The sequence below is a fragment of the Taudactylus pleione genome, unplaced genomic scaffold, assembly GCF_031769625.1.
Source record: "Taudactylus pleione unplaced genomic scaffold, aTauple2 ptg001750l, whole genome shotgun sequence".
Lineage (NCBI taxonomy): Eukaryota > Metazoa > Chordata > Amphibia > Anura > Myobatrachidae > Taudactylus > Taudactylus pleione.
The window spans coordinates 953,439-1,215,000 of record NW_028286147.1 but is presented as its reverse complement, the minus strand read 5'-3'; the positions used below and the strand labels follow the sequence as shown (position 1 = coordinate 1,215,000).

At 45.2% G+C, this 261,562-nt stretch overlaps 2 protein-coding genes across 3 annotated transcripts; both read left to right on the top strand.

The window, feature by feature from the left end:
• The first annotated feature begins 18,030 nt into the window (after positions 1-18,030).
• MYO5B (myosin VB) lies at positions 18,031-150,177 on the top strand. Of its 2 annotated transcripts, XM_088464693.1 has the most exons (36): positions 18,031-18,184; positions 23,654-23,797; positions 27,967-28,048; positions 42,284-42,391; positions 51,098-51,207; positions 53,703-53,968; positions 72,049-72,130; positions 75,291-75,431; positions 78,108-78,230; positions 85,557-85,640; positions 86,668-86,811; positions 87,986-88,083; positions 97,418-97,504; positions 103,148-103,259; positions 105,338-105,549; positions 105,802-105,958; positions 107,362-107,601; positions 110,566-110,802; positions 111,871-111,955; positions 113,322-113,470; positions 114,111-114,230; positions 115,707-115,847; positions 117,726-117,785; positions 120,346-120,582; positions 121,174-121,262; positions 123,398-123,475; positions 124,557-124,755; positions 126,943-127,036; positions 129,050-129,193; positions 131,344-131,495; positions 139,045-139,134; positions 140,473-140,623; positions 143,119-143,407; positions 145,275-145,449; positions 146,293-146,373; positions 148,307-150,177. In XM_088464693.1, the coding sequence occupies exons 1-36, from the start codon at positions 18,101-18,103 to the stop codon at positions 148,457-148,459; spliced, it is 4,998 nt and encodes a 1,665-aa protein (XP_088320819.1). In that variant the 5' UTR covers positions 18,031-18,100; the 3' UTR covers positions 148,460-150,177. The 2 variants fall into 2 exon arrangements, with proteins under 2 accessions (XP_088320819.1, XP_088320821.1); XM_088464695.1 differs by lacking the exon at positions 123,398-123,475.
• Positions 150,178-166,652: 16,475 nt separating this feature from the next.
• On the top strand, positions 166,653-224,071 carry LOC148439488 (acyl-coenzyme A amino acid N-acyltransferase 1-like). The gene is made up of 5 exons (XM_088464680.1): positions 166,653-166,693; positions 169,752-170,213; positions 188,314-188,516; positions 217,544-217,739; positions 223,650-224,071. Exons 2-5 carry the CDS (start codon positions 169,754-169,756, stop codon positions 224,069-224,071), a joined length of 1,281 nt encoding a protein of 426 aa, XP_088320806.1. The 5' UTR covers positions 166,653-166,693; positions 169,752-169,753.
• Positions 224,072-261,562: the final 37,491 nt, after the last annotated feature.

The window sequence follows — 261,562 nt, the reverse complement described above, 5'->3', positions numbered from 1 at the left end:
CTCTGTCACCTCCCTAGCCTCTCTGTCACCTCCCTAGCCTCTCTGTCACCTCCCTAGCCTCTCTTGTCACCTCCCTAGCCTCTCTTGTCACCTCCCTAGCCTCTCTGTCACCTCCCCTAGCCTCTCTGCCAGTGGGAGCCTGAGTCAGTGGCAGCTCCGCCCCCTACACTGCTGATCCGACCTGATCATACTTCTGCACTGAGTAATGGTGGGTACACACTGGGCGATATTACTGAGCGACTGCACGATTACGATATCGTAATCGTGCAATCGCTCAGTAATCGTGCACAAATCGTGCACTTTTTTGTCGGAAACGACCAGCGATGCGCACTCCCGCTGGTCGTTTCCGACATTGTCCATCGCCTGAAAATGCAGCACAATCTGACGATGTCAGTGTGCAGAAGCGTGATTAGGTCGGATGGATCAGCAGTGTAGGGGGCGGAGCTGTCGGCGACTCACTCTCGCTGTCTCGCTGCTACAGCCAGGGCTCGGGGGAGTGCACTGACTCAGGAGGAGAGTCAGTGCAGAACCCCGAGCTATGTGCTCGGCTGCAGGGTGCGGAGCTGTTGGCGACTCACTCAGTCGCTGGCACCTCTGCTTCCTAAAGCTCTAAAGTGCCGTGCCTCGAGACACTTCACTGAGTTGAGCCATGTGGCTCAACTCAGCGCTGTGATTCGCTACGCCCATCTCTAGCCCTCACAAGTGGCCCATCGGACGCACAAAAAGGCTGCACATTAACATTGAGGAGAAGCATCAGATCATATTATTAGATCAGAGTAACCGAATGAAGTGTACACACATCTCAAGCTGTACTTTAACTTGTAGGTGACTAGTTACGTTGGTGAATAATCACCATCCACCAATGACTAACTTGCTATGTAGAATTTGTAATTTCAGTCTCTACAATCTGCATCATCAGATCACTAGAAAAACTACCTCTCACCGGGAGGGCTATCTCTTTTCTCCTTTGATACAGCCATTTTTTTTATTTTGGACTTTTATTTTTAGCGTGCCACCAGGTGTACGCAGCACCATAATGTAAAAAAAGAATTCCCTAAATATAGCGCAAATACATAGAATAAACATGAAACGGCAATAATAAAAGTAAGTGGAGGGGCAGGATAGATGGACGCCCTAGGACTTGTAGAAGCAAGCGATGAATTTCGAGGGTCATTTGAAGGAGTGGTGTCTGGCAGAAAGTCTGAGGGTTCTAGAGTAGAAGGGCAGTACGGGAGAAATCTTGGATGTGGTAGTAAGAGGGAGTGATTGGTGGAATGGAAATGTTGGGATGGTGTGTGGTCAGAAATAAGGTTAGACATGTCAGAGGGAGCAGAACGATTGGTGGCTTCGATCGTGGGGTATATTTTGCAGTGAATTGGGAGCCAGTGAAGCGCTTTGCAGTGGGGGGTGGCGACACATAGCCGCGAGAGAGGTAACTGAGACAGGCAGCAGCAGGGATTGGTGGTGACATTCGTGCAGTTGGTGGCGAAATTCGGATGGTTGGTAACCCTACTCTCACAACAAGGAATCAAATTCTTGGACTTGGGGGTGATTTGATTTATGTCATCAAGGCTCCTTCCTGTGCTGCATAATATCAGGTTCTTGGGCGGGATATAGGAGTTAGGCCTACTCTCCAGGGAATCAGGGAGAATGCTACGAAATTGAGGAGTCTCTCTGGACATTGCGAAAGAGTAGGCAAGCTTCCATCTTAGTCACCAAAAGATTAGGAATTTAGGGTGGATGGCTGCCCAAAATGCATGTCCTATTTCCCAGTTGAATAGCTTTACTAAGCTCTGCAAGTTTTTAGATGCCTTTTCATCTAAATTATTTTGCTTATTTTGCTTTTAATAATTAGAGAATATTTCTTTAAAGAGAGAAGTTATATAACAATGCCCTCTCTTTGTGGCACGGACTACTTTTGATAAATACCCTGATGACTTTGTAAACTCCACACTGGTGACTGCACATATTAGTTGCAGAGAAATATTCAGATATGCAGAAGCTCCAATTAAACATGAATGCAAACGGTTATAATTACTTCACCCGGCTGCACTTCAATGGTCACTCACTAAACAATGTCACACTCTCATCTCCTTGTTTCAAGTTTAATTGCAATTATTGGGCCTTCCCAGAGGTCACTAGATTATTAAATGTATTTATTTGTTAGAATATGGTCTTTGCAGATGTTTGTCACCTTCATAGGAGATGGTCTATGCAGATGTTTATAGTCCTCATAGGAGATGGTCTATGCAGATGTTTATAGTCCTCATAGGAGATGGTCTATGCAGATGTTTATAGTGCTCATAGGATATGGTCTATGCCGATGTTTATAGTCCTCATAGGAGATGGTCTATGCAGGTGTTTATCACCTTCATAGGAGATGGTCTATGCAGATGTTTATAGTCCTAGGATATGGTTTATGCAGATGTTTATAGTCCTCCATAGGAGATGGTCTATGCAGATGTTTATTGCCTTCAAAGGAGATGGCCTATGCATATGTTTATAGTCATCATAGGATATGGTCTATGCAGATGTTTATCACCTTTATAGGATATGGTCTATGCAGATGTTTATTGCCTTCATAGGAGATGTATATGCAGATGTTTATTGCCTTCATAGGAGGTGGTCTACGCAGATGTTTATTGCCTTCATAGGCTATGGTCTAGGCAGATGTTTATAGTCCTCATAGGACAGGCCGGGCCAACCTGTGGCTCTCCAGCATGCCCTGCCACAGTTTTAGCATACCTTTATAGCAAAAGTGAGGCAGGGCATGCTGGGACTTGTAGTTTCACAACCGCTGGAGAGTCACAGGTTGGCCAGGCCTGTCTATGCAGGAGTGATCACCGTCATAGGATATGTTATATGCAGATGCTTTCTGCTTTGATTGTAGATGTATCACCATAATTAGATATGTTTTATGGAGATGTTTATTGCCTTGGGTAGAGGAGCTCCATGTAGAATATGTATATGTACTCGTCTTCGTACCCAGATATTCTATGGACACCTACAGCAACATTTGAACATTTAGTAGCACAAGGGTACCGTCAGACTTCCGGGGCAGTCACCATCACAGGTAAGGCAGCAGAGTTACATTACGATGGGAGGAGCTGACTGGACAGAGTTCATGATGATAACGTTCCATGAGAATGTGGGTAGCAGAAATGCCCTCTAATGGAGCAGGAAGGTTTTCTTCAGATGGACATTTTAAGGTTTTCAAGTCTTATCAGGCGTCTCCTGAGCTGTCTTCTTGTGTAGAAAAGTAATTACACAGTGCTTAGGGATGAGCACAGCAATACATGTAAATGAATCATAGTATATTTAAAGTTGTGGCACATAAACCAATGTTTAATTATTGCCATAACATATATAAAAGAGGGTGACTGCTGCAAATTTGTCGGCTGCACATTCAGGCTGCGAATCCCCTGTTCCCCCACTTCTGGTAACTGAGGAGGCCATTGTAGTACACTGATCTCATTGTCATGTTCATGGAACCAGCATGAGATGATGTGTGCTTTGCGACATGGTGAGTTATCCTGCTGGAAGTGGCCATTAAAAATTGGCTAGACTATGACCATAAGGGGATGTACATGGTCATCAACAATACTCAGGTAGGCTGTGGTACGTAATCCTCGGTTGGTATTAAGGTGCCTAATGTGTGCCATTCTACACAGCATTACCCCAACATCACCGTTGACACAAGGCAGGAAGGATCCACAAAATCATGTTTCCTCAAAATTCTGATTCAACCATTTGCACTACGCAGGAGAAATCTAGATTTGTCAGCTGCCCAGTGTTGGTGTCCTGTTCTTTGCTGACAGGAGTGGATCCCAGTATGGTCGTCTGCTGCTGACGCCCATCCACTTCTAGATTCAAGCATTGTTCTACTGCATACTTCTGTGTAACGCACGGATATTTCAGTTATTAACACCTTCCCTCTAGGTTTTATCTGTTTGGTCACTTACCTCTGATCTCTCTCATTAACGAGGTTTTTTGGCCGACAAAACTGCAGCTCTCTGAATGTTTTTGTTTTGCACTCCATTCTCTGTAAACTCCGGAGACCGCTGTCTGAAAATACCAGGAGATTGCCTGGTTCTGAGATGCACAAACCATCCCTTCTGGCGCCAATAATCTTTACTAAATCGTATTTCTTCCCTACTCTGGCATTTGGCCTGAACAGTAACTAAGCCTCTTGACCATGTGCCCGCATTCGTTTATGCATCGAGTTGCTGCCACATGATTGACGGATTAGATATCTACACTAATGAGCAAGTGTTCCTAATGAAGTGGTCGCCGAGTGGTACGGTACACGCTATACAGACACTACACCTCCAGCACAGTTCTTAAATTAAGTTTAACCAATGCAATATAGATCATCTGTGAACTGTATTTTAAATTGCGAGCTTGTGTAGCCCCAAGATCAGCATTGCCTGACAATAATGTGATCGCATTGGATTAAATAAGCCTTGTACAGTCAGGAAATCCTATCGATATATAGCCTTTGGTAGCTAAGCCCGCGGGTAGAATGACCTTTCTTGAGACGGTGATTGTGATGTGAGCGACTGGAAAAGTTTGTAGAAAGCTTGGTTTAATGAATTAAACTTGTAGCACAGATCAAACCAAACACCCTTCTTTTTGGAGAATATCCTGCCGTCCCACCCGCGGTCCGCTGTGTCTCGCAGGGAAGTTGGGGGGGAGAGCACTGTATCTTCACAGTCTGGGGAGAGCCTGGGGCAGCCCAGTTCTTCGGCACGTGTGGGGTCCCAAATTTTACCTGGTATTATCAAAGTGAACTACAATACACCAGTAAAGCCCTGATCGACCACGCACGGGGGAAGATGATTCTAACCTTTTAAATAGCAACCAGTCAGCTTCCACTTATCATTTTATAGAATGTACTTGATAAATGCTAGCTAGCAGCTGATTGGTTGCTATGGAAGGTTTAATATTTTCTTCCCCACGGTATGATCTTTGCATATTTAACAATTAACAGCGAATTGCCTCTCTAAGTCTAAACCTGCCCTTTTTCTTCAGAAGTGGCTGACAGGCGTGACAGGACATCGAACAGATCCCTTGTTGCTCTCTGTACATGCACTAAATGTGTTGCTGTTTTCTGGTGCATCTGCTGTGATTGACAGCTGTTTCCCCGTAGGTTCTGCGGCAGCGTCACGTGACACACAGTCCATAATTACCCAGACACCAACGTGTAAAGTTAAATGAACTGCTCTTACATTTGAGACAACGTCCAAAAATGCATTTGTAATGACTCTCGGTATTTCCGTGTTAATGAGATTAGTTATTGTGACCTACAAACAAGGAATAATGACAGAGAGTGTCTGCAATAGCAAGCATTGGGTTAGGAGGCGTATGTAATGGCATCTGAAATGTGCTATAGCTGGATTGGAAATGAAGAACACTAATGTTGTAAACCTAGTGGATGTGATCTTTTTTTTTAAATGACTGGAGTTAAAAGGACTTTACTCTCAAGCATGACCTCAATTTAAGTAAAGTGTTTCCTTGTATTTTGCATAATGTTTGTCTTTATGATTTAGTCCATGGACACTGAGGTTCAGATTTCATTCAAATGCTATTCCTAGCATGTATTCTGATACATGCATTTACAAAGCACAGACAAGGCAGACCCGCCATTTTGGCCTGGCCCATTTGGAGGTGGACACCAAATTTGCTGTTATTTGTACTGCCCCTGGAAAATCAGTCCAGCTTTGCGGTTTTGCAAATGCAACAGAAAAATTACAGCTGGAATCAGTGAAACCGCACTTTAAATAAATGAAGGTGTGGTTGATCTTTAAACAATTAAGCCCTTTACCCACTAGCATCAAACTATTTTGTTTTGCTAGCGCTTAATTACACACATAAATGCATGTTATTTGGCAATGGAATGGAACCCATTGGTTCCAATGACTCCAAGCCAGTCAGCGTTTGCTCTTGTAGTCAAGAGAGGCTGAAATGTGGCGCTCTTTGACTGAAATCTGTTTCTTTTTCTTTGCATGTTAGGGCAGAGTCGGTGCATTAATGTGCCTAATACAAACTGTGCAAGGAAACCCTCTAATTCATCCACCTCCTCTAAATCTGAGCATACAAACTTCTCCATCTCGTTCAGAAAATCCTAGTATTTCCCATAAGCACTTTTTGCAGTTTTGAGGTTCTTTACAACTGATACTACGTTTTATCTTGGCTGACTGACAGGGATCATTGTGTTAGTTCACTTAAAAATTCCATTCAAAGTTTATTTTTGTGTGTAGTTTACCAGGTTATGCTAAAATATGTCATTTAGGTAACGTTGCTGCAATGAATAATATGAGCGTGTGAGCTCACGTTCCAGGGAGTTGTTAAAATTTAAGATATGTGAAACCAGGTTGCGCGCACCATACGTACTATTAGTAAAACGTATACTTCTGGACTTGGATAAATAATTTGGTCAGTACCACCAATCTTTGCGCTTTTCTGTTTGCGCCATGCTCAATCAGAATGATGGATCAATTGTCATCCTCCAACCATCAGGGGGAGGGGAGGGCTGGGAAAGAGATTCTGCACCAGAGAAAGTAATTATATAGATGTATAAATTTACCAACTATAGATATTTGTAACTAGGAGTGACACCTCCTCTTATAATTAGAATTGTTGGTGGTGCTCCCAATAGTCCATATATTCCAGACAAGAAAAAGGGTTTCCTGCACAGGCAGGCCAAGTGGACTATTTGTTGGGGCACTCTTTTTAATTATTTCAATAAATTAATTTGTATAAGATATGATAGATTAATAATAAAACATAAATTTTAATTGTTATGCTTTAAAATATTGGTGCTGCAAGGCACTGAATTACAAAAATGACAATAGACAATAAACACTAAGAGGGGTATTCAATATGAAAGGTTAACTTCCCTGGCGAAGTTAACGTTTCATATCGGAGTTGTTTTCTGCGTAAAGGTATGGTGCGCGCTCCCGCTTATCCCCGTATTCAATATCAAATTAACGAAAACGGGAAACTCCGAAGTTGGATTTGCGTAAAGTTACGAATTTTTCTTTAAAATAATTGTCAGACCCCCCTAAAGTTGTAAAAACATGGGGGAACACTATGGGTTCCCCCGTTTTAGCCTTTAATTGAAAGTCGGGGCGTTTTTTTTAAGTGGTCCCATCAAATTTGGGGTACATGAAAATGGGTACTAGCATATTTTGATGTCCCTAAAGTAAGTTTTTAAAAATTCTGCATTTGTGCACCTGCCGCTATAATTCTATTCTCGAAAACACCTGCCGCATACTTGCAGAATAACCCTGAACCTATTTGCCTATTGTTTAACAATTTTTTCCCATTTTTTTTTTTTGCACCCCAATTTTTAAATGAATTTTTTGGGGTGTCCCTATTTTTTTTTTAAACTTTTTTTGACACAGTTCTTTTTTAAATATCAATCTCAGGGGTGCAGGCTATTTTTTTTTAAGCCTGCACCCCTAAACCCCAATTCTGCACTTTTTTTCGACACCTATTCAATGGTGAAAAGTTATCACCGTTTTTTATCAAAAACTTTTCAAAACTGCGATAAGTCTTTGAAATTGAATACGGTGTAAAAGTAAAACAAGTGATATTAACGCAAAAACGTTAAAAAGTGCGATATTAACGCAAAAAACGATGTTATCGCTCCCATATTGAATACCCCTTTAAACATACAGTTGTCTAAAAATACAATCCTGTCTGAAGAAGTCAAAATTAATTCTTATAGCAGGATAAAGAGGGGGAAAATATTGATGGGCAATAATCATCTCTCATGCCTAGAGACAATAGAATTGCTAGCAGACACAGGTAGAAACTGGTCATTAATCAAAGGTGTAATCACTTCAATTATTGGTCTATCTTCCTCAGTTGATCAGTCAGCAGTTGTGCCAAGTCGCAGTGGGTGTTGGAGCTTTAAACCCACTGATGAAGAAATGCACCACACGTGCGGAATGCAGTTACTGAGTACCCAGTCTAAATGCAGAAACTGGCTGAAATTTGAAACAATCGCTGTTAATTTTCATTAATATTTTGTTAACACTTTCTGCTGACGGGTCGGTTGTCGCCTCCCGGGTTGAGGTCCAAATGAAATGTCAAGCTTTGAACCCAGAGATGAAGCTGTCCAAGGCAGCAGTTCTCCTCGCCGAGTTTTATAAAATGCTGGACAGTTCTGATTGTGTTTAAATCCCCACCTTTACTGATTGTGTCAATTCCCCCAACCACCCTTCCTTCTACAACTCTCTGGCTCTCTTTTATGACTTTTGATATAAACCTCCCCTTCACATTTTTTTTTGTCCAGATTATTGTGACGCTAACCTCTAATCCATCTTTCTGTCACCGTTACTCAATTTCTAAAACTTCTCAAAAGGGGCATATTCATTGTCGGGAGCCAATAGGCCCCTGATAATAAAGTATCCAACTTACTGCGAGTTGCAGCAGTGGATACAACTACCGGAACAATAATGATTCTGCTCCGAAAGGCCGTCCCTACGACCCCTAACAGGCATGCACATAGCGGAAGGGCACGCAGTGCAGACATTGCCTGATTTACCATTCAGCTGCTGGACTTGAATGGGCGCCATGCAGTTCGAAACCTGGAAAATAATTAAGACCTAATTAATTCCATGTTGGTGGCAGCTACACAGCTTGATTATAGAACCTTGGGGGAGATGTACCAAACCTTGGAGAGAGAGAAAGTGGAGAGAGATGAAGCGCCAACCAATCGGCTTCTAACTGTCATCTTACAGATGCTGATTGGTTGGTACTTTAAGTCTTGATGCATCACCCTCCTTGTTATTCAGCCATGCTGAGCCGGTGTTGAGGGAAGTTCCTAAAGTGACTACCAGACAGCAGTGGCCATGCAACATAATACTTAGGGCATAACTATAATGGGGGCGGGTCCCACACCGCACACCCTGTACCCATAAATAGTTATACTTCACTTTCCGCAGTCTCCAGAGTTCTGCTCTATGCAGTGCTGGTCTGGCAGCCATTTTTCCTGTGACTCGCACGTGCACAGAAAAGATGTCCCCAGGAATAAGGTGCAGGCCCCATTTTCCTGGAGACCTGCGCACGCGCAGTAGATTCTGGCATTAAGCCGGAATCTACTGCACTGCCAGGGAGGAGGGGGACCCTAACGGAAGCTACACACAAACCCTCTCCTCTCTTAAAACACCCCTGGTAATACTATAACCTATACTGTATGTACATTGTGCTACAGCGCCATCTGGGCTGTCTGAAGAGCTGTGTGCAATTATCTTTAGAGTCTTCCTAGCATTCCCCAGAAGCCAAAGTCTACTAAACACTACACAAACATTTGACTTTAGCTGACAAGATCAAACATGTCATGTGTATAACTTTTATTACCTGCACATGTGCAGTATGGATGGCGATTTCCCGAGCATGCATAGGCATTGTGTTCTTTGTTCAGCAGCATTACAGGGGGCGCTACAAGTGTTTAAGCCTAGGGCGTCCGGAACCCTTAATCAGGCCCTGAGTGCAGAGGCAGCGGAGGGATCTTCTCAAGCCGGTGCTCCTTCCTATAAAATTGGGAGTTGGTTCCTGCAGGCAGACTCCTAGAACTTTCAGGTTTACTGAGTTAACTGAATATTTGGCAGCCCCATCAGGCCCCTAATAATGAATGGCCGGTTACAAAACACAATGGCCTGCCCGAATGTTTTAAAGGGACAATTATTTAAACGGTCCTTTTTAAATGATTGCAACTTTAAAGCATCTGGCAGACAGATGAGCCGATGCCTGTATCGCCCAGGCAGTTACATTCACCCCCATATCTTTAGTGGATTTCAATCTTAATTCCTCAGATTTCATTTTCAGCATTTCCGTAAAGAAAAAAAAAAAATATTACAACAAAGGTAAAGACAAATCTATTATCAGTTGTAATAAAAATAGAACCTCTAACGAGGAAACGAAAAAAAAAAAGTTTCCACCAATGTTACATAGATACACTACCACCACACCTTAGTGACAGATAGTAAATGAACGATTACACTTAAAAAAAAAAGTGTTTATTGACAACCTAATTTGAAAAACCAAAAAGTTCTGCCTTGAAGGTGGAAGGGAAATAGTCTCCAAAAATAGAAAAAATATATATATACAGTAGTGTGACCCCTTTCAGGCACTGGGCACAACTTCTAATTATCACTGATTCCACATTTATATACAAATGACACTTCACCCTTAGGAATACAGTTTTCATAACGACCCATCAGGTCTTCTGGAAAATGTGCACTAATCCCAGATTTTCATTCCATTTTCCCTTCAGAGAATTATAAAAAAATGATAAATTTTGGCTCACAGAACCATGTTTTTTTTTTTATTTTCACTAATTTTGTATCGAGTTTGAAAAGTTTAAAAAAATTCTTCCGTGTAACATTTTTACGCACTTGGGGCCATATTCAATTTGAGGCGAAAAGCTGTTTTCGCATGGTTTTGGCAGAAACTTTTCGCCGATGACGTCATTTTCGCCTGTTATGATTTTACTCCGTGTTCAATTTGGAAGACTTTTCGCCTAGGCGGAAGACAATGCAATGTAATAGGCGGAAAAGTTTTGCCTATGAATAGCAGGTGGAAAAAAGTGCAGAATTGGGGTTTTGGGGTGCAACGTTGCGGGAACCCCCGTACAGCCTTCAAACAGTCCCCCAAAGGTAAACTGTGTCCAAAAATTTTTTTTCAAAGACTTAAGGAATTTGGGGGCAAAAAAAAAAAATATGTTGGGGGACAAAGTTAAAAACTAGCAAACTGGACTCTGGGGGGGGGTCCCCAAGTATGCCCCAGGTGTTTTTTTCATTGCAGGGGCTTGCGGCAGGTGGATTTTTCACCATTTTTTAAACTTAACTTTAGCAACTTTAAAATATGCTGACCCCCATTTTCATGTACCCCAAATTTGCTGGGATAAGTTATTTTCTGCAAATAAACCTCCTGAATGCTATTCTGCACCACTTATACAAAAACGCTATTTAGCAGCTATTGAGCCCCTTTAAAACCACCAAATACCTTCAGCAAGCCAAATCGGGGGGTACCATAGCTAACCCCCATGTCTGAGCATCTTTTGGGGGTGTCAGGCTGATTTCCCCAAATCTGACACTACCATCCGCTTGTTTAAGTTTTGCAGGGTCTTGTTTTCGCACACTTTCAAATTGAATACTAGGTAAAGTGGGCACGCGCGCGATACTTTTCCGCCTGCGAAATGGGCAAAAAGTGCGGGAAGCGAAAAAGTATCGCGGGTCTGCTCAAATTGAATACGAGCCTTAGACACAAACACTTTCACATGCTTTGTTGCTGGAATTTGGCTGTAAGTGCAACCATTTGTACCCCAACCACACCACAGAATGACACTACCGTCATCGTTCCCGCTCTATTTATAGACTATAAATTCTGCAAAAATGCAAATTTACAAAAATAGAGCCTGGTTTTGAGTCTGATGCACAGAGGCTGTATTTGTGGGGAGACCAATTTACTACCTTACGCTAATGCCAGTGTCTGTAGGGCTAGTGCAAGGATCCATACAGCTTCAAGCGGGATGCTGCTCTGCCCACTTTCCCCTTCCACAACTGCCACCGTCATCAGTATCGTCATGTGCACCTGCACTTGCTGAGTGCAAGAGATTCGCCAGTCACAGGATTCCCTGCACTGTACGTGCGGCTCAGAATAGCACAGAAGTTTAGCTACATTCCCATGGCACTCCTACGAGACAGATCTCGTGCATGTCACTGCAGCATTGGCACCCAGTTGCCACCCATGAATACCAATTTCAATCAAAGGGGGGCATTTAATTCAGTGCGATGTTGAGCAGAGTCGGGAATGAGCTATTCAAGAGATGCAGGTTACTGCGCCTTAAGCCGGGTGTTTAGTCGCGGTAACCTGCATTCTGCGACTTAAGTGCCAGCCTCGATGCTGTTAGCACACGTGCTAAGCCCGAAAGCAGCAATGCGGCACTAGTTTAGTCGGATTTCTGCTCACACCTCAGAGTTAACAGTGCGGCCAATTGAATATCTCCAAGAACTCTTCCCCCGCACTATTCAACATGGCACTGAACAGAACCGCCCCCAAGGAGAGATCCAGCGAAGATTCAAATGTCTCAGAATCAGCCGTAAATGTGCAAATATTATAAAATTTATTTTGGCGCATATGCAGTATGCTAAAATTTTCTTATTCATATAATGGGCTGCGTCTGATAGAGAATAGGCCCATAGGAGCTGATTCAGACCCGATCGCTAAGAAGTGTTCGCTCGTAGGTGACCGTTTTTCGCATTCTGCGCATGCGTATGCATCGTAGTGCGTGTGTGCACGCACTAGTGCGAAAGTTTGGGAAGCGTTCGTTCGCTGCGCATAGACAGCCCAGTAGAGTGAATGTTGAGCGACAGGAGAGGCCGTTTGTGGTTGGTGACAGGGGCTGGCCACTAGAAACGGGGGAGTGGAGGTGTGAACGCAGGCGTGCCTGAGCATCTTAACGCCGTTTCAGAGGCGTGCATAATTAATAGGCAGCGTCATAGTACACGTCACCTGGCTGTGTTTTACACTGAAGTGATCTCAGTACTTGCGGCAGGGTAGAGTCAACCTCAAGCGCTGCATTCGCTACCGATGGTTCCCGAGGTACCGAAGGTTGCATACACTTCCTGGAGATGACGTACGCAAGTGGGTGTCTTAAGACAGGCTGGTGGGCGTCTACATACACAAAGCGATTGCACGCCAGGACATAGTGGGCGTGCTTATGCCTTGCCGTGCGATCACCTGCCGTGCCGTCACTTTGCCGAATTTGCATACGCTGGGTGCGAGCGTCCGCATCTAGCGAGCGGCTCTGAATCGAGCCCATAGTGCAAAATGGTCATTTTGGGGAATGGTGATGGAAACTGAAGGGTCATCCGATCTGCGAAATGGCCTCTTCTGCCAAGAAGTAATATTTGCACTAGATTTGACATCTGTGTCAATGTGTGAATACGCAATGAAATGAGTTTGCTAACAATGTATTGTTATAACAGTACTATCATCAGATTGTCATCCATTCAGTAAGAAGGTTTTCTTTTGGTTTGGTGGGACAGTGCTTGGCTGGTATGGCTGAGTGCATGACATCCGTTATAGAGGGGCAGGTAATTGTGCCTAGGACAGGGAAATGCCTTTGCTTAACGTACGTATTGTGCTATTACGCTGTAGGACCCAAGAGCAAGCTAAGGGTACGTGTCTTTACCTACTTCCTTGTTCTCTGGAATATTTTTGGAACTCCAGTCTGACCAGGGGCGGATTGGGAATTTAAAGGGGCCCTGGAAAAAAACTTAGAAAGTGGCCCCATGCGCGCGCACCGTAGGCGCCCCCTCGAAAAGTGGGTGTGGCTTTGTGGCAGGGGTGTGGCCTAATGTGAAATGTTATGCCCGCAAGCCACTCCCCCCATTTTCATCATGCTGGGGGCATGCCTACCGCTCCAAAAGCTGATAGCCATGCCCCCAATCCTTCTTTTTAGTGAATAAGCATAGCAAACATGTTAATGACAATGAGTATTTTCTTACCTATATGATTTCTCTGCAATGAGGGAACCTCTGAAGAAATTGATCCTCCCTGGACAGACAGTGTCTTGAGACGGTGATCACTATTCATGCAGGAGATCACATGGTCTGGAAGCCGCCTGTTTGTGTAGTAATAAAGCCAATGTCATTATCGTTCAACAGAGGTTCAATCAGATGTTTTGGGGCAGGACAAATGTGGGTTTCCCATATCAAACAATTTTATATTAATAAAATATATTTGCTAACTTGGTTCCATTTGCATCAGTAATATGGTTTTGTTACAATTGTTGTCTTACTGAAGATTATTGTCCCCTAGTCTTTTCTTCTAATAGTACCAGTGATCTTATTGTCCTCTATGTGTGCTCCCTCACTCCCCCCCCCACACACACAGGGGTCAGTGCCATCCCCCCTCACCCCACACACATACACAGGGGTCAGTGCCAGCCCCCCTCACCCCACACACACATACACAGAGGTCAGTGCCATCCCCCCTCACCCCACACACACACACACAGGGGTCAGTGCCATCCCCCCTCACCACACACACACACAGCGGTCAGTGCCATCCCCCCTCACCACACACACACACACACACACACACACACACACACGGGTCAGTGCCATCCCCCCTCACCACACACACACACACAGGGGTCAGTGCCATCCCCCCTCACCACACACGGGTCAGTGCCAGCCCCCCTCACCCCACACACACATACACAAGGATCAGTGCCAGCCCCCCTCACCCCACACACATACACAGGGGTAAGTGCCATCCCCCCTCACCACACACAGGGGTCAGTGCCAGCCCCCCTCACCCCACACACACATACACAAGGATCAGTGCCAGCCCCCCTCACCCCACACACATACACAGGGGTAAGTGCCAGCCCCCCTCACCCCACACACACTTACACAAGGATCAGTGCCAGCCCCCCTCACCCCACACACATACATAGGGGTAAGTGCCAGCCCCCCTCACCCCACACACACACATACACACGGGTCAGTGCCATCCCCCTCACCCCACACACACACACAGGGGTCAGTGCCATCCCCCCTCACCACACACACACACACAGGGGTCAGCGCCATCCCCCCTCACCCCACACACACATACACAAGGGTCAGTGCCAGCCCCCCTCACCCCACACACATAGACAGGGGTCAGTGCCAGCCCCCCTCACCCCCCACACACATACACAGGGGTCAGTGCCAGCCCCCCTCACCCCACACATATAGACAGGGGTCAGTGCCAGCCCCCCTCACCCACACACACATAGACAGGGGTCAGTGCCAGCCCCCCTCACCCACACACACATAGACAGGGGTCAGTGCCAGCCCCCCTCACCCACACACACAGAGGTTACTGCCAGCCCCCCTCACCCACACACACAGGGGTCAGTGCCAGCCCCACTCACTCCACACACATACAGGACAGTGCCAGCCCCCCTCACCCACACACACAGGGGTCAGTGCCAGCCCCCCTCACCCCATACACATACAGGACAGTGCCATTGAGCTGCTGGGGTAGAATCACAAACACTCACCTTGAGACCATGCACTTCTCCTCCAGCCACTCCACTGAGCTCCAGTACCAAGCCGCCACTAAACAGGAATCTCCCCATCAGATAAGAGCTTCTCTCTTCACCCGGCCAGCTCCCCCATCACTCCTCCTCCATGTCCCACTCCACAGGCTGCACACGTGCAGGGGGGAGGGATCCGCCCGCATGTCTCGCTCCCCTCTGCTCCAAACGTGCAGGAGGTAGAGGGGAAGGGATCCGCCGCTGACGCTGCTGCCACAGGAGACTTCAGCTGCGGACCCGCCTGAGCAGTGAGGACTCTTCCTCCAAAGTGCTGACGCGCGGGCCGGCGCAGTGTCTGACTGGGATTCGGGGGGCGAGGCCAAGGCTCAGAAAGCCTCTTCTCGCGCTACAGGTGGGCAGCTTACTGCTCTCTAGCCGGGCTGCCTGTCATGCTTAAAATAAAAAGAAAATCACAGCCGGGTGATGCGATTTGGGTTGCGGGGCCAAGGTTGAGAAGCGGCCCCACAGACCAATCGGCCCACCGGGATTTTCCCCGCTAAAGGTAAGGGCCAGTCCGCCCCTGAGTCTGACCATGCACCACTTTGAAGTTGGAATTACTGTATCAACTACTCTACACCCATAGATGTTTTCTTGTAAGAGTCTTAGGGGTAAATTTACTAAAGTGACAGTTTTTAGAAGTGAGTTTTACAAGTGATGTTGCCCATAGCAACCAATCAGATTCTACTTAACATTTCACTAGCATCATCTAGAAGATAATAGCTAGAATCTGATTGGTTGCTATGGGCAACATCACTTTTAAAACTCACTTCTAAAATCTCTCACTTTAGTAAATTTACCCCTTATTACCTTTTGTGACAGAGGCAAAACAACGACCGTCTACTGGATGACCAGGGTCACACACAACGGCAGTCTGTTACAACAAGAAACAAAATAATAACAAATATTACAGGGGCTCAGGATAAACCCCCCAAAAAGTGAAGATGCTTCTAAAATTGCAAAATTACCTGACTGTCCTGTAGTATGGGGGTCTATGTACTAAGCCTTGGAGAGAGATAAAGTGGATGGAGATAAAGTACCAACCAATCAGCTCCTAACTGTCACTTTACAGGCGGTGTTTAAAAAAATAATAGGAGCTGATTGGTTGGCACTTTGTACTAAGCCTTGGAGAGAGATAAAGTGCCAACCAATCAGCTCCTATTATTTTTTAAACACAGCCTGTAAAGTGACAGTTAGGACGGAGCTGATTGATTGGCACTTTAGCTCCACCCACTTTATCTCTCTCCAAGGCTTAGTACAAAGACCCTTAAATCCCCACCCACAGGGTTCCATGCTGCAGGCTTTTGCTGACACAGGACATCCCCTGGATAAGTTTTGCATTTTGGTTACTCATCAGTGATGTTAGATTTATGCATCATGGATGATAAGAACAAATACTGAGAACTACAAAGGAACAAGGGAAATGCTACTGGGAAAATTACCAATATTTAAAACCAGGGACATTGTCAAGGACAAGATATTCCATAGGCAAAGCTCCGAAGTGCGCTATTAGTTGGAGGGCGCCGTGCGATCCTATCTTTTGTGCTTGTCGTATAAAACCCTCCAGCATCAGATAGGGAATTCTAGCGCTCACTAAATACGAATAATACATATTTAGGTGACAACATTTCATTCAGATTCGTATTGCAGTTTAATGCCTTTGTTTTTCTTTTAAATTATATAACTGACTTTCAAAGCCCTACGTGACCAGGGCCCAAGGTACTTGAAGCAGCTTCTGATCCCTTACTGTCCCACTCGATTACTGCTATTCGTTGATGAAGGACTATTAACAGTACCTAGAATCTCCTGAAATTAATTTGGGGTTCGAGCTTTCAACTTTGTAGCTCAGAGTCTAAGAAACTCTCTTCCTTGCACAGTACGAGAAGCCTCCACTCTAGAGTCCTTCAGAAAGACTCAAAGGGGTATTCAATATGAAACGTTAACTTCACTGCCGAAGTTAACGTTTCATATCGGAGTTTTTTTCTGCGTTAAGTCTGCTGCGCGCTCCCGCTTATCCCCGTATTCAATATAAAATTAACGAAAACGGGAAACTCCGAAGTTGGATTTGCGTAAAGTTACGAATTTTTCCTTAAAATAATTGTAAGACCCCCCTAAAGTTGTAAAAACATGGGGGAACACTATGGGTACCCCCGTTTTAGCCTTTAATTGAAATTCGGGGATTTAAATAAGTGATGCAGAAGAGCACTTAGGTTTTTTTTTTCGTTTTTTTAAGTGGTCCCATCAAATGTGGGGTACATGAAAATGGGTACTAGCATATTTTGGTGTCCCTAAAGTCAGTTTTTAAAAATTCTGCATTTGTGCACCTGCCGCTATAATTCTATTCTAGAATACTCCTGCCGCATACATGCAGAATAACCCTGAACCTATTTTCCTATTGTTATACAATTTTTTTCCCATTTTTTTTTTTTCACCCCAATTTTTAAATAAATGTCCCTATTTTTTTTTTTTTTTTGACACAGTTCTTTTTTAAATGTCATTCTCAGGGGTGCAGGCTATTTTTTTTAAGCCTGCACCCCTAAACCCCAATTCTGCACTTTTTTTCGACACCTATTCAATGGTGAAAAGTTATCACCGTTTTTTATCAAAGACTTTTCAAAACTGCGATAAATCTTTGAAATTGAATACGGTGTAAAACTAAAACCAGTGATATTAACGCAAAAAACGGACTTATCGCTCCCATATTGAATACCCCTAAAAATTTTCTTGTTTACCGAGCATTTCACTAATGTCCTTTGTTAAGCTTGTTTTGTATATTGTGCTGTCCTGTTAGGAGAAAAGTAAATAACATGATTATCATGATTATTATTATTGTGCTTCCAATGTACAGACCTAGTTGCTCTTGGTTTTGTAGCATGGCGGTAGTAGGAGAATATGATATGAAGCTTATAGCGTTCGTCTTTCAGGGATGAGAAGAACCAGTCAATCATTGTGAGTGGGGAGTCTGGAGCAGGGAAAACGGTGTCTGCCAAATACGCAATGCGATACTTTGCCACAGTCGGGGGTTCTGCCAATGAAGCCAACGTGGAAGAGAAGGTCCTGGCATCCAGTCCCATTATGGAGGTAAGGAAACCTACGTACACAAGTTTCATCAATATGCGTTGCGTATGAATATGGCACACCAAACAGGTTTAGTGTACAAGTTATCCATAACCCTCGGGGGAGACGGAAGTTTTTGAGGTTACTTATTGCATAGAATTTGCACCATCAAAAACAGTGATTGGCTAAGTCATCCTCACAGCTTCCGCACCTAATTGTGCGTCTTTTGCAGAGCACCTGCTTATTAAATGAATGATTATCATTCTACTATTAAGCTCTTTCGAGATCTGCAGATTAACATTGATAAATGCTGCTGTGCTCCGATATTAATAATTTACTAGAAGAAAAAGATCCAGAACCGCAATTTGTCCAGAAGACATTTTTGAAAATTTGGATTTCAGAAAATCTGTTTTTCAGAGATTTTTTTTTTTCTGCGATTTTTAAACTGGCGATTTTATTAAAGGCAAAAACCATTGAAAAATGGCTGAAAGACATATAAATTTAAACCCAACATCCACAATTTTCCTTTAATAATATGAATCACTGATTTAAAAAAACAACAAAAAAACTACTTGATAAATCAGGCACTCGCCTCCATTAAAATCTGTGGGAGCTGCAGGATTAGATCGGAGACATAACTATGAGGAAATCAACAGGCCACGCTGTAATCCTGAAACTAGAGGGTGTCTGCTGGCAGCCCCCTGAGCTACAAGCAGAAATCGGAGTTAAATAGCACTGCGATTCTAGTTATTGGCTTACTGCATGCGCTAACAGCATCATGCCCGGCACTTAAGTCGGAAAATGCTCTATACCACGACTAAACCTCGGGCATTAGTCACAGTAAACTTCATCTTCCAACTTAAGTGCCAGACGCGATGTGGTCAATTGAATAGCTCAGGGTACTGCTTCACGGAGCTAAACAACATCACGTTCAATTGAATTTCCCTTTGCAATAACTCGACAATTAAAAAGTATAGCAGAAAGTGACATAGTTTAAGTGGAACTGATTATAAAAGGCTAATTGGACAAGGATTAGGTAACATATTACTTAATTAGGTAGAGACCAATTATAAATAAAAATAAGGATAAGGTCACCGTTCTGATTTCACCCCTATTATTTATTTGCACAGTCCCACTTTCATATCACTAAGGGGGAGATGTATCATACTTTGGAGATCGATAAATGGTAGAAATTGACCATAGCAACCAATCATCTTCTGTCATTGAGTAGACTGTGCTAAATGATAGCTACGTATAAGCTGATTGGTTGTTATGGACAACCTCTCTATTTTTTTTTCCTGGAAGGTTTGATAAATGTCCCCACCAATGAGTTCTATGTCCTCTTATACTACTAAATACTACTTGCTAATAAGGTTTGTGTATTTACACACATATATATATATATATATATATATATATATACATACATACATATATATATATATATATATATATATATATATATATATATAGATACATACATACATACATACATACAGTCAGGTCCATAAATATTGGGACATTGACAGAATTTTCAGATTTTGGCCTCTATTCACCACCACAATGGTTTTGAAATGAAACAAACAAGATGTGCTTTAACTGCAGACTTTCAGATTTAATTTGAGGGTAATTACATCCAAATCGGGTGAACGGTGTAGGAATTACAACAGTTTCAATATGTGCCTCCCACTTTTTAAGGGGCCAAAAGTAATGGGACTATCAACTCAAAAGCTATTTCATGGACAGGTGTGGGCTATTCCCTCGTTATTTCATTATCAATTAAGCAGGTAAAAGGTCTGGAGTTGATTCTAGGTGTGACATTTGCATTTGGAATCAGTTGCTGTCAACTCTCAATATGAGATCCAAAGAGCTGTCACTATCAGTGAAGCAAGCCATCATTAGGCTGAAAAATCAAAACAAACCCATCAGAGAGATAGCAAAAACATTAGGTGTGGCCAAATCAACTGTTTGGAACATTCTTAAAAAGAAAGAATGCACCGGAGAGCTCAGCAACACCAAAAGACCCAGAATACCACGGAAAAACTGTGGTGGATAACAAAATAATTATTTCCCTGGTGAAGAAAAACCCCTTCACAACAGTTGGCCAAATCAAGAACACTCTCCAGGAGGTAGATGTGTATGTGTCAAAGTCAACAATCAAGACAAGACTTCACAAGAGTGAATATAGAGGGTTCAGCACAAGATGCAAACCATTGGTGAGCCACAAAACCAGGAAGACCAGATTAGAGTTTGCCAAACAACATCTAAAAAAGCCATTACAGTTCTGGAACAACATCCTATTGACAGATGAGACAAAGATCAACTTGTACCAGAGTGATGGGAAGAGAAGAGAAGGAAAGGAACTGCTCATGAGCCAAAACATACCACCTCATCAGTGAAGCATGGTGGTGGTACTGTTATGGCGTGGGCATGTATGGCTGCCAATGGAACTGGCTCCCTTGTATTTATTGATGATGTGACTGCTGACAAAAGCAGCAGAATGAATTCTGAAGTGTTTCGGGCAATATTATATGCTCATATTCAGTCAAATGCTGCTTGTTTGTTTAATTTCAAAGCCATAGTGGTGGTGAATAGAGGACAAAATATGAAAATTCTGTCAATGTCCCAATATTTATGGACCTGACTGTATATATATATATATATCAGTTGTATAAGAGGTATGCTTCAGCGCGATAAAGTCCCACAATAAGATCAGATCTTTTTCTATCCAAGATGTATTGCTGCTAAATCTCCAGAATCCCCTCGCCACAGGGAACACTGTTTATCAAGGTTTAAAACTTCATGTGTCATCCGGATCTCAGTCCTCAAACAGCCGACCGTAGGACCTCCTGGGTATCGCTGCCTCTAGAATGAACAGGAGATGCCACCGCGTCTCACGTCAGATGGCCACACTATATATATATATATATATATATATATATATATATATATATAAATAATAGTGTGTGGAGCTACCCCGATACACACACATTATTTAAATACAAATTAACAGACTTTTTTTTCTCCACATAAAGTGGTGAACTTTATATTTTTGGGCTTTTTAGTTTATTTTTAACAGATACAGCATTTGTACACCCGCAATAGCATAAGCTTAAATGTCAGTGATATCTAAGCTCATGTTTGAGCATGTTAATGCACATTTGTTACATTTTAATCAGATTTCCATATACCAAGTACGGTATATTGTATAACAGGAATTTATTTTTTTTTATTTTTTTTCTCTTTTAACCTGAAGCGTACAGTATATATATACAGGAGCAGGCCTTTGCTTGACCAGCAAGCTACATTTTTATAAAATGCACAATGCAGTCATGTAAGGACCACAAAATGACTGATGCTTCCTAAGCGACTAATCAAAACCATATATGGTTTATATTGTATTTTAGTTTTCATTGAATAAAAAATAGACAGGAATTTTTTTCCTAAACACACATCTTCAAATATTCTTTCTTCTGGCAAACCTTGGTGTCCCCAATAACACATTTGCACAATTGTTAGACTACAGATATCTGTGTTCTTGGTCTCTGTAAGCTGTGCCCTTTGCTCCGAAGTCCTCTGACTGTAGCCTCTGTTATTTTACAGGGTACTTACATGGTGTCTCTATTATTTACATTTATTACATTACTTATAATTAATACTAGACGTAACTTACCTTTGTGGAATTTGTTTTAGATTTCTATAAAATTGCAGACTGTACAAATTGAAATTCAAAATGAGATGGGAAGTGCATGCAGTCCTGTCACTGGGACCAGTCTGGGGTATAAAGGGAGTTTATGGTCATGTACAGACTGGAATGGTATAGTTTTTTGTGTTTTTTTTTTTAACTGGTTTTGCCTTTGGCTACCAGAAGGACGCAACACTCAGCTTGTCTGCTCCTGCATATTATCTGTAGAATATGACTTTATTTCCCACTCTATGGAAAGTATGTCTCAGTGAGCAGATAGGATCAATGGCAAAATGAAATAATGTTTTCACTACTGTATCTGTAATTTTTCAACAGTTAAACTTTATGAACAGTAATAGGGCCTCATTTATTAACAAATGTTATCATTCACAATGAGTGATAAACCTGGCTGCGTATGACAATGGTGCTCAAGCCAATCAGCTCCCAACTGTCATCTGTTTGAAAAAGGACAGTTGGGAGCTGATTGGCTGGAGCACCATTTATCATACACTGCCAGTTTTATCACTCGTTGTGAATGATAAAACTCATTGAAATATGAGGCCCATAGTGAGAAATGGCATGTTATTCTCACTGTATAGTACAAGGAATTATTTATATATTAAATAATTAGCCGAGGTCCCAGGTCCATTTACTAGTCTATCTCTCCCTCTCTCTATTTATTATTACCAGTTATTTATATAGTGCACACATATTCTGCAGCGCTTTACAGAGAATATTTGGCCATTCACATCAGTCCCTGCCCCAGTGGAGCTTACAATCTATATTCCCTACCACATGCTCACAGACACACTAGGGTTCATTTTTGTTGGGAGACAATTAGCCTACCACTATATTTTTGGAATGTAGGAGGAAACCGGAGGAAACCCACGCAAGCACAGGGAGAATATGCAAACTCCACACAGTTAGGGCCATAGTGGGAATCGAACCCACAACCTCAGTGCTGTGAGGCAGTAATGCTAACCATTACATGGTCTGTGCTGCACCTCTTCCTCTCCCTCTCATCCCCCTCTCTCTCTCCCTCCCTTTCTCTTTATCCCCTCCCTCTGTCTCTCTCTATCCCCCTCTAACCCTCCCTCTCCCTTTACCCCCCTCTCTTTCTCTCTCCCCCCTCTCTCTTTCCTTCCCTCTCTCTTTACCCCCTCCCTCTGTCTCTCTATCCCCCTCCCTCTCCCTCTCTATATCTCTCCCTCTCTCCCCCCTCTCTCTCTCCTTCCCTCTCTCTTTACCCCCTCCCTCTGTCTCTCTATCCCCCTCCCTCTCTCTCTATATATCTCTCCCTCTCCCCCTCTCTCTTTACCCCCTCCCTCTGTCTCTGTATCCCCTTCCCTCTCTCTCTCCCCCCCTCTCTCTCTCTCCCCCCCTCCCCCTCTATATCTCTCCCTCTCCCCCCCCCTCTTTCTCTGCATGTTTTCTATATGTTTAAGTTTCAGTTTAGAACCTTTCATTGTCAGACCATTCACTCATTCAAAACATAATTTTAGAAAGAAATCTAACTGTTTACATGGATAACTGTGGACTTTGCTTAGTGGCTTTTGACTTTTTATTAGAAGTCGCAGCATGTGCCCATAATCTGCAGACTTAGATGCAAGAGAGAAAAGAATAAAGACTTTGTAAATTGTACTTAAAAGAAATTAATTTGAACGTTGCTGATGATTACGATGGTTATTGAAGTTCTATAAACACTTTACATTTTTGCTTTCTTTGGTCATTGTTTTGTGGATTTGAAAGTGCTGTCCCTACAGATTAACCTCTGGCTACAAATTAACTCCTGACATTTGGTCACTCAGGCCATCGGAAACGCCAAAACCACCCGGAATGACAACAGCAGCCGGTTTGGGAAATACATTCAGATTGGGTTTGATAAGAGATATCACATCATTGGTGCCAATATGAGAACCTATCTCCTGGAAAAGTCACGTGTTGTGTTTCAGGTTTGTATCTCGGTTTTCCTATGTGAAATATGATAAGTGAAAGTTTTTTCTCTGTGTCAGCTTTTTGTTACATGAATGCTTGGTTCTTATTTTCATAGTTATATGGTTCCTAAATTGCAGTTATATCAAGCGCTGGGCGTTCAATGAGAGCTACGTCTGCCATGAAGGGAATATGTCTAGGACCACACTAATCCGAAGGCAGCAAAATAATTACTATTAGATCATTTTCTCATGTTTCACTGATGTTTTGTTTTTTTTCTTTACCTTTGGAATTACATAAATCGCTCTTTTTTAAAAAAAAATTTGTTATCGCAGATAACAAGACATACTTGCCAACATTCTGGCTCCCACAGGTTGGCACAGCGGGGGTAGGGCAGGCGGGGCGTGGCATAAGCGGGTTGTGGCGGGGACTTGACGTGACACTGGGGGCGGAGCGGTGGTCATGATTGTGCCATCGAGGCCCCACCCCCCTGCTATACAATGGCAAGATTACCAGCATTGTGAAACAGGGGGTGTGGCCATGATGATGCATTTCAGCGTGAATTGCGGCATCCTCCTCCCGCAGCGGGAGTGTGGGGAGTGTGTGTAGGGGGGCTGAAGTAGGTAGATTTAGATAATGATTTGTATGAGGACAGATAAGGAAAATAATTATCAAATGCATGCTCTCATTTCTAACATGGTTTATTAAATTAAATGGCAATCGGAACACAATATTGATACTAATGTTGTTTTATTTAATTCAATAAGTTATGATGTAGAATTGGAGTGCTGACTATTCCGCTACAGAATTTATTGGCGATTTTTTTTTTTTTCAATCATGTAGTTTTATTGAAGGTACAGAGTTATGCTGGTGTGTACCCGGCACGATGTCTTCTATGGCGGATCCCGGCAGCGTTGTAACGACAGCGGGGGCCATGCTGCATTGGGCAGCATGGCTCCCGCTGCCGTTATCGCCCATCGTACCTGCATGCACCTACCCAGCGGGTGCACACTGGGCCTGATTCAGACACGGTCGCAAGCGCTGTGCGCTCGCAACCGGGTCGATGGTGGGCCAGTGCGCATTCGCACGACGGATGCCTGCTCCGTCGTGCGCATGCGTGAGACCCAGATAGTGACGGGCACTCCGTCGCTCCGGGTCTCGTACCAAAGGGGGTGTGCTGTCGATGTTGAGTGACAGCACCTCCCCTTTGGTAGGCGGGCCGGGGGAGTGGCTGCCCAAACAGAGGCGTTTCCATGTGAACGCCTCCGTTTGGGGGCGGCCCCACTGACATCACGAGTGATGTCAGTGGGAGAGATTTCGGCTCTGTTAGAGCAGAAATCTCTCTGGGGCTTGCGGCAACGAGACCCTACCACAAGGGTCTCGTCACAAGCCCGATGGTCGCGATGGTCTTGACCATCGCAACCATCTTCCTGGCCGCTCGCTATAGCTGTGGGTGGTCACCCACAGCTATGCGAGCGGCCAGGAGGCCATTCTAAACAAAAAATAACCCGGCCCTGATTCAGAGCGAGCACTCTGTCAGAGCGTCCAGCTCTGACAGAGCATCCAGCTCTGAATCAGGGCCTCTGTACGATGTGCCCGATATGACATCTGATCTGGCGGATCGGACGACATATCGCCTAGTGCAGTGGTTCCCAAACTGGGTGCTGTGGCACCATGGGGTGACTCAGGGCTCTTGCAGGGGTGCCTCGGGTTGATGGTCCAGTACCAAATAAAATAATTTTTAGTCAGTGTGATAGGCAAAACCAGTGCTAATGTCTGCCAATCAAAAAATTTGCGGACAAAAAGAAGCGCAGCCCTGTCAACCACCACAGAACTGAGCCTAAAGCCGGGTACACATTAGGCGATATGTCCTCTGATCCAGCGCGGATGCAGCATGGCCCCTGTCGTCGCTCCGTCACTCCCGGCATTGGCAAATGTGTATGCACATTCCGATGCCGGGACCCCCGCCAGGTCCCGTTGCGAAAGAGATTGTGCTGGGTACACGTTATTTAAATTTTGCTGAATTTCTCAATAAGAAACTTTTGGCCCAAGGGTGCCGTGCAAAAAATTCTGATACTGTCGGGCGCAGTGATTGGAAAAAGTTGGGAACCACTGGTCTAGTGTGTACCCGGCTTTAGAGTACAAAGAAACCTGAACATAGCAGCTCACAAGGAGAACAGTGTACATCTTTCAGTGGTCATGAGAGTGGAGACAAATAAGAATGAGACAGTATTTATCAGGGTATGACCGGTAAATAAAGAGAACTACATTAACAATCAGAGAGGTCGAATGCACCCTAAGGAAGGGTACAAACTTAAAGAAAAATTGTTTAGCTGGGAGGGAGTGGGAGGTGGGGGGGGGGGATTATAGGTGTGATGGGAAAGTGGGGTGACTGGTATAGCCGCGGCTAGCAAGGTTCAGAATATATATTCAGAACAGATCTAGGGAACACAAGGGAGGGGTAACTTTGCTGAGAGCAGGGTATGAACCCAAAAAGAGTGGTATGGGTAGGGGAGCGAGTCTGAAGTGGGTGGGGGGGAGAACAACAGAAATGAAAATAAAATATGATAAAGGAAAAAGTCGTCTAATTTGAGCAAGGCCAGGAGGGGGTCATATTGTGTGTTGTGTACCAAGGTGCCCGCACCGCGTGGAATTGTTTTGGAGGCTGGTGATGTATTCCAATATAGATACAAACCAGATCCGATTTACTAGTTCTAACGATGCATTTTTCTTTTTGTGTTTTGTGTGTATGTTTTTTTCTCCTTTTTGGAGATTAACAGTAATCACCTTTGCTAGGCTAGCAGCTGTAAAATGACGGTGGTGAGTCCTTATCGCTATACAAATCTGATTCCCCAGGTGCTGCTTAGTGCTTCGAGCTGACCTTTTTGTTTTTGCATGATTAAAAGTTCCATAACTTGCTATTTAGAGAAAAGGAAAACTTCCTGTGTCAGATGCCTGCGGTAATGGTGTCAAATATCCATTTATCCAATGTAAGCATGGAGTACGGGACTGTTCAGTTTGTTTGCAAATCCTTCAACAACTGCTAATTGTTTAGTTGTTTGATCAATTTATTTTTCTTTTGGCTGCCGGTTTATAGTTTGTAACTGTATCTGCTGATTTCTCCCACTCGCTTGGTCTCGCTGACTGATGCTGGCAGCTAACAATTTAATACGTTACACCTCCCACTGCCTGCTGGGGGAGGGATCCCCTGGGACAAATCCACAGTCAGTACAGCTGTAGGAGAAAGGGAATCATTGTGGGGGAGATTTATCAAAGCTTGGAGAGAGATAAAGTACCAACCAATCGGCTCCCAACTGTCATTTTACAGGCTGTATTTGAAAAATGACAGGAACTGATTGGTTGGTACTTTATCTCTCTCCAAGTTTTGATAAATCTCCCCCTAAATGAGAAACTGGACAGCAAACATTGTTTGAAATAACAAAACACCTGTAAAATGTGACCTTTTATTTTTGGCCGGTCGACAAATTCATGAGTGTTTGCTCAACCCCAGCATTGGAGCATCATGATACACAGGCATTGGGGCTTCTACCCCAGTTCTAGTAACTTAAGGGTTTATTCCAAAAATTTCAAAGAAAAAGAAAAAAAAAAAAGCAACTTTACCTTTTAATATTTAAATGAAAAAAAGTTGTTGCAAGGTGACGATTTCAGATAAAGAAAGTTTGCAGTACGCTAGTAAATGAGTTGGATTTGTTCTCACCTGCCAAAGTGATAAAACCAGTAGACAGGGTCTAGCCTGAAAACAAATTGAAACAGATTTCCCCAGTGACAGACAAATGTTCCATTACTTGCCGCCTCCCAGCTGGGATAGATGCTCTCCTGGTATTTGTTTTTCTGCCAGGTCCATTTTCCTTTCTCTATAAAACCAGTGATGAGAACACGGGCTTCCATACAAGACTATCTCGTCTATTATTATTTTATGATACAGGCTTGTTAAGTCGATGCTCATTGTGATGCCCAATTAAAATGATAGTCGTGGTCGGGGGTTCAGAATATACTGTATATTTTAATAGTATTGGTCCAGTTCACAAAAATGCAGCTTCTACTGTACTCAAGTGGCTGCTGTACTTTCATTTTACACCATAACTATGATGTTTGTGATTGAGAGATACCAGATGCCTATGCTAGCCAGGATTTCATGCTATACTTATGTTTTTTTTTTTTTTACCAGGCAGAGGATGAGAGGAACTATCACATCTTCTACCAGCTGTGCGCCTCCGCCGGCCTGCCCGAGTTTGCCGACTTCTCACTGTGTAAGTAGTTATTTACAGGTATACTCTTCCGCAGAGATCGACTAACTATTAGAAGCGGAACAATAATGACTAAAGTCCATTAGATTGTCAGTATGAATCATTGTGTCCCACAGATGTGTGCTTAGATATAAGTACATCAGAGTGTGCATGATTACCCCATCTATAAAGTTTATAAAATATTGCGCTTAATGGACCACTGACTGTGACAGCAGCAGTGTATTAAGATGCACTAAGCTTGTGATAATATACATCTCATGTAATAAGAATTATGGGGTCAAAATTCCATTCTTTCCGTAGCCGCTAACCGTACAGATCTTACTGTCCCGGGTGCAATTTAATTTTGATCTTATTGAATCCACGTCTTCTGATTTGGCTAAATACCATGCAATTTTTTTCTTCACGTGCAAAAAATGTCCATTGTTAATTGCAGCTCTATCCCCCGTATCTGAGATCTCTGCTGTGCAACTCTCCTCCTCTGGTACTCTCTTCCCTACTCAATAAAACAGCTGCACTTTTCAAACCTTCCCTAACAATGCACTTGTCCATCAGACATCAGCCCTCCTCACATTCTGATCTCTCAAATGTCGGTCTTCCCTTCACAGTTCTTCCCAGTTATATTAGTGTGCACGTACTGACGAGCAGGGCCCTCCTGTTATCCCCCTGCACTATCCCTGTGTCCAGTACACTCCCATTCATATTCCATGTATAGTACTTCCTATCCAGTAACCCAGGGCGATACTGTTTTTATTGTCACTCACATTGCCAACTCATTACTTCACTCTTTCATTTCTACCCTTGTGCGGTCTGTTTTGTACTTTTATACATTAGGGGGCATATTCAATTAGGCGCGAAAAGTCCCGGACTTTTCGCATGCCGGACTTTTCGCCGTCATCGCTGGTTTTACCTGCGGAAAAGTTTAGCGCACATCATCGCTTAACCCCGTATTCAGTTCCAAAGGACTCGAAAAATGGGACCCGGTGAAACTCAAACAGACTAAAAGTGCTGCTGTCAGTTTTTGGGAAATCAGCCTGACCCCCCCCCCCCCCAAAAGATGCACTAACATGGGGGATCACTATAGATACCCCCGAATAGCCCTACTGAAGATATTTGGGGTACTTAAAAGTTCTCAGTCGTTGCTAATTAGCGTAGTTGCACAAGTGGTGAAGAATAGCATTTTGTAGCTTTTTTTGGGAGAAAATAAGTAGTCCCAGCCGATTTGGGGTACATGAAAATGGGGGGTAGCATATTTTAAAGTTGCTAATGTGAAGTTTAAAAAAAAACCTTAAAAACTCCACCTGCCGCAAGCACCTGCAACGTTAAAAACACCTGGGGCATACTTGGGGAACCCCCCTGGAGTCTATTTCGCTAGTTTTTAAGTTTGTCCCCCAACTTTGTACTTTTTCGGCCCCTTTTTCAAAGTAATTTATTGAGGTGTTCTTAATTTTTTTTTTTTTTTTTTGACAGTTTACCTTTGGGGGGCTGTCCCAAGGGTGCAAGTTTGCACCCCAAAACCCCAATTTTGCACTTTTTTTTGCCTCCTTTCATAGGCTAATCTTTTTCGCCTATTCCAATGCATTGACTTTCCGCATCGGCGAAAGTCTTAGGAATGGAATACGGGGTTACATTTTTTCGCCGAAAACAGCTTTTCGCACCTAATTGAATATGGCCCTAAATTGGATTTGTTCCCTTTACTCTACATACACTTGGTGGCACCACTATAAGTAGAAAATATTTATTATAGCAGCTTTGACTAAACTGGGGGAAAATAATATTGTCAGTAAATTGTTTGTTCTCCTTTTTATCACTATAAATCAGTTTTTTACGGAAGTTCCTCATATTGACTGATCATGTCATTAATCCTGCACAGGTGAATGAATAAACTGTAATTGTTTTTAATTATTTATCTCACATGCTCACACAGGGCAGAGCCAGGTGCGCATTTAGTATACACTCACTATTGACATTCACGTTGTCCCAACTGAGCATATACTCCTTTTAGAATTCTTCTGTCTCCTGGTCAGAGCATCACAGCTTTTTAAAAACACCATTGTTCAGCCTATAAATGTAATGGTTGCCTCTTATTCTGCTTGCCAACATTCAAAATGGCTGCCTGCCACTGTGAATGTGTTCATTTGCTTGGCATAGCCGACGCATTATTACAAAACTTTATTACATTAGACAAAAACATTGATAGTCTTAAAACATTCACACACAAAAAAAAACGATCAGACCTCAATATAGTGAAATTGAGCGTGGAAAGTTAGGGGAAATTGGCAATACACCGTATCTCACTCCCGAGAATGGAGAATAAAACTGAAAAGTGTTTTACACAGCTGAGAAATAATCTATGTATGCTTTGTTAATTGCTTGATTTGAAACAGTCATTAGCTGAATGAACTGTAATAAACATTATAGCTTGCTCAGCAAACATGTTTGCAGAAGCTACTTACTACACGTTCCAAGCAGACTGCGATATAAGCGCTCTGAAAGTTTCATTGGGATCTGGTTCAATGATCTAAGCGCTTAGATGTTTTTGCTGCATAGTCTCCATAGGTCTGCGGCATAGATTATCTAGTATATTGTACCAGACTAGCAGCAAATCATGGTCCGTATACCCCAAAATGATGAAACAAATGGGATTAAAATTCAAAACTAGGAGCTCCCACCTTCCCACATATGACTTGTGCTTTTGAAGTCTGGAGACTAAATAGTATTTTAGTGGATTGGGGGAAGTGGTTTGATGTCTATTATAATGAATTTCTCATTTTGCAACTAGTATATTTAGACTGAATGCATTGCTGTGTGTTATAATTGTATTTAAATTACGGTTACATTAAAATGTAGCTCAAATTAACGGTAACTGTTGAATAGTTGGCCAATAGTGAAGTAAATATACTAACGACCATATACCAACTATTTATTATAATTGTTATTATAATATGATCATTTTCCTTTTCTACAATTATTGTATTACATTTCTTACCATGGGTGTGAATAGTATGTCTCTGGCTAGGCCTATTGTATTGTGTTAGGGTATCTCATCCTGCATGTAGGCTCTGTTCATGCTACTGCCTATAGTATTGGCTGCTGATTTGTCCCAGAGAGTAAGTCTAGAGGGTGTGGATAACCTATGCACAGGGGGCATTTATCATGCTGACTCAAACACTTAGCGTGTCACAGTATTTACTATACCACCTGCTGTTAGCCAGAACTATACATCATATACACACACACTGTTGATCGTATATAAATGCTCAGGTATCTTACACTCGTATCCGTTTCATGCTATAATAACTAATAACCATTTAGTCACTGTGCAGCCTGTGCATAACATCATCTCTGTCCCACCATATATAACCAATATGCTCAATAGCCGTGTACTCAGGGCCTGATTCAGAGGCGCTCGCAAATAGCGAGTGCTCGCTCCGAATCAGGGTGGGCGCTGGTTATTTTAGTTGCGGCCTCCTGGATGCTCGCATGGTTGTGGGTGACCACCCACAGCTATTGCGAGCGGCCAGGATGATGGTCGCGGTGGCCAAGACCAGCGCGACCATCGGGCTTGCGACGAGACCCTTGTGGTAGGGTCTCGTGTCCGCAAGCCCCAGAGAGCTTCTGGCTCTAATATAGCCGGAAGCTCTCCCACTGACATCACTGGTGATGTCAGTGGGGCCGCCCCCAAACGGAGGCGTTCACATGGAAACGCCTCTGTTTGGGCAGCCACTCCCCCGGCCCGCCTACCAAAGGGGAGGTGCTGTCACTCAACATCGACAGCACACCCCCTTTGGTACGAGGGGCCGCCCACAAACGGCAGGTGTTCGCTTGGGAACGCCTTAGTTTGTGAAGCCACCCCCCGGCCACGCCTACAAAATGGGGCGAGCTGTCGATCAACATCGACAGCCGCCCCTTTTGTAGTGAGCCACAGAGCGAGTGCTTTTTGCGCTCGCGCGTACGCACTGGGCCACCATCGACCCGCTTGCGAGCGGGTCTGAATCAGGCTCTTGGTATGCAGCCTAATATAAAGCAATCAATTAATATGTGACCATGTGCATATGTAGACATTAAGCTAATTCATATCACTCCATTTTGTGTCTCAAACACAGCCATATTTAAACCCTTTTAAGCAGACACTGTACTACTAATAAATGCACTTAAAACACTTGTTCTGTATGCTTCAGACACTGTCCTTATTAAACACGTCCCTCCAAATACCACCCATTACTGCTAATTTAATCCCTTGCAGTTGTAGACATTGAACTTGAAAACTAATTTTTGTGTCACTCAGGCAAAATAAAGGCAGAATCCATCTTGCAATAAATATCCTTATGCAACTTACAGCAGCCGACCAACAATGCAGGGAATCGGGCGTATTTATAATGGGTGCAGAGTATGCGGGGCACACGGGCCCCTGGGTCCATGGGGGGCTCGAACGGAAACATCCTGCACCCATATTATACTTACCTCTCCGGAGTCCCACGTCGACGCCGGTGTCTGGGCTGTAAAAAAAAAACAGCTGGAAAATGTCCGCCGCGGCCATTTTCCTGTCGTTTGCGCAGTACAGGGAAAATGGCCTCCACGGCCATTTTCCAGGTGACCTGCACATGTGCTATAGACTCTGGGCACACTCTAGAGCCCAGAGTCTATAAGTGCGGCGCTGGCCGCACACCGCTCAGTGCGCTGCTAGCCACCGGACGGAGAGGAGGGGGCCCGTGACGGAGACGGCACGTGATGGAGACTGCACACGGGCCCCCTCCTCTCTAGAAACGCCCCAGCAGGGAATACCCCAGTCATTCCTTACATGGCTTATACCTTTGTACATGCTTATACCTTTGTACAGCTCACCTGGTGTAACACCATTGACGAAACCATAACTAGCCAGTACACGCATAGGGCCTGATTCTGGTGGACACAGCAGCGTCTGTGGGGGGTCGCCGTCTGCGACTTTATGAAAATGCAGCTACAAACTCCATTACTTGTGTACATCCGTGCGGCCGAGTGTGTAAGGGCTGAGACGCCCACTTATGGCATCAGTGCACGCTATAATACCGATGGGTGCCGCCTTAAGCGCCACCATCGGTCATGTGGTCAAGACTTCCACCAGCCCTATGTCAGGTGTAGTTTCTCCGTCCGAGTATGGCCTCCTATGTGACCGGTCCAGCGCCTGCGTACGCAGCCACTTTCATTGACACGCCTGCAACTGTCCCATAACGCGCCCACTGAACGGACCTTTTTTGCGTGCATTTCTACCCACCGCACAGGAGCGCCCATCACTTTTCCATAAACATTTCTGTTTCCTTCTTCAACCTTGGTGCGTATAGTCTGTGGAACGCATACGCTGTAGGTGTTTTTTTGTTTTTTTTATAAATATGCGCGCACAGTTGCAAAAAATCTAGCGACTACATGAATTTCCACATTGCCTGCGGCTCTGAAACAGGCTCGTTATCCATGCTCCATTAAACAAACACATGTAACAATTTATCACAAACTAGGGCGCGTATTCAATTAGAGGCAAAAAGACGGAAAGGTTTCGCCTGTCCGACTTTCCGTCTCCTTCGCCTGTTTTAGAGACGAAAACTTTTTGTGCGCGTCCCCGCTTTTCGCCCTATTCAACTCCTAATCAGGTGCAAGCGGCGAATGCGGACCAGGCGGAAAGTACTGTCAGAATTGGGGAAATCAGTCTGTATCCCAAAAAAGATGCAGTAACATAGGGAATCAATGTAGATGTATGCTAATAGCCCTAATAAAAGTGTTTGGGGTACTTAAGTAGTTTATATTTCTTCTTATTAGCATCTTTGCATAAGTGGTGAAGAATGGCATTATGTAGTATTTTTGAGTGAAAATAAGTAGTCTTGTCAAATTTGGGGTACTTGAAAATGGGTGCTAGCTTATTTTTATGTCTCTAAAATGAACTTTTTTAAAAAAATTCAAAAACGCACCTGCGGCATGCACCTGCAATCCTAAAAACACCTGACCCATCCTTGCAGACCCCCAAGAAGTCTATTTAGCTAGTTTTTATGCTTGTCCCCCCACTTTTTACTTATCCACCCCAAAAATTAAAGAACTTTTTTGGGGATTTTCTTAGGTTTTTTTATTGTTTTTTGCCAGATTTGTCCTTTGGGGGACTGTAATAGAAATAGATAGTAATAACAATTGCGCAATTAACCAGAAATCTGCAGCAATTAAGATCATATGGGAGTGAACATCGATACTCCTAAAATTGTAGAATAAAATATAGATAGATATAATTGCGCCGAAAGCTGGAGAGATGATGTAAACAATTTTATTATAATAAAATCCACAAAATTACATAAAATAGAGTGTCACAGTGCATCACTTCATGTAAATAACATGGATAATAAATATGAAAAGTGTCAAAGTGCAATCTAATTGGAAATAGAACGATTGTCCTTAGATCATACCTTATAGAATGCAAGGATATAATCCAAAACATCCAAATAATGAACAACATACGTATAACAAAATGAGAAGCATAAATAATGCAATTCAGTATGAAGGAAGCATACCATATGGGAATGGTGGTGCGTGAGAATATGATATCCAAGGGATCCAAATGAATCCATTCATCGACGCACCACCAAGCTTTGCCCAAATGCAAGTCCTTTAGAAGTCCAAGTGCACTTGAAAAAGGATCAAAATCCGAAACGCGTTGTGCTCCATGCCGTGCTGTGGTACCTTGGACTTCTAAAGGACTTCAATTTGGGCAAAGCTTGGTGGTGTGTCGATGAATGGCCTAATTTGGATGCCTTGGATATCATATTCTCACGCGCCACCATTCCCATATGGTATGCTTCCTTCATACTGAATTGCATTATTTATGCTTCTCATTTTGTTATACGTATATTGTTCATTATTTGGATATTTTGGATTATATCCTTGCATTCTATAAGGTATGATCTAAGGACAATTGTTCTATTTCCAATTGGATTGCACTTTGACACTTTGGGGGACTGTGCCAAGGGTTCTGGGTCGTTTTCCCATATTTGCACCCCAAAATAAAGATTTTGCACTTATTTTCACCTGCTATTCTTAGGAGAAACTTTTTCGCCTGTTACATTGCATTGCGTTTCCGCTTAGGCGAATTCCGTCTGAAATTGAATTTCGAGATAAGTTCCGAACAGGCGAAAAGCGTCAGTAGGCAAAACTTTTTCGTCGATTATGGCTTTTCGCTGCTAATTGAATACGGCACTAAGCCTTAAACTGATAATGCAATCAATTCATATTCCAATATATGCACTAGTTCCTCTTTCTGCCAAGTACTCAACTACTCCTTACACCGTCAACTAACCCATATATATCTACTTAGAGTAATACCAAAACACAGACAACATTGCAGTCACAACTCTTTCTGAAGCATAAACTGTGTTCTCCAATTATACTCTCCACCGATACTTGACTATTTCGGTATTCATCTGAACTCCATTATCCTTTGTTGTAATCCATGTGGGTGTCCATCGTCAGAATCCAGGTGTTTGTGAAGAGGCAGCCAGCTCTAAAGAAATGAACGGAACGCCTTGTGTGACCCAACTTATTCTTTTTGCCTCTGGACAGGACCAAGCCAGAGGAAGTAGTCGCATCTGTTGACCATGTCAGGAGGCTTGGGGTTGCCAGGTCTTTTGTCAGTGGAGAGCAGAATATATTTTTATGTTAATGCACTGGTTTTGGCCAGTATAGACAGTATTGTGTCATTGAATCTAAATCACTCGAAGGTGGAGGTGGCAATGTATATAGTTGAGGCACTTTAACAATTTTATATATATATATATATGTATATATATATATATAATTTATTTGTTTTATATTTATTTATTTTTTTCTTCTATACAATTTAATCGACATTGAAGTTTATGGTTCTTTCACTTATCCAAAAGATTAATCTTAATAATCCACCAATCTCTTTTTAGCGTTGATGTCATCCAGTCTCCATTATCATTTTTGAAACTTTGTTAAAACGATCAGGTCTGTAGGTTGGTGATCAGACATGGAACATTGTTACTTTATTGGGGAAGACCGAGGTCTAAGATTTAATATCACTCTATTATATTACAGCATGCACTGTCATTTAATTACAAAATCTGTTATATAACATATATCACAGGTATTGTTTTCATTATACACAGTCAAACCCTGGTTAATTACCAGTGATCGTCCACAACCATTATACTCTCTGAAAGCAAAACAATATTGTTTTGGACACAATTGTGAACACCCGGTCTACAAAAAGAACAAAGCAAAACTCGAGTTATCAGAGACAGGCGTCCTTATTAAGGGAATTCAGGGGTCACATTCTAAGACAAATTAGGCATGGATAATAAGGCGCATTGTAGGTTATGGGATTACAGTGTCTATAGGCAGTGCAAAGACTTTTCTAATGAGCTTCTCGTAGACAGGACTTTGTAGATGAAAAGTGACATCTACTGTGTCTGGAAGAGTGATTGTTACTCATCAACATGGAAAGGGTTCTTCATTGTAAGGGTAGTTGGAATTCTCTAGCACTATAAGGTAGCTTTGGCTGATCTTTTAACTGGATTTACAAGTAAACTGGATACCTTTCTTAAAAGAAATGGGATTCCTCCTTAAAATTATTAGAATGTAATATTGGGGAGATCAATCCTGTGAATGAGTCTGATTATTATGGGGCCAAAAAGCAATGTATTTTTTCTCCTTCATGAGTTAAAACTGACTATACCACAATTTTTTTTTTCTGGTGTCCAAGTCTTAAATACTTGATTAGTAGAAAATTTCTCTACAGTGAACCGTTCCTTCTGGAATTTTTTAAAGCTCTGTGTGATGCACGGGACTCAGAGTCTCTCAGGCATCACGCAGAGTTTTCAAAAATTCCCGCAGAGTTTTCAAAAATTCTTGGGAGCTTTTCTGAACTCATAATAGTTTCCCCTTGATGGCTTTTTTTATATTTGTATTTTTTTTTTCCCCATCACTAAATCTAACTCGCTGCTTATTATCTTATTTTTATTGCGCCTACTTAGCCGCAGTTTCTGCTTTCCCGGATTTGGCTTCGCGCCCACTCTGGCTACAGTAATCCTTGTAATATGAGTTTAAACAACCATGATTACATTAGGATAAGAGGCAGAAAACAACTTGGTAAGACCAGAACAGTACAGTTATTCATTTCTAGCAAAGCCAATCAAACGCTGTCCCCCGTGACTGTGAGAAGAAATAAAATCTTACCTGAAGAGTTGCTAATTGAACAGATAATGTCATAATTCTGCCTCTGTAGCAGCAGAGAGGATGGGGCTTGTGATGTAAGTGGGCCATTTGGGGTTTTTTCAACTCTGAAGCTAAAGTATCATATCTCTTCGGATCAGTGGACACTGCTTATTTAGATTTTGAGCAAAGCATTTGATAGGGTAGGCCACAATGGGATCCAGTCACATTGCCGACTGGTTACCACCACAATGCCAACACTTGAGCGTTGACATGGTTCAACATGTTCACAATGTCGCCATGTGACGGGGTTTGGCACTAGGGGGAGAAGTAGGGGTAGGGATAGCGTTAAAATCCATGGCACAAACATGTTACTATTGTTGAAGTCCCATTACCACCTGAACATGTTTGCCAAGTGGCTGTGGAGTGGAAGAGGGTGAGAGGAGCTATATTCTATCACTTACACTACACATTGAAGAGGTATATGTAATCAGTCCCTAATCAATCATTAGGCTGCAGCCTAGGGCTTCTGGACTTGAAGAGGAGCCACACAGTTGGCAGCCGGGGAATAAAATCAAGACCTAATGCATTCCATGTTGGCGGCGGCCACACAGCTTAATTACAGAAGTTTGTTAGCTATCCAGCTTATCCCAAGGCAGTGTTGAGGGGAAAGATTTTTAAAGTGACAACCAGATGGCTGAGCCTATGTGACCAGTGGCATAACAATGGCCCCCGCAGATCCCGGTGTGGCTTGGGGGGGACGGATTAAGGTGGGGGGGCATGGGTGCCGTTGCTACGCCACTGCAACTGTGAACGCTGGCCTCTGAAGCGATCAGAAGCTAAAGAAGGCTATGATCGCTATAGAGGCCAGCATTTCCAGTGATGCAGTGCGCGGGTAACGTCATGACGTAACCTGTGATGTGAAGAGCCTGCGCGCCTGCTGGTTCCAGTTAGATCAAGTCAGCGGCAGCAGGAGCCCTAAAGACGTGGAGCCAGCAATACCCAGCTTGGGCAGGTTCATACTGGGGGCACTGCATAAGAGGCACTACTTTAGGGGAAACTGCATAAGGGGCACTACCATACGAAGCACTGCATAAGGTGCACATCTACAGGGGGCACTGCATATGGGGCACAACTACTGGAGGCACTGCATAAGGGGCACTACTACAGTAGGCATTGCATAATGGTCACTACTACAGGGGGCACTGCATAATGGGCACTACTACAAGGGGCACTACTACAGGAGGCATTGCATAAGAGGCACTACTACAAGGGGCACTGCATAAAGGGGAACTACTACAGGGGGCAGTGCATAAGAGGCATTACTACAGTAGGCACTGCATAATGGACACTACTACAGGGGGCAGTGCATAATGGACACTACTACAGGGGGCACTGCATAATGGGCACTACTACAGGGGGCAGTGCATAATGGGCACTACTACAGGGGGCAGTGCATAATGGGCATTACTACAGGGGGCAGTGCATAATGGATACTACTACAGGGGGCAGTGCATAATGGGCACTACTACAGGGGGCAGTGCATAATGGGCACTACTACAGGGGGCAGTGCATAATGGGCATTACTACAGGGGGCACTGCATAATGGATACTACTACAGGGGGCAGTGCATAATGGGCACTACTACAGGGGGCACTGCATAATGAGCACTACTACAGGGGGCAGTACATAATGGGCACTACTACAGGGGGCACTGCATAATGAGCACTACTACAGGGGGCACTGCATAATGGACACTACTACAGGGGGCACTGCATAATGGGCACTACTACAGGGGGCACTGCATAATGGGCACTAATCTTATACAGCCATGGCCAAAAGTTTTGAGAATGTCACAAAGTCTGCTGCTTCAGTTTTTATTATGGCAATTTGCATATACTCCAGAATGTCATGAAGAGTGATCAGATGAATTGCAATTAATTGCAAAGTCCCTCTTTGCCATGACAATTAACTTAATCCCAAAAACATTTCCACTGCATTTCAGCTCTGCCACAAAAGGACCAGCTGACATCATTGATTCAGTGATTTTCTCGTTAACACAGATGAGAGTGTTGACGAGGACAAGGCTGGAGATCACTCTGTCATGCTGATTGAGTTACAATAACAGACTGGAAGTTTTAAAAGGAGGGTGGAGCTTCAAATCGTTGTTCTTCCTTTATTAACCATGATTACCTGCAAGGAAACACGTGCAGTCATCATTGCTTTGCACAAAAAGGGCTTCACAGGCAAGGATATTGTTGCTAGTAAGATTGCACCTACATCAACCATTTATCAGATCATCAAGAACTTCAAGGTGGGAGGTTCAGTAGTTGTGAAGAAGGCTTCAGGGCACACAAGAATGTCCAGCAAGCGCCAGTACCATCTCCTAAAGTTGATTCAGCTGCGGGCTCGGGGCACCACCAGTGCAGAGCTTGCTCAGGAATGGCAGCAGGCAGGTGTGAGTGCATCTTCACGCACAGTGAGGTGAAGACTTTTGGAGGATGGCCTGGTGGGCAGCAAAGAAGCCACTTCTCTCCAGCAAAAACATCAGGGACAGACTGATATTCTGCAAAAGGTACAGGGATTGGACTGCTGAGGACTGGGGTAAAGTTATTTTCGCTAATAAATCCCCTTTCAGATTGTTTGGGGCATCTGGTAAAATGATTGTCCAGAGAACGGAAAAGTGAGCGCTACCATCAGTCCTGCGTCATGCCAACAGTAAAGGTATCCTGAGACCATTCATGTGGGGGGTTGCTACTCACCCAGGGGAGTGGGCTCACTCACAATTTTGCCTAAGAACACAGCCATGAATAAAGAATGGTACCAAAACATCCTCCAAGAGCAACTTCTCCCAACCATCCAAGAACAGTTTGGTGACGGACAATGCCTTTTCCAGCATGATGGAGCATCTTGCCATAACGCAAAAGTTATAACTAAGTAGGTCAGGGAACAAAACATCGAAATTTTGGGTCCATGGCCAGGAAACTCCCCAGACCTGAATCCCATTGAGAACTTGTGGTCAAACAAAAACCCACAAATTCTAGCAAACTCCAAGCATTGATTAGGCAAGAATGGGCAGCCATCAGTTAGTATGAGGCCCAGAAGTTCACTGACCACATGCCAGGGCGAATTGCAGAGGTCTTGAAAAAGAAGGGTCAACACTGCAAATATCGGCTCTTTGCATAAACTTAATGTAATTGTCAATAAAAGCCTTTGACACATGAAATGCTTGTAATTTTACTTCAGTATACCACAGTAACATCTGACAAAAAGGTCTGAAAGCACTGAAGCCACAAACTTTTTGAAAACCAATACTTGTCATTCTCAAAACTTTTGGCCATGGCTGTACACGCAGAGTTTACAGGTTATGTTCCCATTAATCTGCTTCTACACGGACATAGAAACTGTGCAGCCTGTCTTGAGCTGAGGTGACAGACTGGCAGGAGCAGAGAGGAGTGTTGGTAAGGTAGATCTTTCAGGGTGGGATGTAATGGGTATTACTGTGGCATAATGTGTAAGGGGTTTTACTGTGTGGCACAATGTGTTATGAGGGGCATTACAGTGTGGCATAATGTGTTATACGGGCATTACGGTTTGGCATAATGTGTTATAAGGGGCATTACTTAGTGTGGCATAATGTGTAAGGGGCATTACTGGATAACAAAACCACACACCTTTTTGGGAGTGATAAACATCTTCTTTGGCGTTTTTTTGCGGGTCAGGGGGGCGCCAGAAACTTTTTTGGCATGGAGCAGGAAAATTTATAGTTATGCCACTGTATGTGACCATTCAACGTAATGCTAAAACCTATATGTACCTTGTGCTACAGTACCATCTGGGCAGCCTGAATAACTCTACAAACCTCATTAGATTCCAAGATCAGACTTGTCAGATGTATAACGTTTGCTACCTGCACATGTGCAGTATAAATGGTGAGTGCCTGAGCTCACATACACATTGTGCTCTGTTATTAGCAGCATTACAGTGGGCACTACAAGTGTATTAGCCTAGCCTTATATATAGTGCTGCATACAGAATTAATCTGGCGGCGGGGCCTGATTAAGTCTTTGGGTGCCCATACCCTCATCTCACCCAATACTGTGTTGCCACCAAAGAAGGTGATGGATTTCTTCATAAAAAATAAATTAGAATTATGGTCATTTGGACACTTCATTAATATATGTGGACTGTTATGTGATACCAACAACTAGTGTTATAATAAGTAATATCTATTTGTTAGTTGTTGTCACATTGTACATTGTGTGTGCATAATGCATGTGGGATTAGTGATGAGAGCACTTAGTTCTGGTTTTCAGAACCCTCAGATCCTCCCTGATCCTTTAAGCTTAATAACAACTCTGGTTCCCACTGTTTAGTAAATGTGATGTCCTGTTGCCTTTTTTTATTGGTGGCAAAAACAGCATAGTACTTTCAGATAGAAACTTCCTCAATCCTTTCCCTCCATATGTTTATTATTTTTGTAAAATACCGTTCTGAATGAATCAAATGAATAAGAAAGCTTGTCTTACTGAGGTGCTTTGTACAGGCTGACGCGTTTCATGACTTTTGAAGAGGGAGAGATGGGCAGTTCACAAAATCTTTACAATTCACCCCAATTCCTATTTACGTACAGTATTAGAGAATTGACACCCAGGGGCATGACCAGTCACTGTGTATTGAAATGTAAAGGATACTTGGGCACTATGACACAGCTCTTCACCCCTCTGGTCCGTGAGCAAAGTTTGTAGGTGGTGTTTTTGTTCTCTGTGCAGTTGCTAGGATACGACTAACACAGTGTATTTTACCTCTATGCTCTACATGTGAAAATGTCTCTTCCACAGCAGCAGGAAAAGTTCTGATTGTCTTCTGTTTTGATAGTCACCCTTGTCAATATCAGGAAATATTAACGCTGTGCTTCAGCAATCTGTGCGCTGCACAGGGATGAAAAGATGACGTACATTCACTGAGCCTGCATCTATACAAGTGATTATTGCTTATATGTTTGTTATGTGAATATTTTATGTAATCCTTTATTTCTCTCCTCTATACTCCCAGCATCAGCTGAGGATTTCTTGTACACTTCGCTAGGAGGAGACACCCAGATTGTCGACGTGGATGACGCAGATGACTTTGAGAAAACGAGGCAAGCGTTCACGCTTCTGGGTAAGGACGGAGTTCTGAGGCTTCTGCCAGGGTTTTATGTAGTGAGCTCTGTTTGATCACTTCATGCTACACAGCCTGAATAATTCAGAAGTGCAGGAAATTAAAGACCTGTACAGCACTGTACCAATGTGCAGTTATACTAAAGGCAGACTATCCCCCATGGTGGTTACAAAGCATAAGAGTTCACTTGCACAACCCCAGATTTTGCCATTCAGCATGTTCTGTGATATACGTATGAAAAAACAAAGCTCTCCCTTGAGAGTGTTTAGGACTCCAGTTGCCTCCACCCATGCCTCTAATAAATGTCTAATGCAACTGGTTTTGTTGCCTACCTCTTACCCATCCCTTGATATGAGATGCAGTCAGGATATCCCGACATGGGATTAAAGATAGGCGTCGAAATCCTGACGCCTCTCATTAGCCCCACTACGGAATCCTGACACCCGACATACCGAACGAAGGTATGCCCAGTGTTTTAGCATCTAGCAATGGGAAGGGGGGGGGGGGGGTTTAGGTTTAGGAAGCCCTGGGGGGGGACTCTGGGTTAGGCCTGATGGGCCCTATAGCACCCCTTGCACCCTCTATAGTTACACCAGTGAGAACATCGGTATGTATGAAAGCAGATAACAGAGAAAATCACTTTTGACGGAAAATCATTCAGATGTTACTAATAATTATAAACGCACATACAGTGGTGGCCAAAATTGCGGACACTTTTTGAAATGTGAATGTTTTTCAACTTCGAATGCCTATAAAAACTGTTACACTTCACGCGGTGCAATGATTCATATATCAAATGAAAGGAAATTTAATGCTGAATTCAACACAATAAACAGAGGTCATATATTTGCATTACAAGGGAAGTTATGCAGTGAAATCAACACTTAGGGTGAAAATCCCTGTGTACTTATGATGTTACTGTCCTATCAGTATTTCGTTGGGTATCCTTTATTTTTCAAGACAGCAGCACAGCAACGTGGCATTGAGCCAACCAATGTTTGGAGCTCTTCCTTCTTTATTATGTGGTGCCATGAGACAATTATAGCCTCAATTAATTGTCTTTTATTGGATGGACGCCTCAGATGTACCAGTTTTATCAAACAGAACCACAAATGTTCTATGGGGTTCAGGTCTGGGCTGTTTCCTGGCCATCCCAGCACCTGTATGTCATTCTCCGTGAACCCCTTTTTGTATGCCTGTGCAGTGTGGCAGGGAGCTGAATCCTGCTGGAAAAAAAATGGGGCATTATCTGGAAAAAGATCCCTGATAGAAGGTAGAAGTTTTGGTTGTAGGATGGTGTCAATATACTTTCTCCTTTTCAGTGTGTTATCTATGACATAAAGGCGGCCTACAGCATCTGCTGTCATACATGGCCAGATCATAACACTTGTAGGATTCTTTGTTGTTGCTTGAATGCAATCTGGATGTACCTCTTCCCCGATGCGACGTCTCACACATTTTCTCCCATCACTACCAAATATCGATATCTTAGTTTCGTCACTCCATATCACTTGTTTCCACTGACCTTCTGTCCATGCAATGTGTTCTTTTGCCCACTGTATTCATTTCTGCTGCTGCTTTTTATTCAGCAATGGCTTTTTTCGGGGGAATCCTACCTTTTAGGCCAACCTACGTTAGTCTTCTCCGTTCCGTTCTTGCACTGACAAAAACACCAGTTGCACTTAGTTTACTGCTAATGGCCGCAGATGACATCCATCTATCCCTGACGCAAATTAGTTTTATTCTCCTATCATCAACAGCTGTTGTGCACTTTTTCCGGCCTTTTCCTTCTTTGTTTTGTATAGATTGTGTTTCCTGATAGCGTAAACAAAATTTTTCGTACTCCTGATGTTGTCACATTCCCACCAATTTCTCTCGCAATTGCTGTATACGAAAGACCATTTTCACTTAACACCACAATCCTGGATCACGTCGCTGTGCTGCAGTCTTGAATAATAAAGGATATCCAACGAAATACTTATAGGACAGTGACATCATAAGTATACAGGGATTTTCACCCTAAGTGTTGTTTTCACGGCATAACTTCTCTTGTAATGCAAATATTTGAACTCTGTTTATTGTGTTGAATTCAGCATTACATTTGCTTTCATTTGATATATGAATCATTGCACTGCGTGAAGTGTAACAGTTTTTATAAGCATTCGAAGTTGATAAACATTCAAATTTCAAAATGTGTCCGCAATTTTGGCCACCAGTGTATGTAGTTTATCGTTTTTGCACATATTGGCAGAATTACCTGTGGCGGCTTCTGTGGGGGTCCTGCTGTGTGTAAGATCTAGCAATGTTTGCGAAATCTCGCGCATACACAGTGCGGCCGGGCCAGGAGGTGAGACACAGAGCATCATCACTAGTCTGATGCTTTTGTGGGTTTTACAGGGATCGCAGGAGGGGGACGTTTTCTCTCCCCCACTCCGGTGGCTGAGATGTTAATACATCTCTGTGATATTGCTTTCCTCTCCACATCAATAAGAGGCAAAGCTGGAAGAGCTGTAACATCACGATAAGTGTCGCTATAGTACATCTCCCCATTAATCTCTCTCCACTTTATCTATCTCCAAGATTTGATAAATTTCCCCCTCTGTCTTGATAAACTCCTCATTGCGTTTGGAAATCAATGTACCAACATTCTATCCGTTCCGTTTCCATCCACCATCTAGGTTGCACTTTTAAGTTTATTCCATTGAAAAAGTTTCTGTATTGAAAAGCTGGAGGCATCTGACACGGTGAGCGTGTGTGCCTGAGCCGCGCTGTAATGAGCAGCGATGTAACACCTCGCACATCGCAAAATGTTCATCTCTGCCCCCAGCGACTGCTGATTTTCAGCCGGATGCTGTGATCTGAGAGAGATGCAGTGCCCTGTAGTGAACTAGACAAGTGTATTCCTCCTGTTTATGTCATAGAAATACAAATCATGGGGTCTGTTTAAAGAGGTTCACATCTTGTTACCCGTAGACTGACATCACTTACCTCCGCTTTTCGAAGCTATAGCAGCTATTTACCATATTACTCAGGCCTGGTATAGATGCTACAGTAAGCACCTGTCCCGGCAAACACCACCGATAAGGAAGGATTCCAGGTTCTTTCTGTGGTCACTATGCCGACAGCGACTCTGTGGAGATACAAGAAAAGTGGACACGGTTAATATGCAACCTACCGTATTTTAACCGTGCGAGCATTAAAACTTTAAACATGCTCCAAAAGCAGTAAGATTAAAGTTATAATGTCCTCACAGTAAAATGTTGTAGGAGCATATTAACCACTTTTCTCGTATCTACAGAGTCACTGTTGGCATAGTGACTGTAGACAGCCGGACCGTATACCCTTTTGGGACGTCTCACCTTTTTCCTCCCCCACAGAGTGTATTTTCTCTCTGTATGTGGCCTGTGTGACTTCTTCACCTCTTCTATACTGTTCTACATATTTGTTGGGATTTTGCTATTGGGTGGTTATCAGCAGTATCTGTATTTAGCTCATGAGGTGGTGGGTGATAAGTCAGTATGGGAAATGATACAAGTGTTTGGAGACTAGAACGTAGGAGTAAGAAGTTAATGTGAAAGAATCCGCCCCCTCCCCAAATGATTCATCCCAGAGCGGTTACACTCCCTAGCTCAGCAAGTTGTATTCAGGAGAGGTGATTTCTGAGGAATTAAGCCTAATAAAAACTCTGCTTAGTGTATATTTTCTGTGGTAGCAAGAACAAAAGCAAACTGAGAATCACAAAGCTGAGTCATTACAGAAGTCACTTCTTATGTATAGTTGCTTATTTGTATATTGCTTCAAGGGAACAATGGGCCTGATTCAGAGCCGAACGCTGTGACCAGAGCGCTCGCTCTGAATCAGGGCCCTCCTCCCTGAAAATGGAGCGGCCTTATGGACGCTCGCATAGCTGTGGGTTACCACCCACAGCTATAGCGAGCGTCCATGATGATGGTCGCGATGGTCAAGACCATCGCGACCATCGGGCTTGCGACGGAGACCCTGCGGTAGGGTCTCGCTGCCGCAAGCCCTGGAGTGATTTTGGCTCTATCAGAGCCAAAATCACTCCCACTGACATCAACAGCACGCCCCCTTTGGTGCGAGACCCGGAGTGACGGAGAGCCCGTCGCTATCCGGGTCTCGCCCATTCGCACGACGGAGCTCCCTCCGTCGTGCGCATGCGCAGTGGGGCAACATCGACCCGCTTGCGAGCGTCCTGCGCTCGCGAGCGGGTCTGAATGACCCCCAATGTTACATTAATGAGCCCTAGTAGGGGAGAAACAGCCTGCTTGTCTCAGCACTGGCCTATGTCATGGGATAAATCTCTGCCTCAGTGGTCCCCCTTCTCCTGAATGGTATTTCTCTGAGGTCCCTTTTCCTGCTCTATAGACCCTCAGTCTCTCAGATGTTCTGCAGGAGGCAGGTTGTGCCCAGCAGAAGTAAAATAACTATTACTTCTCTGCTGTTTGGGATTTTTAGTTTGTGCTACAGAACCAATTTCATTGTCTCTGCCTAATAGCTATGAAAACGGAACTATAGGGATGGCCATCGGTAGGTTAACCATCAATGGTACCATTGGTGACTAACCTTGATGGTATGAAACCATCGATGGGGAACCATCTATTTTGCCCACCGATGGTCATCCCTGCTCTCTGACTGAAGCCACGGGACAATAAAAGGGGTGGGGCTTAGCCGGTGCTGGGGGGCAGGGCTAAGCTCTTTCCCGTCCAGAAAAAAATTGTCTCCCACTCGTCTATCGATGGCAAAGAACTATTGGCTCTCTGCCATCGATGGTAAAAGTATTCAACATGGGCATAAGCCATCGATGATTTAGAATCCTCAGTGGTCAATGGCCATCCATGCAGCTGACCAATTACAGTCGGGCTTCGAGGCTTGCTCTCACTCTCCGCAGAGTCCCTGCAGCATGTGTTGGGCGATCGGCAAGTCATCCATTCACACCAGCAGATGCACCAATATATATCGGCCATCGGCTGCTGCACAGCCGATGCAATGGGGGGGGGACTCAGGGCCTGATTCAGACCCGCTCGCGAGCGCTCGCAAGCGGGTCGATGGTGCCCTAGTGCGCATGCACACGACGGAGGGAGCTCCGTCACGCGCATGCGCGAGACCCGAATAGCGATGGTCAAGCCGTCGCTATGGGTCTCGCACCAAAGGGGGCGTGCTGTCGATGGTGAGTGACAGCACGCCCCCTTTGGTGGGCGTGCCGGGGGCGTTGCTGCCCAGACGGAGGCGTTCCCATGGGAACGCCTACCGTCTGGGGCCGGCCCCACTGACATCACTAGTGATGTCACTGGGAGTGCTTTTGGCTCTGATAGAGCCAAAAGCACTCCTGAGCTTGCAGCAGTGAGACCCTTCCGCAGGGTCTCGTCGCAAGCCCGATGGTCGCGATGGTCTTGACCATCGCGACCATCTTTTTGGCCGCTCGCAAAAGCTGTTGGTGGTCACTCGCAGCTATGCGAACGGCCAGGAGGCCACTCCAATATTAAGTAGGAGGGCCCTGATTCAGAGCGAGCGCACTTGTCAGTGCGTCCAGCTCTGAATCAGGCCCTCAATTCAATGCGATTATGAACAGCCGCAGGAGGGAGCTCCCGAAGCTATACAATACACTGTGCTGTTTGGGGGGTGCTAAAGGATTTCTTCTCGCACCCCCTGCGAGAGGAAATCCGGCAAAAGTGCCGGGCGCGCAGCTGTTTTACTGCTTAGCGCGGCGCTAACAGTTGGAGAATACTGGTTCTCGCGACTTAACACTCAGGTTAAATCGCGAGAATCTGCATTCTCTGACTCAACCAATTCCCGACCAGGCAAACAGCGCGGTGTATTGAATAGCTCCGGCTGCTATTCATCATCTCATTGGGCTTGACTCAATTCAGCGTGAATTGAATAGCGCCGGGAAGGAGCTCCCGGAGCTATTCAATTCTGCACGCAGTTAGGTTGGGGAATGCCCGTTCTCCCGCCCCTCATGCCTTAAACAGGGTGTTTAGTCGTGAGAACGGGCATTCTGCAACTAAACTTCCCGGCACTATGCTGTTTCTGCCGTGCCTGTACTTTTCTCAGATTTCTGCTCGCACCCTGGGAGGGTTGCAAGTTAAAATCCTTAGTCGGGCTTAGCAGCGCGCTGAATTGAATAGCTCTGGGAGCTCATTCACGGCACTATTCAATGAATTGAATTCCCCCCAATATGTCCGTGAACGACGTTCACAGATTTATCGGGGGTATACACCCGCTGACACGCTGCGATATATCGACCATTCGATCGAACACCCGATATATATCCCCCAGTGTGTACCCAGAGTGTGTGGTATAAAAGATAGTCAGTTAAAAGCTCGACAATGGCTAGATAGACACCAGATTAGGGATGGCCATCGACCATCGATGATTCATAATTATTGATGGTTTATGGCCGATGTCGAATGTTTTTACCATCGATGGGGGAGAACCAGATGGTTTCCCTCCATCGATGGGACAGCACAACCAAATGTTTTTTGTTTTTTTTTACAATATGCCGGGACACGGAGCATAGCTCCACCCTCCGACACCCGTGAAACTTTGCCCCTTGGTTCTGATTTGCCCACGGGCCAGTCAGTCAAAGATTAGGGATGACCATCGGTTGGTAAATCCATTGATGGTAATCCATTGCATAGTTGGTTACCATTGATGGCCTCTTGCTATTTTGCCATCGATGGTAACCACACGATGGCCATCCCTACACCAGATGTTAGACAGGCAACAGGGCAAAAGGTCGATACACTCAATTTTGAAAGGGCAGAAGGTCGACGGGCACAAATTGTGAACAGGGTCAAAAGTTCGACATAAAATGGTCAACACTTTTTTTTATATCCCTCCCTCCTGGTGCCTAACCCTAACCGTCGGGGTAGGTGCCTGACCCTAACCATCTCTTCTAGTGCCTAACCCTCCCTCCCGGTGCCTAACCCTAACCCTAAAAAAAAAAAAAAAAAAGTATGTTGGCCATTTTTGTGCTGACCATTTCTGTCAACTTTTTGACCCTGTCGACCATTTGTACCTGTCTACCTTCTTCCATGTTGACCTTCCGTGTGTCAACCTTTTGTCCCTGTCGACCTATTGCCTGTCTAACATCTGGTGTCTATCTAGACACTGTCAACCTTTTAACTGTCTATCTATAGTCTGGAACCCGTACACAGCTTTAGTCTTCCTGTACATACTCCTCTCTGGAGTAACTAATAAGGGTAGGTTAGCAATTAGGATGTGATTGATTTCCTATTTTACTTCTTCTTTATCACAATACTGTTAATCTCCTCTCAGAAGGGTGAACAGTTTCCATATATTTATTTGGAGCCTTGTTGTCTAGTGTCTCTATATATGATCACTGCTGCTTCTGGCTCTGGTCAATATTTCACTTAAATCTGATAAACATTTTCACTGTAATAGCACAGGTCTCTGATTCCTAGTTGGGACCTGTATCACTCTATTACTATGGATGGGTCTCTGCGCCCTCTCCTCAAATCTCAAGATCCAAATCAGGATGTGACTTCCCATCCATAGGGAAGGCACAGCAAACAAATGAACTTTCAGCTTGGCCTTTGATGCAGCACTACAAGTTCCAGCCACTCCTATATTTTTCTCTGTCTCTCTCTCAGCTGCTTATCACTGAGCAACTATCACTCCTCCAACTGAACTTTTATTTTTTTTAAATCAACTTTATTTGAAGATGACACTGGCTTCAGCCCCTTTCCAAAATGGCAACTGTGGGGTATCACATTATCTATTACCTTTACATTTATACAATACCGTTACTGTAGAATATTGAGAAATACAGTGTTGTAGTCTAGATAGTAAAAATATTGTTACAGCATTACATTTATTGGGTGTGGTATGACTAGTCGACATTGTGTATGCGATATCTGACAACTAATTTGTCGACATGGTTAAAATGTCAACGCATTCAGAATGTTGATATTTAAAAAGTTGACACTAGAGTGTTGGCATATGTTTTTTTGCTTATTTTAGTGTAAAGGCGCACATCCACTAGGCGATATTAATGAGCAATTGCACGATTACGACATCGTAATTGTGCAATCGCAAATTAATCTTGCACTATAATGTCGGAAACGACAAGCGATGCGCGCTCCCGCTGGCTGTTCCGTCATCGATCATCGTCCGAACATGCCGGTCAATCAGCCGATAACGGCAGATTGACCATGTTCGGGGATGAGGGAGGGTGCCTACACTGAACGATTAATCGTTCAGTGTAGGCACTGCAATGGATGGGGAACGACGGTACGATTACAATGTTGTAATCATACTGTCGTTACCCCATCGCCTAGTGGATGTGCGCCATAACCCTAAACCTAACCCTAACCGTACAAATCAACAAAACACATTATGTCCTAAGTATATGTTGACATATTGGTTGTCAGCCTAACATCCATGTCGACAATTGGATACTGGCAACTTTCTGGTGTCAACATCCTGAATGTCGACTAGCTGCCCGGATACCATATTTATTAATCGTTAACTATGCAGACAGACATTTAGCAATGTTGAAGGATTTGTCATCTCATCGATGGCTTACAAAACCCCCCAAACATTATGCAATACAGTCTGTATTATTCTAATTATTATTATATAGTCTACCTTTTGTGGCATGTTGTAGTTGTAGGGAAATCCACCTAGACTTATTGTTCCTATAAGATCTGTCTGATTTGGCAGGAGTGAAGGAGTCGCATCAAATGAGTATATTTAAGATTATTGCCTCCATTCTGCACCTGGGGAACGTACAGATCCAGTCAGAGCGGGACGGGGATTCCAGCAGCTTGTCGGTAAGGAAATTCTCATGTTGAACGTGTTTTATTTTTGGAGGGAGTTGGGCTTAGGGGGTTTTACCAAAGCTTTGAGAGAGATACAATTGTGAAAGATAAAGTACTAACCAATCGGCTTCTAACTTACATTTTACAGGCTGTATTTTAAAAATGTAAGTTAGGAGTTGATTGGTTGGTTCTTTATCTCTCACATTTGTATCTCTCTCCAAGCTTTGCTCAATACCCCCCTTAATGAGCTGTATCTGCTCTAGTTATCACCGTACATCGGAGGACAATCAGAACATATCTGAGTCTGGTTAAAGGCACAGACCTAATGATGGCTGACCAAATTGTTCTCCATGCCCAGCAGTTGGGGATGCCTCATGCATGAGATGATTGGCGGCCATTGTGGGCTACATGAAGCAAAGTGAGAGATGAATTTGCCACACGTGTCACCAAATTTCGCATTTAGCAATTCAGTTTCAGGGCCTGATTCATTACGGATCGCAACTGCGAATGCAATAGCGATTACGCACGCAGCTCAAGTGCGATAGTGTATGCTAATTCAATGCGATCGCTATGTCACCGCAGCACTGCACAAGGACGTCCACCTTACACACATGCGTAATGTTTAGCAAGACTGCAAAAACATCGGTACAATCGAGTACCATCGGAGCCTCAAGCACACTTGCACAAGCCCTGACCTTACTCAGATATTGCTAACTTCATTGCACACTATGAGGCCTCAGGCTGCGAAGGGCTTCGTAGTGGATAATTTAGGCACGCCCCTGCAATGACGTTGAAACGCACAGACATGCTTCGCCGACTACCCCCCGTCACCACCCCCAAATGGCACTTCCTGTCAATCACTCCGCGATGGGTCTGTGTAGTCCCGGTGGCAGTGGCCGGTTCACGCACGTGAACTGCGATGCATGCGCAGAATGCAACAATTGGCCGATTACGTGCGTATTAGCAAATGCGATCCTCGCTGAATCAGGCCCTCAGTCCCTTCTTTCTTATTTCTGTAACAGTCTTAGTTTAAAAAGGACATAAGCCGCTTTTACACCATTTATACATAGAATAATCCTGTATTGTTTTAATAAGTAGTACATTACTGTAATAATGTAAAAGATGGTATGATATCTGTTAAAGCCTGTCCACTAAAACAATGCATTTCACTCTCAAACTGAATTAATTCTTGGATATGCAATATTATACAAACAGTAAATTTCAGTGTTTATTATGACTATTACAACCCAATGTCTATTACTAACACCTCTTTTTTACTGTACTCTTATTTTACCTACATTTGTCTTTCCCCTGCTCTGCCTTTATTTTCTTTCTGCTGTGTTGCTTATTTTGTCTGGCTCCTTAGCAGTCCTCGCTCCTCAGCTGCCCCCCCTGTGTCCTCGTTCCTCAGCTGCCCCCCCTGTGTCCTTGTTCCTCAGCTGCCCCCCCTGTGTCCTCGTTCCTCAGCTGTCCCCCCTGTGTCCTCGTTCCTCAGCTGCCCCCCCTGTGTCCTCGTTCCTCAGCTGCCCCCCCTGTGTCCTCGTTCCTCAGCTGCCCCCCCTGTGTCCTCGTTCCTCAGCTGCCCCCCCTGTGTCCTCGTTCCTCAGCTGCCCCCCCTGTGTCCTCGTTCCTCAGCTGCCCCTGGGTCCTCGTTCCTCAGCTGCCCCCCCTGTGTCCTCGTTCCTCAGCTGTCCCCCCTGTGTCCTCGTTCCTCAGCTGTCCCCCCTGTGTCCTCGTTCCTCAGCTGTCCCCCCTGTGTCCTCGTTCCTCAGCTGCCCCCCCTGTGTCCTCGTTCCTCAGCTGCCCCCCCTGTGTCCTCGTTCCTCAGCTGCCCCCCCTGTGTCCTCGTTCCTCAGCTGCCCCCCCTGTGTCCTCGTTCCTCAGCTGCCCCCCCTGTGTCCTCGTTCCTCAGCTGCCCCCCCTGTGTCCTCGTTCCTCAGCTGCCCCCCCTGTGTCCTCGTTCCTCAGCTGCCCCCCCTGTGTCCTCGTTCCTCAGCTGCCCCCCCTGTGTCCTCGTTCCTCAGCTGCCCCCCCTGTGTCCTCGTTCCTCAGCTGCCCCCCCTGTGTCCTCGTTCCTCAGCTGCCCCCCCTGTGTCCTCGTTCCTCAGCTGCCCCTGTGTCCTCGTTCCTCAGCTGCCCCCCCTGTGTCCTCGTTCCTCAGCTGCCCCTGGGTCCTCGTTCCTCAGCTGCCCCTGGGTCCTCGTTCCTCAGCTGCCCCTGGGTCCTCGCTCCTCAGCTGCCCCTGGGTCCTCGCTCCTCAGCTGCCCCTGGGTCCTCGCTCCTCAGATGCCCCTGGGTCCTCGCTCCTGAGATGCCCCTGGGTCCTCGCTCCTGAGATGCCCCTGTGTCCCATCATTCATGACCTTTCCCTGTGTTCTCCTCTTGCACTTCCGTTTTATTATTGGTCTGTTCCATTTTTCTGTTCCCTCTGTTATGGCTATATGTGATAATAAAACAATAACTTAAAGGTCTCTATACTTTTGCAATTTCTCTTACCTGTTTACTAGAAACAAGATGAACATCTCAACCACTTCTGCACATTGCTTGGGGTGGAGCATGACCAGATGGAGCACTGGTTGTGTCATCGGAAGCTCGTAACCACCTCCGAGACGTACGTGAAGAACATGTCCGTCCAGCAGGCTGTAAATGCCAGGAATGCCCTGGCCAAGCACATCTATGCTCAACTGTTCAACTGGATAGTGAAGCATATCAACAAAGCTCTGCACACAACCAGCAAACAGCACTCCTTCATTGGCGTCCTGGACATTTACGGGTTAGTGAGTGTATCTACTTTTTGACTTTTATGATCCACATTTTAACGTTTTATGTCTCCGTTGTGTAGCGCATACAAACCACCAGAACCTGGGTGCCCAGAAAGGCTCTGGAGGGACAAGAGCATAATCCAAATCACAAATATCCAGCCAGGTGCTGCAATGACTTCACATCTCCAGCCTATCAGACTGAAGCGGAGATGTATCCAGACTTTTAAAGAGTGGAGAAGTTTACCATAACAACCAATCAGCTGCTAGCTTGCATTTATCAAGTATATTCTATAAAATGATAGACAGAAGCTGATTTGGTTGCAATCGGCAGCTTCTCCACTCGATAGATGGCTTCATACGTCTTCCCCTGAATCTCTAGGATTGGTTTAGGCTTTCAGCACAAACAGTCTCCATATAATAAAAGGTAAGTATTGTCAACACCTGGGCGCAAAGACACTATAACCGCAGCAGTCGGGAGTCTAAGGTGTCACCCTATAACACTGTGAATGGACCGAAATATATATATATATATATATATATATATATAGGTGACAACCCAATTGCACTGGTGACAAACTAAAAAGATGCAAAATTCACACATGAAGGGCAAGATATATGACTTCCCTTTAAATGATGCAAAACTGGCTGATGGCTTGGATGTTCTTTTCTCGCCTGTGTAGAACGTCACTCATGCCATGCAAGACATAGAATAGAATAGTGGTATACCTTTATTGAGCATGTTGCTAATGGCAGAGCTAACACTGGACAGCTATTGAGTATCTATTAGAAGATCTGGATTCTACTGTTTACCAGTGGTGAAAAGAACATCTGTAGAAGCATCCTTTGCACTCAAAAGAACATAAACAAAGGAATACCACTATTCTATTCTATGTCTTGCATGGCATGAGTGACGTTCTACACAGGCGAGAAAAGAACATCCAAGCCATCAGCCAGTTTTGCGTCATTTAAAGGGAAGTCATATATCTTGCCCTTCACATGTGTGAATTTTCCACCTTATTTGTTTGTCGCTAATGCAATTGGGTTGTCACCTATATATATATTTCGGTCTCCATTCCCAGCTATAGTACAAGGTGCTCTGGAGGCTTATTACAGGTAATGGAGTTCCAATGTGCACAGCTCTACTGAATTGCTATATGGAGATCCTAACTAGTGTATAACATCTTCTATGTGTTACTTATCAGGATTGCTATACAGAGATCCTAATTAACTAGTACTAGTGTATAACATCTTATATGTGTTACTTATCAGGATTGCTATACGGAGATCCTAATTAACTAGTGTATAACATCTTCTATGTGTTACTTATCAGGATTGCTGTACGGAGATCCTAACTAACTAGTGTATAACATCTTATATATGTTACTTATCAGGATTGCTATACGGAGATCCTAACTAGTGTATAACTTCTTATATGTGTTACCTATCAGGATTGCTGTACGGAGATCCTTACTAACTAGTGTATAACATCTTATATGTGTTACTTATCAGGATTGCTATACGGAGATCTCAACTAACTAGTGTATAACATCTTATATGTGTTACCTATCAGGATTGCTATACAGAGATCCTAATTAACTAGTGCTAGTGTATAACATCTTATATGTGTTACTTATCAGGATTGCTATACGGAGATCCTAATTAACTAGTGTATAACATCTTATATGTGTTACTTATCAGGATTGCTATACGGAGATCCTAACTAACTAGTGTATAACATCTTATATGTGTTACTTATCAGGATTGCTATATGGAGATCCTAACTAACTAGTGTATAACTTCTTATATGTGTTACTTATCAGGATTGCTGTACGGAGATCCTTACTAACTAGTGTATAACTTCTTATATGTGTTACCTATCAGGATTGCTGTACGGAGATCTCAACTAACTAGTGTATAACATCTTATATATGTGTTACTTATCAGGATTGCTATATGGAGATCCTAACTAACTAGTGTATAACTTCTTATATGTGTTACTTATCAGGATTGCTGTACGGAGATCCTTACTAACTAGTGTATAACTTCTTATATGTGTTACCTATCAGGATTGCTGTACGGAGATCCTTACTAACTAGTGTATAACTTCTTATATGTGTTACTTATCAGGATTGCTATATGGAGATCCTAATTAACTAGTGTATAACATCTTATATATGTGTTACTTATCAGGATTGCTATACGGAGATCCTTACTAACTAGTGTATAACTTCTTATATGTGTTACTTATCAGGATTGCTATATGGAGATCCTAATTAACTAGTGTATAACTTCTTATATGTGTTACTTATCAGGATTGCTATACGGAGATCCTAACTAACTAGTGTATAACATCTTATATGTGTTACTTATCAGGATTGCTATACGGAGATCCTAACTAGCTAGTGTATAACATCTTATATGTGTTACTTATCAGGATTGCTATATGGAGATCCTAACTAACTAGTGTATAACTTCTTATATGTGTTACCTATCAGGATTGCTGTACGGAGATCCTAACTAACTAGTGTATAACTTCTTATATGTGTTACTTATCAGGATTGCTATACGGAGATCCTTACTAACTAGTGTATAACTTCTTATATGTGTTACTTATCTGGATTGCTATATGGAGATCCTAATTAACTAGTGTATAACTTCTTATATGTGTTACTTATCAGGATTGCTATACGGAGATCCTAATTAACTAGTGTATAACTTCTTATATGTGTTACCTATCAGGATTGCTGTACGGAGATCCTAATTAACTAGTGTATAACATCTTATATGTGTTACTTATCAGGATTGCTATATGGAGATCCTAACTAACTAGTGTATAACTTCTTCTATGTGTTACTTATCAGGATTGCTATACGGAGATCCTAATTAACTAGTGTATAACATCTTATATGTGTTACTTATCAGGATTGCTATACGGAGATCCTAATTAACTAGTGTATAACATCTTCTATGTGTTACTTATCAGGATTGCTGTACGGAGATCCTTACTAACTAGTGTATAACTTCTTATATGTGTTACTTATCAGGATTGCTATACGGAGATCCTAACTAACTAGTGTATAACATCTTATATGTGTTACTTATCAGGATTGCTATACGGAGATCCTAACTAACTAGTGTATAACATCTTATATGTGTTACTTATCAGGATTGCTATACGGAGATCCTAACTAACTAGTGTATAACTTCTTATATGTGTTACTTATCAGGATTGCTATACGGAGATCCTAACTAGTGTATAACATCTTATATGTGTTACCTATCAGGATTGCTATACGGAGATCCTTACTAACTAGTGTATAACATCTTATATGTGTTACTTATCAGGATTGCTGTACGGAGATCCTTACTAACTAGTGTATAACTTCTTATATGTGTTACTTATCTGGATTTCATACGAAGCTCCTAACTAGTGTATAACATCTTATATGTGTTAATTTTCAGGATTGCTATACGGAGATCCTAACTAACTACTAGGGGTAAATTTACTAAAGTGAAAATTTTTAGAAGTGAGTTTTAGAAGAGATGTTGCCCATAGCAACCAATCAGATTCTACTTAACATTTAACTAGCACCTTCTAGAAGATAATAGCTAGAATCTGATTGGTTGCTATGGGCAACATCACTTTTAAAACTCACTTCTAAAAACTCTCACTTTAGTGTATAACATCTTATATGTGTTACTTATCAGGATTGCTATACGGAGATCCTAACTAGTGTATAACTTCTTATATGTGTTACCTATCAGGATTGCTGTACGGAGATCCTTACTAACTAGTGTATAACTTCTTATATGTGTTACTTATCAGGATTGCTATATGGAGATCCTAACTAACTAGTGTATAACTTCTTATATGTGTTACCTATCAGGATTGCTGTACGGAGATCCTTACTAACTAGTGTATAACTTCTTATATGTGTTACTTATCAGGATTGCTGTACGGAGATCCTAACTAACTAGTGTATAACTTCTTATATGTGTTACTTATCAGGATTGCTGTACGGAGATCCTAACTAACTAGTGTATAACTTCTTATATGTGTTACTTATCAGGATTGCTATACGGAGATCTCAACTAGCTAGTGTATAACATCTTATATGTGTTACCTATCAGGATTGCTATACGGAGATCCTAATTAACTAGTGTATAACATCTTCTATGTGTTACTTATCAGGATTGCTGTACGGAGATCCTAACTAACTAGTGTATAACTTCTTATATGTGTTACTTATCAGGATTGCTATATGGAGATCCTAACTAACTAGTGTATAACTTCTTATATGTGTTACTTATCAGGATTGCTATACGGAGATCTCAACTAGCTAGTGTATAACATCTTATATGTGTTACTTATCAGGATTGCTATACGGAGATCCTAATTAACTAGTGTATAACATCTTCTATGTGTTACTTATCTGGATTTCATACGAAGCTCCTAACTAGTGTATAACATCTTATATGTGTTAATTTTCAGGATTGCTATACGGAGATCCTAACTAACAACTAGGGGTAAATTTACTAAAGTGAAAATTTTTAGAAGTGAGTTTTAGAAGAGATGTTGCCCATAGCAACCAATCAGATTCTACTTAACATTTAACTAGCACCTTCTAGAAGATAATAGCTAGAATCTGATTGGTTGCTATGGGCAACATCACTTTTAAAACTCACTTCTAAAAACTCTCACTTTAGTGTATAACATCTTATATGTGTTACTTATCAGGATTGCTATACGGAGATCCTAACTAGTGTATAACTTCTTATATGTGTTACCTATCAGGATTGCTGTACGGAGATCCTTACTAACTAGTGTATAACTTCTTATATGTGTTACTTATCAGGATTGCTATATGGAGATCCTAATTAACTAGTGTATAACATCTTATATGTGTTACTTATCAGGATTGCTATACGGAGATCCTAACTAACTAGTGTATAACTTCTTATATGTGTTACTTATCAGGATTGCTATATGGAGATCCTAACTAACTAGTGTATAACTTCTTATATGTGTTACTTATCAGGATTGCTGTACGGAGATCCTTACTAACTAGTGTATAACATCTTATATGTGTTACTTATCAGGATTGCTATACGGAGATCCTAATTAACTAGTGCTAGTGTATAACATCTTATATGTGTTACTTATCAGGATTGCTATACGGAGATCCTAATTAACTAGTGTATAACTTCTTATATGTGTTACTTATCAGGATTGCTATACGGAGATCCTAACTAACTAGTGTATAACTTCTTATATGTGTTACCTATCAGGATTGCTATATGGAGATCCTAACTAACTAGTGTATAACTTCTTATATGTGTTACTTATCAGGATTGCTGTACGGAGATCTCAACTAGCTAGTGTATAACATCTTATATGTGTTACTTATCAGGATTGCTATACGGAGATCCTAATTAACTAGTGTATAACATCTTATATGTGTTACTTATCAGGATTGCTATATGGAGATCCTAACTAACTAGTGTATAACATCTTATATGTGTTACCTATCAGGATTGCTGTACGGAGATCCTAATTAACTAGTGTATAACATCTTATATGTGTTACTTATCAGGATTGCTATATGGAGATCCTAACTAACTAGTGTATAACATCTTATATGTGTTACCTATCAGGATTGCTGTACGGAGATCCTAATTAACTAGTGTATAACATCTTATATGTGTTACTTATCAGGATTGCTATACGGAGATCTCAACTAGCTAGTGTATAACATCTTATATGTGTTACTTATCAGGATTGCTGTACGGAGATCCTTACTAACTAGTGTATAACTTCTTATATGTGTTACTTATCAGGATTGCTATATGGAGATCCTAACTAACTAGTGTATAACATCTTATATATGTGTTACTTATCAGGATTGCTATACGGAGATCCTAATTAACTAGTGCTAGTGTATAACATCTTATATATGTGTTACTTATCAGGATTGCTATACGGAGATCCTAATTAACTAGTGTATAACATCTTATATGTGTTAATTTTCAGGATTGCTATACGGAGATCCTAACTAACTACTAGGGGTAAATTTACTAAAGTGAAAATTTTTAGAAGTGAGTTTTAGAAGAGATGTTGCCCATAGCAACCAATCAGATTCTACTTAACATTTAACTAGCACCTTCTAGAAGATAATAGCTAGAATCTGATTGGTTGCTATGGGCAACATCACTTTTAAAACTCACTTCTAAAAACTCTCACTTTAGTGTATAACATCTTATATGTGTTACTTATCAGGATTGCTATACGGAGATCCTAACTAGTGTATAACTTCTTATATGTGTTACCTATCAGGATTGCTGTACGGAGATCCTTACTAACTAGTGTATAACTTCTTATATGTGTTACTTATCAGGATTGCTATATGGAGATCCTAACTAACTAGTGTATAACTTCTTATATGTGTTACTTATCAGGATTGCTATATGGAGATCCTAATTAACTAGTGTATAACATCTTATATGTGTTACTTATCAGGATTGCTATATGGAGATCCTAACTAACTAGTGTATAACTTCTTATATGTGTTACTTTTCAGGATTGCTGTACGGAGATCCTTACTAACTAGTGTATAACATCTTATATGTGTTACTTATCAGGATTGCTATACGGAGATCCTAATTAACTAGTGCTAGTGTATAACATCTTATATGTGTTACTTATCAGGATTGCTATACGGAGATCCTAATTAACTAGTGCTAGTGTATAACATCTTATATGTGTTACTTATCAGGATTGCTATACGGAGATCCTAATTAACTAGTGTATAACATCTTCTTTGTGTTACTTATCAGGATTGCTATACGGAGATCCTAATTAACTAGTGTATAACATCTTATATGTGTTACTTATCAGGATTGCTGTACGGAGATCCTTACTAACTAGTGTATAACTTCTTATATGTGTTACTTATCAGGATTGCTATACGGAGATCCTAATTAACTAGTGCTAGTGTATAACATCTTATATGTGTTACTTATCAGGATTGCTATACGGAGATCCTAATTAACTAGTGTATAACATCTTCTATGTGTTACTTATCAGGATTGCTGTACGGAGATCCTTACTAACTAGTGTATAACTTCTTATATGTGTTACTTATCTGGATTTCATACGAAGCTCCTAACTAGTGTATAACATCTTATATGTGTTAATTTTCAGGATTGCTATACGGAGATCCTAACTAACTACTAGGGGTAAATTTACTAAAGTGAAAATTTTTAGAAGTGAGTTTTAGAAGAGATGTTGCCCATAGCAACCAATCAGATTCTACTTAACATTTAACTAGCACCTTCTAGAAGATAATAGCTAGAATCTGATTGGTTGCTATGGGCAACATCACTTTTAAAACTCACTTCTAAAAACTCTCACTTTAGTGTATAACATCTTATATGTGTTACTTATCAGGATTGCTATACGGAGATCCTAACTAGTGTATAACTTCTTATATGTGTTACCTATCAGGATTGCTGTACGGAGATCCTTACTAACTAGTGTATAACTTCTTATATGTGTTACTTATCAGGATTGCTGTACGGAGATCCTAACTAACTAGTGTATAACTTCTTATATGTGTTACTTATCAGGATTGCTGTACGGAGATCCTAACTAACTAGTGTATAACTTCTTATATGTGTTACTTATCAGGATTGCTATACGGAGATCTCAACTAGCTAGTGTATAACATCTTATATGTGTTACCTATCAGGATTGCTATACGGAGATCCTAATTAACTAGTGTATAACATCTTCTATGTGTTACTTATCAGGATTGCTGTACGGAGATCCTAACTAACTAGTGTATAACTTCTTATATGTGTTACTTATCAGGATTGCTATATGGAGATCCTAACTAACTAGTGTATAACTTCTTATATGTGTTACTTATCAGGATTGCTATACGGAGATCTCAACTAGCTAGTGTATAACATCTTATATGTGTTACTTATCAGGATTGCTATACGGAGATCCTAATTAACTAGTGTATAACATCTTCTATGTGTTACTTATCTGGATTTCATACGAAGCTCCTAACTAGTGTATAACATCTTATATGTGTTAATTTTCAGGATTGCTATACGGAGATCCTAACTAACTACTAGGGGTAAATTTACTAAAGTGAAAATTTTTAGAAGTGAGTTTTAGAAGAGATGTTGCCCATAGCAACCAATCAGATTCTACTTAACATTTAACTAGCACCTTCTAGAAGATAATAGCTAGAATCTGATTGGTTGCTATGGGCAACATCACTTTTAAAACTCACTTCTAAAAACTCTCACTTTAGTGTATAACATCTTATATGTGTTACTTATCAGGATTGCTATACGGAGATCCTAACTAGTGTATAACTTCTTATATGTGTTACCTATCAGGATTGCTGTACGGAGATCCTTACTAACTAGTGTATAACTTCTTATATGTGTTACTTATCAAGATTGCTATATGGAGATCCTAATTAACTAGTGTATAACATCTTATATGTGTTACTTATCAGGATTGCTATACGGAGATCCTAACTAACTAGTGTATAACTTCTTATATGTGTTACTTATCAGGATTGCTGTACGGAGATCCTTACTAACTAGTGTATAACATCTTATATGTGTTACTTATCAGGATTGCTATACGGAGATCCTAATTAACTAGTGCTAGTGTATAACATCTTATATGTGTTACTTATCAGGATTGCTATACGGAGATCCTAATTAACTAGTGTATAACTTCTTATATGTGTTACTTATCAGGATTGCTATACGGAGATCCTAACTAACTAGTGTATAACTTCTTATATGTGTTACCTATCAGGATTGCTATATGGAGATCCTAACTAACTAGTGTATAACTTCTTATATGTGTTACTTATCAGGATTGCTATATGGAGATCCTAATTAACTAGTGTATAACATCTTCTATGTGTTACTTATCAGGATTGCTGTACGGAGATCTCAACTAGCTAGTGTATAACATCTTATATGTGTTACTTATCAGGATTGCTATACGGAGATCCTAATTAACTAGTGTATAACATCTTATATGTGTTACTTATCAGGATTGCTATATGGAGATCCTAACTAACTAGTGTATAACATCTTATATGTGTTACCTATCAGGATTGCTGTACGGAGATCCTAATTAACTAGTGTATAACATCTTATATGTGTTACTTATCAGGATTGCTATATGGAGATCCTAACTAACTAGTGTATAACATCTTATATGTGTTACCTATCAGGATTGCTGTACGGAGATCCTAATTAACTAGTGTATAACATCTTATATGTGTTACTTATCAGGATTGCTATACGGAGATCTCAACTAGCTAGTGTATAACATCTTATATGTGTTACTTATCAGGATTGCTGTACGGAGATCCTTACTAACTAGTGTATAACTTCTTATATGTGTTACTTATCAGGATTGCTATATGGAGATCCTAACTAACTAGTGTATAACATCTTATATATGTGTTACTTATCAGGATTGCTATACGGAGATCCTAATTAACTAGTGCTAGTGTATAACATCTTATATATGTGTTACTTATCAGGATTGCTATACGGAGATCCTAATTAACTAGTGTATAACATCTTATATGTGTTAATTTTGAGGATTGCTATACGGAGATCCTAACTAACTACTAGGGGTAAATTTACTAAAGTGAAAATTTTTAGAAGTGAGTTTTAGAAGAGATGTTGCCCATAGCAACCAATCAGATTCTACTTAACATTTAACTAGCACCTTCTAGAAGATAATAGCTAGAATCTGATTGGTTGCTATGGGCAACATCACTTTTAAAACTCACTTCTAAAAACTCTCACTTTAGTGTATAACATCTTATATGTGTTACTTATCAGGATTGCTATACGGAGATCCTAACTAACTAGTGTATAACTTCTTATATGTGTTACCTATCAGGATTGCTGTACGGAGATCCTTACTAACTAGTGTATAACTTCTTATATGTGTTACTTATCAGGATTGCTGTACGGAGATCCTAACTAACTAGTGTATAACTTCTTATATGTGTTACTTATCAGGATTGCTATACGGAGATCTCAACTAGCTAGTGTATAACTTCTTATATGTGTTACCTATCAGGATTGCTGTACGGAGATCCTTACTAACTAGTGTATAACTTCTTATATGTGTTACTTATCAGGATTGCTATATGGAGATCCTAACTAACTAGTGTATAACTTCTTATATGTGTTACTTATCAGGATTGCTGTACGGAGATCCTTACTAACTAGTGTATAACATCTTATATGTGTTACTTATCAGGATTGCTATACGGAGATCCTAATTAACTAGTGCTAGTGTATAACATCTTATATGTGTTACTTATCAGGATTGCTATACGGAGATCCTAATTAACTAGTGCTAGTGTATAACATCTTATATGTGTTACTTATCAGGATTGCTATACGGAGATCCTAATTAACTAGTGTATAACATCTTCTATGTGTTACTTATCAGGATTGCTATACGGAGATCCTAATTAACTAGTGTATAACATCTTATATGTGTTACTTATCAGGATTGCTGTACGGAGATCCTTACTAACTAGTGTATAACTTCTTATATGTGTTACTTATCAGGATTGCTATACGGAGATCCTAATTAACTAGTGCTAGTGTATAACATCTTATATGTGTTACTTATCAGGATTGCTATACGGAGATCCTAATTAACTAGTGTATAACATCTTCTATGTGTTACTTATCAGGATTGCTGTACGGAGATCCTTACTAACTAGTGTATAACTTCTTATATGTGTTACTTATCTGGATTTCATACGAAGCTCCTAACTAGTGTATAACATCTTATATGTGTTAATTTTCAGGATTGCTATACGGAGATCCTAACTAACTACTAGGGGTAAATTTACTAAAGTGAAAATTTTTAGAAGTGAGTTTTAGAAGAGATGTTGCCCATAGCAACCAATCAGATTCTACTTAACATTTAACTAGCACCTTCTAGAAGATAATAGCTAGAATCTGATTGGTTGCTATGGGCAACATCACTTTTAAAACTCACTTCTAAAAACTCTCACTTTAGTGTATAACATCTTATATGTGTTACTTATCAGGATTGCTGTACGGAGATCCTAACTAGTGTATAACTTCTTATATGTGTTACTTATCAGGATTGCTGTACGGAGATCCTAACTAGTGTATAACTTCTTATATGTGTTACCTATCAGGATTGCTGTACGGAGATCCTTACTAACTAGTGTATAACTTCTTATATGTGTTACTTATCAGGATTGCTGTACGGAGATCCTAACTAGTGTATAACTTCTTATATGTGTTACCTATCAGGATTGCTGTACGGAGATCCTTACTAACTAGTGTATAACATCTTATATGTGTTACTTATCAGGATTGCTATATGGAGATCCTAATTAACTAGTGTATAACATCTTATATGTGTTACTTATCAGGATTGCTATATGGAGATCCTAATTAACTAGTGTATAACATCTTATATATGTGTTACTTATCAGGATTGCTGTACGGAGATCCTTACTAACTAGTGTATAACATCTTATATGTGTTACTTATCTGGATTGCTATACGGAGATCTCAACTAGCTAGTGTATAACATCTTATATGTGTTACTTATCAGGATTGCTATACGGAGATCCTAATTAACTAGTGCTAGTGTATAACATCTTATATGTGTTACTTATCAGGATTGCTATACGGAGATCCTAATTAACTAGTGTATAACATCTTCTATGTGTTACTTATCAGGATTGCTGTACGGAGATCCTTACTAACTAGTGTATAACATCTTCTATGTGTTACTTATCAGGATTGCTGTACGGAGATCCTTACTAACTAGTGTATAACATCTTATATGTGTTACTTATCTGGATTTCATACGAAGCTCCTAACTAGTGTATAACATCTTATATGTGTTAATTTTCAGGATTGCTATACGGAGATCCTAACTAACTACTAGGGGTAAATTTACTAAAGTGAAAATTTTTAGAAGTGAGTTTTAGAAGAGATGTTGCCCATAGCAACCAATCAGATTCTACTTAACATTTAACTAGCACCTTCTAGAAGATAATAGCTAGAATCTGATTGGTTGCTATGGGCAACATCACTTTTAAAACTCACTTCTAAAAACTCTCACTTTAGTGTATAACATCTTATATGTGTTACTTATCAAGATTCATATTGCTGGATAAATTGTGGGCAATAATTGCGGTATGACTAGTAATCCAATATATTAAATCTCCTTAACTTAAAAATCAAGCTATCTCAATGCAAAAAATATTTTTCAGGGGTAACGTGTCATAACCTCCAATGTTATTATGCAGATAATGCCGCTGATATTGGCCTTTATGTAAATGGTTGTATGAAGGATTTGCTGGGGGCATTTGAGGACAGTATTAGCGGTCAGGTAATTGTCCCTGTGCTGCTGTTTTGCTTAGGGATGTAATTTATAGGTTAATGTAAATCTTCGTTCCCTTTCTCCGCTCTGAGAATGTTCGGACAGGTGCTCTGTGTCTCCTTTAATTGTCCTCAGAGATTAGCCAGTCCCAAAACGGATGAATGTACACTTTCCTCTTCCAGTTCTAAATGACAATTAGTATCTCTGCTGCTGAATGCGCTCCTCTGCTATTGCCAGGGCTCATTTCAGCTCCTTAATACTCCTGAAATGAGAAGAGTTAGGGGAACACTGAATTCAGCAATGCTGCTGCCGAGACACATCTGCATGGGGACTGGCATAAGTAACTGATATATTTTATAACGCCAGGTTCCCTATATGGAACCTCCATAAATCACCATTTTTGGCACAGTCATTGGTTAATACAATGTGTGGAATTTAAGCTGTTATTATAATAATGTTTCCTGGTGGGTTGGGTGCGGTATCCAGGCGGTCAGGATACCAACGGTCAGAAAGCCGAAAGCAGATTCCCAAGCCAATTAGGTGAGTGTCCTAACCCCTAACTCCCCCCCCCCCCCCCAGCAGCCTAACCCTCCCCCTAGTGCCTAAACCTAATCCTCCACCTAACCCTAATTCCGGCGTGATTCTAGCGCCGGGATTCCGACTGCTGTTGGGATTCTGGTGCCGGAATTCTGAACGCCGGTATCCCGACCGCCAGGGTGGTAACTACATCCCTTCTAGTAATGTATGTAATGTCCTTTATCAGACTGACCTGACACCTGCATACAGTAGGGGAGCTATTAATGGGATGAATCAATATTAATCCTGTGAATGTACTAGGAACTAGTAGCATCCATGATGCATGAGCACCTAGTAGATGTTTCTGGCCATTGGCCTCTCTCTTTCGTGGTTCGCCTCCTACCTCGCCAATCACTCCTTCCGTTTCTACCTCTTTTTTTTTTTCTCCCCATCCATTATTCCCGTAGGAGTCCCACAGGATTCTGTCTTTGGCTCTCTGTCCTTTTCTCTGTACACATCCTCTTTGTGTGAACTCATCAGTTCCTTCGGCCTCCAGTATAATCTCTACAGTATGTAGATAACACCCATCCTCTCATCTGATCTCTCCCCTTCCCTCCTCTCTCAGGTGCCCTGTTTCCTCTATCACTTCCTGGACGCTATATCAAACTCAACATGTCCAAAACTGAACATTGTCTTTTCCCCTCCCTACCTCTCTATCACCGCTGACAACACCACTATCTCTTTTATTCCCCTACTTCATTGCAGCTGTGTCTCTCCTGACTCCTTCCTCTCCTCCTACCCCCACATTTGATCTTTTGCCCAATCCTTTCGCTTCCAGATCTGCAACATCATTCGTATCAGACCCTTCAGCTCCCAGGATGTCAGCAAAACTATTGTCCATCCACTCATCCTTTCTCATCTCGACTACTGCAGCCTTCTCCTTACAGGCCTCCCCTGCTCCCATCTCTCCCCTCTGCGATCTATACTTAATGTTGCAGCTAGACTTCTCTCCCCCTCTCACCACTCCACATCTGCCTCCCCTCTCTGCCAAGCCCTACACTGGCTCCCCTTCCCCTACAGAACCCTCTTCAAACTCCTCACTCTCATATCCAAGGCCCTCTCCAACTTCACTACTCCCTAAATCCCCAAACTTATATTCATTCATACTCCATTATGCCCTCTCATCGGCCAATGACCCCCGCCTTTCCTCCCCTCTGGTAACCACATCTCATTTCCAAATCCAACATTTCTCCTGTGCTGCCCTCCCATCACTGTGTAGAGTACCTCACCCTCCTTCATCTCGCCCACTCTTGCTTCGTGCCTCAGATGCCCTTACACTGGCTCACCCCATGTGTCAACTGCTTGTCTGCCCCCTTCCCTTTTAGATTGTAAGTTCTATTGAGCAGGGCCCTCTTCCATCATGTTCTCATTACCTATGACTCTTGCTCACTAGCTTCACTGTGTACCTCTTGGGCTCTCTCTGCCCTTTAACTCCACTCTTTTTTTGGCCTTGAAACCCCTTTCAGTGGCTCTAAACATGTTAGTTGCACCCACGCTAATGGGCACAGGTGTCAACTTGCGCTGAATATTCTTCTTGCACCCCACTACCCATCCAGGCTTTCAGTTGCTGCTTTTTTTACTGTATTGTACTGTAATACCATGTACTGTCTTGTTGTTTGTCTGTGCACGGTGCTGCGGTCCACTTGTGGTGTCATATAAATAAAGGTTAGGCTTGACAGTCAACGTCCTGTGTGCAGACATAAGGACCCGCTTAATAGAAGTTGACCAATGTCTCAAGGCTAGAGAGAGGCACCCAGCTCTCGTAATAGAATGTCATTTGGTACAGTGGTGTCCAAGTATTGACACATAGAAGACCTCCACCCAAAAGAATGTTGGAGAGTGTCAGGAAAGATAGGGCCAGCTGGACAGCCTACTCCTAGAAAGTAATAAACGTAACAACATTGTTTTACTAATGCTACTTCTAGATAGTTAATAAACGAAAGTGTATGGAGACATCATGGTTGTGCTAAGAACTAATTGCTGAATCCTGCAGCTGAGACGCAGGGGGGGGGGGGTAATTGGGATGTGAGTGCCCACCATCCATTTCAGAGAAGCCTAAAGAGGGCAGAGCCCCCAGGGTCTTACTTGTACCTATGCATGAGCCAATCTATATGAAACTTTAGGGGATTTGCCCTTCAAAACACAGCAGAAGGGACTGGACCTGGGTCAGGTGTCATCATTGCAGATTTTACCCATCTTCACAGCACAGACTAAACCACAAACCCTTCCATTAGCGCCTAATCCACTTCAGTCTGCACACACAGAATGTCTTATAAAATTATTGGAAAGAAAACATGAAACATTTCCAGATCAAATGTCTAAACAGCCATGATGGTTTGGAAAGTGTGTGCTGGTCATATTAGGTTATAACTTTATACATATGATAATGGTACTGTTGGACCTTGGGTACCACACACATTTCAAGGAGACCCCAAGCTTCTGAGACTCTGGATAGTACATATGATACATTTTCAAGCCATGTTAAAATACCAGACTTGTAGGCTTCCAGAGCAGGGCTGAAGTATTTCATTACTGATAAATTTAGTCTATTATTATAGAGTAATAGCTATTCAGACCAATTTATCATCTACAGCCATGGCACAGCGCCTTTAGCAATCTATTCGTATCCATTGTTTCTCACTGACAATCCTGAGACGCAGAACTCTTCCAAAACAATATTTATCACCTATACGTAGAACCTTTTAATTGTTGCTCTGCGCAGCGCATTGAGTAAATAGCAGTTTGTTATTTTGCTGGATGAATCACAGGCAATGCCGTGTTTTATTGGGCTGTCTCTCTACTGGGGTGATTTAACTGTGTTCTTTGCAGATCAAGATGAAATAAAGCCGTGGATCTCTCACAAACCTGTAATAAGCCTTCACTGCAGTATGCTGTAGCAAAGTATTTTACTCTCTTTCGGGAGACTACTGCTAGTTCACTTTGTGGGCAAGCACAAGGCTCTGGCAGTTAGGAGTCTTTCTATATGTTTCATGCAGGTACAGAAACCTCAACTTGTCTAAAGAGCTTGCAGTTTAATTATAAAAAAACAGAAAGTGATGCTGGATTAATTAGGCGTCCTTCCCCACGTGATGATTTCTGATTTAAGTTTTTAGTTCAAGGTAAACTCAAGTCTGTAGCTAGAGAGCACTCAACAACTGCGATTTAAATAGAATTGTTGCCAGACATGTTGAAGATGTCCACTGAGGGATGCTCTGTGTGTCTGTCTGTGTGTGTGGTCATCTTCCCAATCCACCAGCAGACCCCAGTTTTTTCACTAGAAGTAATGTTGAGTGCATTCATGAGTGTAACATTGGCTCTAGCAAAATATTTAGTTTTACATTGCAGTTTTGTGCCTTAATACCTAAAATGTTATTCTTTACCTGTATGTAGTACAGTAGGATATATAAGCACATAAATGTCATTTTATGCTGTATCTTTGCATTGGCTATGAGCAAACCTAGGGATTTGTGGGCCTGATTCAGAGATGAACGAAATGCCGATTTTTACGCAGATCGAGCGGTTATTTCCCATAGTTTGCCTGCCACAAGGGCTCCTTGGCTGGTCGATGTGCGTCGATGTTACTGATTTTTATGATGGTACGTGACGTAGGACGCAGATGAGAATGCAGCAGTGGGGGTTACTATGCTCGGGTAAGCTTTGGAACTATTAGCATATTTTCGCAGCTGCGTTCCGTTCTAAATTGCAGCTGCGTACAAGTTAGCGTCCATCTCTGAATCAGGCCCTGTGCCCGCCTACCACTGGTTGTACGGCATCGACCAACACCCTATTTACTGTACCAACACCCTATTTACTGTTATGCCAGATATACTGTATCCCAATATTTAAGAAAAGCAAACTCGGGCTAAAATAAACAAAAGAAAAAAAGTAAGATCACTGGTACTTTTAGAACCAGACAAGCTCAAGCAGACTCGGTAGATTGTCATGGAAGCTAGAATATGTGTGGGTTGGTCCACACACCCCAATTTCCAAATACAAGAACCGGTGCATACAATACACAGTCCAAGACTTTGGAGCAGGTGCAGACATTAAGAGCTAAGGTCGAGGGCAAAATTTACTAAGCGGCGGTTTGACGGCAGTTTCTATTCTAAACGAAACCCCGGCGGTTTGGTGGTGGTTTCCATTCTATTCTAAATCCCGGGGGTTTGGAGGTTTTGCAGCGGTTTCTAAATGCCAGCCCTGTTCTATTCTAAAATGTGTTTTGCATGTGGTTTGGCGGCGTTTTTGCTATCTGCAGACTTACTAAGGCCAAAACCGCTGCAAAACTGCCATCAAAACACATTTTAGAATAGAATAGAACAGGGCTGTCATTTAGAAACCACTGCAAAACCGCCACCAAACCCCCGGAGTTTAGAACAGAATAGAACCTACCACCAAACCGCCGGGGTTTAGAATAGAATAGATCCCGCCGTCAAACCGCCGCTTAGTAAATTTTGCCCCATGTCTCATTTTATCTGCATTCATATAGACTTTATAAACTTCTAGGGTAAACATGAGGTTCTCGGTGCACATTTTGATCAAACTGGTGGCTGCCCACTTACCACGACGTGGTGACCTCTTTCAGATGGGAAGTTGCACTATGCATTATAAGTGGTATATGTGTAAATTGAATACACACCATATACTAATAGAAAATAAAAAAGGGATGTTCATGGTGCCTTTAGCTACATCTCTGTCTCACAAGTTGAAATAAACTATCAGAATAAATCCTATTTTCCCTCTGGTTGGCGAATGAGTTTTCTGTATGTGATTTTTCGTCTCGAACACTAAAGAAATGTTTTACATGATGTTGAATATTTTGGGCGAGATGCAGAGTTGGCAGTATATCTGGTATTTACCCGCACGTATATATCGAGCTGTACGCATCGCAAGATGTGTCACATGTGCATCTTGTCTTTTACTAGACAGCGTCCTCATGATCATCAGTGCGCACAGTGGTGTAAGTTATGCTCCGCAAACGGATTTACATTCATCGCCTCTTTGTGTAGCCATGGAAGACTTTTCCCCCCCATCTTTCTTGTTGTTAATCTACAAATATTTGGCCATTTGCAGGTTTGAAACATTTGAAATAAACAGCTTTGAGCAGTTCTGCATCAACTACGCCAATGAGAAATTACAGCAGCAGTTTAACTCGGTATGTCCTAGTAACAGTTATGTTTATTACTGCGCTGGAAAAATAGAGTACACTTTGTTTTATAGGCAATGTTTATCTAATAGCGATCTTGCATAAGTGAATTACAATCAGATGATTTGCAATGTGAGCCAAAAATAGTTTTTGTATTTATCATTAAAGGGGGTAAAGTGAATAAACTGTGTATATTTTTTTTTAAAGGCAGATCTAACCTTTTTATAGCTTTCACATTTTATTTATTGATGTTATCTAATATATAATATGCTACTGTGTCTTTCTCACAGTTGCACAGTGAGAGCTGGAGAGAGCCCTTTCCCCTTTCTCTCTCAGCTCTCACTGGCTGCCTGACACTCAGCCTTTCTTCCCCTTACCGGTGCTTTATGGATTTACAGGTCTGTGCCCTACTATCAGCACCTGGAGCCGGCCCCCCATACTCCAGAAGGAGAAGGGGGAGGGCAGAGATGAGAAAGACTGGTAGGGAAAGGGGTGACTGAGTTGAGAGACAGAGAGAGAGACCAGGGAGGGCGATAGAGAGGAGAGAGATGGATGAGGGGAGAGTACCCAGATGAGGGATGGGGAGCAGAGAGAGACAGTTGAGAGGGCAAAGAGACTACAAACAGACAGGAGAGGGGTTAAACTTTTAGCATGACCAAATAGTAAAGCTGTGGCAGGGCATTCTGGGATGTGTAGTTCAACAACAGCTGTTGAGCAGCTTATTGCCTACCCTTAGGTTAAAGAGATGAGAGAGACGTTACGGGGGGCAGAGAAGGGAAGGTGGGAAAAGACATAGGAAACACAAACCTGCATGACAGCTACCGATCCAGACAATAACGGATCACAAATACTAGTCCTAGTAAAGAAATAATTTCATACATACATATTCACAGATAGGCTTTGGATAGCTGATAAATATCCCATTTGAAGCTCTGCAGCTGATCTTGTTGACGTAGAGCTAATGTTGGTCACATAGACCCTTTGCTAATAGTTCATATCAGCCGATGAAATGAGTCTTCTGCATTATTATTGTTAAGTCTAGGGACATGAATAATAGCTTGTAGCATGAGATGTCGACATGGACATCACGTTGACATGACATGTCAACATGTTCATCATGTCGGCATTGTGCACATACTGTAGACATGCAGCATGGTGACATGGTGACAATTTTACAGTATTTAAGCCCTAACTCTGACAGGTACCGTCGTCATTGAGACTGTCGCCATTCACAATGTCAACATAAGGACTACGTCACCATTGTGAATGTCGACCATTTTCAATATCTACATTTTGTCTGTACATTCAGATCGTTTTAACATAATGACTACATAAACTTGTCTGCTATATGTAATTCTAAAGGGGTCAATCCAATTAGGTGCAATTTAATTTAAAATGGCCTCAAATTACAACAAAATCTAATTTTTTTTCTACATTTTCTGCATTTTTCATTTAATTCGATTGAGATTAATTGAAAAAAAAAAAGTTAGCTTTTTATCATTTCTTTTTAAAAAAAAAATAAAAAAATGCACAAATCAGTCATTTGTCAGCATTTAAAAAACTCCAGCACTTTCCTTATGCCCACTAACAGCCTTCTATATGGCCCTGCTAATCAAATTGTCAGTATGGTTTTTGGGGACTCCCCAGTTTTTCATGCACTTCTCCCAAATTCACATGCTATAAAAATTTGCACACCCTCACCGCGAGTAGTGCTAATTGGTTTGCACGTTTCTCGGGGGCGAGCATTCGTGTGAGTTTCATGTAACAAACACGCACCTAATTGGATTAACCCCTAACATACCCTCCAACATGACCCCTTCCACCAGGTACAAAATGCTCTGCTCTCGAACTTCCCACCTAATTTATGATTGCAGTCACCTGTGTTTAAACTCTTCACAGTTCACGTTTTGCAGGTCACCCAGCAGGTGCACAGGTGTAATCATTACTTAATGACACATTTTAAAAGGTCCACAGGTGGAGCTAATTATTTCACTTGATTCAGTGTGGAGACATGGAAAACATGCACTGTTTGGGGTCCTGAGGACCGAGTTTGATAACCTGTGATCTAGTTCAACACTGGTGGCTGCAATCATAAATTAAGTGGGAAGTCCAGGAGCAGAGCATTTGGTACTTAGTGGAAGGGGGACATGTTGGAGGGTCTGCCCTAAGTGTTTGCTGTTATTTGCATGTATACACAACTCATTTTGTTCTGAGGGAAATTCTCAGTACCTGTGCTTAAATCGCACAGGTTCTCAAACTGGGTCCTCAGGACCCCAACACTGCATGTTTTCCAGGTCTCCTCACAGAATTGCAAGTAAATTAATTAGCTCCACATGTGGATCTTTTAAAATGTGTCAGTGAGTAATGAGTACACCTGTGCACCTGCTGGGTGACCTGGAAAACGTGACCTGTATGGGGTCCTGGGGACTGAGTTAGAGAACCACTGTTATACCCTATACCAGAGTTTCTAAAACTCTGTCATTACCGTCCAGGTTATAAGGATAGCCATGCTTGAGTCCAGATTATTAAATCAAATGGACTGAGATACTAATTAATTCACCTGTACTCAAGCTTGGCTATCCTTAAAACCTAGACTGTAATGGCTGAGTTTGGGAAACTCTGCCCTATACTATAATTATGTAAGTATGGTGCATTTAAAACATTTATAGTATGATCATTTCTGGAGGAGAATTAATATGAAGTGATATTATCGGGTGCAGGACCCTATATCCATGGCTTGGTACCCAGTGGAGTTGCTTGTGCCCAGAAGCATATGCCCATTACATGTTGACAGTCATGTATCATGGCCAGGGTCCAGTTACAATGTGTGTCTAGTACACAGGTTCTCAAACTCAGTCCTCAGGACCCCAAACACCATGCATGTTTTCCAGGTCTCCTCACAGAATCACAAGTGAAATAATTAGCTCCACCTGTGGATATTTTAAAATGTGTCAGTGAGTAATGAATACACCTGTGCACCTGCTGGGTGACCTGCAAAACATGTACTGCGTGGGGTCCTGAGGGCCGAGTTTGAGAACCACTGGTCTAGTAATTACTTGCAGGTCAGTTTTTCTCAAGACTTCAGTAATTAATTTCTTATTGACAGGAATATTACACCTAAAATCACGTTAAACTGAGCTACATAATACTGATGGTGTTCACTTTGCAGCACGTGTTTAAACTGGAGCAAGAAGAATATATGAAAGAACAAATTCCCTGGACCCTGATTGATTTTTATGACAACCAGCCCTGCATAGACCTGATAGAGGCCAAGCTTGGTATTCTAGACCTCCTGGATGAGGAGTGCAAGGTGAGAATGCCATGTATAACCAATAATAATAGTATATATATCTTACAGCGCCGCACATTGGGCCTCATTCAACAAGGATCGCAACTGCTAAAACGTAAGCAGACGGTCGGATGCTGCGTACTGCCTGTGCACGAGCCAGCCACTACGATAGGGACTGCAATCGCAGCGACCACCTAGACCCATCGCAGAGTGATTGACAGGAAGTGCCGTTTGTGGGTGCTGACGGGGGGGGGGTTGGCAAAATGCAGACGTGCCAGTGCGTTTGAATGCCGTTGCATGGGCATGCATAAATTATCCACTGCGATGCACTACGCAGCTTACGTCTGAGTAAGGTCTGACCTTGTGCAAGTGTGCGTGAGGCTGCGATGGTACTCGATTGTACCGATGGTCTCGCAGTCTTGCTAAGGATTACGGATGTGTGTAACTTAAAGTGGACATCTTATGTTGTGTTGCGACGGCAAAGTGATCGCAATGGATTAGCGTACTATTGCAGTGAGATTGCGTGCGTTATCACTATTGTACTCGCAGTTGCCATCCTTACTGAATCAGGCCCATTGTCCGCTGATACTATGGAAACGGTTGTTGCACACACATTCTTGTCTCACAAGTATGCCTGTAGTATGCGATTACTGTGTGACAGGACAGCACTGCTGTCCAAGTGCTGATCATATGTATTGCACAGCACAAGTATGCCTGTAGTATGTGATTACTGTGTGACAGGACAGCTCTACTGTCCAAGTGCTGATCATATGTATTGCACAGCACAAGTATGCCTGTAGTATGTGATTACTGTGTGACAGGACAGCACTGCTGTCCAAGTGCTGATCAGACAGATTGCACAGCACAAGTATGCCTGTAGTATGTGATTACTGTGTGACAGGACAGCTCTGCTGTAAAAGTGCTGACCAGATAGATTGCACAGCACATGTTTGCCTGTAGTATGTGATTACTGTGTGACAGGACAGCACTGCTGTCCAAGTGCTGATCGGATAGATTGCACAGCACAAGTATGCCTGTAGTATGTGATTACTGTGTGACAGGACAGCGCTACTGTCCAAGTGCTGACCAGATAGATTGCACAGCACAAGTATGCCTGTAGTATGTGATTACTGTGTGACAGGTCAGCGCTACTGTCCAAGTGCTGACCAGATAGATTGCACAGCACAAGTATGCCTGTAGTATGTGATTACTGTGTGACAGGACAGCACTGCTGTCCAAGTGCTGATCGGATAGATTGCACAGCACAAGTATGCCTGTAGTATGTGATTACTGTGTGACAGGACAGCACTGCTGTCCAAGTGCTGATCGGATAGATTGCACAGCACAAGTATGCCTGTAGTATGTGATTACTGTGTGACAGGACAGCACTGCTGTCCAAGTGCTGATCGGATAGATTGCACAGCACAAGTATGCCTGTAGTATGTGATTACTGTGTGACAGGACAGCACTGCTGTCCAAGTGCTGATCGGATAGATTGCACAGCACAAGTATGCCTGTAGTATGTGATTACTGTGTGACAGGACAGCGCTACTGTCCAAGTGCTGACAAGATAGATTGCACAGCACATGTTTGCCTGTAGTATGTGATTACTGTGTGACAGGACAGCACTGCTGTCCAAGTGCTGATCGGATAGATTGCACAGCACAAGTATGCCTGTAGTATGTGATTACTGTGTGACAGGACAGCACTGCTGTCCAAGTGCTGATCGGATAGATTGCACAGCACATGTTTGCCTGTAGTATGTGATTACTGTGTGACAGGACAGCGCTACTGTCCAAGTGCTGACAAGATAGATTGCACAGCACATGTTTGCCTGTAGTATGTGATTACTGTGTGACAGGACAGCGCTACTGTCCAAGTGCTGATCGGATAGATTGCACAGCACAAGTATGCCTGTAGTATGTGATTACTGTGTGACAGGACAGCGCTACTGTCCAAGTGCTGACCAGATAGATTGCACAGCACAAGTATGTCTATAGTATGTGATTACTGTGTGACAGGACAGCGCTACTGTCCAAGTGCTGACCAGATAGATTGCACAGCACAAGTATGCCTGTAGTATATGATTACTGTGTGACAGGACAGCACTGCTGTCCAAGTGCTGGTCAGATAGATTGCACAGCACATGTTTGCCTGTAGTATGTGATTACTGTGTGACAGGACAGCGCTACTGTCCAAGTGCTGATCGGACAGATTGCACAGCACAAGTCTGTCTGTAGTATGTGATTACTGTGTGACAGGACAGCGCTACTGTCCAAGTGCTGATCAGATAGATTGCACAGCACAAGTCTGCAACTAGCTCCATTATAAAAATCCTCACATTTCCACTAACAAGACATCCAGTGGGAGGCCTTAGGTGATTGATGGAGGAGGAACTGTCTCCATGGGAGGAGCTACAATGAGGACATCGCAGGAAGTGCTCTCCTAAATAGGAAGTTCTTGGGGGCAGAAAGTACAAAAATTCACATTTTCATACTACAAAAGCCTCAGTGAGCGATTATTACATTACTGGTAGATGTAATAATGATTAATGTGACAATATTTATATAGAGATGTTTGTTAGGCATAAGGAGGGCGCCATATCAGTATGTGATGGAATCTGTATAGTGCAGAGTATGAAGTGATGTTAGACAGTGTGCACTGCCGACACTGTATTCACAATCTGTTTGTGTTTAGGTGCCTAAAGGAACTGACCAGAACTGGGCTCAGAAGTTGTATGACCGACACGGCAGCAGTCAGCACTTTAAGAAACCTCGGATGTCTAATGTGTCTTTCATTGTTGTGCACTTTGCTGATAAGGTAAAAGATCACACAGTACTGTACTATCATTCCAGGGTAATGTATCCATCACACACAGTACTGTACTATCATTCCAGGGTAATGTATCCATCACACACAGTACTGTACTATCATTCCAGGGCAATGTATCCATCACACACAGTACTGTACTATCATTCCAGGGTAATGTATCCATCACACACAGTACTGTACTATCATTCCAGGGTAATGTATCCATCACACACAGTACTGTACTATCATTCCAGGGTAATGTATCATCACACACAGTACTGTACTATAATTCCAGGGTAATGTATCCATCACACACAGTACTGTACTATCATTCCAGGGTAATGTATCATCACACACAGTACTGTACTGTAATTCCATGGTAATGTATCCATCACACACAGTACTGTACTATCATTCCAGGGTAATGTATCCATCACACACAGTACTGTACTATAATTCCAGGGTAATATATCCATCACACACAGTACTGTACTATAATTACAGGGTAATGTATCCATCACACACAGTACTGTACTATCATTCCACGGTAATCTATCCATCACACACAGTACTGTACTATCATTCCAGAGTAATGTATCCATCACACACAGTACTGTACTATCATTCCAGGGTAATGTATCCATCACACACAGTACTGTACTATCATTCCAGGGTAATGTATCCATCACACACAGTACTGTACTATCATTCCAGGGCAATGTATCCATCACACACAGTACTGTACTATCATTCCAGGGTAATGTATCCATCACACACAGTACTGTACTATCATTCCAGGGTAATGTATCCATCACACACAGTACTGTACTATCATTCCAGGGTAATGTATCATCACACACAGTACTGTACTATAATTCCAGGGTAATGTATCCATCACACACAGTACTGTACTATCATTCCAGGGTAATGTATCATCACACACAGTACTGTACTGTAATTCCATGGTAATGTATCCATCACACACAGTACTGTACTATCATTCCAGGGTAATATATCCATCACACACAGTACTGTACTATAATTACAGGGTAATGTATCCATCACACACAGTACTGTACTATCATTCCACGGTAATCTATCCATCACACACAGTACTGTACTATCATTCCAGGGTAATGTATCCATCACACACAGTACTGTACTATCATTCCAGGGTAATGTATCCATCACACACAGTACTGTACTATCATTCCAGGGTAATGTATCCATCACACACAGTACTGTACTATAATTACAGGGTAATGTATCCATCACACACAATACTGTACTATAATTACAGGGTAATGTATCCATCACACACAGTACTGTACTATAATTCCAGGGTAATGTATCCATCACACACAGTACTGTACTATAATTCCAGGGTAATGTATCCATCACACACAGTACTGTACTATAATTCCAGGGTAATGTATCATCACACACAGTACTGTACTATAATTCCAGGGTAATGTATCCATCACACACAGTACTGTACTATAATTACAGGGTAATGTATCCATCACACACAGTACTGTACTATCATTCCACGGTAATGTATCCATCACACACAGTACTGTAATTCCATGGTAATGTATCCATCACACACAGTACTGTACTATAATTCCAGGGTAATCTATCCATCACACACAGTACTGTACTATAGTTCCAGGGTAATGTATCCATCACAAACATTACTGTACTATAATTCCAGGGTAATGTATCCATCACACACATTACTGTACTATAATTCCAGGGTAATGTATCCATCACACACAGTACTGTACTATCATTCCAGGGTAAAGTATCCATCACACACAGTACTGTACTATCATTCCAGGGTAATGTATCCATCACACACAGTACTGTACTATCATTCCATGGTAATCTATCCATCACACACAGTACTGTACTATCATTCCAGGGTAATGTATCCATCACACACAGTACTGTACTATCATTCCAGGGTAATGTATCCATCACACACAGTACTGTACTATCATTCCAGGGTAATGTATCCATCACACACAGTACTGTACTATCATTCCAGGGCAATGTATCCATCACACACAGTACTGTACTATCATTCCAGGGTAATGTATCCATCACACACAGTACTGTACTATCATTCCAGGGTAATGTATCCATCACACACAGTACTGTACTATCATTCCAGGGTAATGTATCATCACACACAGTACTGTACTATAATTCCAGGGTAATGTATCCATCACACACAGTACTGTACTATCATTCCAGGGTAATGTATCATCACACACAGTACTGTAATTCCATGGTAATGTATCCATCACACACAGTACTGTACTATAATTCCAGGGTAATCTATCCATCACACACAGTACTGTACTATAGTTCCAGGGTAATGTATCCATCACAAACATTACTGTACTATAATTCCAGGGTAATGTATCCATCACACACATTACTGTACTATAATTCCAGGGTAATGTATCCATCACACACAGTACTGTACTATCATTCCAGGGTAATGTATCATCACACACAGTACTGTACTATCATTCCAGGGTAATGTATCCATCACACACAGTACTGTACTATCATTCCAGGGTAATGTATCCATCACACACAGTACTGTAATTCCATGGTAATGTATCCATCACACACAGTACTGTACTATAATTCCAGGGTAATGTATCCGTCACACACAGTACTGTACTATAATTACAGGGTAATGTATCCATCACACACAGTACTGTACTATAATTCCAGGGTAATGTATCCATCACACACAGTACTGTACTATAATTACAGGGTAATGTATCCGTCACACACAGTACTGTACTATAATTCCAGGGTAATGTATCCATCACACACATTACTGTACTATAATTGCAGGGTAATGTATCCATCACACACATTACTGTACTATCATTCCAGGGTAATGTATCCATCACACACAGTACTGTACTATCATTCCAGGGTAATGTATCCATCACACACAGTACTGTACTATCATTCCAGGGTAATGTATCCATCACACACAGTACTGTACTATCATTCCAGGGTAATGTATCATCACACACAGTACTGTACTATAATTCCAGGGTAATGTATCCATCACACACAGTACTGTACTATAATTCCAGGGTAATGTATCCGTCACACACATTACTGTACAATAATTACAGGGTAATGTATCCATCACACACAGTACTGTACTATAATTCCAGGGTAATGTATCCATCACACACAGTACTGTACTATAATTCCAGGGTAATGTATCCATCACACACAGTACTGTACTATAATTCCAGGGTAATGTATCCATCACACACAGTACTGTACTATAATTCCAGGTTAATGTATCCATCACACACAGTACTGTACTATAATTACAGGGTAATGTGTCCATCACACACTGTACTGTACTATCATTCCATGGTAATGTGTCCGTCACACACAGTACTGTACTATAATTACAGGGTAATGTGTCCATCACACACCGTACTGTACTATCATTCCATGGTAATGTGTCCGTCACACACAGTACTGTACTATAATTACAGGGTAATGTGTCCATCACACACAGTACTGTACTATAATTCCATGGTAATGTGTCCGTCACACACAGTACTGTACTATAATTACAGGGTAATGTGTCCATCACACACTGTACTGTACTATCATTCCATGGTAATGTGTCCGTCACACACAGTCAAGTACTTTCATTCCAGGTTAATATATCCATCACACACAGTACTGTACTATAATTCCAGGGCAATGTATCCATCACACACAGTACTGTACTATCATTCCAGGTTAATATATCCATCACACACAGTACAGTACTTTCATTCCAGGTTAATGTATCCATCACACTTAGTACAGTACTTTCATTCCAGGTTAATGTATCCTTCACACACCGTACTGTACTATCATTCCAGGGTAATGTATCCATCACACACATTACTGTACTATCATTCCTGGGTAATGTATCCATCACACACATTACTGTACTATCATTCCTGGGTAATGTATCCATCACACACAGTACTGTACTATCATTCCAGGGTAATGTATCCATCACACACAGTACTGTACTATCATTCCAGGGTAATGTATCATCACACACAGTACTGTACTATAATTCCAGGGTAATGTATCCATCACACACAGTACTGTACTATAATTCCAGGGTAATGTATCCGTCACACACAGTACTGTACTATAATTACAGGGTAATGTGTCCGTCACACACAGTAAAGTACTTTCATTCCAGGTTAATATATCCGTCACACACAGTACTGTACTATAATTCCAGGGCAATGTATCCATCACACACAGTACTGTACTATCATTCCAGGTTAATATATCCATCACACACAGTACAGTACTTTCATTCCAGGTTAATGTATCCATCACACTTAGTACAGTACTTTCATTCCAGGTTAATGTATCCTTCACACACCGTACTGTACTATCATTCCAGGTTAATGTATCCGTCACACTTAGTACAGTACTTTCATTCCAGGGTAATGTATCCATCACACACAGTACTGTACTATCATTCCAGGTTAATGTATCCATCACACTTAGTACAGTACTATAATTACAGGGTAATGTATCCTTCACACACAATACTGTACTATAATTACAGGGTAATGTATCCATCACACACAGTACTGTACTATAATTCCAGGGTAATGTATCCATCACACACAGTACTGTACTATAATTACAGGGTAATGTATCCGTCACACACAGTACTGTACTATAATTCCAGGGTAATGTATCCATCACACACAGTACTGTACTACCATTCCAGGGTAATGTATCCATCACACACAGTACTGTACTATCATTCCAGGGTAATGTATCCATCACACACAGTACTGTACTATAATTCCAGGGTAATGTATCCATCACACACAGTACTGTACTATAATTACAGGGTAATGTATCCATCACACACAGTACTGTAATTCCATGGTAATGTATCCATCACACACTGTACTGTACTATCATTCCATGGTAATGTGTCCGTCACACACAGTACTGTACTATAATTACAGGGTAATGTGTCCATCACACACCGTACTGTACTATCATTCCATGGTAATGTGTCCGTCACACACAGTACTGTACTATAATTACAGGGTAATGTGTCCATCACACACTGTACTGTACTATCATCCATGGTAATGTGTCCGTCACACACAGTACTGTACTATAATTACAGGGTAATGTGTCCATCACACACCGTACTGTACTATCATTCCATGGTAATGTGTCCGTCACACACAGTACTGTACTATAATTACAGGGTAATGTGTCCATCACACACTGTACTGTACTATCATTCCATGGTAATGTGTCCGTCACACACAGTACTGTACTATAATTACAGGGTAATGTGTCCATCACACACCGTACTGTACTATCATTCCATGGTAATGTGTCCGTCACACACAGTACTGTACTATAATTACAGGGTAATGTGTCCATCACACACAGTACTGTACTATAATTCCATGGTAATGTGTCCGTCACACACAGTACTGTACTATAATTACAGGGTAATGTGTCCATCACACACTGTACTGTACTATCATTCCATGGTAATGTGTCCGTCACACACAGTAAAGTACTTTCTTTCCAGGTTAATGTATCCATCACACTTAGTACAGTACTTTCATTCCAGGTTAATGTATCCTTCACACACCGTACTGTACTATCATTCCAGGTTAATGTATCCGTCACACTTATTACAGTACTTTCATTCCAGGGTAATGTATCCGTCACACACCGTACTGTACTATCATTCCAGGTTAATGTATCCGCCACACTTATTACAGTACTTTCATTCCAGGGTAATGTATCCGTCACACTTAGTACAGTACTATAATTCCAGGTTAATGTATCCGTCACACTTAGTACAGTACTTTAATTCCAGGGTAATGTATCCGTCACACTTAGTACAGTACTTTCATTCCAGGTTAATGTATCCATCACACACAGTACAGTACTTTCATTCCAGGGTAATGTATCCATCAAACTTAGTACAGTACTTTCATTCCAGGGTAATGGTAAACCAAGGTTTAAATCAAATGGGTTTAAAAAAAAAAAAAAAAAAACTTCTGTCTTATTTAATATGCTGTGACTACAGTCACGGCGTAGTGACTTTGTAAAAATCGCCTGTTATAAGGGAATCCCCCTGGTATTATTCAACATTCTTGCTTCTTGTGGTCTTCAGTTGAGTGAGCTAAACCAATACAGCAAATTCACACGCAACAGAGAAAAAGGGAGGGTGAACCATATCAGAGAGGTACAAAATCTGTATAGTATCATCTAAGACTCCACAAACCCCTCTTCTAACAATCATTTGGGACAGGAGAAAACCAAAACTAACATTCTCAATCCTAAAGGGTAAACAACTCCAACACATTAAAGAGGCAATACACTGAGAAACACCACATGGTTTTGTCTCCTTCATGTTTATTTCAATTCAAAACCTTCAGTCCTACTGAGATGAGTGGAAGGAAGAAAGACTTAGGGCTAAATTTACTAAAGTGAGAGTTTTTAGAAGTGGAGATGTTACCCATAGCAACCAATCAGATTTTAGCTATTATCTTATAGAAGGTGCTAATTGATTGTTAAGTAGAACCTGATTGGTCACTATGGGGAACATCTCCACTTCTAAAAACTCTCACTTTAGTAAATTTAGCCCTTAGTCTGGCTCTCTTTTGATAACAACTTTGGATTGTTAATGTTAAAAGCATTAAAACATGGCTGATCAAGGTTTCATTCTTTTTTCTTTAAAACATTAATGCAAAAAAAATTGTTTAAAAATAAGAAATGGCTTAAACCTAAATAAATAAATAAATAAATAAATATATATAATTATATATATATATATATATATATATATAATATATATTTTTTTTAAACAGTTTTTTTTCCCCAATCCTGCTCTATACAGGCATAGGACACTACACCCGCAACATCACCTGATCACTGGATGATTATAATAGAATTCAGTTGCACTGTCTACTTAATATTATTGTCTCAAACCCTAATTAAAACAATTTCACAGTATATTTGACTGATATTGCCTAGCAATATGCAGGTGTATGAAAGCTCTGGGAAGTGATAAAGTGCAGAGTGATAAACCACCAACCACTCAGCTCCCAACTGTCATGTTACAGGCTGTGTTTGAAAAATGACAGTTGGGAGCTGATTGGCTGGTCGGTTATCACTCTGCACTTTATCACTTTTCCGAGCTTCATACATCTGCCCCAGTAACAGTTATTGGCCTCATACATGAAAAAAGTAATGCTTTTATGTTCTTCAAAGGTGGAGTATCAGTGTGATGGGTTCTTGGAGAAAAATCGGGATACAGTTTATGAGGAGCAGATTAATATTCTGAAAGCCAGCAAGGTGAGTCCAACCAATTCCATACACTACAATGTTATGTGTGTGACTAAAACGTGGCTAAGGCTTATGACACTGCTGCAGATACTGTAGGGGCTCTGCCCAATTTAGGACTTGTATTTGGTATGAAGATTGTGCTGGCACTTTATAACAAACTTTATGAGTGAGAGTGTAGAGCATAGGGCAGCCCCCACTATAACTTGTAAGCACATTTCTTTGGCGTGGGATGAGGGGTTCTCAGCTGGGTGAGCTTTTGGAGCATGTTTTTGGTAGATATTCCACCATCATAGATCACTACGGTGTCCATAGCTGAGATGCATGGTCCGCTGTCATTTATTCTCCTGTGAGACTGTGGTCTTTGCTGTCCTTAGACCTCTATAAGTTCTTCAGACAGAGAATACAGTCATTGGCCGACTCATTCGTCATATCGGTAATAGTCTTAGCCAGAAACAAGACCCTGGCTGTCCGATGATTCAGTGTGCGATGGGTTTGTGTTGAATTACAAAAGCACCAGAGGTAAATATAACCTTTCACCAACGAATAACGTTTTGATACCCACGGAGGAGGTCGCAGTATGGAGCGTGGAGCCATAGTTCATAAGAATGCAGCCTAGCCTTTCCCTAGGAACCAATGGCATCACTGACATCATTGGTCTGTAGTTAATTGATAGGCTTCATGATCTCTTCTTGGTTAAGGCCACAGTATTGCTGCCTCTAGTGCACAGGTTCTCAAACTCGGTACTCAGGACCCCAAACAGTGCATGTTTTCCACGACTCCTCACATAATGACTAGTGAAATAATTGGCTCCATCTGCGGATCTTTTAAAATGTGTCAGTGAGTAATGAATACACCTGTGCTCCTGCTGGGTGACCTGGAAATGTGACCTGTGTGGTGTCCTGAGGACCAAGTTTGAGAACCTCTGCTCTAGTGTGTATAGAGGACAGGTTCTCATTACAAAGAAATTTTTTTATGTTAAGGTCGAACTATAACTAGAAGTGAAACTGCTGGTAACTGATGCTCATATTCTTCACAGTACCAACTGGTCGCCGACCTTTTTCATGATGAAAAGGATGGCGTCCCCCCAACTCCGACAGGGAAGTCCAAGATCAGCATCCGGCCGGCTAAACCGGCCCTGAAGAGTGCCAACAAGGAGCATAAGAAAACTGTGGGGCACCAGGTAGATACCCTCATATATATGTATATGATAATGTTTGCATAGGCACTGTTGCTTTCACTGTGTTGCTTCTTTGCAATGCAGAGATTTGGAACTTGCATTTCCAGTTTTTTTTTTTTAATCATCTTCTCAGACTACATCTGAAACCGAAATCCTTTGACTACTTAAAACATGCATCCACAGTATGAATAATCCAAAATATGTCTGCTTAAGTCTCAGGAGAACTTTCCTTTATATCCTTTCATGGTTATGTGGTATAAAATACTACAGTATAGGAATAGAGTAATGCCTATTTAGATGGAAACCATCATGAACAATATTGTTGGAAATTCCAACTTTATAAATAATAAATCTATATATCCTTTTCTTAGTTAATATAATCCTTATAGGGTTAAATTAAATATCTTTTTTTTTTTTATGTCAAGTCACTCTCCATTCTTTGATCTCCTTCGGAAAATAAATCCGCTGTACAGCTGCTTAGAAACCAGTTGCAGATCTAAATATCTCAGTATATCAGTAGTCCATTCAGGTGCATGTGCCAGTCTGTCAGTCACTCTCTGTCTGCTGTGTTAGTGAATCACCACTCTCCTAGGGTGCTAATCTGCTGGCTGCAGGGGGTGAGAGAATTGATGTCTTTCACCCCCCCTGGACATAGGGCCTGTGATTCAGAGCTGTTTTCACAGTTAAGCAATAATTAGTAATGTGCGTATGAGTCGCACGGCAAGGTCCATTCCCGTAGTCGCTCGCAGATACTATATACTCGCCGTGCGATGGGCAGTTAGGGAGAGTTTGTGGCTTTGGCTTATATTCGCGCAGCAGTTGCATACACAGATGCGGCGGCAGCATTACTGTACCACACTGAATTAGGTCATATAATTAAATAGAAATCTTTTAGTTACTTAACTTATATTCTTCAGCCTCTGATATATATTGATATCAAATAGCGTTTTGTATTCATGCTTAATAAAGTGATATTAAATGTTAGTAAAAAGTTGTTACTGACATCACTTGTGACGTATGGACACATTGGGGTATATATGATTGGTTGCTATGGGCAACAATTCCACGTCTAAAGACCCGCACATTAGTAAATATAATCCATTGTCTTGTTCTTGTTGCTCAGTGTAATTTGTTTCTTGTTCCTGAATAAGAATTTAATGTTTCATTCTATTTTCAGTTCCGTAACTCTCTCCAGTTGCTGATGGAAACTTTAAATGCCACGACCCCGCATTACGTGCGCTGCATTAAACCCAACGATGACAAACTGGGATTCAGGTAAGAAGATGTTTATTGTTTCATTCAACATTTATTGGGAATAGATATAAAGGCACGGCCAGCAGCTGGACAGCGGCCACCGGTATTAAAGAGTGATAATAATATCTATATTTGTAGTGATACACCTGTAGTGTCGTCCAGGGATTTTTAGAATTGGCACAATTTACGCAGAATGATATCTGCATTGCCTCAACATACCTAATGGCCCCTACACACTACGCAATATCTTTAACGGTTTGGCCGATTCCGACACATCGGCACGACAAATCGTTAAAAATGTGTAGTGTATATGCAGTACATCGTATAGTGCGCGCTCCCGTGGGGTCGTCAGCCTCATCGCCTGATCTTATGTGCAGCATGTAAGATCGGGCGATGCGGCTGACGATTCCATGCAGTGCTATGCGGGGGGACCAGCATATCTGGCGGTCGGGCACCAAATCTCCCAGTGTGTACAGACCACCCGATATATTGACCCGTCGGTCAAATCGCTGGGTTCGCACATCGTTTAGTGTGTACCCAGCTTGTCAGAATGTAGCTAAGTTGCTTGTGTTTAACATGCCATAGTGACACCCAGGGGTATATTTACTAAACTGAGAGTTTTTAGAAGTGAAGATGTTAACCATAGCAACCAGTCAGATTCTAGCTATTATCTTCTAGAAGGTGCTAGTTAAATGTTAAGTAGAATCTGAATGGTTGCTGTGGGCAACATCTCCACTTCTAAAAACTCTCACTTATGATGGTTACAGGCATAATGTGTCACAACACACAGTGCATCGCACCGTGCTGTGTATGGAGCTGAGTAGCCACAGTGTCCTCTGTCACATATTCACTGTCAAAAATGCCTTTAATGGGCACACAAGCTCTACCTTGGATCAATGGAACAGGGTCGCCTGGCTTGATGAATCCCGTGATCTGTTGTGGTTGGCTGGGCACGTGTGCGTTGTTACCTAGGGAACAAATGGCACCAGGATGGCAATGTTCTGCTGTGAAACCATGGGCACGGTCATTCACGTGGACTTTAATGTGACTTGTACCACCAACTTAAACTTACTCCTTGTGGACCAGGTACATACTATCATGAAAACTGTATGTTCCAATTAAAGTGGTCTGTTTTAGCAGGGTAATGCATCTTCCCATATGGCATGGAAACTGTCTGAGAATGGTTTGAGGAACATGAAGAAGAATTAAAAGTGTTGCCCTGTCCTCCAAATTCAACATATCTCAACCCATGTGAGCACCTGTACATGTGTTGGAGTAACAACGCTGATCCATTGTAGTTGCATCTTGAAATTTATATCTGCTGGTACCAGACACCACAGGAAACCCTCAGAGGTCTTGCAGAGCCCATACTCGGCGGGCAACAAAATATTACAGGTTTTATTATTATTTTGTCTCCCCAATTTAGACAGACCGATATTGAGTTAAATATATTTTACAACATTCAGCAAGTTCATAATAATAAGCGACTTGTATATTCCTACGAGCGATGGGGTACAATAATACAGCACTGTCCAGTGATTATATGGGACCTCCATTCCTAATACTGGTAACACAGTTGGGCAAAAAGATTTTATAACTAGACAGTGCCGTCATATGTGAGTAACTACACTGTGACCTCACCGCCTCACCCACACTGAGCAGAGCATTATGGGAACATGACAGAACCATATTGGAAAGCCGTATTGGCTAACGTTTATTTTTGCTTTTACTGACCTCTCTGGCACAGTGTTCTGCTGATGTTATTAATGCTATTACTTAATTTCAATGTTTCTGCATTGCGCCTATGAATTCCCTGTTACTGTTATTTATTGGATGCTGGTCCTTAAATTGGTTATCTAAGAGAAAGTCTGTTTGAGATGTCAAATGAGCTAGACTTTGATATGGTTATATACGTTTTATGGGGCAAACTGAGGTCTTTCATCCGTACAACGATATTAGCAATCACAAGGTGCATTCAGATGTGTCCCTATCCTCAAATCACGCCAAATAGCCCCTTTTGTGCTACGGACTTTGCGACTTGTATCCCTTCCAGATCGCAAATTGCAGGTAGACACCCGGGATTTGTGCACGAGTCCATCCCAGTTGCAACCTCCTGAGACCCCTTTCAAACTGGTGGATTATTGCCGGATCGACATTATGACGTTATGACGTTATGAGTCGGCGCTTGGAGGTGAGATCATCTCCAAACGCCGGCTCTCCCTATGCAGTGAATGGTTACCCGTTCACACCGCACCAACTCTTGTTCAACCCTGCCCGTTACCCGGGTTGAAATGCTGGAATATTTCAACCTGGCCCTTTCACACTGCGCAGTAACCTGGGTTGCTGCGCGTTCATGTGCACTAGCCCGGGTTGCGTGATGGCAGTGTGAAAGGGGTATTAGCAGCGGCCAAACACTATTCCTAAGTACATAGTACACTATGAACCTGATTCAGAGATGTACACTATGATTTCGCAAATGGAGCGATTTTTTGCCACTGTGCATATGTCAAGGTACATTATGGAAGTCGCACGTCTTTATTCGTAGTGTAATTGACAGGCAGCGAGCATTTGCATGGCAATAGAGTCTGCTTAAAACGCAGGCTTGTCTCATCACGTTTCGGGGACGGGTCACATCCCGCAACTGCGATCCTGTACGCAGGAAACACGGCTCCGGCGTCACAGTTACGGCGGCCATTCTGAGTGACCATAGATTTATTCATGGAGTTGATGTTTGCCTGATCTGCGTCCATTGTTGCGTATGTGTACGCAGTTACTGACAGCCGCGGTGGCTCAGGTGGGCGTCTAGGTACAGGTTTCTGCGGGTGCTGCATTAGTATATTTTCACACATCCACAGCTCAGAAAATCGCAGCTGCGACAGCAGTAGCGTACAGCTCTGAATCTAGGACCTGTAAGCAAACTAAGGACCTGATTCAGTGCATCTTGGTAACACCATGCTGCACTGCAGGTGAGGCAGATGTAACGTACAGAGAGAGTTAGATTAGGGAGGGGCTGTGTCCAAACTGACATTTAAATCGCAGTGTAACAATAAAGCTGTCCGGCATTTGTGGGCTAAATGCAAAAGCAGCCAGTATTTACCCCGCATGCAAAAAAAGTGCACGGTTACTTGCTAATTGTAAAGCCTGGTACACTCCAGACGACTTACAAACGATGCAATCTCGTCAATGATTTCCCTTGAACTCCCGGACAAACTATCTAGTGCACAGGTTCTCAAACTCGGTCCTCAGGACCCCCAATAGTGTATATTTTCCAGGTCTCCTCACAGAGTTGCAAGTGAAACAATTAGCTCCACCTGTGGATCTTTTAAAATGTGTCAGTGAATAATGAATGCACCTGTGCTCCTGCTGGGTGACCTGGAAAAAGTGGACCGTGTGGGGTCCTGAGGACCGAGTTTGAGAACCACTGATCTAGTGCACAGGTATTCAAACTCTGTCCTCAGGACCCCAAACAGTGCATGTTTTGCAGGTCTCCTGACAGAATCACAATTGAAATAATTAGCTTCACTTGTGGATCTTTTAAAATGTCAGTGAGTAATGAGTACACCTGTGCAGCTGCTGGGTGATCTGCAAAACATGAACTGTGTGGGGTCCTGAGGACTGAGTTTGAGAACCACTGATCTAGTGCATACACATTGTGCAATCTTACAAACGGGCAGACAATATATCTTGCATTGTTTGGTGGTTAGATCGTAAACCATATTGCCTGGTTGTCCGGTAGAGCGTACACACTGCACAGATCTTCCTGCATGCATAGAAGATCTGAAGAAGCGATGGACGCCGCCACGGGAGCGCACATATGACCTCATTCAGAGCCGCTCGCTCTGAATGAGGGCGGACGCTTTTCTTTTGAAAGGCGGCCTCCTGGCCACTCGCTAAGCTGTGGGTTACCACCCACAGATATAGTGAGTGACTAGGTGATGGTGTCGACCATCGCGACCATCGGGGCTTGCGACGAGACCCTTGCGGTAGGGTCTCGTCTACCGCAAGCCCCGGGTTGCTTCCTGTTCTAACAGAGCAGGAAGCTCCCTACTTACATCACTGGTGATGTCAGTAGGGCCCCCTACAAACGGCAGGCGTTCCTTCAGGAACGCCTCCGTTTGTCCGGCCACCCCCCCACCCCGCCTACAAAACGGGGCGAGCTGTCGATCAACATCGACAGCCGCCCCTTTTGTAGCAAGCCCCGGAGCGAGTGCATTTGTCACTTGCTCCGATGGATTGTGCACGCGCAGTGCGCAGGCCCTCACCATCGACCCGCTTGCGAGCACATATCGCTTGCGAGCGGGTCTGAATGAGGTCCATAGTGCATACACGCTTAACGATTTGAATGATTTGCGTTCCGATGCGTCGGAATCGGCCATATTGTTCAAAATATCATCTAGTGTACAGGGTTTTTTTTGCGGTGGGCAGCTCTGTGGAATTGTCTCTGTGAAGTAATGTCCATCACTCAGTGTCTGGCCTCTGGCTGTTGGTCTATGGCCCATGTCCGTCCCTAGGTAGCCCTGCTGTATGCATTTTTCTCAGGGACCACTTAAATGGGAAGCAGTCGCAAATTTGAAATATAACATATAAGTCTATTTGCATAACTTTAATCCATTGAACAACTCACATTATTTCAAAATTCCTTGTAGAAGAAAAGGTTTCCATAAGCCTGGCTGCAGCGGTGTAAGTAGGAATATAGCAAGAAACAGCCCAGCGCTATGAGCCACCTGTGCAGCGCACCTTATAATGAGATGCAGGAGAGGACAGTCAGATCATTGTCTGTCTGTCCTCTCACGGTCACTGAGTATAGACACAGCAGGCGAGTCAGATATCTGGGTTATAGTGCCTGGGAACCCGTCAGCACCTTCCTTCACACGGGCTCCCTTCCACTCTCTAGACGTGAAGGTAAGCTCCGCCATAAACTATTGCCCATGTTCCTTAAGTCTTTAGTAGTTCCCCCTTTACCGGAAACAATGCAAACTTAATAAACTGATTTTTGTTATTATTTATTTTATCTTCCTGTAGATTTTCAAAGCTAATTCCAACCAAAGCTGAGCAATCATTATACAGTGTTCTGCACATAGAACATAAGCACTTTGCATAGTTACATTTATTGAGATTAGCATTACTGCCTCACTGTCCTGAGGTCATGACTTCAAGTCCTGATCAAGGAACCCTATCTGTGTGGAGTTTGTATGATCTCCCCGTGCTTGCAGGGATTTCCTTCGTGTACTCCGTTTTTCTCTTACACTCCAAAAAGCATCCTGGTAGGTTACCAGGCTTTTGAGAAATATTAACCATAGTGTGCATACATGTGATAGGAAATATAGATTGTAAGCTCCATCGGCAAGGCTGAGTGATGTGTGTGTGCTCTATATAAGTAACTGTTAATAAATAAAAGAGAGAGTTGTAGTAAAACAGCTGTTCGCTGTAACGGAACAGTGCCTCTAGAGGCTAGATGTAAAACTACGTATTGCTTGAATTGTTTTATTTAGTACATATAGTTCTACAATACACAGTTTCATTTGTGAAATATAAAAATGCGCCTTGGTGCGTTGAGAGGTGAAAAAGTCTCAAGGGGCGCACAGCTTAATGTCACATCAAAAAACCAACCTCCTACCCTTATAGAACTAGTCCATTCATTAAATTTAAACTTGACGGTGTTTCTCTGTAAAATACTGCTTTGTCTAGTCGCATTTATAGTTTGCATACTGTATATCGGGAGAGTGAGGGCACATTGACGGCGCCATTATTATATGTTACATTAGATTTCAACTATAAGTGCGTCAAGAATTGCTTCTTCGCCAAAATACGTCCTATTAACATATGACTGTGAGCTCATCTCAACCAGCTTAGAGCTGGCATAAAAATAATGGTTTTTTTTTTTCATGGCGTGGAAATGACTGCTCTCTCCTCTCCCAGCGGGCAATTTCCCTAAGCTGTGAGGCCTAGTCTGCACTCAGCAAGGAGCACCCAGCTGTTCCCATGCGTTTTTCTGCTCCTCCGCAGTAGTGCCTATTTTTCTACACAACTCTCGAGGGGCAATTGTCGAATTTGGTGAACGCAAGGTGCTACCATTCCAACCATCCATATCCATATGGCACTTCGTGGACATCTTGTTGTTTTGACCGTAATACTGAGAGGCTTGGGTGGAGACCAGGCTTTGAATCCCAGCATTGCCACATGGTGACCGTGGACAAGTCATTTTGCATCCGTGTCCTTTGCACCATCTTTAGGGCAGGAAAAGTGCATTTTGAAAACATAATGTATTATGATAATACAAAAACATCTTCTGTGAAGGGTATTGAGCCGCTGGCTGTAGCTGGAACCAAATCACACAGCAATAAAACACGCTGAGCCCAGATGGGTCTGTCGGATTCATCCTCATGAAAATGGATTTGTTTGTCAGGCTCCATAAACATTTTCCAGGAACGGGAGAATGAAAACAATCACACAGAAATAGATGCAGCATTTCAGAGCTCTCTGCCATGCTTGCAGGCTCAGGAACATTGGCATTCTGGGCTAAATATTATCTTATTTCGTTTGCGGAGCTGAGGCATTTAAAATGATCTTAACAATCTTGTCTGGATTTTTGGAGCTACAGTTCCTCTGTTTGTTGGGTCCTTGGTCATCTAGCCTCAATATGCCATGCAGCGTGATATGCCTGGCGTAAGTGAGCCGCCTGGTGCCGCAAGACTCTGTGCCGGGCGTCTTTTTTGCGTCTTCCTTTGCCGGAAACGCGACTGGGATGCACCAGCATTAATCTGATATGTGAACTGAGACTGTACACAGAACTTGGTGTGGAAAAAGCTACAGCTGCTGTATCGTAGCACTGTATATACTGATTGAGAGACTCAGGGGGGTATTCAATTAGCGGCTAAGCGCCGGAGCAATTCAGTTAGCGGGGATTACCTTGCAAGCGAGCCCCTGCAGTCGGACTAAACCTCGCAGCTCATGGCGGTGCGAGGTAAAGTCCGCAAAAAAAAACACAAAATCGTGTTCGCGAGCAGGGAAAAAACCCATTGATTCCGCAGTTTTTGCAGCATCTGTGGGTTTCTGCGCCTGAATCCTGATTTTTTTTTTTCGGCGCGGGAAAAAGGCTATTACATTGAATAGACTTTCCCCGCACCGCAGGGATTTTTGATGGTAATTAGTCTTGGGGGAAACGCCGCAGCTAATTGAATACCCCCCTCAGTTGCACTCAGATATACAAGTGTTTTATATTAAATTAATCAGTCTCCTGGTGCGTCCTAGTCGCATTGCAACAAATAAAGATGAAATGAAAAACGCACGGCCCTACCAGCGTCTCACGGGACCAGGCGCACGGAGAGGGGCTGTTTGGCGCGACTGCAGCAATGGCGAGTGAGGACACACGTCTGTATGTCTGTCTGTGGATAAATAATACATGGATTCTGTTATCGGCACCCAAGACACACAGTCCGAGGAGTCCATTAGGTCTATTTAACATTATGCTGCAATAACTGAGATATTCTCTCCTCTCTTATCCCAGCAATCATCCAATTGTCGCCAGAGCAGATGGGTGATACTTACCTGCCCGGTGGTAGTAGGTGACGGGTGTGGTATAAAAAGTAGAGAGTTGGGTGATACTTACCTGCCCGGTGGTACTAGGTGCCGGGTGTGGTATAAAAAGTAGAGGGTAAAAAGGATCGACATTCAGAAGGTTAACACCACAAGTTCGACTGGTTCTGAATGTTGACCGTGAAAAGGTCGACATGGTCATTCGGTTGAACATCCTTCTGTACTTATGCGTTTAGGTTGACAGGGTTAAATGGTCGACACATTGAAAAGGTAGACATTTAACATGTCGATGCTAAAATGACGACACATGGGGTTTTCTGTTTTTTAGCCTAACCCTAAAAATCATGAAAAAAAGTGTCAACATAATATTGTCAACATGTTACGTCATTCGTTTAACCTTGTCGACCTAAAAACATGTCTACAGAATGATGGTCGACCTAATGACCAATATTATTGTTATCCTTTATTTATATGGCGCCACAAGTGTTCCTCCGCTGTGCCTTACACAGTACATAAATAAACCAGTGACATAAGCAGCCGAGTGATAGGTGCCCGAGTGAGGAGTAGATGAAGGTATGATATGAGTAAGGAGAAGCACACGAGGGTACTTTTATGCTAGTTGACTTGTACTTTGTTGTGTCTCTAAAACAAAATGTATATTACCAAATTTTGCATCATTGCACCGCAGCGGGTGGGGCAACATAATTGGCAGCCCCACACCTCCCACCTGAGCGCCCCCTCCTGGAGGGGAACTGAAGAAAAACAAGTATGTACAGTATGCTACATGGTACCAGCTGCATGGCAATATAACTGCCCTATATGGATACAAAACAAAACATTTTCAGCACTTGTCCTTACTATTTAAATCTGTAAATATCCACCAAAGTGATACAGGGCCTGATTCACTACGGAACGCAATTCTGCTCATACGTACGCACCGCAGTTGCTAATATCAGCGGTGATATTTAAATGTAAAGCGCAACTGAATATGCTGCGCTATATAAGAAAATGTTAATAAAAAAATAAAAAATAAAATGTTTGCATTGCGATCGCAGCCTGACATAAGGACGCCCACTTCCCCTTACTCACATCCGTATACTAGGGGAACATAGATAAACCATCAGTTACATTGAGTAACATCGGACCCATACGCACACTTGCACAAGCCCTGACCTTACTCAGGAATTGCTCACAGCCACGCACGCTATCAGTGCTATAGCTGCTTATGGCCATGCAGTGGATAATTTATAAACAGCCCCTGCAACGGCGTTGAAACGCACAGGCACGCCTGCGTTCGTCCGACCACCCCCCATCACCACCCACAAACGGCACTTCCTGTCAATCACTCTGCGATGGGTCTGCGTAGCCTCTGCAATTGCTAGTTCGCATGCTTAGAACTTGACAACTGCATTCCTTGCTGAATCAGGCCCACAGTTCTAGGTAATACCACTGATCGCTGTGCATAGCTCCCGGGACCTGGGGTGTTACACTTACTGTCCAGCTTTTGACGGAGTTCTGGATTATCTCTAATCCCCTGCCTGTTATAGCTGATTATAATGTGCTGTACAGAACATGACCTATTGGACAACCGAGGACTGGAGCACACACACACGGAATTGTTCCAATGCCAGACAGAGTTAGCAATGATAATACATTTGTTACGTGATATCAGTGTTATGCTGCTTTGTCAAACATGAACCAATTAATCATCTTAAAAAAAGTGTTGTACGCATTAGGCGTGTGATTGCCAGTTATCCGTTATTGGCACAAATGCAATTTGTTTGGCTGTAAATCTGATCCAATATTTATTGTGTTACAGCTTCGATCCAAAGAGAGCCGTGCAGCAGCTGAGGGCCTGCGGCGTCCTAGAGACCATCAGGATCAGCGCAGCTGGCTACCCATCCAGGTACTGTACCTGCGCCAACCCTAAATCCAATTCCCCTGGGGACCATTCATCATTTATGGATAAATGAGGTTCTGTAGTCTCCTATAGATTATATTTGGGAACCTTTCCAATAGTTGTCTTACACTGTGTTATACGGGACACTTATTCTGGTGTTATAAGAAAGAGCTGCTAGATTTAAACTTTATTTAACATTTTTGTAATTATTGAGTCTATCTAAATCAGTCCTCGTGACTCTCCAGCTGTTGTGGCACCACAAGTCCAAGCAGTGCCTTGCCAGTCTGTGTGGGTACAGTATTTGAAGTTCCAGTATAGCTGGAGAACCACAAGTTAGTAAATAATGTTAGCAGTGACACATGCTAGAGTCAACCAGGTACCGCATTATGGGGTCTATGTACTAAGCAGTGTTAGGAGACAGAGTGAAAAGTGATAAGTCTGTGATAAGGTACCAGCCAGTCAGCTCCCAACTGTCATTTTTCAAACACCTGTGAGATGACAGTTGGGAGCTGATTGGCTGGCACCTTATCACTTTTCACTCTGTGTCTTATCACTGCTTAGTACATTAACCCCTATGTAACTTGTGTCTATAAGCACAGAATGCTGCTGGGATCCTGGTGATCTGGCGCCAGGAATACCTGAGCTCCACCCGGAACACTGGCTGAAGCACAAGTTTTAGTCATACAGGTGTCAAAGGAGGGAGTTTAGTGAGACAAAGCTGTCCAGAATTGAACACCCTCATTTAATAATAGCCATTGCCAGAGGCCCATAATTATCCTGCATACTTTAACGGGTACAAATAAATCATCTAGTCAGGACAGATATATCCAGCTGTTATTGAATTAAACGCCTCAGTATGACTTGCCAGCTGGTGAAATTACAGGAATCCACAATTATTTATCATACTCCTTTTGTTATAAAGGAATTAGCTGTATTCATCTGCATCCCTTGTAGTGATCATTGCTCAGTTTTCATGGGGCACCCCTCTTAATTATACAGCAGTTCTGTTATAGCATACATGTCAATTCTGCTGTGTGTTTAGGGGCATAATTTAAATATATAGGACATTCCATAATCCTATCCCCTGTGCCGAATATAGACACCTTATGGGGGTTATGTGATGGATTCTGACTCACGGTACCAGCTGGATGTCAGTGAGATTGCCGCTAAAATTAAAGTGTCAATCTGTTATACAGCTATACCAGCCTTATAACTGATTTGCCTTTTAAATGTTTCGGCAATCTCGTTGAAATCCCACCGGTTCCATGAAATTGGAAGCTATTGTGTAACCCCCATCGTAAAATCCCATGTTTGGATGGGTCTGTTCTTTTTGCCCCCAACATCACTCAATTGTATACTGTATTGTAAAAACTGTACAAATGTATAAATTGGGCCTAAAACACTGATGAGCTAGAACTCTGACATCATCAGTTCAGTATGTTATTCTTACCAAAGCCCTCCGGTTCTTGGTGTTATATCAGCATACTGATGTCAGCACTGTCTCCTGCATTGGTCATGTCTCTGGCAGCTAACATTGAAGTTTCCGCACCAATATCTATGACTCTCCGCCAGTGACCTTAAACTAGCCTTAACCTCTAGCCATCTATACAGCTATTATAATTTTTATATAAAAGAAAAATATTTGAAATTTTTTTTCCTGCTAATAAATGCTAAAAAGATAAAGATTACAATTCCAGAGGCACAGAGTATAACTGTCACGGGGGGGTGTAGTATGTATTGCCAGCGGCCGCATGTTCGGCTGTTCAAATCCCGACAGCGGAAACCTGGCAGGGGTGAAGATCCTGATTGCTAATAAGGTAAGTATAACCAACCCTATTCTCCCCCCTAACCCTCCCCTAGGGGTGCCTAACCCTAACCTCCCCCCCCCCCGGTACCTAACCCCCCCCATCCCCGCAGCCTAAACCGAAGTATCCCGGGGGTGCCTAACCCTAACCTCCCCCCGGGGGGTGCCTAACCCTAACTTCATCCCCCCACCCAGTACCTAACCCTAACCGCCCCCCCCCATCCCCGCAGCCTAAACCTAGGTCTCCCGGGGGGGTGCCTAACAACCTCCCCCGGGGGGTGCCTAACCCTAACCTCATCCCCCCACCCAGTACCTAACCCCCCCCCCATCCCCGCAGCCTAAACCTAAGTCTCCCGGGGGGGGGTGCCTAACCCTAACCTCCCCCGGGGGGTGCTTAACCCTAACCTCCCCCCCCCCCAGTACCTAACCCTAACTCCCCCCCATCCCCGCAGCCTAAACCCAAGTCTCCCGGGGGGGTGCCTAACCCTAACCTCCCCCTGGGGGTGCCTAAACCTTTCTCCCCCTTCCCCTAGCCTAAACCTAACCCTCCCGGGGGTGGTGCCTAACCCTAAGTCCCCCCAGGAGCCCTAAAACCTAACCCTCCCCCCCCTGCGGCTTACCTTCGTTCGGTATCCCAGGCGTTGGGCTCTCGGCGTAGGTCTAATGACAGGCGTCGGGTTTTCAACACCTGTCATTTGTACCTTGCCGGGATTTGACAGTCGGGAAGCCGGCAGTTGGCATTTAGAACATTGGCTTCCTGACTACATCCCGTCCCGGGGTATTGGGTGTGATTTACTCCCAGGTTTTTATATGATATACAGATGTGTCCAGATACATCTTACCTCCGTGCGCTAAAAGTCACATTAAACATGACGCGTGAGCGCCGGCCGACTCAGTAGCGCTGTGCATCTTTTCATGCAACTTTTTACCTTCAAATGCATCTTATTCACAAAGCGATGCAGATAGGACGCACAAGCAGCTTCTGCTGATTTAAATGATACGCAGCATGCCTATATTCTATGTGCAACTGTGGGTATGTCAGCATGTGAAATGCTACGTTACAGTGGCATCGGCCGTAACACTGTAATGTAGCATTTTGAATGCAGATACACCCATAGTCGCACACAGAATACAGGCATGCTGCATATCATTTTAATCAGCAGAAGCTGCTTGTGCGGCCTATCTGCATTACTTTGCGAATAAGACTTATTTTAAGGTAAAGAGTTGCTACTGAGTCACGGCATGGCGCTAGCGACTAAAAGGGCTGTTTAACGCGTAAGGAAGTAAGATGTATGTGGACACATCTGTATCTCCTACCTGTGTTCATGTTACAATTCTCGGGAGCTCCAGTTTCCTTCCTTCCATGGTAGTTCCATTGGCTTCTGATTAAATTGTCCTGTTCCTGTTTTTACGTCTGTCTGTGGTTAAGAAAATTAGACTATAAACTCCAATATAAATGCAATGGTGAGCCTGAAGATCTTGTCCATAGCAACCAATCAGATTCTACTTAACATTTGACTAGCACCTTCTAGAAGACAATAGCTAGAATCTGATTGGTTGCTATGGGCAACATCTCCACTTCTCAAAACTCTCACTTTAGGAGATTTACCCCTTACTCTTTTTTTGCTTTACTCCTAGCTCATAATCAGCCAAACAGTGTAATAATAATGACACCTTATATTCCCCTTTCACACCAAATCCCTGGTCCAACCTGGGTTATTGAACACTGTTTCAAGCCGTGCCACATATGATGAAACCGTGTTAACACTGCATGCTGGACCCAGGTTATTGCCGTGACGTCCCTTTTCCTGGTCTGCCGGCTCTTGTAGGTGACATCATCTCCAAGTGCCGCTGATCTGCCTCTCCGGTCCTTGTAGTGTGACCTGGGTCGGATAACCCAGGGTGCGCCGTTCACACAGCAGCCTATCCTGGTCATTGCCATCTTCAACCCTGGTAACTACCAGGGTCAGATTCCCGGGTTACACAACCCGAGTTGACCCTTTTCACACCAAACCTGTACCCGGGTTGCCCCAGCAATAACCCGGGTTAAAAGTTTGGTGTGAAAGGGGCAAATAATTATGTAACAGTGCTGTGGCGATCATCCTGTTTGTGAAGCACATTTATTTGCCATATTTCCAAATACCGCGTCCATCTGCTTGTGTAACTTGCCCCATAATATAATAGTAATGCCTGAAGAGACGTGAATCCATTACGGTATAACACAATGCATTTTGTCGTTTCACCTGCACGGAGTTTCCAAAGTAATATGGGAGCGATTTACTGCTTCTCGTCCATGTTGAGTAAACTACTTTATGGTAGTGAGCGCGGTTACTATGCTGCAGCAATTATCCGGTCCGCGGGAATCGTTTCTGTTCATTATGTAAATAATCCTGACATTTCTGTACCCTTTCACAATTTGCTGGTGGAATGTCAGGGAAAATCGATCATCTCCTCTGGTCCGTACTTGGAAAGTTTCCAGGCAGGGAAATATCATAACCGCAAAGCTGTGTTCCAGGCAGCGTATCAGCTCCTACTGTAATATATTCTGTATAGACAAAGAGAAATTAGGGCCAGCTGTACGGCTCCCAATTGCCCGTGACTGGGGTGGACGCCCTAACCTTCGCTGTAATTGTTATGCGACGCTGCTTTAATTAAGAGCAGAAACACACACACGAAAAACAGTGAGACGCAAATTTCTTACAATAGAACCTCTTAGATTAATCTCTCAGATAGGATGTTGGGACTTCAAACTTGACAGTAGTTCCGGACTGATAATATAGATGACAATATGTTTGTAGTCACCTTTAAGTTTAGTTTTGGGTGGACTACCCTAAAAAGCACATGGTTACCTACCTGGAATGAGAATTTCCTCCGTGGCCCCTAATGCCTACAGCAAACCCCGTACCAAACTCTATGCTGTTAAGTGCTGACCCTTTTCGGACAGGCAGCAAAGTTGCCCATTGCCGATATTTGCATGACTGGGAGCTGCTGGGCCAATGCTGTTAAGCTGCTGCGGTTGTTGGAAATGGGTATTCCGTACTACCAAACGGCAGCACAGCGCTACACAGTGCCAGTCACTGGGGCACCCAAGGGATTATGGGAATGCTGCATGCCAAAACTACATGTTAGGGTTCATGTTGGAATGTTGGGTTCGCTTTAAGCACTTTATAATATCCTCACCCTCTCCACTTGCCCCCAATCCTGTGAAGCGATGCGTGATATTCCCGTTATGTTAGTCCCGTTATGATGTGACTACGCGACTTGTACAAATGAGGTGACTGCTCTAAAGAGTTTTTCTTACACTACTGTGTTCTAAGAATATTTTGGGTGGTATAAATAGCAGTTTAAGGGCTTTGAAGCCTTGAAACAAGAACATTGTAGAGATGATGGAGGCACAGGAATGTACATGTAATACTGGCATGTGATACTTACCTGGCACAGAAGAGACCGCATGTCCCACACACTTATGGCCCCAGTGCAGCAGTTCCCTGTGGAACCTCCCTTTGGGTACCATCTCTGCAGTAAGAGACTGAATGGATGACTCAGATCTTTCTGGATGGGAGTAGTGTAGTGAAAGAAGCAACTGATTGGACAGGAGCTGCAGGCATCCAATCAGGTTTTGCATTCACTTCCTCATATCCATCCATAGAATCCTGAACACATGTCACGAGCCAGCGCTGTAGCTTGGGAAACTCTTTCTTCTCTTATGGCTCTGAAATGGTGCATTCAATAGTTTGATGTCATGCGCTGATTGGGTGGGTCCCAGGGCAACGACCCCCCATCCATAAACTACATTGGTTGTGGCAATAATAACTTATTAATAAAGCTTTCTGTCTTCCTTCCAGGTGGACCTACCATGATTTCTTTAACAGATACCGTGTTCTCATGGCAAAGAAGGATATTTCCCAAAGTGACAAAAAACGCACCTGCAAGAACCTGCTAGAGAATCTTGTAAAGGTGAAAGGCTACACTCTAACTATGCTTTTACTAACATTGTCCTGCAAGAATTGCACCAATTTTAAGTGGTTAAAATTGGACATGGGTACTGTTAGTTGCCGGTAGTTGGTAATTACAGTGCTGTTTTCTGGCACTAGTTCCTGGCTCTGGGCAGTTGGTGATTACAGGCACTGTGCTAGCTCCTGGCACTGGGTAGTTGGTGATTACAGGCACTGTGCTAGCTCCTGGCACTGGGCAGTTGGTGATTACAGGCACTGTGTTAGTTCTTTGGGCAGTTGGTGATTACAGGCACTGTGCTAGCTCCTGGCACTGGGCAGTTGGTGATTACAGGCACTGTGCTAGCTCCTGGCACTGGGCAGTTGGTGATTACAGGCACTGTGTTAGTTCTTTGGGCAGTTGGTGATTACAGGCACTGTGCTAGCTCCTGGCACTGGGCAGTTGGTGATTACAGGCACTATGCTAGCTCCTGGCACTGGGCAGTTGGTGATTACAGGCACTGTGCTAGCTCCTGGCACTGGGCAGTTGGTGATTACAGGCACTGTGCTAGCTCCTGGCACTGGGCAATTGGTGATTACAGACACTGTGCTAGCTCCTGGCACTGAGCACTTGGTGATTACAGGCACTGTGCTAATTCCTGGCACTGGGCAGTTGGTGATTACAGACACTGTGCTAGCTCCTGGCACTGGGCAGTTGGTGATTACAGGCACTGTGCTAATTCCTGGCACTGGGCAGTTGGTGATTACAGGCACTGTGCTAGCTCCTGGCACTGGGCAGTTGGTGATTACAGGCACTGTGCTAGCTCCTGGCACTGGGCAGTTGGTGATTACAGGCACTGTGCTAGCTCCTGGCACTGGACAGTTGGTGATTACAGGCACTGTGTTAGTTCTTTGGGCAGTTGGTGATTACAGGCACTGTGCTAGCTCTTGGCACTGGGCAGTTGGTGATTACAGGCACTGTGCTAGCTCCTGGCACTGGGCAGTAAGTGATTACAGGCACTGTGCTAATTGCTGGCTCTGGGCAGTAAGTGATTACAGGCACTGTGCTAGCTCCTGGCACTGGGCAGTTGGTGATTACAGGCACTGTGCTAGCTCCTGGCACTGGGCAGTTGGTGATTACAGGCACTGTGCTAGCTCCTGGCACTGGGCAATTGGTGATTACAGACACTGTGCTAGCTCCTGGCACTGGGCAATTGGTGATTACAGGCACTGTGCTAGCTCCTGGCACTGGGTAGTTGGTGATTACAGGCACAGTGCTAATTCCTGGCACTGGGCAGTTGGTGATTACAGACACTGTGCTTGCTCCTGGCACTGGGCAGTTGGTGATTACAGGCACTGTGCTAGCTCCTGGCACTGGGCAGTTGGTGATTACAGGCACAGTGCTAATTCCTGGCACTGGGCAGTTGGTGATTACAGACACTGTGCTAGCTCCTGGCACTGGGCAATTGGTGATTACAGACACTGTGCTAGCTCCTGGCACTGAGCACTTGGTGATTACAGGCACTGTGCTAATTCCTGGCACTGGGCAGTTGGTGATTACAGACACTGTGCTAGCTCCTGGCACTGGGCAATTGGTGATTACAGACATTGTGCTAGTTCCTGGCACTGGGCAGTTGGTGATTACAGGCAGTGTGCTAGTTCCTGGCTCTGGGCAGTTGGTTATTACAGGCACTGTGCTAATTCCTGGCACTGGGTAGTTGGTGATTACAGGCAGTGTGCTAGCTCCTGGCACTGGACAGTTGGTGATTAGACACTGTGCTAATTCCTGGCACTGGGCATTTGGTGATTACAGGCACTGTGCTAGTTCCTGGCACTGGGCAGTTGGTGATTACAGGCACTGTGCTAGCTCCTGGCACTGGGTAGTTGGTGATTACAGACACTGTGCTAGCTCCTGGCACTAAGCACTTAAGTGGTGGCTACAGGCACTGTGCTAGTATCTGCCTACAGGAATTTGGTAATTAGTATATATAGGTGCTAGTATATAATTATATAGTAATTACAGATGGTGTTCTTGGGTCTGGACAGTCGTTGATTCAATTGCTTTGAAAGATAGTTTTTAATGGTACTTTATCTTTTACGCAGGATCCAGACAAGTTCCAGTTTGGACGCACCAAGATCTTCTTCCGTGCCGGGCAAGTAGCATACCTGGAGAAACTGCGCGCGGATAAGTTCCGGGCAGCCACGATTATGATCCAGAAGACCGTACGTGGCTGGTTACAAAGACTGAAATATAGGAGGATGAAGAGCGCAGCTATCACCATCCAGAGATACGCACGGGGGCATCTAGCTCGCAGGTATGGCGGCGTGAATATAGTCCATCCATTCACCTATTATATTACCGGCCTAGAAAATCAGGTGACTAACGAATACTTATAGTACATGCGTAATATAATTCTACTGTACATCCGCTGCAGCAGCGAATTAAAAACTGGAAAGTAAAATAATGTTTAGAGGGAAATGATACTGAAAAATGAATTATTTTGAAACCAGTATTTGTTGTGATGAAACGTGACGTCGCTGCCAAATGACTCGTGTTCATTTCCCAGGCTGGCCGATCACCTCCGCAAAACGAAAGCAGCCATCGTCTTCCAGAAACAGTTCCGGATGATCCGCATTTATCGGGTGTACCAGACACTCAGGAGGGCGGCCATCACTATCCAGTCCTTCACCCGGGGCATGTTTGATAGAAGGGCTTATCACGAGGTACTGTATTACAGTCATTTATCTTGATGAATGTCTCCTAGGAGGATCGGCCAGGGAACAGGCTGGCAGCGCAACCTCGTACTCATTCCTCTATATAGCAAAGGCTGCAGGATAATAGGTTTTAATCGGCAAACATGACTTTTCTATCAAATTATGGAGACCAACAAGTCACTTTATTTCAATCACACTACGTCCCTCCGGTGCAGAAAGCAGCTATAAAGCCTTAATCCCAGTAGGGAAGACTTTGTACACTTGTCAGGAAAGTTAAAAAAAAATATATAAAAAAATCAGCATTTCTTTTTGCAAGAATTTAAAAAACTTGTCACAAAAGATTCTAATAAACTAATAATAAAAAAAAATATATATATATATAAATATATATATAAAGCCAAGTATCTTTATCAGGAGGATTGTGCAAAGGCTTCTTGTTTTACTGTCGGATATTATTGATTTAACGTGATTAAGAGAAATTATTATAAAATTAGTATGAAAAAAATGAAATACATCCTTGTTTGTTCAAGGCGAATAGCGCCACCCACTTACAGCGATCCCTGCCCCTCTATACCCATTTACAGCGATCCCTGCCCCTCTAAACCCACTGCAGTAACCCTGCATAGCACCTTCGTGCCGCCCCAGGTAGATGCTATGTAGGCATTTTGTTGACACCAGAATGTCAACAGTCACAATGTCGTCGGCACATGTTAGGGTTAGGCTGCAGTTAGGGTTAGGGCTTAAATACTGTGAATATGCGTTGTAGACATGCCGACTGTTGGCTTCAACATTTTTAATGTCGACATTTTGTACCACACCCCAGGTAGACTCCATTGGGACTCATCATGTTCCCTAGACCTCCACCTAAGTAGAATCTATGTAATGCCGATTTATGTACGAGCAGTTGTTTTTTAAGTCTTGATGAAAATCAGTTGCGTCTTTTGGGAGTACTCTCCTTGATCATATGCTGCACCTTGGGAATCATATAGCATATAATCTCCCTGTTATATTCCTGTTTCTTATATGGTGCATACACACAGTCATATATAAAGGACGATATAAACTGTATCGTTTGATAACTCCTCCAAACGATGGTTGATGCGCGGGCACAGATGGTCGATATCGACCATCGCCCATGCATATAGGCCAACCTGGTCGATATTGACCAGGTTAGCTTGTTTACTATATGGAGTTATGTGGTTTAGGGGTTGGTGCATGTTGCTGGATGTTTGATATCTGATCGTTGTCTGATCATCCCGTGTGTACGGGTCATAAGACTCATTGAGCAAAGATCTCAACTTAAGTCAATGTTTGATAATAGATGAAACCAGCAAGCCTTATCCCATAATGCTTTGCTAAACACGATGGCATATTCAAACCTCCACTGTGCTGCCTCCCTTGTGATTTCCCAGCTCCTGCGCCAGCACAAGGCTACGGTCATTCAGAAGCACCTGCGAGGCTGGGTCGCCCGCAAGCAGTTCAGCAAGTTCCGCAGCGCGGCCATCGTCATCCAGTGCTCCTACCGCCGGCTGATGGCCCGACGGGAGCTCAAGCAGCTGAAGATCGAGGCCAGGTCGGCAGAACACTTCAAGAAGCTGAGTGTGGGCATGGAGAACAAAGTGGTACAGCTGCAGAGGAAGATTGACGACCAGGTAAACGTTATAATACTAATCTGTATTTACTAGCACAGGTTATTTTCTCCTTCAAATTGCTCTAATTTATTGGTTTGCACAGCGCATGCCTTCATGACTTTATTTTAAATATATTGTGTTTTTATTTTTGTCTGTGCATTTCAGCAATGACATTATATCATCAGGCCGCATTGTTTTATTTTCAGCGGCAACGGATATGGCACAAAGCAGATCTCTGGGTACAATTATATACAGTCCAGAGCATCACAGCGGAGCTTTGCGTTTCCCATGCAATGAAAATAAACATCTCTCCCTGATTGTTAAAGGGATGTAGTGGTGAACTCGACATTAAAAATGTCGGCAATGCGTAAGCAGTGTGAGGTCGAACATGGAATGCCGACATGTTAATAATCCAATTTAATGTATTTTAACAGTGTTGGCATTACAAGTTACAACTTCAATCATGATGCTTTACCATCATGTTTAAAGTTGTAAAGTCGCCCTTGTCGACATGCCGGGAACAACCGCACACTGTCCCAATTCTCACTGTCAACACTTAGAATGTCAAACTCACATATCAAACCCTTATTAAATACAAGGCTAAAATCCATAGTCAGACGCTACAATGGAAATAAATGTATGTAGTAATAGTTTGCAGAAAGACGTGCACAAGCCAATAAATAAAATCACCTGAGACTCGCACATTTCCAGATAACACAACCCTGTTGTCGCTTTAACACTAATCCCTCTGATACTGACACCTTGAGACCGTTCACAGCCATAAAGAGCTTTGTTGCTTTATAGTACAGGCGCTAACTGCTCAGAGCTGTCTGATGCCCGCACTTGTGTTTTAAACGAACGCGTCGCTTTTTGCTGCTCCCCTTGTGACAGTCGTCAGCAGGTGACAAGCAGCAGCTACAGCGCCAGTGGGGGGGGCGATATCTCCCATGGTATAGTTTTGGGCATCGGCCTCCAAACCTTATGTTAGCTGAGGCGTTTGGAGTTGTTGGTTAGGAAATGCTACATAATTAATACTGTGCTGCCAATTGTGTTGAATCTATAGAATAATATAATAACACTGTTCACATGTCACGGCGCTGAATCATTTCTGAACACAAGACGAGCATTACCGGTTGGCACGACTGAGAGCTTTCACCATGACGGTATTTTCTGTTATCCTGTAATATAGACTGGTGCCCACAGAGTTATTAATTCAGGTAATTATTTGCCTACTAAGGGACTGATTGTGAGTTGGACGAGAGCCCAAAGTTGGCACTTCCCGCGATTATCAGCGCTGCACCATGCGTACGCACATCGTTGTAGGACATGATCGGACCGTTTGCTCTGTGTGGCCACCTCCTTCTGTCTGTGAAATTGGGCAGCATCTGGGCGGTTATCGTGGTACAGTCCGCCTCATCGGACACATGGGCGTGTAACCCGACTTCCGTGATTGTTTGGGGCGTGCTGATGGACCTGCTTCAGACTGTTCTTTTGCACCCAGCATTGTTGCTATAGGCGCAAGCACTGATACCATCGAGGATGGCTGTGGACAGAAAAAGAGTCAGCGCAGCTATACGCATGTAGAACAAAATGACACGGGCATTACCATGAGGTAGTAATCTGACCGCCACGGACTAACGCACTTGCAGCCTCTTTGCGTCCGACCCAGGATCGCACCCCAAGTGTAGAACGAAATGAAGTCTCAAAAGAAACTGGACTGAAGATCACAACGTATGTTACACAGTTACCCGTAGCCTCCTACTCCCAACAGAATCAGACATCTTTTTACTCCTTGTTGGGATTCTTTGTAATACGTATATTGTCTATCCATGGGAGAGATACATTATGACAAGTTATTACTGGCATCACGGCCGCCTTTATCTTCTCAGCCTGTAAAAAGAAATTGTCTAATCAAGTTCTGTGGGATATGTAGCAATATGCAGAGGAGCCGGGCTCTAATAGATTAGCTGCCTGTACTTAGATATCAGTCAGTGTTGCCTCTTCTCCCCACGGATACTGTGATTCTGTACACAGGGCGTTCTGTCTGTGCTGTTCCCAAACATAAAGAATCAAACTCTTTCTTCACAATTTGCCCCAGGAAACGTTTATATTTTACTTTTTTTTTATCTATGCCTCAACCTCAGTCCTAACTGTATTACGCTGATTAATGGGACATGATACTTTTTTCATATATTTTTTTCTTCCCAAATGACACAACTCCGAGCAGAAGTGAATAACACAGATATGACAGTAAAGTATGTTTGCTGCTTGTATTTATATGACGTAATGCTGGCCTCAGATGCAGCACCATCTATGCAGCAAGTGCAATTCTAGGTGGCTGCTCGAATCCCCGAGATTTATAGTAGCCCAAAATCGTTAATTTACATACGCACCTCTATGGGGGCGCAAGGGAAAACTGGCAAGGTTGGCGGCTGAGGGGTGTTAGCATTTCCGATGGCACTTCGCATCGCCTAGAACAGGCCTGGCCAACCTGTGGCTCTCCAGCTGTTGTGAAACTACAAGTCCCAGCATGCCCTGCATCAGTTTTGGTATTTCGTAATAGCAAAACTGTAGCAAGGCATGCTGGGACTTGTAGTTTCACAACAGCTGGAGAGCCACAGTTTGGCCAGACCTGGCCTAGAATGTAATTTACTCTTAGTGACTGCAAGAAATGTTACGAGCTCGTAACTGCCCCAAATGCCGCTTACAGTATGTGACAGAGTACAGCTAACACAGGTAGGTCGGTCTACCTGCTCAATCATAGACCATCATTCTACAAGACCGCAGTAAAGGGGAATATTCGCGGGAAAATATGTGAGAGGCTGCAATGCCCAGACCCAATCGAGTTGTTAAACAAAATGTAGAAGAAAAAAACCAATCGCCCAAATGGTGCTAAATATCTCCTGAATGTTGCAGGACTAGATACAGAACAGCTGAACGTCATTCTCACTTTGGTGTCTAATGAACCGTTTCTGTTTTCTTTAGAACAAAGACTATAAAGATCTGAAGGAGCAGCTTGCCACCAAAACTTTGACCAGCACAGCAGAAGTAGAAAAGCTGCAGAAGGAGCTGGAGCGACAGAAACAGACCCAGCAGGACGACAACCAGCTCGTCACTTTACAGGAGGAGATCGAGGCCCTGAGAGCTGAACTGGCCGACAGCAGAGATGAGCGGAAGATCGCGGAGGACACGTATACGAGTGAGAAGCAGCAGCTCCAGCAGGTGACCCCTCTTTTTTTCCTCACTGGTGCCAATGTAGAGAAGCGTCAGATTGAACATAGCACCAGGACGGCGTGATACGGAGATTGCTCATGGGAAAGACTGGGGGGTTGGGCAGAAGTGTACACGGTCAGGACAGATAGCGGCTGGTGTAGGTAAGAAGCATGTGATGACTGTTAGGAGGCGACAGAAGGGCAGATGAGCGGGTTCACCTGTCTCAGCTCTGCTGACCCCTCTAGGCTACCATAGAGAGGTATTCTGCCAATGCTGTTAGTTTTGTTACTGTTAGGATAATTAGGGGTCTATTTACTAAGCAATGTTAGGAGACAGAGTGAAAAGTGATAAGGTGCCAGACAATCAGCTCCTAACTGCCATCTCACAGGCTGTGTTTGAAAAATGACAGTTGGGAGCTGATTGGCTGGCACCTTATCACTTTCTTATCACTTTTCACTCTGTCTCCTAACACTGCTTAGTAAATAGACCCCTCTATCATATAGTCCTATTCTGTTCTTTCAATCAGATAAAATATACAAATGTAGCAGCCTTTATTGTGTCATTTGGCTAACATTGCTGTATATGGAGGGGGGATGTATCAAACTTTCTAAAGAGTGAAGAAGTTGCCCATAGCAACCATTCAGCTTCGGCCTTTCATTTTATAGAATGTACAAGGTACTTCATAAATGCTAGCTAGAAGCTGATTGGTTGTTTGCTATGGGAAACTTCTCCACTCTTTAGATGGTTTGATACATTTTTTTTTTCCCAGTGACTCAACAGTTACATAGACCAATATCAAACATTTTCCACTGAAGGACAATTGTTGCAGTTCTGCGGCACACTGGGACCTTCTATGCTACGCAAATTGAATGCATCTTGGCAATAACGTGTATTATTTTTGCATGTCAAATACTTGTTCGCTAAATGTTAAAGAGATGATGAGAATTGTAGTATGCTGGTGGTGAATATAAAAAAATAGGGACAATGATTCCAGTGACAAATGGTTAAATCCTGGGCCTGTCCTTGGTAGACTAGTAGCCCGGGTTACCATACTGACTCCTGTCTGTGTTTATCCAGCGAATCGCTGAGCTTGAAGTGGAAAACTCTCATTTAAAGGAAGAAAAAGAAGAGATTAACCAGCGGATACTTCTCCGCACTGAAGGTAGGAAATGTCTGGTGCTCGCATTGCAGCTGGTATCAGGATCTAGAACAGTCACGTGTTACAGATCATAGCAAAGAGCATTTATCACCTACAACGGCCAGTTGTGGGGCTGAGCCAACATTCATGGGAAGCCAGACTACCACGGGGAACCAGCGGCTGCATTAGGGGACTGAAAGGAGGGAATTCATCGCTCTGTAATGTTGCACTTCAGTGTTTGAATTCACATGTCATGGAAGTGCGCCGGAAAATGTATTTTTGGATTTCAACCTACATTGTTATGAGTTCTCATTCACACTTGTATTTGTCAGTATAAACCGTTTAGGATAAAGAGAGATACAGTATTAGTACTGTATTTATAATATAACTGGTGTAATATGCAGGGTAGGCATTTCTTGCTAGTCCTAGACTCACATATTATATGATAAGTAATGGTGCGTACACACGGGACGATATCGTTGAACGATCTCCCGGGTGTGCTGGATGATCGATATCGATCATCCAGCACACCACCAACGACGGCTGGGTCCCTATAGTAACCTGGTCAATATCGACCAGGTTGGCCTGCATGCACGGTCGATGGACGATATCTTTATGGTCCATACGTGCCCGCACATTGCAGGTCGTTGGTGGGTTGGAGGCACCGAAAAATGCACGATATGAATGATATGATCGATATCGTTATCGTTCATATCGTGCATTTTAATCGTACCGTGTGTACGCACCATAACACTATCCACTCATGCTCACAGCTAAGTTGGGTAGAATTTGTGTCTTACATTGCTCCCAATAACCCTTTATAAGCTAGAAGCATAGCACGTAATGCCTTCCCTTATTTGCAGGCAAAGGCGGGAAAACATTGCTTGTAGAAGTTGTCTTATCGCGATTTCCTCTGTAACATGTGAGCACTTTACAAAATGGAAACGTAATTACATTATTTCATGAGGTAGGCAGACTGTCAAAGCCACTAAACGTTGGGGTACGTATATATATATATGGGCAATTTCTTCACCTGTCTTTTTCAGAAGGTTTGATAGATAAATCTCCCCCTGGTAGTCGGTGCCTATTGTATAATGACTACTCCCATCTTCTGTGGATGACCACTTCCACCATCTCCTGCCAGCAGCTGTTCTTATTAGTCTTTCAGCCATGGAGAGCTGGCATGGACCTGTGATAGGAAAATCTCTGAGGGGAAAGGTCCATTTTCCAGTAACCAGACTTGTGCTAGATATAGCAATAATCAAATGTTCTTTCCCCTAGCGACACTGAATGTCTCATCAATGAGGGGGTCACGTGGATTTGGCTTGCAGTGGTTTTTGACATGGTGGAAGTTTGTAAATCAATTACTCTCCTCTCTCTCCCTATAAAGATGAGCTCACCCAGAGCGCACTCAAAGAAAATCAGCAGAACCAGAAGGATCTGGAGGAAGAGAGGTCTCGCTACCAGAACCTGGTAAAGGAGTACGCCCGCCTGGAGCAACGATACGACAACCTGTGGGAGGAGGTCTCTATCATCAAGGTGAGTGGCACAGTCTGCGACATGGGTGTAGCAGCCGTACAGATGTATCCACATACATCTCACCTCCGTGCGCTACAAATTGCATTGAACATAATGTGTGAGCGACGTGTGACTTGGTAGCGCTGAGCGTCTTTTAATGCAACTTTTTACCTTCAAATGTGTCCTGTGAATCTGATGGACAAGCAGCTTCTGCTGATTAAAATGATATGCAGCATGCCTATATTCTGTGTGCGACTGCGGGTGTATCTGCATGCGAAATTCTACGTTACAGTGTCAGGCATGCTGCATATCATTTTAATCAGCAGAAGCTGCTTGTCCATCAGATTCACAGGACACATTTGAAGGTAAAAAGTTGCATTAAGAGACGCTCAGCTCTACCGAGTCATGTCAAGGCATGGCGCAACTAGAAGGGCTGTTTAACGCGCAAGGAAGTACGATGTATGTGGACGCATCTGTATATTGTGCTTTACCACAACTGTGCATAACTTTCCATGCACCTCACACCCATAATACATTGCTAGCTGTACCTAGTACCGTTCACTTACTATCAGCAGATACAGCACTATACTTCCCTAGGTGCCTGGGATCGTATATATTTATAGAATCCCGGAGCCGTTACTGGTTATTACTTATATTGCAGCAATCACCAGGGCACCGCAGAAACCCATCTAACCAAAGCAGCCTGGAATCTGACTCCAACTACCCCTCAATATCCACCTCTGAAATCGGGGACACAGAAGATACCATAATGGAGGTGGAGGTAAGGATGAAATGTGACGTAATATGGCATGTTTGCCTTTACATTGGTCTTTACAAAAACTTTATAAAAAAGGACTACATTTCCTTTTCTCATACATTGTTGCTTAGTGAGTAGTTTATAGAGTAAGAACAAATCTATAGAACACCTTTAATGACAGATAGGAGCCCCCCCCCCCCATAAGAAGATTAATGGCTTTCCCTCTACAAAATATGTACGTCTCATCCGCAGTGGTGGTGTCCTACGAAAAGTATTTTTGGTTCAGTTTCTTTTTATTTATTTCCAGAAAAAAATCTGAGCTTTTTTTTATTTTATTTTTTTTATACAGAGGTTCTTTTCTATTGAAATTAATGTGTTTTGCTATATGGGCCTATCCATTACACGACTTTGTGAACAATCCAACCAAAACCAGGAGGTTTTGGTCGTATTGTTCACAAAGTCGTGTAATGGATAGCCGGCAAGGACCAGCGATGCGCGTGCACGCTGGGTCCTTGCCGACCCCGACTATCTACTGAACATGCCCATCAACCTGACGATGCTCGTCAGGTTCGGCATTTTCAGAGATTGGAGTTCGGGCTCCTGCACTGAATGACGTTCAGTGAACGCCGTTCAGTTCGGGCACCGCACCTCGGCGACCTGAAGGTCTGAACACTAGACGTTTAGTCTTTCAGGTCGCCTAGTGGATAGGCCCCTTTAGAGTGTGTCACACAAGCAGCTAATAGTGGTTAAAAAGTTCTTTAGAACCAGCAGTATAACAGCTGAAGCAATTTGATGCTCCATAAAACTTTTTTATTTCTCCTGCACATGTCACACAAGTGATGAAGTTGCTCCTCGGAAATGGCTTAGATATTATGTAAAGCTTTTCAGGTAGCTTTTTTCCTGTTTGCTTAAAAATGCTCTGACTCTTTGAAGATTTTTTTTCTCCAGCTGTTTTGCTGCTGAAGTCAAAACAGCTTGTGCAACACCAACCAAAAGTACATTAATTGTTTCTCTAGAAACGGGACCTACCTTGGTTTGCGGCAACATGTATATTTCTGCTCGATGACCTGTCAACAGAAGGAATAAAATGTTTCAGAAAACCGTTACTTCTCTTGCACGTGTCACACGAGCGTTTAAACTCTCCTCAGAAACTACTGTGATATTATGTAGCGCTTTTCAGGCAGTATTTTTCCAACAGCTAAAAAACTGCTCTAAAATGTTGAAGAGCTATTTCCCCTAACTATAGATAAAAAATATTCCTAACTGTTTTCCTGCTGAGGAAAAACAGCTTGTGTGACAACAACTTAAAAGTACATTATATAAATGTCTCTAAGAATGGGGTCCCTCTTGGTTTGGGCAGCTTCTGTCTTTGATTTACATGTGTAACAGGAAAGTTCAACCAGACCAGGTTTCAGTGGGCTTATTGTGTGTGGAACTGCTATTACTAGAGGGTGCTTTGGGATTTAGAAGCAGTTTTAGCCATATGAACACATCTTGCAGGAAGCTGGGCTGGAGAAGGCTGCTATGGACATGACTCTGTTCCTGAAACTTCAGAAGAGGGTGCGGGAGCTGGAGCTAGAGAGGAAGAAACTGCAGAGCCAATTGGACAAGAAGGAGCAAGAAGAAAATAAAAAGTCTCAGGTAACGGGAGCTGTGGAGATTTCACGGCAGTGTGTAATGTGGGCAGCATCTATAAGCATCTGTGGTTCGTATACAGTACAGTATGGAGCAGAGACAGATTGTTCGGGGGAGGCACAGATGTTACCATTCCATGTATGGGTTACATTGTATCAAGGACGCTATCTGAGTGTAGTTTATATATTCAAGAGGTTTCCTGCCGGTGTAGCGAATTTCCAAATACCTACTGGGGACTTTTGCCATATTTGACGCTGGTGTGTGTTTGTGTGATTGGGAAATTAGACTGTAAGCTCCATTACGGCAGGAATTTGTGTGTGAGTCAGATTCTCTAAATGTACGGTACTACGAGACGTTATCAATGAAGGATAATAGAGTACAGACTCCTTGTGGTTATAATAAGGAAGATTCCTCTGTAACCCCAAGGGGATGCAATCGGGAAGCCGGTTGACATTATACCGACACCCGGCTTCCCGACTGACATATCCCGGCGAGTGTGAAATGACCGGTGTCTAATGTAGACGCCGCTTATTTCACCGACGCCGGGAGACCAGCGCCCGGCAGCCGTGAGGGGGGGGGGGGAGGGTTAGGTTTAGGGCTCCCAGGGGGGACTTAGGGTTAGGCTAGGGGGAGGGAGGGTTAGGGTTAGGCACCCCCGGGGGGAGGTTAGGGTTAGGCACCCCCGGGGGGAGGTTAGGGTTAGGCACCCCCCCGGGGGACGTAGGTTTAGGCAGCGGGGAAGGGGGGGTTAGGTTTAGGCACTTAGAGGGGGGATTAGGGTTAGGCACTTGGGGGGGAGGTTAGGGTTAGGGGGGTAGGTTAGGTTAGTTCATACTTACCTGGGGACGATCGGGATTTCCAGCGCTGTCGGGCTACCGCTACCGGGATCTATTCCACTGTCGGCCTGACGCTGCCGGGAATCGAACTGCCGGCCATGCGGCCGGCGGTATTACATACCGATTCCAACCCCAAGTAGTGCAAAATGTATGAACCTGATGTAACATAGTCAGCTTTAAGGTCTTCTGTAACATGTCCATCATCTGTTTTCTCCTCCACTCTCCAGTTTTCACCATTATTTTGTTATTGTAAATAATGGGATAGAATTTTTTGCAACGTTCACGTAGAGCAGGGATGGGGGAACCTCAGGCCCGGGGGCCATATAAGGCCCCTGGAATAATTTGGTCTGGCCCTCTGAGCTTTTTTCTGCTAGCCTTATCTGGATAGCAGGGTGCCTAGAATGATGCCCTGCAGCCAAAATCTATGCAGCAGTGCCGCCTGGGGCATCCTTAGGACACTTCAGACAGTCACACCGCTGCCCTTACAGCTCCCCGGTGCATTCTCACGATGCCCCAAGCATTGCTGTAATCACCGGCGATTGTGGTCCCGTCCCCGTGTGACATCACACGGAGGGGGCGTGGCCTGCACCGGGCTTGCGAATAATGTGATATATATCAAAATGGCCCTCGGCAGATAAAAGGTTCCCCACCCCTGACGTAGAGCGTTCCGGCTGATCCAGTCTGTCCCACCATAGGCTGTAACATTACAGTGCTGTCACCCTCTCTACTAGTTAAGCTGTTCTCACATTACCAGCACAGTTATTGATGCCCCTCCCCTCTATGACTTGTAAATGTTCATGAATAGACAATTTGAGGAGGCGGGGCATTGACAACTTTGCTGCCTGTTTGAATCAGGCAAGTGGTAGTCGGTAAGTGGATTTCAGCCCAGGAGTGTCGGAGCTTTCAGAGGGTTCTTGGGTAATTGTGATTTAAATAAGTTGATCTTGCAGAGACCTGAAAAAGTTATTTAGCATTATTCACATATACAGTATTTCAATGTCTTTATACATGACTCCACTGACTGTCCTTCTGCCTTCTGTGTATCCAGGTCATTGAAACCACAAAGGACGCAGACCGTGATACAGACATCGCATACAACAACCTGAAGGTAATGAAGAAGATATATCCCAATTATTAATTTGGGATATATCTTCATCCCCTAGAGTTGGGGTAGGCAACGAACATACACAAACAGCTACAAAAGTAATAGATGGGTGCTGTAAAAGCTAGTGGTTTCCCAGTCATTCCATTGTGACGCTACTTTGCTCAGGTTAGGTTTTTTAAATGTAATGCTTCGCAGTTTTGTTCTGTTGTTTGACCTTTGTGAGCAGGACTAACCCTGGCAGGGTTCATTCACCAGAGGCCCAGGCTTCACTGGGCATGCAGGCCGTGCTTGGCTTCTCCAGTTTGGAGAGAGTTGAGCGCATTGAAAAGGTCTCTGTGTGAGAAGGAGGTGAATCAGGAGGGGAGGAGCAGCACGACGGAGGGGGCGTAGCCCATGGGTACCAAAACATTCTCACACGCCCCCTTGTGGCACGTACGCCTGCATTACAGCACTATTATACAGTGTACTTGTATTAGCTGTTTACTTTGCGGCTCTTGTAAGAAGAGATCTCGTCATCCTTTTAGCACGTGAAGTATATACGACTGAGTATGAGCGCCATATCCTGCAATCTGAGTGTATGTAGTCGTGGATGGTGAATGTAGCTGGTCCTCAAAATAATGATTATTTTTATTATTATCACTATGAGGATCTCATAGACAGCGCTCAGAGAACTGACTAAATGTTTGTTTGTTTTAAATCTGGACAGATGATTTAAATATGTGGCTGAAAAGCACAGACAGGGATCATTGGGATAAAGTAATGTGTTTATAAACTTTCAGGAGGGCAAGTATAAGCCAAAAAGTGCAAATAGTCTACTTCTGTCTTGTGCCGTTGGATATAATGTACATTTGTTCACATAATTTTCCTTGGAATTGTAAGTAGAAGTCAGGGTTGTTCTGAACAGGGAGTAGAAATATCAGGATGCATTATGTACCAGCTTGCACAGCAATTACCAGAATTGATCTCTGTGGGATTTCAAACTTCTAATTATTTAACTGAAACCTAAAAATAAAGAGGGTCGCTATAAGTTATTTAGGAACCGCAGAACATACGCAGAGTGGTTTTGTTTATTGGTATGTTTGTGTCAGATTGTCCGCCAGGTACGTTTCAAGAGGCACAAACGCTACCCACTCCTTTGTAAAATCAGTCTGCGCCTACACATGGTGGGTAAAGTACATTGGCCCATCTAACCTGTACAATCAGGTGCATTGCGCAGAATAGGCGCGTGATGTCACAAAGAAGCATTCACACTTTTTGTAAATGATCCTTACTGACAATGGATGGCTACTGTACACAAGATAGACGTCACCATTTCTTGTAGAACTGCAAAACCCATCATGCCCAGTGCCCACCCAACCAAGGGCTCCAAACCCCAGACTTGTTTGTTTGCAATCCCTTTAAGTGGAAACTGTTGTCATTTTTTGTTTTATGTTCTCTATGTATCCTGCATATGAAATAGTCTCTGTGGGAGCTACAGAATTTGATTTATGACTTGCTTGTGTGCATTTTATATGCTGTGTCAGTAAATAGTAATTTATAGGCCAATAATTAGCTTATAAGCCTCTAAGGTAAAATACGTAATACACTCGATATGCAGTAATAGAGGAATTGTATTGTGCTGTTGGTCATATTTTGAAAAATAGGGACATTCCCAAGGAAAAACATTTCCAGGCCCAAGAAACTCAGGACGTTCCCTAGAAATCAGGGACTGTTGGCAGCTGTGCTGGTGACCAGCTGAGACTCTTGCTGTGACATCGGACAGCACGTGGCCAGACATTGTTCCGCCCGCTATACACAGTAAACCTGCAATTTGTCAGTAGCCCCTGTCATTTACATAGTATGAAGGCCATTAAGTTATTACAGCTGATTAAATCCCTGAATGAGAACAGCCGTCTCGCCATCTCCATTTTGTGTTGGTCAGGTAATTGTTAACGTTTCATTAGGAGGAACTGTAAGCTCTGCACATTAAATAAATGTAATAAGGTTTCACGTACCCCAGAGTCTGCCATTTACCCGCAGAAGCTAGACGCGTCAGGCAGCGATGTAATTAAATATTCCACCATAGTGTGAGTGTCTGCATTACTGGCTGCTTATCTATACAGTATCCATCCAACGCAATCTAGTTCTGGTTTGTAGTAATGTTACTTATGAATTAAAGTACAGCACTGATCAAAGTATTCAAACTTGAACGAACACAACCACAGAGTATCTTAAGTTAGGTCGACTTGACAGCCGACTGGCCGTCACACCAACTAAGTGGCCGATTATATACACTTACCGCTCGGCCGCTCGACCCGTTTTCCCGACGTCACAGCTGGGTGGGCATTTGAATCTGCCCGCCCAGCTGTGACGTCAGCACCTGCAGCAAGTCGTATACACAGCCAGATGCACCGATATATCTGCACAGATTTCATCCATCGGCTGTGCTGCACAGCCGACGCGATATGTCTGTGAACGACATCATTCACAGACCTATAGGGGGCACATATATTGGATCCCCAGATGCCCCCTGGCCACTCACAGATCCTATCTAATTATTACTATCCTCTAACAAATTCTACAGAGGCAGGAGCTGGAATCGGAAAATAAGAAACTTAAAAATGACTTGAACGAGCTAAGAAAAGCCATTGCGGACGGTGCATCCGAGCAGGACTCTGACGAGGAGCCCGGTGGTTACACCCTGCTACTCAATCAGCTGAAGTCCGCTAACGAGGAGCTGGAAGTGCGGAAGGAAGAAGTTCTTATCCTAAGGACACAGATTGTGAACGGTGCGCAGCAGAAAGTTGGAGAGAAGGACAGGGTAAATAGCTGCAATGTGTTATTGTAGTCGCTGTATGCCTCAAAAGGTCTCTATTGCAGCGGGACAGAGGCGATTTCAGGGACCACCCTGAGAGTCAGCTTAAGTGGAGGTGCGTCCCCACTATACGCGTTGAACATGTTCCTCTTGTGCATTTGGCGGCTCAAAGGTTTGGGTTTTTTTCAAGGTTTTAAGGGAAAGGGGGGTTAGGGTTAGGCACCCCCGGGGGGAGGTTAGGTTTAGGCTGCGGGTAGGGGGGGTTAGGTTTAGACACTTACAGGGGGGGGTTAGGCACTAGGGGGGGAGGTTAGGGTTAGGCACTCCTAATGGTGTGTTAAGGTTAGGGGGGGGAGGTTAGGGATAGTTACTTACCTTGTCGGGATCTTCACTACTGCCGGTCTTCTGGTGCCGGGATTAGAACATACGTTTGGACATAAGTCCAGCGGTCATTCATACCAATCCCGGTTTAGGGGGTTCAGGTGCTTCAGCACCAAATACTTCTCCGAGGCTGTGGAAACTGTTGTCTTACAAATTGAAGCAAGTGTCTGTAATACTGACCTTTTCTAAATGTAATTTAAATGTCATTTAATACAGGTTTTAGAAGCGAACTGGTCCAACAGCAACAAACAGATGGACGAAGATGATGCTATTGAGGCGTATCACGGCATCTGCGAGACAAACAGGTAACTTCTAAGATGTAAAGCAGGGAGATGGCTATATACAGGAGATAGGTTTATATGATGGCTGAAAGCACTATAGATTCTGGATTATGGTCTATAACTAGTGCTGGAGGTGATACGAGGCAGACATTGTCATGTGTCTTTGGTGCAGCTTAAATTTCTTTATCTTTGAGAAAGAGGAGAAAGCGCAGCTTCCAACAGATTTTTAATACATTAACTTTAATAAAGAGATTTTAATTAAAACTTGACGGAGTCCCAGGGTTCCTTTTGAGTGGAGCAAAATGGCTTTTGACATTGTAGTGTGAAGGGCACCTTATTCTTGGTTTATCCCAGGAACTGGTTGGGACGGGTGGATTAGTTTGGTTTTGGAAGTCCTGCAGGTGGGAAGAGGAACTTCGTAATGCAGGAGAATTATCATTATTATTAACCTTTATTTATATCAGTATACTGCGCAAAGAATGTTTAATCATTGGGAAAGTTTCCATACCGTGACTTAAATTGAGATATTTGGCAGGCACTCATTTATCATCCTTTTTAGACTTTGAAAGACTTCCCTCAGCGCTTTTTACTATTCCAAGATTCTGGTAAATGTGCAGAACATGTCCTGCGATTTTTCTCGCAGACCCCCCTCCCCCCTCAAGCTGCATTATGTTTGATATGCTGCAGCTTTTGGGGGGCGGAGTGGGGGTGTGGCTGACCAACGTTCCCGGAAACTGGGGCTGTGACGTCCATGTTTCCTGGTTGGGACGCGGCCAGGGTCTGCGTCGATGGATGCAGATTTCCTGGCCTCACAGCTGCCAGGACACGGCCAGGCTGCCGTAAGCTTCAGCTACCGCAGCCTGACCATGGAGCAACCATGGCAGACAGGCACGCTGACAGCCGCGGCGGGCCCGGGTAATAGGGGGCGTGGCCTAACCGCGGGAGGCGTGGCCACGCCCCCTTCCCGGAAAAAAAAAAGATACGCAGCGCGCTGGGGAGGGGGCAAGAGTGCCCCCTCAGCCCTGCTCAAAGCCAGGGGGGCGAGATCAGTGTGATCGCTCCCCCCCACAGGCATAGGAGACTGCTCTGGCTGCTGCTCAGCAGCCACGAGCAGTCTTCACTGCAGCTCAGCACACGCTGTGTGCTGGGCTGCTGTGAGGGAGGGGGAGCGGCGCCGGACCTGGGCCCCCGCCGAGCCCCTCAGGAAGCCCGGGCCCGGGTAATCTGTACCCGCTCCCCCCCCTCTCGGCGCCCCTGATGGCAGATGGATGGAATTACACAGCTGCTTGTGTACGGCTCTGCAGTTCCGTCCATCTCTGAATTAGGCCCAATATCCTGATGGGATTTTATGCTGAGATTGCAATCAGTTGAGCTGAGACATCACTGATCCCACCCCTTAGTATGAATGTGACACACACAGTACATTACTGTAGATCAAATTTGCTTGGAGACAGTGGTTTAGAATATTAGTCCGACGACCTGAACATTGGTCATGCAGTGCCTCAGGATTGTCCTGGGCCGGAATAGTCCATTGATGGGCCCCACAGAAAAATTTGTGTAGGCCCCAGTGTTTTTGTTTTCGCTTCCCAGGTCCCTTGTGCACGTACCACTTGTACCGTATTTCCACCACTGGTTCCTAGTTAATTCATAGGGCACGTTCTCATGTAGACTGGTCCATCTCACAAAATGGCTGCCGCCACAGTGTGTAGCTTGCAGGTGTTCTTTACGTTTATAGGAGTCCTACTACTAGCAGTTTCTATGTTGGTGTCAGATATATTTATGATTGAAGTGATCATATTTCTCTGTTATTATACCTATATTGTACATCAGGCTTATACTGTGGCATGCTGATACTAGTTGTTCTACCTCGCCTGGAGAGGCGTGTGCTCTATACCTCTGGGGTGCAATGAAATGTTTGTATTAGTGTATATTAATATTATATGGATAGAGAACAGCCCCATTTCAGTTGATGATTCACAGCATAGCTGGAAAGATCACAGTGTATAGTACGCGTATACAGTAGAGTACTATTTATCTTATAGATGTATTATGTCCATAGTCACTGAGATTACAGCGCTCCCTTCCTGCTGAACTCTTCCCTCTGATGTCTTCCTCTCCAATCTTTTTTCGTTTTCCTGTTATCTGTCCTTTCTCTCTAGAAAGACTGAGGACTGGGGGTATCTGAATGAAGATGGTGAGCTGGGCCTGGCTTACCAGGGCTTAAAGCAAGTGGCCAGGTTGTCTGTCCTTTTCCTGCTATACTGCTTTCTCATCTGTCCTTTCCAGGATTGGTGACTCTTTGTATCTGATCAAGGATATACTTGTATTACAGTATATACTTGATCTGTCAATAAACATAAAGACCTGTTTTCTAACCCTGAATGTATTAGAAGTATAATTTAATAAAAAGTTGTCTGTCCCTTAAAGCATTACGCTGCCATTTGTGTACATCTGAAGATAACTTATCTTAATTTGTCAACAATTTTAGAGTATAAAATTACCTACAAGTAATCACTTGTACAAGGAATGGCCACCTTCAGACCACTTTAATATATCATTTTGAACCCTTCTTTTATCCAGTATATGGATGGAAGATCTACAGTCAATAGGTCGACACCAGATGGTCAACAGATACTGGGTCGACATGGTCAAAAGGTCAACTGACATGGTCGACACATGTTTTAGGGTTAGGCACTTGGGGAAGGGTTTAGGGTTAGGCACTTGGGGGAGGGTTTAGGGTTAGGCACTTGGGGGACGGTTAGGGTTATGCACTAAGGGGTGGGTTAGGCTAGGGTTAGGTGTAGGCACTTGTGGGAGGGTTAAGGTTAGGCTGACAGAGGGGACTGTTATGGTTACGTACTATGGGGAGGGTTAGGCTAGGGTTGGGTTTTGTCACAGGGGAGGGTTAGGCACCAGGGGGAGGGTAAGAGTTAGGCACCAGGGGAAGAGTAAGGGTTAGGCTAGGGTTAGATTTAGGCATTTGGCGGAGGGTTAAGGTTAGGCACCAGGGGAGAGTTAGGTCAGGTTTAGGCACTTGGGAGAGGGTTAGGCACCAGGGGGAGGGTTAAGTTTAGGCACTAGTGGGAGGGTTAGGGTTAATTAGAAAAAGATTAATGTGACAATCATTTTTGTGTCAGCCATTTGAACCTCTCGGCCTTTTAACCCTGTTATCATTTTGTCCCCAGTCTGCTTTCTCCCTAACACTTATTCTGGTATCTGTAGTGTAATGTGAGGCTTGAGCAATGCACTATGGGAGCATGGGCACAGGGGGCAGCACACATTTATGGTTATCACTGACAATCGGTCTCCACCTTCCAGGCTCCTGGAGGCCCAGCTGCAGGCGCAGAGCCGGCAGCACGATGATGAGGCGGAGGCACTGAGCAATCAGATTGAATCCCTGAAGGAGGAGCTGGAGAAGCAGCAGCAGGTTATGTTCCAGGCCTTGCAGCTCTCACCGGAGGCGCAGGTGGAGTTTGGAATTCAGTACGAGATCACCCGTCTCACCAATGAGAATCTGGTAAGAGTACAATGCCGATCGGAGGCCGCTACACATAGTGAGCAGCCTCTTTAGGTTCTTTAGTAATTATAGTGCGATGCTTGTCAGGATGCACCTTGTCTATTCCATCACGTCTTATTGATGTCACTAGGTCATTATTATTTTTTGTATTTGTTCCTGACTGGTCCAAGAAAGCATATAGTCACCGACTAAACCTTATCTGCGGGTTATGCAACATTATCTAATCAATATAACAGAGATAATACAAACTCAATGTATTTAGTGTATCTAATGGAATAATTTCAAGCAAGTTCCAGGTACATGTTATAACCTAGATAGCTTCACCAGCTGGGTGGGCATTTATTGAAAAGGCCACAGATCAAAAAGGCAAACAAACAATTGATAGATGGCGCTAGTATCTCACAGCAGATAGACAATGAAAAAATTGTATCTTTAGTATGCACATATAATGAATAAATTATCCCTAGATGGAATTCCTAGAAAGGTATAATCCTAAAAGACATATATTATACACAATAACAATAATACATGTTAATAAAACAACCGGTGGGAAGTGATATCCAGTCCCCTGTTTTACAGGGTATCAAAGCCCCTTACCAGATCCAATGGTGGAGGCTGTACACAATAGTTACTCTGTTTGCAATAGTGTGAATAATGTTCCCAGTAATGTGACACTGTGTTGCAAACTGATGGTAATGGCAACACTAGTGTGAGCCACAGTACATGTAGGCTAAGTTTCAAATGAAAGAACCGCTAGTTATCAGGTTGTACCGGAGCAACAGTTGTATGAGAGCTCAACAGTACTCACGATCCTCTTATAATCCAAGCCACTGCGACAATGATGAAAATGCAGTTGTGCTTGCCGGTGGAGTGATCCCATCCCCCAGTGGTTGCCGCAGTACAAGACTTTTTGTTTGCTGTTTTTTCCTCCTCCCAGCAGTCCCAACGCTGGTTCACACACAGCGGCCGCTGGGACGCATGTGAGGGAGGCAGTTCCATTGTGCTACGGGACTAGCAGTACCGATCAGAGGCCAGCCCCTTATCCATCTTCGGAGCGAGCTACCACAGTCACTAACGCCGCAAACAGCTTACCGCCAGAGCGGTCTATAGAGAAGGAGACCCTGTCGGGACATTCACTCCGTTCCATCTCTGGATGCATTGCTGGCAGCCACGGAGGCTGCATTTTCATTGTCGCAGTGGCTTGGATTATAAGAGGATCGTGAGTACTGTTGAGCTCTCATACAACTGTTGCTCCGGTACAACCTGATAACTAGCGGTTCTTTCATTTGAAACTTAGCCTACATGTACTGTGGCTCACACTAGTGTTGCCATTACCATCAGTTTGCAACACAGTGTCACATTACAGGGAACATTATTCACACTATTGCAAACAGAGTAACTATTGTGTACAGCCTCCACCATTGGATCTGGAAAGGGGCTTTGATACCCTGTAAATCAGGGGACTGGATATCACTTCCCACCGGTTGTTTTATTAACATGTATTATTGTTATTGTGTATAATATGTCTTTTAGGATTATACCTTTCTAGGAATTCCATCTAGGGATAATTTATTCATTACATGTGCATACTTATATTTATATTAAACATTCATTAAAGATACAATTGTTTCATTGTCTATCTGCTGTGAGATACTAGCGCCATCTATCAATTGTTTGTTTGCAGTTTAGATTGTTGGGGGTGTGGCAGACCCCCGATAGGTGTGCAGCTTTGTGGATACAGCAGATAGAGCACACAGTGCACCCACACTGGCGCCTTAGCTATTATTTCTATTTACAGATCAAAAAGGGTCTACATTAGGCCTGGCCAACCTGTGGCTCTCCAGCTGTTGTGGAACTGCAACTCCCAGCATACTCTCCCTCTGATCAGGTGCAAAAGCTTGCTGGAACTTGTGGCAACACTGTGATCCAGGACAGGAATAGTTATTGTAACAGGGTTCCGTCATTCCTGCAGTAGATCGTTTATATTGAAACGTTGATGGGTTATTCCTGAGGTGCCGGTGTTTATTGCTTGTGTACACTATTATACATTGTTATTCATCAGTCTTATGTATTGTTTTATATACTGAACGATATTGTTTAATATGCTCTTAAATCACCTGAATTAGGATATTTTTCGGAGTGCAAATGAGAGCGCAGACTTTTAAATGTGATCACATTCGTTATTAGGACCTTAAAGAGTTGCTGGAGAAATCGGAAAAGAATGAGAAGAAGTTGAAGAAGCAGCTGAAGCTCTATCTGAAGAAAGCTCAGGAGTCTGACGGTACTGTACATGCACCAGCATAGACTAATGGCCATCACATGGCGTATAACCTGCAGTTATGTACACATACACACCTGAATCAGCCGTGATCACACGTCAGCACTCCGTACACACACGCACAGGAGTTTGTTGTCGTAGATTAATGCTGGGTACACACTAGACCAGGGGTTCCCAACAACGGTCCTCAAGGCACACTAACAGTCCAGGTTTTAAGGATAGTCATACTTGGGCACAGGTGACTTAATTATTACCTCAGTTATATTGATTTAACCACCTGTGCTTTAGCATGGATATCACTAAAACCAGGACTGTTAGTGTGCCTTGAGGACCGTGGTTGGGAATCACTGCACTAGACAATGTGTGTACCCCACAATGGCAGATGCAAATGGACGATATATCGAGCGGTCCATACACACTACAGGATCTTGTGTACTACCGCCCGATATGTCGTTCTCCTGCCGCATCCAGAACCATTATGTCGGGCGCCAGAACTTCAGATTGGCCTGCACTGCAGGAAGATCTGAAGATGCGTCGAACGACACACGCGAGCGTGCAATAGTGCATTCACACTGGATGATGTAGACGAATTTGTCGTTCTGATTCGTCCCAAAACGACAAATCGTCCAATATATCGTCTAAGTTGTACCCAGCAATAGAAATGTATTAACTGTAACATCTTTCACAACTTCTATTAATGTATTATTATCCTTTATTTATATGGCACCACAAAGGTTCCTCAGCGCCTTACACAGTATATAATGAGCACACAAGAACCCCCGTTAATAGTAAAACAATGCAGCACAAGGACATGGTTTATAAACATTGCTGCATAACACAAGCAGCAGGGCCTCAGCAACCAGGTGTTAGGTGCCAATTGGGGAGTTAGGAGTACATGATAGTATAAGTAAGGGGGAGGAGAAGCACATGAGGGACGAGGGCCCTGCTCGTGAGAGCTTACATTATAAAGGGGAGGGACAGACAGACAGGGGCGACACAGATGGGATAGATAGTGAGGAAGGAGCATGGAGCAGTGGGTTAGGATATGAGCTGCGGAATGTGTGTGTATAAGATGACCTGATGTTATGTCAAAATTAAGTCCTTCATTCATCTATCTCTGTGACAAAAAATAGATTTTATTATGTGTTATTTACATGAGAGATGTACAAAATAAAGTTGTAGCACTTTAATTATTGTGTGTTACATTTTAGGATCTAAATACATCCTGATAAAAATGTGGCTATTATGGGACTGTCCCGCCAGTAGTGAATACTTTAGTCCCAGCTGCTGGGTGCTATACCATGCTCCTGTGAGTGGGGGCATCTCGCATGCTAGACCCACCCACAAATGGGTGCATCACAGTAGGAAGCAAATAATGGACCAGAGTGTCGTTTGAAATAGACACATTTTATCTTATTTATTTAGTTAAGCTTTTATGACAGTGTATCTAGTCCCGTAACATTAAGTTCACCTATTATAGTTATTTACATCCGGGGTCCTAATGTGAAGTCAGAGGGAAATCTGGCATATGTACTGTGCAGCGTTGCGCACCCACCCTATTGTAGGCACATGGACTGCTGGTAGTCACCATTTTCATCCGTGCAGATTTGCGCATACCCTACACTAAGTGCAAATAATGTGCCTTGAAACAAGTTTATTTCCCCTTACATTGTGCAACCCGCAGTTGCGTAGACACGTCCTCAATGAACTTTTCCTACATATATACGTATAACCCAGTTACGCCTCCGTAGTCGTAAGCGTAGGTACTACCTAAGTGCTTGTGACTTGAGTGCGTTCCAGACCATAAAAACACCTAAATGCTCTCTGCATATTGCGGTTTGTTCAACTCTGCATCAGGACCAGATGTTTGGCTCGGAACAGTATAACCATACACAGCAAACATCACAGCATTGGGCTTATAACGGCCTAGTGATTACATTAAAACTCATCCATTCACAGATCCTACCAGGGCACAAACATATTTATTATCTCCGCATGTTGTTTGTTTTCTAACAGGCGCTTCGGACGTCGTCCAGCCGGAGAGGAAGCATCCTGAGCTCACCAGGCAGGTGACAGTGCAGAGGATCGAGAAGGACTTCCAGGGAATGCTGGAATATTACAAGGAGGATGAGCCCCATCTCATCAAAAACCTCATTTTAGGTCAGAACTGTCCCTGGTTTGTGATTCCACTGTTACAGTCTCTGAGTAGTTGTATAAAAGCTTCCTATTGAGATTGATCACTGGCACACTATAAGGGGCACAGTTGTCACTATTGCAGCCAGGCGCGTACTCCAGACTGCTGAGACATTGGCACTAACCTATCTCAGGTCCTAGTGTACCCCAGCTGCTAACCAGGATGAGCAGGGATGATAGAATCGGTGGGGCTGCAGGAGCTGCATAAACAGCTGTCACCCATAGTGACTCCTGTCACTCCTGTCACCCAGAAGCTGTCACCCATAGTGAGAGAACTCTCGTAGCGCAGTGGCGTTACCGCGCTTCTTCTTGGGAGCATGAACCCTGTAATGGATCAATGTAGACGATGAGCAGCTGTTTATGCAGCCTCCGGGGGCTGCAGGTGAAGTGATGTTGGGTTCTAGCTCAGATCCAGCACCAGGAACTAAGATACCTAAGCTTCACCACTGAGTTGGCTGTTATTAAACATCAAAGTGTATTTACTCCCTTCATAGACCAATACACCCATATTTATAGTGGATTTAAATAAACCCTATTTTGTAAAGTATCCCCACATACTGTAGCTTCTACAGTAGAGTTATTAATAAATTTTTATAACATTTATACTACAGGTTGAGTCTCCCATATCCAAAATGCTTGGGACCAGGGGTATTTTGGATATCGGAATATTCCGTATTTTGGAATAATTGCATACCAAATGAAATATCTTGGGAATGGGACCCAAATCTAAACACAGAATGCATTTATGTTCTATATAAACCTTATACACACAGCCTGCAGGTCATTTTATACAATATTTTCAATAACTTTGTGTATCAAAAAATGTTTGTGTACATACATGAAATTCATTTGTTTCATAGGCACCTTATACACACAGTCTGAATGTTATTTTATACTGTATTTTAATAATTTTGTGCTTTAAACAAAGTTTGTGTACATTGAACGATCAGAAAGCAAAGGTTTCACTTTCTCAGTCATGCTAAAAATATTCCGTATTTCTGAATATTTGGATACGGGAGACTCAACCTGTAAAAGCACCAACATTGATGCCCATATTCCAGATAAAGGGTGATATTCAATTAGGCGTGGAGTTTACCCCGCGACTAATTCCCGGCAAAAATCCCTACGGCGTGAGTAAAGGCTATTCAATTAAATAGCCTTTTTCCCCGCACCGTAAAATTGGGATGCAGACGCGTAAACTGTGGAATCAATAGGTTTTTTTCCCTGTGCGCGTGAACCCCCCCAAAATCTTCTCATATGTGTGTGCAATAATGTACTGCCCTGCCACATACTTGCATTCCCCTTCCCAACTGCAGGCAGAATTACATTACTCTCTTGCTAGACATTTATTTAGCAGAGAAGAAGGTGGTCGGGGGGGACGGGTCGGGGCTCAGCAGAATAAACCGATGAGGACCCCTGATGGCTGCTCTCTGTTAGTAGATGATATTGTCTCCCATGTAATTTTTTTTTCTTTAAAGATAGTACAGGAAAACAGAGGATATTTTCATATTTACTTTCCTGCAGACAGCACACATATAAAGAAACACACATTGTGGAGTTAGAATCCCTTTAAAGAAGATCTCTGCCTTTACTTTGGTCAATCACACCACCCCCTAACTATCTCCCAAACAGTTTATACTAGTAGGGAGGACAGCTGGGTTACATTGGAAAGTTTAACATAATTTCCACTTTACCCTAAAATTGTAAATTGGTGGGTGCCCATCCCTAGGCTCTGCGGCATTTGCAGCCCAACAGGGAGCAGACTAACTGGGTAAAATAAAAGCCAACTAATTGGATGTCTGTAGACTCTTTCCTTCAGGAGCCAGCTATCATTATACTGAATCCATTGTTCAGAAATGGTTGTATGTAGGGGATCCTATCTCGCTTCTCACTGACACCATTTAGCCACTAGGGGTCACTGTTGTCGTTCAATACATCCAAGCAATAGCAGTTCCCATTGATGATACCAAATATAACTTTGTGTATTTACTTTTATTGATGTGTATAAGATAGAAACTGCTCAGTGGATATAGGTTCCTCTCATGACATGAAATTCTAGAGCTGGACCAGTAATTACGGAACATTAAACGTATTCATCATTGCCTTATTCCTCTTAGATCTGAATCCGCAGCTGATATCCGCATCGGTGCCGTGTCTTCCTGCGTACATCCTGTTTATGTGCATCAGACACGCAGACTATATCAATGACGACCAAAAGGTGCACTCCCTCCTCACCTCCACCATTAACGGCATTAAAAGGGCGCTAAAGGTACGGTCAGAACTGTTAACGGTCTCCTAATTCATGATATTTGTTTACCCATGAAATGCATGTGTTTTAAATGGTTCCAAAATGGTATCTTTTACATATAAAACTGTTGAACGCAAATGGGGCTCATATGTACAGGGCAGACTAAGGGTTTCGTAAGCGAAAATGATTACGTTCAAATCAATACACACAGCCATTGTCCTCCCCTTTAACAAAATCAAACTGCAATCTGCTTTATTGATTCGGACCAATTGCTAATATCACTATAATAATGGGAATAAATAATAGCAGCTGCTTTCCTATATTAGCATAAGTGGGAGGGATTCAGACTCCTTCAGCCAATCAAAAATTACTGCTAGTCATCCGCTTGCATTTTACACTAGGGGGCTTATTTATTAAGCTTTGGATTCTAAAATCCGGCGTTTCCGATTGTGCATATGCCTGAAATTCGCTAGTAAAATCATACCTTTTAAATTTCGGGCATAGGTACAATTGGAAGCGCCGGGTTTTAGAACACCTGCGAGGGATCTGCTTCCAAACAGGCGCATATGTGTCTTTCTCATTTTCAGCATTGGACACATTTTGCGCAAACACAACCTAATACGCAATCTGCAAACGCCGTTCCGTTTTGCGTAGGGTTTGTTAGCTCAAAATGCATCTCAGTAGACTTGGCTAAGGATGCGTATGAATGAGTGGTGCGCTTGTCCAACTCTACCTGAGCCCCAATGTCTTCACTAATTCCTTAGTTTAGACACAAAGTTATTTTAACTGGCGTGACCACTCAACACAGGATAGGCAACCATTATAAAGCATTTAAAGAGAACCTTTCTACTGCAGGTTCCATAGGGTATCCACAGGATACCTTGGGGTATAGGTGATGACGTCAGTCACAGGCACCACAGAGTTAATGTTTTCCAGCCTCCCAGGATGCACTGGGGTCCCCCTCCTATATCCCGCCCCCGAGCCAAGGCAAATCAGTTTCGTTGGTGCCTGGCTCGGAGTCGGAGCACCTTCTACAGAGGGGGGCTTTTATGGCCTCTGAAGTTTTCTAAATGCAGGTGTGGCTGCACATCTGAGTGTACGGCATGGACTGTCAGTACTGACGTCCATGCTGTCTCTCCTACACCCCGCCGGTACCAGAACGCCGGTAGCGCTCCGGGGATGCTGGTAGGTATCTGGGGTCACAGCTAGCGGTGACCCCGGATACCTGGACTGTGGCCGGATCCAAGGGTCAGGACCCACTGCGGGACCCCGCCGGCCACACAGTCCGAAGTCCCCAGGCAGGGGGCTCCCTGGGGACTGGCTGCAGCGTGGAGCCAGGTTTTTACCTGCGCTTCCACTATGCCCCTGGGGCAGGGGGCTGCGGCTGTGTGGCAAACTCGTCCGGTGTCCCAGGGATTCATTGCAAGCGGGGGGAGCGCGCCTTCCCTGTTCACAGCCGGCACCTCCCCCGCTGCACACGGCCTCTCCACAGCGGTCTGTGCCTGTGTGTGCAGCGCTCCTCCCCCGGGCCCGCCTCCTCTCTGCTCCTCGGCGGCCATCTTCAAAGAACTGGCAATTGCTGCTGGAAACAGATACCGGTGGCTGTGTGGTCCGGGTCCCCCTGCATACCTCTCCTCCGTAAAAAAGGTCAGTGTATGTAGCGCTGTTTTCCTACCAGACTTGTGTCTGTGTAGTTGAGTCAGCGCTGTTAGTGCAGGGGTGTTACTTCTGCATTGTATGTGACTACTTGCTAGCGCTGCTGTCTGTACTTTCACTTTCTCTGTCAGCCATTTTACTATCCCTGACTTCCTCTGCTAAAGCCCTTGTGGTGCGGTGTTGCAGGGTGCTTATTGCCTCACTGTACAAGTATTTACCTGTCACATACAGCTCCATTACACTCATCATGTCTGAGAGTGAACGTGACTTCCCTCTCCAGCTTAAGTGTACTACATGTAACGTATCATTAGCAGAGGGTGACGGTAACTCTGATGGGTTATGTAGGGCGTGTTATTTACTTTCACGCCCAATTTCGGTCACTGCGCCGTTGCAAGAGCCGCCTTGGGCTTGTTTTGCTAAGGCGCTTACAACTCTTGTGGGTCAGCTAGCGACGCCTCCTGCGTTTCCCCAAATGGGGTTTTCACAGCAGTCTATGGTGTCGTCTCCTATGCAGGGGTTCCCCAGACAGTTAGTGGTACTCCAGAGTCTCCCGCTGTCACCCCCCAGGTCTCACAAGAGCCTGCGTGGGTTAATTCCTTGTCCACTTCGGTGCAACACCTGTCGGACGTTTTAAAGGGGGAGTCATCTTTGCGGCCGCATAAGCGTCCATTACCGTCTCAGCCTGATCAATATGATGAGGATGATGTGTCGTCTGATGACGGTGAGATATTTGACCTTTCTGACCAGGAGCCCATCCGTACTAAAGAAACGGATTCTAAGTCTAAGGTCTATATACCTGGCCTAATACGTGCTGTCCGTACGGCTTTGGTTATTGAGGATGGCGATCCCCCCGTGGCTAAATCTAAATACGCCTTCTTTAAAGATGTTAAGGGTGATGCCACAGTTTTTCCTCTTTCTGGTCAGTTGGTGGATCATTTAGAGGAGGCGTGGAAAAATCCGGGTAAACTGTACCAGCCTCAAAAACGTTTGGCTTTTACATACCCATTTGCGGATAATTATTTCTCTAAGTGGGAATCTCCTCCGCAGGTGGATTCTCATGTGACACGCCTAGTACGAAGTGCTACATTGCCCATGTCCTCCTTAAAAGATGATACGGATCGCAAGGTCGAAATATGCCTTAAGTCCATTTATTCCCTTGCTGGAGGGGCATCCAAACCGGCTATGGCTGTGTGTTGGGTGGCCAGAGCCATGGAGCGCTGGGCTGATAGTTTGGAGGCGTCTCTGGACTCTGACTCATCTGCAGAGCAGGCAGAGTTAGTCGGTAATCTCAGAGATTCGGCTACTTACGTTAATGAAGCAGCTTTGGATATCGGTCTCCTCACCGCCAGAATCTCAACTGCAGCTGTGGCCGCTCGTCGCACCCTATGGTTGCGTTCTTGGAAGGCGGACGCCAATTCCAAGAAGGGCTTGGAATGTTTGCCGTTTAATGGTCAGGTCCTGTTTGGCCCTGATCTGGACAAGATTGTGGCAACTTTGGCCATAGCCAAGTCTGCGTGTCTCCCATCGGCTCCAGTCAAGGTCGGGTACTTCGTCCTTTCGGCCCTACAGGCCCCAGGGTAGGTCCAAAGCACAGTCTTTTCCAAGACAGGCTGGGTCCAAAAAGTCTACCAAACCCAAGAAACACAAGCTTGGAGTACAAGGCGCCCGGCCACCAAGTCTGACGACAAGCCGTCGGCCTGACGGCCCGAGCCTCCCTTTGGGGGATCCGAAAGTGGGAGGCCGCCTGCTTCGGTTCGCCCAGTGTTGGTACCTGACTACCAAGGACACTTGGGTATACGAGGTGGTCTCTCAGGGCTATGCCCTATCCTTCCGGTGCAGACCCCCCAGCAAGTTTTTCACAACAGGCCTTCTATCAGATCAGAACAAGGCCCTGGAATTGCAGAAAGTATTGCACTCTATGTTCCAGGCTGGAGTTATAGTGCCTGCTCCGTTATCCCAGAGGGGCATGGGTTTCTATTCCAATCTCTTTCTGGTGCAGAAACTCAATGGATCTTACCGTCCTATTCTCAACCTCAAATCCTTTAACAAGTCTTTGAGGGTGCCTCGGTTCAGGATGGAGACCCTGCGTTCCATCATACTGGCGATGGAGCCTGGGGATTTCATGGTGTCGTTGGACATCCAGGATGCTTACCTGCATGTTCCCATTGTCTTAACGCATCAACAATTCCTCAGGTTTATCAATTCCAGGCTCTGCCTTTTGGTCTAGCAACAGCGCCTCGGGTTTTCACCAAGGTCATGGCAGTCATGGCGGCTCACCTGAGGATGCAGGGAGTCCGCTTATTACCTTCTCTGAACGACCACCTGTTGTTAGCAAGGTCTCCAGAGATCCTCCAGCTTCATCTGCAGCTGACCATCTCAGTATTGCAGAATCACGGCTGGTTAATAAACTGGAAGAAATCCACCCAGGTTGCATCACAGAGGATTCTCCATCTGGGGGCCTTGTTGGACTCGCAACAGCAGAGGATCTTTGTGATGGAGGTAAAGATCTCTGCATTGCAGACGAAGGTACGGAGTTGTCTTCAGTGCCGCCGAGTGTCTATTCACTTGGCGATGAGGTTACTGGGCTCCATGGTGTCACTCTGACATGGTGGAATATGCCCAGTTTCACTCCAGACCTCTGCAACAATTGATCCTGTCCAAATGGGCCGGGTTGCCTCACCGGATAAAGACGCAGACCATGGTGCTTTCTCCGGAGGTCCGTCTGTCTCTGGCCTGGTGGTTGCAAACAACTCACCTGGACAAAGGATGTCCCTTTTGGATGGAGAACTGGGTCCTTTTGGCAACGGACGCCAGCCTCAAAGGCTGGGGAGCGGTCATGGGTCCACACTTGTTCCAGGGCAGGTGGACTCCGGCAGGAGCGAAACTTCCAATAAACATCTTGGAGCTTCGCGCGGTGTTCAATGCTCTCCCTCACGCAAGACTGGTCCTACAAGGAAAACCCGTGCAGGTCTAATCGGACAACGCCACCACGGTGGCTTACATAAACCGCCAAGGAGGAACCAGAAGTCGGCAGTGCTGGCGGAGGTGTCCCGCTTTCTAGTTTGGGCAGAGGGCAATCTCCCTGCCATCTCAGCGGTGTTCATCCCGGGAGTCCTCAACTGGGAAGTGGACTTTCTCAGCCGGCACGACGTACATCCGGGAGAATGGTCTCTTCACCAGGAGGTATTTCAACTCCTGGTGGACAAGTGGGGCCTTCCGGAAATAGACCTCATGGCCTCCCGACAAAAACAACAAAATGCCTGTGTACGGGTCAAGAACAAGAGACACGGAGGCGTTTCTAGTAGACAACCTGTCGGTCCAGTTGACCTTCCAATTTGCGTATCTCTTCCCTCCGTTCTCCCTTCTTCCTCGGGTGATTCAAAAATTCAAACAGGAGGGCGGCAAGCTCTTGTTGATAGCTCCAGAGTGGCCCAGACGTCACTGGTTCTCAGACCTTCGAAGTCTATCCGTAGATGCTCCTCTACGGTTGCCTCTACGTCCGGACCTGTTGACACAGGGTCCTTGTCTTTACCCGGACCTCAGTCTTTGACGGCGTGGCTGTTGAGACAGCCCTCTTGTCATCCAGGGGTTTTTCCAGCTCTGTAGTTAAGATCATGCTAAGAGCTCGGAAGCCTACATCGGCTAGAATTTGTCATCGAGTATGGCATACTTTTTTTGAGTGGTGCCACCCTAGAGGCTATGATCCTCAGGTGTTCCCGAGGATATCCCGAGTGTTGGCTTTCCTACAGGCGGGCTTGGATCACGGTCTTCGCCTTTCTTCTCTGAAAGTGCAGGTTTCTGCTCTTTCGGTGTGGTTTCAGCGTAGGATTGCTACACTTCATGATGTCCGCACCTTTATGCAGGGTGTTCTCCGTATACAGCCTCCCTTTGTTCCACCTGTGGCTCCTTGGGATCTGGCTGTGGTCCTGAGGGCTTTCCAAGGACCGTGTTTTGAACCACTGGGCTCAGTGGATTTGAAATGGCTTACGGCTAAGACTGTATTCCTTCTGGCCATTGCTTCAGCCAGAAGGGTCTCAGAATTAGGGGCTCTTTCATGTCGACCTCCCTTTCTCATTTTTCATAGGGACAGGGCGGTGCTTCGTACTCGCCCTGGTTTCCTCCCAAAGGTGGTATCTAGTTTCCATATCAACGAGGAAATTATTGTACCAGCCTTTAATTCACCGGACCTTTCGGTTGGTGAGGCCACCTTGGATGTGGTGTGGGCCTTAAAAATCAATGTTGACCGCACCGCTTCTTTTCGGAAGTCGGACTCGTTGTTTGTCCTTTATGGTTTCCGGATGAAGGGTTGGCCTGCCACTAAACAAACATTGGCAGGAGGGATTCGCCTGGCTATTTCTGAAGCTTATGCTCATGAAGGTCTTCCCATTCCATCTTCGGTCAGGGCTCATTCCACTCGGTCTGTGGGTCCTTCATGGGCAGCTCGACGTGGCGCCTCAGCGGTTCAGCTTTGCAAGGCAGCCACGTGGTCATCTGTCCATACGTTCATATGGTATTATGCTTTTGATACCTACGCCTCTCAGGATGCTTCCTTCGGGCGGCGGATTCTCCTTACAGCACAGGAGCGTTCCCACCCTTAAAGGATACTGCTTTGGGACATCCCCAAGGTATCCTGTGGATACCCTATGGAACCTGCAGTAGAAAATAAGAGATATGGTAAGGACTTACCTTTGTTAATCTCTATTTCTACGAGGTCCATAGGGTTCCACAGGACTCCCGCCCTGTCGCACCTGTACTGCAGATGGGCTTTTATCTGGTCACCGGTTTTTACGTCTCCTTGTGTTTCTTGTGTGTTCCAGATCTTTCTTCTTTCTCTTTCCTTTCCTCCTCCGACCTGGGGCTTGTTACGTAACTGATTTGCCTTGGCTCGGGGGCGGGGTATAGGAGGGGGACCCCAGTGCATCCTGGGAGGCTGGAAAACGTTAACTCTGTGGTGCCTGTGACTGATGTCATCACCTATACCCCAAAGTATCCTGTGGAACCCTATGGACCTCGTAGAAATAGAGATAACAAAGGTAAGTTCTTACCATATCTCTTATTATTATGAGACATGGGGGCCAATATAAATATCAACACAGAAAAAAACACTTTAGGAATCTCATGGGTACACTTTAAAAATGTGTTGTGTATTCTCTTTCCATTCCGACTGCATTGAGAGAGAATAGATGGCCTGATTCAGACCCGCTCGCGAGCGCTATGCGCTCGCAAGCGGGTCGATGGTGGCCCAGTGCGCATGCGCACGACGGAGCCAGCTCCGTCGTGAGCATGCGCGAGACCCGGATAGCGACGGGCAATCCGTCGCTTCGGGTCTCGTACCAAAGGGGGCGTGCTGTCGATGTTGAGTGACAGCACGCCCCCTTTGGGGGGCGGGGCGGGGGCGTGGCTGCCCAGACGGAGGCGTTCCCATGGGAACGCCTACCGTCTGGGGCCGGCCCCACTGACATCACAAGTGATGTCAGTGGGAGTGCTTTCGGTTCTGTTAGAGCCGAAAGCACTCTGGGGCTTGCGGCAACGAGACCCTATCTCAAGCCTGATGGTCGCGATGGTCTGGTCGCATAGCTGTGGGTGACCACCCACAGCTATAGCGAGCGGCCAGGAGGCCGCTCTGAAATACAAGAAGGACGGCCCTGATTCAGAGTGAGTGCTCTGTCAGAGCGTCCGGCTCTGAATCAGGGCCAGAGTCCACGAGTCTATTCACTCTGTATTGACTAAATGTTATAAATGTGTTGGTCTGTGTAATGGAATTACAGAAACTGTCATCCGACAGTCAGTAGATTGTTGGTCTCCAAAGCAATGGCTGACTTAGCTATATAGGACTTCATTGGTACAGTACCCCATGTAGTGTCCCTGATATATTATACATATTTTTACTTTACACTGTTTCTCTTTTTGATAGAAAAAAAATGATGACTTCCAAATCACATCGTTCTGGCTGTCAAACTCCAGCCGTCTCTTGCACTGTTTGAAGCAGTACAGCGGGGATGAGGTAAGTGCTTATATACACTTCCTGCCCAGAGCTGGTTCACACATCACCCTTCGTACTTACAGCTAGACCTGTACCCGTAACACTTACAACACCGTCATGTAATATGTTCATAGCATGTCACGTTTCGTGGACAGATTGGTTTCTAGCTACCCTGCTTTGACTTGGGCTTGAAGTGCGCGCTCCATGTGGTGCTGTTTGGCCCCAGTCTGACACTGCTGGTCACCTATAATAGACAAATAGAGTGATCCAAAGAAGCGAGATCCCCAGGGAAATGCTTAAAGGATGTCCGCCTTGATAAAAATTCCACTTAAAATAGAAGAGAAGATGTGCAGTAGGTCATACTTCTAAATACGGGTACACTTTAAATGTTCTGGAGTCTGCCTTTTGAGACTCACCTCAACAAAATATAATGCTTTCACATAAAGGTATCTTTTTCCCAGTTAGAATAACGTTCCCAACTTGAACCCCTCAAAAAGAGCACTCACCTGGGATCAGGTGTAAGCGTTCCCATAAAGGTTTCTTTGTATATGTGACCAATAGCTCCCATATATGCCAGATTGAAAAAAAAGGAGTTCTCCATCAGCAAACACAGACAATTGGATTTAATAGTAAAAAATGGAGAAAACAGCTCCAAAAACAAAAAGTAAAAACATTTAAAACACAATTCCCTCTTCCAAAACAATGGAGAGAGGTAGCATAAAATGGAGTATAATAATACTTTACATAAGCACCAAACACCAACGCGTTTCTGACCATAGGTCCTTCCTCAGGGCGATCCCTGGGGATCGCGCTTCTTTGGATCACTCTAATTGTCTATTATATGCGATTTTGGAGGAGTGGTGCTCCTTAGAGTGGACTAAGCTGCGGTCTGTGGGGCGGAGGTTGCATTAACCAAAAAATTATTTTTCTTGTACTGCTGGTCACCTGTTCTGCGCCCTCTAAGCATTGATTCCAATACCATTGCACCGCAGTCTATCACGTACTGTACTTCCACCAGCTAATACGCAATAAGCCGGGATTCCTGCATGCTATATTTCTGCTGTTTCTTCTTTGGCAGCAATAGCGTGATTACATCATGACAACACATCCATACCGATGAAGAGGTGGTACACATTTTTGGTTAAGAAAAAAACGTAGGCGGAAAGAACAAGTTCTACTACCAGCGTCTTCTACATACACATTTCTTCAGTGTGAAACATTTAGCTGGGCTTTATGGCTTTCATCATTAAGCAGTGGGGTCAGATTGCCCTTATATGCTGAGGTCTGAGCGAGCCCTTATTGTCGTTTTGCAGGCGTCAAGGTTGATGAAAGTAAACTATTTATCATCTTTATTTTCAGGGGTTTTTGACCAGTAACTCCCCCAAACAGAACGAGCATTGTCTCCGTAACTTTGACCTCACCGAGTATCGGCAAGTCCTCAGTGACTTGTCCATCCAGATCTACCAGCAGCTCATCAAGATCATGGAGGGACATCTGCAGCCAATGATCGGTAAGAGAGTAACGGTGTTTGGGGCGGTCTCATCTGGGACAGACTGACAAGTGCCCCTATGCTGGATAACAACTTTCAGATTTATTGGAATCTATTATGATGACATTATCATTTAATTCGGTTATATATTTTCTAGTTATTTTGCAATATTACCTGCATTTAGAGTAGGGATGTGCAGGCTCGGATAGGTTCGAGTTTGCACGCTGAGTTCGGATTTTTCCCTCCAAAAAAACGGAACTCAGAAAGAGGCAAAACGTCATCTTGCATGGACGAACATCATCATTCCTGGACTTGATGATGTTCGTCCATGCAAGATGACGTTTTGCCTCTTTCTGAGTTCCGTTTTTTTGGAGGGAAAAATCCGAACTCAGCGCGCAAACTCGAACCTATCCGAGCCTGCACATCCCTAATTTAGAGATACATAAAGTTCAAAGCAGAGATTTAGTTCTTTAAAGGATCTTTGGTGTCATTCCATGGTAACTCACGTTACAAACTGACATAACACACAATTAGTAATTCATGCATGCAGTTTTTTATAGCATGACCTGTCTTATTATTTTCTAAGTAATTCAAATTAATTTCACATACGCATATACTTGCTATGTCACTTTGTAACGTGAGTTACCATGGAATGACCCTTTGAATTTGGGGCAACTAGATTCATCTTTAGATTAGTTTCTTAAAGTGGGTTTTAAAGATGGCTAGTGAGTGAATGTCTCGACACAATGACTCAAATCATTTAGGTGTTGGAATGATTAGAGTCCCTCAAAGTTTGGTGTGTCGAGACAGCCGCCTCTAGTCTCTCTCTACCAGTCACAGTCAGTCTCCCCCAGGAACGTACACTCACTGTGCACAGCCACACTGTGATTGGGCGGCGGCACTCTGGGTGACACTCCTCTGGGAGGAGCAGTGAATGATGCTGCTCAGGGCTGCTGTGGCAGACTGAGGCTCGAGAGCTGACCCACTCCCAAAGGTCCGGGTCAGTCCCTCCCCAAGTCCTGGCACTGCTAGCAGTCTCTGCACTCGTGCACTGCAGTGTGCAGTCTGCATTCCAAAAGAGCCGTGTCTCGAGACACTCCACTGAGCTGAGTCATGTGGCGTGACTACCCATGACTGGTGGGTTTTAGGTCCTGAGTTTATTGCACAAGGAACTGTATGGTCAAAGAAACCAGATTCCCTGCATTTTGGTACCATTACCTCCAGCTTTTGTGATGATTGCATCCAGTGTTTGTGTAAACTTATAGAACAATGCTCTAGTATTCACGTATAGCAGCCCTTTTTTCCCATAGATCTGATACTATCTTGCCCCCAAGACTGTGGGCGGAACTAGTTTACAACAAGATGTTGCAGTCAACACAAATATAAATATATATGTATGAGACAGGTTAGCAAAACCACAACTCCACATACAGGTAAAACGGAATATGCTATTTTCTGCACAACGGAATAGAATAACAGCACAACAGAGTTTCAGAAACAGAGCAGTGATCAGATACAGGAGGCTAATAACAAAGTGAAACAAATGAATGGTCAGGGCAGGCAGCTAGCAAGCAAAACTGTACAGCAGCAAGGTTCAGGGCTGGCGACAGGAGAGAGTTGTCAATAAACAATCCAGGTTGGGGCTACAGCAGACAGAGAATGCATAAACAACCCACAGTCTGTAGAATGGGTGGCAGGATGGTAGAAAACAAACTGGCTCAATCAGGAGCTCAGTTAGAACAAGAACAGTAACAGACTGTTCAGAAATCTTGCTATATACTGCTCTGTAGCACGATTTGCCAGTTACAAAGCACCTGTCACCAATCACAGCTCCTCAGTCAGACTTCAGTAACCACAATGAGATACAGATAGGTGCTTTAGGGTATGACCTCATGATGATTAAGGGGCGTATTTATCAAAGCTTGGAGAGAGATAAAATTGTGAGAGATAAAGTACTAACCAATCAGCTTCTAACTTGCATTTTACAGGCTGTGCTTGATTGGGTGGGACTTTATCTGTCACAATTTTATTTCTCTCCAGTCTTTGATAAATATCCCCCAGGTCTGAGAAGTAGTGATGGTACAACTGACACTATAGTTGTTCTTATGACACTACTTTTGACAGCTGTGCTGGAGATACTGTACCTGAGTTGGATGCAAGTGGGAATTTGGACATTTCCCTCAGATATCTGATGAGATTGAAAGTGGGAACAGAATGATGTGTCCATTGACGGATTTCTCTTTCCATAAAATGGTCATTTCTGGGTGGCAACTGGGGTGTGAGTCCTGATACTAATAATGGCTATGGACAGAAAAACAGTGGGTGGGCCGGACTTCTGCACGCAGACACGCGGATATTCTGCATACATGATTGGTTATTCGCATTAGCATAAGTTATTAAGTAGGCTACCTACTAGGTTGGATTGAATGCTGTCTGTGTGTCTTGACTGGCTGGCTGGAAAGAGTCTGCACTCACATGGCTCAAATCAACTGAAACCTCTTCAAACTTTTTTGTAGTTTCGGCTATGCTGGAAAGCGAGAGCATCCAGGGCCTGTCAGGAGTGAAGCCAACCGGTTATCGTAAGAGGTCTTCAAGCATGGTGGACGGTGGTGACAACTCCTACAGCCTGGAAGCTGTCAAACGCCAGCTGAACACCTTTAACACCACCATGTGTGACCACGGCCTGGACCCAGAGATAATCCAACAAGTCTTCAAACAGCTTTTCTACATGATCAACGCTGTGGCACTCAACAACCTCCTGCTGCGGAAAGACATCTGCTCCTGGAGCACTGGGATGCAGCTCAGGTAATGATGACATAAATACATGTACCTCTGCTCAAACCTGGCAAGTCTACATTCTTAGCACACATTACACTGTATTACTCCAATTTCCTAACGCATGCTTCTTGTACCACGTAAAATGTGGGTCCTCTAAAATCCAGACCAGTCGTAAAGTGCCAACCAAGGGAACGTGATATCCTGGCTGTTCTCACACTCAACTCTGCTTATTCTTCCATATTTCTATGTATCTTAAATACACTGGCTGATTTAAAGTACCATAGCCTAGGGTGGAGCTAAAGTGGCGAATACAAAGTACAGTACACCCAGGCCTCCCAGGTAGCAATACCACGTCCCCAACATAACACTGTAACACCCCCCCTCGGTGCGTAGCTTCAACAAGCAGAAGGTGCGTAGCCTCACCTCTTTCAGTTCCCGAACCAACCAGTTTCTTGGCGTCCCTCTCATTCAGGTTTCAGATTGCTAACTTTATATTAATTGAATACTATCTGCTGTATGTACGATGCACTTCTGCCTATAACAATACAGGTCACCTAGTATATATGGTGCATGTTATTATCACATAGCTGTACTCCCATCAATATAGGTAATGACGATTGTCAGTGCTACAATCTCCAATTGCCTACATTTGCTAATGAGTAGGACGGTCTATAACTATATCATTAGTTGAAGTACAACAGATCATTTGGTTATTGTTAAATATTAGGTTTCTAGGTCTTGCTAGGACCTTTAGGCAGTATCCAAGACAATTCTTATTATTTTATCTCTTCTATTTATTTAACCATTAATTCTTATTCATTCTGTGAAAATCATTGTATTGATTTCTTCTACACATTTAAGGGGAGAGATTTATTTAAATGCATGGTGCCCTTACATGTTACTATTCCGCTTGTGCACCCAGAATAAATAAATTACAAGGACAACAGTAGGGATCATGTCTGGATGGGCTAAGATTTGCTCACAGAAACATAACTCACATGGCTACTGCTACGAAACCTCACTTCTAACTGATCCCCCCGTTTGTCTTTTGGAAAATATTAATCCTTTAAAATTATGTTTTATAGATGTAAGTAAAAAGGAAAACTTCTTCGCTGTCAAGATATAGACTGCACCACTGTCCCACTATTACTGTCTGTAGTGATGGGTTACCCTGAGGTCATGGGTGCTTTAAAAGTTTTATAGTCTGATTCATCAGGAACAGTTAAGGCAGATCAGACTCCACACAGCACTAATCGGAACATCTGTCTTAAAGAGAGGGTTCATCTTAGGGCCCTATTTGCGATGCAGTTGTTCCCTCTACAAACTTACTGCAGCCAATGGCTATAGCAATAAATGACAGAAAAGATATGATACACTGACAGAAATGACACCAAAAGGGGCCCATACATCCGCAATCATTTGGGGCAATTCAGCGTTTTGCAGATGATTGTGTAAAAAAAAGTCGGCAATGCATGAGGTTCACCGATGGATGATTCCAACCAAAAAGTGATCAGAACCACTCAATCAGGTTGTCCAACATGTTGGATTTCACCAACCAATCAGGGCTGTAGATTGCCAGTGTATGGAATCAGCCGATTTGCAGACCGTTACTAGTATTTTACTAGTAAAATGGGCACTTTCATGATTCACAGATTTGACCTTTGGATGGAAAAGATCTGCAATGTATGGGCACATATTGGTAGCTTGGAGAATTCTTAAATCTGGGGGGGGGGCATAACTCAGGGGTTGGCTGTTATTTTAATCAGTGTGTGGGATATATTCTTGTCTGTTCTACAGCAAGTGAGGGGCCGAGGTCGCGGAGGGGGGGGGGGGGTAGTAATGCGCTATTGATGTCCCCTGTGACTGTACACTGTCCTATTTGTGCCTTGCGCAGGTATAACATCAGCCAGCTAGAGGAGTGGCTGAGGGGGAAAAAACTGCACAATAGCAACGCGGCCCAGACAATGGAGCCCCTGATCCAGGCCACCCAACTCCTGCAGATGAAGAAGAAAAGCCAGGAGGACGCGGAGGCCATCTGCTCCCTGTGCACGGCTCTTACCACGCAGCAGGTGAGTTACTAAGGCTGGATAACGCCGTCATTAGCCAACAGCACCGCCTGGGCCTTAACACTGAAATCTGTTATCCCAACATTAAGTAAACCCTGCAGAGATATTTCTTCCTAGCCCATCCCTCCCCCTCCTCCCTGTCACTATAAATATCCCCCTCTCCCTACTTCCCCCTTCAATGAGAGGCTGTGCGCAGTTACGGGGTGCCCACCTTTCGGAGCCTTCATGATCCCAACAATATATATATGTTAATGAGGGGCGAGTGGGCAGCCTTAAGTAAAAAGTTGTTAAATCAGCTGTAGATCTATAGGGTAGGGGGTAATAGAAATATAATGTGCAGTTCAGTGTACGAACATGCGGAGATCACTGAAATGCGGAATATACAGCGCGTGACGCCAGATCGCATCATTGGTTCAAGTTATCTGTATATTGGATCATTGCATTGAGACGTTTATGCATCCTGAGTTATTTTGGAGAAAATTGCTATATAAATAAATACAATTATTATTCATTATTAACCATCACATTGTGATGCAATCAAGTGTACATAACAATTTATCACGCAGCAGGTGACGATCTGTATAAACGACAATTGATAAGACGTTATACCCATCAGACGTTCAGTGTTGAGTTTATTTTTGTGGTGATGGTTACACCAGGGCATATAAAACACATTGATTAAAAATGTCCATGTTGTAGATTATTGCATGAATACAGAATAAAACGTATATGCTGCATAAAACGTGTTTGACTGATCAATGGGCGGCTGTAACTAGATCTGTTAATGGGGTCCTGCGTCTTTCAGTCCGGCACTGGTTCTCACTGCATGTTGTCTTCATTTAATAGATTGTGAAGATTCTGAACCTGTACACACCAGTCAATGAGTTTGAGGAACGTGTGGCGGTTTCCTTTATCAGGAGTATACAGGTGAGCCACAAACCACAGTACGTACGTGGTGTCAGACCGGTGCTTAAAGATGTCCCTGCATATGCCTTGTACTAGATGCTCTATACCGTCACTCAGCTTTTACTGCTCAGCAATGGCCGCAGCCGTGTGCAACCCATGGTCAGCCTTCCCCCTAGCCTGGTGCCAGAGCTTTTCCTGGTATATTTCCGGCATTCTCTTCAGAAATGTGGTTTCCGGTGCTACATTTCTGAAGATATCGTCAGAACAGCAGTACGGACAGCAGCATGAGAAGGTCCCTGGCATGTGTGTAGTATGTGCCCCCTGGCCGCCTTTCTGCACTCCACACCCAGGGCAGAACTTCATCTTCAATTTCTGTTACGCAAAATATAGGGACGTTCAGAATCCAGACTAGATTTCCCAGCGTTGTACTCCATCAATGGAGGCAGAAATGGTTTGTACTGCGACTGCTGAAAAACAGATGATATACATACAAATATGGATTTAAAAATGATCCACTCACAGTCCATCTCAGTGCGTTATAACTATAATGAACTCTGGGGGTCATTCAGACCCGTTCGCGAGCAAAGGACGCTCGCAAACGGGTCGATATTGCCCCACTGCGCATGCGCACGACGGAGGGAGCTACGTCGTGCGCATGCGCGAGACCCAGATAGCGACGGGCTCTCTGTCGCTCCGGGTCTCACACCAATGGGGGAATGCTGTCGATGTTGATTGACAGCACGCCCCCTTTGGTGGGCGTGCCAGGGGCGTGACTGCCAGACGGAGGCGTTCCCATGGGAACGCCTACCGTCGGAGTCCGGCCCCACTGACATCACTAGTGATGTCAGTGGGAGTGATTTTGGCTCTGATAGAGCCAAAATCACTCCTGGGCTTGCGGCAGCGAGACCCTACCGCAGGGTCTCGTCGCAAGCCCGATGGTCGCGATGGTCTTTGACCATCGCGAGCATCTTTTTGGCCGCTCGCATAAGCTGTGGGTGGTCACCCACAGCTATGCGAGCGGCCAGGAGCCGCTCCAAATTTAGCTGGGACGGCCCTGATTCAGAGCGAGCGCTCTGGTCAGAGCGTTCAGCTCTGAATCAGGCCCTCTGAGTGCAGAAAGCAGATCTCCCCCAGTCATGGCTAACAATATGCAGTGATTTTATAATGGAAAAATTATGTTGCACGGATAAATACATGATGTAAATTGCCATTTTGGGAATTTGATCTTAATGTGGGTTTTCACTCCAGAGTACTGTATTTAGCAGCAGACAGAGAAAAGTGACAGATCAGGGATGGACAACATAATCTAGAACTCGTAGGGGTATGTTTACTAAAGTGAAAGTTTTTAGAAGTGGAGATGTTGCGCATACCAACCAATCAGATTCTACTTAACATTTATCTAGCACCTTCTAGAAGAGAATAGCTAGAATCTGATTGGTTGCTATGGGCGACATCTCCATTTATAAAAACTCTCACTTTAGTAAATATGCCCCGAACTGTCAAATTTACTGTACAAGGATGTTTTTAGGAGTCACAGAAGATACTGATCCATGAACATTTTGCAAAGATTTTTACAGCACATTGCGTCTTGTCCGGCCCTGTCCTAGTGATTCAGTGCTCTAGGGCAGGAGGTGTGCAGATTGTGGTCACTACACACCTCCAATCTGGGCCAGTTTGCATCCGTCCTTCTGTGCCTGCTGCCTGGCAGGAGAGCTCCCCCCTGTGTGCACCCTCTAAGCACACGGACATACTTTAGAGCTGGGATGTCCAATGTGTCCACTTCTATTGACCAGTCGATCGCGGGGACGTTGGGAATGTGCGGCCGGTCGTACTCTTTGAAAAATGAAAGTGGATTACAACCTATTTGAAGTTGGACTCTATTCCTGTCCATTTCTTCTTATCTGCACTTTGCAATTCTCATTAACCATTTATTCATTTTTATTTTTTTTTGCAGACTCAGTTACGTGACCGGAAAGAGCCTTCCCAACTGCTGCTAGACTCTAAGTACATGTTCCCTGTTTTATTCCCTTTCAACCCGTCACTGATCACCTTGGACACTGTGCATATACCGGCCGTCTTACACCTCGATTTCCTCAACAAAGTTTAAAAAGACGTTTTTTTGTTTTTTTTAATTCAAACAATAGTCTAGCAAGAAGAAGATGATACACAGTAGATCTACTAAACTTGGGGACGCAAAGTACTACGTCCCGAGAAGCCTCCTCTGCACTGACCCCGTTTTTAGTTTACCCCTCTCTTGGAATGAATATTTTTATTTTTTTAAAGAAAGACGACCTCTTGCGCCCTTGGAAAAGTTGTCAGCTGTGTGCACCGTGGCCGTGATGCCCCTCGGTGCACACAACTGACCTGGTGACAAAAGCTATTGTATAAAAGTAACATACTGTGTCTGGGTTATATTTTAAATATAAAAATTTTACAGAAATTGTGTTAATCCGTTAAAAGAAAAGAAACCAACTGACTCCACCGCCTGCCTTTGGCAGCGCGGACCATTGTTTTCTATGCTAGATGCGTGATACTGTTTATCCGATGCAGCACAGTATTTGTAGCGGCGTAGAAATAAGGCACAATGGATTTAATATAATTCTAATTGGAGAGTAGCGATGTAAATGTTTATATTCAGACATCTATGGCGTCATTATCAGTGTATTATATAGCATTACCTATCCGCTGCTACACATGGGTTATCTGTGCAGTGTTGTAGAGCACTCAGACTGTAATGTATGGTCAATATCCTTGTAATGCACAGTATTAGAAACATTAGCTCATCATTGTCCTTATTCAGCAATGAGTCCTCTTCCAGCAAAATATCTGATTCTTTATATCATGCCGCCTATGGGAATTATTGTACATCACTGTAATATAACACACAACGGGAAAACGGATCGTCTGCACCCTCCAGCAGCAGCTCATGACCTGAATAGTCAATAGAAGCTTCAGCAAAGGATCAACCCTTTAATAACGGTTTTCAATGTCAGTCCACAGACCTCTAATATATGCTCTATTTATTATATTTAACGATTTTATTAACTGCGGTGTAAACTGCTCTAGAAAAGATTGATTAGATTGAGGTCAAGGCAGTTTCTCTGACAGTTTGGCGTGGGAAAGTGGTACCGTTTTTTGAGCACAGCAAAGGGAACAAGGAAACCCAACACCAAGGCTGAACATGAAAGGCACAAGGAGACTTGTGATGTAGTCACATTAGCTGCCTGGGTAATAATGGAGTTCCTGTAATACTTTAAAAAATAAACCATCTCTTCACTCATTCGGCACACAAGGAGCAAAGGTAGTACTGGATCGCTGGGGACGTACTTACCTTTCAACGCTACATGCATAAAATAACTGAACCTCTTTACCAGCACATTTGATAATCATTACAAAGGTGTCGCCCAAAGAGGGTTCTGAATATACAGCGGATGGAACATTGACACTGAAATTAGAATTGCTAGCAGTCCCTTCTGCGTGGACTGTATATGGTGGAGGATAACATTTTCTGAGCTGTTCACGAGAATGCTGCCTTGCGGATCATTAAGACCAATGACATCAGCTATACTGCGGCGCAGTCCTACTTGTATAGATACCGGGTGGCAGCTGGCAGGACTGCACAGATCTCTTCATGATACTGTATTTTAATGTGATTATCTGGTAACTTTGAAAGGGACTTCTGTACACTACTGCACTGTAATATACATTCCATACATAGATGTATATATCGTTATTTCTTTTTGTCTCTGACATACAGATACACTGTTTCCCCTCTAAGAGCAGATCTGCACAGTATGCAAGAGGAAAAATAAATTACTATGTTTTATGCGTAAACCGTGGTAATGATTTATGACGTTTGCTTAAAGCTGCTCACAAAACAACTGGCTTTGGGTGTGGTAGGAAATGTCGACACTCAATGTTGACACGGACATTATATTGAAATTGTGCATGTCGACTGTCTACATGTCAGCAAAGCCTTTTTACAGTTGTAACCCCCCTTTTACCTCTCTAAAGGGAGAACGGGTTACTAACACCCATCTAGTCTAATGTACCCACTTTTTACCTCCCACTAAGCGGTGTACCTCCTTTAGATCAGTGCCTCCACCCAAGTATAAGTAAGTAGTATGGGCCTACTTGGGAAACCCCTATTATATCAGTATAGTGTGTATTGCTGGGAGTTACATGCACAATATACTTTGGTCTTTATAACCCATTACCGTCTTACTTAGGAACTTTGGGCCTGATTCAGAGCTGAACGCTCTGACCAGAGCGCTCGCTCTGAATCAGGGCCCTCCTACTTTTTTTTGGAGCGTCCTCATGGACGCTCGCATAGCTGTGGGTTACCACCCACAACTATAGCGAGCGTCCATGATGATGGTCGTAATGGTCTTGACCATCACGACCATCGGGCTTGCGACGGAGACCCTGCGGTAGGGTCTCGCTGCCGCAAGTCCTGGAGTGATTTTGGCTCTATCAGAGCCAAAATCACTCCCACTGACATCACTAGTGATGTCAGTGGGGCCGGACTCAGACGGTAGGTGTTCCCATGGGAACGCCTCCGTCTGGCAGCCACGCCCCGGCACGCCCACCAAAGGGGGCGTGTTGTCAATCAACATCGACAGCACGCCCCCTTTGGTGCGAGACCCGAAGCGACAGCTTGGCTGTCGCAGTCCGGGTCTCGCGCATGTGCACAACGGAGCTCCCTTCGTCGTGCGCATGCGCAGTGGGGCAACATCGATCCGTTTGCGAGCGTCCTTTGCTCGCGAACGGGTCTGAATGATCCCCTTTGATCTTCGCTGCTTCATACCATTTTCTGGGTTAAGTACATACTCACTTTTAAGGTATTTTATAACTTTTATAGGGAAGTGAACCAATTAGTTAATTCATACATTAAAATATTACATGGAAATGTAAAGTACACCAATTTATACATGAAGATATGAACATTTAAGTGAACAAAGATGTACCACAGGCCTTTAATGACCAATATAATTCTAGAAACACTTAATGACCAACTATATTTTGTTCACTACTCTTACAGTACAGGATGAGTCCCAAAGTCTTCTGTAATGTTAATTTGCTTAGCACTCCAGCAGCATAAAATAACTGGTTTCCTGGATGCTCTTGTCTCTTACGGTATAAGCAGTAGAGAACATGTGCAGTAGTAATAGTACCATGTCACCATTTGTATTCAGTCTCTGTCATATCCTAGGGAGAGACTGCATAAGATTATGTTATCACTTATTAGCAAGAATAAAAATCCCAAATCTATAGACTGTAGAGCCTCCTGTTTGCTGGCTGCAGCTACGTAAGTGAATTAGTCTTAGTATACTATAACCTATCCAGTTGCATAACATATCCTTTTGTTTCATTTAGGACAGTATCTTGTAGTGTCTGTTCACTGTGATATGAACTCCACAGTAGGAAGAACAGCTTAGCCAATGTCATAAGCTAGGCGTAAACACCAGTTTAAATGTCTCTGTATAAAACTCCCCCAGATGCAGAGTTTATAGGAGGGCAGGAGGTATGTACTTTACTATATATGACTGAACCTTATCTGGCTGTTGGCTTCTGACTACATCAGCCCTCTATGTGCCTTGCTCCTTCCCAGCTCTCCTCTCCACTGCTGCTGCTAGTAGCTGCGTTAGAGCACTGTGTAATATTACCCACTGCAAGTAGGGGTCACTGTTGTGGATACTTTCACTGCTTCTCTGGCTACCATTAAGCTGCCTCCTCACCTGGCTGGGAACTCTGGGCCTAATTCAGACCCGCTCTCGAGCGCTGAGCGCTCGCAAGCGGGTCGATGTTGGCCAAGTGCGCATGCGCACGACGGAGGCAGCTCCGTCGTGCGCATGCGCGAGACCCGAATAACGACGGCCAAGCCGTCGCTATGGGTCTTGCGCCGAAGGGGGCGTGCTGTCGATGGTGAGTGACAGCCTGCCCCCTTTGGTGGGTGTGCCGGGGCGTGGCTGCCCAGACGGAGGCGTTCCCATGGGAACGCCTACCGTCTGGGGCCGGCCCCACTGACATCACAAGTGATGCCAGTGGGAGTGCTTTTGGCTCTGATAGAGCCAAAAGCACTCCAGGGCTTGCGGCAACGAGACCCTACCGCAAGGGTCTCGTCGCAAGCCCGATGGTCTTGACCATCGCGACCATCTTTTTGGCCGCTCGCTATAGCTGTGGGTGATCACCCACAGCTATGCGAGCGGCCAGGAGGCTGCTCTAAAAACTAAGAGGGACGGCCCTGATTCAGAGCGAGCGCTCTGTCTGAGCGTCCGGCTCTGAATCAGGGCCTCTGGCCTCCCCCTCTGACAGCTGATATACACTTTCTTGTAGCAGCTGATCAGCTCCCTGACTTACTACCTCTGCTCATTGGAACCTGCAGGCAGCTGAAGGAGACCCGCTGACAGCATCACACTGGCCTTCCTCTTCTGACTCCCAGTCTCCAGCTCTGGCATACAGCAGCCCAGTCAGCCGCCTCTCCTGCAGAGTGTCGCGCTGTTCCCACTAGCGCCGCAGCTCCTGCTGTCACAGGCCACCTCTTCAGCTCCACCCCCCTGTGCCTAGCAAGGCCCGGGGGGTTGAACAACCAAGGAATAGAACTACCGACTATCTGTCAGCTGCTGCTGACAGCTGTTACAATATATACCTCACTATAACCGGACCCTCTTTTCCTGACGGGAACCAAGTCACCCCCAGCCATATCACTCCGCCCCTTCTTCTACAGTGCATGTGCATCCCATACACGGGGGAATATTTACCTCAAAAGGGTACATATACACAAATTATATAAATGTACATTAATTTACACACAAGTCACCTCAATAAACAATATAGTTAAATAAATTTACATATACATATATCTGTATACATAGTTTTACCTCACAACTTATACATACATTATATATATATATAGTTTATATTTTACCTCAGAATATTGTCATTAATACAATATTTCTTTTAACCCTTAACCAGGGCTACACAGTATTTAAGCCCTAGCCGCAGCCTAAACCTAACACTGACATGTACTGTCAACATTCTGGCCAGGTTGACATTATGGTGTCGACATTCTGACGACATACCGTAGCTTTACTGTTAGATTTTACTAATAATATGACCTAAAAGGGATGCAATGTTCCATGGCCGGGCTGTTCAGCGATGCCGGCCTTAAAAGTAATCTATGTATCTGTGTGCCGGCCCCAAGTACCAGATCCGTGGCCGGTCTGAGGTGTTACCCCAGTGGGCATTACTGAGCACAGCAGCTCCATATCCAGCTCCCCGGCCTGCTCACAGCCGTTTGTATTTTACTGCTAAAGACGTTGGGGCTCGTGAGGTTGGAAGTATGTACAAGTGCAACACGGTAAGCACCCTTTATAGCAGGGTACAGACTTGGCCGATGGATCGATTTGGTATGTATGAATGCAGGTGTGCAAACGACCGACATGCCTGGCCAGAAGAATCGGTAGTGACATCATTGTCTGCGGTTCCTGCAGCCGGGATATGGGTGGGGTCTGTCGTCTGTGCAGATGTGCACGATATATCAGACATATAACATCTGCCATGGTCCACGGCCAATACGACATATCTGTGAACGATGTCATTCATAGATATATCGGTTGTACACACTGGTCGATGGCTGGCAACGACATACCGTTCGTTGGCTGTAGGAACGATATATCGGCAAGTATGTACCGAGCGCTAAGCCTTACCTGCTGATACAATTTTAAATGTTTCTGTTCTCTCTAACGTGTTACATGTAGGACAAACAGAAATAAATAGGAGTTCTATCCATTATGAGCAATCTGAGGTAGCTTAGGGCCCTGCTGATGATATCTAGCACCGATGCTCTATAGCAGTGGTTCTCAAGCTGTCTTCTGCCGTGACATCCACATACGTGACACAAACTTCAATGATATAATACATATAAATCAAGCTTATTGTACCCAAAGCTTACCCTAACGGGGTACTTTTACATCCAAATACCCCTTTTCCCCCATTCTCTTTAAACCATTGTAGTTCACTTACCTTAGGACTCCTTTCCTCTTCATTTACGCTTAGTGTCCCATCCAGCTGAGTCTGCGGCTGCCTGCTCCCAGCTTCACTCTATGACAGACGTCATGATGCTGAGACTTTTGCACAAACTGCCTGCCTGCTGCCAGCTCCTCTCTGATGCTGCAGGAAGCCAGCGGCGGATGGGACTGTACTGACAAGCCTGCACAGTACCCGGCGGAGCAGGTGGGAAATCGGGAAAGAACAGTCTCCTCCCCTTGCTCTGCTGATTGGCCAGAATGCGCCCTGGAGCAGAGGGAGAGCGGGAAACAACAGTCTCCTCCCCTTTCTCTGCTGATTGGCCAGAATGCGCCCTGGAGTAGAGGGAGAGCGGGAAAGAACAGTCTCCTCCCCTTTCTCTGCTGATTGGCCAGAATGCGCCCTGGAGCAGAGGGAGAGCGGGAAACAACAGTCTCCTCCCCTTTCTCTGCTGATTGGCCAGAATGCGCCCTGGAGTAGAGGGAGAGCGGGAAAGAACAGTCTCCTCCCCTTTCTCTGCTGATTGGCCAGAATGCGCCCTGGAGCAGAGGGAGAGCGGGAAACAACAGTCTCCTCCCCTTTCTCTGCTGATTGGCCAGAATGCGCCCTGGAGCAGAGGGAGAGCGGGAAAGAACAGTCTCCTCCCCTTTCTCTGCTGATTGGCCAGAATGCGCCCTGGAGCAGAGGGAGAGCGGGAAACAACAGTCTCCTCCCCTTTCTCTGCTGATTGGCCAGAATGCGCCCTGGAGTAGAGGGAGAGCGGGAAAGAACAGTCTCCTCCCCTTTCTCTGCTGATTGGCCAGAATGCGCCCTGGGGCAGAGGGAGAGCGGGAAACAACAGTCTCCTCCCCTTTCTCTGCTGATTGGTCAGAATGCGCCCTGGGGCAGAGGGAGAGCGGGAAAGAACAGTCTCCTCCCCTTTCTCTGCTGATTGGCCAGAATGCGCCCTGGAGCAGAGGGAGAGCGGGAAAGAACAGTCTCCTCCCCTTGCTCTGCTGATTGGCCGGAATGTATCCTGGAACAGAGGGAGAGCGGGAAAGCACAGGCTCCTCCCCTTGCTCTGCTGATTGGCCAGAATGCGCCCTGGAGCAGAGGGAGAGCGGGAAACAACAGTCTCCTCCCCTTTCTCTGCTGATTGGCCAGAATGCGCCCTGGAGTAGAGGGAGAGCGGGAAAGAACAGTCTCCTCCCCTTTCTCTGCTGATTGGCCAGAATGCGTCCTGGAGCAGAGGGAGAGCGGGAAACAACAGTCTCCTCCCCTTTCTCTGCTGATTGGCCAGAATGCGCCCTGGAGTAGAGGGAGAGCGGGAAAGAACAGTCTCCTCCCCTTTCTCTGCTGATTGGCCAGAATGCGCCCTGGAGCAGAGGGAGAGCGAGAAACAACAGTCTCCTCCCCTTTCTCTGCTGATTGGCCGGAATGCGCCCTGAAGCAGAGGGAGAGCGGGAAAGAACAGTCTCCTCCCCTTGCTCTGCTGATAGGGCAGAATGTATCCTGGAACAGAGGGAGAGCGGGAAAGCACAGGCTCCTCCCCTTGCTCTGCTGATTGGCCAGAATGCGCCCTGGAGCAGAGGGAGAGCGGGAAACAACAGTCTCCTCCCCTTTCTCTGCTGATTGGCCAGAATGCACCCTGGGGCAGAGGGAGAGCGGGAAAGAACAGTCTCCTCCCCTTTCTCTGCTGATTGGCCAGAATGCGCCCTGGAGCAGAGGGAGAGCGGGAAAGAACAGTCTCCTCCCCTTTCTCTGCTGATTGGCCGGAATGCGCCCTGAAGCAGAGGGAGAGCGGGAAAGAACAGTCTCCTCCCCTTGCTCTGCTGATAGGGCAGAATGTATCCTGGAACAGAGGGAGAGCGGGAAAGCACAGGCTCCTCCCCTTGCTCTGCTGATTGGCCAGAATGCACCCTGGAGCAGAGGGAGAGCGGAAAAGAATAGTTCCTCCCCTTGCTCTGCTGATTGGCCAGAATGCGCCCTGTGAGAGGCAGAGCGGAAAAGCACAGTCTCCTCCCCTTGCTCTGCTGATTGGCCAGAATGCGCCCTAAAGCAGAGGGAGAGCGGGAAAGAATAGTCTGCTCCCCTTGCTCTGCTGATTGGCCAGATTGTGTCATGGATTTAGGGATAGAGCGGGAAAGTACAGTCTCTTCCCCCCCCCCCCCCTTTGCTCTGCTTTGCTGATTGCCCAGAGTCCATCTTGCAGGAACCTGACTTTTTTTTTTTCACCCCACTGTGATTGTGACCAGGGACCAACATTCGCGATATTCTAAGGTGCTATAATAAGCTGCTCCTGAGGTATACCTTAAGAACAGCGTATTATAAGGACAAAATCACCCCAGTGCTATACACTTGCGGTAATATATGAAGAGTTTATCTCCTATGGACATAAGAATTTCACCATTATTCACGTAATAATGGTAATTTTTGTCCACTGTAACAGTGGTTATCTGTGATTTTTAACAGTTTCAAATGAGATTCGAGGGCCGTATTCAATTAGACGGGAAAAGTATCGCCGATCTCAGCTTTTTGTGTGGCGGAAACACATCTCCTTATTCAATTCCAGCTGGGTTTCACATACGCGGAAACTCAATGCAATGTAATAGGCGAAAAAGATTCGCCTCTGAATAGCAGGATAAAAGAAGTGCTGCGTTTTTGTTTTAGGGTACTAAGGTGGGGAAACCACTCAGAACCCTTGGAACAGCCCCTCCAAAGGACAACTGCGTTAAAAAAAAACAGGAAAAAACTTAAGAACACCCCAAAAAAGTACTTTCATTTTGGGGGCAAAAAAGCACAAAGTGGGGACACGCAAAGACGCTAATCAGAAGCTACTGAAACAACTTAAGTACCCCAAAAGTTTAATTAGGGCACATCTATATTGATACCATATGTTAGTGCATATGTTTTTGCGGTACTGACCGTTTCCCCAATTTTAACAGCACTTTCCGTCTGTTCTGCCTTCGCGGCTTCCCGTTTTCACGTGTTTTGGAATTGAATAGGGTGAATATCGGGGACGCGCACGATAAGTTTCCGCTTCCAAAACACGTGATGTAAGCGGAAAGTCCGGCATGCAAAGCCTTTCCGTGGGCGCGAAACTAATTGAATGCCGCCCTGAATATCTTATAGGAATCATCAGAGATAAAGTTGCTACTTATGCTCCATTCAAAAATGCTAAAAAAATGTATATGCATCATACAGATCCTCGTACATCTATCCCCAATTCGCCATGCAGCACGACATGCCTGGCGTGAGTGAGCCGCCAGGTGTCTTGTGCAACTCTGCTAGTGTTGGGCATATTTTTTTTTCCCGAAAAGGCGTCTTAGCCGCAATGCGGTGAAACTAGAACGCACCACCAAACTGCTGATAAATTTGATAAGCGACACATGAAAATCTGTACACGTCTGAGTCTGTGGCCCTAATTCAGAGGCGCTCGCTATTTACGAGCGCTCACTCTGAATCAGGACGAGCCAATTTTTTTTTTCACCAGCCTCCAGGCCGCTCGCATAGCTGTGGGTGACCACCCACCGCTTTAGCGGGCGGCCTGGCGATGGTCGTGATAATCGCGACTATTGGGCTTGCGACGAGACCCTTGTGGTAGGGTCTCGTCCACCGCAAGCCCCAGTGAACTTCCTGCTCTAATAGAGCAGGAAGTTCACTACTGACATCCAGTGGCGTAACTAGGGGGGGGTCGGGCGGTGTGCGTGCCCTGGGCGCCGTTGGACCGGCGGCGCGGGGGGGCGCCGCCGGCCACGGTACCGGCCTGCCCTAGTTAGCCAGTGTAGCGCCTACCGCAATGAGTGCGGTCAGCGCTACACATTTACACAGGACCGGCGCTAGGCTTCCAGCGCCGGTCCTGTGCTGCACACCTGAGCCCGTTCCCTCCCCCTGAGCGCTTGCCCAATAGCGCCAGGAGGCGGGCTCAGGCTGTGCATAACACACGCATCGCTGCCAGCGCTGGCGGCGATGCGTGTGTTAAACAGCAGCCAATGAGAGTCAGATAGACTCTCATTGACTGCTGCAGCACCCACTGCAAGAGCCGGACTTCCGTCCGGCTCCTGCAGTGGGTAATGGGACAGACGTCATGACGTCTGTCCCATTATGCTGAGCGCGCCAGCCCGGGAGGACTGGCGGGCGGCGGAAGCGGGAGTGGCGTCACGGACTGGAGGAGCAGCAGCAGCGTGGATTCAGGTAAGTAGGTTTTTGAAAATATATATATAAAAACTTATCAGCACTACTGGGGGCACAACGGGGGTGGCTACCACTGGGGGGACCTCTACTGGGGTGGGGGCACAACGGGGGGGGCTACTACTGGGGGCACCATTATTAGGAGGACCTCTACTGGGGGGGCTATTACTGGGGGCACCATTATTAAGAGGACCTCTACTGGGGGGGGGCTATTACTGGGGGCACCATTATTAGGAGGACCTCTACTGGGGGGGGGGCTAATACTGGGGGCACCATTATTGGGAGGACCTCTACTGGGGCGGGCTATTACAGGGGGCACTTAATCGGGAGGGGGAACCTCAACTGGGGGGGAACTACTACTGGGGGCATTATAAAAGGGGCCTACTACTAGGGGCACTGCACTGGGGGGACCACTACAGGGACCACTGGATAGGGGGGGTCACTACTGGGAGCCTGCATCAGGGGGACCACTAGTGCCCCACTGCATGGGAGGGGGGGGCTACTGCTGGGGGCACTATATAAGGGGCTTACTGCTAGGGGCACTGCGGGGACCACTACAGGGGGCACTAGATAGGGGGGGATCACTACTGGGTGCCTGCATAAGGGGGACCACTACTGGGAAACCTGCATGGGGGGGACTACTGCTGGGGGCACTATATAAAGGGCACTGTATAGGGGGGGGGGACTACTACTGGGGGCACTATATAAAGGGCACTGCATAAGGGGATACCACTACTGGGTGCACTGCATTGTGGGGACTGCAACTGGGGGCACTGCATAAGGGTGAACACTACATAGGGCACTGCATTTGGGGGGACCACTACTGGGGGCACTGAGTAAGGGGAACTAATTGGGGGCTGTATAAGGGGGACCACTACTGGGGATACTGTATAAGGGGCACTACTATGGGCCTGCATAAGAGGGACCACAACTGCATACTGGGGGTACTGTATAAGGGGTACTACTGGGGTTAAGGTGCATATGGATAGGAATGTTCAGCGTGACAATAAAGGGGTGTGTCATGTTGACACGCCCCATTTTTAAGTGACCACGCCCATTTTTTTGCCGTGCGCGTCTTCGGCGCGCGCACATATCGTGCTGTTGGGGGTGGGGGGGTCCCTTTTCAAATTTGTCCTGGGCTCCAAATACCCTAGTTACACCACTGCTGACATCACTGGTGATGTCAGTAGGGCCGCCCCCAAATGGCAGGCGTTCCTTCAGGAACGCCTCCGTTTGTCCAGCCACCCCCCCTGCATGCCTACAAAATGGGGCGAGCTGTCAATCGACAGCCGCCCCGTCTTGTAGTGAATCCCATAGTGAGTGAAAATTCACTCGCTACGGGGCACACGCAGTGCGCACACCACGCGTGCGCACTGCCCGGCCATCGACCCGCTTGCGAGTGCTGTGCGCTCGCCAGCGGGTCTGAATCAGGCCCTGTGTACGCAGCACAGTGGGATTTGGTGTGGAAAGAAGCCAGGGCCGCTACATCGTAGCACTTCGTATGCTGATGCAGAGGCGCTAGCAGAGTCTCCACGGACCTGGCGCGCCTAGAGGGGCTGTTTGGCGCGACTGCAGCAAATATGTATGATGACCCATCTGTACCACTGGGTGATTCAAACGTGTTGGGTACGGGATGCCGACGCTTGGTATCCCGGCAGTCAGAATTCCTACACCTGCATCCTGACAGGCTTAAGATACCGACACCTGTTGGTCGGTATCCTAACCCACCCAACCTTGTGCCTAAACCTAGCCTCCCCACACCCTAAACCTAACCCTTCCAGTGCCTAACCCTAATCCTCCCCCTAGTGCCTAACCCTAGCCCACCCCCTAACCCCACTACTTACCTTCGGGATCACGGGGTTCGGGATTATGACCGCATCCATTTAAACTCCCTAGTACTCATTCTTATTCAAATAGCAAAAAAAAAACCATACTGAAATCTATGAAGGCAATCCAATTAGCCGCGAGGGGTGCGAATCCCGTGCATTCAAACATCGGCAACGGCACCGCATCTTGCACCCACCGCGGCCTCTCCTTTCAGGCCGAACTTGCCAAATTTTGCACGCAGCCCTGATGGGCTGCGCACAGTTATGAGCAAGTTCAGCCGGCCGTCAAGTCCGGCTGTTGTCGCATTGACTCGCACCCGTGAGTCCATCGTGTATAATTGGATTAACTCCTATGCCCCAAACATAGTTTTATAGGGCCGGAGTCAGAGATACACGCTTATGCAGCCGCTCCTGCGGATTTGTACGGAGCTGCTATGTGAAAATATGCAAATGTCGCAGCTGCTGGGACTTTTTGTATTGAGACGCCCAATGGCGGCCTTGTAAATCCCAGCAGCTGCTTACAAAGACGAAGCATCAGTCACAGATCAGTCGATACTACGGCCGCAGGAGCCATTATTACTGCATACGGGATCTCAGTCATGGGCAGTGATGCGCCGCCAAACAGGACGCAACACGTCTACGTTTGAGTTGCCGCTCCCACAAATGGTCCCTGAGTAAGCATTGCGTCCATCTCTGAATACAGCTCTAGTCTCTCTTGTATGTTCCAGCCTGTTGTAAAGACACAGGGTCTCATTCAGACCCGGTCGCAAGCGGTGAGCGCTCGCAACCGGGTCGATGTTAAGGCCCTGCGCACGCGCAGCTGCCGCACTGCGCGTTTGAAAGCCCCGGAGCGAGAGAGGAATTCTCTCGCTCCGGAGTTCACTACAAAAGGGGCGGCTGTCGATGTTGCGTGTGGTGGGGGGGGGGGTGGCTACACAAACTGCCGTTTTGTGGGCGGCCGCACTGACATCAGCAGTGATGTCAGTGGGGATCTTCCTGCTCGATCAGAGCAGGAAGCTCCCTGGGGCTTGCGGTTGCCGAGACCCAACCTTAGGGTTTCGTCGCAAGCCCCGATGGTCGCGATGGTCTTGACCATCGCGACCATCACCCTGGTCGGTCGCTAAAGCTGTGGGTGGTAACCCACTGCTTAGCTAGCGATCAGGAGGCCGCACTTCAAAACCCAAGCGGCCGCCCTCATTCAGAATGAGCGCTCGCTTCTTGCGAGCTCCTCTGAATGAGGGCCACAATTCTATGCCTAAGTGTGAGCTGTCACACACTGACCTCACAGCTGTCACTTTGTTGAACAACACAACACACTATTGTCAGGCAAGACAGCAGTATCCATAACTGTGCGTCTGCTCTATGGCCCCCCAGCCGTTTGCATTACAGAACTCATATTTACAGACATAGGGCCTGATTCAGCAAGGAACGCACACTAGCACACACAGGCACCCGTCCGCTGCGAGAATATGCTAATCAATGCCTATGCACGGAGACAGCAGCACAAGATGCAGACGCCCAGCCCCATATAAAGCCGCCCATCTCCCTTTACTCACATCCTGATCAGCACACAAGATAGCGTAAACACCGGTAACATCAAGAACCATCGGACTCACGCACAATAGTGGTTGACCTGATCTGCCGCAGGTATTTGGCCGCTTCCTGTGTACGTGTACAGCTTACGGTATGGCTGCATATGCCAACGCACTGTCTTAATTATGCACGCCCCTATAATGGCGTTATAACGCCTGCGTTCGCCCGACCACCCCACGTCACCACCCACAAACGTCACTTCCTGTCATTCAATATCGGAAGGGTCTTCGTACACACTGCACGTAGTCTGCGTACCATATCCCGATCGCATTGGCTAGTTTGCGCACGCGCAGTGCGATGCATGCGCAGAGCTAAAACATCGGCCAAGTGCGTGCATTCTCTTCTTTGTGTTCCTTGCTGAATCAGGCCCTGAGTTATTTACAGATCTAGGAGTAGTTTTTATGAGAAGAAAAACAATGTTGTTTATATTAACACACAAGACCTTCAGCTGACACGAATAATCCTAATCACATGTAACACGTACTGTCTCACATTTATTTTACTTCAAAGGTAAAACATACCCAGGAACATTTCTGAGGACTGAAGTACAGGGTAAAGGAGTCTTATACTAAAAAATAAAAAATACAGATTTGGATTGTCTGCTAGCAGCAATGTTTGTCCTGAGCTCTCATTATTAGTGTGACCGCTTGTCACTGTGTCACTGGTATGAGCTTCATGAGCTCACAGCTCACTTCCTCACTGATGCATTCCCCTTCCTCTGGCTAGCTTATGGCTGTGGGAAATTTGTGACTAAAGCCGGGTACACACTAGGCCGACACATCTGACGATTGGTAAGTGCATACACACTTAACAATCGTCTGCTCGAGACGACGCGCTAAAAACAAAAACCCAGGCGCTAATCAAAGGGATAATAATTATGAAAAAATATAGCAGCAACTCACCCAGTGGGATTATGGGCCTGATTCAGACCCGCTCGCTAGATGCATACGCACGCACCCAGCGTATGCAAATTTGGGAAGGCAGGCGATCGCCCGGCAAGGCATAAGCACGCCCAATATGTCTTGGCGAGCGATCGCGGTGTGTATGCATACGCCCACCAGCTTGTCTTAAGATGCCCACTTGTGCACGTCATCTCCAGGAAGTGTATGCAACCATCGGTAACATTGGTTGAGACTCTCAGGCATGCATGTGTTTGCATCTCCACTCCTCCTTTTATAGTGGCCAGTCCCTGTTACCACCCAGAAACGGCTTCTCCTGTCACTCATTCTGCTGGGCAGTCTATGCGCAGCGAACGATTGCTCCCCGATCTCTCGCTGCGAATCGCGCACAGTACGAAAAACGGCTGGCTACGAGCGACACATCCTAGCAAATGGGTCTGAATTGGGGGCCTAATTCAGACCCGCTCGCGAGCACTGAGCGCTCGCAAGCGGGTCGATGTTGGCCCAGTGTACATGCGCACGAGGGAGCCGGCTCCGTCGTGCGCATGCGCGAGACCCGGATAGCGACGGCCAAGCTGTCGCTATGGGTCTCGCTGCAAAGGGGGCGTGCTGTCGATGGTGAGTGACAGCACGCCCCCTTTGGTGAGCGTGCCTGGGTCGTGGCGTTCCCATGGGGATATATTAAACACACATATACAGTATGCATATGTGAGTGCCCCAGCGCTGCCCCTCTCCCAGCCTGAGCTAACTTACCGAGACTCTTCTTGTTGTTTGTCTCTGGTCAGCCAGGCTGGAGTGGGAGTCGACGGGGCCGTCCTGTAGTCTTGGGCTGTGCAGTTACTACCTGTCCTGCAGTGCCAGGTGAAGTGGTGCCTGCCTGGTCCGATGGCGCTGGGCGGCGGGCCGGGAAAATGTCACGGCTCTGCTCCGCAAAGGATGATGGGAGGAGGGGCCGCGGCCGGGTCTGCACAGCATTCTCGACCTCTAGCAGCAGCGGCCATTTTCCTTGTCCTTTGTAGTCAAAATGAGCTTCTATGCAGAAGCTCATTCTGACCTGGCTCCCACCTGACCGCTGCACTGCTGAATCGGAGCTGAGCTCCGAACGTGGCTGGCGGCAGGGGGGCAGCTGCAGAGCCGTGGAATGCCCTTAAGGCATTCCAGATGCCCTAGGCATTAGCTTAGAATACCTATACCTAGGGCCGGCTCTGCCGGGGGTGAGCAATGGGATGAGAGAAATAGCAGCAGTTATGAATTTGTTGTCTTCCTCTCTCTCCCTTCCTTCTGCGCCTGCTGTAAAGCACTGCTGGGAAGAGTGCAGGCAGCTGGGAGCTGCTGGGAGAGGATGGCCGATGCTCTCGCCCATTTGCGATTCCACAACAACTTCTCCTTCCCAGACGCTGGCTCTCTGCACCCCGAGAACATGGAGATGGAGTGAGGAACATTTTGAATGATTTCAGTCACAGCTGGCTCAGGGGGTCCAAGCCACACAGCTACCCTGCTGCCCTGTGGCTTGAGCGGAGCCAGGAGCCTACTGCCTGCTGAGAGTGGAGTCCTGTTCCCAGTCAGCAGCCTGGCCTTCAACATGAACCACCCTGCTGAGTGCAGGGTGACTTTAAAGTGCAATAAGGCACGGTGACCTGGGGGTTCAGTAGGCTGGGTGCAGGGTGACATTATTTGCTGTATAGCTGAGTGCAGGGTAACTTGGGGTGCAGTATAGCTGGGTGCAGGATGACATTGGGTGCAGTAGGTACAGTAAGATGGGGTTGGCCATGTAGGTACAGTAAAGCTGGCCACACACTAGACCAACTTACATCCAACCAGCCAACTTGTTGATTGGTTGGAATGAAAATCTGGTAAGGAATGGGAGTAAATGATGATCAGCAATTTGCTCCTAAATGCCAGAAAACAGATGAAAATGGTCGTTCAGTCAGGTTTGTTAAATGTTTGATCTAAACAATTTGTTCAAACAACAGTTTTGGTCCATTTTCCAGCGTTTGGGAGCAAATTGCTGATTTTATTCCTTACCAGATTTTCATTCCAACCAATCAACTAGTTGGCTGGTTGGACAGATAATCTTTAGATGTGTGGCCAGTTTAAGACTGGGTGCAGCATGGTAACATGAGGTGCAGTATAGCTGGGTGCAGGATGACATTGGGTGCAGTAGATACAGTAAGATGGGGCTGGCCATGTAGGTACAGTAAGATTAGGTACATGGTGTCATGGGGGTGCAGTAACAGGGGACTAATAATAGAGGCTGGGTGCATGTGATATAAGGGTACAATATGATGTAGCTGATGATGTGGGGTACAGTAAAGTAAGATTAGGTACATGGTGTCATGGGGATGCAGGGTGACATGGGGTGCAGTATAGCTGGATGCAGGATGACATCGGGTGCAGTAATGTAGGTACAGTAAGATGGGGTTGGCCATGTAGATACAGTAACACTGGGTGCATGGTAACATGGGGGTGCAGTAAAAGGGGACTAATAATAGAGGCTGGGTGCATGATGTAGCTGATGATGTGGGGTACAGTAAAGTAAGATTAGGTACATGGTGTCATGGGGGTGCAGTAAGATGGTGATGTGGGCAGGGCTGGAGACACAGGAATGGGGATGGATAGACACAGATGAGATGGTGCAGGGGGAGAGGAGATGGAGAGACTTGGAGGGATGGTGCTGCAGAGACACAGGGGGCAGTGCTGGAGACATACAGGTAGGACCACTGGTAAGATTAAAAGAAAAGGCTGTGGGGCAGTAATCTTAAGTAAGGATAGAATTCTAAAGAAACCATATTACCGATTCAAATGATACAAGATTAGCAAATACAGATTAATAATAATAAATTGTTTGATCAGGAAAATTCACATTTTGCCCTGCACCAAAATGTCTGTTACTATGTATTATCTGGTTGAGCCCCTGTTGTATGATGATGACACTGGTTATATTCCTAAGCAAACAGGTTGCTTTAGGACCATGTGAACTTCTACGTGAATAGTGAATACTGACTGAGACACTGCCCAGGGAGGATCAATTTCTTCAGAGGTTCCCCACTGCAGAGAAACCACCATATAGGTGCATTTTTATTTAGTACACTACACGCAAAAAACAGTCCCCTCTCATGCGCTGCTCTGCTTAGCAGAGCAAGCGGTGAATGGATGTCGTGCGCATGCAGACGGTGTCTATTCACTGGAGGGACTGGGGGCATGGCCAGCAGCTCCTGGATCACTGGGCCCCCAGAGTGATGTAAACAGGGGAAGTAGCTTGCGGTAATGGCATTTTCCCTGAGGACACGCACCTTACCACACAGCCACGCCCCTTTTCTGGGCTTGCGCCTCCAGCGTTTGCTAAGGTCTCGGACTCCACTACTCGAAAGCCTACCCAGGGCCACTTTACATTCCTAACAGACCCCTGGTCCTATCTTGCCACACTTTCAAGCAGGTAAAAACTATGGACATCAATGTCTGACAGCTACACGCTGTCTGTATCCGTCGACAACTGTTGGTTTTGGAATAGACAGAAAACCGACGGTTAGGAAACTTACCCCATGGTACCCCACGGCAGTTCTAATATTTGTCTATGCTGCTATGTTAGTATATATTTGCACTGAATATTTGTTTTGCATTCATCTAGGTAAGGATGCTAGTAGGTATGTAACTTTATATACTGTTTGTGTCTCATGTCATTGTTCAGCTCATGCAGGCTGCCCTTACTATTATTAAGCCCAGGAAAAGCTGAATTTTATCACCTGTCATTTCTGTCCCATTTCTCGTTTGCCGCTGGGATTTGCTCTGCACGGCTGGTTATACTGGTTCCTCTGAGACCCTCAGGTAAGTTATTTATCTTCTGTGTAATTATGTAATAGTGCCGGAAATCTTATCACCTTCCCCACCAGGACTGGATTTGTCCAAGAGACACCTGAATTAGGGATTTGTGGTTTGTTTTTAACAGCTAATTTCTGTCATCTACAAGTAATAAGTCACATAAAACTCATTTTAACCTATATAATAGTTTTTGGCGTGTGTCTGTCCTATTCTGAGTTGGACGCAACTTGACCTGGATATATCTTTCCATGAAATGGGGCGTCAACTGGGCGGTGACAATACGATCGCAAGTAACCACCCTGAATTGTTTGGGTTGTTATGGGAGTGAGGTGGTTGCGGAGTAAAACCAATGGGCGGTACGGGTTTCCACTTGAACAAACATGATCCACGCCATTAATTGATTGGATGCTCATATTGGCCCACGGCAGTGGCGTAAGTTCAACCCAGAAGCCTGGAGGCAGGTTATAATTTGTTCCCCCCCCCACCCACCCCGTAAGACAGAGAGATGTGGGTGAGGGGGCGCCGTACATGTCACACTGACAAAAGCTGCTGAGGAGTAGTAACACCAATAAGTATAGATATAGGCTATAGATAGACAAAGGCAGCAGCTGATGGTCTCCACTAGTGTATGGTGGCTTCTCAGGTGCCAGGAAGGGGTGCCACGTATTGGGCGGCCGTGGCGGTACTCTCTGGGTACATAGTTACAGCCCAAAGTGGGGTGAATATGTTGAGGACAATGGAGGAGGTGCCCCTTCAGAGCTGGAGCCCGGCGTCAGGCGCCCCCATTGTCTCCCATAGTTCTGCCCCAGGCTGACCGCAAGTACATGCCCTAGGCCTGCAACTGTGAATCAGCCCCTTAGTCTGTCATATCTATTTATGGAATTATCATTAATACATGTTGTGGCAGTATTCTGCTCTCCAAGTGCAGGTTTAAAAAAAACATATATATAACAGATGTCCCTTAACTAATGAATATTTTTACAAACATTTTCTAATTTGTACAAAAATTTAATTAAGTTAGGAACAAGCATTTAAAAAATGTATTAAACTGTTTTAGCAAAAAAAAACACCTACAGTAGGGGGAGGTGAGCACCCCACCTATATATAGATGCCACCACCCCTCCAGTGGCACTTAAACCCCCTCCCCCCTCTTGCATAGCAGAGCGAATGGGAAGGTAGATATTTATCCGACAGTCACAACATCAACAATCATATTGTCGGCAGCGTAATATCAAGCATAGCATGCCGACACGGTACTAATATTAGAGTGTTGTAACCGGGTCGGCACTATAACTTTAAACATGTTGCTTTGTCAACATTTTTGTGATGCTTTAACTAACATTAGTACTGTGCTCGACATTACGCTGCCAACATGACGATTGCCAACAGTTTGAATGTTGGCAAATCAAAACCGATCCTGAGCAGGTCTCAAGCTGCGTACACATTAAAGGACTTGCAAACGATGCAATGTTGTCAACAATTTCCCCTGAACTCCCCTGGACTCCTGGACTAACGATATAGTGCATACACACTGTGCAATTTTACCAACGGCCAGACAATATATATCGTTTATCGTTAACTATTTCCAAATCGTTAGATCATTAACGATATATGGTTTGCTTGACAAAAGACCAGACAAACACCTTAAATATTACTGCTAAATTTAAATAGGGGGCTGTACTATGAGACACACAGTGAGATCCCTGCATGCATCTGTGTAAAACCGTGTAAAGTGTTCAAATTAAAATTGAAGTGGGGTCCCCCCTAAAAGCACAACCAGCCCCAGATTTTTCAGAGCCAGTCCTGATTGTCTAAATACAGGGGACAAAAGACGTAGGGGTCCCTTGTATTTAGCACAATCAGCACTGTGCTCAGCGAGCCGATCCTGGTTTTGGAGATACAGGGGAAAAAATGAGTAACGGTCCCCTGTATTTTCCATAACCATCACCATACTTTTTCTTCTCGGGTGTAATGCCACAGCCAGGGGAACCTTTTCAGGATTACACCTGACCGCTAGTCAGCCAAGGCCAGGGATCCCTGGGGAGGTGGGGTCCCTCCCAATAAAGGGGTCCCCCTCTCCAGGGCACCCCAGGTCTGTGGGTGCTGGGTTGATTGTGTATAGTGTGGTGTAAAAAATAGATGAACTAATTTTGCTGTAAAACTACAGGTCCCAGCCAAGCCTCCCTCGCATTTATGTTTTAATAAAATTATACTGTCACAGTGTGTGTATCTTGTGTTTATTTTAATATTTCTTTTGTAGGTGAATTACAGGGACCAGTGTGCCCTTAATGCATACACAATTTTTCAGCTAACCCCCTGCACCACCGGGAGGGTAGGCACTTCTCCCACATTCTGCCCACTTCCTAGTGAAGTTTGCAGAATGGGGAGAATTTCCGCAGCGATCACGGGACCCCGTGTAGGGTACGGGACTTAATGACGCAATTCTAAGTAAATCATGTCATTTAGCCCCGCCCCCTATTTAAATTCAAGCCAATAGTGGCAACGGAGTGAAGGGGGTGCACGTCATTTTTAAAAAAAATTATAGTACACTTTACAAGCTTTTTACACAGATGCATGCATGGATCTCACTGATCTGTGACACTGCACAATAGGAGGGGAATTGTTAAAGAGATTGACAGATCTTCCTGCATGTTCAAAAGGTCTGAAGATGCAACCAACGACCCGCGGGGACGTGCATCAGGATCGTGGTAGAGTGTACACACTTGCTGATATGAATGATTTGTCGTTCCGATGCTTCGGAATCAGCCAAATCGTTAAAAATATCGATTAGTGTGTATGTGCCTTCAGGGCCGGGGACTGCTCCTCAGTCCCCCAGCGTATCTCTGCAATCTGAGAGCAGAGATCAGCAAAATAGCAGAACGCCAGAGCAGAGCTTCAGTCTCTTCATCACATGGGATGCGGCCGTGTTGGTGGAAGTCCGTCTGGCGGCTTTCCTTCCCATCAGTTGTCAAGTGATTGCATGCACACGATATTGGATAGTGAGCTTACTCATCAGTATCTGTCATCGCTAATTAGCATCTATTCCAATTTCCTGACTTTTCAGATATGGTTGGTCTCACAGTCATCCCAGATATCTCGCTGGTGGATGAACCAGTGAAGATCCAGGCTTGGGGTCTCGCCCCACAACAGCTAATCACACTGAGAGCTTGGCTGGAAGATGAGAAAAGAGAGATATTTCATTCCCAAGCATTCTACCGCAGTGATGACAATGGGAAAGTGGACCTTGAACATTCCCCAGCCACTGGGGGGGACTTCCATGGAGTTCATCCAATGGGACTCTTCTGGTCTCTGAAGTCATCCTTACAATTAAAACTGATGAAATGGGACGTGATGGGAAGTCCTTTCTATGTGCACCTGGAGCTCTACAGTCATCTGGAATTTAATCCCATGCCAGAAAGTGCTCCTGCTGCTTCTAAACGCCTGGAAAGATGGTATGTGTCTCCTGGGGTCCAGAGAGTGCTGATCAGGGAAGGACGAGTCAGGGGAACTCTATTCATTCCTCCAGGTAAATAATAACAGATGTTTTTAAGTTGTGTGATGCATTAAGAGGAGTAGTTAGCGAACCTGACTCTTTACAAATGGGACACAATTCCAAGGCAAGCCTTTTCCCATGGTGGATTTAAATGAGGAATTTCAGGTCTAACCCTGAAACTGAAGCCTGAGATAAAATGCGTCAACTGATGCTGCGAAGAGCCAAGGGTGTTAAGGTCAATGGGCGGATGCAGTGGATGAAGAAAATCTGCAGTAGAGGCTGATGCATTGTGAGCACAGATATAAATACGTATATATTCACCAGTATATGGAGTCAAATGTATCTTTGCGTTGTAACCCCCCTTCCATATGGTTTGACTTCTGTCAGCAGAAAGGCGCACGTGCAAGAGCCTGTACTTGGTGCAAAGCCTGGAAAATGCATTTTTACACTTCCGTCCTATTATATTGTTCTTAGGCGCTGATTCAGAGGGGGACGCTCGGGCGATATTAGCTACAAGTGATCAATGTTCTTATTATCTGCACATGCGCAGATCTGGTTCTGCAACTTTGTACGCAATGCAGATGCAGACGTAGGGTGAGTGACAGTCTTCAGCCGTTTGCAGGCGGGGAGGTGGTCCGGGGCATGTCCACCCCATTTGTAAGGTGCACAGAAGTCAGTGTCTGTATCATCGGATGCAGATTCACTGTCCTCGGCAGCTGGACATTCTGAGTAACCTTAAGGTCACTCAGTGTCCCCGATGGTCGCAGTGGAGATCTGATGCAGCAGAGACAGCAGATATGAGAAGCTGGCAGTAGGCGTCTTTTAACAACTTTACCAAAATGACGGCATTAGCTTTGGGTAATAGACCTTTTAGACCTAGAGACAATTTAGGAGGCTTGAGGTGGGCGTTATCTAGTATACTTTATTTGGGTATACAGGTTGAGTCTCCCATATCCAAAATGCCTGGGACCAGGGGTATTTTGGATAATGGAATATTCCGTATTTTGGAATATTTGCAATTCAGAATTAAATATCTTGGGAATGGGACCCCAATATACACACAGAATGCATTTATATGTTATATACACCTTATACACACAGCCTGCAGGTCATTTTATACATATAATCAAGTTGCTATCTGTAGATACATCCAACACTGGATTCTACATAGAAATCATTTTGCTCATTATGATTTAGAGAGACAGTTCCTACCTGGTTTGGTCTTGGTTTACTTCTTACATATGCCCAAACATGATATACCATTATCTCTGCTCGATAACCCACTCCTGATGTCAGCGTGGTCAACATGGCATTCCATACGTAACAAATTTACACTCCATGTTTCCCTCTGCTGGGAAACAATGACTTTCAGAACGGGTCTGCCGCACACCACTTCCGAAGGTGGGATTCACTGGGCCTCCGCACAGTCAGACAGTTCACAATACGATTTTCTTCAGTCCTGTAACTTGGCCTTTTTACAGGCACAACACTATGCCAGTAGAATCTTATCCTTTTTATCTCCCTTGGATTGGGATAATAAGCTAGACGTTGCCTTTTTGTCCACTGGTGATCCGTATAAAACTATATCACTTTTCTACAGCCTGTTAAGAGTTCCTTACTTTAAGGGAACATTCTCCACGGGTATTTCTAAGTGGCAGGCCTGCTTTTCGAATCTAGCGGAAGCTAATGTTTTACGCAGTGTCGGACTGGAGCATGAAGGGCCCACCGGGGGAATGCAATGGTAGGGGCCCATGCTTTGGGGTGTGGTCAGTTGCTACAGGGGATGAGGACAGCCCCGAAAGAGGTTTGGACAGACTTTACAGACCATGTAACTGACCCTCTAATAGAGTAACAGTGTTTACTACAAGTGCATAGTCTGGGACCTGACATTAGAGCAAGTGGTAGGGCCCTTAGGCAGTGGGGACCACCGGGGATTTCCCCTGTACCCCTGTGGGCCAGACCAACCCTGACTTTACGCATTTTACAGTATTCCCTCCGCACATTCACAGCTACAGCCTATAGAGAAATGTTTTACAGGCTTTTTTGTAGGGGATATCTTTCTCCTACACGTTGTCATCTTATCGGTATCGCAACCTCCTCTGCGTGTCCAAAATGTGCCCATTTAGAGGCATCTTTGTATCACTGCTTATGGGACTGTAGGGACATTAAGACATTTTGGATTGAAGTGAAGCAATATGTGTTTGCGGACCTAGGGCCTGATTCAGACCCACTCGCGAGCGGCTGTCCGCTCGCAAGTGGGTCGATGTTATGGACTGAGCATGCGCACGACGGAGGGAGCTCCGTCGTGCGCATGCGCCAGACGCGACGAGCGAAGGAAAGTCCTTCGCTCGTTGTGTCTGATCAAAGGGGGCGTGCTGTCGATGTTGATTGACAGCACGCCCCCTTTGGTAGGCGTGCCGGGGGCGTGCCTCCCTGACGGGGGTGTTCCCACGGGAACGCCTCCCGTCAGAAGCCGGCCCACTGACATCACTAGTGATGTCAGTGGGAGTGATTTTGGCTCTGATAGAGCCAAAATCACTCCGGAGCTTGCGGTTGAAAACCTCAACCGCAGGCTCTGGCTCGCAATTTCGATGGTCGCGATGGTCACGACCATCGCGGCCATCAAAATGCACGCTCGTATAGCCTGTGGGTGGTGACACACAGCTATACGAGCGTCCAGGAGGACGCTCCATTTTTATGGAGGCCGGCCCTCATTCAGAGCGTGCGCTCTGCTCAGAGCGTACGGCTCTGAATGAGGGCCCTAATTCATTATCTTCCATTAACACCAGAATGGGCAGTGTTGGGATATATTCCAGGAATAACTACAGTTTCTAGGGGATGTAGAAACCTACTCTTAATTATTTCGGCTGTAGTTAAAAAATATATCCTGCAACAATGTATTGCCCCTACCCCTCCTTCATTAAATATGTTCAAAGAGAAACTATTCTATATCTTCAAAATGGATTGGGTCGACTCCTCTCTGAATAAGGAGAAGAAAACAGAACAGTTCTTCTTAATTTGGGAAAGCTTTACTGATGCTTTAAATCCTAGTGCTGGGCATACACAGACAGATAAAATGTCTGTCAGACCGACAAACATTTTATCTGGCAGCATGCCAGCCGCAGATGTCGCCGGCATACACTGTGAGAGAAAGTTCACAGTGTATAGCCCGACATCCGCGCTCCGCCCCCGTGGGAGGAGACATTTCCCTCTTCCTTCCGTAGGAAGGAACACAGGAAATGTCTGTCGGCCGCGCTGGGCATACACTGCCCGATGCGGCCGACAGTTTACCGGGGAAATATCGCATCGGACGGGCTTGCTGGACAATCCTGCATGCCCGACCGAGCAATATTTAACCCTCGGTCGCCCGCACACACGCTACAATTATCGGGGCGATCCCCCGATATCAGGCGGATCGCCCCGATAATTGTAGCGTGTATAGCCAGCTTTAGATTAAAAGACAAATACAACAATGTTTCAAATCAACACAATGGTACGAAACTAGACTGCTCCTACAAGATCCCCCAATAACACTTAAAAAAAAAAATGATCAAGGAGGACAGGGCAGGGAGAAACTGGGCCCGGGAGTGCATGGCTGTCTCTTTCCCTGTTTTTTCTATGGAATGAGAAATTGAGGCGAAGTCATTTTCTCAAAAACCACAAATGATTTGTATTCTTTATGTTATGACTGTGACGTTGTGATATTATTGCTTGTGTATCGTGATTTATTTGATGACTTCAATAAACACATTTTTGAAAAAAGCAAAAAACAAAATGCATTAGCATATACACTGTACTGATCCACACTGCGTCTACCCCTGATTCAGGTATGCGGAAACCCAGTTGTGCCCTCACAGTCATAAATGTATGTGCATCGCCCAGGGCCGGGGCAAGGTTTCTGGGCATCCTAGGCAACATTTCACCCACTGCCCCTGCTCCCCCCAATTCATAATATGCCACGCATTAGTGACCCCAACTTATAATACAAAAAAATGTGTAGCCACCAGCGCTGCAAGGAGACAATCACTAATGAGCACACACTAATGAGGGTTATATCGGGTGTTTCACGCTGCTGTCATTGGTTCCCAACCATAAGAAAAACAAGGAAAAGAAAAATGACAGCGCTGTGAAACCCCAAATGCCTAGAATTATAGAATAAAAACCATATATGTATATGATGAAAAACTCAGCTATGTCAGTAGCAAATTTGACTCATTTAATGGTATAAAATAGATTAATTATACATGACAAACAACATTGGCCAATGGAAATATACATATATAAAATACACAATAAAACAAGTAAGGTTACAACAATGTTATCAAATGAATAAAGACCAACTGATGTCAATCCATAAAAATGAATAAAATATAGAACAAACACCACAATGTTGGAAGACTGCTGCCATGTAAGTTACTAATAATACATATTTCATATGTGGCAAAAGGTGAAGACTGTGGGCCTGATTCAGAGACGGACGCTCTGAATCAGGGCGTTTTTTTTTTATTTTTTCGTGCAACCTCCTGGCCGCTTGCATAGCTGTGGGTGACCACCCACAGCTATTGCGAGCGGCCAGGATGATGGTCGCGATGGTCAAGACCATCACGACCATCGGGGCTTGCGACAAGACCCTTGTGGTAGGGTCTCGTGGCCACGAGCCCCAGAGAGCTTCTGGCTCTAATAGAGCTGGGAGCTCTCCCACTGACATCACTGGTCGGTCTGATCGGGCGTCTGTCTCCCTGCGTCGGGAAAATGACAGGTGTCTAGATTTTAGACGCCTGTCATTTAACCCTAGCCGGGATTGAGTATTCGGGAAGCCGGCGGTCGGTATTGCGGCCGCCGGCTTCCTAAACGTATCCCGGTTCTACCTACATAAGACAAATTGCAGCTGCATTGTAACAAATAGATGACATATTCAGTCACAATAAAACCTTCTTTTTCTCATCAGCGAGACTTTGCTGTCATTTCACACTATGGGATATTACAGGTATTAAAGAAATAACCAGAGGAACATTTGAATAACATCAGTTTATCATTATTACCACAAGTGAATCCATAATCTGGAATTTGCTTTGGGCCTGATTCAGAGCCACTCGTAAGCGGCAGCTCGTTCGCTCCGAGCGATGTTTTCCCAACTGCGCATGCGTACAGATCGTTATACACATGCGCGAACCAGTCAGTGCGGTCTAAATTCATGTGCTCGCAAAATAGCGAATGCCTGATAATTTGAGTGACAGAATGAGGCGTATGTGGGTGGTAACAGGGGAAGGTGCTTGAAAACGGGGAGTGGAAATCAGAACGCAGGCGTGCTTAAAGGTCAAAACGGGCGTTTTATGGGTGTGCATAATTAAAACAGCAGCGTCATTGACCACATCACTGGGTTATTTTATAGCCAGAACTGCTCGCAAAATTGTGGTAGCAAAAACCGACCACAAGAATAGCGAGCAGTTCATACCCTGTTCGATGTACTCGATTAATCAAATAAATAGCGGACATGACGTAGGATGCGAGCGGCCAGGGGGAGTAGTTTCCCAAAAAACGACCGCAAGTTTTGGTCGCTCGTTCAGACCTAGAGGCGTGGACAGACCGCAAACAGCGAACGGTTCATTTGAATAGGCACCCCTATTTTCAGGACGAGCGAGCGCTAATTGCGTCCGGCTCTGAATGAGGGCCTTTATCTCTACCATTGACAGTTTATATTAATTTTTATTGCTATAAGTGAATACTATTTGTGGAACTTGATTCATTTCAATATTGATACTAATGTTACAATTTCAGCTGGTAACACAGTCTTCACCTTTTTGCCAAATATGAAATCTGTATTACTAGTAACTTACACGGCAGCTGTCTTCCAACATTGTGGTGTTTGTTCTATATTTTGTTCTATATTTTCCCATGGGAACGCCTCCGTCTGAGCAGCCACGCCCCCAGCCCGCCCACCTGATGTTGAGTGACAGCACGCCCCCTTTGGTACGAGACCCGGAGTGACTGACTGCCCGTCGCTATCCGGGTCTCGCGCATGCGCACTGGCCTACCATCAACCCAGTTGCGAGCGCACAGCGCTTGCGACCGGGTCTAAATCAGGCCCAGAGCTTTATCGCAAGCTCTGTCCCTACAAAGGATTTTTGATAAATCCCTGTGATATTTCCTAGGCGTACTGTACATATCACACTACAACCACATTTTAAATGCGGATTGCAGCATACAGAGCCCTATATCGCACATTTACTAAAACTTAGAAATGAATATAAATATATGTATGTTAGTAAATGTGTGGTTTAGCCCCTGAAACACAACATTGATGAATTTGAATAGATTAAAATCGACTATTAGTAAATCTACACCCTGGTTTCTGGGTCTGAGAACCCTGCTGCTCTGGTCACTGGAGTCCCTATACAGATCATGGTGCCCATATTTGGATAACAACTCATTCCACATAACCTGCTTGGCATAGTGTATCCTCGTCTGAAGGAAAGGTCTGCAAAGTTTAATAAGTTAAGTCCACTTATATCTGGCGTTATATTCTCTATCCCAGAGCAAAGATCCAGGTACACCAAAGTGGGTCCCACTAAATTTTCTTTGCCTTCTGACATTATTTTAGAATTCAAAATTTCTGGACAGGACTTCAAAACTGGGTTTCCATCAAACAGGGGACGCATGTAACATCCTTCTGGTCCTCCAAATTGTGCTTTTTTTTAACCTTATAGCCAGGGGCGTAACTATACCTACGGGGGCCCCACAGCTAAAATTTTTACAGGCCCCCCCTCTCAGCCCGCACCCCCCCTCAGCCTACCACCCCCATCCCTTAGCCCCCCCCTTCCCCCGCACACTGCTCACTCCCTGACTTACCTGATCCATAGTCGCGCTGTGCAGGGCAGGAGCACCTTGTCTCCCGGTCAGCTCCATCTCACTGACTGATGCTGGGAGGAGGTGACCACGCCTTCTCCCAGTATCAGTCAATGGGGAGAGCCGGAGGCGGAGCTGACTGGGAAGACGCGACCACAGAGCGGGGTGGGGGCTGCGACCACGGAGCAGGTAAGTGGAGTAGAGGGGAGTGAGGATAGTGATGGGGGAGTCAGGAGGGTGCGGAGGGAAGCGCCGCGGACAGAGGCCTGGCACCATAGATGCAGGGGAGGGCCAGACCCCGGGTTGGTCCGGGCCCCATAGCAGCCGCACCCCCTGCAGCCATGGTAGTTACGCCACTGCTTATAGCCAGAAGGACTCTTGCTCCTCTGGCATACCTCAGTGTGCAGCTGCATTTCTGTTATTCCATTTCAGACCTTGCAGAGTTTCTTTGAGTTGGATAGAAGTTTCAGCAGACTTTTCTTTCTTAAGCTGTATTTAAGTTGTTCTGCTGATATGAAGACATTATGGGCCTAATTCAAAGAGCAGTTGTTGACGGAGTTCAGCAATTATTTTGATGCGCGCATGCAGCTAATTCCCTGAAAACTCATATGGCGCATCAATTACACTGTGTGAACACACAGAGTCACAGGACCAATTGAGATGCACAGTGTATGTATTGGAAATGCATTGGATGGTGACTGAAAGGTGGCTATTCAGACACAGAGAGATGTACCGTCTAATGGGCATGTTATGGAAGTGTTGTGTGGTGATAGTGGAGTGCACTACTGAGCAGACTCCATATTGTACCTCCAGGGAAGCTTCCTTCCCTGACCCAAGATGGCAACCGAGGTTAATACTGTGAATGCGCGGCATCATGTTGTCACTGTGCAAATGTCACAGTGGGACCCGCATTCAGCATACACTCAATGGGTGATGACACCCCGCTCCACCCAAGCTCAACTCTATTCTGACCAGAGTGTGTATAACAGTGAGTACAGCTGTACGCTGTATAACATCAATAAACCACTCTACTGGTTAAGAACCAGGCTGTTCATACCTTTTGAGGCATTCACTGGTGTACACAAGAACTCTGCTAAATCTTCAAGCGTGTACACACATATTTACAACATGTTATGGGCCCAGGCACATCAGTATAAGTACACAAACCCAGGCTATTGGGTACCATAGGATTATGTGCTGAGTAACACATGTACTCTATTATACATGGAAAGATGTCAGCAAATGACATGTGGATAGTATTGCAGATAGCGTACCAAGATGGAGGTCTCATGAGAAGAATAAATTGAAGACAATTATTGTACAACACAGTTATGTGGATGCAGCAATATTGACTACATTGACAAAGTCAATTTCTCAGCAGTTAACAGTAGGAGTGCAAGTAGATGATGAAGAGATTGCTACAGCAATGTTACAAAATGTAATGCCTGAAATCGACTTCCTGGTTGTGGAGTTGGAGGCAAATACAGCAAAGTTAGCTACAGACAGTAAGAGCAAAGTTATTACAGTTCCAAGAACAAGTGCCCTGTGATTCAAATGCAAAGACCACTGCATTACACACAAAATCAAAAATTTAGAAAATTCAGCTGTTAAAATTGTCACAAGATAGGTCACAAAGCATTTAAGTGCAAGCAAAAGAGTGTGAGTTTTATGCAAAGTAAGAAATGTAATGGTAAAGATGAGTCAAAACTGAGTGTTACAGATAACAGCAGAAAAAGATTGTTGGTACTTTGATTCAGTTCCAACAAGGTATTTCAGCTGCAATGAGGAATGGGGCTTTATGTGCCAGAGATGGGAACACATTTTATAGCCATTAGTGTCGTACAACAGAGGTCACAGAGCTTACTTCACTAAAGCTAAATTGGGCATCCCAGTCCTTGCACAATTAGATGCATGGATCTACACCAGAGGAAGGGCTTACACTAGCATTAGCATAAAGTTGGAGATGCACCTACAACAAAAGACTCTAATGCAGTCGCAGCAGCGTGCAATAAAGAATCAGGCCCATTATCTGTTGTACGTGCAGCAGACATTTCTGTGCTGGTGAAACAGATATGACCCATTGTTCTCTGACACCAGGTGGAGAGGTCAATGAGCGGGGAGGGAGGACCGATATGCCTTTAATATTTAACATCACATTTATGTACATGCCTGTCGGTGTTCTATTTGATAGTCTACTTATAAATGGTATTTATAAAATACATATATTTAATCCCATTCCAAAACACCTAAATGATTATTTGTTTTGTGGTCATTTAATTATATGTAGTATGTACATAGAGATATGCCCAGACCCCTCTGTTTTGAATCTAAATTATAGTCACCTTTTGGGTTTAGGGTTTGTTTTGGCAAACCGCCCTCAATTGTTTTTTTTGTTTGTTTTAGATTTCTTTAAAAATGTAATAAAACTGCTAAAATCATGTAATTTTGATCTGCTTTTGTTCCTTCTGTATTATTAACATTAATAATTATTGAATTAATTTCCAGTCAATTTTGAACACCCCACAGCTCACAATAATGTGAGCTGGCTGGCTAAACTAAGCGATAGAGCAGTGGCACAGCAGTGGCTGACAGGATGGCAGTTTAATAAACTATATGATCCTGTATAATGTTTTCATTAATCAAGAACTAATAGCCTAAAAGTAAAAGCCTAGTAGAAAAATAATATATTATAAACACTTTTCCAAAAATCAAATCTCAGGCCCCAGGCCAGTACAGGTTATTGCTGCCAGAGTACAGTCTAGCAAAAAAAGTAGATCACCATCATACCTACTCCAAACAGAAAATTACAGGCCTGAGGCCAGTACAGGTGATTGGAGTGGAAGGTAAAGCAATGATTAATATGTGAAAAAGTAAATCTGAAACATGGAACAAATTAATGAAAAATATGCTTCCAATCTGATCAATATGCTTCTCTCAGTTCCCCTTAGACAGGATCTACCTATCCTGTCTTTATTATTAGGACTGTCCTCTTCCCCGTTCCCATCCTATATGTACCCTCTTCCTTTCCCTTTTTTTATTCTTCCTCTTTCTACTTTTTTTTTCTTCTCTTTGTTTCAATCTTTTCTTGAATACGGTGATGTGTTTGATGTCTATTTTGTGTAACTGCTTAGCCGCATATAGGGCTCTATTTACTACAATCCGCATTGGTAATGCAAATTGTAGTGTGATATTACCGACTGAATTCGCATTGCGAATTCAGGCAATATCACAGGGATTTACTTCAAATCCCTTGCAGGGACAGAGCTTATGAGAAGGCTCTGTCCCTGCGAATCCCCTCCACACACTAGTCATGGTATTTTTGCAAAAAAATTCCGTAACAAGTGCCCCGCGCATGCGCCGACCTGCCGCTGCTGCTACCCCCCGGCACTAAGCCCCGCCCCCATCGCCAAGCCCTGCCCCCCACGATCGTGGACCCCCCACGACCCCCGCTCTCCCTTAATTACACTTACCTGCATGATCCCGGCTCCGGTGATGTCTGCCATGTCCTCCGGTCATCTGACATCCCATACTGCACTGGGACCCTGTCAGGTGTTGATCGGGCCGCAGTGCAACATGGGAGACCAGCTGACCGGGGAGAGGACATCACCGGAGCCCCGAACTCCGGTCCCTGGAGTTAGGTAAGTTTGGGGGTTTTTAGACCACACAGCTGATCACTGGGGCCGGCTCCGGGCTCTGCTCTCCCCGTCAGAGCAGAGCAGGAATCCGGTAACAGGGGGAGAGCCTGGATAACACCACCTCCAGGTGGCGTTATTATCACAGGGCTTCCCCCAGTATTTTTTTACAATTTATTTTTAGTAACTTGCAGACAGATCACATTTCCCATTACAATTATGGGAAATGCGATCTGCTTACTAAAAATAAGTGATACTTAGGGGTTGGAGTAGAATTTTCTGAATTCTACTCTACAGGGCAATTGGAGTAGAATTCGGAAAAATTCTACTCCAATTGCCCTGTAGTAACTTTAGGAGATACTAAAATAATGTGAAAAAAGTGTGAAAACATCCTTTTTCACTTTATTTTAGTAAAAATAATGTTAATAAATAGAGTCCCAAGACATATATTATGACACTTTGACACTTTTTTTCTGTCTAGAAACTTAAAAAAAAATTAAATAAAGTATTTATAAAGTTTTCAGATGCAAACAAATCAAGCAGGAAATCACAGGCCTGTACATGTGATTGCTGCCAGAGTAAAGTCTATTAGAAAACTAGTCCACCATCACACTTACTCCAAACAGCAAATCACAGGCCCAAGGCCAGTACAGGCAAATGGAGATGGTGTGAGAGGCTATGTCTTTACACCAATGCAGCAAGGTGGGCAAAGCTCATAAAGAAAAGATATGCATTATGGAATTGTCCCTGAGGGGATTTAGGGCTAGGCACCCCCCCCCCCCGGTGAGTGTTCAGGTGTGGGGAGGGGGGGTTAGGCACTCCCGGATGGAGGTTAGGGTTAGGCACCACCCAGGGAGACTTAGGTTTAGGGTGCCGGGAGGAGGGGTTAGGCACCACTGGGAGGGACTTAGGGTTAGGCACCCTCACTGGGGAGGTTAGGGTTAGGAACTACTAAGGGTGGGTTAGGGGGGATTACTTACCTGGTCTCATCGGGATTTCCTTCTGCCAAACTATTTGGAGTTGGTATTTGAACCGAAGGCTAAAGAGCCGCTAGTATTTCAATACCATTCCCCTAAACACTTCAGATGCAGGGGAATGTCACTTTTGTGGCTGAAGTGCATGGTTTGTTTGGGTCCCCACAAAAGAAAGCAAATTGGTGGTTTGGTTAAACCAAGCTACCAATGGTCTTAAAGCTAATCATCCTCAAAGTTGAGGATGTCATCATCCTCATCATGTTCATCATCACTCTCATCACTTGTTAACATTATCACCCCACTGTTACAGTCTTTGTTTGTTATTGGTGGCAAATGTATTCCTCCAAGAATTTTTAGTTCATTTTGATAATCAGTTTTCCACATTTTTTGGAAGTAGTCTCCTATGCTGATCGCTCACAAGGTTCCTTGCTGTGCTAAACACTATTTCAGAATACACACTGGAGGGTGGGTGACTTAAGTACACCAAAGCTAATTTATACAAGGGGCTCCAAATTGACTTATTCCTTCACAGTATTCAAAGGGATTGTATAAAATTCTAATTTGTACAGATCATTAAAGTAATCCTCTGCCATTTCATTGATGCTTACTGTATCAGACTCACAGTAAAGGTATCAATATATGTGAGCATTTATTTTAAGCCTGACCAGATTTCAAGAATGTTTCTCTCTGGTGCATTATCATCATTAGTAGGTCTCTTGGAAAAAGTTACTTTTTTCCTGATAGTAGCATTTGCAGGAGAAACTGAAGCAGGATACATGTCATGTGCCACATGAGCTGACAGTATTGCATCTCTTAAGATCTGTGTTAGTTAAAAAAAAAAGACATTACCTAGGACTTAAACCTAGGATCAAACATTGTTGCCAACTGTAGTGATCCAAGATGTTGCAAGTGTTTGGTCCTGGCTAAGTGAATAAATAACTTGATGTACAAGTCCAACATAATGGTATATCTTAGATTCATCTCCTCCTTTAGCTTCTCTAGCTGCTTTTCCAGTAAATAAGGGTATGACCTGACTCGGGCTAGTAGTGTCTGAACTCACTTCATTGGTTACAATTTCAAATGGTTTCAGTAGCTTTCATAAAACAGAGAGTATTCTTCAGTGTGCTGCAGTTAGGTAACATGTCCCACCCTATCTCTCTATCTCATGGCTTGATAGCTTGTTGCTGTTCCTCCAGTAACTGAAGCATATAAAGTATGGAATTCCATCTGGTTTCTACCTCTTGCTTCAGTTGGTGGCATGGCAAGCTGAACTTTTCTTGCCACTGCTTCATTCTTCTACATGCAGTTGCCTAATGGTAAAAATGTCCTGAAATTTTATAGGCTACAGCCAGCATCTCCAGCAAGCACCTGTCATTTTTTAAAGAAATTCCTGAACCACCAAGTTTGTGTGCACATGTTGAAGTTCATCCAGTTGTAATGCTCATACAATGTTAGTTGCATTACAGAAATGACAAATCCTGATGAGAGTTTTAGCGAAGTGATCCATTTTGCTACAGTATCACATCCATGAGTTTTTCCAACAGATTGACACTGGTATGCCTCTTAAGGTGCCCACACACATAACGATTTGCCCGATTTCAACGAATCGTGATGACAAATCGTGTAAAATATGCCGAAATCATGAGTGTCTACTCATGATCACGATGCCAATGCGCGTCCCTGCTGGTCGCTCATCGCATCTTCAGATCTGCCGTGCTGTATGGCAGAGTTGCCAATCTGGGACACAATGCACTGGATGCATGGTAGATCTTAAGTCAGATTGGACATTTTTGACTCCAAATCGTGTGTAGGACTGCCGGGGAGCTGACGGGGGAGAGTTCAGGGGAAATCGTACACATCGTGGGATCGTATGCAGATCGCTGTGTGTGTGGGCACCTTTAGTGAAGTTGATATGATACAGAGAGTAGCCTGCCTGTGAATGAGCTGGCTTTGTGTATTAGATGCTGCTGCTGAAGGCGATACACCCACCCAGTGGACTGTCACAATCATGTAATTTTTTAGTTTGACCCGTAACGCTTATCCATACATCTGTAGTTATATCCATACATCTGTAGTTATGTGGATAGTCGGTACAATGGCATTTTCAAAGCAAACAATAACTTTTTTTAATATCCGGGTACAGGTGGCTAGCATGGACACATGACCTCACCTACTCAGCTAAAACCAGATGCATTGATGGCAGACATTGGATGCAGATCTAATGCTAACACAGCCGTCATGGCTTCTGTGATTCGCTGTGTTACTGGATGGCGGCTGTCATACTTGGTTCCTCTTGCAAATAATTGTTTCACCGATAATTGTTGTTTGAAACTACTAGGCTTCTTGGGTCGCCTTCTGTGATGTAGATTCACCCCCAGCTGCAGCAGCCCTAGCTTGCATGGATTCTTTTTGGGAATCGTGGATTGCATTAGGGGAGTCAGTTTGCCTTTGCAAATTGGATGCAGGAGGACCAACTTAAATCGCTAAAGAGGAGGTTGATGATGAAGGTGTAGGTGATGGAGATTGCATGTACTGGGATCTATCCATGCTGCTGATAGCTGTTGCTGGACTGCTTGTTATATATGATATTCCAGATTTTTATAAACAACTTGAATGAACTTGCTGCAAATTACGTAACTGGGAGGAGGTGCCTAGATAGTTAACGTCTCTTCCTCTACTTACTTTGGCACTACAAATGCCACAAATCCTTGACATATTTCCACATGGAAGAGGTGACTTTTTTTGGTCTTTTGTCCAGGCATGACAATGTCAGACCATACTAGTCTACTTTATTATCTCCTGTCTGGGAGGAGAGATGCAGCGGCCTACTTCGGCCTTTCACGTCATTAGGCGTGATCTCATCAGTTTAGCTCTGCCCTCTCTATACGAACCGCGATTCCTGGTGGTATTATCTCCCATCCTGCCCACTTCACTAGGAAGTGGGGGGGATGCTGGGGGTCTGACCACTCTTCCAGGATGTATGGCGGACTGCCCAAAAAATCAGGAGCCTCCCGCACCTTCCAGAAGGCAAGTATGAGTCAGACGCAGCATACCAGCAGCACCGAAACAACCCAAAATAGCTGCTTGTATACCCAAACATTTTAATTCCTCATGATTGTTATACGACATGCAATAAGTTTAATGTGTATTTGAAATTTGAAGAAACCTGTTGTTATCATTTATCTTTTTTCAAAAGTCTAATTGTTTGCCCACTGTACTGTAACCTTGTTCAGGCGCTAATGGATCCCCTGGGGCTATTCAATTAACGCTGAAGTGCCGCCCAACGCCGGCACTTATCATGTTTGGTTTTTTTTCAAGACCTGATGTGTCTCAGAATAAATTCTATGAAAAGTGCACTTTTTTCGCCGCCGCAATGGTGAAAACACTTAGGTCCATGAACTTATCACGGATCCTATGTGTTTTCAGCTGAAATATCCTATTATTTAGTCCAAAATAATAGGATAGTGAGGAAAAAACGAGGATAATCAACGAAAAATCCCAGTTTTTTGCCGTTTGCGGCTAATTGGATACATCCTGACTCTCTGAATCTGTATACGAAGTGCTACAACATAGCAGCCGCAACTTTTTTCATTCCAATTTCCACGTTTTTTTCATTGTAGTTCATTTACAGACTAAGGCGCACACAGATGTACAAGTGTCACATATTAAATTAATCAGCGCAGTCTGCCGATGCGTCCTAGTGACATCGCATTGTGACTTAGATGCATTTTTGGCAAAAAAAAAGACACCCGGTGCTAGCAGAGTAGCAAGGGACCTGGCAGGTCACTAATGCCAGGCAAATCACGCAGCGAGGCATATTGAGGCCAGTGGCGGAACTCCCGGAGACCATGGAGTCAGTTGCCGCTGGGCGCCCAGCCCTGAAGGGGGCATCTGGCTGAGCTGGCTCCATTGTCTCCAGGATCCCGGCCGTTCCACTTCCTTCCACCGCATCTACCCCTATACCGCTACCGCCGGCTTCGCTGTAAATAACAGAAAGCCAGAGAGAGGAGCCGCTGAGCTGAGCGCCAATCAGCATCAGCGGCGCTCCTCCTCCAGCTCCACTACACTACACACTCAGTGCTCTGTGGTCTCGGCGGGCCGCGGACGTCACCACGTATCATGTGACCGCCCGTGACCTCACCCTGTGCCTGCCCCGTGCCCCTTATTCTGAAGAGCCGCCCGACACTGCGGACCGGACCCGGGAGACAGATGATCTGCGTGGTGCAGCGCAGCGGGCTGTGGCACTGTGACTGGGCAGTAAAAATCAAGTAAGTCTGTCACAGTGTCTGTCAAGCCAAGCAAGTGGGGTCGTTGCCTGGCGTTGGACTCGGCGGGAGTGGGGGTGTTGAGGGAGGGGGGTGGATGATATGTTTCCAAAGCGTATATTTTATCACTCTGCCATGTTAGGGGGGACAGGGGTGTGCTGAGGGAGGTGGGGGACGATATATTTATAAAGCATATATTTTATTGGGGGGAGGGGGCACCAACATTTATCTTGCCTCCGGGCAACTGAGATGAAGTTACGCCCCTGATTGAGGCTAGATGTGTGAGGACACATCTGTAGGAGTGATTAGACTTGGAAGCAGACACAGGCAGTAACAGTTAAATAAGACCGGTTCAGGGCTGGCAGCAAAACACTGGAACGGTTAAAAAATTCTAGTGCCAGGTCTGGTGGCAAACTTGTTATTCAAGAAAAGGCCATAGTCAAGGGCAGCTAGGACCGGCAACAGAAATTTTGGGTCACAGTACTCATGTTCCCCCCTGCCCCATCCTCCCGGGAGGCACAGGCTGTTAGGCGTTAGTCCTTACTTACCTATATGGAGGTTTCTCTTCAATGGGGAACCTCTGAAGAAATTGATCCTCCCTGGGCAGACGGCGTCTTCAGTCGGTATTCACTATTCATGTAGGAGATCACATGGTCCAAAAGACATCTGTTTGCCTTGCAATTTAACCAATGTCATAATCATACAACAAAAGGTTCATCCAGATAATACATTAAAAAAAAATTGCATCAGGGCAAAATGTTAACTTCCCTGATCAAACAATTTTGTTTTATTAAACTGAATTTGCTATTTTGGTATCATTTGTATCAGTAATATAATTTGTTTTTATAATTTGTGTCTTAATGAAGATTACTGTGCCCCAGCCTTTTATCCTAAGCCTGCCAATTATGGACAATCTTCAGCACTCTCCCGCCCCGTTTCCCCCCTGCAGCCTCATCTGTGTCTCTTGAGCAGCCTCATTCCTCCCGTGCCTCCAGCAGCCTCATCCCCCTCCCTCCTGTGTCTCTCCAGCAGCCTCATTCCTCCTGTGCCTCCAGCAGCATCATCTCCCTCTCTCCAGCAGCCTCATCTCCCTCCCTCCTGTGTCTCTCCAGCAGCCTCATTCCTCCTGTGCCTCCAGCAGCATCATCTCCCTCTCTCCAGCAGCCTCATCCCCCTCCCTCCTGTGTCTCTCCAGCAGCCTCATTCCTCCTGTGCCTCCAGCACTCCATGGATCTCTAAGCATTTGCAGAGCGGTAACTAGACTTTTTGGTGCCCTGTGCCAGAAAGAGCATTGCCGCCCCCCTCATTTTTCAAAGAGACATAATGCACCCAAAAAAGGGCCATGGCCTCATGGGGAAGGGCCAGGGAAGAGATAGGAGAGGCCAGGAGATGCTGGGGATGAAATAAGAGGAAGCTACAAGCAAGAATGATAATAAACAGAAATTTTACGGGCCCAAAGAGCACCGGCCGCACTACCCTAGCTACGGCCCTGAGCATTTGCATGTGGTGAGCGCAAGTAAATGAAGCAGGCAGCATCAGAAAATGTCACCGCAAATACGTACGCCTAACTGCAAATGTTAGTGGGTATGGGCTGAAGTCACTAGAACTATAGGCTTTATGGGCCTGATTCAGAGCCACTCGTAAGCGGCCGCTCGTTCGCTTCGAGCGATGTTTGCCCAACTGCGCATGCGGATCATAATACGCATGCGCGAACCAGTGAGTGCGGCCGAAAATCGTTTGTTCGCTAAATAGCGAATGCCTGCTATTTTGAGTGACAGAATGAGGCGTATGTGGGTGGTAACAGGGGAAGGTGCTTGAAAACGGGGAGTGGAGATCCGAACGCAGGCGTGCTTAAAGGTCATAACGGGCATTTTAAGGGTGTGCATAATTAATACAGCAGCGTCATTGACCACGTCACTGGGTTGTTTTATAGTCAGAACTGCTCGCAAGATTGTGGTAGCAAAAACCAACCACAAGAATAGCGAGCAGTTCATACGCTGGTCGATGTACTCGATTAATCTAATAAATAGTGAACATGACGTAGGATGCGAGCGGCCAGGGGGCGTATTTTTTCAAAAAACGACCGCAAGTTTTGTTCGCTCGTTCAGACATAGAGGCGTGAACAGACCGCAAAGAGCGAACGGTTCATTTGAGTAGCCACCCCTATTTTCTGGACAAACGACCGCAAATAGCGTCCGGCTCTGAATCAGGCCCTATGTCCATACCTAGTTACATGCTTCTCCTAGTGTTAAAAAATCCTAGCAAAAGTGTGTATTGTGACGCCAATGGGTAAGTGACTGTGAGATAATGGAGTACAATATATTCCTGAATTTTGCAACATCTTTAAAATACTATATACACATGATTTCAGCTATATACTGTATATAGAATGATCCCGCTCTTCCAAATTTCTTAGGTGAAGGTCCCTTTCCCGGAGTAATTGACCTATTCGGGAGCACTAAAGGTCTCGTTGAGGTTCGAAGCTCTCTCCTGGCCTCTCATGGGTTTGCCTGTCTGGCTTTGGCTTACTTTGCCTATGACGATCTTCCTAAATCTTTAGACCACCTGGATCTAAAATATTTTGCAGAAGCCGCTGAACTACTGAGCAGTCATCCAAAAGTAAGTGATCAGAGCTGGCCACTCTATGGCCTTTTATGTGTAAATAAATACCTTCTAATTAATAATGACATCCAGAGATTACTAAGCATTGCAACAAAGTTTAGATCAAGAAATGCCAATTGATGCAACAGTGGTTAGTTTGTAATTCTCCATAAATTCTGTATAACATGTGAAGAAGTTTGTTTGAAAATAAGAACAAATGATATATATATATTCCAAAAAGAATTTTTTTTTATTATATTTATATATATATATGTACACACACTGGTGGCCAAAATTGCGGACACATTTTGAAATTTGAATGTTCTTCAACTTTGAATGCTTATAAAAACTGTTTCACTTCATGCAGTGCAATGATTCATATATCGAATGAAAGGAAATTTAATGCTGAATTCAACACAATAAACAGAGGTAAAATATTTGCATTACAAGGGAAGTTATGCTACTTTCAGTCAGACAAAGAAGCACAGATGCATTAGATTCAAGAAGCGGATTGTAGTATCAGCTACTACCAGCCAATTGGAATCGTCGTTCTGAGGACCAATCAGCTATCGTTTATGAGCAGATTCAAGGTCATGTTCAAAGGTGGGAAATGTCAGTTTGGCTGTTTCATTTTGCAGAATAAAGTTGGTTACTGAAGTGCAATTACGGTTGTATGTTTGTGTGTATTGTTTAGTGCTAACGACGGTGTAAAAAATAAATACAACAATGTCGTCCAGGCAAAGTGGTGACTGGTCACCCAGGAAGAGATCCAGGATTGTGGTGTTATGTGAAAATGGTCTTTCGTATGCAGCAATTGCGAGAGAAGTTGGTGGGAATGTGACAACATCAGGAGTACGAAAGTTTTGTTTACGCTATCAGGAAACACAATCTATACAAAACAAAGAAGGAAAAGGCTGGAAAAAGTGCACAACAGCTGTTGATGATAGCAGAATAAAACTAATTTGCGTCAGGGAGAGATGGATGTCATCTGCGGCCATTAGCAGTAACCTGAGTGCAACTGGTGTTTTTGTCAGTGCAAGAACGTTACGGAGAAGACTAACGTAGGTTGGCCTAAAAGGTAGGATTCCCTGAAAAAAGCCATTGCTGAATAAAAAGCAGCGACAGAAACGAATACAGTGGGCAAAAGAACACATTGCATGGACAGAAGGTCAGTGGAAACAAGTCATATGGAGTGAAGAAACTAAGATATCGATATTAGGCAGTGATGGGAGAAAATATCGGAGACGTCGCATCGGGGAAGAGGTACATCCAGATTGCATTCAAGCAACAACAAAGAATCCTACAAGTGTTATGATCTGGCCATGTATGACAGCAGATGCTGTAGGCCGCCTTTATGTCATAGATAGCACACTGAACAGCAGAAAGTACATTGACACCATCCTACAACCAAAACTTCTACCTTCTATCAGGGATCTTTTTCCAGATAATGCCCCATTTTTTTCCCATCAGGATTCAGCTCCCTGCCACACTGCATGGATATGCAAACAGTGGTTCACAGAGAATGACATAGAGGTGCTGGGATGGCCAGGAAACAGCCCAGACCTGAAACCCATAGAACATTTGTGGTTCAGTTTGAAAAAGCTGGTACATCTGAGGCGTCCATCCAATAAAAGACAATTAATTGAGGCTATAATTGTCTCATGGCATCACATAATAAAGAGGGAAGAGCTCCAAACATTGGTTGGCTCAATGCCACGTCGCTGTGCTGCTGTCTTGAAAAATAAAGGATACCCAACGAAATACTGATAGGACAGTAACATCATAAGTACACAGGGATTTTCACCCTAATGTTTTCACTGCATAACTTCCCTTGTAATCCAAATATTTGACCTATGTTTATTGTGTTGAATTCAGCATTACATTTCCTTTCATTTGATATATGAATCATTGCACTGCATGAAGTGTAACAGTTTTTATAAGCATTCGAAGTTGAAAAACATTCAAGTTTCAAAAAGTGTCCGCAATTTTGGCCACCACTGTGTGTGTATATAATATATATATATATATATATATATATATATATATATAATATATACATACATACATACATACATACAATAAAAAAAAATAATTTTTGGAAGTAGTGCTGCTGTTTGTTCCTATGACGTACCATACCAATTCTTTCCAGAGGGCGCATAGATATATATATATATATATATATATATATGTGTGTATATATATATATATATATATACAGTCAGGTGCATAAATATTGGGACATTGACAGAATTTTCATATTTTGGCCTCTATTCACCACCACAATGGCTTTGAAATGAAACAAACAAGATGTGCTTTAACTGCAGACTTTTAGATTTAATTTGAGGGTAATTATATCCAAATCAGGTGAACGGTGTAGGAATTACAACGGTTTCTATATGTGCCTCCCACTTTTTAAGGGGCCAAAAGTAATGGGACTATCAACTCAAAAGCTATTTCATGGACAGGTGTGGGCTATTCCCTCGTTATTTTATTATTAATTAAGCAGGTAAAAGGTCTGCAGTTGATTCTAGGTGTGACATTTGCATTTGGAATCAGTTGCTGTCGACTCTCAATATGAGATCCAAAAAGCTGTCACAATCAGTGAAGCAAGCCATCATTAGGCTGAAAAATCAAAACAAACCCATCAGAGAGAGAGCAAAAACATTAGGTGTGGCCAAATCAACTGTTTGGAACATTCTTAAAAAGAAAGAACGCATCGGAGAGCTCAGCAACACCAAAAGACCCGGAAGACCACGGAAAACAACTGTGGTGGATGACAGAAGAATTATTTCCCTGGTGAAGAAAAACCCCTTCACAACAGTTGGCCAAATCAAGAACACTCTCCAGGAGGTAGGTGTATATGTGTCAAAGTCAACAATCAAGAGAAGACTTCACAAGAGTGAATATAGAGGGTTCACCACAAGATGTAAACCATTGGTGAGCCCCAAAAACAGGAAGACCAGATTAGAGTTTGCCAAACAACATCTAAAAAAGCCATTACAGTTCTGGAACAACATCCTATGGACAGATGAGACAAAGTTCAACTTGTACCAGAGTGATGGGAAGAGAAGAGTATGGAGAAGGAAAGGAACTGCTCATGATCCAAAACATACCACCTCATCAGTGAAGCATGGTGGTGGTAGTGTCATGGCGTGGGCATGTATGGCTGCCAATGGAACTGGTTCCCTTGTATTTATTGATGATGTGACTGCTGACCAAAGCAGCAGAATGACTTCTGAAGTGTTTCGGGCAATATTATATGCTCATGTTCAGTCAAGTGCTTCAGAACTCATTGGATGGCGCTTAACAGTGCAGAGGACAATGACCCGAAGCATGCTGCAAAAGCAACCAAAGAGTTTTTGAAGGCTAAAAAGTGGAATGTTATGCAATGGCCAAGTCAATCCCCTGACCTGAATCCGATTGAGCATGCATTTCACTTGATGAAGACAAAACTGAAGGGAAAATGCCCCAAGAACAAGCAGGAACTAAAGACATTTGCAGTAGAGGGCTGGACGAGCATCACCTGGGATGAAACCCAGCATCTGGTGATGTCTATGCGTTCCAGACTTCAGGCTGTTATTGCCTGCAAAGGATTTGCAACAAAGTATTAAAAAGTGAAAGTTAGATTTAGGATTGTTTAGTTTGTCCCATTACTTTTGGCCCCTAAAAAAGTGGGAGGCACATATAGAAACCGTTGTAATTCCTACACCGTTCACCTGATTTGGATGTAATTACCCTCAAATTAAATCTTAAAGTCTGCAGTTAAAGCACATCTTGTTTGTTTCATTTCAAAGCCAATGTGGTGGTGAATACAGGCCAAAATATGAAAATTCTGTCAATGTCCCTATATTTATGCACCTGACTGTATATTAGGGGTGTGCACCGACCACTTTTCGTGTTTTGGTTTTGGATCTGGATCTTTCTTCGTGTTTTGGATCTGGATTGGTGTTGCCAAAACCACCCTTCCGTGTTTTGGGTTCTGGGTTTTGGATCTGTATTTTTTTTTAAAAAAGCATAAAAACAGCTAAAATCACAGAATGTGTTGGTTTTTCTGCTCCTATGCTATTATTAACCTCAATAACCTTAATTCCCACTAATTTCCAGTCTATTCTGAACACCTCACACCTCACAATAGTGTTTTTATGTCCAAAAGGTTGCACTGAGGTAGCTGGATGACTATGCTAAGCGACACGAGTGGGCGGCACAAACACGTGACCCATCTAGGAGTGATACTGCAGTGGCAGACAGGATGGCAGTTTGAAAAACTAGGCCCCAAACTGTACATAATGCAAAGAAAAAAAAGAGGTGCAAGATGGAATTGTCCTTGGGCCCTCCCACCCACCCTTATGTTGTATAAACAGGACATGCACACTTTAACAAAGCAATCATTTCAGCGCCAGGGTCTGCCACACAACTGTGGCTGAAATGATTGGTTCGTTTGGGCCCCCACAAAACAAGCTGGCAATTAATCTGTCCCTGCACAAACTGGCTCTACGGAGGCAAGATGTCGTCCTCATCCTCCTCATCCACCGATTCCTCACCCTCTTCAGTGTTGTGTACATCCTCATCCTCACAGAGTATTAACTCGTCCCCACTGGAATCCACCACCACAGGTCCCTCTGTACGTTCTGGAGGCTGGTCTCCCTGGAAGAGTTGATAATTAATTTTTATGAACATCTTCTCCACATTTTGTGGAAGCTACCTCCTACGCCTTTCGCTGACAAGGTTCCCGGCTGCACTAAACACCCTTTCGGAGTACACACTGGAGGGGGGGCAACTCAGGTAAAATAGAGCCAGTTTGTACAGGGGCCTCCAAATTGCCTCTTTTTCCTGCCAGTACAGGTATGGACTGTCTGACATGCCTACTTGGATGCTGTCACCAATGTAATCCTCCACCATTCTGTCAATGGTGACAGTATCATATGTAGTGACAGTAGACATGTCAGAAATTGTTGCCAGGTCCTTCAGTCCGGACCAGATGTCCAAACTTAGTCCAGCCTGCCCTGCATCACCACCAGCGGGTTGCTTAGGATACCTAAGTTTTTTCCTGGCAGCCCCAGTTGCGGGAGAAAATGAAGAAGGAGCTGTTGACGTGTCACGTTCCGCTTCAGCTGACAGTGTGTTCACCAGCAGGTCTTTGCACCTCTGCAGGCTTGTGTCAGCCGGAAAGAGAGACACCACATAGGCTTTTAACCTAGGATCGAGCACGGTGGCCAAAATGTAGTGGTCTGATTTCAACAGATTGACCACCCTGGAATCCTGGCAAAGCGAATGAAGGGCTTCATCCACAAGTCCCACATGCCAAGCGGAATCGCTCCGTCTTAGCTCCTCCTTCACTTTCTCCAGCTGCTTCTGCAAAAGCCTGATGAGGGGAATGACCTGACTCAAGCTGGCAGAGTCTGAACTGACTTCACGTGTGGCAAGTTCGAAGGGCTGGAGAACCTTGCACAACACGGAAATCATTCTCCACTGCGCTTGAGTCAGGTGCATACCCCCTCCTTTGCCTATGTCATAGGTGGATGTATAGGCTTGAATGGCCTTTTGCTGCTCCTCCATCCTCTGAAGCATATAGAGGGTTGAGTTCCATCGCATCACAACCTCTTGCTTCAGGTGATGGCGGGGCAGGTTCAAGAGTGTTTGCTGGCGCTCCAGTCTTCGGCACGCAGTCGCTGAATGGCGAAAGTGGCCAGAAATTTTACGGGCCACCCAAAGCGTCTCCTGCACGCCCCTGTCGCTTTTCAGAAAATTCTGCACCACCAAGTTTATTGTGTGAGCAAAACATGGGACGTGCTGGAATTTGCCCAGATGTAATGCCCGCACAATATTGGTGGCGTTGTCAGATATCACAAATCCCCAGGAGAGTCTAAGTGGGGTAAGCCACTGGGCGATGATTTCCCTCAGTTTCTCTAAGAGGTTGTCGGCGGTGTGCCTCTTACTGAAACCGGTGATACACAGCGTAGCCTGCCTTGGAACGAGCTGGCGATTCTGAGATGCTGCTACTGGTGACGCTGCTGCTGTTGCTGCGTAAGGTGATACATCTACCCAGTGGGCTGTCACAGTCATATAGTCCTTAGTCTGCCCTGTTCCACTTGTCCACATGTCCGTGGTTAAGTGGACATTGGGTACAATGGCATTTTTCAGGACACTGAGGACACTTTTTCTGACGTTTCTGTACAGTCTCGGTATCGCCTGCCTAGTGAAGTGGAATCTAGACGGGATTTGGACCGGGGACACACTACCTCCATCAATTGTCTAAATCCCACTGCACTAATGGCGGATACCGGACGCACGTCTAACACCAACATAGCAGTCAAGGCCTCAGTTATACGTTTTGCTTCAGGATGACTGCTGTCGTACTTCATCCTCCTCGCTAAGGATTGTTGGAGGGTCAATTGCTTAGTAAAAGTAGTGGTGTTCCTACTTCCTTTCTGGGATGATGAATGACTCCCAGCAGCAGCAACAGCAGCAGCGGCAGCAGGAGGCGTAGCAATGCAGGATCCTCCGGAGGAATCCCGGATAGGAGAGTCAGTCATGCCAGTGACATGGCCTGCAGGACTACTTCCGATCCTGACTAAGGAGGAAATTGACGAGGAGGGAGTTGACGGTGTGGTTTGCAGGCGCTTGGATACAACAGGACAACGGGATTTAGGTGTCCCTGGACTGCTTACGGTCTTAGCCAAAGTTTCTGAACTTGACAGTAACTTATTATGAACGTGCTGCAGGTGCCATAAAAGGGAGGATGTTCCTAGGTGGTTAACGTCCCTACCCCTACTTATTTCACCTTTACATATGGTACATATGGCAAGACAGTTGTTGTCCGGATTTGGATAGAAATATTGCCAGACCAAAGAGGTGGAATGTTTGGTCTTCTGCCCAGGCATGACCGTGATGGACTTTTTCATCCCACGGACAACAACTGTCTCCCCCGGAGCCTGATTTAAACAAACCACATCACCATCAGAATCCTCCTCGCCAACTTCCTCCTCAGCGCCAGCTACACCAGTATCCTCATCCTGTTGTACTTCAACAGTGACATCTTCAATTTGCATATCAGCAAGTGGACTGTGGGTGCTCCTTTCAGCACTTGCAGGGGGCGTGCAAATGGTGGAAAGAGCCACCTCTTCCCGTCCAGTGCTGGGAAGGTCAGGCATCGCAACCACCACCACACTTGGACTCTCCTTGGGGATTTGTGATATCTTCTTAGAACGCACAGTTCTTCGCTGTGCTTTTGCCAGCTTAACTCGTTTGATTTTTTTAGTGGGAGGAGGGCTTCCATCGTCATGTGAAGCTGAACCACTAGTCATGAACATAGGGAAAGACCTTAGCCATTCCTTTCCACTCCGTGTCGTAAATGGCATATTGGCAAGTTTACGTTTCTCTTCAAATGATTTAAATGTTTTTTTCAAGGTCATTTTCCTGAACTTTGTCATTTGGGATTGTATGTGCCCTCTACTATGACATTGGGCATCGGCCTTGGCAGACGACGTTGATGGCATGTTATCATCTATGCCATGACTAGTGGCAGCAGCTTCAGCACTAGGAGGAAGTGGTTCTTGATCTTTCCCTATTTTATTTTTATCGAAGAAAGTTTGGTCTTCCATTTATGTTATATTGATATGTACGTGCGGCTAAGGCGCACACAAACACAGAAAATAATTTTTTATTTTTGTTGGAGACTAGTGCACTTTGTGGGTTACACCACCCTTTAAGAAATGAGCCAGCCAGCCCTTTACTTATGGGACACAGGTGCACGCTTGGCGCTGCTCCTTTGTTGATGCACGTGCAGCCACAGTGCACACAATTCACAAACACAGAAGTTTTTTAAAAATTTTGTTTGGACTGCCCTTTGGGGGTTACAGCACCCTTTAACTGTCAATCCAGCCGACCTTTTACTTATGGGACACAGGCGCACGCTTGGCACTACTTTGTTGATGCACGTGCGGCTACTGCGCACACAATTCACAAACACAAAAAAATATATTTTTTTATTTCGTTTGGAGTGCCCTTTGGGGGTTACAGCACCCTTTAACGGACAAGCCAGCTGGCCTTTTACTTATGGGACACAGGCGCACGCTTGGCGCTGCTCCTTCGTTGATGCACGTGCAGCCACAGTGCACACAATTCACAAACACAAAAAAAAATATTTTTTTATTTTGTTTGGAGAGCCCTTTGGGGGTTACAGCACCCTTTAGTGGTCAATCCAGCTGGCCCTTTATTTATGGGACACTGGCGCACGCTTGGCATTACTTTGTTGATGCACGTGCGGCTACTGCGCACACAATTCACAAACACAAAAAAATATCTTATTTTTATTTTGTTTGGAGTGCCCTTTGTGGGTTACAGCACCCTTTAATGAACAAGCCAGCTGGCCTTTTACTTATGGGACACAGGCGCACGCTTGGCGCTGCTCCTTCGTTGATGCACGTGCAGCCACAGTGCACACAATTCACACACACAGAAAAATATATTTTTTATTTTGTTTGGAGAGCCCTTTGGGGCTTACAGCACCCTTTAGTGGTCAATCCAGCCGGCCCTTTATTTATGGGACACAGGCGCATGCTTGGCACTACTTTGTTGATGCACGTGCGGCTACTGCGCACACAAATCACAAACACAGAAAATATTTTTTATTTTGTTTGGAGTGTACTTTGGGGGTTACAGCACCCTTTAATGGACAAGCCAGCCGGCCCTTTACTTATGACACAGGCGCACGCTTGGCACTACTTTGTTGATGCACGTGCGGCTACTGCACACACAATTCACAAACAAAAAAAATAATTTTTTTATTTAGTTTGGAGTGCCCTTTGGGGGTTACAGCACCCTTTAATGGACAAGCCAACTGGCCTGTTACTTATGGTACAAAGGCGCACGCTTGGCACTACTTTGTTGATGCACGTGCGGCTACTGCGCACACAATTCATAAACAAAAAAATATATTTTTTTATTTTGTTTGGAGTGCCCTTTGGGGGTTACAGCACCCTTTAACAGACAAGCCAACCGGCCTTTTACTTATGGGACACAGGCGCACGCTTGGCACTACTTTGTTTATGCACGTGCAGCTACTGCGCACACAATTCACAAACACAAAAAATTATATTTTTTTATTTTATTTGGAGTGCCCTTTGGGGGTTACAGCACCCTTTAGTGGTCAATGCAGCTGGCCCTTTATTTATGGGACACAGGCGCACGCTTGGCACTACTTTGTTGATGCACGTGCGGCTACTGCGCACACAATTCACAAATACAAAAAAATATATTTTTTTATTTTGTTTGGAGTGCCCTTTGGGGGTTACAGCACCCTTTAACGGACAAGCCAGCCGGCCTTTTACTTATGGGACACAGGCGCACGCTTGGCGCTGCTCCTTCGTTGATGCACGTGCAGCCACACTGCACACAATTGAGAAACACAGAAAAATATATATTTTTTATTTTGTTTGGAGTGCCCTTTGGGGCTTACAGCACCCTTTAACAAACAAGCCAGCTGGCCTTTTACTTATGGGACATAGGCGCACGCTTGGCGCTGCTCCTTCGTTGATGCACGAGCAGCCACAGTGCACACAATTCACAAACACAGAAAAATATATATTTTTATTTTGTTTGGAGTGCCCTTTGGGGGTTACAGCACCCTTTAGTGGTCAATCCAGCCGGCCCTTTATTTATGGGACACAGACGCACGCTTGGCACTACTTTGTTGATGCACGTGCGGCTACTGTGCACACAATTCACAAACACAGAAAATATTTTTTTATTTTGTTTGGAGTGTACTTTGGGGGTTACAGCACCCTTTAGTGGTCAATCCAGCCGCCCCTTTATTTATAGGACACAGGCGCACGCTTGGCGCTACTTTGTTGATGCACGTGCGGCTACTGCGCACACAATTCACAAACACAGAAAATATTTTTTTATTTTGTTTGGAGTGTACTTTGGGGGTTAGAGCACCCTTTAACGGACAAGCCAGCCGGCCTTTTACTTATGGGACACAGGCGCACGCTTGGCGCTGCTCCTTCGTTGATGCACGTGCAGCCACAGTGCACACAATTCACAAACACAGAAAAATATATTTTTTTATTTTGTTTAGACTGCCCTTTGGGGGTTACAGCACCCTTTAACTGTCAATCTAGCCGGCCTTTTACTTATGGGACACAGGCGCACGCTTGGCACTACTTTGTTGATGCACGTGCGGCTACTGCGCACACAATTCACAAACACAAAAAAATATATTTTTTTATTTTGTTTGGAGTGCCCATTGGGGGTTACAGCACCCTTTAACGGACAAGCCAGCCGGCCTTTTACTTATGGGACACAGGCGCACGCTTGGCGCTGCTCCTTCGTTGATGCACGTGCAGCCACAGTGCACACAATTCACAAACACAAAAAAAAATATTTTTTTATTTTGTTTGGAGTGCCCTTTGGGGGTTACAGCACCCTTTAGTGGTCAATCCAGCTGGCCCTTTATTTATGGGACACTGGCGCACGCTTGGCACTACTTTGTTGATGCACGTGCGGCTACTGCGCACACAATTCACAAACACAAAAAAATATATTTTTTTTATTTTGTTTGGAGTGCCCTTTGGGGGTTACAGCACCCTTTAATGGACAAGCCAGCTGGCCTTTTACTTATGGGACACAGGCGCACGCTTGGCGCTGCTCCTTCGTTGATGCACGTGCAGCCACAGTGCACACAATTCACAAACACAGAAAAATATATTTTTTTATTTTGTTTGGAGTGCCCTTTGGGGATTACAGCACCCTTTAATGAACAATCCAGCTGGCCTTTTACTTATGGGACATAGGCGCACGCTTGGCGCTGCTCCTTCACTGATGCACGTGAGCCACAGTGCACATAATTCACAAACACAGAAAAATATATTTTTTATATTGTTTGGAGTGCCCTTTGGGGGTTACAGCACCCTTTAATGGACAAGCCAGCCGGCCTTTTACTTATGGGACACAGGCGCACGCTTGGTGCTCCTCCTTCTTTGATGCACGTGCAGCCACAGTGCACACAATTCACACACACAGAAAAATATATTTTTTTATTTTGTTTGTAGTGCCCTTTGGGGGTTACAGCACCCTTTAGTGGTCAATCCTGCCGGCCCTTTATTTATGGGACACAGGCGCACGCTTGGCACTACTTTGTTGATGCACGTGCGGCTACTGCGCACACAATTCACAAACACAGAAAATATTTTTTATTTTGTTTGGAGTGTACTTTGGGGGTTACAGCACCCTTTAACGGACAAGCCAACTGGCCTTTTACTTATGGGACACAGGCGCACGCTTGGCACTACTTTGTTGATGCACGTGCGGCTACTGCGCACACAATTCACAAACACAAAAAATTATATTTTTTTATTTTGTTTGGAGTGCCCTTTGGGGGTTACAGCACCCTTTAGTGGTCAATCCAGCTGGCCCTTTATTTATGGGACACAGGCGCACGCTTGGCACTACTTTGTTGATGCACGTGCGGCTACTGCGCACACAATTCACAAACACAAAAAATTATATTTTTTTATTTTGTTTGGAGTGCCCTTTGGGGGTTACAGCACCCTTTAATGGACAAGCCAGCCGGCCTTTTACTTATGGGACACAGGCGCACGCTTGGCGCTGCTCCTTCGTTGATGCACGTGTAGCCACAGTGCACACAATTGAGAAACACAGAAAAATATATATTTTTTATTTTGTTTGGAGTGCCCTTTGGGGCTTACAGCACCCTTTAACAAACAAGCCAGCCGGCCCTTTACTTATGGGACATAGGCGCACGCTTGGCGCTGCTCCTTCGTTGATGCACGTGCAGCCACAGTGCACACAATTCACAAACACAGAAAAATATATATTTTTATTTTGTTTGGAGTGCCCTTTGGGGGTTACAGCACCCTTTAGTGGTCAATCCAGCCGGCCCTTTATTTATGGGACACAGGCGCACGCTTGGCACTACTTTGTTGATGCACGTGCGGCTACTGTGCACACAATTCACAAACACAGAAAATATTTTTTTATTTTGTTTGGAGTGTACTTTGGGGGTTACAGCACCCTTTAGCGGTCAATCCAGCCGCCCCTTTATTTATGGGACACAGGCGCACGCTTGGCACTACTTTGTTGATGCACGTGCGGCTACTGCGCACACAATTCACAAACACAGAAAATATTTTTTTATTTTGTTTGGAGTGTACTTTGGGGGTTAGAGCACCCTTTAACGGACAAACCAGCCGACCCTTTACTTATGACACAGGCGCACGCTTGGCACTACTTTGTTGATGCACGTGCGGCTACTGCGCACACAATTCACAAACACAGAAAATATTTTTTTATTTTGTTTGGAGTGTACTTTGGGGGTTACACCACCCTTTAGCGGTCAATCCAGCCGGCTCTTTATTTATGGGACACAGGCGCACGCTTGGTACTACTTTGTTGATGCACGTGCGGCTACTGCGCACACAATTCACAAACACAGAAAATATTTTTTTATTTTGTTTGGAGTGTACTTTGGGGGTTACAGCACCTTTAATGGACAAGCCAGCCGGCCCTTTACTTATGACACAGGCGCACGCTTGGCACTACTTTGTTGATGCACGTGCGGCTACTGCGCACACAATTCACAAACACAGAAAATATTTTTTTATTTTGTTTGAAGTGTACTTTGGGGGTTACAGCACCCTTTAACGGACAAGCCAGCCGGCCCTTTAGTTATGACACAGGCGCACGCTTGGCACTACTTTGTTGATGCACGTGCGGCTACTGCGCACACAATTCACAAACACAGAAAATATTTTTTTATTTTGTTTGGAGTGTACTTTGGGGGTTACAGCACCCTTTAATGGACAAGCCAGCCGGCCCTTTACTTATGACACAGCCGCACACTTAGCACTATTTTGTTGATGCACGTGCAGCCACAGTGCACACAATTCACAAACACAAAAAAAAATATTTTTTTATTTTGTTTGGAGTGCCCTTTGGGGGTTACAGCACCCTTTAGTGGTCAATCCAGCTGGCCCTTTATTTATGGGACACTGGCGCACGCTTGGCACTACTTTGTTGATGCACGTGCGGCTACTGCGCACACAATTCACAAACACAAAAAAATATCTTTTTTTTATTTTGTTTGGAGTGCCCTTTGGGGGTTACAGCACCCTTTAATGGACAAGCCAGCTGGCCTTTTACTTATGGGACACAGGCGCACGCTTGGCGCTGCTCCTTCGTTGATGCACGTGCAGCCACAGTGCACACAATTCACAAACACAGAAAAATATATTTTTTTATTTTGTTTGGAGTGCCCTTTGGGGGTTACAGCACCCTTTAATGAACAATCCAGCCGGCCTTTTACTTATGGGACATAGGCGCACGCTTGGCGCTGCTCCTTCGTTGATGCACGTGCAGCCACAGTGCACACAATTCACAAACACAGAAAAATATATTTTTTTATATTGTTTGGAGTGCCCTTTGGGGGTTAGAGCACCCTTTTTATGGACAAGCCAGCTGGCCCTTTACTTATGACACAGGCGCACGCTTGGCACTACTTTGTTGATGCGCGTGCGGCTACTGCGCACACAATTCACAAACACAGAAAATATTTTTTTATTTTGTTTGGAGTGTACTTTGGGGGTTACACCACCCTTTAGCGGTCAATCCAGCCGGCCCTTTATTTATGGGACACAGGCGCACGCTTGGCACTACTTTGTTGATGCACGTGCGGCTACTGCGCACACAATTCACAAACACAGAAAATATTTTTTTATTTTGTTTGGAGTGTACTTTGGGGGTTACAGCACCCTTTAACGGACAAGCCAGCCGGCCCTTTACTTATGACACAGGCGCACGCTTGGCACTACTTTGTTGATGCACGTGCGGCTACTGCGCACACAATTCACAAACACAGAAAATATTTTTTTATTTTGTTTGGAGTGTACTTTGGGGGTTACAGCACCCTTTAATGGACAAGCCAACCGGCCTTTTACTTATGGGACACAGGCGCACGCTTGGCACTACTTTGTTGATGCACGTGCGGCTACTGCGCACACAATTCACAAACACAAAAAAATATATTTTTTTATTTTGTTTGGAGTGCCCTTTGGGGGTTACAGCACCTTTTAGCGGTCAATCCAGCCGGCCCTTTATTTATGGGACACAGGAGCACACTTGGCATTACTTTGTTGATGCACGTGCGGCTACTGCGCATACAATTCACAAACACAGAAAATATTTTTTTATTTTGTTTGGAGTGTACTTTGGGGGTTACAGCACCCTTTAACGGACAAGCCAGCTGGCCCTTTACTTATGACACAGGCGCACGCTTGGCACTACTTTGTTGATGCACGTGCGGCTACTGCGCACACAATTCACAAACACAGAAAATATTTTTTTATTTTGTTTGGAGTGTACTTTGGGGGTTACAGCACCCTTTAATGGACAAGCCAACCGGCCTTTTACTTATGGGACACAGGCGCACGCTTGGCACTACTTTGTTGATGCACGTGCGGCTACTGCGCACACAATTCACAAACACAAAAAAATATATTTTTTTATTTTGTTTGGAGTGCCCTTTGGGGGTTACAGCACCTTTTAGCGGTCAATCCAGCCGGCCCTTTATTTATGGGACACAGGAGCACGCTTGGCATTACTTTGTTGATGCACGTGCGGCTACTGCGCATACAATTCACAAACACAAAAAAATATATATTTTTATTTTGTTTGGAGTGCCCTTTGGGGGTTACAGCACCCTTTAACGGACAAGCCAGCCGGCCTTTTACTTATGGGACACAGGCGCACGCTTGGCGCTGCTCCTTTGTTGATGCACGTGCAGCCACAGTGCACACAATTCACAAACACAGAAAAAATATTATTATTTTTTTAGCACTTGGGGGGAGCACCCCTGACGGACAGAGCACCCCCCTGGACAACACTACAGCACCCCTTTAGGACTGGGACACTGCACAGGACTTTGGAGTGGACACAGCCCCTATGGACAACTGACTGCACAACACAGTCCAGCCAGCTTTGTTGATGCGCGTGCGGCTACTGCGCACACAATTCACAAACACAGAAAATATTTTTTTATTTTGTTTGGAGTGTACTTTGGGGGTTACACCACCCTTTAGCGGTCAATCCAGCCGGCCCTTTATTTATGGGACACAGGCGCACGCTTGGCACTACTTTGTTGATGCACGTGCGGCTACTGCGCACACAATTCACAAACACAGAAAATATTTTTTTATTTTGTTTGGAGTGTACTTTGGGGGTTACAGCACCCTTTAACGGACAAGCCAGCCGGCCCTTTACTTATGACACAGGCGCACGCTTGGCACTACTTTGTTGATGCACGTGCGGCTACTGCGCACACAATTCACAAACACAGAAAATATTTATTTATTTTGTTTGGAGTGTACTTTGGGGGTTACAGCACCCTTTAACGGACAAGCCAGCTGGCCCTTTACTTATGACACAGGCGCACGCTTGGCACTACTTTGTTGATGCACGTGCGGCTACTGCGCACACAATTCACAAACACAGAAAATATTTTTTTATTTTGTTTGGAGTGTACTTTGGGGGTTACAGCACCCTTTAATGGACAAGCCAACCGGCCTTTTACTTATGGGACACAGGCGCACGCTTGGCACTACTTTGTTGATGCACGTGCGGCTACTGCGCACACAATTCACAAACACAAAAAAATATATTTTTTTATTTTGTTTGGAGTGCCCTTTGGGGGTTACAGCACCTTTTAGCGGTCAATCCAGCCGGCCCTTTATTTATGGGACACAGGAGCACGCTTGGCATTACTTTGTTGATGCACGTGCGGCTACTGCGCATACAATTCACAAACACAAAAAAATATATATTTTTATTTTGTTTGGAGTGCCCTTTGGGGGTTACAGCACCCTTTAACGGACAAGCCAGCCGGCCTTTTACTTATGGGACACAGGCGCACGCTTGGCGCTGCTCCTTTGTTGATGCACGTGCAGCCACAGTGCACACAATTCACAAACACAGAAAAAATATTATTTTTTTTTTAGCACTTGGGGGGAGCACCCCTGACGGACAGAGCACCCCCCTGGACAACACTACAGCACCCCTTTAGGACTGGGACACTGCACAGGACTTTGGAGTGGACACAGCCCCTATGGACAACTGACTGCACAACACAGTCCAGCCAGCTTTGTTGATGCGCGTGCGGCTACTGCGCACACAATTCACAAACACAGAAAATATTTTTTTATTTTGTTTGGAGTGTACTTTGGGGGTTACACCACCCTTTAGCGGTCAATCCAGCCGGCCCTTTATTTATGGGACACAGGCGCACGCTTGGCACTACTTTGTTGATGCACGTGCGGCTACTGCGCACACAATTCACAAACACAGAAAATATTTTTTTATTTTGTTTGGAGTGTACTTTGGGGGTTACAGCACCCTTTAACGGACAAGCCAGCCGGCCCTTTACTTATGACACAGGCGCACGCTTGGCACTACTTTGTTGATGCACGTGCGGCTACTGCGCACACAATTCACAAACACAGAAAATATTTATTTATTTTGTTTGGAGTGTACTTTGGGGGTTACAGCACCCTTTAATGGACAAGCCAACCGGCCTTTTACTTATGGGACACAGGCGCACGCTTGGCACTACTTTGTTGATGCACGTGCGGCTACTGCGCACACAATTCACAAACACAAAAAAATATATTTTTTTATTTTGTTTGGAGTGCCCTTTGGGGGTTACAGCACCTTTTAGCGGTCAATCCAGCCGGCCCTTTATTTATGGGACACAGGAGCACGCTTGGCATTACTTTGTTGATGCACGTGCGGCTACTGCGCATACAATTCACAAACACAGAAAATATTTTTTTATTTTGTTTGGAGTGTACTTTGGGGGTTACAGCACCCTTTAACGGACAAGCCAGCTGGCCCTTTACTTATGACACAGGCGCACGCTTGGCACTACTTTGTTGATGCACGTGCGGCTACTGCGCACACAATTCACAAACACAGAAAATATTTTTTTATTTTGTTTGGAGTGTACTTTGGGGGTTACAGCACCCTTTAATGGACAAGCCAACCGGCCTTTTACTTATGGGACACAGGCGCACGCTTGGCACTACTTTGTTGATGCACGTGCGGCTACTGCGCACACAATTCACAAACACAAAAAAATATATTTTTTAATTTTGTTTGGAGTGCCCTTTGGGGGTTACAGCACCTTTTAGCGGTCAATCCAGCCGGCCCTTTATTTATGGGACACAGGAGCACGCTTGGCATTACTTTGTTGATGCACGTGCGGCTACTGCGCATACAATTCACAAACACAAAAAAATATATATTTTTATTTTGTTTGGAGTGCCCTTTGGGGGTTACAGCACCCTTTAACGGACAAGCCAGCCGGCCTTTTACTTATGGGACACAGGCGCACGCTTGGCGCTGCTCCTTTGTTGATGCACGTGCAGCCACAGTGCACACAATTCACAAACACAGAAAAAATATTATTATTTTTTTAGCACTTGGGGGGAGCACCCCTGACGGACAGAGCACCCCCCTGGACAACACTACAGCACCCCTTTAGGACTGGGACACTGCACAGGACTTTGGAGTGGACACAGCCCCTATGGACAACTGACTGCACAACACAGTCCAGCCAGCCCCTATGGACTTTGAAGTAGTGGACACAGCCCCTATGGACAACAGCAGCACAGCGCAGCACAGCACAACACTACACTACACTACACTACACAGCCCAGCCAGCCCTAACTCCCACCCTCCCTCTTCACTGTCCACAGCCGAGTGAGAAAATGGCGCCTACGCGGGTACCTTATATAGGATCCAAAACCCGCGAGACCCAGAAGGCGGGATGATGACGTTTTGCCTCGATTTCAGATCCGAGTCAGGCGGGAAAAGTCGAGCCTGACTCGGATCGGCCTCGGATCGGGGGGGCTCGGATTTCAGAAATCCGAACCCGCTCACCCCTACTGTATATATATATATATATATATATATACATATATACACACACAGAGAGAGAGATATATAGAGAGAGAAATAATTAGGGGCACTCACCAGGGTTTCCGCATGATAAAAAAAACTTAGGGCCTGCTTCAGACCCGCTCGCGAGCACATAGCGCTCGCAAGTGGATCGATGGCCGGGCAGTGTGCACACGCGAGCCTCGTAGCGAGTGAATTTTCACTCGCTGCGGGACACTACAAGACGGGGTGGCTGTCGATTGTGATTGACAGCTCGCCCCGTTTTGTAGGCGTGCAGGGGGGTGGCTGGACAAACGGAGGCGTTCCTGGAGGAACGCCTGCCGTTTGTGGGCGGCCCTACTGACATCACCAGTGATGTCAGTAGTGAACTTCCTGCTCTATTAGAGCAGGAAGTTCACTGGGGCTTGCGGTGGACGAGACCCTACCACAAGGTTCTTGTCGCAAGCCCGATGGTCGCGATAATCGCGCCCATCTCCAGGCCTCCTGCTAAAGCTGTGGGTGGTCACCCACAGCTTAGCGAGCAGCCTGGAGTCCGGGGCAAAAAAAACCCCAGCCCGCTCTGATTCAGAGCGAGCGCTCGCAAATAGCGAGTGCCTCTGAATCAGGGCCTTAGTCCTTTATTATTCCGTCAACATTTCAGTCACCAAACGGGACCTTTGTCAAGAAGCGCACCAGCACATCATATCACAGATAGGGCAACCAGCACCTAGAGAATCAGCAGCAAACTTACCCTGCACCTAAATATCCCAAACATCGATTGTAAGTAGTGCCAAACAGGTAGTGTATAGACCCCCTTCAGTATCTGTACCCTGACGTCATCAGTTACTGTCCAATGTAATTCCTTACTATCCACGCGGGTATAGAGGGGGGAATATAAACCTGTGGCGAGCAAAGCGAACGCTCGTGCCTGAAGCGTGGCGAGCCTACAAATTGCTTCTTTTGGCTGCTTTTATGGGCATGGAACTGCACTTCCGCCCTCACTCCATGGGCTCTCTTTATTAACATTATTTTTACTGTTTTCACACCCTTTCCACATTATTTTAGTTTCACCAAAATTTACTAAAGGGCAATTGAAGTAGAATTCGTAAAATTCTACCTCCAACCCCTAATTATCACATATTTTTAGTAAACAGATCATATTTTCCATAATTGTATGATAAGGTGCCAGCCAATCAGCTCCCAACTGTTATTTTTCAAACACAGCCTGTGAAGTGACAGTTGGGAGCTGATTGGCTGGCACCTTATCACTTTCTTATCACTTTTCACTTTGTCTCCTAACACTGCTTAGTAAATAGACCCAGGGGCGTAACTAGAACTTTTTGGGCCCCATAGCAACATTTTTAAGGGCCCCCCCTAACTTAGGTCTTACACAATAACCACAGTAGTTCCCCTAAAACATTAAATGCCCACTGTAATGGTGCCCCTTATGCAATGCCCACTGTAATGGTGCCCCTTACGCAGTGCCCCCAGTAGTGAGCCCCCTGTAGTTGCCCCCAGTAGTGAGCCCCCTGTAATGCCCCCAGTAGAGAGCCCCTTGTAATTGCCCCCAGTAGTGAGCCCCCTGTAATGCCCCCAATAGTGAGCCCCTTGTAGCTGCCCCCAGTAGTGAGCCCTGTGTAGCTGCCCCCAGTAGTGAGCCCCCTGTAGTGATCCCCTGTAGCTGCCCCCAGTAGTGACCTCCTGTAGCTGCCCCCAGTAGTGACCTCCTGCAGCTGCCTACAGTAGTGACCCCCTGTAGCTGCCCCCAGTAGTGAGCCACTATTGAGCCACTGAGTCATGACGTCACTCCCATAGTGCATTGCGGGACCCGGAAGACGGAGTGAGCTCCGTCCTCCGGCTGCCGCCGGGGGTTTGAGTGGGAGTCGGGCGTCCGCTGGTAACACAATCTCAGCGGGCGCCCGGCATATGGAAAGTGCAGGGGGTGCGATCGCTGGGCCGGCGGGCCCCTTAAGCCGCCGGGCCCCATAGCAACCGCACCCCCTGCACCCTCCATAGTTACGCCACTGAATAGACCCCATAATCAATAAAGTGCTTTTAATAACAATCATGCATAAAGACTGAAAGTGTGGGCTTTGGAAGCCCCTAGCAGACGTCTTGTGACTCTGGCACCTTGGACTTCCATGGACATTTGGTATGTGCGTACAGATGTCCTTGGTTAGTTTCAGGACCAGTTACCGATTCTTACCTCTAGCCGGAAGTGATGCGTGCACCAGGGGTGTATCTAGGGGTCCAAGCGCTCCTGGCAAAGTAAGGCACTGGCACCCCATTCCTCCCCGATATTTTTGGAGTAAAAAAATTAGACAGTTGCCCCCTTTCCCACCAAATATGTGCCCCCAGCCCCCTAGGCTATATGAATATACAGTGCCAGCACAAACCAGGGTAACACAGGTCCTTACCTGTATAGAAGCAGATGAGACAGCCTATCTCCGGTTCCATGCCCTCCTCCTGCACCCGGCACAGGTCCCTGAATCCCAGCTGAAAAAGGTAGTCATTCTGCACGAGCAGCAGCTTCTCGTGCGGCCCCAGGCTGCGACTGCTCTCCCTGTGTGGCTGCATGTACAGGGCAACCAAGGCCAGGACATGGTACAGGCGGCGCGCAGGGACTGTCACCGCCACACAGGGCTGCAGCTCTGCACTCAGCTCCTCCACAGAGGAAGAGGACACGGCCCCGCAATGGAAGAGCTTCAGCCCCTGGCACACAACGGGGCTCAGGCTGTCAGAGTCCCGGAGCAGAGCCATGCCGCCGCCCTCCTCCCAACACTCCCTCCCCGGGTATCTGATCTCCGGCTCCTGCGGCATACCCACCCAGGCTCCCATGCCTGAGAACACCTCCGTCTCCGCTCTGTCCCACGTGGAGGCAGCTGCAGCATCGTGGGCCTGGCCCAGCGCCCCAGACCAGCCTCCCCCCGGCCGAAGCAGGTGGGCAGTTACAGAGGCATATCTACCCCGTAGCTGTGGGTGACACCTCCGGGTGGCGGCCCCCCTGTGGCCACCGCCCCTGGCGAGTGCCATCCTGGCCAATGGGTGGATACGCCCCTGGCGTGCACTGTGGCGTGTGTTCCAGCAGGGATGCGGAAGTTGGACATGGTTGGCACCACTTACAATCGATGTTTGGGGTATTTAAGGAGTTGGAAGTGCAGGGTACGTTTGCTGCTGATTCTCTAGGTGCTGGTTGTCCTGTCTGTGATATGATGTGCTTGTTGCGCTTCTTGACAAACGTCTCATTTGGTAACCGAAACGTTGACTGCTTATACCATGTAAGAAAATAAAGGACTAAGGGTCGGATTAATTACGGATCGCTATACACAGACGGGCGAATGTTGCATACTGCGCATGCATATGCATCGCAGTGCGCGTGCCCGAAGACAGAGCCATCGCAGAGTGATTGACAGGCAGTAAGCGTTTGGGCCATACTTGCCTACCTTTTTATTTCTCCTCCCCGGGAGCAGCCTGGGGAGGAGAAGCAAGTGAGTTGCGACAGGGCGGGGCCTGACGTGGTAAATTGCCATCATTTTAAATAGGGGGTGGGGCTAAATTACGCAATTGATGTAGAAACACGTTTTTAAGCCCCGCCCCCTACATGGGGACCTGCCATCACCGCGGCAATTCTCCCCATTCTGCCCACTTCACTTGGAAGTGGGCAGAATGCGGGAGGTGCCTACCCTTCTGGGGGGTGCGGGTGGTTACTCGAAAAATTGGGAGCCTCCCGCGAATTCCAGGAAGGTAGGCATGTATGCGTTTGGGGGCAGTGATGGGGGAGTGGTTGGAAAAACGCAGGCGTGCCTGAGCATTTGAACGCCGTTGGCTGGGGGTTCATAAACTAGCCACTGCGATTGCATATGCAGCTTGTGTGCATGCGTGAGTCCGGAATGCCGGGGGCGGGGTCTGCGGGGGGACGTCATGACGTCATAAAGCCAGCCACCGTGGGTTTGTGGGTAGCGGTGGCTGGCTAGTCAGCAGTTCACACACAGTGTGCTTGTCCGCGGCTTCATCGGTGCCCCCCGGCGGAGGTAACAGCAGCGCTGCAGTGATCAGCAGCACGGGTGTTGGGCAGCAGTCAGGGGTGTGGTAGCCTTTACTCCCCCCGCGGTGGCCGGCTCAAATGTAAGGCAACTGCGTCATATATATATATATATATATATATATAATATAAAATATATAGTCCATGGTGGCTGGGTGAGTGTCACAGGGATACAGAACTGCACTCTGAAAGTGCACTCACTGGCAGCCAATAAATAGATGGCCGTCAGTGAGTGCCCTTTCAGAGTGCAGAGCCGCTGGCGGCTGTGTGTTTGTTACTGTGTAGGGCAGAGCGCTCTCACTGCGGGCTGCCCTACAGTTGTGGGGCCCTTACGTCAGGAGGCTGACGTTCGACCTCGCAGTGGGATCCGAGTTACTCGGGGACACCCGAACAGCGTTCTGGTGGACTCTGATCCCCGATGTTCAGAGCGGTTCGGATTCCACAGAATCAGAACCACTCATCCCTAATTATAATATAAAATTCCTACTAAGCTATCACTAAGAATTTACATGCAGGCAGTTTGTGGAGAGTGCACTGTCAGTAAGTGCACTTTCAGGGGCCTATTCATCATCAAAGGCCGTATGGCCTCCGATGATTTTGTATTTAACTTGCAGCGGGGGAAAAGTGACAACGGATCAATTCATCATTGCTCCGGTGAGGGGACAGCTGCTCCGAAAAGCAGGTGTCCCTGTGGTTAGTATCACAGCTACTTCTGTATCTGCGTCACTTACCTGCTCCCCGTCATTCTCGGCTGCGCATGCGCGACCTCGGTCAGTGGTGTGGTGACCTTTACTCCTCCTACGGTGGCCGGCTCAAATGTAAGGCAACTGCGTTATATATAAATATATAGTCCATGCTGGCTGGGTGAGTGTCACAGGCACACAGAACTGCACTCTGAAAGTGCACTCACTGGCAGCCAATAAATGGATGGCTGTCAGTGAGTGCCCTTGCAGAGTGCAGTTAATGCCTATGACCGCATATGTGTGTGTGTGTCTCAACAACTAAAGCTAGAAACCTCTATCTTATAATATAAATCACAGTTGCATTGTGCCAGGTTAAGTCCAGTAATGTTATAATTAGGGATGTGCGCCGGACCATTTTTGCCCTTTGGACAGAACATGACACGCCCTCTCCGCACGGCACATTCTGCTACCACCTACAATCTCCCTGAAAATGGTTTTCAAAAGTAGGCAAGAATGTGGTGAGTGCCCCTCATTCTATATCTCTCTCCCTCTCTCTATATAAATACATATATAATATCTATCTATAATATAGAGAGATAGAGATATATATGCAGATGGACCAGCACTCTGATATCTAAACAGACTGCTTCGGCACCCTCTGGTAAGAAAAGGTATGTACTGTACGCTGTAGAAACAAACAGCGGCACTAAGAGTTTTCCAAAAAACAAAATGTATTAAATCATAGTGTCATAGAAAAGATGAAGTTTCGGGGCTCACATGCCCCTTTGTCAAGGTGAAAGATTTTATATATATATATATATATATATATATATATAAACACACACACACACACACACATTTACAGTGCATCCGGAAAGTATTCACTACGCTTCTCTTTTTCCACATTTTGTTATGTTACAGCCTTATTCCAAAATGGAAAAAATTATTTTTTGTCCTCAAAATTCTACACACAATACCCCATAATGGCAACGTGTAAAAAGCTTTTTTGCGATTTTTGCAAATGTAATAAAAAATAAATAAATAAGAAATCACATGTACATAAGTATTCACAGCCTTTGCTCAATACTTTGCTGATGCACCTTTGGCAGCAATTACAGCTTCAAGTATTTTTGTATATGATGCCACAAGCTTGGCACACCCATTTTTGAGCAGTTTCGCCCATTCCTCTTTGCAGCACCTCTCAAGCTCCATCAGGTTGGATGGGAAGCGTCGGTGCACAGCCATTTTCAGATCTCTCCAGAGATGTTCAATCGGATTCAAGTCTGGGCTCTGGCTGGGCCACTCAAGGACATTCATAGAGTTGTCCTGAAGCCACTCCTTTGATATCTTGGCCGTGTGCTTAGGGTCGCTGTCCTGCTGAAAGATGAACCGTCGCCCCAGTCTGAGGTCAAGAGCGCTCTGGAGAAGGTTTTCATCCAGGATGTCTCTGTACATTGCTGCATTCATCTTTCCCGCTAGCCTGACTAGTCTCCCAGTTCCTGCCACTGAAAAACATTCCCACAGCATGATGCTGCCACCACCATGCTTCACTGTAGGGATGGCATTGGCCTGGTGATGAGCGGTGCCTGGTTTCCTCCAAATATAACGCCTGGCATTCACGCCAAAGAGTTCAATCTTTGTCTCATCATGGTCTGAGAGTCCTTCAGGTGCATTTTGGCAAACTCCAGGGGGGCTGCCATATGCTTTTTACTAAGGAGTGGCTTCTATCTGGCCACTCTACCGTACAGACCTAATTGGTGGATTGCTGCAGAGATGGTTGTCCATCTGGAAGGTTCTCCTCTCTCCACAGAGGATTGCTGTAGCTCTGACAGAGTGACTATGGGGTTCTTGGTCACCTCCCTGACTAGGGCCCTTCTACCCAGATCGCTCAGTTTAGATGGCCGGCCAACTCTAGGAAGAGTCCTGGTGGTTCCAAACTTCTTCCATTTACGGATGATGGAGGCTACTGTTCTCATTGGGACCTTCAAAGCACCAGATATTTTTCTGTACCCTTCCCCAGATTTGTGCCTCAAGACAATCCTGTCTCAGAGGTCTACAGACAATTCCTTGGACTTCATGCTTGGTTTGTGTTCTGATATGCAAGTGTGGGACCTTATATAGACAGGCCTTTCAAAATCATGTCCAATCAACTGAATTTACCACAGGTGGACTCCAATTAAGCTGTAGGAACATCTCAAGGATGATCAGTGGAAACAGGATGCACCTAAGCTCAATTTTGAGCTTCATAGCAAAGGCAGTGAATACTTATGTACATGTGATTTCTTAGTGTTTTTTTTTTAATCTAATTTGCAAAAATCTCAAAAAAACTTTTTACATGTTGTCATTATGGGATATAGGCCCTCATTCAGAGTCGATTGCTAGATACAAACAGTCGCTCTGAATGAGGGCGGCCGCTTGTGGTGTGAAGTGCGGTCTCCTGGTCACTAGCTAAGCTGTGGGTTACCACCCACAGCTCTAGCGAGCGACCAGGTTGATGGTCGCGATGGTCAGGACCATCGCCACCATCGGGGCTTGCGACAAGACCCTAAGGTTGGGTCTCGGCAAGCACAAGCCCCAGGGAGCTTACTGCTCTGATCGAGCAGGTAGCTCCCCACTGACATCATTGCAAGTGTTCCGTTGGGAACGCCTCCGTTTGGCCGGCCACCCCCCCCTGCCCGCTTCCCAAACGGGGCGAGCTGTCAATCTCCATCGACAGCTCGCACCCTTTGGTGCGAGACCCGTAGCGACGGAGCGTCAGTCGCTAGCCGGGTCTCGCACATGCGCAAGTCAGAGCCGGCTCCAACGTGCGCATGCCCAGTGGGCAAACATCGACCCGGTTGCGATTGCTCAGCGCTTGCGACCGGGTCTGAATAAGGCCCATTGTGTGTAGAATTTTGAGGACTAAAATGAATTTATTCTATTTTGGAATAAGGCTGTAACATAACAAAATGTGGAAAAAGTGAAGCGTAGCGAATACTTTCCGGATGCACTGTAAATATATATATATATAAATATTACAGGGCATCCGGAAAGTATTCACAGTGCTTCACTTTTTCCACATTTTGTTATGTTACAGCCTTATTCCAAAATGCTATTTTCAGATCTCTCCAGAGATGTTCAATCGGATTCAAGTCTGGGCTCTGGCTGGGCCACTGAAGGCCATTCACAGAGTTGTCCTGAAGCCACTCCTTTGATATCTTGGCTGTGTGCTTAGGGTCGTTGTCCTGCTGAAAGATGAACCATCGCCCCTGTCTGAGGTCAAGAGCGCTCTGGAGAAGGTTTTCATCCAGAATGTCTCTGTACATTGCTGCATTCATTCTTCCCTCTATCCTGACTAGCCTCCTGGTTCCTGTTGCTGAAAAACATCCCCACAGCATGATGCTGCCACCACCATGCTTCACTGTGGGGCATACTTGCCTACCCTCCCGATTTGGTCGGGAGACGCTCCCGACCTCCCCGGAAGACAGGCAATCCTCCCGGCTGCCGCCCACCCCTCCTATCCCCCCCGCAATTACCTCTGAATCCCCCGCAGCGATCGCGTCATTTTGGCCCCGCCCCCTGCTTCACAATACCTGTAATATCGGCATTGTGTAGGGGGGCGGGGCCAAAATGTCACGATCATGTGGCTCCACCCCCGCTCCACCCACAAATACTCACAGCCTGGCCAACCCCACCTCCTTGAGCTGGCCACGCCCCCCTGTCATGCCAATCTGGCTGCTCCCTCCCGGAAGGGGCAGCCAGAAAGTTGGCAAGCCTGCTGTAGGGATGGTATTGGCCTGGTGATGAGCGGTGCCTGGTTTCCTCCAAACATAACGCCTGGCATTGACGCCAGAGAGTTCAATCTTTGTCTCATCAGACCAGAGAATTTTGTTTCTCAGGGGGTGAGAGTCCTTCAGGTGCATTTTGGCAAACTACAGGCGGGCTGCCATGCGCTTTTTACTAAGGACTGGCCACTCTACCATACAGGCCTGATTGGTGGATTGCTGCAGAGATGGTTGTCCTTCTGGAAGGTTCTCCTCTCTCCACAGAGGAATGCTGTAGCTCTGACAGAGTGACCATCGGGTTCTTTGTCACCTCCCTGACTAGGGCCCTTCTCCCACCAAGGGTTGGGGGACACACAATTACCGCAGCTATAGGCATTTGCTGCTTTTACGGATGTAACGGCGTCATGCACAGCACTGATTACGGCTGCGGTAAATTAAAGAGTAGATATGGAAAAGTATCTATTTCCCGAAAAGCTGTCATCGCAAAAATTGACAGCTTTTCAGAATAGATACTTATGGGGAGGAGTAAAGATGAATTCCTCCGGTAATTAGGTAGAACTCCATGCGAGTTCTAAACCGAATTACCTCCATCTAATTTTTAGGTAATGAAAAGGCCCCTCAATTGCCTTTTATTCTTTCCTGGTTCTTTTATCTTTTATTTCCTTTGCCTTTTTTCTTTTAAGTTTTTTTTTCTTAACTGTATATAGATATATCTATGTATTTATGGCTGCTTTGGATTTTACTTTTAATAACTTACTTCTTCTGTCCCTCTAATTATATTTTCTGTCCCTATATTGTTTTATTTCTGTGCCCCTGCTATTGGTCAGCGGCATGCCCTATCCAAGCAGGAGTCTGTGCCAGCCGCCACTGCACACCCGGGACACACTATTCAATAGGTGCATCTCGTTTGAGGGATCGGGAGCCCGTGGTAACATACTGGACTCCTGTTATGGTAGCAGGAGTTCTCCCATTCATCTGGGAGTCGGCTGGGAACTGGTGGCCATTACAGGCATTCGATCCCAGTAGAGGGGGCAGGGCTTATCGGACATTTTAGAAATGCACTGCAGGGCTTACTCCAGGTGGGCTCTGGAGCCAGCTCTGCTCTGCTGCTGTTCAGGGAGCACCATGAGTCGGCAGCTACAATGTTAGGTCACTTAAAAATAAAAATGTTCTATGCCATCAGCGTCACTCTTAATTATTTTTCTGCCACACCCTTAAGTTTTTTTTTCATCGGATCCCCAATTCTTTGTCACTGGCTTGCAACCTGCTTTTTTTGCAGTCCCAATGTATCCCCTATGCTTAAACCTCTGTGGTGGTTTCGCTGCAACAGGGAACCTCTGAAGAAATTGAGCCTCCTTAGGCAGACATTGTTTTGAGCTGGTATTCAGTATGCATATAGGAGATTATGCGGTACAGAAGTCACCTGTTTGTGTAAGAATAATACGTCATCTTCATAGAACAGAGGTTCAACCAGGTAATGCATAGTAATGGAAGTTTTGGGGCAGGGCAAAATGTGAAGTTCCTTGTTCAAATATCCTGGACCCATCACCCTCCTATGTCTCTCCAGCTCCATCCCCTCTGCATCTCTATAGTCATCCCCCCCTGCATCTCTAAAGCACCATTCCCAACTGTGTCTCTCCAGCACCATCCCCTCTGCATCTCTATAGTCATCCCCCCTGCATCTCTAAAGCACCATTCCCAACTGTGTCTCTCCAGCACCATCCCTCCTGCATCTCTATAGTCATCCCCCCCTGCATCTCTAAAGCACCATTCCCAACTGTGTCTCTCCACCACCATCCCTCCTGCATCTCTCCAGCACCACCCCCCTGCATCTCTCCAGTGCAATCTCCCCTATATATGTCTCCAGCTCCATGCCCCACTCAGACTCTCCAGATTCCCCCCTGAGTCTCTCCAGCATCATCCCCCTGAATACTGAATAAGGGCCTGAGTCACACGCAGACGTAGCCACATCTTTTGCCGCTGCCGCGTCATTATACTAATGTCGCAGTTGATTTCTTTAAACCTTGCATCTCCTTGCTTCTGTGAAAATCCATCTCGGTGCATCTTTAGACTCACTATCGGTACATTAATCGAAAATTGCACCAGCTCTGTGGCAGTATGATGTAATGTGTGAGCAGTTGTGCATATTTAGATGCAGCAACGGTCAGCAATAAGCACACCTCTGCCTAGCCCCTGTTAACTCCAAGAAACGGCCACTAAAAACCACACTCCCTGCCTTCAAAATTGTTCTGCGTCTCTGCTTGTTAACCATTGGAGACGCATGTGCAGTGTGGCTCAGAGGCATTCGCGGTAGTGAAAACATCGGACAACTGCGTGCGTATCGGCAGTGCGTGCGGTTAGCAGGCAACTCAGAATCACGCCCTATGTGTAGCACATCAATATTCCACTCTATTAGTCTGGAGGGAAAACTAAAAATCAAATTGTCCACGACTGTAAAAAGTACAGACCCTGCTAAACCCTGATCACCTAGGCAAACGGCACAATGCACATGTACTATAGTGCACACATTCACAATGCACCATTACGTCAATGATCAACCACTACGAAATTACCGCATGAACTGCTCTTACTGAGGTTTATTTGTTTCAGGTGTCCGGAGAGGGACTCGGAGTTGTTGGCCTGAGCAAAGGAGCAGAGATAGCTCTGGCTATGGCGTCTTATTTGCCCCAGGTCGTTGCCACGGTCTGTATCAATGGAACCACCACTGTGTCCGGCAGCAGCACTCTCCGTTACGGTGATCTTCTACTGAGAGGAATTCCTTATAACAAAGAAAATATGAGATATGGTAAGAACTTACCCTTGTTATCTCTATTTCTACGAAGTCCATAGGGTTCCACAGGATACCTTGGGGTATAGGTGTGACGTCAGTCGCAGGGCACCAAAGAGTTAAGCTTTCAGCCTCCCAGGATGCACTAGGTCCCCCTCCTATACCCCGCCCCCGGGCCAAGGCACCTCAGTTAGTTACCAAGCCATAGGCCGGAGGAGGAGAAGGAAGAGAGAGAACAAAGATCTGGACACATACAAGAATCACATTCTCACCAGAGGGAGACGGAAAACCGGTGACCAGAGCAAAGCCCATCTGCAGCACAGGTGCGACAGGGCGGGAGTCCTGTGGAACCCTATGGACTTCGTAGAAATAGAGATAACAAGGGTAAGTTCTTACCATATCTCATATTTTCTACTTCAGGGTCCATAGGGTATCCACAGGATACCTTGGGGATGTCCCAAAGCAGTGTCCTTTAAGGGTGGGGACGCTCCTGTGCAGAAAGTAGAATCCGCCGCCCGAAGGAAGCATCCTGAGAGGCGAAGGTGTCAAACCTGTAATACCTCACGAAGGTATGGACAGAAGACCACGTAGCAGCCTTGCAGATCTGAACTGCCGAGGCACCACGTCGAGCTGCCCACGAAGGACCCACAGACCTAGTGGAATAAGCCTTCAGAGAAGGAGGGACCGGTAGGCCTTCATGAAGATAAGCTTCAGAAATAGCCATACGGATCCAGGCTGCCAAAGTTTGCTTTGAAGCAGGCCAACCCTTTTTACGGAAGCCATAGAGGACAAACAAAGCGTCCGACTTCCTAAACGAAGAAGTGCGGTCAACATAAGTCCTTAAGGCCCGCACAACATCCAAAGAGGCCTCACCCACGGAAAGACCCGGTGAGTTAAAGGCCGGAACAACTATTTCCTCGTTAACATGAAACTGGGAAACAACTTTGGGAAGAAACTCGGGCCGAGTGCGGAGCACTGCCCTGTTCCCATGAAAAACCAAGAAAGGGGGTCTACAAGAAAGAGCCCCTAACTCAGAAACACGTCTGGCCGAAGCAATGGCCAGAAGGAAAACAGTCTTAGCTGTTAGCCATTTAATATCCACTGAGCCCAGTGGTTCAAACGGCGGTCCTTGGAGAGCCCTCAGGACCACAGCCAAATCCCAAGGCGCCACAGGTGGAACAAAGGGCGGCTGAATACGGAGAACACCTTGCATAAAGGTGCGCACATCCGGGATTGTAGCAATCCTACGGTGAAACCAGACAGATAGGGCCGAAACCTGTACCTTCAAAGAAGCAAGGCGAAGCCCATGATCTAGTCCCGCTTGCAGGAAGGCGAGAATCCGAGACAGACAAAACTCCCGCGGTGCATAACCTCTCGGTCGACACCACTGGAAGAACGTATGCCACACGCGATGGTATATCCTCGCGGAAGACGGTTTCCGAGCTCGTAACATGGTACGCACCACAGAGCTGGAAAACCCCCGGGACCTCAGCATGGCCGTCTCAACAGCCACGCCGTCAAAGACAGCCGAGTCAGGTCCGGGTGAAGACAAGGACCCTGAGACAGAAGGTCCGGTCGTAGCGGCAACCGCAGAGGACTGTCCACGGACAGACCCTGAAGGTCTGAGAACCAGTGCCGTCTGGGCCACGTGGGAGCTATCAACAGGAGCGTCCCTCCTTCCTGTTTGAATTTCCGGATTACCCGTGGAAGAAGGGAGACCGGAGGGAACAGGTATGCGAACCTGAACATCCACCGGACGGACAGAGCATCCACCAGAGACGCCCCTTCGTCTCTTGTGCGAGACCCGTACACCGGCAACTTGTTGTTGTGCCGGGACGCCATGAGGTCGATTTCTGGAAGACCCCACCTGTCCACCAGTAGTTGAAAAACGTCCGGGTGCAGGGACCATTCCCCTGGATGAACGTGCTGGCGACTTAGAAAGTCCGCCTCCCAATTTAGCACTCCCGGGATGAAGACCGCTGATATGGCTGGAAGATTGCGCTCCGCCCAAACCAGGATCCAAGAGACCTCTACGAGAGCCGCCCGACTGCGAGTTCCTCCTTGCCTGTTTATGTAGGCCACGGTGGTAGCGTTGTCCGACTGGACCTGCACCGGGTGACCCTGGAGAAACCGCTGTGCCTGCAGGAGAGCATTGAAGACCGCACGGAGTTCCAAGATATTTATTGGAAGCTCCGCTTCTGTCGGCGTCCACCTGCCCTGGAACAAGTGTGGACCCGAAACTGCTCCCCAGCCCCGAAGACTGGCGTCCGTTGTCAACAGGACCCAATTTGGAACCCAGAACGGACGTCCCTTGTTGAGGTGGGTCGTCTTTAACCACCACGCAAGGGACAGGCGAACCTCCGGGGTGAGCACAATCGTCTGGAACTTCAGAGACTGAGGCAGCCCGTTCCATTTGGACAGGTGCTGCAGAGGTCTGGAGTGAAACTGGGCGTATTCCACCATGTCGAACACCGACACCATGGAGCCCAGTAACCTCATCGCCGAGTGTAAGGACACCCGGCGGCTGTGCAGACAACTGCGCACCCTTGACTGTAATGCAGAGATCTTGTCCTCCGTCACGAAGATCCTTTGCTGTCCCGAGTCCAATAAGGCTCCAAGATGCAGAATCCTCCGAGACGGGATTAGAGTGGACTTCTGCCCGTTAATTAGCCAGCCGTGCCGTTGCAGCAGTGCAATGGTCAGGTCCAAGTGGTGTAACAGGAGCTCTGGAGATCCTGCCACCAATAACAGGTCGTCCAAGTACGGCAACATGCGGACTCCCTGCAGCCGCAGAGAAGCCGCCATGACCGCCATCATCTTGGTGAAAACACGTGGTGCTGTCGCCAGGCCAAAAGGTAACGCCCGAAACTGGAAGTGGTCGCTGCGGATTGCAAACCGAAGGAACTCTTGATGGCGCAAAAGAATAGGGACATGCAGGTAAGCGTCCTGTATGTCCAATGACACCATGTAGTCCCCAGGTTCCAGCGCCAGAATGATGGACCGTAGGGTCTCCATCCGAAACTTCGGGACCCGCAAAGACTTGTTGAGTGCTTTGAGGTTGAGAATCGGACGATATGACCCATTGGGTTTCTGTACCAAAAATAGATTTGAATAGAAACCCTGGCCCCTCTGGGAGAATGGAACAGACACTATAACTCCAGCCTGGAGCATAGTGTGTAATACCTTCCGCAGCTCCGTAGCCTTGTTCTGGTCTGATGGTAGACCCGTGGTGAAGAATCGAGCCGGGGGTCTGTGCCGGAAGGAGTGGGCGTACCCGTGGGAGACCACCTCCAGAACCCAAGTGTCTGTTGTAGTGAACGACCAACACCGGGAGAACTGCAGCAGGCGGCCTCCCACCCTGGGATCCCCCAAGGGGAGACCCGGACCGTCAGGCCGCAGGCTTGTCATCTGGCTTGGGGGCCGGACGTCTGGTACTCCATGCCTGTTTCCGGGGCTTGACCGATTTCTTAGGGCCAGCCTGTCGAGGAAACGACTGTGGTTTGGGCCTGCCCTGGGCCATAGATGACCGAAAGGACGATGGTCCAGAACCAGAAGGAGCAGCGGCCGACGGAAGACAAGCAGATTTGGCTGCTGCCAGCGTGGCCACAATCTTATCCAGATCCGGACCGAAGAGAACTTCTCCGGTAAACGGCAACGCTTCCAGACCTTTCTTGGAATCTGCGTCCGCCTTCCAGGATCGCAGCCACAAGGTGCGACGAGCAGCTACCGCTGCTGAAGAAATTCTAGACACCAGAGTACTAATGTCTAGAGCCGCCCCATTGATGTAGGTGGCCGAATCACGGAGATTGCCAATCAACTCCGCCTGTTCGGCCGGACAGTCGGATTCAAAAGAAGCCTCTAATGAATCCGCCCAGCGCTCCATCGCTCTGGCAACCTAGCAAATGGCCATAGCCGGCCGTGCTGCCCCCCCTGCAAGGGAATAAGCGGACTTCAGGCAGATTTCTACCTTGCGGTCCGTAGCATCCTTAAGGGAGGACATGGATGGCATCGGCAATGTGGCACTACGGACAAGACGGGTCACGTGAGAATCCACCTGTGGAGGGGATTCCCACTTAGCAAAATAATTATCCGCGAACGGATAAGCCACCGCCAGGCGTCTCTGTGGCTGGTATCTTTTGCCAGGTTGTTTCCACGCCTCCTCTAAATGGTCCACCAACTGACCCGAAAGAGGAAAGACTGTGGCATCGCCCTTCACATCTTTGAAAAAGGCATACTTAGATTTAGCCGCTGGGGGAACTTCGTCCTCAATCACCAAGGCTGTGCGCACCGCCCGAATAAGTCCAGAAATATATACTTTGGACTTAGCATCAGCGTCCTTAGTATGGAGAGGTTCCTGATCGTAAGGATCCAGAATCTCCCCATCATCAGACGTCTCTTCGTCATCCTCATAAGGAGCGGACAGAGACGCCACCGGCCTTTTATGAGGCCGCATCACAGACTCCCCTTGCAACACATCCGATAAGTGCTGTACAGAACTCGTCGGGGAGTTAACCCACGCTGGTTCCTGAGAACCCGGGAGCGGGGAAATAGAGAGACTGTGGGGTACCACCAATTGTCGTGGGAACCCCTGCATGGGTGACGACACCACAGACTGCTGGGACAAACCCATCGGAGTAAACGCGGGCTGCGGAGCTAACTGGCCCACTAAAGCTGTTAACGCCTGAGCGAAACAAGCCCAGGGCGGCTCCTGTACCGGTGCTGTAACCGTAATAGGCCGCGCCATGGACAAACACTGCCGGCAAAGGCCCTCCGCGCTACCCTCCCCCTCCGCTAACGGTACTTTGCACGTGGTACACTGTAGCCGGAGGGGAAAATCACTTTCAGACATGATGGCACCACGTATGTGACCTCTCTCACCAATTAAGTATTAAATAGGCGAGAGACCACCCTGCAGCACCGCACCGCAAGGGCTTTAGCAGAAAGAACAGGGACAGTAATAAAGCTGACAGTTTAGAAAAGAAAAGTTACAGGCAGCGCTAGCACAGTCACATACAATGCAGAGAAATAACAATTCCTGCACTAACAGCACTGATCACTCAACTACACAGACACAGGGCCTGGTAGGACACAGCGCTGCATACACAGACCTGAGCCACAGCGGAGGAGAGGTATGCGGGGGGACCCAGACCACGATGCTTCTTTCCAGACTTCCAGCAGCGTTCACCATGCGTTGCAGAGAAGATGGCCGCCGAGGAGCAGAGAGAAGCTGGCCTGGGGGAGGAGCGCTGACACAGGGCCAGTCAGCACAGTGCAGAGAGGGCTGTGTGCAGCGGGGGAGGCGCCGGCTGTGAGACAGGGAAGGCGCGCTCCCCTGGCATGCATTTAACCCCTGGGACGCCGCAGCGCTACCGCTCTGCTGCGGTCCGCTGTCCCAGGGGGTAGTGGAAAGCGCAGGTTCAGTACCTGGCTCCACGCTGCAGCCAGTCCCCAGGGAGCCCCCTGCCTGGGGACTTAGGACCATGTGACCAGCGGGGACCCACCGCGGGACCCCGCTGCTTACCTTTGTCCCCCTTGGATCCGGCCATGGTCCGGAACATCTGGGGTCACCGCTAGCTGTGACCCCAGATGCTCACCAGCATCCCGGATCGGTACCGGCGTTCTGGTACCGGCGGGGGTGTAGGGAAGACAGCATGGACGTCAGGACTGACTGTCCATGCTGTACATCCAGATGTGCAGCCACAGCTGCACTGAAGAAAGCTTCAGGGGCTCTTCTAGCCCCCACTCCGACAGGTGCACCCGACGCCGGCCGGGCACCAAACTAAACTGAGGTGCCTTGGCCCGGGGGCGGGGTATAGGAGGGGGACCTAGTGCATCCTGGGAGGCTGAAAGCTTAACTCTTTGGTGCCCTGCGACTGACGTCACACCTATACCCCAAGGTATCCTGTAGATACCCTATGGACCCTGAAGTAGAAAGACTTCTTTTTAACCACTCTGGGTCAATCGATTATTCCTGCATGAGAGGAGATATGAGAGATCCAGAGTACCAGGACTCTGTACTTCACCTGGAGAAAGCTAGAGGTCCCATTCTCTTCTTGGTGGGAGAAAAAGACCAGTGCCAAGACAGCTTATTGTTTGCTAAGGAAGCATTAGCCAGGGCAGAAAAGTATAACAAGAAGGATGTGTATATGCGTTGTTACCCAGGCGCTGGACATCTCCTAGAGCCTGATGGTTCTCCTTTCTGTCCCCTTTCAAGATCTGTTAGGTCTGATGTTACCATGATGTGGGGAGGGGAGCTTGTGGCTCACTGCAGAGCACAGGAAGTCAGCTGGAAAGAGATGCAGGACTTTCTGCGTAGAAATATACCGTGCTCCCGCCGGAATAAATTGTGAACGAAATACTCTTTTCAATAAATGTAAATTCAATGGGTCATTTTTCTGTCTTGTTAATCCAGGCTGCTTGCAATTTTAATATCATATTGTAACTTCTTTATACACACACACACTTTATATTTATATTACACCAGAAATGCCCCTAACTTGTGCTAATGTTTGTAAATACAACCAATAAAAAACCACACCTATGAGTATTAGCTGCACCTCTCCCTTAACCTCCTGTTAGATGGGTCTTTGGAACGACATAGAAAAAAAGAAAGACAAGAAAGGGCACTGGAAAATTACACTATATTATTTATCTTATTACAGGTCGTCCTGTTTTTATATATCACTTATAAACAAACAATTTATTAGTTAATTTATGCAAAAAAGTCCAAAAACCGATCAGTCCTGGATCGGTGACATCAATGGGATTCCTTTCCTGCAGGTAGACCAGGTAATTCCAAATATTCTCTGTACGAAATGGTACAGCAGCAAACTGCTCCTTCAAATTTTTGGTTTTCCTCTTGATCTTTACTGCAATAGACCCTCGCACCAGAAAATCACCCAAAACACGTCCCAAAGGCCTCCATTAGTTATTTATAATATTTATTCCATATAAGAACAACTTAAAAGAACTTAACAACCCAGCTTACATTGATTGTTTTCCACAAAGACTGATATAATGAGATCACATTCAATAGATGTCCACATCCGTGCTATTTAACTAAAGGCTTCACACTGGATTCATGAACTCCAATATTACAATAAACCAACGCGTTTCGTCCTTACAAGGGCTTCCTCAGGGGTTTTATCTTAAGACAAAAAAAATGGGTGCATAACTACAAGTACGAGAACAAAAAATGCAATAATGACTTCTTTATATAATCTCTGAAAAAGAGTGCTTAAATACATACCAGAGTTTATATCTATGACATAAAACACACGTGTCCAAGTATATTACCAGATAAAATTTAAGTTTTTACGTTTTGATGTGGGAAAGAGAGGAGAGAGACAGAAAGAGAGGAGAGAGACAGATTATTAGAGTAGGAAAGTACATAGTTGGACACAGGCCCCAGGACAATGGTAATCACGTTTGGTAGATTTAAAGATACAGAAAGTAATTGGGAACAAGGGCCCTGATACAGAGCCGGACGCTCTGACCAGAGTGCTCGCTCTGAATCAGGGCCCTCCTCCATTAATATGGAGCGTCCTCCTGGACGCTCGTATAGCTGTGGGTCACCGCCCACAGCATATACGAGCGTGCAACAAGATGGTCGCGATGGTCTTGACCATCGTGACCATCGGACTTGCGAGTGAAACCCTGTGGTTGGGTTTCTCAACCACAAGCCCTGGAGTGATTTTGGCTCTATCAGAGCCAAAATCACTCCCACTGACATCACTAGTGATGTCAGTGGGGCCGGCTTCAGACGGTAGGCGTTCCCATGGGAACGCCTCCATCTGGCAGGCACGCCCACCAAAGGGGGCGTGCTGTCAATCAACATCGACAGCACGCCCCCTTTGGTGCGAGACCCGGAGCGATGGAAAGTCCTTCGCTCGCCGGGTCTCGCGCATGCGCATGACGGAGCTCCCTCCGTCGTGCGCATGCGCAGTGGGGACCATCGACCCACTTGCGAGTGTACTGTCGCTCGCGAGTGGGTCTGAATGACCCCCAATATCCCCAATGACAGTCTCATTATAAATATAGATCAGATTGGCAACATATTAAAGTGAGATCAAGAAGAGATTTGTCGAATCAATCGCCACACTTTAGGATGGCGACTGATAAATATCCCAATTATATGAATAGATTTGAAGTATTGAGGTCACCATCCCCAAATGAACATCGCTCACATTTTATAGAGGGGAAGAGAGAGAAAAGATTCCCCAGTACTCAAAGGAAAGAGGAATTATTCAGAAGATTAGATTCCCCACAAGGCATCAAGAGAGGGTTAAGGATAGGAGGAGAGGTAAGAGGGGAAGGGGGAAATTCTCCCCAAAAAATACGATCCAACTTCAATCCTCAGGAAATCAATTTTTCCAAAATGGAACTTTCCTCCCCACAGAATGCGGTATTGATGATAGGGCTGAAATTTGCTCCTGATTCACATGTTGATAAATTTAAATAAAATGTATACACAGTTTAACGATAGAGACATTTTCTTAAAAACCCTACTCCTAAATTTGATTACAAAACAAAACCTAAACCATTAGTGTCGTTACCATCAAAATTCTATCCTGTTGAATCCAGACGAAAATGTAAGGGAAGATTTTAGGCAAATTAAAAATACAGGATAATAAGTATAAGAGCAATCTGAACACTAGGGAGAACAGGCAATTAAACAATTAAGAACTGATGAAGATGTAGTTATAAAAATGGCTGATAAGGGTGGGGCGGTAGTCTTGCAAAATCGGAAAGCTTATTTAAAAGAAGCGTATAATGACATCTCTACTTACTGTATGAAAGACTACCAAGTAATCCTACGAAAAAATATCAGGATAAATTACTACAGCTACTTACTAAAGCCCTTAAGAGAGGGCTTATTTGTAAGGAAGAATAGGACTTCATTCTCATTAAACATCCCAGAACCCAGTTATGTTATCATATCTTTAAGGTTCATAAGAATATGGAAACTCTCCCAGGATGCCCGATAATATCGGGGTAGAGTCTATCACCTCAAATCTATCCCATTACTTGGATTTAAAACTACAAACACATGTAAAGAACTTAGTCATATTTAAAAGATTCTACTAGCTTATTGAGAATTATCAAAAATGTTAAATGGTCGTCTTCTTATATGTGGTTGATGTGCAGGCAGTGTATTATTCCATACCCCATTGGAAGTGACTAGAGGCAGTTGAGAGAACACTTTCAAATTCTTCAGGTACAATGTTAGTCGAAAGGGAGTTTATTTTGAACAGTATTAGATTCATTTTGGAACACAATTTTTTTGAGTTCAAAAACTAGTTTATTTTATGCAAATCAGGATGGCAATGGGCACAAAATTTGCCCCGTCTTATGCCAACATCCTAATGGGCCAATGAGAACAGCAAAATATTTAATTATTCATTATATGAAAATGAGAAGTTTATTTTGTCGTTATATCAACAATTTGATATTTATTTGGTCAGGTGATTTAGTCAGTATCGAACAATTCATGTTATACATTAATGATAATGAATATAATCTAAGATTTACGTATAAACATCATTCAAATCACATTGATTATTTGGATATAGTACTTGAGGGTGAACTGGAACAAATAATTAAAACCAAGACCCATTTTAAAGCAGGTAGATGCAAATAATTGTATCCCCTCATCCAGCTGCCATTAGTCTCCTTGGTTAAATAATGTTCCCTATGTACAGTTTTTAAGGCTTAAAAAAAAAACTGTTGTGTTGAGACAGAGTTCTGGCAACAATCTGAGAGGGGGTATAATGAGGTTAAGATAAGAGAGGCTGCAATAAGAGCATCCAATTTGGAGAGGAGCAACCTTTTGTAAGAAAAAGTAAGACACAATGATTAAACATTTTCTAAAAATAGACCTTTTATAACCCAATTTAATAGGTAAAATAGAGGAATCAGTAAGATTTTAGAGAGACATTGGAGTATCTTACTGAAGGACCCATTGTTGGGCTCTATTCTTCCCCCAAAGCCTAAATTAGTTTACAGAAGAGCAACAAATATGAAGAGTATTCTAGCTCCGAGCAAACTTACAGTAGGTCCATTAATAAAGGAAGTACAGACAATACCAATAGTATGGGATTTTCAGGTAAAAGAGATGGCTGTTTTCCTTGTAGAAAATGCATCTGTTGTAAATTTATGGATAGAAAACAATTTTTCTGGATTAACGAAAGTTTTAGGACATATATGATCAAGGGTGTTATCACTTGTGATACGGACTTTGTAGTCTACAGAATCATGTGCAGCTTATGTAGGAAAAACAAAAAGGTGCTTAAAGGTTATGATCCAAGAACATCTGAGGAATGTTAGCAACAAAGTCACCAGACATAGTCTGCCATGACATTTCCAAAAAGCACATTGTCACGACCAGGGCTGTGTGTGTCCAGGGCCAGTGCTGCATACTTTAGGGGCACACAGACACAGAGTTCTGAATGCAGGTGTCAGTTTGAGTCACTTTAGGCAGTGCTTGAGCACAACATGGGAGTTGCCATCTTGGATTTCATCAGTGTCACGAATGGTGTCTGAGTTACCTGTCTCAGGTGATGAGTGGGATTCAACGGAGACCGGCATGACTGGAACCACAGATGAGGTGAATAGCTCTATTGCAAGACTTATGTGGCAGTGTTAACCGGCTTTGGTGATAAATGACAGGAACTTAGAACCAGTAGAAACTTGAGAGGAACCGGACCGGGACCAGCATTAAGACTTGCCGAGTTGAACTGGAAAACTTGGGCTTTGACTCCGCACTGGTGTAACGTGGATTGAACTGATGAACTTGAAACTTGACTCTGGACTTTAATAATGTGACAATGGTTGAAGGGAAATCAGGTAATGCTGAGACGAGGGTTAAACAGGGTAATCCGGAAATGCTGTGACAAAGGCTAGAACTCAGGTGCAGGCTGGATTGGGTAATTGGGAATAACAGGTACAGAAAGGAATAGGTAAGTCTGGGAATTTTCAGGTTCAGGGACGGAGTGGGTAGGTAGAAGGAGCAGGAGTTGATCCACAGCAGGAAGCAAGGCAGGGTAACACGATGCAGGTTTGCAGGGTGCCAGGGACCAACCAGGAGTAGGGCTAGCAGCAGAGCACAGGACTAAGGTCAGGGGCACAGGAACTCACTTATAGCTGAAGCTGAAAACACAGGAGTTGCACTGGCCTGGGAACTAGCAGGATTACTGGATTGCCAGGTATTGCTGTAGCAGGATGTCTGGATTGCCAGGTATTTGCTGTAGCAGGTTTTCTGGATTGCCAGGTATTTGCTGTAGCAGGTTTTCTGGACGCACCAGGGGTTGCTGTCAGCAGGAGTCAGGGACACACTTGTATACAGAAACAACACGAACCACACACCACGGAAGTAACAAGATGTTCTGGCCCAGAATGCTATCAGGGGAGGATATATATACCCTGGGTCTGGCTGCAATTGATGGATATGGACAAGTGGTCTGGCAGTAGCATTCTTAGTGGTGGAAGGCACAACATGCAGAGGGAGTATTCATCTCTGCAGCTCTGAGAATCAGAACCACACCTGCAATTCCAATCAGGGCTAGCAGCGCTCACAGACAGAGGAGAGGCCAGGTGCAATAATCACTGTGGCAGGAATGCATAGAGAAGTGCTGCAGCAGAAATATCAGAGCAGATCCTCCAGGCAAATTACACACACAGATCCATGGGACAGCTGACAGGGGTAAGTCTCAAGGCAAAAAGGTGACAACCAGACAGGGTCGTGACAGTACCCCCCTCTTTATGGGTAGACTCCGGACACCAAAACAAAAACTTTCTTCAGACATGACATTCCAGGAACTTCAAACACAGGGACACCATAACTCTGAAAACATCTCTTCAGACATCTTCATCCTCAGAGTAAGTAGACCATTCTTCCTCACTACAGGTGGAACCTTCATCACCTAGGAAGTCTTTAGTGATCCCAAAATGAGGACACTCTTCTGGAAATGTAGTACACAAAGATTTGGTTTGAGAAGATGTAGAACCGGCATTATTTTGCTGTTATCTTTGGTGGGAAGATGATCGTCTCCCCCAGAAAGCCGTAGCTCTCTCGGGCAACTCCTGAGGAAATAAGTGTCTGGGAAGGACAGGGTCAAACGACAGATGGTTCCCAGGGCATAGAGACCCATCATGTGCATGATCGAATTCAAATTCCGAGTCAGTATCTAAAGGTAAAATGGAAGGCTTAGTAGTACTTAAACATTGATAGGACTCCTGGGAGGAACTAAGCGAAACATGACCAATTTTGATGGTGTTTTGGGAGGACGAATTCTTGGTAGCACAAACAGACTGCTTGGACAATATTTTGGAACTGAGAACTTCGCTAGAATACTGGTTTTCCAGGGTAAGGACCAAATTCTTTGACAACAGCTTCACTGAAAGTCTTTATATTCAGAAGCGTTGGATCATTGGAGTTGTAAATAGGGGCAACCCAGTCCCAAGCTTTACCCTGAAAAGATGGTATAATAAACTCTACAATATTAGTAGGCTTGACTCCACATGGCAAAGGAGAATTCATCATAGCAAAGAATTGTTTCAATAAAGCATAGCATTGAGATAAGTCCCCATCAAAATAAATGCATGGTGGAGTATCCGACGAATCCTGTGTGTTCAAGGACTGTGGAGCACATTCAAGTGCAGGGCTGGAAGAGACTTGAGGATGCTCCGATTGATGAGTTAAAACAACTGAAGCTGACAGATGTTCGGTATTCGGACCAACTGATGGGACTGGAAGGGGTCCAGAGGAGCTAGAGACAGTAGCATCAACAATCAAAGCTGAGAACAGTATACAGAGATTGTCATCTTCTGGGACGATATTAGCAGGAGACGTTGAAAAGGAACCATGATCAGATTTTGTAGTACAAGACACTTCTCCCTGGTAACTGGAACTTGAAACCCCCTCCTGGGTACGAGACTTTAAACCCCTTCCTGGGGTATGAGACTTGAAACCCCCTCCTGGGGTACGAGACTTGAGATCCCTAGCTGGGGTGCGAGACTTGAGGCCCCTCCTGGGGCTGAGACTCTGGAGACCCCTCCTGGGGTTGCCAACTGGAGTCCCCTGCTGGGACAAGCAGAATCCGGGCCAGGACCGGAAGGGGCAGAATCCGGGCCGGGACCGGAAGGGGCAGAATCCGGGCCGGGACCGGAAGGGGCAGAATCCGGGCCGGGACCGGAAGGGGCACTGAGACATTGACACTTGGAACCACTGCTGGAGCTGCAAAGGGAACAGTCTTTAATGAAGTGGTTAGAACCCCCACAATAGAGACAGAGCTGTAAATCTTTGCGCCGCTGGCGTTCAGCCACAGAGAGCTTGGGGCGTGGATAACTGCGATGTCTGACATTACTTGGTTCAGAAGAATCCTTGTTTCTTAGGGATTCCAAGGAAGAGGTTTTAGTTGAGACAGAGGCCTTGATTCAGAGCCGGACGCTCTGACAGAGCGCTTGCTCTGAATCAGGGCCGGGCTTTTGTTTTTTTGAATGGCCTCCTGGCCGCTCGCATAGCTGTGGGTGACCACCCACAGCTATAGCGAGCGGCCAGGAAGATGGTCGCGATGGTCAAGACCATCGCGACCATCGGGCTTGCGACGAGACCCTTGTGGTAGGGTCTCGTGGCCGCAAGCCCCAGAGAGATTTCGGCTCTAACAGAGCTGATATCTCTCCCACTGACATCACTCGTGATGTCAGTGGGGCTGCCCCAAACGGAGGCGTTCACATGGGAACGCCTCCGTTTGGGCAGCCACTCCCCAGCCCGCCCACCAAAGGGGGCGTGCTGTCACTCAACATCGACAGCACGCCCCCTTTGTAGCGAGACCCGGAGCGACGGTTTGCCCATCACTATCCGGGTCTCGCACATGCGCACGATGGAGCCGGCTCCATCGTGCGCATGTGCACTGGGCCACCATCGACCCACTTGCGAGCGGGTCTGAATCAGGCCCAGAGGCAGCTCTAAGAAATTCAGGAATGATCTGAAAAATTTTGCTGAGTAGAGCCTGTAGCTGTTCCAGCAGTTGATGGAAGGTAGTTAGGGGTTCAGGTAAGGTTTGGGTAACATCTAGCCGGTTATTCAGGATTTGCAAAAGCTGTAGCACTTGATGCTGTACGGCCTCCTGTGAATCCAAGCGAGCGACCAGGTTATGGAAAGCATCTAGTCCCTTATTAGGTGCTTGATCCGCCACCATCGTTGGGCATGAACATTCTGTCACGAATTTTGTCTGTGAGTTACCTGTCTCAGGTGATGAGTGGGATTCAACGGAGACCAGCATGACTGGAACCACAGATGAGGTGAATAGCTCTATTGCAAGACTTATGTGGCAGTGAGAACCACCTTTGGTGATAAATGACAGGAACTTAGAACCAGTAGAAACTTTAGAGGAACCGGACCGTGACCGGCAGGAAGACTTGCTGAGTTGAACTGGAAAACTTTGGCTTTGACTCTGGACTGGAGTAACGTGGATTGAACTGAAGAACTTGGCTTTGACTCTGGACCGGAATAATGTGGATTGAACTGATGAACTTGGAACTTGACTCTGGACTGGAATAATGTGACAATGGCTGAAGGGAAATCAGGTAATGCTGAGACGAGGGTTAAACAGGGTAATCCAGAAATGCTGTGACAAAGGCTAGAACTCAGTTGCAGGCTGGATTGGGTAATTGGGAATAACAGGTACAGGAAGGAATAGGTAGGTCTGGGAATTTTAGGTTCAGGGATGGAGTGGGTAGGTAGAAGGAGCAGGAGTTGATCCACAGCAGGAAGCAAGGCAGGGTAACACGATGCAGGTTTGCAGGGTGCCAGGGACCAACCAGGAGTAGGGCTAGCAGCAGAGCACAGGACTAAGGTCAGGGGCACAGGAACTCACTTATAGCTGAAGCTGAAAACACAGGAGTTGCACTGGCCTGGGAACTAGCAGGATTACTGGATTGCCAGGTATTGCTGTAGCAGGACGTCTGGATTGCCAGGTATTTGCTGTAGCAGGTTTTCTGGATGCACCAGGGGTTGCTGTCAGCAGGAGTCAAGGATACACTTGTATACAGAAACAGCACGAACCATACACCACGGAAGTAACGAGATGTTCAGGCCCAGAATGCTATCAGGGGAGGATATATATATCCTGGGTCTGGCAGCAATTGGTGGATACGGACAGGTGGTCTGGCAGTAGCATTCTTAGTAGTGGAAGGCACAACATGCAGAGGGAGTATTCATCTCTGCAGCTCTGAGAATCAGAACCACACCTGCGATTCCAATCAGGTCTAGCAGTGCTCACAGACAGAGGAGAGGCCAGGTGCAATAATCAATGACAGGAATGCATAGAAAAGTGCTGCAGCAGCAATATCAGAGCAGATCCTCCAGGCAAATTACACACACAGATCCATGGGAAAGCTGACAGGGGTAAGTCTCAAGGCAAAAAGGTGACAACCAGACAGGGTCGTGACAATCAGGTGACTCATTTCAGCCAATCCAGCCAGAGCATTATCAGGAATCCTAGCAACCAGGCACTTCCTTTGGTATTTAAGGGCTGCTGAGCAGTCCTTTGCTTGCCAGTGCAATTAATCCCAGTGCAAGCTTTGTACTAGTTCTCTGTGCTCCCTTGCTGTTATCTGTTCCTAGCTACTATCCACAGACCCTGCTAGCTCCAGCTAATCTTGTCAGACCTCTGTAAGACAGCAATGCTTCTCCAGGCTGCCACCCCTAGGGGGACTCCTGGTGACATCCGAACAGTCTGCGCTTCTCCCCAGTCAGCCAGTTACCAGTCGGCAATAATCAGCATATCTGTCGAGTTTACCTCCGTCTGGGCTACCACCTGCCAGCGGGCCACTCATGAATAATACCCCTCTGAAACCTGCATCTTTTCAGTACCAGCAATCTGCCCTGAAGACCTCTCCTAGCTCCACTTCGGGTCCAAGTCCTAATGCTCCCGTGACACACATCAGTCAGACGTAAGATGCTTGTCCTTCACAGCATTAGAACATATCCAGGTCAATCAAAGGGGGTTGATAGGGAGTTTGAGCTTTCCAAAATGGAATCATATTGGATTTTCACTTTAAATACATTATATCCAGTAGGTCTTAATGAGAATATAGACAGTCTCATTTTTGGTAATTCGTATGGTTTGTCGAGGTTGCTCTATATTAATGCATGTTAGGTTTCAAGAAGAATTTGGGGATATTCTTTGGGATGTTGTAAAGATGTAGATCTATATGGAGGATTGACATTATTAATATATGAGGTATTCACCCCCCCGATAAAAGGGATTAATTGAAATTTAATGTACATATATATTCTTAAAGGTGACATTTACTCCATGGATGAAATTGGGGGTCAACTATTTGTTTCATAAAATTAAATCTTAACTACATGAGAAAATAATGTAATATGTTGTATTCACGGATGGAATTAGGGGACATTTGTAAAAAATTAAAACATTTATTTATCATAATTACATAGGAATATAATGTTCAATATTGGTGATTATAAAAAATGGATTAGGGGTATTTTAGGTAGTATGTAGGATACTTAAATATATCACTAGACCAAATATCACTATAACATGGTAACTATAGATTAAAACCAACACTTTTAAATGGAGTTTATTTTAATTTTTAGGAGCTATCACAGTGTTCTGTGGGGGACACTTTATTAAAACTGTTTTTATTTATAACTATATAGGAAAACAATGCTCAATATCTGTGTACAAAATAGATTAGGGGTATTTTACGTAATATGTAGGGCAAATAAATATATCACTAGACAAAATATTATAATATGGTAGCTATAGATTAAAATCAACACATTTAAAGGGAGTTTATTATAATTGATAGGAATCAATAAAGGGTTTATAGTAGTAAATATAGAGTAGTGGATTAATGGGAAAAACAGTATTATTTCTCATGTTAAAGGGATAAATAGTTGAATATGGCCACCATATTGGAACCAATATCTGACATAAGGTAGCTCACCTAAGTTAAAGCAGTGATTTTTAAAGCTAAATACTTAAGATTTGATAGTAGTGAAATCTCTAACCATAAGGTGACATGACAGTAATATTTTGTTGGCAGGTTGGAGAAGCTGCCAAACCACTGTTTTATAATAGTTTAAAAGTAGATCTTGAGCGTTAATTGCCCCATTATCTCAGTTAAAGAATGAACTAAGTAACTGGTATACGAGATAAGAGTGCCATCAGGGGCAGAACTATGGGAGACAATGGAGGCGCCTGCCGCCGGGCTCCAGCTCTGAAGGGGCACCTTCTCAATTGTCCACAACATATTCACCCCACTTAGTGCTGTAACTATGTACCCAGGGTGTACCGTCACAGCCGCCCAATACATGGTACCTCTTCCTGACACCTCAGAAGCTAACATTCACTAGTGGAGAGCTCCATGTCAGACCATCAGCTGCTGCCTTTGTCCATCTATAGCCTGTCTGCATGTGAATTACTACATTATAGAGTCAGCGGCTGTGACGGGGGGGGGGGCACCAAATTATTGGCCCTCATTCAGACCCACTCGCAAGCGACTGTCCGCTCGCAAGTGGGTCAATGGTCCCCACTGCGCATGCGCACGACGGAGGGAACTCCGTCGTGCGCATGCGCGAGACCCGACGAGCGAAGGACTTTCCTTCGCTCGGAGTGTCTCATCAAAGGGGGCGTGCTGTCGATGGTGACTGACAGCACGCCCCCTTTGGTGGGTGTGCCGGGGGCGTGCCTGCCAGACGTAGGCGTTCCCAAGGGAACGCCTACCGTCTGAAGCTGGCCCCACTGACATCACTAGTGATGTCAGTGGGAGTGATTTTGGCTCTGATAGAGCCAAAATCACTCCTGGCCTTGCGGTTGAAAAACCCAACTGCAGGCTTTTGCTCGCAGTTTCGATGGTCGCGATGGTCAAGACCATCGCGACCATCATCCTGCACGCTCGTATATGCGGTGGGTGGTGACCCACAGCTATACGAGCGTCCAAGAGGACGCTCCATATTAATGGAGGAGGGCCCTGATTCAGAGCGAGAGCTCTGGTCAGAGCATCCGGCTCTGGATCAGGGCCTTTGTCTGTGAGTTACCTGTCTCAGGTGATGAGTGGGATTCAACGGAGACCAGCATGACTGGAACCACAGATGAGGTGAATAGCTCTATTGCAAGACTTATGTGGCAGTGAGAACCGCCTTTGGTGATAAATGACAGGAACTTAGAACCAGTAGAAACTTTAGAGGAACCGGACCGGGACCGGCAGGAAGACTTGCTGAGTTGAACTGGAAAACTTTGGCTTTGACTCCGGACTGGAGTAACGTGAATTGAATTGAAGAACTTGGCTTTGACTCTGGACTGGAATAACGTGGATTGAATTGATGAACTTGGAACTTGACTCTGGACTGGAATAATGTGACAATGGCTGAAGGGAAATCAGGTAATGCTGAGACGAGGGTTAAACAGGGTAATCCGGAAATGCTGTGACAAAGGCTAGAACTCAGGTGCAGGCTGGATTGGGTAATTGGGAATAACAGGTACAGGAAGGAATAGGTAGGTCTGGGAATTTTAGGTTCAGGGAAGGAGTGGGTAGGTAGAAGGAGCAGGAGTTGATCCACAGCAGGAAGCAAGGCAGGGTAACATGATGCAGGTTTGCAGGGTGCCAGGGACCAACCAGGAGTAGGGCTAGCAGCAGAGCACAGGACTAAGGTCAGGGGCACAGGAACTCACTTATAGCTGAAGCTGAAAACACAGGAGTTGCACTGGCCTGGGAACTAGCAGGATTACTGGATTGCCAGGTATTTGCTGTAGCAGGTTTTCTGGATGCACCAGGGGTTGCTGTCAGCAGGAGTCAGGGATACACTTGTATACAGAAACAGCACGAACCATACACCACGGAAGTAACGAGATGTTCAGGCCCAAAATGCTATCAGGGGAGGATATACTGTATATACCCTGGGTCTGGCTGCAATTGGTGGATATGGACAGGTGGTCTGGCAGTAGCATTCTTAGTAGTGGAAGGCACAACATGCAGAGGGAGTATTCATCTCTGCAGCTCTGAGAATCAGAACCACACCTGCGATTCCAATCAGGTCTAGCAGTGCTCACAGACAGAGGAGAGGCCAGGTGCAATAATCAATGACAGGAATGCATAGAGAAGTGCTGCAGCAGCAATATCAGAGCAGATCCTCCAGGCAAATTACACAACACAGATCCATGGGAAAGCTGACAGGGGTAAATCTCAAGGCAAAAAAGTGACAACCAGACAGGGTCGTGACAATCAGGTGACTCATTTCCGCCAATCCAGCCAGAGCATTATCGGGAATCCTAGCAACCAGGCACTTCCTTTGGTATTTAAGGGCTGCTGAGCAGTCCTTTGCTTGCCAGTGCAATTAATCCCAGTGCAAGCTGGGTACTAGTTCTCTGTGCTCCCTTGCTGTTATCTGTTCCTAGCTACTATCCACAGACCCTGCTAGCTCCAGACTCCAGCTAATCTTGTCAGACCTCTGTGAGACAGCAATGCTTCTCCAGGCTACCACCCCTAGGGGGACTCCTGCTGACATCCGAACAGTCTGCGCTTCTCCCCAGTCAGCCAGTTACCAGTCGGCAGTACTCAGCATATCTGTCGGGTTTACCTCCATCTGGGCTACCACCTGCCAGCGGGCCACTCATGAATAATACCCCTCTGAAACCTGCATCTTTCCAGTACCAGCAATCTGCCCTGAAGACCTCTCCTAGCTCCACTTCGGGTCCAAGTCCTAATGCTCCCGTGACACACATCAGTCAGACGTAAGATGCTTGTCCTTCACAGCATTAGAACATATCCAGGTCAATCAAAGGGGGTTGATAGGGAGTTTGAGCTTTCCAAAAGGGAATCATATTGGATTTTCACTTTAAATACATTATATCCAGTAGGTCTTAATGAGAATATAGACAGTCTCATTTTTGGTAATTCGTATGGTTTGTCGAGGTTGCTCTATATTAATGCATGTTAGGTTTCAAGAAGAATTTGGGGATATTCTTTGGGATGTTGTAAAGTTGTAGATCTATATGGAGGATTGACATTATTAATATATGAGGTATTCGCCCACCCCAAAAAAAGGGATTAATTAAAATTTAATGTACATATATATTCTTAAAGGTGACATATTTACTCCATGGATGAAATTGGGGGTCAACTATTTGTTTCATAAAATTAAATCTTAACTAAATGAGAAAATAGTGTAATATGTTGTATTCATGGATGAAATTAGGGGACATTTGTAAAAAATTAAAAAAATTATTTATCATAATTACATAGGAATATAGGCCCTCATTCAGACCCACTCGCAAGCGGGCGCACGTACGTTAGGCGTACGTACAAAATTATTTAAATTCAATGGCTCGCTAGTATTTTCGTTCGCATCTAAAATTCCTCCCTAAACTCAGGCGACCCCTCCTCTAACTAACGAGCGTGCGAAATAGCGAGCGTACATCCCCGAAATGGCTTGAAGGGAACGCACGCACAAGTGAAACCGGAAGTGGCCTTGTCAGATGTCGATTACCTGCTCCTTTATTCTGCCTACCTCCCTCAATCGTATCATGCCAATCAATGTATCAATTAGCTCATTTTTTTTTTTTTTTCAACACAATGCAAGAAACTTTACTCTTGTCCGTGTTTGTGTTTACCCGCAGAATACGTACGGATGGAACATTCGCTTTTATTGTTCAAAAAACATGTGAACCACAATTAAACAATTGTTCTATTGCTGTGGATCCCCGCATATTTTCCGGGGTTCATTTCTTTATTTAAATTTGCAAACGCATGTCACTGCATCAAGCCTATCATAACTCTCCAGAGATTTCTGGCCCTGTTGAACACATGACTCATACACTAACCAATAAAATTGCTCCTGTTAATTTCCAAAATACATTAGCCAATCAGAAATTTGGGCCACACTTTATCAAAAATGTTTTGTATGAAAAACTCCATTGCCATCATGAGAACCTCCGCATTCACCAGGCGCGAGCTGCTGGTGCTTACGGAGGTGATGGATAGGCGGATCACCAGCCAGCCTCCACCCATCACCAACCGGCAGAAGCGCTCCGCGTATGCGGAGGCACGGTCCCGCCTGCGGTCGATGGGTTCACGCCGCAACATCGGGCAGCTTGAGCGCAGGTGGTCAGACCTGCAACGGCGAACGCCCCGCTTGCTGGCATGCTTTCGCATGCAGATCCTGGAAAGTAAGTGTTATGTATTGTGGTTTTCATGTTTGTGTTTGTGGGGCAAACTGCGTGTGCATGTTTTCCTGTCTGTCCTATTAATTATTTGTCCTCATATCTGCATGTGCATGTTTTCCTGTCTGTCCTATTAATTATTTGTCCTCATATCTGCGTGTGCATGTTTTCCTGTCTGTCCTATTAATTATTTGTCCTCATATCTGCGTGTGCATGTTTTCCTGTCTGTCCACTTAATTTTTTGTCATCATATCTGCGTGTGCATGTTTTCCTGTCTGTCCTATTAATTATTTGTCCTCATATCTGCGTGTGCAAGTTTTTCTGTCTGTCCTATTAATTATTTGTCCTCATATCTGCGTGTGCATGTTTTCCTGTCTGTCCTATTAATTATTTGTCCTCATATCTGCGTGTGCATGTTTTCCCTCTATTTCAGTTTTTTTCATTCTACTCCTTTTTGCATGTTTTTTGTTGCTGGTTTTTTTTTTTTAATTTGGGCCCCGGATTTGCCCAGAAACTAACCTCAATTTGTTTGACATATTTTAGGAGGACAGCCAAGACTACGCCGTCACCGTCCGGCCAGACGGCGTTCCCGGCCACTATCCCCAACCCCCAGCCAACACTCCACCCCAAATATTTCCCCTATACCCCACTCCTCCCCAGCCTTCCCAGACCCTCTCCCGGAACTGTCGGGCCTCCTTCCCCTCCGTCCCACTTCCCCCTCTCCTCCACCCACCCCTCTTCCAATTACCCCCTCCCCGGAGTCCATCATTACCCCTCCCCGTTCTTTGGGGAATGAAGGCTCCTCCGAGGAGGAACATGGAGGGACTTCCGGAGCTCCCGTTTTGGCTCCCGGTATGTTTTTCTTTCTCATTTTTTTAAACCACAAACTGTTTGTATGTAATCATGTGTCGTGCCTTTATTCGTGCTTGTTTGGTTTACTTTTGTTGATTTAGCAGTTTGCCTTTACCTCTTCCTGCTGATTTCAACATACACATATCACACCTGTGTGAATTTGTACATAGGCCTTGTATTTTTGCCAGCACCCCCTTTTTTTTTTTTTTTTTTTTTTTCGGTTTAGGAGTGATTTCGTTGTGTTTTGGTTTTTTTAATGTGGATTCCCTATTGTTTTATTAATCCACACACTTTTCTCACCCACAGAGGAACAGAGGCGTCGTCATCAGGTGGAGGATTGTGTTGGCCAGATGCGGCAACATGTAATTGGCCTTCTTGTGGCCCTTGACCGGCTGTCTGGCATCCTTCGCCAGTAGTTTTTTTTTTTTTGATTCGTTTTGTAAATAAATTTTGTAGTTCTAATATACGTTCTGGCTCATTCTTTTTTTCTAAAACACAAATAGTTTTCCCTGACATAAGTAGACTGTTCCTGCACGGATTTCCATTTTTTAAAAGTTAGATTGTATTTTGTATTTGTATGTTAAACAGCCACAAGAAACACATAACAGTAACAATGTCATTTCCCTTTTTGGGTGTAGTGTCAATTAGATATTTCGCCATTTTACAGGTTCCTAGTTGGTGTGCAAGCTGCTTAGGCCAATCTTCAAAATCCAAAGGTTTGGACAGGCTTCCTTTTGGTGTGGGTTGGGAACCTGCAAACATATTTCAGTTTACATCAACTGGTGTCAGTACTGGATTACCCCTTAGTCAATTGTAAGGTGTGTTAACCTGGTTCCACTTGCTGTTAACGTCCAAAAAAAGGAAGACCATTTCACTCTCCAAACATTTATTCACAACTTAAATGAGAAATCAAAGTGGTCAGTCCCAAAACCAAAAAACACTGATAATCTCAAATACAACACATACAAATAAAATATTTAATTTAAAAAAACAATCAAGAACTGGTTGACGAAGGACCATGCCAACATGATTCCACAAACATGGCGTTGCGATATGGGTTCCAGAATATATGGCCAAAATCACCAGATCCAGGTTTGGTAAGGGTAGCAGGAAGTAGTGAGCGTTGGAGTGGCAAAGATTATGTGAACAAACAGAAGATGGTGAAAAAATAAAAATAAATTAGATGTTCGCAAACAAACACAAACACATTAGGTATAAACACTGTTGTTTGGGTCAAACTTACCTAAAAAATCTGGCCACCACATCATCGCGTATGGCCCCCCCACATACTGACCTCCGACCAACCTCGGGGGGGCCATCCTCAGGTAAGGCATCCTCTGGCTGCATTGGGACACCACTCCTTATGGCGATGTTGTGAAATATCCCACACAGGACCACAATTTTCGACACCATATCTGGCAAATACATGAGCTCGCCACCAGAGCGGTGGAGGCATCTGAATCGGCCTTTTAAAATATACAGCGCTCCACCACTTGCCTGGTGGCTGTAAGTGCGGAATTATACTCACTTTGTGGGCCTGGTGTGGGAGCCAAATAAGGAGTGAGCAGCCAGGACATGCAAGGGTATCCACTGTCTCCTGTGAAAAATAAGAGACAACATCAGGAACACTATGTATCAAGCTTAACATTGTTATGTACTAAAGGTCTCCACTTACCCAGAAGCCACGCATCACCAGCTTGTAGGTTGGTTAATTTCTGCCATATCCCTGATTGCCGGATGACGAAGGAGTCATGTGCACTTCCTGGTAACTTAGCATTCAGGGACAGGATCTGGAGGGAGGCATCACATACCACCATTACATTCAGGGAGTGATAGTGTTTCCTGTTTCTAAATATTGCCTCCAGCCGTGCTGGAGGCTGAAGTGGTATGTGAGTACCATCCACAACCCCTATGATGTGTGGGAAGCCAGCTATTTGGTAAAAATTGGCCTTGGCCACACTAAGGGCACCCATATCCAAAGGCATTTGAATAAAATGATGGAGGTGCTTGAAAAGTGCCTCCATCACTGCCCTCAGGATCCGGGAAAAGGAGGATTGGGAGATGCCCGCCACTATTCCAACCGTTGTTTGAAACGATCCTGAGGCACAGAAATGTAACACCGCCATAAATTGCGTCAGTGGTGGTATTGCTGTTGGACTGTCAATTTGCCGCTCAAGATCACTTTCTATTAATGAGAGAGTGTCTATGATGATTTTGGGAGGTAGACGGTAGCGTCTTAAAACCTCATCATTGGGCATTCCAAAAAGGGTGACACGTGTTCGAAATATCTGGGGCCTTGCATGCCTACGATGCCTACGCCTGGGATGAGATTGAGGTTGGTCGGCTTCCGGGAGCATGGCCAGAACAATCCTCCCCAGATCAACCTGAAATTTCAAAATTTTAAAGTAAGGCTTTTGACCCACCCCAAAACTATATTAAAACAACTTAGCTTGATGATAGCATCCATTGCTGCTTACATGCCGGGGTATTGTCATGATACGTCCAAACTGAAAATAAACAACAAAATTACTTGACACATTTCACTCTGTGCATTTTTGTGGATACATTTTGTGCTAGACCAAAGTTCAAATATGCCAAACACCCATTTAGCAAAACCGCAAAGCGACATTTAACACAGTACATCAAAACGGGTCGAAATGTTGGCTCAAAAAGCGAAAGCTAAACCATCAAAAAGTTAGAATGATTATTAAGCTGTTTAAAATGTGCTAATTAGTTCGCTAATACAAGTCACAAGAGTAACTACTAAAAATGCGCTAATTAGTTCGCTAATACAAGTCACAAGAGTAACTACTAAAAATGCGCTAATTAGTTCGCTAATACAAGTCACAAGAGTAACTACTAAAAATGCGCTAATTAGTTCGCTAATACAAGTCACAAGAGTAACTACTAAAAATGCGCTAATTAGTTCGCTAATACAAGATAAAAAATGGACTTACCAAGAGCAAATATCTAAGATGCAAAATCAAAAGGTCTTTGGGGTCGAAAAAAAACAAAATCTAAAATAGAATAAATTAGGTATCCAAAAATTACAAAATATACGAAACACAATGAAACAACAATTGAACAAAAGTTAGACTTCACAAAACTTACCAAATCAACAAACGAGGTCCCAAAAATATAAACCAACAAAGATAACGGAAAAAAAAACGCAAATCTAACCAACACACGATTCTCCAACCTCCAACTCCTTTCTACACAATCAATACACTCCAGCCAAGATAACCTCCAACAATCCAAAAACGCCACCTCGACTTGAGACCCACCAAGCCATAAATAGTGTTTCGTTTCCCGCACAAATTAAGGAGGGATCATAGGGCCGCACAATCAATGATGCGGCCGCAAAATAAGGACGCATGTATAAATACGTCACGAAAACACATTCAAATTCTGGTGTATTTCTTGTTTGTACCGCAGACATGGCGACAGACCAGGGAAAAAATGCCCAAGAGTCAGGCGGTAAGTCTTTCATGCATTTTCTATCAACGATTAATTTGAACCATAAGATGAGGCAAGTTGTGATTTTGTGAATTCTGTAAATTTACACAAATAGGTGAGGAGGATGACATGGAAGAGGCTGCTGGGCCCAGTATTCCGGCCAAAGCGGCCAAAAAAAAAAGGCAGCCACATTTCACAAGAAAGGAGATGGAGGTTTTGATCCAGAAGTGTGTGGACATCCTGCCACAGGCAGACAGGAATATGAGTCTAAGCCAGAAGTGGAGAATGTGGGAAGAGGTAGCCGTTGCTGTCAATACGGTGGGTGATTATGTCCGTCTAGCCCGGGATGTCAAACGGCGGTAAGTAAACCCTTGCCCCCCCTAAAAACAAACCCCATTTTAAACCAAAGGATAATGGCTTCCATTTTTCCCCACAGATGGGGCGACTTCAAATATCGCCTAAAGCAAAAACTGGCGGACAGGGCTAGGCATGCAAGGGGGACAGGTGGGGGTCCCACCCCTGTGTCATTGGAGTTGACCGATTTAGAAGAGCTGGCACAGGGGTGTGTGCAGCCTGTGGAGGTGTTTGGCGTGTCCAACATGGATACGGACATGCCAGACTTTGCGGCTCCTCATGTTGGCCCAGGTAAGTATTGTGATGTCACCAACTCTGAAATGCTATTGTGCCAATATGTAGATTCTAATGTGACTCTTTTCTCATTTTTCAAACAGAGACACAGGCGGATGAGTCTGCTCCAGAGGGAAGCCTTGGCCGCAGAATTTCTGCTGGCTCTACAGGGGAGGAACCAGTACATCCGGCTGAGGACCCTGCAGAAGCCAGTCCAGGGCGTGCCCCCTCGCAGGCAGTGGGCCTCCTCACAGAACTCAATTTCAAATCGGATTTCCATACGGAGATTCTGCAGAGGATGGACGCCAGTCTGCTACGGGTGGCTGAGGCCCTGGAGCAAAATGCTGCGGCCAACGTGACCATTGGTCAGGCCCTGGCGGAAAATACCAGGGCCAACATCCGCATCGCCGATGCCCTGGAGCAGCTCGTTCGCCAGCACATGGTGGAGCCGACCTCCCTTCCTGCCGGAACATCAGGATCCTCCACCTCTGGCACAACATCAGCCAATCCTCCAAATGTGCCTAGCCCTGTGCCTAGTCCAGAGGCCACAACATCTGCCTCTGGACAGGCCAGCCCGATGGCATCCCGGACCCGGTCTGGCGCCCACCCTCCCCCATCCAAACGGGCGAAAAAACGGTGACAGCAATGGCGACTTTTCCCACACTCCTTCTGTGCTTGGCTCATATTCCTTTCTGGTCAAAACTTCCCTCTCCTTTCTTGTGAAATGTTTTTAAGTTATTTTTGTACGTTTATGTTATCAGTTATTGTTTTTTTTTTTTTCATAAAAAGTATCTTTGGCAGAAAAACTAAAAAAAAATATTATGCCAATTGGTTTGTGTTTAAACAATAAATTTATGAAAAAAATCAGACATTGTATTGTGACATTATTGGACAAATGGGTTACATTTAATCCTGGCCCTAAAGGCAAAAAAGGACACCAAAAACCATTTCATTTGTCTAAAAAAAAGGCCTCTTGAAGGAACGTTTAAAAAAACACATAACGATGCAAATTGCACATTAAAAAAAAAAAGGGGGAGCTAATTAAAACATGATGACATTATTGTCACAATAGGCCATAAACAACAAATTGAGGCCAAAAAAACCCCCCAAAAATGTACGCCAATTGATTGTGTAATCCTGACATTAGCAGGTATGATTTCCACCTGCGTACGGTTTTGTGCTATCCCAATAAACTGCTTTCCAAACACATACCAAGCCGGTTTTCAATACAACACTAATTGCTTTTGTGACCACCCGCGATTAATCGCTGCAACATCGTGGAGTCCCGGGACGGAGGAGAAGGCCATCGCCAATGTGGTCGAGTAATCCAGACCCTAAACTGTGCGAGCATTTTGAAGGGAAAGAGGATGTTCCAGTGACGTATGTGACGGTCCGAACACATTTTACGCTCGCATCTGCTAATGTATGTACGCCCCAAAAACGCCTCGCCACGCCTGCGTTTTTCCATCTCCACCCCCGTCAACACCCAAAAACGCCCTGTTCTGTCAATCACATTTGACATGTCACTTCCTGTACGCTATTTTAGGAACGACAGATAAAAAGCTCGCAATCTGCCGTACGCACATGCGCAGTGTAACACCGACGCATGCGTGGTTAGTCAACATCGGAACGCAACGAGCGTACTGCTGTTTGCGAGTGGCTCTGAATGAGGGCCATAGTGTTCAATATTGGTGATTATAAAAAATGGATTAGGGGTATTTTAGGTAGTATGTAGGATACTTAAATATATCACTAGACCAAATATCACTATAACATGGTAACTATAGATTAAAACCAACACTTTTAAATTGAGTTTATTTTAATGGTTAGGAGCTAATAGAGTGTTCTGTGGGGGACACTTTATTAAAAATGTTTTTATTTATAACTACATAGGAAAACAATGATCAATATCGGTGTACAAAATAGATTAGGGGTATTTTAGGTAATATGTAGGGCAAATAAATATATCACTAGACAAAATATTATAATATGGTAGCTATAGATTAAAATCAACGCATTTAAAGGGAGTTTATTATAATTGATAGGAATCAATAGAGGGTTTATAGCATACTTGCCTACTTTTGAAAAAGCATTTCAGGGAGATTGTGAAAGCAGCACCTATGAGTGTGGCGGTACAGTGGGCGTGTACTGCTACATCTGAGGGGTGTGTCATAAACTGACTTACTACCTGCTTTGGGGCTCGTTTACATTTGGATGTAAGATCTACTTGTTGATGAAAACACACTGATACTTCTCAGAAAATACATGTAACCATAGGGATCATTGTGCCTTATAACCAATGCAGGGAAATTATACAAATGATCCCATTTGAATGTATATATCTCTGTTTTTTTCTTTTATATAACCGTGTCATAATGGGGGTAAGGTGAAATGAGGGAGATTGGTAGACTCTTCAGGGAGCCAGGGAGATTGCTGCTATTTCAGGGAGTCTCCCTGACAATGAGGGAGAGTTGGCAAGTATGGTTTATAGTAGTAAATATAGAGTAGTGGAGTAATGGGAAAAACAGTATTATTTCTCATGTTAAAGGGATAAATAGTTGAATATGGCCACCATAGTGGAACCAATATCTGACATAAGGTAGCTCACCTAAGTTAAAGCAGTGATTTTTAAACCTATATAGTAAAGATTTGATAGTAGTGAAATATCTAACCATAAGGTGACATGACAGTAATATTTTGTTGGCAGGTTGGAGAAGCTGCCAAACCACTGTTTTATAATAGTTTAAAAGTAGATCTTGAGCGTTAATTGCCCCATTATCTCAGTTAAAGAATGAACTAAGTAACTGGGATACGAGATAAGAGTGCCATCAGGGGCTGAACTATGGGAGACAATGAAGGCGCCTTCCGCGGGGCTCCAGCTCTGAAGGGGCACCTTCTCCATTGTCCACAACATATTCACCCCACTTAGTGCTGTCACTATGTACCCAGGGTGTACCGTCACAGCTGCCCAATACATGGTACCTCTTCCTGACACCTCAGAAGCTAACTTTCACTAGTGGAGAGCTAATGTCAGACAATCAGCTGCTGTCTTTGTCCATCTATAGCCTGTCTGCATGTGAATTACTACATTATAGTGTCAGCAGCTGTGACTGGGGGGGGGCACCGAATTATAACTTGTCTCCGGGCGTCTGGGATGAACTTACGCCACTGAGTGCCATTGTAGGTCAGACAGGGAGAGTGATTATTTATCTTTCGCACAGCAGTGGAACGCAAACATCGTCTGTGTTAAACTTGCCCTGGAAAAAGGAGATATGTCTGGTTGCTAAGAACTGAAACGCAAGTGCTGAAGTGGGATTAGCAAAGGGCACGCTGGGAAGGTGCACGTTAGGAAAGCTGGGAGTTTTAAATCTGATCCCGGAAGTGTCCGTAGACCTGGTAATTCCACATATGCTCTGTATGAAATGGGATAGCAGCAATCTGCTCCTTCAAAGTTTTGGTTTTCCTCTTGATCTTTACTGCAATAGACCCTTGCACCAGAAATTCACCCAAAACACGGCCCAAAGGCCTCAGTTAGTTAAAATATTTATTCCATATAAGAACAAGTTAAAAGGATAATATAGTATAATCTTCCAGCGCCTTTTTTTTTTTTGTATGTGTGTGTGTGTATATGTATATATATTAGGGGTGTGCACCGGCCACTTTTCGTGTTTTGTGTTTTGGTTTTGGATCTGGATCTTTCTTCGTGTTTTGGATCTGGATTGGTTTTGCCAAAACCACCCTTCCGTGTTTTGGGTTCTGGGTTTTGTGTTTTGGATCTGTATTTTTTTGAAAAAAAGCATAAAAACAGCTAAAATCACAGAATTTGTAGGTTTTTCTGCTCCTATGCTATTATTAACCTCAATAACCTTAATTTCCACTCATTTCCAGTCTATTCTGAACACCTCACACCTCACAATAGTGTTTTTATGTCCAAAAGGTTGCACCGAGGTAGCTGGATGACTATGCTAAGCGACACGAGTGGGCGGCACAAACACGTGACCCATCTAGGAGTGACACTGCAGTGGCAGACAGGATGGCAGTTAGAAAAACTAGGCCCCAAACTGTACATAATGCAAAGAAAAAAAGAGGTGCAAGATGGAATTGTCCTTGGGCCCTCCCACCCACCCTTATGTTGTATAAACAGGACATGCACACTTTAACAAATCAATCATTTCAGCGCCAGGGTCTGCCACACAACTGTGGCTGAAATGATTGGTTCGTTTGGGCCCCCACAAAACAAGCTGGCAATTAATGTGTCCCTGCACAAACTGGCTCTACGGAGGCAAGATGTCATCCTCATCCTCCTCATCCACCGATTCCTCACCCTCTTCAGTGTGTACATCCTCATCCTCACAAAGTATTAACTCGTCCCCACTTGAATCCACCACCACAGGTCCCTCTGTACGTTCTGGAGGCTGGTCTCCCTGGAAGAGCTGATAATTCATTTTGATGAACATCATCTTCTCCACATTCTGTGGAAGCAACCTCCTACGCCTTTCGCTGACAAGGTTCCCGGCTGCACTAAACACTCTTTCGGAGTACACACTGGAGGGGGGGCAACTCAGGTAAAATAGAGCCAGTTTGTACAGGGGCCTCCAAATTGCCTCTTTTTCCTGCCAGTACAGGTATGGACTGTCTGACATGCCTACTTGGATGCTGTCACCGATGTAATCCTCCACCATTCTGTCAATGGTGACAGTATCATATGCAGTGACAGTAGACATGTCAGAAATTGTTGCCAGGTCCTTCAGTCCGGACCAGATGTCCAAACTTGGTCCTGCCTGCCCTGCATCACCGCCAGCGGGTTGCTTAGGATACCTAAGTTTTTTCCTGGCAGCCCCAGTTGCGGGAGAAAATGAAGAAGGAGCCGTTGACGTGTCACGTTCCGCTTCAGCTGACAGTGTGTTCACCAGCAGGTCTTTGCACCTCTGCAGGCTTGTGTCGGCCGGAAAGAGAGACACCACATAGGCTTTAAACCTAGGATCGAGCACGGTGGCCAAAATGTAGTGGTCTGATTTCAACAGATTGACCACCCTGGAATCCTGGCAAAGCGAATGAAGGGCTTCATCCACAAGTCCCACATGCCGAGCGGAATCGCTCCGTCTTAGCTCCTCCTTCACTTTCTCCAGCTGCTTCTGCAAAAGCCTGATGAGGGGAATGACCTGACTCAAGCTGGCAGTGTCTGAACTGACTTCACGTGTGGCAAGTTCGAAGGGCTGAAGAACCTTGCACAACACGGAAATCATTCTCCACTGCGCTTGAGTCAGGTGCATACCCCCTCCTTTGCCTATGTCATAGGTGGATGTATAGGCTTGTATGGCCTTTTGCTGCTCCTCCATCCTCTGAAGCATATAGAGGGTTGAGTTCCACCGCGTCACAACCTCTTGCTTCAGGTGATGGCGGGGCAGGTTCAAGAGTGTTTGCTGGCGCTCCAGTCTTCGGCACGCAGTCGCTGAATGGCGAAAGTGGCCAGAAATTTTTCGGGCCACCCAAAGCGTCTCCTGCACGCCCCTGTCGCTTTTCAGAAAATTCTGCACCACCAAGTTTATTGTGTGAGCAAAACATGGGACGTGCTGGAATTTGCCCAGATGTAATGCCCGCACAATATTGGTGGCGTTGTCAGATATCACAAATCCCCAGGAGAGTCTAAGTGGGGTAAGCCACTGGGCGATGATTTCCCTCAGTTTCTCTAAGAGGTTGTCGGCGGTGTGCCTCTTACTGAAACCGGTGATACACAGCGTAGCCTGCCTTGTAACGAGCTGGTGTTTCTGAGATGCTGCTACTGGTGACGCTGCTGCTGTTGCTGCGTAAGGTGATACATCTACCCAGTGGGCTGTCACAGTCATATAGTCCTTAGTCTGCCCTGTTCCACTTGTCCACATGTCCGTGGTTAAGTGGACATTGTGTACAACGGCATTTTTCAGGACACTGAGGACACTTTTTCTGACGTTTCTGTACAGTCTCGGTATCGCCTGCCTAGTGAAGTGGAATCTAGACGGGATTTGGAACCGGGGACACACTACCTCCATCAATTGTCTAAATCCCACTGCACTAATGGCGGATACCGGACGCACGTCTAACACCAACATAGCAGTCAAGGCCTCAGTTATACGTTTTGCTTCAGGATGACTGCTGTCGTACTTCATCCTCCTCGCTAAGGACTGTTGGAGGGTCAATTGTTTAGTAAAAGTAGTGGTGTTCCTACTTCCTCTCTGGGATGATGAACGACTCCCAGCAGCAGCAGCAACAGCAGCAGCGGCAGCAGTAGGCGTAGCAATGCAGGATCCTCCGGAGGAATCCCGGATAGGAGAGTCAGTCATGCCAGTGATATGGCCTGCAGGACTACTTCCGATCCTGACTAAGGAGGAAATTGACGAGGAGGGAGTTGACGGTGTGGTTTGCAGGCGCTTGGATACAACAGGACAACGGGATTTAGGTGTCCCTGGACTGCTTACGGTCTGAGCCAAAGTTTCTGAACTTGACAGTAACTTTTTATGAACGCGCTGCAGGTGCCGTATAAGGGAGGATGTTCCTAGGTGGTTGACGTCCCTACCCCTACTTATTTCACCTTTACATATGGTACATATGGCAAGACAGTTGTTGTCCGGATTTGGATAGAAATATTGCCAGACCAAAGAGGTGGAATGTTTGGTCTTCTGCCCAGGCATGACCGTGATGGGCTTTTTCATCCCACGGACAACAACTGTCTCCCCCGGAGCCTGATTTAAACAAACCACATCACCATCAGAATCCTCCTCGCCAACTTCCTCCTCAGCGCCAGCTACACCAGTATCCTCATCCTGTTGTACTTCAACAGTGACATCTTCAATTTGCATATCAGCAAGTGGACTGTGGGTGCTCCTTTCAGCACTTGCAGGGGGCGTGCAAATGGTGGAAAGAGCCACCTCTTCCCGTCCAGTGCTGGGAAGGTCAGGCATCGCAACCACCACCACACTTGGACTCTCCTTGGGGATTTGTGATATCTTCTTAGAAAGCACAGTTCTTCGCTGTGCTTTTGCCAGCTTAACTCTTTTGATTTTTTTAGTGGGAGGAGTGCTTCCATCGTCATGTGAAGCTGAACCACTAGTCATGAACATACTAGGGATCGACCTTAGCCGTTCCTTGCCACTCCGTGTCGTAAATGGCATATTGGCAAGTTTACGTTTCTCTTCAGCTGATTTAAATGTCTTTTTCAAGGTCATTTTCCTGAACTTTGCCATTTGGGATTGTATGTGCCCTCTACTATGACATTGGGCATCGGCCTTGGCAGACGACGTTGATGGCATGTTATCGTCTATGTCATGACTAGTGGCAGCAGCTTCAGCACTAGGAGGAAGTGGTTCTTGATCTTTCTCTATTTTATTTTTATCGGAGAAAGTTTGGTCCTCCATTTATGTTATATCGATTTGATATATACGTGCGGCTAAACACAGAAAATAATTTTTTTTTTGGTTTGGACTGGAGTGTACTTTGTGGGTTACAGCACCCTTTAACGGTCAAGCCAGCCGGCCCTTTACTTATGACACAGGCGCACTCTTGGCACTACTTTGTTGATGCACGTGCGGCTACTGCGCACACAATTCACAAACACAGAAAATAATTTTTTTTTGGTTTGGACTGGAGTGTACTTTGGGGGTTACAGCACCCTTTAACGGTCAAGCCAGCCGGCCCTTTACTTATGACACAGGCGCACGCTTGGCACTACTTTGTTGATGCACGTGCGGCTACTGCGCACACAATTCACAAACACAGAAAATAATTTTTTTTTGGTTTGGACTGGAGTGTACTTTCGGGGGTTACAGCACCCTTTAACGGTCAAGCCAGCCGGCCCTTTACTTATGACACAGGCGCACGCTTGGCACTACTTTGTTGATGCACGTGCGGCTACTGCGCACACAATTCACAAACACAGAAAATAATTTTTTTTTGGTTTGGACTGGAGTGTACTTTCGGGGGTTACAGCACCCTTTAACGGTCAAGCCAGCCGGCCCTTTACTTATGACACAGGCGCACGCTTGGCACTACTTTGTTGATGCACGTGCGGCTACTGCGCACACAATTCACAAACACAGAAAATAATTTTTTTTTAGGTTTGGACTGGAGTGTACTTTCGGGGGTTACAGCACCCTTAACGGTCAAGCCAGCCGGCCCTTTACTTATGACACAGGCGCACGCTTGGCACTACTTTGTTGATGCACGTGCGGCTACTGCGCACACAATTCACAAACACAGAAAATAATTTTTTTTTGGTTTGGACTGGAGTGTACTTTCAGGGGTTACAGCACCCTTTAACGGTCAAGCCAGCCGGCCCTTTACTTATGACACAGGCGCACGCTTGGCACTACTTTGTTGATGCACGTGCGGCTACTGCGCACACAATTCACAAACACAGAAAATATTTTTTTTTTTGGTTTGGACTGGAGTGTACTTTCGGGGGTTACAGCACCCTTAACGGTCAAGCCAGCCGGCCCTTTACTTATGACACAGGCGCACGCTTGGCACTACTTTGTTGATGCACGTGCGGCTACTGCGCACACAATTCACAAACACAGAAAATAATTTTTTTTTAGGTTTGGACTGGAGTGTACTTTCGGGGGTTACAGCACCCTTAACGGTCAAGCCAGCCGGCCCTTTACTTATGACACAGGCGCACGTTTGGCACTACTTTGTTGATGCACGTGCGGCTACTGCGCACACAATTCACAAACACAGAAAATAATTTTTTTTTTGGTTTGGACTGGAGTGTACTTTCGGGGGTTACAGCACCCTTAACGGTCAAGCCAGCCGGCCCTTTACTTATGACACAGGCGCACGTTTGGCACTACTTTGTTGATGCACGTGCGGCTACTGCGCACACAATTCACAAACACAGAAAATAATTTTTTTTTTGGTTTGGACTGGAGTGTACTTTCGGGGGTTACAGCACCCTTAACGGTCAAGCCAGCCGGCCCTTTACTTATGACACAGGCGCACGCTTGGCACTACTTTGTTGATGCACGTGCGGCTACTGCGCACACAATTCACAAACACAGAAAATTATTTTTTTTTTGGTTTGGACTGGAGTGTACTTTCGGGGGTTACAGCACCCTTTAACGGTCAAGCCAGCTGGCCCTTTACTTATGACACAGGCGCACGCTTGGCACTACTTTGTTGATGCACGTGCGGCTACTGCGCACACAATTCACAAACACAGAAAATAATTTTTTTTTAGGTTTGGACTGGAGTGTACTTTCGGGGGTTACAGCACCCTTAACGGTCAAGCCAGCCGGCCCTTTACTTATGACACAGGCGCACGCTTGGCACTACTTTGTTGATGCACGTGCTGCTACTGCGCACACAATTCACAAACACAGAAAATAATTTTTTTTTTGGTTTGGACTGGAGTGTACTTTCGGGGGTTACAGCACCCTTAACGGTCAAGCCAGCCGGCCCTTTACTTATGACACAGGCGCACGCTTGGCACTACTTTGTTGATGCACGTGCGGCTACTGCGCACACAATTCACAAACACAGAAAATAATTTTTTTTTGGGTTTGGACTGGAGTGTACTTTCGGGGGTTACAGCACCCTTAACGGTCAAGCCAGCCGGCCCTTTACTTATGACACAGGCGCACGTTTGGCACTACTTTGTTGATGCACGTGCGGCTACTGCGCACACAATTCACAAACACAGAAAATAATTTTTTTTTTGGTTTGGACTGGAGTGTACTTTCGGGGGTTACAGCACCCTTAACGGTCAAGCCAGCCGGCCCTTTACTTATGACACAGGCGCACGTTTGGCACTACTTTGTTGATGCACGTGCGGCTACTGCGCACACAATTCACAAACACAGAAAATAATTTTTTTTTTGGTTTGGACTGGAGTGTACTTTCGGGGGTTACAGCACCCTTAACGATCAAGCCAGCCGGCCCTTTACTTATGACACAGGCGCACGCTTGGCACTACTTTGTTGATGCACGTGCGGCTACTGCGCACACAATTCACAAACACAGAAAATAATTTTTTTTTTGGTTTGGACTGGAGTGTACTTTCGGGGGTTACAGCACCCTTAACGGTCAAGCCAGCCGGCCCTTTACTTATGACACAGGCGCACGCTTGGCACTACTTTGTTGATGCACGTGCGGCTACTGCGCACACAATTCACAAACACAGAAAATAATTTTTTTTTGGTTTGGACTGGAGTGTACTTTCGGGGGTTACAGCACCCTTTAACGGTCAAGCCAGCCGGCCCTTTACTTATGACACAGGCGCACGCTTGGCACTACTTTGTTGATGCACGTGCGGCTACTGCGCACACAATTCACAAACACAGAAAATATATTATTTTTTTAGCACTTGGGGGGAGCACCCCTGATGGACAGAGCACCCCCTGGACAACACTACAGCACCCCTTTAGGACTGGGACACTGCACAGGACTTTGGAGTGGACACAGCCCCTATGGAGAACTGACTGCACAACACAGTCCAGCCAGCCCCTATGGACTTTGAAGTAGTGGACACAGCCCCTATTAACAACAGCAGCACAGCACAACACAGCCAGCCCCTATGGACTTTGAAGTAGTGGACAACAGCAGCACTACACTACACTACACTACACAGCACTAACTCCCACCCTCCCTCTTCACTGTCCACAGCCGAGTGAGAAAATGGCGCCGACGCGGGTACCTTATATAGGATCCAAAACCCGCGAGACTCGGAAGGCGGGATGATGACGTTTTGCCTCGATGTCAGATCCGAGTCAGGCGGGAAAAGTCGAGCCTGACTCGGATCGGACTCGGATCGGGGGGGCTCGGGGGGGTTCGGATTTCAGAAATCCGAACCCGCTCACCCCTAATATATATATATATATATATATATAAATCACAGGGGCTCTGCACTCACCATAATAACTGACAAGAATAATAATAAACATAATAAACAGTGGGGTTTTAGTTCATGAATTGATCAATGCATTTAATATATATATATATATATATATATATATATATATACTGTATGTATGTGTATGTATATATATATATATATATATATATATATATTATAGTGGACTATTCTCTTTAAAGGTTTACGGATCTATTGATGAAGTCATTTATCAAGTACCATCTGCCCACTGTAAATGAGGTATCCAACGCGACACAAGTTGTGTAGGTGGTCACTAAAGTAGCAGAGCAATTCTTCATTGCTCCAGTAATGGGACAGCTGCTCTGAAAAGCAAGTATGCCGCGATCCCCAGCAAAAGTGTATGCTGACTGACCGGCATTGTGGTTCAGGGCAGGGCCAGACGTCTATGGGAGAAAGTTTTCAGGGGTGTCATCATGCAGAGAATATACAGTAGTGCTATTTGTGAATGGGACCAATGTGACCAGATTGTATAACATTTTTGAAGCGCATGATACTATTATAAAACATTAAATAAGAGTATTTACTAGGGTAATCCAATCCTAAAGATAAAGAGGATAATCCACCAGTGGCGGATTTTACCTATGGGCTGCAGGGTTGCAGCCTCTCCCACTAAAATTTGCCACCCCCAGTGAGACAGTAAGAACGTGCACTGGCTTCACTGGCAGTGGATACTAATTGGAAGGACTACCAGCCAAATCACACACAGGGCGGGCTGCAATTAACAGAGAGCGTGCTTCCAATAATAAGCTACTCCACTGCCTTTCGGGCAGCCCTATCCAGCATCTAAGGCCTCTGCAGCAGATGCAATACTGTACATAGAAGCTGGTGTTTTGTGCACGGGTGGTCCCACCGCTGCTTGTAAGCATGCACTGGTCCCGTTTAACCAGGTTTGGTGCAAAATGTCGTCAGGATGTTGAATGTCGACATGGACAGATTGTCGACATGCGAAATGTCAACATTGATAATGTTAGCAGTTGAGCTGTCGACCATGCGGTTTTGCATTGGTGAGCAGAGTTTCCCTAACCCTAATCGCAGCCTAACCCTTACCTTAATCATAAAATCATGAAATAAATCAACGGTCGACATTCAGACCATGCCAACATTCTGTCACTGTCGATCTTGTGAATGTATACTCTTTTACCAAAGACATTACGTTAAATGCGTATATAAGTTTTATAGATCACCAACCACTCCTCCATATCCAAACAACTGGAGAGCAGTACATACTAGGTGGGACTTAAAAATTAATGTGCTAATATACTGTATGATGAAGAGTGTAAAACATTTTCGCTCTGCCCAGGACTTCATCCCATTCTGCACCTGAAAGAAAAAAAAATTAAAAAAGGGTCTGTTTCTAAGGCACCTGCAATGCAGTCACAATTCCCGATGCCTACAGTGACCGTAAGTTCTATTCCACTATTTGCTAACAATCCAGAGATGTAGCCACATTCAGACTGGTGTGCGAAACAGAACCAGACCAGACCAGATATATTTTTTTCCCATCTCTGCCTGGGGACCCTTTGTCTGCTTGATAGTATCATAAGTGGGGTAGATTAGTTTACAGAACCTAAGTTTTGAAGGAAACGCTTATGCTGGGTACACACCTTCTGATATATATTGGCCATGCAATGGAACGCCCGATATATCATGGGTGAGTCAGCCAGTGTGTACAGACGATATGTCTGAACGACGCCATGCAGCACAGCTGATTGCAAATATATCTCTGCTGTGTCGTACACTTGCTGCAGGGGTCACAGGGAGGGGGGCACGACAGGACTCCCAGGCAGCATGACCCCAGGTCAGATCACGGGTGTTCAGTGTGTTTGAGCAACCACCATCTGCGGATCACTCGACCTGCTGATATATCTGTAAGGTGTGTACCCAGCTTTAGGGGAAGATTTATCAAAGCTTGGAGAGAGCCAGGGCCGGACTGGGATTAAAAATTGGCCCTGGCATTGAAAGCACACAGGCCCACCTCGCGTGAACACCTGGCTCCTGGCATAGACTCCTCCTATTACTATTCCTGACTCCTCCCACTTCTTATTCTATGCTGTTGCAGATATAAGTAATATTAGAACACCATACAAGTATACATTATTCTCTGTATTAAAATACACACAACAGGAGACATCCTACAGGGGATTCAAACATGTGCCATAGTCAGATATTTGGTTGGTTCTGTTAGGTAAAGCCGGCACTTCATTGGTGTATGTCACACACAAAGATCAGGGAAGGCATTTTCCCAATTGACCAAGCCTTATCTTAGCAAATGTATAAGATTAGTGTCACAGTAGGGATTTTTTAGAGCAGGGGTGCTGAACAGAGAGGATAACACATCTGTGCACACCAAAGCAGAGCCATCACTACACATTTGGTGCCCTGTGTACATAAAGAGCATTGGTGCCGCCATCTATGAATGAAGCAGGGAGGGTGCGCACCAAAGGCTTGTGCTGAAAATTACAGGTGTGGTCTCGCTGGGAAGGGGCATGAACACACAATAGTACATCCAATTACACTGCACAGTAGTGTCCCTTATGCACTTTACGCCACAGAGCCCATTCACGTTATGCCACACAGTAATACTCCTTAAAAACATTATGCCACACCCAGTAATGCCCCTTAAAACACATTATGCCACATACAGTAATGCCCCTTAAAGCACATTATGGAAAACAGTGAGTAACAACGCCACGCACAGGGGATTGATGTACTAGGCGGGGTCTGCTGCATCTACAAAGAAGGGCGCCCTCCCTACCGTATATGTACAAAAAGTAAAGAGGAGTAGTAATGCACTCAGAACTCCTCTTTACTATGTAGCTAGATGGCCTGTAGTGTTAGCTCCATAATTGACCCACAAAAAAAAGGATTATTTCCAAATTGTGAAATGATCAAACTTTTATGCAATCAAATCTCAAAATACATGTACAAACTTGACCTGATAAACTCAAACTAGATATCAGGTCAGGGGTAAATAGGGAGTTTTCAATGGTCATGACTAAAAACCATAAACAATAGGATAAATGTTCAGAATAGGAAACAAAAACAAATTAAAATTTAAATATAGCACTGGAGACGCTGTAGATTATAGTCCACCCCAGTATGTCTAATGTAAAAAGAACAGTGATGCGCAGAATGGTATAAGAGTCAGTACTTGCAAACTTTGGTGTGGAGCGGCGTCCCACTACTCACCCCTCTAGATGCAGTTAGTCCTTGTGATGCCGCAGTGAAGCATCCATTGCCCAGGGTGATCAAGGCATAGTTGCCTACACTCCCGAATCCTGCGGGATACTCCTGGTTCACTGTGGAGTCTCCCATTGCCCTGGAAAGTTAAATAAAACCCCGGATCCCCAACTACTTCCTCTGATGTGATGAGGCGGAGCCTTTATGACAGAACAACATGAGCAAGCCCGGCGCCACGGCACGGCCACCAGGTCCCCAAGACTGTACAGGCACACTTGAAGTCTGTCCCACCGGCAAGAGTTTTGACGGCGGTGACTGCAGGAGGGAGGTGTGCACTGCGCTTCACAACAGCAGCGCATCAGCAGATCTTTAGACTGGAGCGGAGCGTCTGTACAGGCTTGCGGAGCTCCCGTCTCCTCATACAGACATATGTCAGAAGAGACAACTGAACTTCCCTAGCGGATCGGCGGGAGTGTCTAACAGGGATCGCGGCACACTCACCTCCCCATACTGAGGCTAAGCTGGTGTACTGGAGCTGCACGTCAGCTAGCAGCTGTCCGGACTGGCAGAGCTGTTGGCCCTGCAGTCGAGAGCAGCGATGAAGCGCTGGGGAGCTCAGAGGAGAGTGCGGAGGAGGAGGAGGAGTGCCTGTTTCCCAGGGTGAGTGTCGGGCTTTAACTACAGCAACTCCTTAAGCTGGCACTGCCCCATGATGTGTGAGTGTGTTGTAGGCTGGCACAGACCCCTCTGTGTGTGTGTGTCTCTGTAGGCTAGCTCTGAACCCTGTGTGTAGGGTGTATGTGTTTGTGTGTAGTCTAATTCTGCCCCATGTGTGTGTGTGTGCTGGCTCTGAACCCTGTGTGTAGGGTGTATGTGTTTGTGTGTAGTCTAATTCTGCCCCATGTGTGTGTGTGTGCTGGCTCTGAACCCTGTGTGTAGGGTGTGTGTGTTTGTGTATAGTCTGGCACTGTGTGTGTGTACGCGCGTGTGTAGGCTGACATATGTTTTCACTGGCACAACTTAGAAATATACTATATTCAACAGGCAGGTCAGAATGTTCCACACACACTCCTGAGCAGTATTAGATACGCTCATAGGTGGAGTTAGACATGCCCTTTGGACAGAGCATGACACACCCCCTCAGCGCCGTGTTGCACTTCGCACGGCGCATTCTAATATCGTTTATAGTCTCCCTGAAACTAATTTTCAAAAGTAGGCAAGTATGGATCAAGGTGGAATATGAGGTTGGCTGGGGGAGGGTTGAGAAGCAGGGACTCCGGACAGGACACAGACGCCGCTGACAGTGTGGACTGGAGCTGCACCTGGTTGAGACATGCCTCACAGTCCATGGGAAACCAGTGCTGTGTCCTCTGCCTGGGGAGGGAGTGTAACCAGTTTCGATGGTCAGGTCTCCGCACACTATACTACACAGTAGTGCATCTTAAAACACATTATAATGCCCCTTAAAACACATTATGCCACACACAGTAAAACCTCTTAAAACACATTTGGCCCTGTGTCTCCTTCCCACCAGATCCCCCTCCCCGGTCTCTATAGCACCAGCTCCCTGTCCTGTGTCTCCTCTCCCCCAGTCCCTATAGCACCAGCTCCATGTCCTGTGTCTCCACTCCAACCCGATGATCCCCCCCGTACCTATAGCACCAGCTCCCCTGTCCTGTGTCTCCTCTCCCACCAGATGAAATCCACCATCCCTATAGCAGCAGCTCCCTGTCCTGTGTCTCCTCTCCCAGCAGATGATCCCCCCATTCCTATAGCAGGAGCTCCCTGTCCTGTGTCTCCTCTACCCACCAGATGATCCCCCTGTCCCTATAGCACCAGATCCCTTTCCTGTGTCTCCTCTCCCAGCAGATGGTCCCCCCATCCCTATAGCAGCAGCTCTCTGTCCTGTGTCTCCTCTCCCACCAGATGAAATCCCCCCATCCCTATAGCAGCAGATCCCTGTCCTGTGTCTCCTCTCCCACCAGATGACTCCCCTCCCCCCTGTCCCTATAGCATCAGCTCCCTGTCCTGTGTCTCCTCTCCCAGCAGATGATCCCCCCATCCCTATAGCATCAGCTCCCTGTCCTGTGTCTCCTCTCCCAGCAGATGATCCCCCCCGTCCCTATAGCAGCAGCTCTCTGTCCTGTGTCTCCTCTCCCACCAGATGAAATCCCCCCATCCCTATAGCAGCAGATCCCTGTCCTGTGTCTCCTCTCCCACCAGATGACTCCCCTCCCCCCGTCCCTATAGCAGGAGCTGCCTGTCCTGTGTCTCCTCTCCCAGCAGATGGTCCCCCTGTCCCTATAGCATCAGCTCCCTGTCCTGTCTCCTCTCCCAGCAGATGATCCCCCCATCCCTATAGCATCAGCTCCCTGTCCTGTGTCTCCTCTCCCACCAGATGACTCCCCTCTCCCCATCCCTATAGCACCAGCCCCCATCCTGTGTCTCCTCTCCCAGCAGATGATCCCTCCATCCTTATAGCACCAGCTCCCTGTCCTGTGTCTCCTCTGCCACCAGATGATCCCCCTGTCCCTATAGCACCAGATCCCTTTCCTGTGTCTCCTCTCCCAGCAGATGGTCCCCCCATTCCTATAGTATCAGCCCCCTGTCCTGTGTCTCCTCTCCCAGCAGATGATCCCTCCATCCTTATAGCACCAGCTCCCTGTCCTGTGTCTCCTCTGCCACCAGATGATCCCCCTGTCCCTATAGCACCAGATCCCTTTCCTGTGTCTCCTCTCCCAGCAGATGGTCCCCCCATCCCTATAGTATCAGCCCCCTGTCCTGTGTCTCCTCTCCCAGCAGATGATCCCCCCCATCCCTATAGCACCAGCTCCCTGTCCTGTGTCTCCTCTCCCACCAGATGATCCCCCCAATCCCTATAGCACCAGCTCCCTGTCCTGTGTCTCCTCTCCCACCAGATGATCCCCCCCATCCCTATAGTATCAGCCCCCTGTCCTGTGTCTCCTCTCCCAGCAGATGATCCTCCCCGTCCCTATAGCAGCAGGGTCTCTTAGGAAAATTTAGTTTTTTCCTGGCAGCTGTAGAAAATGAAGGAGGAGATGCTGCCGTGTCATGTTCCGCTTGAGCTGACAATTTTCTCACCACCAGCTCTTTGTGTCTTTCTTTCTGAAGGACATAAATCTGAAAAGATGCAAAGTATGATTTAAACCTAGGATCAAGTATGGTCGCCAAAATATTGTGATCTGATTTCAAGAGATTGACGACCTCCTGGTCCCCTTCTGAGATGAAGATCCACTCATAGCAACAGCAGCAGCAGGCATAACACACAAGGATCCTTCTGAGGAACAACGGATAGGAGAGGAGTCAGTCCTTATGAAATTTGATGCAGGACTACTTCTGATCACGAATGAGGATGTTGATGATGATGCAGGTGTTGGTGGTGGATATTGCAGGCGCTTGGATCCAGATAGAAGGGAGCAGCTAAGTGACACTGGACTGATTGTTGTTCATTTTTTTGTCCCCAAAGTTTTAATACCCTTTCCAATTTGATGAATGCGCTGCAAGTGACATAACAGGGAGGTTCCAAGATGGTTAAGGTCCTTATCTCTACACACTGTGTTGATATTAAAATTGAACCTCTATGTACCCCTGCCTATACCTTCTAAAATCCTTCC

Bases quoted from the DNA above. Each gene is read 5' to 3' on its own strand.
- MYO5B (XM_088464693.1), top strand. From the start codon at position 18,101: ATGCGATACTTTGCCACAGTCGGGGGTTCTGCCAATGAAGCCAACGTG. The intron at 78,231-85,556 runs GTAAAAGATCAC...TGTTCTTCAAAG, and splicing joins TTGTGCACTTTGCTGATAAG to GTGGAGTATCAGTGTGATGG. The intron at 146,374-148,306 runs GTGAGCCACAAA...TTTTTTTTGCAG, and splicing joins CCTTTATCAGGAGTATACAG to ACTCAGTTACGTGACCGGAA.
- LOC148439488 (XM_088464680.1), top strand. From the start codon at position 169,754: ATGGTTGGTCTCACAGTCATCCCAGATATCTCGCTGGTGGATGAACCA. The intron at 170,214-188,313 runs GTAAATAATAAC...CAAATTTCTTAG, and splicing joins AACTCTATTCATTCCTCCAG to GTGAAGGTCCCTTTCCCGGA. The intron at 188,517-217,543 runs GTAAGTGATCAG...TATTTGTTTCAG, and splicing joins TACTGAGCAGTCATCCAAAA to GTGTCCGGAGAGGGACTCGG.